This window comes from Myxocyprinus asiaticus, chromosome 28 (genome assembly GCF_019703515.2).
Source record: "Myxocyprinus asiaticus isolate MX2 ecotype Aquarium Trade chromosome 28, UBuf_Myxa_2, whole genome shotgun sequence".
Lineage (NCBI taxonomy): Eukaryota > Metazoa > Chordata > Actinopteri > Cypriniformes > Catostomidae > Myxocyprinus > Myxocyprinus asiaticus.
Window position 1 is genome coordinate 27259593 of NC_059371.1, and position 243793 is coordinate 27503385.

A 243793-nucleotide genomic window follows, 5' to 3' on the forward strand; every position below is an offset into this window, starting at 1 on the left:
TGAGAGAAAAGTGCTCTGTTAAAAATCGGTCCGATCCAAACTCAATAACCGACATGTGCGATTTGCAAGACCTTGTCCAGTCATCATGCTCAACGGCAGGCATGTCTCCAGACATGGCCCTTAATGTTGCTCGGCCCCTATGATTGAGTTTTCACCACTTTTTAGGTAGCACCTGACACTAGATCATTCATCTCATTTGTAAAGATTATTGGTTAGAACAGGGAGCACTTTCCGTGCATTAGCAACTTTAGCCTTACAAGAAACACTAGAAAATAATGGTTGATTAACAAAGAGTATTTACTGGTATTCGGCAAAGAAACATGTGCCCACCTTTTTAATTTGAGTTAATATTTTGCTTGCCAAACCCAATGTGCCTTGTACTGACATGCAGAGATACAGCTCTCCCCCTTAAAAGCGCAATTGTGCGCTGCTACCTTATACGACAACGAGGGTGATCTATACGTCAATAAGTAGACAAGACTAAAATCTGCGCAATGTGGTTATAATTGATTGAGATGTCTGGGTGGAACTTGCATAAAGCAGCCGTGTCATCTGCAAAGAAAAGCACTTTTCTTCTCCCTGAAGAACAGACGTAACACTCTTGAAAAATAAATGGACATGGACCTCATTTGTTATCCCACTTTGATCCCATTTTCTAGAGAAGTGTTTACAAGAATGCTGTGCCCCTTCCATTCAAGTAAAAGCTAGTCTCAATCACAAAAGGAGTCGTATTTCAAGCCGGGGAGCTGTGATTTTGACCCCCTTGTCTTTATAATCTTAAATGAAACATCCCTCCACATAGTTTTTAGCTGGCAGTGACTCAATTGCGAATTTTGTTTTCTTGTAAAATGTGATTTACTGTATGTGCACCGTGCCATGGTCTGACATCATTTTTTGTGTAGCGAATAAGGAAATTGATGGTTTGTGCAATTTACGAGATGTTTATAGAGTGGGCAATATAACAATGAAAAGAGGCTGAAAATGTGTTTGTGGATCATAAAAGGCACTTATTGTGTGATTCACCAACCATACGTTTTCTAATACTCAAAACCCTCATCCGTTCAAATACATGGATACAAATTTTCACTTACGATTCATGCTCTGAAAACTTCCTAGAATGTAGTCGGATTATGAAAACGAGTATATTCTAAATTCTAAAACATTCGTCAAGGGTTCGATTATGCAAACGTTGCAATCTGCTTGTCACAATAAAGGTTCCGGATGAGTGGGTTTTATAAGCCTTCAGCCTAAATAGAGATCCAGAAATTTCCACACCTCTTGCGTAATGCCTTTACACTAAAGGTCATGCTAATGCCATGGTGGTACAGGATGAAGTTGTCTCTGATGCGTTCTGAAACAAGGTGTGACTCAGGTTGTGTTTTTAGCAGATACTCAATCATGACTTAATGAGTCCACATTTAAAAATCTGATTTAAACTTGGAAATAAGCTAAATTTATTTAAAATAATGAAATGTTTTGACAAAATGAATTATAAATATGTAAGAATCTGAACTATTTCTTGGTTAGTAATCAAATAAGCATTTGTGAAATTGACCATGTTAACTCAGATTCCATTGCTTCCATTGAAGAAGATGCTCTTTGGAGCATTTTCAAATCATGCTTGAATAACATGGATCATCAGGTTTTGCACAAACTCAGTGCCACCTCGAGTGCTTGCTGTCATTAGAGCAAAAGGAGGACATAGCAAATACTGAGTCATTCTTAAATTGTTACTTTTTCACTTCAGCTTTTCACTCAATTCGTTATGCTGATAATTTTCAATCAGAAAAATGTAAAACAGAGGCATTTTCACAAGACATTTGAAACACACTGTATTATAAGACAAATGCAACCTGTCCGCTAGGTTATTTCAATTATCGTAATCATAATCTCATGCTGTTCCCTAAACTGGCAATGCCCCCCTTTTCATCTTCCTTATTCTGCCAACAAAGTCAAAGTTCCTCCCCATAAATTTAAGCTGAAATCAATATGATGCGTTTTTGAAAGGAAAACTAGGTCCCGACTCGCTCTGTCTTAATTTGTCACCACAGTATTATATACGGTTGCTTGGCCGGCCGACTATTACACATTCTTCTCAGTCTATTTTCAAAATGCAATACTTTTGGATTGAAACAAGTCTTTAGTATATGCAATGCATTACCCAAAACGGATTACCACAGACAGCACGCTCAATCACTTTTTATCTTTTGCCGCTTAAAGAAAAAGAACAGTAATCAAAACCTTTCAACCTATTAGAGGGATGACTTTTACAATTGAATCACAGGGACCACAGGTGCGATAACGAGGCAGCTCGGCTTTATCCTTGAGTGTGCGTTTCCCCCCTATCTCCAGATGTTATTTCATGTTTATCTGTTCTTTAAAAGCACCACTTCAGAGTCTGCACTTCAAATTCATGCTATAATGGTGTTTGAGCAAGAGACTTTTTTTAATTCTAAGGCAAGCAAGCTAAAGTGGCAGAGCAAGGTGCATCTCGAAGGGAAACACAATGGAATCGATGAGAATGGCGCTGCACTTCCAACTACACGTGTTCTGGGGATATTTAATTTTCTAGTGCATTAACACTCAGTCATTACAACACGCAGCTAGGTTATTTGATCATAATGCATTTTCTTCTTTAAGAATTGCTGAAATTTTTAGCCAGGTATTCTGCAGTTATTAGATACAGATGGGCACTTCAACATTAAGTATAGATTTTCAGTCCCTGCTCACTTAAGGCCAGGAGTTTGACTTAAAGAGGATAATGGCAAATTAAACTCCATACCCCATTTGTTCAGCAAACCTTGATGGGATAATTTTATAACTGCTGATTCACTCATTTCCTAGATTTATCTCTAAAGTGGTTTGGTGGTCTGGCCTCTATATACTTATTGGGAGAGGGAAGTTTTTTTTTTAAGAGTTCCTGTAGATGGCTGATGAAATACCATAGAGAGTTGGAAATGTACAATAATTCATCTGCCTTGCAAGAATTGTTCAGTCTTTCTCTCATTTACAATGAAGTTTTTTTTCTTTCTTAAAGCCGAGAAGGTAATTTACTGATGAGTCGCTATAGCTCATTTCACACTAATTTAAGTCTTTATTTTTTCCCTTCACAGATTGCCACGGCAGTGAGGTTTTTACAAAACCAGAAAGTTCGTCAGAGTCCATTAACAACCAGAAAAGCTTTCTTGAAGAAAAAAGGTGAGTTTTATCAGTATGCTCTTGAACCTGCTGTGCAATAAAATGTAACCATTTTAAAGCCTGAAAAGGATACTTCTCAGTTCTCAGACTTTAACCTTAAAGGAATATTCTGGACTAAATGTCAGTTAAGCTCTATTGATAGCATCTGTGGCCTGCTGTTGAATACCACATACAATAATTTTGAAGTGACAAAAAAAAATTGTTGACAGTTTGCACCTACAATGGAAGTCTATGGGGCAAGTATACAAGCAAACGGTTGCCCCATAGACTTCCACTGAAAGTGCATTTCTGTAACTTGCATTTTACACAGAATATTCCTTTAAAGTGCAATGATTTAGGATACTGTAGCTCAACTAATGAAATTAAGTTATACATTTCTTAAACAATTTAAACATCATTTGAATGGCTAGAATCAGCTTAATCAAGAAACTGGTTTTAAAATATTTTTCATTTTAAAGACACCTTAATTTTGGGGATGAAACAGCATGAAGTCCTGTGGACTTTGGTCCATGATTTTCACAGGATGAGGTAATTTGCTTTTAAGGGTTAAAGGTCGAGGCCATTGTTGCATACCCTGGAGGGTCAGGTAGGGGTCGATTAGACTGCAAAGCGCTTGATCCCAGCTGTGTGGATAAATGACCTATCAGTTGGGACGCTTCTTTGGGATCCAGAAAATTAATATTGACAAACCCTCCTGCACTTTCAATGGAATTGTCAATTATGCTACCTCCCAGCATTTTAAAGCTTTTACTTAATTTAGATGTTATCATAAATATTAAAGCGCTGGAATGCATCGGAACGTTTTATCGACCAGAGAAGTAACATGTTGTGAGCATACATATGCATTCACTCTAAATTCAGAGCAGTTTAGGTATCAATCGATATGTGTGTTTGATGCATAACCCTTAACTATCACTCCTATAGCACAAACCCCTTTCAGATCAGATCACCAGGCCAAGTCTGTGCTGTATAGAAATCAATTCTTACACTGTATTTTGATATTTTTCAAGATTTTTGTTTTCTCTTTGAAAATGACATTGTGATGTTTCATTGAATCACTTTGGGTGGTGGCAGTGATGGAAACGGAGAAGAGTCTCACTTTACGGCTTATTTGAGTGTTTTGCAAGCAGGTCTTAAAACTTTTAAATCAGTCACATAAAATGATGATATCTTCAGCGCTGAAATGCATATAATTTTTTAGAATAAAATATAGTCACAAAGGTCAGATTAGTCTTATCGTGATTACAGTTGAGTTTAGCAAGGTCAGCATTGTCCTTTATAACTCGATAACTCATCTGTCCCTGCAGTATTGATAATTGTAAATCTTAGCCTGGTGTTACAGCACAGCTCTGCTCATCTAACATAATCTTTTTTTCCCTTAAAATGGAATTTGTTCTGTAGGGACTCATTAAAGGAATAATTCACCCAAAAATGCAAATTGTCATGTTGTTCCAAATCTGTATGACTTTCTTCGGTAAAATACAAAGTGTGATTTTTTTTTTTTTTTTTTTTTTTTTTTTTTTTAATAAGAATCTCCCAGCCTCTCTCTTCCATATAATGAAAGTGATTCAGGCTGTTGCTATCAAGCCCCAGAAATGACAAAAAAGCACCATCAAAGTGGTAACGAATTTAAAATTGGGTGTGTTCTTCACACACAGCTATAATATAATATGAATCCATTTATGATACTTTTATGGTGCTTTTTTGATGTTTTTGAAAACGTCCATGAAAGAAATCAAATCATACAGGTTTAGAACTACATGAGAATAAGTAAATAAATAAAGAATTTAAATTTTTGGGTGAATTATTCCTTTATTGATGGAAGCAGGTGGATTTGGGCTTTCTTGATGCTAGTAGTGAGCAAAGAAAAGTGAACCTAATAGCTTCATGACTGGTATCAGTAACCAGAGACAAAATCTATAGTTGCCGGATGCTGTTGTTCACATCAGTGGCTTATTATGGCTTCTCAATATCTTTAGCATTTTCTTTGGTCAGTACTTCTTGTTAGGAGCAGTTTGGCTTCATTTGTCATTCACAGTTGGCTTATGTGGCTTAATATGTATGTTTATAATGAAATGTGGCGCTTTGAATGTTTACTTTTGAAATTGTATCAAGTTTCAGTTATTCTCAGGCTATGAGCGATCTGCATTATATTTGCATTTTATAACAAGCATATTTAAAGCAGTTCAAATGCTTTTCTCCAAGGGGTGTATTGGTGCATCAAATATTAATATGCTGCCGTGGCACTGTTTCATGATAGGTCAACCCCCCACTGCCTACTGAAGTCAGTAGTGTTCAGTGGATCCCAGTAATCCTCATCAATAAGATTTAATATCATTTTAAATGTATATATATATATATTTATTATTATTTATTGTTTATCTGACATACAGTGGGATCAAAAGTCTGAGACCACCAGTGAAATGTAATAAGTATTTAATAAAAAAAATATATATATTAAAAATAATGTTTTTCATTAAAAATGTATCAGGTTAAAATATAAGTGAAAAGTTAAATTAAAAAATGAATGACTAATTAATGTCAAAATTTGTCATTATTTGATATGTTCTGCTTTTCCTTTATTGACGGCAAGCACTAGAGCTGGCATGGACTTTACAAGTTTGTGCAGAACCTGATCCATGTTATTCCCGCTTGATTTAAAATTTTTCCAAAAAGCATCTTGTGCGCTTCAATGGAAGCAAAGAAATCTGACTTTTTGTAGAAAGGAGTTTACATTGTCAATGTCACAAATTTACTATTTTATATTCTGAAGAATTTTATATGTTTATTATTTGTTTTAAATCATATCATTTCTTTGTTTTAAAATTTTCAAGGTTTAGAGGAAGGGGAAAAAAGTCCCACATTTTCAATGTGCTCTCGACTTTTGGACCACGACCCCATATGAATTCTCTTATGAATTGTGTGCGCGTCTATATGTATGTATTTTTTTATATTTTATATTTTTATATGTATTTAGATTGACTTTGACCTCTCTGAATGACAGAGCCAGATTCTAATGGAGAACACAGTGAACCCTGGACTATCATGGCAATGTGCCCCTAGGGTGTGTTTGAGCATCAATAGATCTATAGCTGGAAGACTCTGCCTCGTGGTATTGCTATTCTAATTTGATGTTGTATTTTTTATGCGGACATTTGGAGATCTTTGAAAGAGGACACTATTTCCAGGTCACTAGCCTATTAATTACCGATCCCTGCAACCGAGAGGTTATTGATAGAACAGTAAGCACATAGCTGTTTACAGACACAGCAGACGAGTTATCATCAATGCTTCAACTTTCATTTTTTTCTTTTTCTCACTGGCTCATGTAATTTTGGAGGGTAGGACGCAGCTGCTTACACCCCGAGGACAACTTTGCTCTGATATTGCAGCTTGTCACATTGTTATGAAAATATGCTAAACATTGGAATAGACAATTATTCAATATTCTCTCAATGGATGTTCCTAATGGGACGATCAGACTATCAATCAAATGGCTTAATTAACCCAATATGATTTAGGAATGATTTGTGTGTACTTCTTACCATTAGTAATGTCTGTCATTAAAGTAAACACACAAGCCCGTTTGCAACCCATTTTACTTCTCTAATGTGTCCTCTCTGAGAGACATCAGCAGAAAGAAAAGCCATTTCAGAGGAAGAAGAAATGTTTACGCTTTGATAAAAGATTATTAAGATGAAATATTGATTTGCATAAAGCACACTAATGAATCGTTCACAATAACACCAGAAACATCTAAAAAAGACTCAGTTTGGATTTCATGTTGAACACTCTAAAGAACATTGTAAGAACTGATTTTGGATTGGAGTCACAATGACCCTCGTGTTTTAATTATGGATGGCAATCAGCAACCTTTTGTCTAAGAGTTAAAGGTTTTTCTTTTTGACTGGTCCCTCAAATGGTAAAGAGTGTCGGCTTTAAAGTGAGCTGTCTGTAAATTTGGATGCGCTGGAAAATCATCTTGTGTCAGCACCGAGCCATTTCTACTGAGCCTCACCTTCAACAATGTAATTATGTCACAATGTTGTATCACTCTGAAAGCAACTCGTGCAATTTGAAGGTTAGGAGGGAGACTAATCTAGAAGCAAAGTGCTGAGTAATCTTAAGCCAATTTCTTTTTTTATTAAATTTCTCCTGAAATTTACCATTTTCCCAGAGCCCTGCTGAGCTCACAGAAGCAATTTTAACACGCTGTTCCGTATGTTGTTCCTGCAGTGTTTTCTGCACCATTCCTGGAGTTTGCTTTAAACATTCATTTGATTGACGTTGTTCATTCTAAGCCATGCCTTAAACACTGTAGCCAAAATGATGGATCAGTAGTTACGAAGGTGACCTTTAAAGGTGGAATAAGTCATTTTAATCCAATACACTTTTTGTCAAATTCCACAAATATCTCTTCATGGTCCACTAGCTGTCCATTCTGTGTGTGCACTGAAAAAAAAAATCTGGTGTTTGTACACAGCCCTGGCTCTGTAAATGGGAAAATAAACAAAGTGGATCGCACCGATCCACAAAACACTTTTCCAGCTTGCGTGAATTTGGGGGCGGAACTTCTGAAGCAGCACTGAAGGGAGGGGTGTGTTTGTTTGGCTGTTGAGTTCAAATATCAACAGACTTTCTCAGGAGTGGCTTACTCCACCTTTAATTCTCAATGTTTATGGCTTATATAGATTAATAAGGGTTAAGCAAAGGTTGTTGTAATAATTAAATACAAATTTAAACCTGGAACAAATTCTACAGTATTAATTGTTGATGTTCTGGAACAAATTCTACAATATATTATTTGTTGATTTCTAAATATGGCATATTTTTGTCTTTAATCCACAGCATAGTTTTGTACACCGATGAATCAGTTACATATTCTAAGGAGCAGGGATTGTAAAATTCAGTTTGATTAGATGGGATTTTTAATGATAGCTCCATTTTACAAAAATAAACAAATTATCTAGCCAATGAGAAATGCTATAAAGCATTGGTTCTCAACTGGTGGGTCGTGTTCTGAAAGGTCATGAACAGCACAAAAAAAATTCTAAATGCAAATAATAAAATTCAGAGTTAGGACAGCAAAAAAATTAAAAAATTGTTTGTTAAGGGTCAAATTAGGCAGATGCCAACTGTCACGTGTGGTTTAAGGAAGGACCCAAATGCAGAGAGAAGGAAATGATAATTGTCTTTATTGAAACGCTGAGCAATGCAAAAATGGAATGAAGACTGTAGAACTGGCATGAGAGATGGGAAGGTTGACAGATGAGTGATGGCAGATAGCTTGAGACACCTGGGCTGAGAATGGCAGAGATGGGTAACAACGGCAGTGAGGTGAGTAAACCACAGACGTAACAACAGTTCAGTGATCAATAGTCCTGGAGATAATCCACAGAGCAATAAATCCAAAGGGGAAATCCTCACTGGAAAAACTGGGAAAGAACACAAAACAAGACTGACTAGATGGCAAGACTGCAACGAAATAACAATGAATCAATCAGGCAACTAGTCGTTACACACAAGGGAGAATATATACACGTGGTAAAGAGAAACAGGTGGGGGTGACTGCCTCATGAGCGGTGCGAATGAGCATCTCGTAGGAAATGCTAATTGTTCCGTCCACATGGCAAGGGAAAACACACGAGGGAAAACGAAAACACACTGAAAGAACCCGGTGGACCAACCAGAACCGTGACACCAACTTGAACTAGTTGCGTGACATGCTCTTATCATAGAAAATCATGAATAAATCTATGCAAGATAAAAGAAAGTATGACTACAGGATTGTGCCAATTACACCGTGTTAATAATTGAACATAGTGTTGGGCCTATGCAGTACATGGTCCTATTAAAGGGATAGTTCACCCAAAAATGTAAATTCTCTCATTATTTACTCACCCTCGTGATATCCCAGGAGTGTATGACTTTCTTTCTTCACCATGACACATTTGAAGAAAAATAGAAAAATATCTCAGCTAAGTTGATGGTGATTTGACTTTTGAAGCTCCAAAAATCACAAAGTCAGCATAAACCTCATCGATACGACTCCAGCGGTTAAATTAATGTCTCCTAAAGTGATACGATTGCTTTAGGTGCAAACAAAGATCAATATTTAAGTACGTTTTAACTCTAAATCATCGCTTCCGGCAAGCTTCACAAGAGGGTGAAGTTCACGCTGTCTCTTGTGTGACGTAGTACTGTTGCCATGATACGGACGTAATCTCACGTTCTCCTCTCGGTTGAGACATCCAGGATAAGCACACAAACGCACCACTGTGAGTAAAGAAACAGATAAATACAGATCTAAACCAAAACCAACGAAGCTTCTGTACAGCGTTCCTCCTAATCTCTTGTAAATAGCACTGCTGTTCCGGCTGTGACGCACGTGCCTCAATTCTCGCGTGTCACGTGCCAACGCAATAACGTCACATGTGCGTACCGCTTCTTACAAGAAGCATGATTTAGAGTTAAAAAAGTATTTGCATATTGATCTTTTTTGCACCAAAAGTGATTGTGTTGCTTTAGAAGACATTAATTTAACAGCTGGACTGGAAAAAATCTGTTTTTGGAGCTTCAAAAATCGAATCACCATCCACTTGCATTTTAAGGATCTATAGAGCTAAGATATTTTTCTAATTTTCTTCAAATGTGTTCTGGTGAAGAAAGAAAGTCATACACACCTGGGATATCATGAGGGTGAGTAAATAATGTGAGAATTTTCATTTTTAGGTGAACTATCCCTTTAATACATTTTAGTGTTCCATTTGCAGAAAAAAAAATAAAAAAATTGTACGATAAATAATTGTGAAACTGTGTTGGGTCGCCACTTGGTGTCCAACATAAAATCTTGAATCCTGAAGCAAAACCAGTTGAGAACCACTGCTAGAAGGTACTATTATAGGGTTCGATGATCTGTCTGGCATGATGTGTGAAACATTCTGGACATTGCAAAAATCCTAATTACCACCTATATCTTCCACTGTCCCAATCCTGATCAACCCCTATAACCCCCTGCAAATCACTCATCTCCCTCAAAATAAAAAAGACACCAAAATATATGTCCTTTCTAATTTGTAATACAGTTTAATGGCATATTTATGTAAATATTTCCTAGATTTGCTCTTTATTAATGGCGAGAAATGTCAAAGCCCACATAAAATAAAACAATACCATCTCTTGGCGGAGTGGGGGAGTTAAATTGGATTCCTCCAGCAAGCAGCCATAGTGGCGGGCAGCTGATGAAGGGGAAAATAGGAAGCACTTTGATTACATGTTGCAGCATCTTTACACAACAATCTCTCCTACACGTATTAGCATGCCGTTACACACTAATCCGCAGAGAAGGATACTTACGTTATTTCCTCCTCTCTCTCAGTCTCTCTCTCTTTTCAAGGGGAATGTGATTGGTTTCGGTAAGCATTCAGAGATATGTGCTAATGTTTTCTAAGCAGCTCATTTTACAGTGTAAATTGTGGATTGCAAATTTGCAGGCACACCCCACATCATTGCATCACTCTTTGATCTGACTTTCTAAATGTGGGTGTATATATTGTTAATATTTATGCTAACTTTAGAGGTAGTTTAAGGGAGCAGCATGTAATCGCTGGCCTTAAAGCTGTGGTGCATTATTTTAACCACAAATCCCCAAATTACTGTCATTTATTGAGACGGATCTATGAATAAGGATTTCTGAGCTTGTTTTTGAGATAGCGATGTCTTAAACTGTATTTTTGTGTTTTGATTTTCACAAATGTGTCTTATTTTGAATGTAGTTTTTCCCAACCTACAGCATTTTTTTTTTAACCAGACAGAATAGTACAGTTTAACAGATGCACTTATTCATACATTGTTCACTTTCTTTTGCCATTTCTGTGTATTAGAATTTAAGAATAAGATTATTTTTTCATATTGAAGCTTAGATTAGCTTTATAAAACTATGGAAAAAGCCTTCACACCAGTGTTTTGTGCTGAATTTCAGCTGAATTTACACGGCAAATAATTAATGAGTGCATTTATGCTTAATAAACTGACAATGTGTGTGGTCATGGAAAGACCTTAAACGGTTTTCCTTTATCGGGGTAAGGTCATAAACAGTTTAAGTATAAACCAAACTGCACACCTAGATTTTTTTAAGCCCATTATTCTGATTTTGTTTTGTATGTAAACTAGAGGTTGAATATTCACTGGCCTCACAATTCGATTCGATTACGACGATTTGATTATAAACAGATTCTCGATGCGTCTCGATGCATCACAATGCATCTTGTCATCCATTTTCTTTTATTTTTTTGTTCAGTTTCTTCAATTTCTTTTATATTCTCTATTTTTTCCCATTCAGCCTTTTATTTAACAGCTTGTTTTCAAAAATCAGAATGAGTCACATAACATAAACTGGCCTTTTACATTCAGTATGAGCTGTGAACAAAACATGGAATATCCACAAGATTAAATAAACAGATCTGTAGTTTAAAAGAGTATCAAAATTTTTCAGTTTCTTTCTTTAGAACCTTATAAAAAAATCTCTTAAAAGCACAAGAAAAAAAAAACATTGGTTCTTTATCAAAACACACTGAATAGGCTACTATTACATACTTCAACTGATTACATATAGCCTATATTTTCTGTTTAAAGCATTGTTAATCATTTAATAGTATTTAATTATTATTTCAAATTAATCCATGCCATGCCTATTCATTATAATTTTGAACCACAAAGCTGGAAGTTGTTGGTCCAGGATGTAAGATATATCTCTGTGAGAGTGCAGCTGTCAGCTTCTCCTCTCCTCACCTGCACAGGTGATGGTAGCAGTTTAAATGGTGCGGTTGGTGCTTCAGAAATTTATCAAGCATCTTATATGCACTTTTTCATCTGTTTTCTCTGTGAGTAGATCACACGACCCTGTTGCAAATGCTATGATGGATTTCAAACCCTTATCAGCATGTGTGCACACTGTCCTGACAAGCGAGTGACCAGCAATAAGCAAAAGCCAATGAAATGGAGAGCACGCAAGAGTAGAGAAGGGCATAGAAAAAAAAAGAATTAAATGAAAACATCACCCACATCTCACGAACCGCTGCCTCATAATTATTTTCTGCTGTGTTTTCCCCCGTTCTGTGCAAATCAGTGCAATAACAGGTGCAAGCTCGTCTTTCATGTTGTTTGTTGGCATGTTATCATGAATAAACTCTGCCGTTGTTATGTGCGTGAGTTTGTGAGAATTTTGAGATCGTAGTTTCATTTGGGCACAAATGGTCATGTGTTTGATACATCTAGTCTGCAAACAGTCGTGTTTGTGTGCTTGACTTTAGTGTATGCTCTTAACGCGTATCTTTGTTTCTGTGTCTGTGTCTGTGCGCGCCACTGTGCTCCATCGGTTTAAACTAAACTCAGAATCGATTCTGATTCTTTTGAGAATCGATTCAGAATCGTTTAAGAAAGAATCGTGATGCATCACTGAAACTATTTTTCCCCCCACCTCTAATGTAAACACCTTTACCGGCCTTCTTACTGGCTTATCCAATGGGTGCAAGTGTTGTTTTTATTCTTTTTACTTTAAAAGCAGAGAATAATCTGATTATTTCAGATCTCATGTAAACACAGTTTTTTGGCGTTGTCATTTTATATACAGTATATATATATTTATCCTGCGTTGTCTGATACATGAACGAATAGACTGCATGTATTTCTGTTGAGTTGTCCTTGCTGGATGCACACAATGATAAAGATACAGTGCAGCCAGTGTTGTCGGGTTTATAAAGGAATGACTCATATAAGCCATTTTTTTTAATAAATAAGCCAAAGAGACTTACAAATCAGTCTCGAAGTAATGAGTTATCGTTTTGACAACATCAATACACGGGAAGTCGCCACGTTGCTTCCGAATTTTCTAGTACTTTGGCATCAACCCCATCTTGCTGAGTTATTGACAAGCGGCATCTCCCATCAGACACTTTCAAATGTGTTTACCTTTTCCTGTGGCGCGACTGGAAGCGTGTTGCTTCAGCAGCATGAGAGACTGCGGTTCTCGTCCCACGTTGAAACAAAGAATAATACATGCATATAATATCGCATAATGACTAGCGACTGTGATTCAGAGGTTCAATTGTCCCTCTACGATGACATTTTTACTCCATTGACAGTTAGGTTTAGAGTTAGGGTTTGGGGGTTAAGAACATATGCATTCCTCTTCACTGTACTACATCCTTTACCGCTAAAGACAACTTGCTTTAAAACTCGCTTTTGGCGCCCCTCTCTGGGCATTTTACCTGGAAACTGCAGTTCACACATGCCCTTACACTGAAAAACACTTCCCGCTTGAGACTGAGTTTAGCTAAAAAAAAAAAAAAAGTCAACCTTCTGTTTTCACTGTGAAATCAGTCTATGTTTCTAATCCGTCTAACGACTCACTTGATTGCAAGTCATTACTAGTCATCTCCAACTCGTAAATCACAGAGAAATGTGACTGGTTGCTTACATGACAGCGTGTGGTTAAACATACACCTTCGCAACAGATTTTTGTTGTAATGGTATTTTAATTATATTAAAAAAATACAATACATTGATTACAAGTTTATCCTCTTTATACCAGTCCTATCAGAAACTTCACAGTATTTATTTAAAGGACTTCATACATAAACTTTGTACATATGTACGCTAGTATGATACTAGCTCCAAGCTGCTGAACTCAGTGTCTGTATCTCTGACCTCACAAGTGTTCTTTTGCAGTCATTTCATTATGCTCAAAGGGCCATGAGGGACACTATAGTGCACTGCAGGTATAATACTGCTCATGCTATGAAGGTAAGATATGGTTCATCATCCCAGATATTAATAGGAAAGTGTTTGCAAGTAAGGTGATGCTACTCACCTCTTGGACATGAATGGCAATGACCAAGGCCTGCATAGAAGACAAAGGGATTGATGTGGTTATAAATTACTCCACGGCGCCACCTAGGCCTGTCCCTTTCCACTTTGTCATGGGCAGAAGGCAATAAAGCAGGAAAATGAGAACAGAGTCCTCTTTTTTTTTTTTTTTAATACATAAATGAATACTCTATGAGAGCGGTCATTATTTAGGGCATGCAATCATGTGGGACATGTACTTGACATGTGAAATCTCACCACAAGTTGCTCTCAGGCTCTTTATAACCCAGTGACCTCCATTTGTTTATGACCCTTAGTAGTTTTTTTTTTTTTTTCAGTCTGATATTCTAATTTGACGTAGACCTGGGTGATGTAGCTAAACAGATTATGTATTGAGTTTTTTTCAGTGTTTTAACAATATTCAATATGTATCTTGATATTTATGCATTTGTTCTGAAATGGGGCTTAAAAATGGCTTTTTCAAATAAAGGAAACAAACAAAATTCTATTATATTATTTTCTATTCTGTTTTATTCAGTTCAGTTCTGTTCTGTTCTGTTCTATTCTTAAAATCTAGCTAAAAATAATTAAGACATGTTTTCCACTTTCCACATTTTTTTCTTAAAATGAATACAAGGATGAATTATATTTCAAAATTGTTTACTTAGTTACGGCAATATGTTAATACAAATAATGAACAGCATTTCCGAGTGATAATGCAAATGAATCATTGAATCAGAGTTATTAGTCAGTTCATTCAAACAGATAGTTTGAGCTGATTTACTGCAATCAATAAAAACTATTTTAACAGTATTTTGGCACCCAGTTTAAATCAGAGACCCTATTAAAACATCTCTGTCTTAATGCTCTCATACTCAAGAAAGGATCGCAAAACTAATCTAATGGCACATCCTTAGGAAGCTTAATGACCAAATAAAAAACACATTCAGTTATCCAAATATTCACGATGTTGCTTAATCGGCGGCAAAATCATTGAAAATATATTGTGAATTTTCCATTTATCAACCAGCTCTAAAGTAATATTCACCAACCAAAATATCATTCAGGCCCTGTTGCTCTACTAAAAAAAATAGTAGTTACCTTTAACAGCCAAAATATCGCAGTAAGCAATTTTCTAATTGTCCCTGTGAGTTTGTTCTTTACTATGAAGTTCACAAGTGCCGAAATTGGAGAACTGCACTTTATGACTCGATGAGTCGCCTCATCACTCTTTAAAAAAAGAGCAAAAGAAAAAAACATCTTGAAAATAAGAGCCCAGAAAATAGAGCCATAAATAATATGGAGAGCAATGGGTTTTCCTTTAAATAAATACCGATCAGGTTTATGTTGAAAGACAATAGAAAACGTAGCCCAGATATGCAGTTTACAGTATTTATAGCTGTAATATCGCTGTGCCACCACCGTAATTTCATGCCCCAGTGAGAATGGCAAGGTCACAGCAAATGCTTCGGCTGAGCATCTGCTAATATGGTGACTCATAAACAAGCTGTGCGTGTATCAGGTGCACCAAATAATACAGTATAATGAAATACAGAATAGCTTTCCATTATTGTTTTTTTTTTTATTTTATTTATTTATTTATTTATTTTACGGTGTTGTCATTAGATGTAATTTATGTGTTAAAAAAATTCATCTACCGGCAGGTCGATCTGAAATGGGGGTCTGAGGGGTCATTCCACAGGTTTTGGAAACCATAATACATTTTGCATTTCCTTTTTGTGTCCTTTTCCTTTTATATGTAAAATTCACTCTTGTTGTCCTTCTTTTAAATTGGATCTCAAAGGTCTTTCATTTGTCATCCCATTTTCTTTGTAATAAAGACATCAGAGGAAACAAAACAGCTGAGTGAGTCCAAAAACCCATAAGAAAAGCAAATGTTAATTAATTTACATGCATCTTATTTTAATGCATGGCAGCCCCCTTTGTAGTTGGGTGAGGGGGTGCTATTTAAACATTCAAATGATATTGCAAATATGTACATATTTGTTTATTACATCCATAGAAAACGACACATTCGTTCTAAGGTGAACCTAGTAAAACGTGAACTTCCAGGGAGCGTCTTTTCCACTAGGTGAGCGGGAGTAAATGATAGGGGGGGCGCTAAGTGGCATTCAATAGTCTGCCACCATGCAGTCTGGTGTGGTCAGATGAATAGGGAGTCCTGGGACACATTATAGCTTATTGGACAGTACAGACTGACTGCACCAGCTCAGCACATGGCCGTGGCTGCTTCCTGGCACTTTGAATGCCATGCAGGACAGGATGACCAATATTTGCCTTCAATTATTCAAGATTGTTCAGGGCCATTTCAGCCCCCATTTCAGAAACTTAACTTTGACCTTAACCTCGAGATTTCTGCAAGAGAGATAAAACTGAGGATATGGCCATTTTAATGTAAATGGTGGAGGTATACATTTTGTTAATATAATTTTTTGACAGTAAAGGGAAATATGGTTATATCTAACATCTAAGCCATAAATTCTGGATATTACACAGTTTTTTGTTGCTGTGTCCTCCTGCTACCTCAAGTGGAAAGTTGTGCTGTTTGCACAATTTAGAGATGCTGTTAAATAATTTCTATCAAATAACCTTCATAAAATTGACAATTCATAATCAATTCTGATTTACATATTTAAAGCTGTTGATAAAAAGCAGATAAACGTACATGTGTGACCGCACATTCTGTATTGAAGTACCAAGTTGCTACATTACTTGGCAAACGCATACAGCCTGCAGTTAGGCTAATGAGCTATATTACTTGGTGGGAGAATTGTTTATTCTAATTCTTCTAATTATTAAGTCTTTACTGAACATTGGTGTCTTTTAACATATTTCTGTTGCCATCATTTAATAAAAGCAAAAAAACACTTGAGGCTGTGTGTTACAGTGATTTTACCCTGTTTAAGGAGGTTAAGGCCTCTTGTGGCTTATTGCTTCATAAACTTCTGGTTAAGGTTGCAACAATATAAAAATGTTGGCCTAAAGCCAGCAATTTTTTATGTTACGGCCCATAATTGTCATTATTATACTGTAAATCTTGTATTGCCAGTAAAAAAAAAAGAAAAGAAACATTTAGAAAATCTTAGATGCTATTCTGCTCACTGCAATTGTACAGAGTGGTTATCTGAGTTACCGTTGACTTTCTGTCAGCTCGAACCAGTCTGGCCATTCTCCGTTGACATCTCACATCAGCAAGACATTTCCATCTGCAGAACTGCTGCTCACTGGACGTTTTTTTTGTTTTTGCCACCAAAACCATTCTGATGGTTGATGTGAACATTAACTGAAGCTCCTGACCCATATCTGAATAATTTTATGCATTGCACTACTGCCACACGATTGGCTGATTAGCTAATCGCATGAAAAACTAGGTGTATAGGTGTACCTTATAAAGTGGTCACTGCCTTGTCTTATGCTGGTACTCTATGTGCTGTTGTATTGTTTTGCTGTATTGTTAATGTGGTTCTATGAACTGTTCTATGATATCATACCCAACTGACAGCAGACAGGGCTGAACAGGCTCGGGCTCTGTTCTCTGCCAAGCTTCCAGCTCTCTCTGCTCTATTTAAGCACATGTGGCACTGGCATTTGCCACATTTATGATGTGTGTATTACAGCGCAAAAACGGCTTGCTGTCTGCTCTTTAAACAGCTCAATTTGGAGCAAAGCTCAGCCTTTTGGCTCCCTGGCAGGCAGCCGTGCTGTATGAAAGCATGTGGAATAGAGTAGAGAAATGCCCAAGGGGATATCTCTAGTAAACAGAGAGAGAGAGAGAGAGAGAGCGAGAGAGAGAGAAAGAGACTAAATACACAATGACAGACATGACACACTCCAGTACAGTGTGGACAAACAAAGGTCAGAGTGAGTGTGTGTGTTGTAAGATACAGTAGATTTATTCAATTGATACGTGTAACTTGCAGTTTAATAGAAACTTGGGCCTTTCTAAACCATTGGCTCTAAATAGGGATGTTAAAGCATTTGGATTTTATGTGCCAATTGTAGAGGAAGCCTATAATGTTTTCCTTTTTTTATGTCTTCAGTAAATGTCAGAGCACAAGTACATTTGACTAACAGGCTTTTTCCGCTTCTGTCTGGCTTGTTAGCTTGTGTAGGCCCACATCAAGTTGCTTAACAATAATGACAAGATATAGACCAATGACTGTGTGCAGTGTTAGAAATAAAGCTTCTTTTTTCCACAAAAGTAAATATTAATATTAGATTTTTTTTTTCCCCCCTCTCCTGTCATTTTCCATCTGGGACCTCTATGCAATTTAATCACCACTAAAATCATTAAAAAAGATCTGAAGATTAAATTATATTGGCATTTGCAAAATTATGTAATACATTTACATTACAATGAAGAAATTAAAATAATGCGTTTTATCTGTCTGGGGCTTCGCTGAGTTCTACCTGGGGAAATATAGCAGCAGGAAATGGACAGGCTCTGTTCTGGAGATCTGACTATAATGGAGAGGAGCTCAGAGCTTTGGACCTCCAGAGCTGCTCCTCTTGGCGATGTCTGCTGCCTATAGTACTATTAACCCAGTTTTCCTAGAGTTTTAGTGACTAAAGTTATTTGCAAGTTGCTTAGGACAGGCAAGTACACAATGTCAAAGCAGTCTGCTTTTATAGTGCCCTTCCACTTTTTTAGCAGCATTGGTTCTGGAAGTATTTTTACCGTTAAATTTCTCCTTAGGCATTTCAAAAAATCCTTCAATACAGAGTTCTAAGCCAAACCAATGAGCTCTGAGATTAATGACTATTTACAATTGTATATATATAAGGCAATAGAACAAGACTAGTCTTAAAATGTGTTTTATTTTTGGTAATATTTTTGGGGGATTTCAGTTCCACCATATGTTGCGAAAGTAAAGAAATTAAAAACAACGTCATGATATAAAACTATTCATGTATATGTGTTGAAATAAGTATATAAACAATAGATTTTAACTAATTTATTGCAAAATTAGAAGCTTGAGAATGTGGAAAAGCCGAATCGATTACGTCATTTGCTGTGCTACATGGGAGATCTTTTGGCACAGTTCACGTTTTCATGATTATGTTTTTGCACAATTATGCTGAATCATATACAGTTATTTTGACAGCATCAATTGACAACATCTGAGCTATGTGCTTTGTTTAGGTATGTGTTTTGTTGAAAGTTTTGTAAGTTATCATTAAAAATAATTTCTCTATGGAGAGAATTAATGTGATTTTTACTTCCGGAACACGACTGTTACACTATATGGTGTAACGAGAGCCAGCTGGTATGTGATAGCAGTGCAGTATGTGTAAATCTCTCTCCCTGGCCTCAAGAGTCGCACTAGCGACTGACGCTAGAGGCTGTAGCCTTTAGCCTCCTCGTTAGCACGCCCACCTCCCATGCTGGCTAACGCCGGTTTGAATTCCTCTCAGAGCGCGGTGAACAGGACTGGTTACAGTGGTGCCGTGACCCAGATGGGAGTGAAGTTTAGGGGGGTGAGTGTAACAGGAGCTAGCTGGTACGTGATAGCTGTGCAGTGTGTGTAAACCTCACTCCCCTAGCCTCAAGAGGCACAGTAGAGACTGACGCTAGAGGCTGTAGCCTTTAACCTCCTGGTTAGTGTGCCTGCCTGCCTCCCATGCCAGCTGACGTTGGTTCGAATCTCGCTTGGAGCGGGTCGAACAGGAGCAGTTACAATAGTACCAGAGTCACTAAAACCATAATCCTAATTTGTTTCTCGTAATTTCTGAAGTTTTCTGCGTGTGTTTGATGATATTCCCCATTCCCTCCATTCAGGTCTGACTGATGAGGAGGTGGAATTGGCCATCAAGCGTTCCGGCAGTACAGAGGATTCGCTGGATCTCAGTGTTCCAGGGCCCCCACACATCACCCATCCCGTTCCACTTGCCCCTGTCCCTTACAGTGAGTATCACCACAATCTCTTTTCTTTGGAAAGGTGGTCTACCCTGTAACCCTTCCACCCGTCCTCGCACTGTGTTTTCCTTGCTGATGTGCTCTTTAAACATGACTCACCTAGTCTAGTAGATTTTCTCTGACAAATGATGCTTGACTATATTAAATGAGTCCCCCATTGAAGACGTCTCCTCTGTGCTCCCGTAATCCTGTTTAAACCTTAGACTATATATCAATTCAGAGCAGGCCAAATGCACAGAAGTCATAGTTGGGAAAGGGGAATATTGTGCTGATATTTTATAAGCATCCGATTGACTGCATCAAAACACAACTATTATCTTAAACCAGTGGCAGGGTTCAAAATAAGGATGACAGAGACAAAGATTCTGGCCAGTTGACAGAACTGTCACTTGCCCCATTGGGCCACAGCTGTGCACATTTAGGCCAGTAAAACTATTGGTAGGACATAAAATCTGAACTACTGGCTCGACAATAATAAAAAAAAAAACGTCATATTGTTGATCCCTGATTGGTTTTATTTTTATTTTTTTCAAATGAACAGGAGCGACAGGCAACATCCCATTTGCGTTGGTGCGTAATTAATTCCACCACACCAGGTGACGGCACGGGCTTACGATATTATGTCCACTACGTTTAGACAATCTCCTGAGTGTGGCCTGCATGGTTGGCCCAGGAAGGGCCTTTCTCGAGCCTGTATCTTTATTACCTCTGCAGGTTATGTGCTCCAGGCTGGCCGCTGATAATGCTTAACCTGTATGACAATAATTCCAGATGTATTCCACCCTCATTTATTGCCACCCTGTCCTTGACTCCCAGCTATCTCATGTTTTGTAATGAAAGTGATGTTGATGGGATGGCCGTGTAGTTAGGCTTCGGCCCCACTAGAGTGGGGGTTTTATATCAAAATGGCTATGAGAGAATGGCATAATGAGGGGAGAGTGAGGAGATCTTTGCGGGGGTCAGGCTGGAAAGAGGGGGTCCCTCTCTCTGATGTCCTTGTTATGGGGACGATGCATAGAGACCCACATCCATCTCTGTCGGAGTAATGGATACCCTGATCTCTATTTTCAAGCGTCAGAAGGACAGTAGAGCCTTTTCTGAACCCAATAAATTTGCACAGAGATTGGAAAAAAGGGGCATGGAGGCCATGCTCACACCTTAAGTGACAAAATAAAAAGCAGAAGTGGAGGTTGAGGGGGTGCTGAGGTTGGAAGAGGAGCTCTTTTTGAACCTTGGTTAAAGTAGGGGATCAGTCAGGGACAGTTAAGCTTAAGGACTCTGAAATCATTGGTGTCCCACATGCATACACTCTGGCAAGGACACCAGAAAGTTGGAACTGTGAAATCCACTTCTGTTAATGTGGAGTTTACCATTGATACAAAAGTGACAATGTGTCAGAAGTTCTGAAAATGTAAGTTTTAGGAAGCTGTAGGTTTGCTTATATTTTTGATGTGCTTTTAGGCGTAGAATGTAACCTAAACTCATCCCAACTCAATCTTGTGGTTGACATCTAGATCTTTGTTTGTGTGTCGGATTCCTAACAAAATTATTTGGATAACTAAAATTATGGTATAAAATTATTACTACTCAGTCTATTCAGTTAGACATTTTTTTAAAGGTACCAAGTGCTGGATTTTTTTTGTTTTTGTTTCGCTGGCCGATATAACTTAAGACTTTATACCCTTAGATCTAAGAGTTTATACAGATTCCTACTGGCATGGATGCAGCATCTTGCAAAAGCAAATGTTTTTGGTTTCTGATGCCATTGCAGAAATACTCTATTCCAGCAAAAAAGCAACAAAAACACGAACACTCCATACACATACAGAGGATTCCCATACTATTCATAGTGAAAAAAGATTGAATACTACAAGTAGTTTGGCATGCAGATGCGATAGACTTTAACATTTCTAAAATGTTTATATGTAAGGGATAATGTACAGTCAGCCGGTTGATATCACAAAATAAATGCCACGAAGTGTCGTAATGCATCTTATTACAAAACTACTTACCAAATAAATAAATAAAATGAACATGAAACATTGATTTGTTGAAATTATTTTATCAGCTTACTTGTAGAGATCCCACAGCGAACCAAGAAGCAGGAAAGATGACTCGCAATACCTGGATAAGCAGTTGCTATTTAAAGATATCAGACTGCTAAATGCCACCATTGACCAATCAGAATCAAGTATTCCAGACCGATGCATAATAAGTGCATGCTATACTTATCTCTTGTGCCCTTATCGAAAGCATGCCAATGATTACAACTCTTCTGGTTCTTGTTCTTAAAGTTGTCCACCAGTGACCTATTCAAAGATGTCACCCTTGATTTTCCACAACTGAACGTGTCTGATAATATGGGGATTACCGAGTGAGTATTTGGCTGGTCATGTGATCTCAACATGTCAGAGACCATGTAGAATAAAACAGCTTTTTCTCGGCCACTGATATGTCTAGTCTTCATTTTATTAGTGTACATCATTTTAGAAATTTTTGTCAAAAGTAGTATTCAAAAAGTACTATTTAAAAGTACTATTCATTCAAGCCTTTTGTAAATAGATTACTTGGTGCACCTTTAACAAAACCGGTTAAAAAAAACTACTGTTGCTTTGCTAGCCTATTAGAGAGCCTGTCTATTTGTATTCAGTAGAGCAGATTCAAACAAATTACAGTAACACACCTGTTCTGCAGACCTTTCTATGTTACAAAATGGAGCATTTTGTATCTGACATGTTGACCTGTCTGAGCCAGGCTTGCTTTAATTACTTCTCTGTTTGGTGTGCCGTTAAACATTTGCATGATAATTTCTCCCTGCTTTCTGTTGGCTTTGCCAGATTGCTTCAGCGTGAATTGAAATGGCTGCTCCTGCCTTTGCAAACTAGCTAAAATGTAACTCAAAGTGGAAGGGTGTCATTTTTTCGATTTTAAAACACTTTCTTTTTGGTCAACCAATGGCAGAGGGGTAGTGTCTGGGAACACTTGTTTGAAAGCAATCGCTATTTTTGCAGTTCTATTCCGTACCGTAGAAATTAAACACTTCAGCTTTAACCTCAGAGAAAGAACTCTGAAAGAATGCTGACTTCCAAGTATTGGTTTACCCAAAAATGAAAATTATGTCATCATTCACTCACCTTCATGTAGTTCCAGACACATATGAATTTATATTTGTCTGTGCAACATAAAAGAAGAAATTTCGAATAATGGTCTCTCTTTATTATGAAATCAGAGGGATGTATAGACCACTTTTATGATACTTTATGGTGCGTTTGTGTCCTTTTAGGAGCTTGAAATCTTCAGTCCCCATTCATTGTTGTTGCAAGAAAGAAGAGTGACCAGTACATTATTCAAAATTTCTCCTTTATTGTTCCACAGAAGAAAGTCTTTTGGGTTTAAAACAGAATTAAGGTTAGTAATAATGACAGAATGTTTATTTTTGGCTAAACTATCCCTTGAAACATCCTAAACTTATAGCTGTTTGAAAGTCATCTCTTGGGGCTCGCTCTTCTACAGTAGATTGTTTTCATTTTCTGTGTTTTTGCACCGAATACGTTTTTTTTTTTTTTTTTTTTCTGCCGGGTCAATGTCTCTCTCTGAGAATAAGTGTGAGGGGTGAGGAGGGACTCTTTGATGTGGCCTTGTATTTCCTGATAGTACTCGCTGTGCTTATGTGACATTCACGCCCCATCTCACTGCTAGTGATCACTTGTGCAAGCTTTGAGCAGAAAGCGTGCAAGTAATCTTTTAACCGATTCTCATTTTCATTTCTTCAAGATCACATTTACCCTTAACAAAGTGATTTTCCCCTCAAATATTGTAAGTGGGAATTTCCGTTATGCTCAGTCATAGCTGATGAAATTGCTCATTTTCTGTTTTACAGTAATGTGATTCTTAATCTGAAGTTCAGATCTAGATTACGCACTTTAGAGTCCATTTTCCATGGTCACATGTAATAAGATAATTCATTTGTTTCTTTTTCTTTTCTTTTTCTCTCTCTCCCTTCTAAGAACAAGAACACTGATTTATTTGCCTATAGACTTTAGTCAAGGTAGTTGCCATATTTAATTTGACTTAACCGAAAATGAGGCTGTGAGAATAAAGAAATATTCCAGGTTCAATTAAAGTTAAGCACAATCTACAGAATTTGAGGCATAATGTTGATTACCACAAAAAATAATTTCGACTTAATCCTCTTTTTCTTAAAAAAAAAAAAAAGAAAAAAAAAAAAGAAAAAATAGAGGTTACAGTGAGGCTCTTACAATAGAAGTGAATCGGGCCAATCTTTGAAGGCTGTAAAGGCTCTTGTGTTGGTATAATTTATAAAAACACTTCTACTTTTAATTCTACTGTTAAAGTAGAATTTGTGTATTATTTGAGCTGTAAAGTTATTTATATTGTTCTTTTTACGGTCGTTTTAGGGTTTATGGCATTATGTCTTCATGGCAACGAAGTTGTGAAATTAGATATAACTTTAAACAAAAATGTTAGTAACTGAATTTATCACTCTAGAATTATGTTAACATGCACATTGTTTAGGTCTTGTGGCTATACTTTTGAAACTGATTATTTTAACATTTATGGATTGGCCCCATTCACTTTCGTTGTAAGTAACTCAGATTTCTTATTTTTTTAAAGAAAAGCATGGTCAAAATGAACGTTTGTGGTAATCAACATTATGCCACAGATGCTGTCGATTGAGCTTAACTTTTATTGAACCCGTAATATACCTTTAGGTGACAAGATCACATTTAATTTTCACAACCTATGCTTCCAGAAGTGTCTTCGGGAAATTTTTTGTAAAGACGGCTTTTCAGTGTTTTGTCGACTGAACAGTCGACACACAGGCACACAGCAATTACACATATTGGGTCTCATTCATGAAACAAGATCTGAAAACATTTCTGTGTAAATCATTCACAAACAATTCTTGCATAAATTGTGGCATTGAACAGATATCCGTGTAAATCATTCTTAAACGATTCTTACAAAAATTGTTGCATTTCTGTGAAAATCATTAATAAATAATTCTTACTAAAAATGTCACATTAAACAAATTTCTATGTAAATCATACATAAACCTTTCTTGCGTAAAGTGTTGTATTGAACCAATTTTTGTAGTAATCATTCATAAGCCATTCTTACTAAAATTTTGCATTCAACTTATTTCTCTGTAAATCATTCAGTAATCATTCTTTAAGATGTAAGAATTTTACTAATCAAACAAATTTGTGTAAATCATGAATAAACCATTCTTTCATAATTTTCGAATTAAACTATTTTCTTTGTAAATTGTTCATAAACCATTCTTACATACACTACCAGTCAAAAGTTTTGAAACACTTGCCTGAAATGTTTCCCATGATCTTAAAAATCTTTTGATATGAAGGCGTATGCTTACATTTTTGAAATTAGTTTTGTAGACAAAAATATAATTGTGCCAACATATTAATTTAATTACAAAACTAAAAATTAATAAAAAAATAAAAAAGTTTTTGAAATTGATGACTTGGACCAAATAATAAAGGAAAGCAGCCAATAAGTGCCCAACATAGATGGGAACCCCTTCAATACTGTTTAAAAAGCATCCCAGGGTGATACCTCAAGAAGTTGGTTGAGAAAATGTCAAGAGTACATGTCTGCAAATTCTAGGCAAAGGGTGACTACTTTGAAGATGCTAAAATATAACACAGTTTTGATTTATTTTGGATTCACAACATAATTCCCATATTTCCATTTATGTTATTCCTTAGTTTTGATGACTTTACTATTATTCTAAAATGTGAAAAAAAAAAATTATAATAAAGAATGAGTTTTTCAAAACTTTTGACCGGTAGTGTATATTGTCAAATTAAACAAATGTTTTCATAAATTGTTCATAAACCGTTTGTGCATACATAAATTGTCAAATTTAATTTCTTTGTAAATTGTTCATGAATCATTCTTGCATAAATTGTTGCATCAAACTAATTTCTGTGTAAAGCATGAATAAACCATGCTTTCATAAATCGTCGAATGCAACAAATTATGTTTTCATCATTCATAAACCATTCTTGCGTAAATTGTCACATCAAACGAATTTTTGTAACTCATTCAATGGTATTGAATTTTTTCTTTTTTGTAAATTAGTCACAAAAACATTTGTGCGTAAATTTTCATATTGAATGATTTGCACAAAAATTAGTTGTACTTTTCTAAGGGCCTCACAACCACGTTTTTGCTTGCATCAAAGTAAACATGGTGTCTACCTTGACTGAGAACCATGGCATCTCTTCAGGTTTGGCAAAAAAACAAAAAACAAAAATAAAAATAGTTTTTGTGTATGTGTCTCTGCAGATCCCCCAGGTTACAGATGGAGAGACTACGGTGCCCTGGCTGTTATCTTGATGGGAATGGCCTTTGGCTTCCATCATCTTTACCGGGTATGTGTCTGTGTGCTACCAGAATCCTCTATTCTCAAAATGTGTTTATAATACTGAGAACTCAAGCCTTTCCACTTATTCGTGTTTTTTCGTGACTGTGTTGCATTGAGATCAAGCATGGTAAGCCCAGAGCTGAATGGATCACTGTGGTTAGTCAATCTGTCAAACGTCATCAGTATAAGCTCACCTTAACCCCTAGATCTCTTCTCTCTTTTCCCTTTAGGAAAAACCCAGCATCGCTACTCACACTGCCCTCTAAATACACTTTAAATTACCACATGATTTTGTACATGGGCACAGATGGGTGTATGGGCTTGTGTGAAGGAGAGACGCCGTTTCTAGGTTACTGTAAACCCACAGTGCCCACAGGGGCATGTGGACTCCATTACTGTTTTATAAGAGAAGCAAAATGGAGCGCTGGCCCCTGAGAGAGCATTTGCAGTGATGGAAGATACGGAAGTCCCATGATGTCATGATTAGGGTGCTTTTTTTGTATGTACAGCGGAGTAAAACTATGCTTTTTTCTGCACTTGGCCTCTTCAGTCACTCACTCTGCTACTCTCAGAACACGGGTCTATAAAGCCAGTGTCCCCATTTACAGTAGCCTACATGACTGCTGTTATTAATGTGAGGCTCAACCCTGTGTCATTGTAACAAAGAATGTCACATTTTCAGTTGACAAGAGTTGGTGTGTGAAAATATAGTCCTACTCTTAAAAATCTGCTCTTTTAAGAATGTGCAATAGCACATCAACTCCCTCACTGTTTCGTTTTCTTTTTTAACTCATTCTCATCACTAATAACATCGCTTGTACTGTACTTAAAGGGATAGTTCACCCAAAAATTAAAATTCTCTCATCATTTACTCACCCTCATGCCATTCCAGATGTGTATGACTTCTTTTCATCTGCTGAACTCAAATTAAGGTTTGTAGAAGAATTTCTGTATGCCCATACAATGCAAGTGAATGGTTGCCAAAATTTTGAAGCTCCAAAAATCACAGAAGTCATCATTAAAGTAATACATAAAACTCTAGTGGTTAAATCCATGTCTTCAGAAGTGATGTGATAGGTGTGGTTGAGAAACAGATCAATATTTAAGTCCTTTTTTTACTAAAAATTCTCCTCCCTGCCCAGTCAATCTCCACTTTAACTTTCACTTTCACATTCTTCTCCTTGTTTTTTTGGTTATTCACATTCTTCATGCATATCGCCCCCTACTGGGCAAGGAGAAGAATTTCTAGCAAAAAAGGACTTAAATATTGATCTGTTTCTCTTCCACTCCTATCATATCACTTTTGAAGATATGGATTAAAACACTGGAGTCGTATGGGTTTCTTTTATACTGCATTTATGTACTTTTGGAGCTTCATTTTTTTTTTACCCTTTTACTTGCATTGTGGGGACTTAAAGAGCTTAAATATTTTTCTAAAAATCTTCGTTTGTGTTCTGCAGAAGAAAGTCATACACACATGGGATAGCATGAGGGTGAGTAAAAAATGAGAGAATTTCCATTTTTGGGTGAACTATCCCTTTAAGGATATGGATTTGCACAAACCCCTTTATTGAATTTCAGTGTGTAACTCACCCAGCACTGTTTGTGCTATGGACATGAGTGATGACTCAGATCATGCGACTTGTTGAGAGAAGTTGTACTGTTACTTTTCTAGGCAATCAAATCTATGATTTTAACCTGGCATATGATAAAACAGGCAGGGGGAAAAATCCCATAAAATTACCTTGAAAGAGTGAAAATAGCCATATTAAGGGGCCAAAATATCACAGAGATTTAAGGGTGGGCACTTTGACTTGAACCAGTAAGCATCTACCTGGCAACACATAGCAATGCCCTGACAACCACCCACAACACCTCTGCATTGTGTTAGCTACTTTTGCCCAGGCAAACACCACTCACTTTTCCTTCAGAACATCTAACTGTCCTGATCTTTTTACTTTTTCTTTCCTTGTAACACTCTCTCTCACTCAGTCTTCCTCTCTCTGAATACACACACACACACACACACAGTCTGTGGTTCTCCAGTCCTCCGTGTGCCTCTCTGCTGATTGCGGGCTCTGTGCCCATGGCTGTGGTTGCGGGGAGGTGCTGTTCCCCGGTGCGAGAGCTCTCACTGCTGTCATGTCAAAGAAATGGCTCAACGGTGCCACCATATGCCGCGTCCTCCTCCTCCCCTTTATTTATGCTATAGAGCACATTGTAAACACCGCTCACAGCAGCACTCTTATTAGCTACCCTGGTGTTGACACTCATTTCGAATTTTCAACTTAAAAGTGTTTATTACTTATGCCGGTGTCAACAACGCTTGCGCTGTTGTGAAAACCTGTTAAGACCAACTGTTTTCCAGACGGAGTGCCTGTGCATGCATGTTATGCTTTACAGCACCCAGCTATTCACCAAATGCCATGTTAATCTCCCTCTCTATGCACCATTTGTTTGTTTAGGGAACCAAATCAGCATGTGCATTTGGAAATGAAAAAAAGAGATGCCGTGAGAGTCGAGCGGAAACGCTAGCCACCTGACCTTTGGTGCTTATTCTCAGTGTTTGGAGATGTTATTCTAAAAGGCTTAAACTCTGACAAGCAATTGTCCTCAGAAGGTGGCATATTCAAATGGAGAAGCCGGCCTGTGGGCTAAAAGATTTAATGATGTTGAACCCAGAGTCATGCCCCGATGCTTAATTTTTGGCCTCGGTGTCAGCTATTGAGGCAAATTGCTCAGGATGAAGTGAGAAAACCACAAGACTTTTGAGAGGTTTTTAAAAAAGAAAAAGCTCCTCTTTCTTTTAGCATGAATGCAGGCCTATTATAATTCATAGAATGATGTTTCCACTGTTGCCAAACATAGTACTGAACCCTGCAACGAAGCACAAACATTAGAATTGTACAATTACTTTTAGTTTTTTCTCTGTTCACCAATACAGTAAATGTAGTAAACAACATTTAAAGACCCCATGACAAACGCAGTTTACTTTAGCCTACTTTGTTTATGTGATTACTGTTTTAACAGGAAGCTTTGGTGAGACATTGTAGGGCTGTTTTTTTAGTAGCCTATAGGCTTTAGTTTCTTCACAGCCATGAACTGTGATTTGCTAGTTGATAGTTGACTGTAGGTGATATTGCAAGGACATTCTCATTCTACAGAGCATTTGATTGGACAAAAATCTGTCTGGTGCAAAATGAGTCATCAATATTTTTGGTCAGTGTTCTGGCACAATAACACTGTAAATGTAAATGCGCATATCTGATAAAAGTGAATTTTTTCAACGTTTAGGGTACAGTAGCATATACTAGATGCCTCAAAGGAAAACTCATAGACTAAAAGCCATAAAACTCTATTTATTTCATGGGGTCTTTATCCAAGGCATTATAGGAACAAAAGAAGCCTTCAGTGAGGTTTTTGTTGAGTTTTGGTTGGCTAATAGATTAGCCCTTTGTTTGCCACCATGTAGCGGCAGAGCGTGTCTCAGTCCGTGGGCCTGTTTACACTGTTCCTGAGTGGAATTCTAATAGCTTGCCATGTTTTTAATTGCAGAAATACATCCTTCCCCTCATTATGGGCAGCAAAGAGGACAAGAAACATCTGCAGAGGATCGAGAGCAACATTGCGGATATGAATGGCACTCTGACACAGACAGGTGAAGATTAATATCTTCATCACTTTTTCCTCAACATTTTACTTCATTTATCTGTCACCAAAATCTGCTCACATTTTACAAATGACGGTCCTGTCATTTCGCTTTAATTTGAAATTGCTTGTTTACTGTCAGCTCAGCTTCAATTAATTACGTTTTGCTGAAAAGCTCTTAACCTCAGAATATTAATGAGGGGAAGAGAAATGACAGCGTGTTTTTTTTTTTTTTTTTGCCTTAACTGCATGGCAAGAAAGTTCATTTTAATTTTCGCCGTGGTGGTGTGGCTCCCCGGTTGAGCCCGGAGCGCTCTGGTGATTAAGTGTGCGGTGACAGGTGCGTTTCCCGCCTTGGACAGGTGAGGAATCTGAGCTAGGCTGTCAGAGAGGAATGCCTCTTCTCCTCCTCCTCTCTACTCCCCCTTCACATCCCCCACTCTTGCCCGCCACACAGCCGGTGTAATTAAACATCCCAGCAACCATGAAAGCGGGACACTTCCCGAAGAAACTTTGGCTCGTTAGTGCCACAATCGACTTGCAGCTGGGTGGCTCTTTATAGGAGAGTTTTTTGTTCTAAAGACAAGACAGGTGCAATGCAATTTATGATGTAAATGTGTCGTTTTCAGCAGTCTAAAAAAATGAATACGGTTTTTACTGAGAAAAAAAAAATGTTTGAAATCTTCAAAATAATTATACACTAAAACGTATTCAAATTATAAGGCAAATATATTATTACTTGCTGGTTACACCACATCACATTTGTAGAGCCTTTAAATCAACTTTTATGTTGAAAATGTTTAAAACACTTCAAAAAGTAATAAAAACCAACACAAACAGAAATCTTACATTTCGAAGAACTGGGCACAAGCATTTTAAACTAGATTTTTAAGAAATTTTCCTTTTCATCCTTATTTGTTATTGCCCCACATTTGTGTTTTCACAGCTGGCTGCTTTTCTCCAGTCTTTCAAAATTTCTTTTTTGATACACTTAAATGTAAGGAAAGTGTTAGTGAAAGGAAAATATTTTATTGCCTTATGGTTAAAACCATTTACATTTTTAGGGTTATTAAATATGTATTTGTTGAAAATCATTAAAAAGTTTTTTTTGTTTGTTTTTTTCTTTCAAAAATGAATTTAATGAACACAAATACAAAGATTTTATTTCAAAGACCTTGCTACATGTGTTTTTTTTCCATTTCATCATCTCTTACATCCTTCTTCACATCCTTACATTTAAGAGGTGTTCACAATCAACTGTTTTTCTCCAGTCTCTTAAAATGTCATAAAGATTAAATCCTCATTTCTAGGTACAATAGATGGCACATATCTTAAAATCTAATTTTATTTAGTTCTACTAAGATTTCTGGGTGAGTTTTTCCTCCCAGCCTAGTCAGATACCACAAACGTTTGAATTTGAAGAATTTAGTGAACTGCCCATTAGAGTTGGATATGTAACACAGTATGTAAAAGTGAAATAGTACATGCAAAGCAGGCACTGATTAATTACAATAGACATAAGATTTTGTTCCTGTTATCGTTGGTAAAATAGATAGACATTGACAGAGCAAACTGGCTGTTAAACTGTATTGATTTTGGCTTATAAAACCATGGGAATAATATTGATCTATGACACCTGTTCACATGTTATGCATTGTTTTTATTATCCAAGAGATTGAAGCAAGCAGATGTGGGGTAGATAATGATAAAGGCAAGTAGGACTTTTACAAAGATGATTTTAGTAGGCTGCGTATCTCCACGTAATCTTATCTTCCCAAGCTTTTGTTTTCTGGTTTGGGAGGCTTACCAAAAGGCCAATCAATTGTGAGCCATAGCGTGCCAGCTTCATGTGGCTTTCGTTATCTGATTACCAAATGAGCCTCTTCATTGCCATTTTGGTTCTTATATGCAAAAAAAAAACAACAACAACAAAAATAAAATCCCTCCTTTGTATTATGCTTCCTGTCTTGCTCTTATTTTATTTGGTTTTAGCAGGATTCCTGTTTTGTTCAGCATCGCATTCAGATGATAAAAGAGTATTTACATTGTTCTAGTCTCAAACTGCTTTTCATATTTCCTCTGTGAAACACTTGTTCCTGGCTATGTATTTTTTTCCCCTTTCTCTTACTCCCTCTTTCTGCAACTTGTTTTCTCCTGGAAGAGGAGAACCGTACCTATCCCCAGTCACTCAGTCAGTCACGCTCCTGATCTAATTTGCTGTGGCTGCAGTAGACAAGTTGCTATTGTAGTTAATGACTGTTTCAGTTAACTGTTTGGGAGAGGGTTGCAATTACAGAGTGAGTTTCCCTCTCTTCTCACAACGTGAGTAATAGCAACTGACTGCCGCTCTTGCCAATTGCCCACACTCCTTTGTTAAAGTTTGTGTATTTTTCTAGTGCCAAGCGCATTGGAGTGATGGATTCCTTTGAATGTTGCTCCATTGCTTCCGCAGCTTTTGAGTGTAGGCCTTGACTCACATTATGATCTTTCCACTCGCAATTAATGAACAGGTCTTGCAAACACTTCATCGTACACTCTCGCACGTGCAGACAGTAATGATATTGTGCTAGCTGTTTGGTCTCTTTGTCTGTGGAGAGCATATTGGTGACCAGCTGGCCAATAAAGCCACAGACTGGCCAGGACCTATGTAGTGTACATTATATTGAGGTATTTACTGAATAATTTACGCTGAACACACTGTCTACCTCCTCACAGCAGCTGTGAAGCCACTAGCAGGATCTCAAATTCACCCAATAGTTTTCTCCAAAGAGAGGGTTGTTGGAAACCCGAGCCTCACTAAATGGAAGCATTGTTTCTCGTGTTTTGAGTCTGGAGCGAATGTGTGCTGGGTTTAGAGCTTTGGTACAGTTGGTGCTCATTCTTAATGTCATATCCCAGGAATTGCTGTGGTTGACATAGACTGTGGTGGCATTCATGCTCGGTAGATGATTTTCTAGGCCTTTTAGCCATTTTTAAATGATAGTACAGAACTGATGAGAAATGACAAGGACAAGTGAGGGTAATGGGTTCAGGAAATGTTGCAAACTGGATTCAAATTCATGTCTCCCACCTGAGCACCATGGCTCAATGACCACTAAGCCTTTGAATTCTTTAGGCTGCTTCCTAAGAACACAACTCTGCATGAACCCAGACCTAGAAATAGAATCTACAATAAAAAGTGAATCTATATCTAGAAAATAAAATTAAGAGCTTTTTGTTTTATAACAATCCTTAAAGTAAAAGTTCAACTCAAAATGAAAAATCAGTCATCATTTACTCACCCTCGTGTCATTTCAATCCCTTATGATGAGATATTTTGCTGTACATGAGAGCTACCTTTTTCAAAATAATGAACTCAAAAATGACAAAAAATGTCAAACAACTCGTTCGTTTTATTCTCGTTCGCCAAGTCATCTACAGCCATATACGTTTTTTTTTTTTTTTTTTTGCTTTATTCACTGAGACCATGAAAAAAAAGTATGTGAACAATGTTTTCCTCCACCAAAAACGGAATGTTTCAAAAATGCTCTTTATTACATACTTTGGAAAACTATGACATGTGGATGCTGAAAGCAGAGTATTCAAACTAAAACAGATTAGTGTGAATGTGGCTTAGTCTTCCTCTCAGCCATAGTTCTCAAAGCTCATTCGTGTTCGCGTATATTAAAAAATGTTGCACCAAGATGCGTCACACCAGGCTTGACGTCATTTACGAAATCTCTTGTTTCTAATGCAGTCATTTCTAAGGACTGGTTTGTACCATCATTATTACCCACATTTCAGTAAGAAAGAGAGTTTATTATCTCTTCTTCCTTAAGCAGTAAATCTTTCATCCTTTTTGGCTGACTTTGCCATTGTTACAGGTCACCCAATAAGATAGACAAAGGTTGTTAGAGGAAGAAACAGAGAGTGAAAAGGCTGTTTCTATGAAAGGAGAGCCCTGAAACCACACGCTGGAGAGCCAGCAGTCGGCAGCTAATAATATCTGCTGATGTTAATCCAATTAGAGTTGATTTAACACTTTACAGAGCATGATTTATAGAGGCGTTTATTGGTTTTCTGTAACATAATCAGTTTGGAAACTTAATGCATTGTTTGGGAATGCATGTGTGACTGGAATCAGGGTGAGAGCAACTTGTGCTCTGGGTTATTTGAAATGATATCCCCATTAATAACACCAACTCTGGCCCTGCCACAGCTGTTTTTCTTGGGCTTTCTCTAATCCTCGGGACCAACACAAACTGACAATAATTCAATCTTTAGAGAGGATGGAAAATGAGCTGTATTTAGTAAGATTAGTGAGGACAGTAGTGTCTAGCCCTGCTGCCTCCCAAATGAGTGGCTTTTTTTCCATCTTGTTGATTGTTTGGAGACTTTGATAGAGCCAGCGTTTCAAAACCATACTAATGGAGGTTAAGAGACTGTGATTTGATATAAGAGCAGACATCAGTGATTAATCTTGTACAAATAGTGGTGTCTAATATTACTGATTGAGCTGAAGGCTAAATAAAAGAGAAAACGATTGTGTGTTGATCGACAGTAATGGTTGCAAACAAACAGACATGTGGATTTGCACTGGATCTCAATTAAAGCTGCAGTTTTCATGCTTTTGGGGCTTTGGTAATTGTTTAGGGTATAGTGTAATCTGCATGTGTGTGTTTTTGAATGCAGTCACCCAGTTGCAGATGACCCTGGCTTCGGTGCAAGAACTGCTGGTCCAGCAACAGAAGAAGATACAGGAGTTGTCACAAGAGCTGGCTAATTCACAGGTAATCACACACACACACATGTACAAGCTCCTTACATTGACATAAAGGGACATTTCAATGTCATTATTTACTCACCCTAATGTCATTCCAAATCCGTATTACTTATATATTTTGCATAATTTCCAGAGTGCTAGTTTGGTGGGGCTGGTGAGCCCCAAAAAAGACAAATACAAACCATAAAAGTTAGATCTTCAGAAGCTATGTAATTGCTAGGGACAGACCAAAATTTAAGTTGTAATTCACTGTTAATCAGTTGTAATCTTACCCTCTGCTGCAGCTCTCAAATGTTAAACATAATTGGTTATTGCATGTCTCGTCACTGACCTCAAACGTGTTGCGTCTTCACATGCCATATTTGAATTGAACGAGACCACGAATGAGATTAAAGAGCTGCGACAGAAGGCAAGACGTTTGGAGAAAACAACTTAAATGTTGGTCTGTCCTTTACACAAAGCAATTGTGTTCTGCAAAATATCTTCTTTTGTGTTCCTGTGAAAAAAGAAAGTCAAATGGGTTTTGAATTGCACAATGGTGAGTAAATGATAACAGGTTTTTAATATTCAGGGGTTACCTTCTGTCCAGTTGTAGTTGCAGTAAATTACCATATGGAGAGTTAAAGTAACATTTTGGCTCAATTCAACAGATCATACAAGCAAGAATTCCTCCAGTTTTTGTCATTCTTCTCATAACACACCAAGTGTAAAGAAAGAATGAGATACATTAGGAATTCTCTAGAACTGTGTTTGTGACAATGATAGCCGGCAAAACATTTATTTTTACATTTTCCTTTCAATGTTCTTTGTTGCACAAGGATCATAAGACATAAATATTTCACATGCATTACCTAAGCACCATCAAGCAACATAATCAACAGGAAAGAAATGCATGAATTGCCTTTTATTCTCTGAAATCTCGCCTTTGGTACACTAAGAGGGTGTAGCTAACATGTGAAAAGGAAACATCAAAAAAGAAAACAGTCTGCAGGAATTTAGTTGTCGAGAAATAGTTGCATTCCATTGTGTCATCTCAGAGATATCATGAATGATAGCCAACACTTGCTGTGTTGATCTGCTGAGTTTAAATAAAGCCCTCAGTGTGCATTTACGAAAGGACCTTAGCGGCACTCAGTTTCAGGGGCACAGCCTCTAAAAAACAAGGCCACTTTGATCTTAAAACAACACAGGGCATTTTTCAGTGACACTGAGACTGATGCTTCACCCTGATGTGAATATTAGTGTTGACAGAGCTCATATGAGATTCAGAAGAGAACAATGTGCATTGGCAGGACAAGGCATGTCATGGGAGCTCCATAAAGAACATGTACGACCATCTCCGGAATGCTTAAGCAAGCCATCCAGGGACAGGAAGTGAACTCACGTTGCCACCCCCTCCTGATCTCTCCTCTGCCTGTCATTGCCTTCTGCTATTTTCAGCTGGGATGAGACCTCATTTAACCCCACCCAATCAGCAACTAAAGGTGTAAATGTTTCTTTCTGAGAGACTGTTGAAACAGTGCATTTGATTTTAGACGCTTGTAAGAAGTTGAATCATCTGATAGCATTGTTTGCTCTCCTGGTCTCATAAAATCATTTATCAGTTATTATACCTACATTTTTGATGAAATATTTATACATGGTTCGTTGTACTTGTCGTGGCAGTTTCCTGGTGAAATGAACACTAGAGGCACTACAACAACCACAACTTTTATTCCCTAAAACAGAAGATGATCAGTTCATAAACACTTATTCTTCGCTCTGTTCTTCACACAGTGCTATCATATGACATCTAAAAACTTTTACAAAAATGCATAACTTGTAAGACGATACATTTTAACGTTTGCCTTACATCAGTGTTTCCCAACATTTTTTCAGTCATGGCAAAGGGGGAAATACCTTTCAATCTTGGCAAATACCTTTAACAAATACTTTAACAGGTAGGTAAAAGGATAGTTCACCCAAAAATGAAAATGTTCTCATGATTACTCGACCATATGTTGTTCCAAGCCTATAGGAATTTCTCGCTTCTGTGAAACACAAAAGGAGTTGTTAGGCTGAATTCACTATTCACTTTCATTCATCTTTTTTCCATACATTAAAAGTGAATGGTGACTGAGACTAGCAGTTTGCCTAACATCTCCTTTTGATTTCCATGGATGAAAGAAAGTCATATGGGTTTGTAAAAACATGAAGGTGAGTAAGTGATGACAGAATTTTCATTTTGGGGTCAACTACTCCTTTAAGTGTTCAGTGGTATGCTTTTTAATAAGTCAATGCTTTCCCATTTAAAGTTCACAAAATGCACTGAAAATTAACAGATGAAATCCTGAGAAAAAGAGGGGAACTTGCTACTAAAATTCTTATGTTTATTGAAAATAGGTAATTTTCTATATATCATCTTATTATCTATCTTTATTATAGGCTACATATCATTATGCATGTACTGTATATTATTAATAATATAGTATCTATATTATGTAAATCGTTACACAGGCCTACTTATTAAAATGATTCACAAGGTAGAGAAATACCTGTATTGGTCAGATGGAAATGGGAGTTGTATTATGTGTTTAACAGGATGATGAAGTAGTCTGTTTTAAGCATTTCCCTTTACCTTGCTGCTGTTCTGGTAGCATTTGACACATTTCTGCCTTTGTTGTCAAAGGAGCTGTAATATGAGCGAGCACCTTGATGTGACAAGGCAAGACTAGATCACTCCAATGTTGTGAGCTTGCAGTGTAGACAGCTCCATTTATTATAAACAGGAGCGATTGTTTTATCACGTCAGTGGCTTGCAGAGACACGGTATAGCAGTGCGCAGCTCACAGCTCACTGCAGGCTCGTCAAACGTCCAGTGAGCTGCGGAATGCTGTGCGTGCGCGCGAGAGAGACGGAGCATTATTATTTTTATTAGAATTATTATTATTATTACTTGTTACTATTGACAAATGTATGATATTCGTTTTTTTATGTATATATGCATTTTTGGATTTTAGAATCGTTTTTACACGGCACCCCTGATCTCGCCAGGCCACCCAGGGAAGGTTAACTGATAGAACATTGAACTTGCGATGCAAAGGACCAGGGTACGAGTCCAGAAGAACATGCAAGTCGACACGTGAGCTGAAAGTGTCATAGAAGGACAAGAAAATGATGTGGTTGCTTCAGCAATTGTGCATTTCATGTCACATTTTCTTTTAATATCATTACTGTATCTGTTAGGTAGGGAAAACCTGTTACGGTAGGGAAGTAGGTTTTGTAAAACTCAATTGAGCATTAACCTTAAAAACCTTATCTGTTTAGGAGAAATTTAACTTGCTTTTAGTGCCACACTGTGGACAATTCACCAAGAAAATGCTGCGTGTAATGAACCACATAATCTCATTTTTCAAAAATGATGCCACAGTCACGTAATCCAGGCTGGCCTCGTTTTAGTTTAGACAACCTCAAGTTGTCGCACCATGACGCAACACTAACAATTTCTAGTGTAGACATGGTCAACAACAAAATAAAAAGAAGAATGCACATGCATGCTTGGGAAAACAAATGAACAGATCAATAAGGATAGAAAGCAAAATGTATATGAGACAAGTTCTCATCTTTGATGTTTGTCTGTTATGGCAGCACTGATTTGTTGGTTATATCGAATGCTAATTTAATGCATAATGGTGTCATTATCTCAGAAGAATGCTCCTCATGATGATAAGGCCTTCAGATACTTGATAGATTATAAGCACATACTGTAATTTCAAAATGAATAGGCGTCTGAAGGAAGTTGCTGCTAGAAACACGTCGGCATACCTCAAAATGTGAAACTCTATGCATTTTGTATCTTACGATACTGCAGGGAAAAAAAGCACTTTGGAATAGCAACTGAGGGCATGTTTTATGTCCACAGCTTGTTACGCACTTGGGTGTTTCACTGAAGCATCTGGATCTTGTAGGAAAACATATGCAAACACATCTGGCCCTTCACAAGTTGAAGTGAAAATATGAATCTCCCACCCTTCTGAAGTTTGTCAGAAGTGCAGACTCACCACTGCGTTTCACCCCCCAGTATAGAGTACTTACATTTCCATACTGAAGTTCACCATACATAAACTGACTTGGCAAAAAAAGTATGACTGTATCTGAAAACTGAAGGCAGTATATGGGAGTAGGAAGGCCACAAGGCACGTACAAATCCAGTGTTCGTTTCACATCCTGTCTACTAAGATGCCTCCATCTGGTTGGTTTTTGAAAGCAGCATAAATATATTCTTTGCTGCCTATGATATCACACATTCATATGAATTTCACAATCCAAATTTTTTTTATTAATGTATTTTTTTTCAGTGTTTGACTCAATTTCTACAGAGAAAAATTGCATTTTAGTCACTAAATATTTGCTTTGTTATCTCTAAAACTCAATTAAATTTTTTTGTAGAGCATTAAACAAGATGTTCAGGGTTCCCACTGTAATGAAAAAATGGGGGTGCTCTGTGGGGGCCATGACATCTGTTGCAGGGCTCCCTGTTCTTCTATTCTAATCTTTTCTATTTGCAAAAGTAATGTTTGGGAGTCTAACATTTATATTTCGTATTGACACACTAAAGCTGAAGATATAAATAACCATCTTAAGACAAATGCTTTTGTGAAACATCTTATGTACCTAAGACCTTTGCACAGTACTGTAGCTCTCTTAAGTGGAATCTCTATAAAATGATTTTTATTTACATACTATTGGAAAAGTCATGGAAATTCATTGGTCAAATGTTGAGGGAACCCTGGATGTTAGTGTGCCTTGGAAACCTGTTTGAAATCACTTTTCTTAAGAGGCGTAGTACCTTCATAAACAAAATATTACCTGTGAAGTCATTGACTGACTGGGTAGCGAGGCAGCAAGGCCTTATGTTTAGAACGCAGCCAGTATATCTTAAGTGCACCTCACTCATTGAAAAGACACACCTCTTTTATACACCTTACAGATAAATACAGCCACATCGATCTATTGTTCAAAACACTTTGAGCCATCATCCGCAACAGCTGCCTAAAGTCAAGGAGATATGGAATTTTCTCTGTCAAATTGAAGATTTAATTAAAAAGCACAAGCTTCATTTGTCATGAGTGCCTTGCTGGAAAGCTGTAGTGTATACACTATAAAGTATTCTTCACATCAAAACACCCATTAAACAAATCATCAAGTCTACTTAGCGGTGATCTTAAATTTTGTTTTGAGAGATACGGGGCCGTTGTCTAGAGCCATATGGGAAATTCGGAAATTATTTTCAGGTCCGGAGTGCATATGAGATTAAGAACACGTGTTTGGCTGTGTGTCATTTTCAGTATGTGTTTTTCAGAGCTGCCTTTTTGGGGTTTTCCACTCTGAACAGAATGCGCCAAGCTTGTCAATTAAACCCTTTAATGTGGAAATGTGTATTTAACCCAAAACACATGGCAACTCCTGTTTCTTCATCTGCTAAGTAAACATGTCTTATACTTTCAAAACCACACAAGTGTAGTATGTGCTGTCCTGTGAGCGCATTGGGCCTGTTTCTATGTACCAGTTGCACTGTGAATGTTTGCACACAAAAACCTTTTCTTTTGTCATTTCTATGGATGGGCTCCATGCTTCCATATATTTCCTTGTTCTATTCCACAGTTATTTAAGCTGTTATTCAAATATCGACTGATAAAGTCTTTGTAAACTGATACAAGAATTCCGTTGTACCTGTAGTAGTAGTGAATATTTTTTAGTAGTGTGAATTTTAATGCTTTGTATATATCAAAATACTCAAGTACATTTCATTTGATAAAAATGACTGTACTTTGGTTGTCTGTTTGTATCCACAGTCAATATATTTTTAAAAGAGCATTTTTGTTATTAGAGCATAAGTATATTACAATTGCTTATGCTTGCTGTTGGGAATTTAAACAACCACTAACCCTGAGTATTTAACTACATTTATTTTATATTTGTGCTACCGACATAAATTGAATCTCTAATTTTCAATTTTCAGTTTTGTTGAGGACAAGTGGGCGATTACTTCCTTAGCATTCTGACAGTTTTTGCATGACGGACAATAAATTGTGTGAAAAAATCCCAATGACTTGTATTAAAGGAGGGACTTTATATTACCCTTTAACCTGAATATAGTTGCATAGAATTCTCACTTTTTTGGCAAAACTCCTTGTTCTCCTTTAATACTGTTAAATATTGTATCACAAGGTAAACATTAATTTTTTTACTTCAGCCTCCACATCTACTAGTTGACTTATTGAGTGTAATTATTGTGCTGTTTTAATCCAGCGATAGCTGTCTTTAATAGTGGCTGCTCACAGAATGTTAGGAGCTCTTTGATATATATTTTTTTCACCACAGAAAGGCCTGCCACTGAGAGAGTGAATAAACAGGCTCAAATAAATTGTACCAGTGTTTTCACCGGAAACGCTCCCTTGGGATTTATTTTCGAGCTGATTCCACCATAAATATACAAGCAATACACAGTGGAAATAGTATCTGAGAGATAGACGCAGTGAATTCATTTGCATTCTGACATTTCTTAACTTGCCTTGTTAAGATATTATCTGTTGTTAATGGTCTGCAGACATTTACTTTAATGTATTCCATGTTTGACTGCTGCTGTACATCTTGCTCTTCTACTCTGTGTGTGCGGATACCTCTCTTTGTATGGCATGCTCCACCTCCTTAAATAATTACCCAGACTATAGAGAACCTTTGTTCACACTTAAGAAGTTGATGAACCCTGATCACACTGTACTGACCCCATTGACTAGATGGCTGCTCACATAGTCAAAGACATGCAGAGAAAGGCCTTTAGCAATTAAACGGTCATCATTGAACACTGTGGGGGGAAACTGCTAAAAATGAATTCCACCTGTGGATAGCAGCAGCCTTTTTCTTTTTTTTTAAGGGGGCACCAGTGGCAATCCTGGCTCAGTTAGTGCCCTATTGACATGATAAGACACTTTTTAACAACTTAGTAGCTCTTTATGCATCTGTACTGTACATCTTGTTAGTTTCGCTGTACAGTTTTGATTTAGCATGCAAGTTGACCTAGGTTCAAATCCTAATCTACTATATAATTTTTTTAAATAATGTTTAACATAAATTGCTTTTAATGAATTGCTATTTTGAGTGCTAGGTTGTGGATGATGCAGTAGACTACTGTGATCTGGCATGGCAAAACCATGTTTTTTGCGATTAACACCGTGTCCTCACCAGATGCAATGCAACAAGATTCCAGCGACAAACAATTTGTCTGTCCACAGTGAACATGATAAAACTGCAGTGCAGCACAATCACAGCCAATAGAAACATTTTTGATGTTTACCGTATAGTTATGAGGAGCGAAATCTTGGATCAATGAGATTTAGGGTTGGGCAAGGATACCCAGGACCACGCCACAGAAATAGAAGTCAAGCGATTGACAAAAAATATGTTGTTTGGCGCTTGCCGCTCTTGCATCTGGTTTGGACAAAAACATGGTACCATTTATCACTTGTCGTTTTATTGCATCTTGTCTGGTTATGATGTAAGGAGCAATGAGCCTACTTTACATCTAATTTACATTAAATTGGGGGGTATAAATTAGTAAAGTTTATAGTGTGTTTTTGATTTTCCCAGAAATGTTGAATTATTTCCACTGTTTTGACTTGTTGATATGATGTAGGGCTACATCCTATGACGTTGGTTATCCAATCTGTTACACGCATATGTGAACTCTTCAAAAACCTGTTGAAATGCCGTTTATGCATTTTCACGGCCACGTAAGCCCCATTTTGTAAGAGAAACCTAGGTGTGGTAAACTGCTTTCTCTTAGTTGGTGTAAAAGTGGCGTAAGGAAACCAGCATTCACGTTTACAGTACATGGCGTTTCAGAAAGCCGCTTTCTGCAAATATCCTGGAATAAATTGTTTTCTTAAGTGCATGGAAATGGAGAGTGAATAAGATGCACCTTTTTAAGCCGAAATACCGCTGTACAAAAAAGGTGACATGATGCAGTAGTTCGAGTTCTCTCAACAACTGTCTCAATAACATTGCTTTGTTTTGAGAAAGCGGTAAAAGTGCACACACCTGAGCCTTATAATGTCTTACACCTGTTTCTAATTGCAGTAAGCATTGGGGAGAGCGATATAAAGGGACCACGCCAGAGACGAGGGAGAGATAGCTACGTGTCTGAAAGAGACTGTGTAGAATTTAAGCTAAAGATTGTTGCGCTGAAAAGCCCTTTAAGTTTGTTTATTAAAGCTATACCTTTGAGTTTGAAGAATCCAGTTCCCTGTGTCATTACATTCACCAAATGCAAAAAATTTTGTTGAGAGATCTACTAATTTCTTGTTCAGCCAACTATCAATTTGCAATACGAGAACTTTTATTTTGTCACCATTTCAATCTTAAATATGGTTTTAAATTACTTTTACATTAAGTTAACTGCAATATTTGCCTCTCTTGCAAGGCAAGGCAGTACAATTGTTTGACATGGACACCCAATAGACCTCAACCCTTAACACACACACCTCAATAACTGTGACAATAAACAAACCTCATTAAGTTAAAAGAGAAGCTCTTAAAATTACCACACAACAATCGACTAACAGTGGCAATGAAAAACAATGATAGCAGCTTAGATAAAGTCAGCAAACAGCAAAAAATAAGATTGCAATGCATGCTGGGAAATCGCAAATCAGTAACATTGTGCAATATGAAATAGTTTCTTCAGATAACTCTGCTAGGTTAGTTGGGACAACATTTGGGGGAAGGGAATATTGTTGGTCTAACGTGTTCTTATGTAGATGCGAAGTTATTCACATTTTGTAGTATTTGTGACTCAAAATCCTGCGTAAGCTGGATACAATTTAATTTAAATTAAATAAGTGGAGCAACTATTTAGTGAATTTATCCGTGTGTGTGTGTGTGTGTGTGTGTGTTCGATTCACAAAATGACTGTGTGAACGTCAAATACCAGTGGCTGGAATGTGTGTTGTAGCCTCTGTTAAAATATTATTTAGATTAAGCGAAAATAAGCGAGAGACACATTCCAGCCTTATTATGTGGGTGCCGTTGGGAGTGTGGGATTAAGATGGCCATAATGAGTTGAGGCCTGTAATAAGGGTGTCTTCACCAGGCCTAATGCGCTCAGCTCGGATCAGATGTTCCCTCTTCGAAAACGCCACGCTTATCGGAGGGCTTTAGGAGCAGAGAGAAAAAGAAACCCCAGCCTCGTCTTTCCATACTTCCCCACCCCTCACAGTAAATGAGTTTGATCCTTTTCAGATGTTATTCAATTAATTTACTTTAGATTTAATTACATGTGAAAGAGTCCAAGTTATCCCTCTCCTCTAAATAGGGGGTCTCTGCTTTCTAACTAGCCACCTCTGGTGACTCACATGTTCTTAATTACACTTTTCTTTTTCTTTTCCCCCCAGCCCCTTTCCACTTCCTTTTCCTGGTCTCTTTTTCCCCCTTCAGAGGGACAGAAGAACTGTGAGGACTGTTTGTTTGTAGATGGTTCAAAGAGTCAGGTACCGCTGTGACTCAGTGTAGCTGTACAGGAGCGTTATTTCGCCTCTGAACAGGGCTTGAGAGCCTGGATTAATCTGTGAAAGTGCTAGCTTCCCTCATTCAGTTGGGGAACTGAAATGGAGTCAGTTCTCTAACGTTATGATTGCCGTGAACACTCATGGCACTTTTGACAAACAGAGTACAAAAAAAGGTCCTGAAACTATATATTATATGAGCTGTTTTATACTAATCATACATTTGGCAAAATGTTTTTCATTATTGCAACCCTGTTTCCAAAATTTGGGTAAGTGCTTGCATTTTAAAGTCTCATTTGTATGATTTTGCTATTTTCTAGCAATAAACATTACAATTAAATATACAGAATTTATATTAAAAATAAACTTAAGTTTTGGCTAGATGGCTTCGGATCATATGTTGGTTTTTAGTAACTGATAAATTAATATTTTTTGATAAGTTATTCTTACATTCACTTGGATAAAAGTCTTGAAAGAGCTTGAAGAACACAGCCAACATTTACATTTTGTGTCAATATTGAGAAAATGAATAATAAAAGTTGATATTAATTTTTTTTTGTAAAAGGGGACAATCATTCAGTTACAGTGTTCTGCACAAAATGTACAAAAATTACATTTTTGATAAGTTAAAAACGTTAAGACGTCAAAGGTGGTACAACCCAAGGCATCTAAGAAGGTCATGGCCTTTTAGATGGGACAAGCCAAAAGGATTTGGATTTTTTCCTCTAAGCTTAAAAAAAATAAAAATAATAGGAGTGTAAAAAATGCCTCATACAGTACATGAAGGTACAGTGGACAGAGAGTGCTTTGTTGCGTGAAAATACAGTGAATATTTTCTAGTCAGTTTTCTGTGGTACTCTAAATGTAGAGTCCAGACATTTTTTGGTTAGAAGAGTATTTCTTTCTTTTTGAAAATTGATATCAGCCATGTGTCTGTTTGAAAAGAAAAAAAATGATGGATGGATTTTATTATAATTATAATTATTATTATTATTATTATTATTATTTTGCCTTTTATTTTCTTGAAGTCATTTACTATTCAAATGTTTGCTGGCCACTTCAATTGGCGATCACTCCCTTGAGCAATTCATCCCATGGCAAGCAGTTGGTGATAAGGATTCTTTTAATAAAAACCTCTCTGATTTGATGAATACTGCCTTTGTTGTGCCACAGGCCTCTTATCAAACACCTCTGTCCTGCTCAAATCAGCAGCCTGCAATATGTAAAAATATGTAAAAATGGTATGATTAATTCCCCTAGCCTTTTCTGAAAGATCCTGACCTTCTGAGTGAAGAGATAGTTGGGACTCGTCAGTGTAAATGTGGTTTGATATCAGGACTTTGAAGACTTTCATTATCTAAATGACAATTGTTTGATATTTTGGCAGTTTGAATGTGTTAAGTGTTTAATGAATTTAATAACCCGCCAAAATCATATGATAGAAAGATTGCTGAAGACATCAAAGTTTTGTACATGCTGTATGCTAATAACTTATCAGGCCTGACATCAAATAGCCTTTCCACATTCTTGAGCAGATCTTCACCTTTAAAGGCAGTAAGAGTGAATGATAAAAGTGATTTGAAATCATTTAGTTTTTAATTTTTGTCTTTTTAGGCCTCATCTGCCACCAACTGCATGCTGGAGTCTCAGAGCATCAGTGAACTCAAGGCTGAGATTGTGTCTTTGAAAGGGCTTCTTCTCAGCAGGTAACACTGATCCTGCATGTACTGTTTCTAACAGTGGAACTCTAACAAAATACTTTGGTCAGAGTAGGCGGAAAATTTAATTAAATGAAAATGAGTTTTATTGAATTAATTCAACAGTGTCAGTTGTTCTGCTATCAAAACATTGAAAATACATTCCACAAATTTCTAGTGTGAAAAAAAATAATTAGATGTGACCTAGCACCAAATTTTCAGGTGCAGAACTGTATGACTTATTTAAAAGACTTTACCTCTGTCTCGCACAGCCTCGCCTTTGCTTGCATTAAATTATATTGCCGTCTACGTTAGGGAAGCAAGAACAGTTTATTAATCAGAACAGATTCCATTTAAAAAAAAAATCTATAAACAAATTATTTTCATTATAATCTTTCTGTATTATTCTGTAATACCTTCTGAATTTAATGCTGCTGCAGACGGAAGTAGAAAAAAGTTTATCAATGTCCAAATGAGTGAAAATTCTTGTTTTTCACTCAGGGCAGCCAATATTTGTATGTCTCGGGACTGGTCAGCAGATAAATGTGTCTGAAACCGGGCATGTAGCTGAAACCAGCTCATTACTGGTTAATGAGGCCTGATGCATCCAACAGGTTTCCTCAATGCCCCAAGATGGAGTTCGAATCCAGGGTGTGCTGAGTGACTCCAGCCAGGTCTCCTAAGCAACCAAATTGGCCCGGTTGCTAGGGAGGGTAGAGTCACATGGGGTAACCTCCTCGTGGTCGCTGTAATGTGTGGTTCTCGCTCTCAGTGGGGCGCGTGGTGAGTTGTGCGTGGATGCCGCAGAGAATAGCGTGAAGCCTCCACACGCACTAAGTCTCCGCAGTAACACACTTAACAAGCCACGTGATAAGATGCTCATATTGACGGTCTCAGATGCAGAGGCATCTGAGATTGGCCACCCTGATTGAGGCGAGTCACTACGCCACCACGAGGACTTAGAGCGCATTGGGAATTGGGCATTCCAAACTGGGGAGAAAAGGGGAGAATTTTTTTTTTTTTTTAATTGATTATGCATGTAATACTCAAATTAAGATAAGCTGTAATCTCATACATCTGAAATTTACACAGATAAAAGCTTTCGGTTTGTCTGTTGTTTCTTTCTCAATAAACATTTTAAGTTCTAATTACCTTTTTCTTCCATTGTCTGAATGTTTTGACTTGTTGTCCCTCTCAAGATGAGGTAATCTTTGGTTAAAAAAAAAAGTTTTCCATCTGATCAGCTTATTATCACATATATTCAAATGAACAACTGTGACATTAAATGTTTGAAGTCTTTTTCAATGTAACTTGAATTTTGTTGTGAATACATGCTTTTGTTTTGGAAAAAAAAAAAAAAAAAATGCCATGTGTGGCATACATATGGAGATAATCTCTCTCTCTTGTACTTCCACAAACTAAATCCAAGCACACGCTACAGGATTGAAGCTTATCATCCTGCGCATATTTAAAGACTCACAGTTTCTTGTCTTCTGCAGTGTCGGTGGAGGCTTTACATAATTAATCTTAAACTAGGTGTGTTGTTTACAAGATTTTATGCTTCTCCCCAACTGTAGTTAAGATCATGAAGTTTGTTGTCCTAAAAATCAGTTTTTTCTTGACAACATGTCAACGAATCATTAGGGAGGAAGGGCTTGCGGTCATTCCGTCCATCCGTCTGTCCATCCATCCATCCATCCATGGCTTAAAGTGGGAGTACACCCAAAAATAAATATTTTGTCTTCATTTATTCATGTTGTTCCCAACTTGTATTACTTTCTGTCCTCCATGGAACAGAAAGATGTCGTCATGGACTGACAGCTCACCATTGACTTCGACTGCATCTTTTTTTTTCATACAACGAAAGTGAATGGTGACTGAGGCTAACATTCTGCCTGTTATACATCTCCTTTTGTGTTCCACAGAAGCAAGTCATTTAGGTTTGGAACAACATCAGAATGATTAAATGTTAACAGAATTAAAATTTTTGGGTGAACTATCCCTTTAAAGACCGGCAAATCCCTTTGTGTTTCCAAAGCACAAAATCTAGACACTCTCTTGCATATTTTAGTCAGAATGCAGCCTGAGGCTCAATGTGCACTCCATTGTGTGAGATTTCAGCAAACAGTTTAAAGAACTGCTTGTACTGTTCATTCACATCCTCTCTCTTCTCACGTTCCCAGGAGACAGTTCCCTGCTTCGCCCTCCGTCCCCAAAATCCCATCCTGGCAGATCCCTCTTAAAACAGGATCGCTGTCCAACTTGCCCTCCACCAACCACACCAACAGCAGTAGCGACATCTCGCCCGTCAGCAACGAGTCGGCCAACTCCTCCCCTGTTAAAGAGAGTAACAGCTCCATGGCCACCCCGTCCGGCTCGCTTTGCCTTAACGGAGATGTGGGGCTGGGGTCTATGCTCCCTCTGGACCTGAAAGACCAGGTCCGCATGGAAGTCCAGGGTGAGGAGGAGAAGAAAGATGATGATGAGGAGGAAGAAGAAGAGGAGGAGGATGATAACGTGATCCATGCAAATGAAGAAGAACAATTGAGCATCCAGACAGAGGACAGGAGAGGAGGAGACGGACAGATTAATGAACAAGTGGAGAAGCTGCGGCGTCCAGAAGGAGCGAGTAATGAGAGTGAGGTCGATTAGAGAGGAAATCCATGACCGGACCTATCCGTCCATTCATTTCTCATGTTTTTTTTTTTTTCCCCAATAGTTAATTTAAAGAGAGAGTGCATAAAAAATGTTTTTCTATTTTTTGTAATATATATACTGTATATATAAAATATATATATATATATATATATACACACATACATATATATGCACATACATATATATAAATCATTTCTTATAGCTCACCCTTTTTGCAGTAAAATGGCTACCACTGGCCTAATTTACACTTCAGGTGAGATGGATTATGTCCCATTCATTGCAGTTCTGTACCCTTTTGACTCGACTAACTTCACTGTTCAACATGCAAAATTTCCAACGTGCAACCTGGAGTGGCACAAACATTCTGCATGCCTGAACAAGCACAGAAGCACATTTTTGGAAAAGACAATGAGAGAATAATGAACATGATTTTCCTTTTGCAATCAATTGGAAACCAGAGAGTTCCCCTAAATGCTAGCTATTTCATCAGACAGAAACTGTAGTGTCCAAGGCTCTGTAAAAGCCAATATATTTGTACTTTAAAGCTTCAAGTCAAAGCAAACATGGTCAGTTACAGGTAAAGAGATAGTACACCAAAAAAAACAAAAAACAAAACATAATTTACTCAACCTCATGTCATTCAAAACCTGTTCTTTCCTTTGTGGAATACAAAAGGAGATGTTGTGAAATGAATGGTGACTGAAGCTAACATTTTGCCTGTTTTGACATCTGTTTTGTGTTCCACAGAAGAAAGTCATATAGGTTTGGAACAACAAGAGGGTGAGTAAATGACAACATTATTTAACTTGAAATTATACCTTTAAGGGACTATAGCAACTATTCAAAGGCTTCAAGGAATCACATTTGACCCTGTGTATCTATACTGTAGTACACACAGAGTGCTGGAGCAGTCAGTCCGTTTGCGTAACAACAAGGCCTTGTGATTTATTATTAAAGTCATAGCGGTTTGCTTCTCAGTGGTAGTGAGAATTTTTATGTCTCTGATTGAAAAACAGAGAGAAACCTGTTAAAAATGCAGGGCCAAGAGAAATGTGTTTGTTATAGTTGTATCTCTCCAGTCTCCAGCAGGGTAGCTGATTTGGTTTATGAAGTATGTTAATAATCAAATGATCGACAAATAACAGATGTATTAGTTCATGCAGCTTGAAATGTCAATGAGGCTAAAATCGGAAATCTAATACTGAAAGCCTGTTAGATTGTATTATATTACACGACAAACCCTCCAGTCCAAATTATATAGGCCTCCTGCAGTGAATAATCTTAACATGAAATGGTGCTGGGGTTTTGTAATTAAACTGTGTAAAACAATGGATGCTTCGGTGGAGGTGCTGACAGTTGTGCTTTTCTCTTTGGGGGCTTTTCTATCAGAAAGTCCTGAGAGGATTTTTAAAAAAGAAAACTCCCCGTGATGCAAATGGAGAGTAACGTATGAATATTGAACTAATGAAATTACTCACTCGCCAGCTGATGAGGAAAAAAGATCCTGGAGTGAGAACTAGAGCATCAGATCCATTGTGACATTTTCACTTTTAACAATTGATCTTCAGAGTAACTGGATTACGGTGCAGGCAGGTGAATTGTGGGGCTGTGGTGGTGTTCGCCATGCAAACGGCACAATGGAAGAGCTCAACATGTCTGGCTATGTGTGTTTGTCTCCTTACTTCCTAGACTAGAGGTGACTTTACACATACCCACACAAGGATAGTAGATATTCATATGATACAATGTAAAGAGAAACAATATGTATTTGTTTGATATGCAGTGACATGGGTTTGATTTTGGTGTTGATTTGAAAAAGCTCAAAATCCAAATGCGAATTGAACGTTAAAGGGTTAGTTCACCTTAAAATTCAGTCAAAGTCATCATTTTCTCATCCTCATGTCATTCCATACCTAAATGCTGTTATTTTTTCTGTCAAACAGAAATACATTGCTCTTTTCCATACAAAGATGGTTCATAGTGACCATGTCTGTATATGGCTCATGTCTTCTGAAGCCATACGATAGCTGATCATTAAGTCTGTGAGTCGAACTCAAGAACCGGACTCAAGAGCCAGATTTGTAAAACATTCAGACGTTAATTTACAAATCAGACAGATTCAGTTCTTAAGTTACACTCCCTGACTCAACGATTCAGTTGCGGTTCTCTTGTTAAAAGCTCACTGAAGTCAGTGAATAATGATGTAAATTTTGGTCTGTTTCTCTGACAAAGCAATCATGTGGCTTCAGAAGACTAGGAATATAGTTTTAAGGACACCTTTTATAGTGATTTTTGGGTGTCTTTTGTCATTTTTGGAGTATAACAACCAGTAACACTATGAACTGTCAGTGTATGGAAAAGATCTGCATAAAGATTCTTTAAAATACTTTTTTTTCATATGGTTTGAAATGACATGAGGGTGAGTACGTTGTCACATTTTTCATTTTTGGGTTAACTGTTCCAAATGGAATCAGTGAAGTAAATATGATCTTGAAAGTAAATCACATCTTATTGGAGTCACAGAAATGGCATGAATGAGTTACTGATAGTTACCGAACATTTGAGGAAGATAGAGCGTTGGCTTCAGAACGAGACAGCTTTAGTAAGAGTGTGAGTGCATGTATCAGATGTTGCTTAAAACCACATTCTGTAGTTCCCGCAACGCTGGTTGAATCTGGTATAGTGTGACAACAGAGGCCTTCAAACAACAACATCATAGCTTGCTAATTTTAGCTAATCATTGTAAAGCTGCTGTGATAGAGGTTAGGGCTACTGAATTAATCATGAGATAAGACACAGTTTCAGTGCCTATGTATCTGTTGAGATTACATTCTGCTTGTCTCCAACCGCATTTTTATGACAAAATCTTGTTATGAATCTACTTCCTGCAGCTGGGTTTCCACAACTCTGATTGGGGCTTTAAAGTATTAATTCTCATGTCATGGTGTGAGTGTGTGTGAGTGTGTGTCTGTTGGCTCAGTTTTACAAATATGTTTGTAAAAAGATTTGTATGAACTGAACAATGCTGCTGTATGTAGCTCTGTTGATATTCTTGTTGACACCTTGCTGGTTTTTGTCTCAGAGAAATCCTGGTGTAAAGAGATGATTGTAAATAATTGTAATAAATTTGATTTAACACAAATTTCCTTGTTTTCTCATTTAATTTTTTTATTTGATGAGGAACCGATGTAACGTGCTGAACGCAGAAGTCCACGCTGCATTTTTTCTAAAGTATCATGATTTCACCCTTGTACAAAATAGAACAAAGTGATAGTTCACCCAAAAATGAAAATTATCTCATGATTTACTCACCCTCCTGGCATCCCAAATGTGTATGACTTCTGCAGAACACAAATTAAGATTTTTAGAAGAATATTTCAGCTCTGTAGGTCCTCACAAAAAGGGAATGGGTGCCAAAATTTTGAATCTCCAAAATCCACATAAAGGCAGCATAAAAGTAATCCGTATGACTCCAGTGATTTAATCCATATCTTCAGAAGTGATATGATAGGTGTGGATGAGAAACAGATCAATTTTTAAGTAATTTTTTTAATCATAAATTCTCCTTTCTGCCCAGTAGGGGGCAATATGCACGAAGAATGTGAATCACCAAAAACACAAGAAGAAGAATGTGAAAGTGAAGTGGAAATTGACTGAGAAGGGAGGAGAATTTATAAGAAAAATACTTAAAAATCTGTTTCTCACCCATACCTATCATATCGTGTCTGAAGATATGGATATAACTACCAGAGCCGTCTGGAGTACTTTTATGTTGCCCGTGGATTTTGGAGCTTCAAAATTTTGGCACCCATTCACTTACATTGTATGGACCTACAAAGCTGAGAAATTCTTCTAAAAATCTTCATTTGTGTTCAGCAGATGAAAGAAAGGCATACACATCTGGGATGCAAGGAGGCTGAGTAAATCATGAGAGAATGTCCATTTTTATACAAGGCATTGAAGAATGCATTAATATATATTAATGCTTGACACCTTAATAGATAAACAATATCTAAAAAAAACAAAAAAACAATTAGTCGGACATGTGGCCTGATGGGAATCTGGCTTGAGGTCCAATCCCACCCACCTCTTTTACTCCCTGTCGTTCCTGTCACCTCTATACTGTCCTGTTCCAATAAAGGCAAAAAGCTTATAAAATGATTTTGAAAACACTTGAATGCAAATGATGCATGTCCAGCCTGATCTCATGAAAATTATGTGGTGGTGACATTTTTGCAAAATGACATTATGTGGTTCATTACACATATCACAGCATTTCCGAGATTAAATGGGTTTTTAAGTTTTAAATCAAGAAAACCAACCTCCCTACCCAAAACCTTAAACCTAACCGATTATTTCATAAAAACCAATGTGAGATGAAAATGAAATGTGTAAAATTTGCATAGGATTTAATAACAAACTTAATCTTACTCTGAATTTCACATTAAGTCAGCACTCTTCTTGGCATTTTCAATGGACTCTCTAAATGGATTTCAGTCGATTGACCTTGATCCTAAAACAGCACTATTTAAAATAAAAAATGTTAAAATGCCTCATTCCACTGTAGTAAGCAATACAAATATTCCAGTGCATTATCAAGTTTATGAATTTAATTTGTCTGTCAAGGTCTAAATGATCAATAACCTTGCACATATTAATGTGCTGTATAAACTTCTTGAAAGGTTCGATACCGCATCCCTTTGTAATCCATTAACCTCTCCCCGGAGTTCAGGCAAAGCTCAGATTTATAGGGGCTGCTGTAATAAATGCACTTGTACATCATTTAGTGTCTTATGGGACAAGCTGTGCATTCCTGTCTAGAAAGCCTCTTCCATCCCAATCTCCAACTCTTTTCATTGGAAAGGTGGGTGAGACCTACGAACAGTGTGATCTGGGCCTACACTTAAAGGAATAGTTCACCCATAAATGAAAATTCATTCATAATTCGTTCACCAATACATTGCTATTTCCAAATATATGTTTGTGGAACACAAACAGAGATGTTAGGCACAATGTTAGCCTCAGTCACCATTCACTTTCATTTCATGGAAAAAATATGCAGTGAATAGTGACCAAGGCTGTCATTTTGCCTTATAAGGGTTTGGAACAATGTGGGGGTGGGTAAATGATGACAGAAATTTCATTTTTTTGGGTGAACTTTCCCTTTAAACAGGAAAAATATGTTATAAAGCTAGAGCAGATACAACAGGCAGATCAGTGCTTCTACATCTGGCTGCACAGACGAGGGAAAAGTGCTTTATATAGATGCTGAAGGTGTCTCCCGGGGTTTTGCTGGCACTTGGGGGCTTCAACCTCATCAGTGGGGTTTGCTAAACAGTCAATAGGCTGCTGCTGTATTGATGTGTGCTGAACTCTATTGTTCTCCTGAACTGAGCACTCAGCAGGTTAGAGGACTGAGTGTCTCCTCAGATCAATGCGAGGGTTGTTAGCCCTTCCTGCCCCAGGAGGTTCACTGCACACTGGCTGCGCTCACAGCCCAGGGTGCTCTTTGAGAAATTACAACCTGGATTGTCTTTTGCTATCCATATATTTTTCTTATAACCACTTCAGATCTGTACTTTAAAGAACAGTTAATGGAGCAAAGCTTGAAAATCTGCTCTGTGCATTGGAAAAAGGGGTTCCCAAAATTGTCTTTGTCTGTGGAACCCCTATGGCCTAATTAACTTAAAGTAATTTTATAGGATTTTTTCAGTTTTGTAAACTTTCAAAAAATATGCATTGGGATTAAAAAGTCTCAGGCCACATTGAACAGCTGGGATTCAAAATCTAACTTAAACCTGGTACTGAGCAGCGACTAAAAACAAAATGTTTTTCATTTCGATTCATTCTGAGCAAAAACAATATTTTTTCGTTTTGGTTCGAAGTTCTGCAGCCTCCTTTCCAAATGACAACTGGTTAAGAACAGTTAATAATATTCTTTTTTAAATGACAGTACTCTGCACTAAGGGGTGGGTGAAAAACCAGTTGCAGGGTTGCCAGATCTAGTAAGAGGAACAAGCAATGTGGTCTGGAAAAACAAGCCCAAAATAAGCCACTTGCCAAAAATAAGTGAAAATGAGCAATTAAATTTTTTCCGGTGTGGGAAATTTATCGGCATAGAAATCATAACAAGCATGCAGTTAATTCAAGTGTAATTTTTGTTACAGATCTGCTTCTGAGTCAAAACCCGGCAGCATCAATTCTGTATTAATGCATCATATCTAACAATAATTCAGTGAAGACTTGGAAACAACTGAGAAATTTACTTTTTACCTCTAATAATGTTTTCCTTGTATCTGGATTAGCTGTGCATGTGTATGTAATTATACATAATTGTTAAAAGGTCTTCATTTCACAGAATGCGACAGTACATCCACAACAGGTAATTAGGCAAACAAATAAAAACAAATAAATAAATAAATAAAATGCAGCTGTTTTCTTCAGGATCAAAGCACATGTTTTTTCAGACAACACAAAGTGATGTAATTCCAAAAATATACAGTGATAAACCCTTTGGCCTTCGGTTTCATAAAAAAATTATTGGAACGAAATTAACCGGTTATAACCGGTTACCAGCATTTAAAAATATACATTGTTTTCACTCAGGAACAATTGAAAATGACTTTGTTCCCGCTTTCAGTTGCACTCCGCAAAAAAATTTGTTTTTGAAAAATGTAAAACAAATAAGCATTATGATGTAAAATTAAGATGCTGCACTATTTCTGTCAATAATCACATGTAAGCAAATCTGTGACATTGATCATGTTAAAGTTGTTGTTCTGTGTGTTTGTTTGGCTTCATATGAAGGACTATATCTGTCAACTCTGTAAAACATGAAACATGTTCAGAGGGGGTCATAACTAAAAACGGCGATGCAAGATCATAAAACATCAACCTTACCAATAAAGAAATCTAAAAAAGCTACACAGGTCTCAGGGGTAGCATCAAGACAGGAAGTGGCAACAGGATTGATTAATGTTTTTATCATATTAAGCAGAATTTGAGGATTATGAGGGTTTTTAGAGATTATATCTGTCATTTAATGCAAAGTATTTTGTAACACATTGTTTTCTTGTTTGTAAACCCTTATGGGTTCATCATGGAAATGCATGGGTTTGTGAGAAATTCAAATGGTAAATTAAATTGCACCAAAATTGCATAGAAAATGTAAAAAAAAAAAAAAAAAAAAAGTAGAAAGTTTAATACAATCATATATACCACTTTATCTTCATCGTGTCCTGCCGACAGTGGACTGATGCCCCGTTCTTTTGCTGACTTGCTGCAGAGCTACTCCAGTCCGACTGAAATAAAACGATTTTAACTTAAATATATACTAGGGAATCTTTTGCCATGAATTTTATGTGTTATTTAAATAACTTCCAACTTTTTTACAATTAAAACTAGCTAATGATGTATCAAATCTATTCATTTTGATAATCTTTTGTTTCCAACCATGTTTATGTAGCTGTGGCATAAATAACATTAAAATAATAATTAAATAATGAGAAAATGTTTACCAGTGCATTTCTGTTGAAAATAAAGCAGAATACATGTTTGCTGAAATCTACACAAGCTTACAGCTGATTGGTCCTTGCTTTCTTTGTGTCATTTTGAATGTTCACTTCGATGCGTCCAGTGTAGACAGCCTCAAGCCGTTGCGATAGGTTGGACCACGTCAATGGTGTAGACAGGGTCTAAACATCATTTTCAACACCACAGTGCTGTCATACACTGGAATTAGAATGCATTCCATATTATAGATACCAGTCAATGTAAGCCATACCTATCTTTATTTTTAACAATAGCACAACAGGTGCCCCATTAAAGCAGTATCTCTGGACACAATCCCTGCCACCGGGTCAGAAACCCTCTCCAAGTCCTCTAAGCTTTGCATGAGAAAGGTCAAGCCTAATTCTACAGGGATGAACTGGAGGGGTGACTTCCTCCTTCCGTCTTAGATAAGATGGGTAGGAGCGCACGCAGTGCTGCATGTGTAGGAGGGAACCTGTTTGATGTTGTGCTAATGTGGGTCTAGACCTCTGGAACACCACTGGGTCTCCTATATTTAAAAGAAATCTGCTGATGGACAATATTATACACCACAGGAAAATCATGTTTGTGCAGCTGCAAGTCGACAGCATGCTATGTTGCAGTTCACTCTGCTCTTAGCAAATTTCCCCCTCTGTGTTTTGCAAAGTGCCATTTATGTGCACGTCTGCATTGTTTTAGCATCCAAATTGCTAAAGGAATATGGAAATTGGGTAATGGTAATGGTTTTAATTCAACTACATCATTCACAATGCTTCATGGCATTGTAGTTCATTCGCACATGAAAAAGTCATAAATCTTGGTCTTTTTGTCCAATTTTCAAGTATCTTTTATGCTTCAAATCAAAACTTGTAATCTTGTGATTCACCTTGGAGCTGGTTGGTTTGGTTCGGTTCATGGCTTATAAATGTTTTTATGAAGAATTTTATGAAATAACTATGGAAAAACTTTAATGGGAAAAATACTTCCAGATACAAATGTCTGAAAAAGTGGACAGGCACTGTTGCTTTCTATTTATATAGAAAGTGTTTGCACTGAAAAAAATGCCAGAGACTTAATTTAGACTTATTTGCAGCGCAACGCCATTTTAGCACTTCCTGTTCGATTCTGCATGACTGTTTAGAGCAACATCACAAAAATGCATAAATCTTTGAGTTTTAGTTGAAAAAAACATATTTTAGCTGAACACGGATGTACTTTCTTGGCCTATAAGTAGTTAGAACCTTGACAGATCAGACCACACCTTTGGGAGCACAAGTTGAGTATTACAGCAAGGTGAAAATGGGCCAAGGTCAGATGAGACCAGCTGCATAAGACCTTAGTGGGCTAAACCCAAGTGCAACAAAGCCCATACAGCCATAAAGCACTTTGTCATCACTTATATGATTGTTCAATCGAGCAGGATTGCATTTCGCCCCTCTGTGTGGCTGCTGTCACTTAATGTTCCTCTGGCCCTGTTTCAACTCTAAATGGAACAAATTCAAAGCCGGCGTCCTCATGCGGCAAGTGCTGAGGCTGTGGTGGTCAAAACTGCAAGGTGTCTGCAGTATAGTCAGAGGAGGCATGGAAGAACTGAGGGTGGGGTGTGAAAAACAGAAAGAGTGAAAAAACAATAGCAGGCTGTAAAAGAGAAGAATAAATCTCCGGGGAGCTGAGAGGGGCTTGGAAGTGGTAATCCTGGAGACAGTATTTATGAATTGGCCAGTAATGAGCCATCAGCACCATGGCGGATATGAGCACTCCACTGGAGAAAAATGCCCTTGTCCTACACCGGCAGGGAGAGCGTCCCTTTTATGGGGGTAAAATGGATTATCTAGGGGTGCTTGTCAGCCTGTTGAGGACCCAGGACTGCAGGCGGTGGCGAGGCAACAGGTGCAGCCCTAGCCAAGGCTTGCAAATTAGACATCATATAGACATGTGCATGTGCAGCACCTGAGAGATGCAGTGGGTGCAGAAGAGAAAGTGAAAGCAAAGGTTAATCTGATACAAACTCTATGTTTGTTTTAGATAGGACTTGCTCTTTCTTCCTTTTCAGACCTTGTGTCTAAATTTGTGTGCTTCTCTGCAACACAGTATGCAAAAAACAGTGTAGGATGTCTGAATACTCCGTATTCATGAGGAGAACAGTACCTGAATGACCTGCATCTGCTGAGATTTTAAAGTGTGCAACCAGTGGACATTTTGCTATCCCATAAGGTCACATGAGCTGAGGAGCTGTCAGATTTGAAATGTAAAAAAATAAAAAAAATACAGAAAACTTTGAGCCAGCTGTTTTCACAGATCTATTCAAAGTTATTCAAAAATACATTAAGAAGTTTACACAAAACAATTGAATATGTCTTCAAATTCAGAGTTCATTGACATTTTAATATTTTTTTCTGGGGCTTAAAGTAAAAAATGACCATCTGGAGACAATAAAAAAAAGTCTCTTTAAAAGCTTGAAAAATCTGTAAAAATTCATGTAAAAACTATGTCCTAAAAACTGGATACAAGGTCATTTTTTTCTAGGGTTAAACTAGATTTTAAAAGATTTCTGACTATTGGACACATTTTATGCGCTCTTCCTGCGTAGTGGAAAAAGAAGGGTTATCAGAATGCGAAGCTGGCCAAAAAAAAAATTGTCAAAATGGCAGCTGTAACTACCAAAACTTCTGTGGAGATGATATCACCTTACAAATGTGAGTTGAATGCTTTACCATCACCCCACGTACCATGATTCCTCTATATATGTTAAAAGCCATTTTTAGGCACTTGTATCTTGGATCAGGTTAGCTAACATGCTAAAGCTAGCAGCAACACTTAACAAGAGGACATGCATTAAAATTTCCCTAAACAACACTAAGAAAAAACATATGTGTTCCGTTTGAAATAATACTGCCCTTTGAAAATTCATACACAATATGGCCAAGTAGGTAGTATATAGCGCATCATTCGAGACAACTCCAGTCTTCCTCTCTGGCTTACTTTACACATTCAAATGCACAGTTTCACCCTGGGAGGGCATGCTGTATGACACTGGCATGCTCAAAATGTCACTCCTATAACTCTGTGTCTAAACCAATAGAGCTGCTTTTAGCTTAGAGCTTAGAGTTTATGCCTTAATTAAGACAATGAATACCAGTGTTAACTTCCTCATCACAGTACCTTTGTAATTACAGCATCTCTGCTATATCCTGCAGCACAGCTCTTAATGACTGTGGAATAAGTAAGATGTCTGATGCCTGGAGAAATAACTCTTCTCTTGTACAGCTGGAGGGGTTCTCTGTCATTAACGTGTTTATTAAAGACTGTTTAGAAATGGGCTGCTTGTATAAAATGCTGTGTGCTTTAATACTGTGCTAAAATGTTGTTAGAAACCAGCCATTAAGTGATGAAATATGAGGTGGGAAATGGTATTTCATATTGTTTTCATAAACTGATCTCACAGTGAAATTGGAAACAGTAACTTGACTTTTCTTTAGCTAAAAGTCTGTGCTTACCAAAAATTTAAAGGCTGTCCACAGTAAGTGCTGTTGGGTGTATGGGCACGTGTGAGCTCCATTTTCAGGGTGAAATGTCCAAAGAGGGGCATCAAAAGGGAGTTGTAAAGCTAGCTGTTTTCAGCTGCACAGGATATAATGCACATATTTTATAAAGCGAAGAGCGCGAGATCTTGCTGACGAGTCGGCTGTCATCACTGCCTCATCGCCATTGAGAAAGAGATCCTTATGGATTTAAAAACCTGAGAACAGGAAAGGAGGACTGATTTTCACTTCAAGCAAATTGGTAAGTGCTTTTTGCATTGTTATAGCAACATCAGGAGTTTTCTAAGTGTAAATTAGGCTGCTAGAGCATTCGGTGACGGATCAAGTTTTGAAAAGTAACCGTGTACCCTGATGAAACAAAATTTATTGCAAGCAAACTTTAAATAGCAAATATTATTAGAGAGCTTTTTCTTGGTATTAGACCTCCTTGGTTCTTGCTTTCGTGCGTGGACGTGTTTTTAAAATGTCAATTGGTATTATTAGTTGACTGCCATGTAATGTATGATGGGCATACGCCATCTTATTCATTGTGAAACTGTGTTTTCTTAATGGCATGAATCGCACTGAAGGCCTAGACTTAAAATGCATGGGCTGTGACTGCAAACACGGCATTTTAAACTCTCTTATTTACCTTCACCCAGTTCGAGAGGATGCATTTGGAGATTCAGGAGTCATTCCTTATGGTCATATACAAACAAATGTAGCTGGTGCCTTTAGAGTCAGCGCATTACTGAAAAGATAAATGTCATCATATCCTGTGTGCTTCATCAAAAGGCCTGTTTTTCCTCTAATTCTCTTTGTTCCCTCTCAATCAAATCTGATTTAAGAGTCGCTTAAATGGACAAAATTGGTAGCTGGCTCTTATTTCTCCCTCTCTCTCTCTTTTTTCATTCAATATAGTTCAATTTAAAAATGGTCTGGTTTGTATGCTTGACAGATGAACATTGTGGTCTGCAGGTGCTTCTGATCACAGAGGCAGTGCACACTTCAGTTACAGCACTGATGTTAATGAAGGAAGGCAGTCTGTAATACCTGGAGAAAGCTATTAGTTAGCATTCCCATTCATCTCAATGGCAGTTGTCCAGCTGGCACATGCATCAGTTGAAGCCTGCGATTTAATCTGCCATCTCTGCTCATGGGTGCTTAATTCTGCAGTTTTTATTTTATTTTATTTTTTATTTTTTTGCCAGTCACCTGAGCTAATTAATCACTCACTAATCAGTGTAAAGTCACAGGAAAATTAAAGTTAGCAACTATCCTGAGCTGTGACGTCAAATGCAACAGACTAGGAAAAATCTTAGGACCCTCCAAAAAACTGGCCACTGATAAAACATGTACTATAATATAATGAAATATTTGTGAATTATGTGTTGCTTGAAAAAGCAATACATGTTTTGTTTTTGTTGCTTTTTGTTGCTTTATTTATTTTTTTATTTTTATTTTTTTATGGTCGTTATCCCCTGCAGGTAGATGTCAGAACTACAGCATTAAGGCTTGGCCACATTCACCTTTACATGGCAAAATTCTGTGGGCAAAATAGTCATTGCAATGGAAATCCACACAATCAGGAATTCTGCCTGATGGACTTCCGGTGGCAAAGACATTTCATGATGCAGATTTCGCATGGGTTTTAAGTTTTGCGAGCTTTAACAAGCTTTGAACAGCAAAAGTTACTTGGTTTGGCAGTTACCTCTGTGTGGACAGTGCTTCGTACAGCTACACAGAATATTCACAGTGGACAAAGAAATAATCCTAGCTTTGACTTTCTTTATAACTTCACTCCCAGAGTATAAAGTGCAACATAAAAAAGAGGCTTCTTGACAAGTAGTATTTGCTGGTTTCACATGTTCTTAACATCCACCCACGCCTTCTTTGCATGCTGAATTTTGTAGTGCAAAGGTAAATGCAAGGTATATGTGTTTCCCCTTTGATGGCCATGTATTCAGACAAATTTTTTTTCCCCCCAAGCAACATATAAATTGCAAGTACTTCTTTATATAGTAGACATTTTACCAGTGACAGATGGTTTTTGGAGGACTCTTAAAAACGTGAAATGTACTTCTTTTTACCCTATCTGCTGCCATTGACAAGTGATGAGTCACATGACAAAATGCTCTTGGAGCCAGCCGAGCAACTGTCATTGAAAATAATGGGAATACTGGCAGACAGCTTTCTCCAGGTATTACAGACCTCCTTGGACGATGCGGTGCTAACCAGCCAAACTGTGACCCCTTGATGATAATGTGAAATATCGGTATTTATCACTTGCATTTGCCTGATGTTGTGCAGTGTTGATTGCTTAGACGTGTAATTTCATAGGGCCATCCGTATACACCATTTCCTCTAAGTATTGAACATTTTCATCTTTCTTCAATACAAGCTAATTGGATTAAGTTTAAACAATATCCATTTTGCTGTGCATTGTGCCCAGGCGTGTATGGCTGCCAAGCAGTGCTGTTTTATAGCTCTGGTGCAGGCTGTCAGCCCTGTGTTCCTGACGTGATCACGCCGCTAAGGACCACATCAACCATCTCCGCTCATTCTTAGCACGCCTGCTGGATTTTCCCCTGCAAGAACACCAAGCTATTCTCTGTGGAATCGTGCTAAATTAACCAAATTTACAGCTTAGCACTTAAGGATCTCCTTAGTTGGTAAGTAAATGGCCCTTGCTGGTGTGTGTATGCGCATGTGTGTGAGAGAGTAATGCCTTGTTGCTCCCAGAACTCTCTTTCAGGAAGGAGTCATAAAGAGCTAAAACATCTCCCCAGTGCTGTAGAGATGGCTGCTCAGCCTTTAAGCAAACTGCTTGTAATGTATCAGCTCCCTGCCTGAGTGCCAAAGTCTTCTAAACCAATTTTATTTGATGATTTCGCCATGTTCGGCTGAAAGTGCCACAGATTTCTGCAGAACTAAATCGTCTGTCATTCACAATGTTGTACACATATCCTACTCAGTGTCATAGCCAGAAACAAAATTTTGGGTGTGCCTAGAGAAAACTGGGTGTGCCAGAACTGAAGCACAATTAAGTGAAATATAATAAAATATCCATTAACAACCATTTCATTGATTTCTTTTTGGCTATATTTTTTTAAGCTCTGTGTTATGTTTAAATGACTTAAAAATAAGTTAAATGGAGTAGGTAGACCTGTTAATATATCAAAATATGAGGCTTAATAATTCGTCATTAATAAAATATGTTTTGGAATGATTCATCATTATTTTCCAAAATATGCCAAATAAGAAAATTTAATGGTGGTACAATTTGCACAATACAGAAAAATTTACGTGTGCATGTAATCTGAGACAGCCTCTGTAACACATTGGGTATTATTATAGTGATTATAATTGATTATTACATTTCATAATTGATACATTGAAGTTTCAGCATACTGATGCATTTTACACGCCTACATACTATAATTAAGCATAAAAAAACCTGTCATTTCATTTATGTGTGCAAGCTTACGTTTTGGGTGGCAGTTGCACACCCTGGCACACCCGTGGCTACAGCACTAATCCTACTCCTTGCATTAAAGCTATAAGCCACTCAAGTCTGTGTGAAACGAGCCTTAAGTACACATAACACAGTAACAATTCTTAGTTCATTTTGAGTCAGACATGACAAAATGGATGACTTGTGGTTCAGTAAGTTTATTTATTCACGAAAAAGTAGGCCTAAAAAAAAAGTTGATGAGATTTATTTGTTCACTAGGAAGTGCTGGCTATATTGCAATTGATTCAAAAGAACTGACTCGTAAGAATAATTATTTCAGGAATCAGGCTACACTGGTTGTGCTGTACAGTATGTTTCACACTGTAGATTCAAAAGAACTAGCTTGTAAGAGTTATTCGTTCAAGAATCAGACTTCACTGGTCTTCAATGTTTCGCTCTGCTGATTTATTTGTTGTGTTATAGTGCCACTAAATGATGGCACAGGAAACACTGTCAGAGTATTTAAGCACTGTGTTGTGCCCACATCAGCTAAACAATACATGTTTGAGAACCGGTAACAGAACCAAAAGACATGAAAATCCTTTGGTTCCGTTTTTTTTTTTTTTTTTTTTTTTTTTTTTTTGCAGAAATTGGGTTGTTTGCATGACATTTAAAAAGGCAAATTATTGTTTTATTTCAACTAAAATCAAACTTTTAAAGTGCATGTAAACGTACTCTGTGAATTTGTAAGCATTTTTTTAACCAATTTATTAACCCTTTCAATGACAAAGAAGAGTGTACTACTATCACTCATTTCAACATGTTTAAATTAATTCTGCAGAATTCTGCATATTTCCAGGCAGAATCATCTAAGTAAACATGAGTAAACTGCTACGATTAATCTAGAGAAACACATGATGAAGAAGCTTGACAGCATTTTTGCATGGTGCAAATTACGGGGGGCCTCGGGTGTCTCAGACCACCCGAAAGGAACCGGAGACCCCGGAAAGAACCAGAGACCCCCCAGAAAGCTATTTTGCGAATAACCTGATTTGAGTATTAGCCGATGCAGATTTGAGCAGATCTGCTCCTGTTCACTGTAACTCCACCTCGGCACGCGCTTCCAGCCCTTGCAAACTTGCTGACAATAATCAAACACATCTCATCACATTTAACCGTATGGATTGCTTTTGTGCTTTTTTACATTTTGGTACCCATTCACTTACATTGTGAGGACCTACAGAGCTGAAAAAATCTTCTAAAAGTCTTTGTTTGTGTTCAGCAGAAGAAAGAAAGTCAAACACATCTGGGATGGCATGAGGGTTCCTTTAAGAAAGTTCTCCCCAATCTTATTACTAACCCACACAAAGATAGGACCTGTTTTCACTTGCTCAAAATTGTTGTAAAAAAAGAACTTTGGAAATCTGGCACAGTGAGTTTACATCAGAGTGTTTATGTGTCAGTGTGTGTTTCTCAAAATGAAATTCTTTGCTTGTTTATGCGCAGCTGCCTACCTTCAAGCAAAAAACTTGTGTGATTTTGACAGGTGTGCATTTTGTTAAAGTTAAGATAAGAGGATATTAAATCATCTAGAATCTAGATGGTTTAATGTTACACTGTTTTGCCAAAATCAGTAACGCAGTCTGTTGAATGGGCTGGTTGTCGCTGACTGCACAATTAGTCATATTTATGATGATCCAGAATATAATTGAGCATTTCTCCTCATTTCAGTAAACATGAATACTGAGAATAGCATTTGTACATAGCAGGCCTGTGACATTATTTCCAATGAGGTCTTGTTAAAGAAAATTGGCTGAATGTGTCTCTAATTCTCTTTTTCCTTTGGGGTCCCTGAACTTAATTTTTTCATACAAGCAACAGCTGCTACCAGTGGCATGGCAGCTTCCTGATGAATCCCTTTTTTAAACTCTGACCAAAGGTCTCTTAAAATAAAGTCATGCATGAATGGAAACAGCAAAATGAAGGTGAATGCCAAAGGTTAAAAAAGGTAATGGATGGTGATTGCACAGTTGCAAACTAAAATCAGAACAATTTTGCAAATTTGGATTTGTTTATTTTTGTAATTAGACAACTGTACAGGGTCTGATTTAATCTGAAATATAAATGACTTGTTATAATACACTTTTTGCTTATAGTAATAAATAAATATATTTGTATACAAATGTTTAAATATCACACACATACATTTAGCTTATATATATATATTTTAAGCAAAATCAATTGTTTATTCAGTTGAGTGCACAAGTTTGCATCCCCCTTTTGTCTCATAGGTTTACAAACACCTTTCAGTATTTATACTGAGAAATTCTGAAAATAAGAGATAAAAGATCATATTTTTATTTAGTACTTCCCTTCAGCAGCTACATAACACATATTTACATATATCCCACAAGACAGAATAATAACAATCTACACAAATCATCCTGTTTACATCCCCTTGGTTATTAGTGTGTTGCCTTCTTGAGCATCAATGAATGTATGAACCTTTTGTAATAGTTCAGTTACCCAAAGTGTCAAAAGCTGGATCTCAACATCTTATAGCCACTGTTGGAAAGAAGTTAAATGTGCAGAAGTTGCTGGGAAACCAAAGAATGTGCAGTACATGGAGGATTTTCCTTAAGAGCTGTAGAATGCTTCACAGCTCAGGAATAGAGAAGGGACTCATGCAGTGGTGTAGCCTAGGGCAGGCCAGGGTGGGCCTGGGCCCCCACTCAAATTAGACCTAGGCCCACCCAGAATATTAAAGATTATTCTTTGACTTCAAATATATATTTATAAAATAGTTTAAAAAATACATAAATTGCTGATATCTCAAAGTGTGAAAGAACTGTTTGAATACGCTGCTTTGGAACATTTGGTAAAAATAAATTTGGGCGAAAACTTGGCCCATCCATTTTTATTGAGGCCCACCCAAAAGTAATTTCCTGGCTACGCCCTTGGACTTATGCACAACTATCACGAAATATACAAACAGTCATTGATAACGGAGGAAGCAGCACACCATATTAAAAACCACATGGATGTAAACTTTTGAAAAGGATCATATGTGTAGATTCGGTTATTATTTTGTCTTATGGAATATGGCTAAATATTTGTTGTCATATAGCTTCATCAGGGCAGTGCTAAAAAAAAAAAAAAAAAATGCAATTTATAGGATACCTCTTAAAAAAAAAAGATAAACATCTGGCAGACACTGCGAGGGGGACGCAAACTTATGCACTCAACTGTATATAGGCCAATGCAATTTTAAATAAATATATACTGTATACACAGCTTTCTCTAAGAACTCAATACTTGGAAGTATTATGTTCATTGTTGTGCAATTTAATAGGCTGTGTAGATGATGTGTGACCACCTCTGCTGTGACATATGTACAGGACACCTGTTGCATGTTTCTGGGCCCCATTGTTTCTCCATGCACTGCTGCTGTCTCTCACGCAACCTGTTCCTGGAACATCAATGCTCTGCACATCAGAACAAGTCAGATCTGTTCCTGGTATGACTGCGTAAAATGTCATGCACAATAACATGTGAGCTTGAATTGTCAGGCAAATGAAACCAATTTGGGGTCCAAAAGTCTGAGACCACAAGTGAAAATGCATTAATTACAAACTGTTAGCAGCATAGCAATCTGTGTGAAAAATTTAATTGAGTATTAATATAATAGAGAATTTCATAGTGTTTGGTTCAGTATGTCCCCCTTTTGCTTTGATGACAGCATGCACTCGAGCTAGCTCTGAATCCACAAGTTTGTGTAAAAGCAAGGTAATCTTCACACGGTCATTGTTACAAATTAGGTTATTTGATTAGTAAGATTTTTCTTAATTTTACATCTTAAAGTTTTCTTGTTTAAAAATGTTCTTTATCTTAATTTATTTATCTCTATTGACAGTCAACATTTCAACGTGGTTTCAGACCTTTAGACCCCATCGTATAATTTAAATAATATAATTTATAATTCATACAACAAAAAAACAGTCATCCAGAAATTCCTGTTTTTCCTTGTAATGTAGACAATAAGGTGATCTGTCGTTCCAACAGCAGCCTGTGCTAGTTTGGAGGTTGTTTCCGTATGGTTTTTGTGTAATATAATTTCCATAGTTGATGTTTTTTTTTTTTTTCAAGATTATATACAGGATGCCAGCTGGAAGACAGATGGTGGTGGCTTTACACGATTTTATTTAAAGACACATCAGAAGGAAGAGGAGGGAGAGGGAAGGGAACAGCTGTACTGAACGGGACAGGACGGTATATTGGTCATAGTGAGGAACAGCTGGCTGAATGTAAGAAAAGACAACCACCAAAGACCCTTTCAGTATGTTTTTTTTTTTTTTTCCAAATATGGCTCAAAAGAAGCAACAGAAATTTCTCATATTTGCTGTTCAAGAACTTTATGATTTATTGCTGCACATGTGTGCACACATAGAAGTTTACTCAGTTCATAGAAACATAATAATTATAACATTAGAAAGCTGAGACTTTCTTTTTCACCCCCCATCCACATCCCTAACAGCAGTGGCGGATTTAGGCATGGGCGACATGAGCAGTTGCCCAGGGCGGCATCTAGTGGGGGGCGGCACAAGGCCGCCCTGGGCAACTGCCCATGTCGCCCATGCCTAATGAGAACGGGGTGTTCTCATTTACAATCACCACCACCCCATGACTTTTTACTTGCAGTCATTTTCCTGAAACAGAACACTCATTAAAAAGGTGATTTTTGTCCCCTACACTTTTTCAAGCTAAACCCATACCGAGTCCAAAGGGTGGATTTGTATATGGTATTCTTTGTGTTTTGTTACTTTGGGCTGATTGAGCAACTCATCAAAGATGAGTTTCATGAGCCGAAACAACCCTTATGTAATAGGCTGTCAGTCAGACAGTCTAATCAACGCGGCTCCGTTCATTTCTACAAAGTCGCTTTCAACAATGCTCATTTATTCATGTTTTTTATCGCCATTGATGTTGATCTAATTTAATAATCTAGAGACGAGGAACACACAAACGAGAGTTATTTATCGGCATATCGTTCTTGATTGGCAGCATTACGTGAAATGCACTGCAGAAAAACAGAGGACAATCCTTTTAAGCACAGATTGTAAGTGGAGTTTGTATCAACGCATAAGACTTCATTAAGTAATGCTTTTTACATTATGTTTGTGAGGTAATAGTTTGATCGTTTTTTTTTTTTTTTTTTTTGCCAATTTAAGCAGATTACTAGATCTGTGTTAAATATTTAAAGCTACTTTTAATATCAGCTCCTGTTTTTTTTTTTTTTTTTTTTACCTCAGAAACATCTTATGCATTTTACTGAAGTCAATAGATATGTAGACACGCTTTTTTATACATGAAAGCCTACGGAAGTTAATTATAATTATTATAAGACTATTATTATTGTTATACTTTTGATAAAAGTCATGCTTAGCAGCTCAAAAACAGCAGGGAAATGATAGATTTGCTTTGTTCTGATAATGTTTAAAACCCCTACTAAAGTCTCTTTGTAGGTCTGTAGACATACAAATTTTAAAGGATTATAATTTTCTTTTGATATTTGATTCAGTGACTAACTCGTTTCACACAAGACACTCATTTGTCACCACCTTCTGGCATCACCAGAAATGGTCACTGAATCATTAAATGGATCTGATCGAATTTTGGTGAACGTAGTCAAAACACTCGAAGCACTTGGATACATTAAAATCCCTCAATGCACAAGCAAAAAATTAAATTGTGCACATGCACAATTGTCATTATTGTAATTGATTAAATAATTTATTCAGGACCAGCTTGTGCTCAGTCTTTTATGTGTGAAACAGAAGCAAGTGCACCACAAGATGCCCTTTATTTTTGCAGCTAATTTTGCAATACTTGAATCTTTAAAATACTAAATATTAAAAGTAAATAATACATATATATTAATATAATACTTATATATGAATATATACTGTAATATTTTAATACTGCACTGTAGTGTTGGGTCTGTGCGAGCCACCAAATGACAGCTGTGTGTCCCCCCCACTTTTAAAATGACTGCTACGCCCCTGATGGTAATACTGAGGTGCATTGATGTACACCATGGAATTTACATAGTACTCCAATGTATAAGCAAAAAAACATGCAATGATACTTTTTGATACCTGTTTGGTTGAAAAAATGGCTTTACCTTGAGTTGTTCAAAAGCTGCACACGTAGGTGTTGAACTTAATAAAGACATTATTCATCGCTGTTCAAACGAAGGATGCACTTGCAGGTTTTGATTAAAAATATCGGCATCACCGTATGAACGGGGAGAGCCATAAACTGACACCTACATGTCGCAAAATCATCCGTGAAAACAGCCATTTTTATCGTAGTAAACGCCACACATTGTTCACTTTAATAGGATTGTTAAGTGTAAAACATGCTGAAGATTAGTGGACAGGTGGCCAGTTCAATACGTTAAGCACTGTTTCCACACAAAAGCAGTTCATTATTCTCGTCTCTTGTCTCCACGCCAGTGAACCACCTTACGAATGTCAATGGGACCACTGCATTATGCTTTCTTTTTTTTTTTTTTTGCTAACTTTGCTGGGTCACTTGGTAGAAGGGCTCTAGCTGTTACAAAGCAGGGTCCGGGGTTGTGAGGTGATGGGAGCTGCTCCATCATTACTGAGAGAGAGTTGTTGTGAGACATGCAGTTGAAGTGAGTGCGCTTAATAAAGTTTCAACAGTTAATTTTACCTCCTCATCTGCTCTGTGTATCATGTAAAACAAGTAAATATTCCACTTGATTGTATTCTGTTCTATTTATTGCATTTCTGTTTTTACGGAGTGAGAAATGCTCCAAACGATACAGTGCGTGAGCTGTCTGAACGATTCGGACAATTTTGCTAATCGTTTGTCTTAGTCTTTGAAGGAATCGACTCAAATGAGTAATTCATTCGTAACTCAGGCATCACTACTTCTGATTCTAAACAGGCAACAGAAATACGGGGACACACGACATGATTGCTGAAATATTGTCAGAGGAAACGTTTCTTCATACAATCTTCATACAAAGGATAATCTGCTGGCTGTACAATCCTATGCTGGGGGTGCTATGGGCTTTCTTGGGGAGGCCGAAGCACACGCTAGCCCCTCCCTAGTGCCGGTGTCCTCAAAATATATGCTACCCATCAGGATGTGCTATATGCACATAGTTTTAGGGTTAGGGTTTGGGGAAGAGTTGGGGCTTAGTATAGCCACACACCATATCACACTATCTGATAGTTATGCTGGTAGCACATCCTGATACACATTTCATGCTGTTGTAGTACATACCGACAGGTTCTCCCGTGCCTCCTGACATGTGCTACCCATGTTTTAACTTTACATATCACTGTTTTTACTGCTGGTGGCACTTCCTGAGCAGGTAGATTGTCAGAACACCATCTCTGTTTGGCACACTACCATGCTACACTTACTTTTTCTGCAGTATATAGTATGTATACTATGAATATTAGAATGCAATATTTCTCTTTGCACAGAGCACTAGGATAACCTACTACATTTTTTATAATGCACAGTATACAACAAAGCATATGCAAACAGCAGGGTATTGTATTTCTCAATGCAATGTGCTTGACCTTCCATTTCCATCTGATGAATAGATGATTCTGAATTAAGTAATATCAGCAGCTATTTTTAACATCTCTTTCTTGAGTCATTCTTTGATCGGACTGCCAAAAGTTACAATATTTTTATGTTAATTAAAATAAATAAAATGCGTCCACAATAATTACTGGACTCCACTCACTGAATTAAACATACAATTTAAAATTTCAGGTAACAACGTAGCATACTGTTTGAAACGATGCATCATTGCATAAAAAAATTGTTTCACATACTTTTTTTTTTTTTTTAAAGGAAATATATAGTATTTCACAGTAAGCTAGTGTTCTATTCTGAATACAACCAGTTTCCCTCAGTTAGAGCAGTGCTGCTGGTCCTCGACTGGGTGTCATACCACAGACCCAAGGCCTTTTTCCCTTTAACAGTGTTTGTCTCAGTGGGAGGGGGCTTATTAACTGGTTACATAATAAGGTTTTCTATAAACCACAACAGTGCTGCCTAAGACAATCTGAAGTGCATTCTGGAATAGCAACCCGTCATATAGCAGTTTGTTTCAACACAAACACAAGAGCTAAAACACTGTGTGGAACATTTGCTTTGTTATAATAATTAGAATTTCTTTATTTTGACTCTTTACAAATCCTGCTATTTTACACACATAAAATGTATTCAAGTGCACAGTATCTCCCAGGTAAAGAGCCGTTTCAGTGTTCTGTCAGGAGAGTCAGTGTGAGCCCTGCCTTGCACTTGAGACCAGAGAACAAAACAGCCTTTGAGAGAGGCATGCCATATGCAAAATACATGTCAACCAATTCAATTAAATAAAACAAACACAAAAACAAGAACAAACAAAACCGAGCTATGGATGGTATTAAATTACCCAGATTTCTGATCTGATGATCTGTACAATGTTATTGTGCATGATATCCCAAAAAAAAAAAATAATAAAAAAAAAAAAAATATGATTTCTAACATAAAAGGTAGAAATGCACACATTCAGTGCTACAATAATGTGACTTGTATAGATTTAATTACCACTAATTCGTCTACCACTATGGGAAAACCATGATTATAAAACCTCACACATACACTCACATACTGTATCTCTCTCTCTCTCTCTCTCTCTCTCTCACACACACACACACACACACACACAAGCAAGCAAACTACACTGGCGTTATTTCAGTTTTTAACTTTTTATTCTTTATTTCTCCTTTTTAGTTTCTTTTTAAAGGAAGCTTTTAACCAAAGAGCATTTTTGTTCATATTTAGTTTTTACAGAAGAAAATACTATACAACCTTTTTTTTTCCCTTCCTGAAACAATATTTTTTTGAAGATATTTATCTACACATTTAGTTGCCTATATTATGATAGTTCTTCCAATGTCACGTTTAGGAAATAATTAATTTCCTCGTCTCACTTTTCCTTGTTTGGAGTCCAAGCTAACTAAATTCATTCTTCTCTCTTGTTTTGAAATTTAGAGCAGAGCACTGCAATAATTTCCTTTGTATAGAATTAATTTAAATGACAGTAATCATTAGTGTTACTCGTTAGGCAGGCCAGGTTCTATCTTGCCGTTTCATATTGAAATCATCCAATCTTGGAAGCAAAGAAAATCTTTTTTTTCTTTTGTTGTTTTTTTCCTTAAATAAAACACAGGACAACAGTTCTTCGTCACACTGAAGACTATTTGTGCATCAAAGCAAGGTGAACTAAACAACATGATAAAGCAAATTCCCTGTTAAAAGATATATGCCATAATTTCATATGGTAAAAATGAACCTAAAAAGTGCAACAAAAAAAAAAAACACCCTAGAATTTTCTCATTACAAGGTCACATAAATATTAAATAACTTCTTATTATTGGAGAGAAACCACAGCTGTTTTAAAGAGAAAACAAAACCTTGAAACATTATTTTCGGTCTGTACAATTCATAAAATCACACATTTTCCATCACCAGCACTTGCATTCATTATGGTGTCTCTGTGATACCTGTCCTCCATTCAGCCATCTAGAAAAAGAGTCTCTTTCCATGTTTCCTCTTCCTTTAGAAATAGACATATGAGGCTTCTGAAAAAAAGAAGCATCAAAAAGCCAGTCTCCATCCTCTGACTTTGTTACAACTATTTTTTTCATGCTACTGAAACAGTGAAGGGAAAAATCAAAGAAAAATAACACATACAAATGTCTTTTTCCCTACATTCAGAGACACTTGTCTCCTGCTCTTTTTGATGGACACTTGAGTTTATCTATTTGTGGATGAAAAAAAAGCTGTAATCTTCCCCAATTAATTTTGGGCAGTAGCACCGTTACAATACAAACTCTCCAAAACACAGGGGGCGCTGATGCCCATCATTACAACAGACTCCTTTACAGTGAGACACCCCCACATCATCTGGTCATGCCTGTACAATTAGAAAAAAATGCAAAAACAAACAAACAAACGAACGAGAAAGCCATAGTAATGCAATCATGTAAAAGATAAAATGTCTTAAATAGAGGCTTGAGTATCTGCTCATCTATACAAAAGTGCGCTATGAATATGCAATGCCAAATGGGTCCTCTTTCAAATCAAGTGAGAGCTAGCATTTGGTAAGTTGAGTTCACTGAGATCAATGCTTTATGGCCTTAAGCTTTGCAGTCACTGGTCACTGTTTGTCCTGTAGAAGCAGGCGATTGTCCATGTGGAATGGAGCCTATGACATCACTGACCATGATGGCATGTTTAATTGAGAACTGCGATCATTGTAAATAAAATACAAAGAATCAACTGATAAACGGAGTAGCATATAAGTCAAAGAACTGATGCAGGCCCCTGCACTTCATTAATAATAATAATGACACAAGGTGTTTCAGAATCAATTATTTCAGCAACATTCTTTATAAAACATTCCTGCAATGTACTATTGTCTCTTTCAGTTGGTATGAGGGTCCTGCAATCCAGTGACTGCAATTAAAATGTACATTAATATCCACACACATCTACTTTATATAGATATTATCTAGAGATTGTTTTTCCTTATTTTTTTTCCACACACAAAGAGTAACAAATGAAATTGAATAAATTAAAATCAAACATGCACACACACACAAAAGACTGATGTGTAGGAAAAGGTTTACATAGTCACCCATGTGTAAAAGAGGGCCTCGTTTGTCTGTCTCTGTTCATTTTTTAATGCATAATTAAATTTATAATGTTGGTCATCTTGTAAACATCATAATAAATCATTTTGGGCGCCTTCACTTTTCTTGTGTAGTTGGTTGTTTTCTTGTCATCTGCAGCGTCTGTAAGGATGATAAATGAGGGACTCAAACTTGCATTTGTTCAGGGAATTCAGAGTTCTCCTACAGCATAGATTCAACCTCGGGCTCCTCTTTATCCAGTTGGGAAGTCTCAGCATGGTTCATGGAAGCATCAAAACTTTCACCATTGTCTTTGTCAACATCTGGCTCTGGCATGGAATCATCATATGAGTCTGTGTTCATGTCCTCCTCTGGTTCCTCCTCTTCTTCCTCATCATCATCATCGTCCTCCTCTGCTATCGGCTCTTCCTCGGCTGATAGGTCGTCTTCTGGATCGCCGGATGTGCCGGTAGTGTCATCCTGAGGGTTGCTCAGGCCCAATAAAACAGCAGGGCCAGACCTAGCAGCCAGGGACAGTGGCTCCCTGTGCATCATCTTGCTCAGGTCCACGGAGTCGCTGAGGCCCAAACCAGCAGCGTTCTTCAGGAAGAACAGGGAGCTGTTGGTGTCCGTTCCGAGGTTTAGAGAGCTATCGAGATTGATTGCAGATCCTGCATGTTCATACTCTCCAGCACCCCTAGCTGAAGGGAGATACATGGCCACATTGTTATGGGTCAGCCCTGGTGTGTTGGGCGAGGTTGGGGGCAGATTCGTGTGTGCAGGGGACACGTCTAGGCCTGCATGGTGGTGGTTCCCATCTCGGTTGGGGGAGACAGAAGGCAGCTCTCCCCTCTCCTGCTTCTCGTGCTTGCGCTTGTGGGAATCCATCTGGGACATCCCTACCACTGTGTGCTTGCACTCTGGGTAAGTGCAATGGAAATGTGAGCATTTGAGTTTATACTTGCAGTCGGCGACTTCACAGTCTGCGCTGGAGCTGAACTGACAGAAGCCGGCGGCACTGATCACGTCTTGCTTCCCATGGTGCTTGCGGTGCGCAGTCACCTTGGTGCTGTCTGTGCAGCGGAAGCCACAGCGCAGGCAGTGGAAATGGGTGCTGTTGCCAGAAAACTGGCAATCTGGGAAGTTGCAACACAACGAAGACTTGAAGCGCTTGAAATCATCCAGAACCAGGTTGTCCACGCGGTCGTGGTGCTGGGCGTGCTTATACATGTGGGTGCGGCCGCAGAACTTGTAGCCGCAGTTCTCCCGTGTGCAGTGGTAGTGGGTGACCTTCAGGGAGAACTGGCAGGCCGTATCCTTGCAGTCCTCATAGAGGTCGTAGCGGCGGAACCCTTCCAGCATCATGCCTTCATCCAGCATCTTGCGAGACGAGGCTGTCTTGCGGCGTTTGCCAAAGGGTGACATGTCCTCGATGATCCAGAAGCGTTTCTTGGTGCCAGTTGCAGTGGGGATAGAGATGGTGTTACCTAGAGGCAAAAAATGCCATTTACAGGTTAGGCACCAATTGATACGTTAAGCAACAAAGCAATTCTACAAAAAGCCAGTACCAAGCAGAAGTGGCCACAGAAGACTAAAGTATATAATGTGATTCCATGCCATAATCAGACAGAGACCAGTCCCATTTGTATAATATACTCTTGACATTTTAATGTGAGTGTCACATATAGGTATTGGGAGAGTTCAAAGGTACTTCTGTACATCCGGCTTTATGGAAGAGCAGGATACCCTCCCATAAGCTTGAGGTCAGAGCTAATGATTTGCTCTCTGTCCAAGCAAACAGGAATCACATGACTCTATTAAACTCTGACATGATTAAACCAGCTCTTTGCAGCAGGCAACTAATGGTCAGCATTTAAACAGAGGACTTAATGGAAGGTGTGCAATGCACTACATAGCACCAAAAAATAACACATGAACTTCTGTGGAATAATAACACTGGTTTATAACCAAAACTTCATGACATATGCATTGCATGTTTGGAGTGCTACATATTTGTAATCTAGCTAATGGTTTTGTAATTGAAATTATATCTGGTCAAGTTTTTTTGAGAGGTACCTGCTAAAAAAACACCTTAAACCAACCAAAGATGCTATTAGCTGGTTGAGCTGGTGCCCAGGTTGGTCAAGCTGGTCTTCAACTGGCCAAGCTGGTCTCCTAGCCTGAGCAACTGACACAAGCCCAAAACACCTTTAAAACCAGCAAACAGACCAACCTGAACCAACCTGACTGGGCTAGGAGAACAGTTAAGACCAGCATACAATTTTAGGCTGGTTTAAGATGTTTTTCAGTTGGATCTTAATCTATAAATCAAAACTACAGTTAGTCTAGAGCTGCATTGTTCAAGTGGAGATGGTATAGGTACCTGCAGCATCCTGAACTATAGGGACATCATTTTTAACCGAAGATGAAGTAGGAATGATGGGGCTGAAAGCTGGTGTGTTGGTTGGCATGACAACACTCCTAGTGGCTCCAAGAGAGGCGCTAAGCAGAGAGTATGACAGACAGGAAGGGGAGAGAAGGTATGGGAGTGGTGGCCGGAGAAGAGCCGAGGAGAGAGATGGAGGCTGACTCTGGAGCACGGACTGATGTGGAGGAGGAGGAGGTGGTGGAGGTGGTGGAGGAGGAAGAGGTGCAGATTGAGAAGGAGAAGGAGAGTCAGCAGAGGTAGTGGTGGCAGGAGGAGGGACCTGACAGCCTGGTCCTACAAAGACAGGGTGCCAAGGAAGGATGGTGGTAACAGACAGAAACAGGAAGGTATAGTACACAAGGGTGAGGATGTAAAAAGGGAAAAGAGATCAAGTAATGAAATAATGAAAGCCAAATGGTAACCAATGTCAGACAACAGTCAAAAGCAACAGTGATGAGAATGGAAGATAGCATTTGAAACCAAACAGTGAAACTATAAAAACAATTAAACAAGGAAAGCTCTGATTCAAAGAGCAAAAGCCCAGATTTAAATATGCTGTAAACAAAGTTATCCATTTTGCTGATTTCCGCCAATTAGAACATCCCCATCCCCTCAAATACGCCACAACCCTAATGTCAAAAGACATGTTAGCAATGTGATATCAGCAATCTGAATGTGTTCAATGATTGACAGCCGTTTTCCGATTGGCTAAAAAAGTGTGGGCACACCCATATTCTTTTTTGCTGTTTACAGAGCCTAGGGCTGCCAAAGAGACAGGTATTGTTTCTCAGGACACCCACTTCAGAGATATATGTCAGATAGTAGAGATATTTTATGGGTGGTATTTGAAAAAAAAAAGCACCTTTAAGCTCAGACAAAAAGGTCGATAACTTGTGGTGCCTCACTGTAAGCGACTGAGTTCAATGACAGTAGAGATGAAATGTCTGGGATGCCTCTGTTATAAAGTTAATGTGAGCCCTGTGTGTGTGTAGGACTATATAACAAACTTAGTGCTCTAAATTTGTATAAATATCATTACAGTGGGAAACATTTGGTAGCTCTGATGCTTCATGGAAAAATGTACTACTTTATGAGTCACTGTTACAAGGAATTCAATGAGAGAGATTCTTACATTACTATTTGTCAGGGTAGGACAAAAGGCCCACAGGATACCAACACAAGGAACCAACACCACCAGTGAAATGTCATTGACAAAAAAACAAAAAAAAGTAAAATGTTTAATAGTCATGAAAGTTGTGTGGTTAACTAACCTGCTGGCGAGCTGTCATTGCCCACTGGGGTGCTGGTGCAGCTACGGTCTTGGTAAGAGGATTCTGAGGAGAGGCCAAGTGGGCTTCCCCCGCCGGTGTAGTCCATGTAATCATCATTTTCCTCCATCATGCTGGAGAAGTTGTGGGTCAGACCAGGATGGCTGCCCATCACACCAGACGAAGCTAGACTGGCCATGTGCTGCATCTCTTCAGACCGGTGGGCATGAGAGACAACCTATTGAATGGCATACCACATCATTACACACAAACATTGGTAAATTTTGAGCAAGGGCTTTTTTTCAAAAGTGAAGGTTAACCATTATCAATTAAGGCATTAGTTGATTAACTACCAAAACAATGAGGGTAACTGACACATAAGGGGCCATTTACACTGAACATGTTTCTGCATCTGTCTGCAGTTTTAAATAGTTTTTCTATGAAAACATGTGCTGGATGGACATCTTTGACCACTCAGCTTCTCACGCAAGAGCAGTTTTAAGACAGATTAAAAAGAACGACAACTTTTAAAAATGCGTCTGAGTGGCTCCTAACGTCCTTGTATTTTTATTTGATGTTTTGTCAACATCAAGATTTTAGAATAAAATGTATTTGAATGTATGATGGACAAGTGTGTGTATATATATATATATATATATATATATATATATATATATATATATATATATATATATACACACACACACATTGGCAACCAAAAGTTTGGAATAATGTACAGATTTTGCTGTTTCGGAAGGAAATTGGTACTTCAATTCATCAAAGTGGCATTCAACTGATCACAAAGTATAGTCAGGACATTACTGATGTAAAAAACAGCACCATCACTAATTGAAAAAAGTCATTTTTGATCAAATCTAGACAGACCCCATTTCTAGCAGCCATCACTCCAACACCTTATCCTTGAGTAATCATGCTAAATTGTTAATTTGGTACTAGAAAATCATTTGCCATTATATCAAACACTGCTGAAAGCTATTTGGTTCATTAAATGAAGCTTAACATTGTCTTTGTGTTTGTTTTTGAGCTACCACAGTATGCAATAGACTGGCATGTCTTAAGGTCAATATTAGGTTAAAAAAAAAAGAAAAGAAAAAAAAGAAACAGCTTTCTCTAGAAGCTCGTCAGTCAATCATTGTTTTGAGGAATGAAGGCTACACTTGAAATTGCCAAAAAAAACTGAAGATTTCATTCAAAGGTGTACACTACAGTCTTCAAAGACAAAGAACAACTGGCTCTAACAAGGACAGAAAGAGATGTGGAGGCCAGATGTACAACTAAACAAGAGGATAAGAACATCAGAGTCTCTAGTTTCAGAAATAGTCGCCTCACATGTCCTCAGCTGATAGCTTCATTGAATTCTACCTGCTCAACACCAGTTTCATGTACAACAGTAAAGAGAAGACTCAGGGGTGCAGGCCTTATGGGAAGAATTGCAAAGAAAAAGCCACTTTTGAAACAGAAAAACAAAAAGAAAAGGTTAGAGTGGGCAAAGAAACACAGATATTGGACAACAGATAATTGGAAAAGAGTGTTATGGATCTTAACCCCATTGAGCTTTTGTGGGATCAGCTAGACTGTAAGGTGCGTGAGAAGTGCCCGACAAGACAGCCACATCTGTGGCAAGTGCTACAGGAAGCGTGGGGTGAAATGTCACCTGAGTATCTGGACAAACTGACAGCTAGAATGCCAATGATCTGCAAAGTTGTCATTGCTGCATATGGAGGATTTTTTTATGAGAACTCTTTGAAGTAGTTTAAGAAGTTCTGAATTTTTTTTCAAATTGTAATAGTAATATTTCACATTATTAATGTCCTGACTATACATTGTGATCAGTTGAATACCACTTTGGTGATTATAAGTACCAATTTCTTTCCATAAGAGCAAAATCTGTACATTATTCCAAACGTTTGGCCGCCAGTTTGTGAGTGTATATATATATATATATATATATATATATATATATATATATATATATATATATATATATATATATAATGTATGTATGTATGCATGTATGTATGTATGTATATATATATATATATATATATATATATATATATATATATATATATATATATATGTATATATACACACACCGATCAGCCACAACATTAAAACCACCTGCATGATATTGTGTAGATCCCCCTTGTGCTGCCAAAACAGTGCCAACCCGCATCTCAGAATAGCATTCTGAGATTATATTCTTCTCACCACAATTGTACAGAGCGGTTATCTGAGTTATCACAGAATTTGTCAGTTCAAACCAGTCTAGCCATTCTCTGTTGACCTCTCTCATCAACAAGGCATTTATGTCCACAGAACTGTCACTCACTGGATGTTTTTTGTTTTTGGCAAATTCTAGAGACTGTTGTGTGTGAAAATCCCAGGAGATCAGCAGTTACAGAATTACTCAAACCAGCCCGTCCGGCACCAACAATCATGCCACGGTCAAAATCACTGAGATCACATTTTTCCCTATTTGATGGTTGATGTGAACATTAACTGAAGCTCCTGACCCGTGTCTGCATGATTTTCTGCACTGCACTGATGCCAAAAGATTGGCTGATTAGATAATCGCATGGATGATTGCTGGTGCCAGACGGGCTGACCTGAGTATTTCTGTAACTGCTGATCTCCTTGGATTTTCATGCACAACAGTCTCTAGAATTTACTCAGAATGGTGCCAAAAACAAAAAACATCCAGTGAGCGGCAGTTCTGTGGATGGAAATGCCTTGTTGATGAGAGAGGCCAGAATGGCCAGACTGGTTCGAACTGACAAAGTCTACAGTAACTCTGATAATAGCTTTGTACAATTGTGGTGAGAAGAATATAATCTCAGAATGCTATTCTGAGATGCGGGTTGGCGCTGTTTTGGTGGCACGAGGAAGACCTACACAATATTAGGCAGGTGTTTTTTTTTTTTTTTTTGTGATTTTTCCCCCTTTTCTCCCAATTTGGAATGCCCAATTCCCAATGCGCTCTAAGTCCTCGTGGTCGCATAGTGATTTGCCTCAGTCCAGGTGGCGGAGGACGAATCCCAGTTGCCTCCGCGTCTGAGACAGTCAACCCGCGCATCTTATCACGTGGCTTGTTGAGCGCGTTGCCACGGAGACATAGCACATGTGGAGGCTTCACGCCATCCACCGCGGCATCCGCGCTCAATTTACAATGCACCCCACCGAGAACAAACCACATTATAGCGACCACGAGGAGGTTACCCCATGTGACTCTACCCTCCCTAGCAACTGGGCCAATTTGGTTGCTTAGGAGACCTGGCTGGAGTCACTCAGCACGCCCTGGGATTCGAACTAGCAAACTCCAGGGGTGGTAGCCAGCGTATTTTGCTAGGCAGGTGGTTTTAATGTTGTGGCTGATCGGTGTATGTGTGTATATATATATATATATATATATATATATATATATATATATATATATATATATATATATATATATATATATATATATACACACACACACACACACACACACTACCAGCCAAAAGTTTTGAAACATTTGACTGAAATGTTTCTCATGATCTTAAAAATCTTTTGATCTGAAGGCGTATACTTAAATTTTAGAAATTACTTTTGTAGACAAAAATATAATTTATATTATATAGGTGCCACCATATTAATTTATTTCATTATAAAACTAAAATGTAATAAAAAAAATAAAATAAAAAAACTTGGACCAATTGATGACTTGGACCAAATAATAAAGAAAAGCAGCCAATAGATGGGAACTCCTTCAATACTGTTTAAAAAGCATCCCAGGGTGATACCTCAAGAAGTTGGTTGAGAAAATGTCAAGAATACATGTCTGCAAATTCTAGGCAAAGGGTGACTACTTTGAAGATGCTAAAATATAACACAGTTTTGATTTATTTTGGATTTTGTTTAGTCACAACATAATTCCCATAGTTCCATTTATGTTATTCCATAGTTTTGATGACTTTACTATTATTCTAAAATGTGCAAAAAAATAAAATAAAATATATATATATATATATATATATATATATATATATATATATATATATATATATATATATATATATATATATATAAAATAAAGAATGAGTAAGTGTTTCAAAACTTTTGACCGGTAGTGTATATATTAAAGTACAAATATTTATGAGGTCATAAAAGCTGCATGCATAACAATTAAAAAAGAAGTAGCAAAATGCTTTAAAATAGTTTTAGCTGCAGTAGAGCATGTCAAACTACAGGACACTGCTTGGCATTTCATGTCAACTACCCATAAACAAATATTATGGCTACAAATTTTGCTACACCCCTAAATGAACCATTATATTACTATTCTCTAGAACATTTGGGTTCATAAAAGTGATTATGGCAGTTAAACAAATTTTTCTTGCCAACAAGTGTATACCTGTGAAGGGACTCGGTCAAAGTTTTTCCCCAGCATCCTCCTCATGTGTTTGCGGGCATGGGAGGTCATCTGGTGCTTGAGCAGGAAGGAGAACTGACAGCCCTCACGGATACAATGGAAGTGGCTGTTAACTTGGTTGTATTTGCACCCTGCAAGAAATGAGCGAACAAAATTAACTTGAGCAAAGACCATCTTCATCGCGCCTGGGTTTCAGGGACAACATACATCACAGATTCTCTACGAGGTAATGAGGACATTGTGCTTCCATCCTGTGCCTGCATAATGCGGAGCGACAGAGCAGATGAGTCCAGTGTCATACTGGGAAAGTCGACCCTTTTGAAGATTAGACCTGTGGTGCTCTTTTATTACTTTGACATCTTTTATTCAATTTGGAATTTACATAAATACATTCTGCATTTGGAGAAGCAATAATGCACAACCCTGCAAACAAAAGTAAACACACAATTATTTCAATATTAAATTCATTTTTCAAGACCTATCTGTTGCTGGTCTATTTCCTCCCCCCACCCCGTCTGTCCTCTCCATTTTTATTTTTTTCCACAAAGGGCCCTGCAGATTTTAATTGCTATATGTTTTCACATTTAAAGACTGCCTCTGCACACTAATCAAATATTGTAGGGTGCTCGTAATAATTTTATTGTGAATAATGCACGCTAAAATAATTGAAAGAGTTCCATTCAGGGCAGGTGCAGGCTTGTCCGTTACCATGGTACCCTTGGCAGAACGCAACTAGCCGCCTGTTGTCAGATTGCTTTGTACACAAGGGTGATATACTTTAAAAAAGCAAAGTTAAGTAAATATGCGCACATGCTGAAATATCAGGGCTCTTTGTGCCACCAGATCCTGGTAACCTCATCACTGGTGTTCTGTTTAATGTTGCTGCCATGGATACCACTTTCCCAGTCCAGCTGAACCATCAATTCTTTATGACTCTACAGCTTGCTTTTGTCATACTGTATGTGCCTGTTTTATACCTCTAAAAATGCAACAGGAGACATCAGAGACCATGAATACCTCAGACACTTGTGATACTTTCAACTCTTCAATAAATGTTCTTTTTCTTTGGTTTAAAGGGACAGTTCACCCAGAAATGAAAAATTCTGACATTGTTTACTCACCCTCATGTTTGTTTCAAATCCAAAGAGTGACCAGGAAAATCTTCAAAAGTGGAACATAAAGGAAATGTTCTGCAAAATGTTAGCCTCAGTCACCATTCACTTTCACTGCATCTTTTTTCATACAATGGAAGTAAATGGTGACTGAGGCTAAAATTCTGCCAAAAATCTCCTTTTGTGTTCTATGGAAGACATAAAGTCATACAGGTTTGAAACGACATGAGGGTGAGTAAATGATAACAGAATATACATTTTTTTGTGAACTATCCCTTTAAAGGGAGGGGAGTAGAGCAAAATAAAATACAAACTTTTAATCTGCCTGCTTGTGATGATGATCGAGGCTTGAAAAAGTGCAGCACAAACAGACTGAGCTCGACAGGCACAGTAATTAACAAACATATGTAATTGCTCATTCCTGACAGGTTAAATATACCCAAGAAAACAACCTCCGTTTGATTGCCTACTATAAATACTGAAGTATTAATGTATGACAAAAAGGCAGGCACCATTTTTCTCAGCCTGTTTTTTTTTTTTGTTTGTTTTTTTTTAAATCTAAACGAAATGTCCCCAGCTTTACAATTAGACAAGACCATCTTTAATTCTGCCAAAAGTGTTTGTTCTAAAAAAACGTAAATGACGGAAGTTGGCTGACTCTGAGCTATTGTCAGTGTAAACCATAGAATTGACAAAATATCATTGCACAGATACTAATGGGATAACAGCTTCAAGGAAACACTCAAAATTCAGTGAACGAGTGTGAAGTGCAGCCTTTTCACACCCTGCGAGTTCTGCTGTGAAAAGCGTGGCAGTTAGCGACTCGGCGAGGGGAAAGGTACTTTTCCTATAGCTGGCAGAGCCAGTGGAAAAAGTGTGTTCGTAGAAGGTAATGGAACTGATATGAAATTATGGTTACTTCATTTTGAGATTTCACACCATTTCTGACCCATCCCGCTGCATTACTAATAGTGAGCTGGCAGTGGGAGCTCGGATGAAGAGAGAGTGTTTGGAAACATGAGTGATGTGAATGGTAAGATTAGAACGATTTCATAATGTAGAATGCAATAAATTACAAACCACATTAGCAAACCACACCCAGTCAAGCCAATCATATTGCCAAAGGGTTAGCAAGGATTACCAAGTGCGCTCTGTGATTAAGACACTCCTTTTATATACATTGGCACCAAAAAAAGTATTTGGACACTTAAGTCAAGCTTAAAAATGTCTAAAAATCATTGCATTTGACAACAAAATATCAAACTAAGTGGCATCAGCAAACATCTTAAGCTAGACCTTTTTCTATTGGAAAAAAGTTTAACCAACTGGTCTCAGTGTGATGTTTTTGTGGATGTACGATGTCAGTTCCCCTCAAGTTTTCACAGGTGTCCAAGCAGAAAAAAACAAAGGTTTAGATTCCAAATACTACTTTTTCTTAATTGTGAACAATATAGAGTATTTATTGTTTTATACTTTGAAAACCTAGCAAAGTTATTTTTGTGTAATGTGTGTTTGTGCTTTATTACTTAAAAAAAAAAAAAAAAAAAAAAAATGGCACATTGTTTGATGTTTTGTTAAATAATGCAAAGACATTCATACATTTTCAAGTGTCCATATACGTTTTGGGGCCCCTGTCCATGAAAAAACTGATCTGGTTCTTACCGAGTCTGCCACATTCTTCTCTCTTGGTGAAGTATTTAAACCCGTTGGCTGCACGTCGTTCGGCTTTCTCATGTTTCTTGACGTGCCAGGGCAGTTTGGTGGTGATGTTGGTTACGAAGTAACAGCCAGGTCTCAGACAATGATAGTGGCCCCTCATCCGAAACTCACAGTGCTGTGGAGAACAAATGAAACACAAACTGTCAGACTGAGAACGGTTTTAACATCCTGTACAACATTCTACATTTCCATGATTCAGATTTCTAGTTAATTAACAACCCAATTATCAGACATTACGTTGATTTACAAGCATTACTAAACTGACCAGATTGTGAACCAAAATAGGGTCTGATAGGTTGTCAGAGCCTTCCTCCAATTACCAAAGGGAAGAAGTAGATTACGTTTGCTCATTAAATCCTTTTCCTTTCTCTTTTTTAGAGCTTGTGACATGACCAGCCTCAATGACGAAGTGAAATCTGGAGTTTAGATCCAAGATGTAGCCACTGACCCCAATAACAATAGTAATTAGTTCATTTGGAGATTCATCTATTTATAAAACAGCTCTTTTACCAATTCATTAGTCTGTGTGTGTATGTGTGTGTCTTCAGCAATATAACCTGTTTCTGCACCACCATCTGTTTCCAGAGAGGCAGATCCCTCAGGAGCACATAAACAGAACCCACTCTACTCTGGAGATAGGAGGGGGGCTTGAAGAAATGGGGATGGGATGCATAAATGAATTCATTTAAACAGGTTTTGCTCCAAATGCAAGGTGCAAGAAGGGGAGGGCTTTTTTTCTATTAATGATGGAATTTTTGATGAAAAGCAAAACTTGTTTATTTTATACAGCTTTCGCGGCTCCAAGGTGTTTTTCTTTTATTTTTTTGTGGCACAGAGACTTAAAAAGTAAAGCACAGTTTTTACAATAATATTTGTACCATGCCATTGTAAGTTTTAAATGTAGTGTTGAACTAGATTTTTACATTTTCCTCAGAAAATTTGAGTGGTGCTTGTCTGTGCAATAGTTGCTGCCACAATGCTAGGGTGTTGTGGGTGGTTGTCAGGGAATTGATATATGGTTACCAAGGTGCTCAGAGTGTTTTACGTGTGTTGCTATGTGGTTGCTAGGTTGTTATGGTCACCAGGGCTTTGCTAGGGTGTTCTGGATGGTTGCTAAGGTGTTACTAGGTGGTTCCTATGGTGTTCTAGGTGGTTGCCAGGGTGTTAATATATGATTGCTATTGTGTTCTGAGTGTTTTTAGTGTGCCGCTATGTGGTTGCCATGGTGTTTTGGGGGGGTGCTAGGGCATTGCTAGGTGGTTCCTAGGGAGTTCAGGGTGGTTGCTTACTGGCCCAAGTCAAAAGAGCCCACCCCCAAATCTCTATGATATTCTGGTTCATACATTTGGCTAAATCTCTGAGTTTTTTCACCCCTTTTTACAGTCAAAATTAATGAGTTCAACTAGATCATTGTACAGTGGAAATTCAACTTCTGATTGCTTAGAAAAGTAATAACACACCTCTCCTCAACAAGTGACATAATCTGCTAACTTGCCTTAGCAAGCACCACTCATAAAGGCAAAATAAGTACTATTTGATATGGCATTGATATGGCTTACCTGGTTAGGACAAAGACACTGTAGGGAATAGTAGGAGAACTGGTCTCGCACATTCACCAGGTTGCTGTTGGGGTTTATGTGGTCCAGGCAGTGCGATTCGGCCTTCCCGGAGGTTTTACACACATATTTGCAGTTTCCAAACAGACAGTGGAAATGGAACTTATTGGAGTATTTGCAGTCAGTGGCCAGACAAGGATCACTGTGGGGAAAAAAGTACAATGGAATGGAAATACTTGTAGCTCAACTTATGTAAATCATACCACCACAGTATTATGGATTTAAAAGAAAGACAATGTCCACTCACTTGTCTTGGAACTGTAGGAAGCCAGGCTTGACCTGCGGCTTAGCATTCTCCAGTGAGGTTGTGGCCAGAGGGGAAGTGGCTGGCATACTGGGCATGGAAGCGGGAAGTTGGGGGATCGATCCAGCCAGCTGTTTCCAGGCTTGCAATGAAGGGGACGAGCTGTATCCCCCTGAAACAGCAAGGCTGGGCACCTCCATGGGAGGCGTCTTGGCCATGGAAATGGGGGCAGCCATCTGATTAGGGGCACTATCATTGGATTCCTTGCTCTCGTTGAAAGGGGACTCTGATTTAACCTTCAGGTTGGCTCTGAAGTGGAAGCTAATGACACAGAGGTGCACCACCCATTAGATGTGCTATATTAGAGCTGCCAAACATAGCAGCAAATTAACATTGCTTGATCATAATCATGTAAATTGAGTGTGTGTGTGTGTTAGTGTGAACTCTAACATTGAAAAACTTTGATAAAATGAATCTCTATGATTGTACTGCTTTGTTTGCATTTTAATGTGTAGGATCACTGCAAAATTATTTTCTTAATTAGTATTGCCTTTTTTCCCAGAAAAATTATCTAACCTGCTTAAAAGAAGATTTACATTACACCTTACATTTTTTGCGGTCCACAGAAGAAAGCCATATGGTTCCCTTACGACTCAGTACACTTGAAATTGTGTGCTAACGCATATGGGGTGTGTCCTTCCACACAACCTAGTAGAAACCTCTCTACAATAACGCCAATATTCTAATATTGGCTATGGTGTTTGAGCCCTGCCTTTTTAGGTGCGAAGCTGTCCGCTATAAAAGCAGGTGCGCAAACACCATTCCTCAGAATTTTCTTCCTTCAAGACAGCAATTCATCTCTTGTCTAGAAGCCCTCTACTGCTTCGCCGTCGACTACGAGTCAGTGGGCAGAATCTTCACGGCAATGAGAAGACTCTCCACTCCCCTACAGTGTTCTGGCAAACATCAATCTGCCTCACTGCTGACGCTTCGCTGGTGAACGGGCCGCTTCAGCATCCTGATTCCCTGCAGCTCTTCGCCAGGTGTTATCTATCCATATCAATACCAAGTTTAAATCTTTCTCCCATAATCTCTTGACAGAAGTTAAAGCTCCGTCCCCCAGACTCTGAATTAACAGGGAGTAATACACTGATGCATCATGATCTTTTCCAAAAGCAGTAATCACCTCTCCCAGAGTATCTGCTGCTTTAGGGGGGTGTGTGCTACTCCCAAAAATAGTACCGAGAAGGTGATGAAGCTGTAAATACATATAGAACTGAGATCTGGGAATCTCAAAGTGTTGAACCAAATTTTCAAAAGATCTCTCCACTCTAATATAGGTCACCGAGTGTAGAAACCCCCTTCACAATCCACTCTGACCAGCAGAAAGGGGACCTTTCAATACATAATTTAGGGTTCAGCCATAGCAACATTTAAATAAATGTCTGAATTAAACACTCTGGACACTTTGTAAATACTGCGTGCAAATGCAAGATAAAGGGGTATGACTTAACTTCTCCAGTTAGTTTAATAGAAAGGCTTTATAATGGCAAAATATGGGCAAGAACTTCCTGTTCAATACAAATCCAGGGGCGGGGGGCTCTCTCAGGTGGAAGCGACCAATGAGCCAAATGTCTGAGACCGAATACATAATAATAAAACAAATTCTCGGGTAGGCCTAGCCCACCTTTGTCAATCAGCCTATGTAATTTATTAAAATGTAATCTGGGATGTTTACCATTCCAAATGAAGGAATTCACTATATTATCAAATTGCTTGAAATAAGAGAGGGGGATATCTACAGGGAGAGATTGTAACAAGAAGTTACATTTTGGAATACAATTTATTTTAATAACATTAACCTTCCAAATCATTGATAAATGTTATGAAGCCCACCTGCCCACATCGCTTGAAAACCTTTTTATTAAGGGGTCAAAATTAACTAACTAAATCAAACAAATTTGCTGGGAATAAAATGCCCAAATAATTAATGCCCTGTTTGGGCCACTGGAAGGTGCCCGGCTGGAAAGCCGTTACTGGGCAGTAAGCTGTCAGAGCCAAAGCTTCGGATTTAGACCAACTGACTCTGTATCCTGAGAACTTAGAAAAGGAATTAATAATTCTGTGGAGGCAAGGCATAGATCTAGTAGGGTCGGAGACAAATAATAAAATATCATCTGCATAAAGCAAAAGCTTATGGCACCATACCTCCCGCCACCACCCCTGGAAAATCATCTTCCCTTCTTATCATGGCTGCTAATGGTTCCAGGGCAAGACAGAACAATAATGGGGAAAGAGGGCAACCCTGCCATGTGCCCCTATCCAGAGTAAAATAATCTGAAATTAATCCATTCGTTTGTACCACCGCTACCGGGTGTCTATAAAGTAACATAATCTATCCAATAAAAGATTTCCCGAACCCATATATTTCCAAAATCTTAAAAAGATAATCCCATTCTACCATATCAAATGCCTTTTCGGCATCAGATGAGGAGTCTGATCATTCGCCACTGACCATATGATATTGATGAAACGCCTAATGTTATCGGAAGAGTTGCAGCCCCAAATAAACCCCACCTGATCTATATGTATAAGAGATGTCATAACTTTAATTAAATGGTTAGCTAGAATTTTTGACAATATTTTTACATCTAGCTGGATCAGGGAAATTGGACGGTAATTCTTACACTCGCTTGGATCTTTGTCCTTTTTAAGAATCAGGCTAATCCGGGCTTGTGTCATGGCGGAATCTTTCCATTCTTTAATGATTCCGTATAAACTTCTAACAAAAGTGGAGTCAAATCTGTAGCATAAAATCTAAAAAATTCAACGGCAAAGCATCTGGCCCCGGAGCCTTGCCTGTAGGAAAGGCCTAATAACCTCGCCAAGCTCCTCCAAGGTTATCTCAGAATCAAGAGAATTGTTTTGCTCAATTGTCAGTTTAGGGAGTTATAATGGTTCCACAATATTCCTACGTGGAACTATAAAGATTGAGATAAAATTCTTTAAAGGCATTATTAATATCAATGGCCAAGGTAAATATCGGTAGGGAATGGTAGAAAAAGACTCTCTCTGCTTTATTTATCTAGCCAAAAGCTTCCCTGCTTTGTCCCCCGACTCAAAGTATGACTGTCTTTCCCTGAATAACCAAAACTCCACCTTCCGTGACAAATTAGCATTATATCTGTATTTCAATCGGGTCAATTCTCTGAGGTCATCCGACGACATTCGGCGCTTCAGCTCTGCCTCGGCACTTTTAATATTCCCTTCCAACTCCACGAGTTCTCGTGCTTTGGATTTTTTGGTGAATGAGGCATACTGTATAATCTGGCCCCTAAGAACTGCCTTAAGTGCCTCCCAAGCCATGCCCAGAGAGGACACTGAGGACCAGTTGGTCTCCATATAAACATTAATTTCAGCCTTTAACATTTGTTGAAATTCAGGATTTTGCAAAAGGGATACATTAAAGTGCCAACTATATGATTTATTTTTCTCCGTATGTGGCAACACCTCTAAACTCACTAGGGCGTGATCCGAGACTAAGATGTTTCCAGTTGAGCAGTCCACAACAGATGAAATGAGGGACTTAGATATATATAAAAAAATCTATTCTAAAATAAATCATATGGACTGATGAAAAAAATGTATAGTCCCAGACGAAGATTTTTACACATCCTTTGAGTCCATCAAAAATTAAAGTCTCCTCCCAATATTATATCATGAAGGGTGCCAGTGGCTTGCAACATTCCTTCAAGATCTCTAAAAAAGCCCTGATCATCAGCGTTAGGTGCATAAATATTAGCCAAAATCAACCTTTGCACCTGAATTTCTGCTAAAACAATAATGACTCTTCCTAATTTATCTTTAATCTGTTTGAGACATTTGAATTGTAGATGCTTACTTATCAATGTAATGACTCCCCTGCTCTTACTTGAGCCAGCAATAAAGAAAACATGTCCACCCCATATCTTCCCAAATTTTCCAGCTTCCTGCGGGGAAAGATGCATTTCTTGAAGACACACAATATCATATTTCTTACGTTTAAGAAAACAAATAACCTTCCTTCTTTTTTATGGGGTGCCCCAACCCATTCACATTCCACATGGAGTGAGACAATCCACCATTTGACATTTTTACATATTAGAAAAAATAGATTATGTGTCAAAAACAAGATTATAAAGACCACATTCCAACATGAGTGCAACAATCAAACCCCGAACTTCCCCCCGAACCAAACAAACAGAAAAACGTGCGCATTAACCCCACGCATGACAGCGGCAACTGGCATCCATCCCTCTAAACTCAAGCAGTCCATGTACGCCTACAACAGCCCCCACGACAACTTTGCAGTCGGACTGCTCAAGTCCGGTGTTTCTATACAAATTTTGTGAGATAGAATTACATAACAGAAAAAATCTATAAAACAAACTCCAGCCAATAGGCAGAATAATACTGTCCCGAAGGCGTGTTCCTCCCCAAAACAAGCTCCAGCCTTTAGCGGAACCAACAAACACACACACACACACACACAAAATTTATAAAATAAATAAATAAATAAATACAAAAACGTTCAGTTTCCTCAGGCAGTCAAACGAATGTTCAGTGAGCCGGCTGTTTCATAAGTGCAGCAGATGACGTAATCCTTCCAATGTCCTGCAAAAAAATATTCTACAAGACAAACTCCATCCAATAGGAGGCAAAAGAACAAAGAACGGGCAGATATATCCACAGCTGACCCGCAGGAGTATTATTCCACAAAACAAACTCCAGCCGCTAGGCGGAACCAGCACAAAAAGAAACAAAGGCGGCACCCATTTTCCTTGGACAGTGTTAATGTTCATTGAGTCAGGTCCATTTGGCTGCAAAGTGAGCGCCACACAATGACTTACTCATTCCCTTGACTTTATAAAGGACAAAGCTTGTTGGGGACAAGTAAATACTTTGCGGCCATCATTGGCATCTATTCTCATCTGGCCAGAAACTTCAGTGTAAAAGAGTCCCTCCGTCAATGCAAAAGTTTCTTGAAGGAGTGTTATTCCACAAAACAAACTCCAGCCACTAGGCAGAACCATCACAAAAAGAAACAAAAAAGGTGCCCAGCTTCCTCAGACAGTCAAGAAAATGTTCAGTTAGTCAGGCTCACTTGGGAGCAACATGAGAATCACAACATGACTTCCTCTGTCCATTGATTTTATGAAAGACATCGCTTGTTGTGGGCATGTAAATACTTTGCACCCATCCTTAGTACCTATTCTTAGTTTGGCCAGAAATATCAGTGCAAAAGCGACCCTCCGTTGATGTAAGAGTTTCTTGCATTCCTTGAATCGATCACGTTTCTCTCGTTGAATTCGCAAAGTCTGGGAACAAGAAAATGCTGTGGTTCTTCCAAGAAAGCCTTCCTTTACTCCGTGCCTCGCGTAACACAAGATCTCTGAAATTTGGCCAGAATTGATCAGGCCTGTCTCCCTCAGCGGATCTCCAAACCAGGACTCTGTGAGCTCGTTCAATTTCCAGCTTATGGCCTGTTATGTTGAGCAGACTTGGGAAGAGACCATTCCTATGGTCTAGGAATTTCACCATATCTCAGCCTTCTTCTTTCTCAGGAATGGTCACTAGCAGGTTAGCAGCTAATTCCCTCTCTGATGACTCCAGATAATCGATCCGTTTCTCGACGTCTCCGATTCTTGTAACCAACTCAGAGAATTTCTTCTCCATGGCCGTAATCGAACGAAGTATTACAGCAAGATCCTCCAAGTCTGCTATGACCTTCATCAGCATCACCGACATGCTGGACAGTTGATGCTGAATTTCTCCCGCCACACCATCCAAACTGAGTCCCTGGTCTGCGGGGTATCAGCTAGAGCATGTACGTGTCTTTTAATGTCTCCAGAGCCTGAGGTGTTTGAATTCTTTGACATATTGTCTTAATAGAACAGTTATGAAATAGAGTATATTGAATTTCACCAGTTTATGACACAAAAAGTATTAAAAACTAGCAAAATACGCAGAGCTCGCCGTTCACACATCCAACCCTCGCATGGCACCACGCTACTCACACCGGTGTGTATGTTTTGAATGACCTCAGCGATTGGTTATTACTAGCCAATCAGAGGCACTACTGAGCGAACGCAGAGACTTCCTGCTTTGCCATATGGAAAATCTGGCACACTTTTCCCCAGCCAGTAAATCTCCTTTTTAGGAGTTCATGCATGCGCACCTTATGAACGAGTGCATACAGACCATTCTTCGGTGTCTGTTTCAGTTATAAAAAAAAACATTACCGCTGAAGTAATTTCATTTTCATGTGCATTGCGGTAACTCGCCACTGTCTGGCTGTGCTAGCACCATGGAGAGCACCAGCCTTCTACCAACAGGTTGTTATGCTGGGTCAAGTTTTAGAAAGAAAGTGCTGACCACAAATGTATCCAACTCAGGTTGAGGCGCGGTGTGTAATGGATGCCCGACTTTTGACACCTGGAAACAGGTGCGAAACGGCCATGACAAGTCAACCGCCTAGAGCTACTGGCTGTCTTTCTAGCTTTGAGAGCTTTTCATTCAGATATTGTAAATCACCACATTCTGATTCATTCGGACAACACAACAGTAGTGGCGTATATATGTCGCCATGACACGCTGTCACACATATGGCCGGCGAATCACAAGTATGCGCTTTCCCCGGTGCGCCTCCTCCATTCTGTCATCATCAAAGTTAGAGTGGACATGGAAACAGTTCTGTTAATTGCACGGAAATGGTCCAATCAGCCATGGTTTCCAGAAATGATAGAGATGATTTACAGCTCACCATGGGAAATACTGCTGAGGAGAGATCTCTCTCAGGTGCAAGGCACAATCTGGCATCCTCAGCCCAAGCTATGTGCCTAAGGTTCTAACCACGCCTTTCAGAGTGCAGGTGATTCACCTTCAAGCTTTCTTCCCTCCTCCATTTAATTCAGATGAAGACCAATCCTTTCATTTATTATGCCATGTGCGGGCACTACACGCATACATTGAGTGCACCTGCCAGTTCAGACTGTCTGATCAGCTCTTTGCGTGCTATGGAGGACACACGAAAGGAATGTCCATCTCCAAGCAAAGACTTTCTCACTGGAAATTGATGCAATTGCCCTGGCTTAAGAGTCGCAGTGTAAGATTTGCCCAGTTGGTGTTAAAGCACACTCAACTAGAGGCATGGCCTCCTAGGTCTTCTCAAAACACATTCGAAAGGTTTTACAACCTAGATGTAACGTCTCTATCTTCACAAGTCCTCTCTGTTTAGAGCGCTTGCTATTTCGTTTGCCAAACATATGCTTATGCCCCTCCCCTTAAGTACAGGCTCCCCATCATTTTACACAACCTCCTGCATTCAGGCCGTTGTAATTTACCATAAAGTCACAAGCACTTTCATTATAAATAAACTCCCTTCCCGACTGGGTACGTGACAGGGTTAATTCATACTATATGACAATAGTTCATATATTCATTCTGAGTGCTCCCCTCCTGGCTCAACATGAGGGTCACTCACTTGTGGCATACTCATATTGGTTGCCATCCTGCGGGACTGCAGCATCATGTTTTCTCTCTGGAAGGTTATGTCGTGTCGTACTGAGTCGTAAGGGAATGTCTTGGTTACATACGTAACCTCGGTTCCCTGAGAAAAAGGGAAGGAGACATTGCAAACGCTGGCCGCACTACAAGACTCAGAGTTCTTCTGAGGTGTGAGCAATGCCCTTCTTGTCCCTCAGTAAGAAAATTCTGAGGAATGGTGTACCTGCTGTTATAGCGGACAGCTTCGCACCTAAAAAGGCAGGGCTCAAACACCATAGCCAATATTAGAATATTGCCATTATTGTAGAGAGGTTTCAACTAGGTTGAGTGGAAGGACACTCCCCATAAGCGTTAGCATGCAATGTCTTGTTCCCTTTGTCTCAGGGAACCGAGGTTATGTGTGTAATTTACGAGGTGATATTTAATCAGGGGCGGGTTTACGATTTCTGAGGCCCCAAGCAACCGACCAAGCTGGGGCCCCATTTTGAAAATTTTTGCTTAAAAAATTACATAAAATTTATTTTACATCATAATTTTAAATTCATCCTATCAACCATTGTAGCCAAGTATATTCAAAATGTTTAATGAAATAAAAATCTAGTTAAAGATAATTAATGCATGTTTTCCCAGTTTTTCCACAATACAGTAATAAAAAAAGCAATATTTACCTACATAAATTTATACAAAACAATTTTTTTTTGTGCAAAACCTACTTCACCCAGTAACATTTTGGAATTCAGTTGTTATTTATTAATTTTATAACCCAACAATTATTTATTGTTGTCCAGTTTGCCATTATAATATGATACATTATTTTTATTACTTTGAGGATTTGTTGTATGCAATAGTAACATATTCCTGTCTTATTTACTTTACTTTCACCTGGAGCTTATATTCTGATGCTGAGGCTGTATTTTATGTAAGCATTGTAGGCAACATTCGTAACTAACAATAAACATACAAAGCACAGCGGCCCCTCAGCACACTAGAGCAGAAGGAAAAAACATTGCCGTTTATCAAGCGCTGAAATTTGCTTGTTGCAGAACAATCTGGCATAATTGTAACAGTCCCCTCTTTGCAACCTGAACTTGTTCAGAACATGAGGGTGAGTAAATGAAGACACAATTCTCAAGTACATTTTTCTTGTTTAAGGAAGATTTATAAGGATGTTATATATATATATATATATATATATATATATATATATATATATATATATATATATATATATATATATATTTCAACTTATTAAGAAATGGTTTTCGCTGTGAACTAGCGTGCTCCTTACTTTGCGTGTTTGATGGCTCCGTCCACTGTACTGAAAAGGGCCCCACAATCCTCCACCAGGCAATGAAAATGTATCTTGTGCAAGAAATCACACTGGGCTTCACAGAAATCATCAGTGTCATACCTGCACAACATGAGAAAGACAGAAACTCTTAAAAATGAGATAAATTGCTTGTAAATTCAGTTACTCTAATGTTCTTGTATTCTCGGTTTAGCTCATCTGACTTTGAGTAAGGTGATTCTTTAGGTGAACTACACCTGAGTTAAAAGCAGCAGTCACTGGCTGGGACATTTTGTCAAGGCTTTGTAACAAAATACATATCATCACATGCTCTGGATAAACCTTCTCTTTCCATATAACAACCTGGGAACAAACACTGCAAGATGGCACTGACAAGCAATCCGGGTACATCATAAAGACTGATGGTGACAAAAACCAGACACCAGCTTCAATAAAAAACAGAGGATGAGGAGCCAGAGAATGGCTGTGTTTTCTGTCATAGACTATCTATTTGGGCACACTGTGGTGATACATACTGTAGTTGGGTAGTTGACAAATAACATACATTTATATCATACACACACATATATATATATATATATATATATATATATATATATATATATATATATATATATATATATATATATATATATATATAGACATATACACATATAAACATTTAATCATTTTTGCAGTTCATTTCAATAGTCATGCAGTGTGACAAATTAATTTTTAAAAGTACAAATATCCTATGTAGTTTCTCAATTAATATGATGTCATAAAAACAGCATGTATAATAATTTTACAAGAATTTGAAATATGCTTTTTAAAACAGTTTCAGTTAAATATAGCATGCCCCACTGCAGGATAGTGTTTCTGCTTGAAATTCCATGTCATGCATACTACCCAGTTACAAACTGTCGGTAAAATGGGGCTCTAAATGATACCTTTTATTTTTTATTTTTTAAGAAAAGACCCACATCCCTTTAATGTTCCGCTTGTGTAAAAGGGAATTGAAACAAGCGAAAACCTAATTTCATGCTTCGAATAAAATGCGGTGTGGGCAGGACTTTGAATGTAAAGCTTGAAGACTCTATAGAAACAGAAGGTTCTTTCAGGCACCTGCGCAGATAGGCCCTCCATAGCTCAACTGGTTTCTCTGGGCCCGATCTCTTCATCACCCTGCTGAGATACTGAGCTGCCTCTGAGCCATCAGCTGCCTGAGCTCCCTCCAGCTCAGACTTCAGATTCAAAGCACTGAAGAAGCCAGGATTCACATGTGTCATCTACATACAAAGACATTAACACTCATGCTTAGGCAAGTTTCATGACATCTTATACAAACAGCCTTGTCGTACCTGAGCACAGATCATACATACAACAGTTTTTGTGTGCTTTATGCTATGTGCTTAAATTTAGATTCATTGATTCTGTGTGGAAAATTGAGGTGTACAGTATTATCATCTAGACAATTACCACAAATTAGATAAAGTCTTCATTGTAAACAAAATACACAATATACACCACGTGCATTACAATAAATCAACAACATTTGTAAAAACAAAAACAACAAAAAATCATTAAAGACATTATAAAGTTTTATGTTGAGGCTTAATATAAGTTTCAGTTATAAGTCTTGAATATGAACCGGAGAGAGAGAGAGAGCTGAGCTCAGCTGTCAGGAAAACTAGACTGAGTTTTCTATTTAAATCATCAAGGTAATGGTATATGCATACCATTTAATATTAGTCATAGAAGATGTATGATTAAAACAATGTCCATTTTAATCTCCACAAAAACACACAACATTTAAATATCTGTTTGGCACCATTTCGTCTTTTTAAAAAATGAGGGTGACAGTTGCTCTTTTTTTCTTGGTGCTGACTTTTTAATCAAATAATTTACAAAGTCCATAAATAAAGATAGAGCAGATGGAGACGAAAAAGAAGAAAGCGGGAGAAAAAAATGCACTGAGAGTTCAAAACAGCTCATCAAAAAACAAACATCTCTATATATCTGCCGTGGCAACCGGCTCCTGCTTCATTATATTAATTTGCGAGCGCCGGGCTGAAATTACACTGTATGAAAAATGGCTAGAAAATTTAAATGATACAAACTCATCCTATTAGCTGTGAAACATTAAAAAACAAACAGCCCCCTCTGCATCCTGCTAATTTGTCTTGGGATGAAAAGTGCTTGATGGATGAATCTTACCTTATTCATAAGCGAGGATAAAAGAGATGTTTTTCCGGGCGCCGGGTGTCCGTTTGATTCAGTGCTGGAAGATGCAATATGAACAGTGTTTAGGCTAGATTTGCATGAGAACAGTTAATATTATAATTTATCTCAGATTGTGAATATACAGTGAAGAAAAGGGGAAAAATGAAATGTAGTGTGCTGTTGCATTGAAAACCAGGGGGCTGGAAATTAGGGTTTATGCAAACACACTTTCATCTAAATGAATGTGCAAACATGTCATGCTTCATTCTTGACGTGCATTATGAAAAGATGGGGAAAGAAACATTAAGGGAGAATTTTTGCATTTGTATAATAGATTTCCTCAAAGGAGGGCTTTGCAACGTTTAAAAGAGGGAGTGTGTAAATTTTCCTCCTTGATCACTGAACCGTCCCACCTCGAGAAGGGAGTTTTAACAAGAGCCCTCACACTAATTAACACAATACAGCTTTATTTGAGAGATAGATAACAGTAGCTGAGCCGAAAAGGGGGCTGGGGCCAGTGCTTGATGGGATACCTGTGGTCTTTCTTGCTCAGGTCCAGGCTGTGCTCTTGGATGGAGTCTTGGGAGACCCCCGAGGTGCCGTCCACTGGCTCCTGCTTCACTTCAACTGAATTAAACTGGCCTGCTTGAGCTGGCTGCCCAATCCCTGAGGAGAGAGAGGGAGAAAACAAAGTTATTGTTGGTCAGCATTATTGCACTGTGATGAGATCCAATCTGACTTCTATTCGGGCCAAGGAGAAGACCAGGAGTGATAATTATTGCAGAATTATGTCAGCCCGTCAAGGCGTTTAAATGTTGATTGAGCAGCAGCGGGAATGAGGGAAAAAGACTCCTTTTTCTTCAGCCTTGTCACAACTCATTTGTGGGTCTGCCTCTTAGCTGGTCATTAAGAGGCATGCTAATGCTGAGGGAAAGTGGCAGATTCAGACTGCAACCCCCACCCCGCCCCCTCCATCACCACATGTACTTGTTGGCCTGACGACGGACGGCAGTCGATGCCACTGAGCATGCCCAAAAGGAACATCTGCTTGTCCGGCAGATTAGAGGTGACAGCCAATCAGATCAGTTCAAATAGCGTGACCTCTCGATCAGATTTTCAAAATAGGTATTCAGAAGATGGGGAGAGTGAAAACAGGAGAGGAGCAAGGTGGAATAGATAAAGAAGGGGGGTAGAAAAAACTGACGGGAATGCGACCTGGCTTTTCCTCCAATCCCCAAATGTTTGAAATATTAATTTTGCCCTCAGGCTATGCAGAGAAAGCCAGGCTTTCGGTATGCAGTAAGTGGTATTTTATTAAAAAACGGGTTACACTGGAGTACCAGACACAAGCTGAAAGAAGTGCTGAGTGCATCAACCGTGATTGTGTGTATGAGGGGACTGTTGTTAACAGGCCCCTCTGAGGAAAAGTGACAGCTATCGCCCGCCCTGCCCTTGGCGTTCAGTTTGGAGGGCGTTTAACCATGTGAAAACAGAGGAATACCCCCTACAACACACCACCCTGGGTGACAAACACATGCACCCACATACAAACATGGACTTTATTAGATAGTGTCACTCAAGTGCCATTCCTGATGACTTGACTGTGTGTTTGTTACAGTTACACAGTGGAGGAGGTAAAATAATGACTTATTGTGATGTGTTGGCTTTAGGCATATCATATCCCAATAAAGCCAGAAGGGTTAGTTCATACCAACCTCGCTTTGCCCTATTTTAAGTCATCTGCTGTGTGTAATTCTCATTTGACTAATTACCCCCTGTCTTTGCACCTAAAACGACTCAGTCCACCTCAATTCAGCCCATATCTGCAGTCAGTATGCGTAAAGTGTGTAGTGCACTGTAATGATGTTAACCTCACAGCCTGTCCTCAAAAGACTCCTCTCCACCCTGCTAAGCTGGTTTGCTGGTCTTAGCTGGTTTAAGATAGTCTAGCTGCCCAAAACAATGACAAGTGCCTAAAACCATTCTAAAACCACAGCTTTTTACAGGAAGGACATTGTCTCAGCTTTATCACTTTCTCATTTTCTTTTTTGTGGTGATAAACTGCCTGACATTAACAAGGGATGTTTAAATAACAACCATCTGAGGAGAGTCATTAAACCTTCAGCTTTGCAGTTTCTAGAACAAAAAATTGCCCATGATCTAAGAGAGCATGAAAAAAAAAAAAAAAACCTGCGTGTGCTCACAAAGCTGTGTTTGTCTGGAAATTATCCAAGAATAATGTTGTACTGTGCAATTACCTTGATGAAGTTACTGAACTTGTGAAAGATTATTTGTACTAGGTGTCTAATTAGAGAACCCCTCAGATTCCAGGATCTTCAGAAACACTCTGGGGGTAAGCCTGGATAAAACAGTGAACATTCAACCAGGAAATAAAACCACCTGAACAAATTAGCATGCAACTCTTCTCATACGGTAAGACAGAGACATGTTTGTGCAAAACTGCCCTCTTGACTAAAAGTACGAGTTTGAAAAAAAAAAAAGACAAAGCTGTATGAAAATAGCTGCAGTAAATTTCATTCTCTGCTTTCTAACGCTGAACTCTGACCACATCCTCTTCATATTTTACCCAAATGTCCTGTTCACACGTCTTTTCTGAGCGAACGTGTAAAATTAGCAATTCCACGGTATGATCTGCAAATAACTCTAGTGGGGGATTTTTTTCTCTATTTTACTTTTATTTCCTCTCAACTTTCACAAAAGTACCAAAATTAAACACAAGATGCTCATACGCGGAAGCATTCTAACATACGGTTCATTTAATTCTCCTTCGTCCTCTTGTAGGGCAGTCAGACTATCTATAACCAGCTAGCCAACCTCACCCCAACACGGTCCTCTCTCTCTCTTCCTAAGATAAGCCTCTCTTTGCCTTCTCTCTGGGAAGATCTGAGATGCCCCCAAGTCTGTGGAACCAATTTTCTCCTATAAATATAACAGCAGACTCCAATCTACATCCCAACACTCTGAGCTTACACCAGACTCCATTTATCCCTGTACAAACAAAAATGAACCAAAAATACCATGGTATAGCATGGTTTGTGGACATGGTACAATGGTAATGCCATGTTTTTTTTTTTTTGGACATGTAGCATGGTAATCCTTTTTTTTTTTTTTTTTACATGTACTATAGAACAATGGTTTTGGTTTTGGACATGGTACCATTCTCATATCCCACGTTAATGCCATGTTTAGTGTCATGGTATTCTTTCAAATACCTTGAAGTATCATGCAAATACAATGATACATGAATATGGAAATCATTTTATACCATGCCATTTATCCAAGTACCATAATATTACCATCTGAAACCATCACTGTACCTACACAGTACTTTTTTGTAAGGGAACTAATTTACTCACTGGCCTGAAACACTTTAAGAATAGAGACTACATTAGTGTTTTCATACAAACACTGAAAGCTGAGAACAAGTTATCATCCCACATACACACAAGCCCAAATACACACAATCACACATGCACACATGTACGCACACACACATCTGCCTCTCTGGAGCAATAAGTCATTTCTGCTTCAACAGTTTTTGATATTTCTTCCTCTATATCAAAGTGCATATAAAAAGCTGCTTTGTACCTCCAATTTCTCAACTTAATATTATTCAGGCTCCATTTGGTTGGAACGAGTGCACGCTCAGATAAGAGGCCGGTGATGAGGAAGCGTGTAGAACACAGGCCCCAGGATCCTCCTGAGAATGATATTAGAGGCAGCTGTACAGAGCCCACTCACTAGTTCAGCACTTATCTGCTAATGGATTGTGGGTATCATGACAATGATCACTGCAATAACAAGACTAGAGCAGCAAAACAGCCCTTTAATTTTTTGCCCTAATCCTGAAATCAGAGATTTGTGTACCGTCTGCAGATAGCATAAGCTGATGACCTGAAAGTGCCCTTTCACTGTTAGAGAGGAAAAGAGGGAAAGAGAGGGCGAGATTGATCTATAGAACTGAGTTGTTCTCATGTTCTCACCCTATTGAAAAGACAAACATTTCTGGGGTGCTGGTCTTCGAAGTTTTGGATGCTGGTGCCCCAACCAGGCCACAGGATTCCCACACCTTTTAAATAATGTATATCTATGAATTTTCCATGATTTTACCAGTTGTTTGGAGTACTGGAAAAGCGTTTTTAATTTATACAGACTTCACTCACAAAGAGTGCCAATGAAATGATTAAGAGTATAGCATAACTTCACAAATGTAGATTCACTATAGAAATTCCCATGACGTTTTAAGATTTACATTATTTCCATGATTTTGAGAAACCCAATTGTAAAATTCCCTGACATTTCCAGGTTTTCCATGTCCATGGGAACCATTAACTACCTTAACCAGCAAGACTTCCTTGGTCAGTCAGCTTCACGAGAAAGACTATGTTGGCTGACATTCACCAGCTAAGATTTGCTGTTTAACATCTTGGCTATGTGATCCAACAGGTAGACCAGCACTAAACCAGTACTAACCAGCATAAACCAACCTGAACTAGAGTAGCTCCTGGCTTAAGCTGGTCTTTTCAGCAGAGGAACCACAGTATGGAAAACTGATCCTTTGACAGTATCTTTCTATTCCTGTTTCCAGCTAAACATATTGGGAGATTTGAATACTGTACATTCATACACCTGAGAACTGGGTGGGTGGATCCTTATGCTGTTGTATGTTGTATTATAACTGCAGATAATGACATTATGAGAATATCTACATGATCATGAGTTGATACTATGCAGAGAAAAATGAGATAAACTAACCTGCATCCAGGTTACTTGAGGGCTTCAGGGCAGCGGCTGCCAGTCTGGCCATCATGGGCGATATCAAACCTTTGCTGGCCGAGATCTTCTCCATGATGGATGATGCAGCAAAGGAGGTTGGAGTGGAAGCTACAGTAGCAGCGGCTGGGTCCCCAGGTGGGGTTGAGGTCTGGGGAAGAGAGTCGCTGGGCATGGAGTGAGCCCTGGAGTTGCCGGCACAGATCAGGCCAGGGGCAGAGGGTGTGAGCGACATGGACATTCTGGGAATGAGAGGAAAGAAGGGGTTGGAAGCCCCTGCTAAGGTGCTGTTGGAAAGAGCCAGAGCCATGGGCACGTTGCTGGGGAGAGCCTGGGAGAGCAGGGTGGATATGCGGCTGGCCGGAGGAAGAGCGGCGGTTGGCTTGATGCTGTGACTGGAGGACATGGTGGTTGTTGGAGTGGGCAGCATGTGTGGTGCAGTGGAGGACTGCTGTGTGGTTGGAGAAGCACTTAAACTGGAGTTCTTGCTGCTAATCGCTGAGAAATCCATGAGGTCATCGTTGCTGGACTCATCCTGTTCCTCTTTGGGCAAAAGGAAGGAGGAAGTGAGGCCCAGCATGCCTGATGATCGGATGTGGCGGCGCTCGTGTTTGCGCTTGTGTGAGGTCATCTGGCTGGTGGAGGTAAAGGTGAAGCCACAGCCCTGACGGATGCAGTGAAAATGGTTGGTGGCCTTGCTGTAGACGCAGCCTTCGTACTTGCATTCCTCATATTTGTAAAACTTCTTGAAGCCATCCTTGGCGTAAGCGTCATCTTTAATGTGATAGCTCTTGTGCTTCTCGATGTCACACTTGTTCTTGAAGGTGAAGGTACAGCCTGGGCGCCTTAGTTTCACAGTGGTGGAAAATAGAAAGATTAAACTCAAAAATCCCTGTTTCGCACATTAATCATCAACCAGTTATTGGGTCTTAGTTGCCACCAAGTTTATTATTGTTTTGCTTTTCCTAAGTAGACATTATTTCAATATGATTTTTAAACTGATTTACAAATAAAATACCTTTGAAGAAAAGATTGGCAAAATCTGTAAGGGGCTGTTCAGACCGAGCACATTCTTGCATTCAAAAAAGTTAGACAGCACAAAGAATGAAATGGAATGTAGGTGTCTCGAATCAAATTTTTTAAAAGTTGAAGTTCTTTTAAATTGATGTTGATGCATGTTTACATAGAACAACATTTTAAAAAACAGCACAGACGGACGTATAATGCCGTGTGAAAGGAACTAAATAAAATATGCTTAAAAATAAAAGACAATTAAAAAAGAATACATTTTGTAATTATCGTCGATGTGTGAAGATCGATGATCTCGAAAATATTTTTGTTGTTGTTTATCCTAAACTTCGGTTAATAGTTTCCATTACTTTTGTTTAGTTTTAGGTTTTCATTTGATTTGCATAAATTGTTTCAGTTTATGAAAATGTTTTTAAATCAGCAGTTTTCATCTTAGTTTTAATGATAACCCTGCCTGCCACCATACCTGCAGTGGAAGTGGGTAGTCTTTTGCCCATAGAACTGACACCCAACTGTCCCACAATCTTCTGTGGCACGGAACCTCTGGAAGCCATCGTTGATCAGCTGTGCATTTTTCTTATGGAAGTTCTCATGAGTCATGACATCAGAGGTGCTTGTGTACACCTTGTTACAGCCCACCTGGCAAACAGGAAATGAAAAAAGCCCTATATGAGACAAAGCGTGCACAAAACTTGAAATAAACACCAAGTGTGAGTTTCAGTTTGTTGCACTGGAAGAAAATTGCTCAGTACGAAAACAGTGGCTTCGCACTCAAGTTCTCGTAGTCTGCAGGGATATGAAAACAACATCTCGGAGATGTGACACAAAAATAGCTCAGTTTGGCAATGAACTCAATGTGGGTAGCAAAAGAAACAGGTGACCTAAAAAAATTAACAGGAAACATTTTCTCAAGATCTGAGCATTGTTAAAAATGCACTCCTGAGACAACTCATAAAATATGAAAAGAAAACCTTTTACCCCCCAAAACAGGTGAGCGTTTAATGAAAACAGCTTCAAAGAGATGAAAGAGAGGATTATTTTTTGTGATATGCAATATGTGGCATGCAAAAGATAGCTTGGGGAGGTGGTGTGTGGTTACAACCTTCTTCCATTTAAGGCTTTAAGTCTATATAAGAGAGCCAGTGTCTCTGCTTTAGTCGAAAGAATGGTAGAGTCAGGGGGGTTGTTCGGGGAAACTGTCACTTTCTTTGGTTTGAAAGGTTCTGTTACTCAACAGCAGCACTCAGGAGCCCTCTAGGCAGCAGAAGAACACAAACTAATGTTTGAATTAAAACCAGCAATTGTATATCATCTCTGGCACTTTTCACCCGTTCAAACAGGGCAACTTGGCCATATTCAGTCAAACAATGAAAAAAATGCCACTCTGCTTTTTTCTCCGTAAATCAGGAGAACGGGTGCCAACATCTGCCTGTTCTCACTGCTGTTAAAACAAGAGCTGAAATGTCTTACAACAATGACACCGTTAGGGAAGTTTAAAAAAGAATATATCTCAAGCCCAGGCCACTGTTTCCAGGAGTGAAAAAAGCACTGGGCTAGGTGACACCTTGAAAATAAGCAGATGTAAAGAATTAAACAGATCTGGTGGGAAATGATCTTGGTACTAAAAGATGAAAAATGTTGAGTTTATATAAACAAGTAACAGAACAGAATTTTATCCATGCCAATTAAGGAGTGAGGGAGAGAGGGTGAGGGGAGAGGAGGGCCCCATCCTGTTCATCCTTTTAATTTTTGTTTTATTTACTTTATAACACCTTCTGTCTCACGAACAAAAAACTGCTCTTAAATGGTCATACGGTATAGGCCCAGAGGAAAAAGTAGGAGAACTTTAATATCCTTTTTAAGTCAACCGAAAGCCAGAAGATTGTCAGGAGTATCGGAATATGCACTGGTGTCCCACCACCTCTATTTTTCCCTTTGGAAAAAAAGGAATATTCTATCTTCCATGACCACCATGCATTGTGTGTCACTTAAGTGGAGGATACAAAAAGTTTAGGTTGCCTACTCACTAGAGAAAGGTCAGATGGTGCATTTAAAGGATATGAGTGTGTAAGATTTGCTTTGAGGGAAAGAGCCATGTCAGTTTAAAATCAAGCGGGAACACAGCGAATTGGATTTCTGAAAGCACAACTGAACCCCCCTCACTGAAGTTCTTATTAATCAATGAATGCCTACATCAGAGTTCGTTGCGGCAAAAGTTAATGTTTTTCTCAACTTTTGGTTGCACGATGGAGCGTCAGTTTCACGTTTTTCCTCTTTGTCCTTGCAAATCAATGGATTTTCCAAATTGATGTAAACTCTAGACTTGTGCAAGCGCCCTTACTCGGTGAAGGAGAAACTAACAGAACATGTTTTACTAATTTTATTACATCTATTTCCCCAAATTCTTGCAATTCTTTGCATGTCTATATAAGGGTGAATGTGCTTTTTTTTAAACTAGGGGTTTTTGCTGTGGTTTACCTGCATGCAGTGGTAATGGGTGCTCTTGCCGTTGAGATGGCAGCCATGGTAGTAGACACTGCAGTCATCCAATGGGCTAAAGCGCATGAATCCATGCTGCAGGGAGTTGTCCCTCTTCTTATGCATGTTATAATGCCTTATCACATCCTGCTTACTGGTGAATCTCTGTAAACAACATAGACACAGAGTCCGTAAGGTGGGGGAGGTGTGTTCTGTAGGAAACCAACAATGAGTCACTTTATTACTCTTGCAACAGCTGCAGAGCATCGCGGACAATTGCAGCCAGGTAAAAGAGTGGTGCATGTCACTAGTGATTGTTGCAACAGGAATCGGGCAAATTCTATTGTGCCCTTCTCATTAAGGAGGGCAGAATAAAAAACGAACAAAACACAAAACAAAACATTTTAATAAATAAATAATCTCAAGTTTCAAAATTAATCGCAATAATGCACTACCCAGAATCATTGTAAACAACAAATTTATTTAAGGCAAATTTAAGTGACTTTCGTATGTAAAATTCAGCCTTTTGGAGGGGCCCTTCGTGGCGGGATTCAGTTGTTCACTTTCTTAAGGAATGACCCTACAATCCTTCAAAGATGCAAAAATGCCATATACACCTAAAACCAGTCAATGCTTTGCACTTACTATGGCTCATAGATGACTCATATTGAAACTACCTGGGCTTGCCTCTCTGTGCACCAAGTGTAGAAAGCATAATGACTCACATACTCTGACTTGAATCTGTGGTACCTTTCTAAGCTCAGCTGATATTTGACTCTTAGCTACTAACAAAGGTTACAAAGCTAGCGCGTTTAGTACTTTTTACTTTGCCATTTCTAATTAAGATGGATCATTCGACATGCAGAGATCACAGTTGCGATATTCTAAGCTTCTGAAAAATCATGTTCCGTGCAGATGGTTTTCAAACGTGCACAGGGAAAAGACAACAAACAAATAAACAAGGCAACCAAAAAATGTTTCTCTTTAATTCCCCATCTGAGATATGATCCCATTTTTAATTAAAGTATTAAAGCACAGTTTTGTGTGGGGTTAGACAATAATAATGAGAGAATATTTATATGCTAAAAACCCCCTGTGACGAGGAGGAGGGCGTGGCCGGTCCGTGAGGGTGCACGGCCAGCGCTGAATCAGCTGATCAGCGTGAGAGCGAGATAAAAGGGGGCCGGAGACACCAGTTCGAGAGAGAGAGAGAGAGACGCACGTGGCCGCGCTGCATGTGTGTCTGTGTCCTTATGTTTTATGTTGTTTTAAGTTCATTTATATCATTAAAGTTTATGTTGACTGTTCAGCCAGTTCCTGCCTCCTCCTTGCCCATCCTCATACTGTTACAGTGGTGCTGAAACCCGGGAGGGAGGAAGGATACAGAGGCGGAGTCCTTGCTGCTGCCATCCACCAGGGGGGCAGCCACGGACATCTGCCTGGGGTCGGAGGGGTCGCTGCCAGCCGCCGAGAGCTAGAGGAACCGTTGCCATCTGCTGAGAAGGGGAGGCGCGGTTTTGTCCACCAGGGGTCGGAGGGCTCACTGCCGTCCACCGGGGAGGAGCAAGCTGTCATCCGCTAGAGGGCGGAGGAGCGGTTGAGGACCAGGCGACAGCGTGTCCAGGAAATGGCGGGCAAGTTTTCTCTCTATCTCCTCTCTCACTGTGTGCCTCTCGTTCTCCCTTTTCATCTCCCCATGCCTCCCCTCGTCTCTCCCCCAGGTTCCCAGTAGGCAGGGTGGACCACCGGCTGACAGAACGGCCGGAAGGGCAGCGTCTCCCCTCCATAGATGGAGGCCCTGGCCTGAATTGGGCAGGGGAGGAGTGTGACGAGGAGGAGGACGTGGCCGGGCCATGTGGGTGCACGGCCGGTGCTAAATCAGCTGATCAGTGGGAGAGCGAGATAAGGGGGAGCCGGAGATGCCAGTTCAAGACAAAGAGAGACGCATGCGACCGTGCTGTGTGTGTCTGTGTTCATGTTTGTTTTATGTTGTTTTAAGATGAGTTTTACCATTAAACATTATGTTTACTGTTCAGCCGGTTCCCGCCTCCTCCTTGCCCATCCTTTAACTGTTACACCCCCTCCACAAAATTAAAATCTCCGACACCATGGAGCATTCTCAAGAAAAAATTAAGCGAAGTGGGGTTAAAAAACTCACTCTTGAGAGATCATGACAACCAAATCTGTAGTAATTGGGCTTGAGCTAATATTACAGGAAATGAAACAAGAGTAGCTGAAATCAATGAGCCTCTTCTAACTTAAATCCATATTTTCTACATAAATGAGCAACAAGAGAAAAAAAATATAATCTAAAATAGAAAACCTCTATCTTACAAGCAATATCAATAAATCTATAAAAAATATATAAATCAAGCCTACTGTATATGATGCCTCACATTTTCTTTCCTGTTCCAGAGAAGTGTATTAATATAATATATGAGACCACGTCGAACAAACAGTAATGACAGGTATTTGGGATGTTGACACACAAATAAAAAGAGATACTGATCTTTAGATGCGACCATACTGAGCGGAACTGCAGAAAACAGCAGGAAATTGTATCAGTTGGTCTTCTGTACTTAGCGGAGTGGCTATACGCTTGTGTGGACATTTATTTTCAGATTCCCATTGCATTGCAGGGTGAACACAAGGCCATGAAAGGAGAGGCAGGACTGGTATGGAGTAGAGCAGTGGCAGGCAGGATTATATTCCACCACTGTGTCATGTAACATTTTAATGAGTTATCAATTCCAAAAAACAAGTTCATCTGCACCTAACCTTTCTGCTGGGCTAAAAGCTATACGCACACCCTCCTGCCTATCATTACCAAACATTCAGGAGCAGTGTTTAAATTGTGTTAGTGGCATTTTAGTTAGTGATTTCACTTGAAACTAACATGCTAACTACTACTGTTAAAGGGATAGTTAGGAGGGTTGTAAGGGGTCCTTTAACTCTTATCAGGAGCCCACATCAGCCCCCCCTCAGTTCAAAAACTGGTCAAGAGTCAATGAATCCTCAATGCAAGTCCAAAAACAGACATCTTCAAAGGGAATGTTTTTTAGTCCGCTCTTCTCTATCTTGCCACAACAGTTTGAGGAATTGTTCTTGAATATCAAGAGGCAGCCTGGTGGGCTGAATAAGTCTCTATTATATGCAACAGCTTCCCTGTCATCTTCCACAGGTTTCCTGTATGTTTATAATGAAAAATGTAATCAGATGATTAAAAATGAAGTGGGAGATTATGACTAGAGAGGGTCTGATAGAGGAAAGACTGAGCGGCTCTCGGTTACGACAGGATTTTTGATGTCTTCGACAAATGTGCTTGTCTTTGCCTGCTCTTTTCTACCATATGTGCGTGAGACATGGCTGTCTGTGTTCAAATCTGCTTAATGCTGATTTTGCTGTGCTGAACATGACAACTCTCGGGACATGGATCAGATTAATAATGTGAAAGGGGATTATGATTATTCCAAGAGAATTAGCAGATGTCCTTAAGAAAAAAAGAAGGCATCTTTTGAAATTATTTACTATTAACCAAGAAAAAAAGGAAAGGCAATTGTCTGTTTGAAATAGTCCTCAACTATATTAACCTGTTTAGCCAGTGCACAAAAGATAAAAGCCTTGTCCATGATGTTTTGTTTGGGTGTTTCCTTGAATGTACCTTGATACATTTCAATCATTTCCTCTAACAGTTATCTTCCTCTCCTGTCAGGATGTGATGGGAAAAGAGTGAAGGTAAGCACTGAAATGGTGTTGTGACACACTCAGTGTTATGTGGTTGTTCAGTTTTTAAGCAGTGAGGGATGAATGTTTAGGGGCGTTGAACCGTGGCTGTTAGACTGCAAAATTACCCGGCTGACATCATCCCATCTATCAACAAAGTGGAGGAACAGACGCTTACAAAAAGTAAAACCTGGGGTCTTCTATCTTTGCTTACAGTGAGTGCGTTTTTACCATTGGCGGGTGAATTGAGAAGATGTACAGACAATAAATATTTCATTCCAGCCATGATATACTATACCAGTTTTTTCCTTTGTGCAAACAACACATCATTGTCACTTACATTATCAAACTGTACATGAGATGAAAATCTGTCAAACTGCACATGTCAAAATTATTTTGATATCATATTGTAAACATCTCTCCTCATGATTTTTCTGGGTGGCTTAATGTAATAATATTCCACACAACTAGGCATCCTAGATCAACATCTGATGTTATATTTTTTCATTGAGGCAAAAGTTGTTAAGAGATAACAGATGTTTTTGTTATCAGACAGTTTAATTTGAACTATGCATGTCACTTGCATCAGCATGGGTCAGAATATCATTCTTAAAATTAATTAGTTTTTAAAATTCAGCAAGGCTCTATTTGTTAACATTAGTTATAATTAACTTACAATGAACAATAGTTTTAATAGCATTAATTAATCTTGGTTAATTTTAATTTCTACATTTACCATTGTTCATTGTAAGTTGCATCAACTACTGTTAACATATCCAACTTTTAATGTAAAATGTTTTTATTATTAATGCTGGAATTAACATTACCCCAGATTAATAAATACTGGAAAAGTGTTTCTCATTGTTAGTTCATGTTAAATAATGTACTTAACTTACAGTATGTTAACGAATTCAACCATTTTGTAAAGTATTAGCCTATTTTTTTTGGTTTTACATATTCGCATTTGGCAAGTGTTCATCTTGAGCCCTTTCTTGTACTCACCTGATAGTTACATTCAGGGTCCATGCAGTGATAATGCTCTCTGTACTGGTAAGCACAGTGCACATGGCCACAGTGCTGGCTCCCAGAAAACCTAGAATAACACAGAAAATATCATATTTGTGTAATTGTTGGTGTTTTGACAAAGCATTTTGAATCTTAACATTACTATCATATTTAAAAATGATTTCAGACATCATGAGTAAAAGTGATTATTTAAAAAAATTTGAATTTACTGAAATGGAGTAATATTTAGCAATTTCACAATCTAGAAAGGGCAATTGAACCTTTTCAAAAACATATCACTTTTGACAAATGTTTATGTATATTATTATTATATTTATCACATAGATAAATACGATTTCAGAAGTAGCTATTGATGAAAATAAATAAAAAAAATCTGCATTTATTGTATTCAAATGGAATAATTTTGCTATTTCTTTTTCGAAACCTCTAACAATGTGGGGGCTGATCTTGAAAAGGCAATTTAGCCTTTTATCTCCGCTTGATAGATGCCCTAACACTGACAGAGTCATCTTCACGGAGCTCAGAGTCATTACCAATAACTATAAACACACGGAGAAAACAGGTCTACGCTTCCTCGACCATACGATTGCAATTCACTCTCCAGCCACAGCAATCTCCACCAAATTAGTTCCATTGCTTCAAAGGCAGTGGGTAGACTCTTATTAAACTGTAACCCCCTGACATAATTCACTCATTTGCTCATGCTATAAGGCCTGCCAAATCAGTGCTCAGCTCTCCAGGTTAACAGCCTATGCTTTAATCAGGGAAAGGTTAGGCCTAATAGAAAGGTTTGAGTGTCTCCGCGTGGCTTCCTCCTCTTCTCTCTCATCGTCTGACTCGCCCGGTCTTCCGTAGATTGAAGGCGCTTTGAGGAGGCACATTTCCTGAGTGTTTACGGGTTGATTATAACCCTGATGATGATGACTGTTAAAAACCTCCAATTACAGCTCAAAACACACAAATAAACATTTGCACTGCCTCTGCCAAGAGCACCATCTGCTGAAGTAGAGAAAAAGCTAAGTAATAGAATTTATTCTCCCTTCTGCCTGGATTATCCCTAGACTGCTTTTACAAATCACTTTGCTGAGTTCATTAAGCTAATTGAACGGCGAATCCACTACCTGCCAAACGTGGGCGGTGTTCTGAAGGGGTGGGGAGGCGGCAGGTGCTTTAGGTGGTTTCATTTGCTTCTTAAAGGGATTGTTCACCCAAAAATGAAAGTTCTGTCATATTTTTCTCAGCAAGAAAACCTAGATAAAGACCCTTGTCAGGGTAGATGACATATTACATTTTTCATGATTAAAAATGAGGCTGTGTGTAATAGATATGGGATACAGTCAATTTCATAAGTTGTATAAACAATTAAACTGTACGTCTATCCCTCACAACCACATTTTCAATCACGAAAAACTAAATATGCATTCTTCTCTCAGACTAGAATCCAAGCTGCTCTTTTCCATCAAATGAAAGTGGATGGCGAACATGGACAGCCGTGGTCACCATGTACTTTCATTGTTTGGAAAAGAGCAGCATGGACATTCTTCTTGATAACCCCTTCTGTGTTCCACTCAAGAAGGAAAGTCGTATTGGTTTGGAATGATATGAGAGTGAGTCAATGATGACATAATTTTCATTTTTGAGTGAACTATTCCTTAAAAAAAAGACTACAGGCTACAGTAGAGTATACTACAGTACACGTGCACTGACAGAGATCCGCAAATTAAACCCACCCACCATTAGCAGCCCCTCTGCGACGCACTCAAACATTCCCTGGCCCTGTGAACACAGAAGCCCCCTAGGACTGCAGCCCACCCCGGCTGTATCACTTTGCCTCTGGACAATTCCCACTTGCTGAGTCAGGGGGCGAATGGGCCATGCTGCTATTCAACAGCGGATTAAATATTAATATCGCCACGATACAGAGATTTCCGCATATCTCCTGTTACAATAGAGACATGCTGATCAAAGTTCGGAGCACTGGTGGGTACATAAAAGCATTTAGGAGGGAAAACAGTGACTAAACACTACCAGGGAAGCGCTTTAAACATCAAACTTAGGCAGTGCGAGGAGATAAAGGACTTTTTTCCCCTTTTGTAGGGGGAAGGTGGGTGTAGACAAGTTTACAAAGCTGCTTTTTAGCACGACTGTTCTGTCATTAGCGTGGATGATCTACCCCCCACCCTTCAACAAGCCCCCAATACACCAGGCTGCATTTGCCCTTTTTATGAGTCCTCATTTTTCTTTTTTCCCCTCCTCTCTTTCCTTTCTTTTTTTCCCAACACGGAAATTGAAACTGTATCTGGGCTTATCTACTGCCTCCCCACACATCAACTGCCGAGATGTTTAGACAAATTTTATGCATTATGCAGTGCAAATATCAAAACAGTTCTTGGCAGTGCCAGCAGAAGCCTCATTAAAAATTCCTTAATTAAATCTTCTTGCAAAATGTAATCAGTCCAAGGAGGGTTTTTGTGTGTGCACAAGGAAGTGTGTGTGTCTGTTAGCACCAGGGCTTTGATTTGTGGCCTTCATGTTATGGCTTGGGAGAGTAATCATTAACGGCAAAGCCACTTTGCCTTTTGAAACAGTTTTTTCTCTCTTTAAGGCTAGAATAAATAAACAAATGATAATCACCTTTCTACTGGCGTGACAAAAGGAATACAGAAGCTGATATTGGAGTGCGCCACATCTATCTCCAAGCTTTGTCTGGATTCGTGAGTGCCTGTCATTTAGTTGATTCAGTATCTTTATTTGAAGTGTAGATATTTGAAATGAAAGTCTCAACTATCTATGAAGTCATGGGGGATGGCACAGTCATTGCTAGAAAGCACAAAGCCCAAAGACTACACTTTCATTTAAAGACCCTGTGAAATCGCTTCCCTGACGAGCATATTTTTCTTTCCTGTGTTGACGTACAGTATTTTCTTACTGAAATAGGAAGTTTGGATGGGGCATATTGAAGGGCCCCACCCCATTTATAAATAGCCAATAGGCTTTTGTTACGTCTCTGCCATAAATCATGATTTGCTGCTCAAGCCAAAGGTAAAATGGCATTAGGGGGCAGGGCATTCTCAGTTTAGAGAGCATTTGATTGGAAAAAAAAAATTGCAGTGCAAGATGAGTCATCAAAATTTTTGTTTAGTTTTCCCGGAAGCAAAACACTGTATATTTTAAATGCGTATATCTTCTAAAGTTAATTATGCCAACTCTTCAGAGTCCAATAGCAAATAGATGGCTTCAAAGCCATCAGATATGGATTAAAGCCCCCAAAATCCAAACATACACATGACACTCAAATGTTTTCTCAAAAATGTTGTGGTGTTTGCTGAAGATTTTACAGAATTCAGCATCAGTAAACAGACTATTTGTGTTGGCAGGGAATCTGACACAGGCGAATAAAAAAATACTTTCTATACTTTAATTTAATTAATATTGCTTAGTCCACAAACCTACCATGCTGACAAGTAATTTACTGTCCGCCCAGAAAATATATTTTTACAAATCTATGTCTTACTTTAAAAAAGTATAAAATATGTCATCAATTAAAGAATGTTGTCACTAAGTTTTGTAAGTGGGAGGATTTGCATACTGTACCTGGCGATATATTTCTGGTATACGTTGACATCCTCTGTGGCAGGTTTCTCTGGAGGAAGACCGTTCCTATCATAGAACAAAAAAGGAAAAGGATTAATGGTATGTATACATCAGTAATAAAAACAAACTGACAGTATTTACTTATGAGCCATTTCAAAGTTTGGGCTATCAATATAAATTTTCTGCAATGCACTAGCATTTGCTTTGGGAATGAATCAGGGAGGTACATACAGTGCACTTTGATGCATGGCATCCCAACAATGAAAACATAGAGTGGAAAAATGTTTTTGAAAGCATAAATTATTTGTGTGTGTTTTTGGAAAGTGCACAAATCCAAAGAGGGCGTGCCGAATGTCAGAAGGCTGAAAAATAGCTGTCTTCTATTTTTTTTGATTGGCCCTTGTATAAGGGATGACTACGGCTTTTAGGACATCTTGTTTCAGAAACAATACTCATTGATTTACCCGTTTGAGTCTGGCATGTGTGTTAGTAAGAAAGTCTGGATTTGACTCAGCCTTACACATTCACTGAATAATCATTTAAATGGAGGAATTCTTAATACAACACATTATAGTCTGCATGAAGCCTTTGTATGCAAGGTGGCAGCAGTTCTGTGGCATTAACACAGAAGTAAATGCGTGCAGTTCCACACAGGGGGTGACCAATGGTTAATCTGCCACTTAAGGGCTGGTTCTGGTGTGTGTGTGTGTGTGTATGTGTGGGTGCTTGTACATGGCGCACTGCTGGTTGGCCCTGCAGGAGAACAGCCTCAGGGTTCTTATTATGACCAGTCTTAACTATTGACAAAGTCAAGACAAATCAAAGGGAAAGTGCCCAAATTTGTAATCTAATTTTAAAGCACATTACTGAGGCCTTCACACCCCTTACCAGTCCTCTAGAGTTTAGTAATGCTTTCATAATAATTCAACCGAAAACTGTACCTCTACTAAATGTGCTATAATTTCACTGGATTTCTTCTTCTTCTAAAAAAAGGGAGATTCTCTTTAGAAAATGTAGTGTGTATTGAAAAAAATTTTTTATTGTCACTGTCCCTTTCTGCATATCGCTGCCCCCCTCGGCATATCATGGCGCCATTTTGTGGCCCATTCTGCATAACGCGGCAGCTCATTTCAGCTTAGTCCCGGTTCTCCCGATGGCCTCATCGGCCCCAAAGTGCGTCAGCCCACCGGGAAAATGCCCGGTATGCCAGATTACCAATCCACCCCTGAATGACAGTCACCATTCACTTTCATTGGTTGAAAAATAAATGTAATGAAAGTGAATGGAGACTGAGACTAACATACTGCCTAACAACTCTTTTTTTTAATTTCATGAAAGACAGCACATCATATGGGTTTGGAACAAACTGAGGGTAAACTAGGTATATGATGACAGAATTTTCATTTTTGGGCAAATTATTCCTTTAAACTGAGATAGGAGAAAGTCTTGTGAGATCAAAAGAATTACACACATCCCCTTTAAGTATCCCTGTCACAATCTAAACACAGTCTTGTGTGCTACATGAATGAGATGATTAATGAACTGTCTGCAGTTGGGCCTATATATCAATCCTGGAGAGAGCGACACTATGACTGCAATTATGAGCTGAAATATAAACTGTATATGTCAATCTCCCATAAGACATTCTGTAAACAGTTTATTTCAATTTAAAAAACTGTATGCATTGTCTTTCTTACTTGACTGAGGAGACAGTTCCAGTAGTGATGGAGTCAGTCTTGGAGAAGCTGGACTTCATGTAATCAGTGTTAAAACCCAGGTGGCCTGCCTGATCGACTGGCAACCCCGGAGGCCCAACAATCCCAGCGGGAGCAGCTGTGTTAATGACTGGTGTTCCTGGGGTTCCTGGTGTAGCCGGGAGAACGGCTGGCATCATCGGAGGGTCAGCCTTCACAGGCATAAGCTTCTGGATGTTTCGTATGTCATATTTTGAAGGCCGTCCAACCTTGCCAGTCTTAAAGGCGATGGCGCCACCCATGTCAGGGTTGCCCTCTCCTGGTTTGAAGAGGTGTAGGAACTTCACATTCTCCAGATCATACTTGGAGGGCCGCTTGTAGGAATTGCCATTCTGCTGTTTGAGGCTCTCGCCCATCTTCAGCTTCTGGATGAAGTAGTCATACTTGGAGGCCCGGGACGCCAGGTTCTGTATGTGTGACGGGTTGTTTGGGGGCGCGTTGAGCGAGCTTTGTTTGTGGTCTATTCCGGATGGAAAAATCTGACCTTCAGTCCCTGTGAGGGTTGGTTGGATGAGGGTGGCGCTCTTCTCCTGTGCCATTTTGGAGTTGAGCTCTTCTGGTTTGGTCTGGATAGGCCAGGGCAGGGTCTCCCCAGCTTTTAGCTTGCGGATGTACTCCTCGTACTTGGAGAAGCGAGCTCGACGGGTGGCCTCCTCACTGCTCAGGGAGGAGGGATCTGAGGTAGCTGCTTTCAGCTTTTCGAAGCTGATCTTCTTGGCCAACTCATCCCGAACCTGTTGGCCATCATAGCCAAACATGTGTAAGAACTCATTCATGGTGTTGGTGGCATAGTCACGCAAAGTGGAGGCCTCCCCTAAAGACAACCAAGACAAAAATAACAGTTAATTTACATAACAGCTCAGAATTTAATTGCCGACGAATCTGAGAATTAAAATGTGAACTATGTAAGTTCTGTGCCACTAGCGTCACCAAAAAGTTTTCAGAAAGGTTTTCTGAACACTCCTCGGTCTTCAAGATAGTTCTACCCCAAACTCACGCCATTGGTTCATGCACCAACAAACAAGAGAAATTTCTGATAGTGCTAGTGTTTACATTATTGAGGGGAATCCACCTATGGATTGCTTACTTAGTTTTCTCTGGATTTTAAGACGTGAATTAGAATTTGTAATATATTTTTTTATGTATTTTTACATTGAAAAAATTAACCATTTTCATTTTGCTGCCTTTTTCATTTTACTAACTGCATATAATAAAGAAAGCTATGTGTGTTAAGGAGATCTGACAGTCATAATGTTATTCTATTATAATGTTATATACTGCAATTCTATTAATTGTATTGAGTTGAAAGGGAAAAATATTTCAGAGGTTTCCTACTTATTAGCACTATAAAAGTTTGATTTGTCCTCAAAACAGACTGTCCTCCCCATGGAAAGGACAAAATGCAGTAGTTTTTAGTATAGTTTAATTGCAGAACAGTTTAATTGCATTATTGTAAGATTATTTCTAGACCATTAACTTTCCTCCAGGTCTGGAGAGAGGACATGCAGGGAGTTAAAGTAGATGGTTTTGGTTTGAAAGCTGCTGCTTAAACTTATTAAGAACAAATTACTGCTCTTTCAGAGTCTGTTTGAGTATATGTGTATACAAAAGAGTGACACAAACCCTTTTGGCACTTCTGCACTTAGTTCTTGGCTCCGATATAGTGTTTACCACAGCAGATGAATGTTAAAAATCTCATCTTCTCTCAGTTTTGCTGTCAGGAGAGCTACCCTGGTACAAGAACACAACTCCAGATGACAACATCACAGAGGTGTCAGATAAACTCCCTTTCCACCCTGCCAGCACACCAGCTCAACTCCAGACCTTTTCTCCATTTATTTGATGGCCTTTTCCATTGCCAGCCAAACGAGACGGTTAGTGGTAACATTAGCCACGGCCGTGGTAATTAATACTAAAATATTTCAGCTTTGGTCTCATATTTCTGTGTTATTGCTAAATCGGTCTCTCGCCCATGCTTTTCACATCTCCTTCTCAGCATGTAAAATAATCCCCAAATTTCCATTGCTGCATTTGGGCTAGTCCTTGTCGTGTCACATCAGTATGAAAGGCGATCCGGGAGATCAAAAGGGCATGAAAAATTTAAGAGAAATGTATCAGGTATTTGAGAGGAAATTCCCACCACTTTGCCATGCATCATTTTATCAGCTTTGACTGTGTTTGAGCACATTTTTTTCGCATCATGCTCAAAGGTTAGGGCTTCTGTTAGTCCTCACAGTTATCCACACAGACTCAGTTACTTCGCTGGGACATCTGGTTTAATTCAATGCTGCTTTGAATGCTATTCTGATCAAATTTTACACTGAATGAAAGTACTTTATTTTTTATATATATTTAAAAATAATTATTTTTAAAGTTAACGTAATCAAAACTGACCCTGTTTGTGACTGAGACTAAAATACTGCCTTCTGTGTGTGTGTGTGTGTGTGTGTGTGTGTGTGTTTCACAGAATAAGTCATACAGGTTTGGAACAACATGAGGGTGAGTAAATGATGACAGAAAATGCATTTTTGGGTGAACTATCACTTTAATACACGTTGCCTCTTAATACACATTGGTCCTATTGTGAACGATTAATCTGTTAATGTTACTACAACTACAAGTATGTTTATTCCTCATTGAAAATCCCATTTCATTCAGAAATATGCCACATTATGGAAGTAAATGGATTGTGTTTCTGCAGACTTTAATTTACCTGAATTTAATCATAGCAAAATAGGACAAAAACACTATAACAACTATAAAAAGACATGATATTAGTCCGGGATTTCTTAGTGGAGGATATTTGGTGCTAAATATCCCCACAAGTTCAGTTTGGCCAAGCAAGGCTTCAGTCATAAACGGGGTATTTACACTAGGTCACATCAATGTGTCTCCGCCAAATGGATATAAATCCGATCTTCAATTCCCATGCTATATGCAAATAAAACAAAATTACTTTCGTGATTATGCTAATGGTGAGCAGCGAATTTAAAAGATGTTATTAATTGATTCCAAGTGACTTTGCTCAGCATGCGCATATCTGCATGTGTGCACGCGCTGTTTTTGCCCTCAGGGCTTGTTGTAGGTAAGATGAATCATGCACATCAGTTGCGCTCATTTGGCTCTGCTCAAATATCAGTGTTTAGTTTATGTTTGTTCTGCAATCTGCGTCAAATAAATGAAGAAAAAAGTTTTGTCTCTCCTACAGCGTGCATCCGTTTCTTAATTTGTTATTATTTATTGGGTGACGCGAGCCCTATGCAAATACTCGGTTATTTATGTTATATTTCGAATTTCCTCTATGCTGACGTAGCGCTGTTTGAGCAGAGTAAAGTTTACAAATGTTGCTTGAACAGACGGATGCATTTACACTTGACCAAGTTTCATCTGGAATGCATCTCAAACCACCTCCAGAGGACTGACTGGATTTATATCCATCTCGTATCCATCATGGAGGTCATTTAGACTCAGTCTTTTCACAATCGGTTAGCTATCTGATCAACAAAAACGCAAAAAGTAACCAAGTGTAAACACCCCCAAATTTGGAATAAAGTGACTGTATTTTTGTAATGGTCAAGACTGCTCAGAACGGGTTTTGTCAGGTCAAGTGATTTTACACAGCTTTAAAGGCAGGACACAATCTTTAATCTCTGTCTATAAACACTTTTCAAGGGTATTCACCAAAGACACTTTCGCTTTGGGCAACTGGACTTCTTCCATGGTAACTTTTTTTTTCCTCCACAATTTGGCATGCACAATTCCAAATGCGCTCTAGGTCCTCGTGGTGGTGTAGTGACTCGCCTCAATCCGGGTGGCGGAGGACGAATCTCAGTTGCCTATAGTCTGAGACAGTCAATCCACGCATCTTATCACGTGGCTTGTTGAGCACGTTACCACGGAGACCTAGCACGTGTTGAGGCTTCACGCTACTCTCCGCGGCATCCACGCACAACTCACCACGTGCCCCACCAAGAGCGAGAACCACATTATAGCGACCATGAGGAGGTTAACCCAACGTGACTCTACCCATCTTAGCAACCGGGCCAACTGGTTGCTTAGGAAGCCTGACTGGAGTCACTCAGCACGCCCTGGATTCGAATTTGCGACTCCAGGTGTGGTAGTCAGCATCTTTACTTGCTGAGCTACCCAGGCCCTCCATGGTAACTTTTTTTAAATAGCTGGGAATGTGCTTTTATTTTCTGACAGAAATTCTGTCGTCTACTCAACTTTTCATTCCAAACCTCTATGATTTTCTATTTTCATGGAACACTATTGAGCAACATGTCGTCATGACTAGCAACATGACTAGATGATGATAACATTTTAATTTTTGGGTGAACTATCCCGAGAGTTTTGCTTTTTGGGTCTACCATCTCTTCAATATCAATATGTGGAGACAGCTGGCGGTATTAGATGGGACTCTGGTTCTACTACAGGCAGTGACAGTAATAGCAGTACTAACAGTAGTAACAGGTAGTAACAGTAGACAGTATGAGAAGTGTAGCATGCCAGTGGATGGCTCTGTGTGTGTTTAATAGACTATCAGTGTCAGGAGAATGATTGGACTTAAATTGCACACATTCTGCCAGGACCTGAGAGGAGATAACCTTTTAAAACAGCATGTAAATTAGTTTTCCCCCCTCATCCTTATCTCACAAGCTCCAAATGATGTCATGTGCATGTGGTTGGAAAGCCATGGCTTAAGGGGGAAAGGTGCGATTTGCCTGGCTGAACTCCCAACTCTCTCTCTTTCTCTCTCTCTTTCCTCTTAACTTGTGTCACTGGAGAGTACAAAAAGAAGTGCTCTTAACCTCGCCACTTCGTACTGGCAAATTCTGGCCAGTGACATAGTCTGTGTTTGAGGCAATTATGGTAAATTTTTCCCTCCATAGTGTGATAACCAATGGGCATTATATCTCTTCTCTGCCGACCAAACATGGTTGTCTTCATGTGCTCCAGTGAGGGGGTGATGATAAGGACATAAACATGAGGATCTATATATGGACTTATCAAGTAACACTTAAAGTAACACTGTTAAAGCTGTGCTCCTGAAATGGACATTTGTAATGCTGATTTGTCAATGAATGCATACAGATTTAGATTAAATTTAGATTAAGATTACAGTACAGTATCTTTTAACAAATGTGTGATGTAACTACTCAAAATGTTTTGCTTCAAATGTGTATTAGATCTCAACCAATTGAATAAAATATTTTAGCTATTTATTTAAAATGAAAACTTGCCCTATCAACTTTGTTTTATTTTTTAACACATATCTCAACCAATTTAAATATACTAATAAAATGTGATTCATTTATTATTTATTATAAATATATTTTTAAATACAAATATAATATTTAAACATTTATTTATCATTTCTTTCTTTATATTATAATATAATAATTATATTACTAATTTAAATATAGATTTATTTATTTGCTTGTTCCTTTTTTCTTTGTTTGCTTGCAATGATTCTGCAACCTTTAACCTAACATAATTGCAAACTCGTTGGTGGAAGCTTAATTTGTCAGATCCGAAGATCGTCTCTGTTGCTTTCATTTTGTTTTTCATAATTTCTCCAGATCTATTGCGCAGCCTGATTGAGAAGAATGGGATGTTTCAGATTGCTATGGGAGCAGCATTCTGTGATTTTATGCTGATAGGGTTTCTGCTCAGTCCCCCGATGTGAGGAGTTAAATGTTTTGAAGGTCGCACTTTCCCTCATTGATCTTGTGATGTTTGTTAATTACATTGTCACTGATGTTGTGAGAGATAATTAAGCCACTATGTTTATATGCATAATTATGTGCGTTCTGCATCAGCCTTTGAAAGACAGCAGCGCAAGGAAAGAAAAAATATTATAATTGTGAGTCGCACAGTAACATGGCAGTATAGATGCCCTAGTTACAATCAACAAAGTGAGAAAGGAGGGGAAATACACCTCAAGACAAGAGTGGTGAATAAAATCTGTTCACTACAGTCTTCAAACGCTCTTTCTTTGTTTTGAGATGCAAACAGAGCCATGGCCCAGTGGAAGCAAAGGTGTAGCTTGTTTCTTAACACAAACACATATTTACAGACAGCTTTTTTATGACCATGAAATAAACACAAAATGACTAATTAAAACCACAAAGCACTCATGTTTGCCGGAAAATGCTTGATTTTCTGAGAAGCTGTCGGCCCCACTTATGTGAGAGGCCACAAACATATGTGCTTCTACCGTAACAATGAGAAAAAAGTGTTTAGCAGAAGAAAAAAAAAAAACTCAAAGTTGAAAACATTTAGCAAAGAAAAGTAAAAAAGAAAAAGCCTAACCTGATTTCAACAGCCATCTGTGAAAAGAGAGCTGCTTTTACCCAAAGTGAAAAGTCTTATCTGTTATTGTTATCTAGCATAGCTTGTGTTCTGTTGTGTGATGTGAATCTCTATCAAGTTCTGCTCTTTTCTTGAGATAACTCAGAGGTGAAAGTTCAAGTGAGTTATTAAGGTGCGGACTGAGTCGGTTTTTCTGATTTTCGCTAGTTGTTTTCACTTTATGAAAAGTGCCAGTGCAAGTGCCGCATTATCTATACGATCATGTTGCAAATACAGAGGTAAATGCAGTGTTTGTTGTTCCCAAACAAATTTAAAGCGTGCTTACATTTACAATCCATTTCAGAAGGTAAACCACAGAGTGAAACCAAAAGCAGCACGTAACTGTTGCTTCACTGCATACATTCACTAGGTTTACGTTGAACTTGAGACTTTATTTCTCTAAATTTCCAGGATTGAGAGACTGTGAGTTAATCTCCTGAACTGACAGAGACCTACAGTCTTGGCAGATCAGGCTACTATGTAATTCAGTTGGGGTGGTAGCTACGTTTTGTGAGCTTATAGAAAATCAAAGTCAGAGTGTAATCCTGGGTGTAATATGAAGCTTAGCCGGCCTGCCAACAGTCTTGGCCCCTCAGCTGCTATGCACAAACAGTGAATTCAATATACTGTAAGCTTCTTCTAAATATATATATATATTTTATATCAGTTCCTGTTTTCCCATTTGTCTATTGGTTGCATTTATTTGTGGTGGGCAATAGTGTCATGCATTCATGATGTAACCATAGATTTGGAGATAACAACTGTGCAACCATGCTAAAAAGACTATTTTAGACCAACATAAAATTCCATATTTGTCCATGCTGGTTTATACTGCTTTGGTGCACATCAACAAATGCTGGTAAACTGGTATGGCCAATCTACAGAACCTGGTTGACCAAGGAAGCCATGCTGGTTAAGCATCAAATGATCAAATGATGGTGACAAGCCATTCAAGGACGGCTCACTATTGCCGCTGTCAAAGTATCTTTATGATTATGCTTTTTAAAACACACTGGTAAAGTAAGACTAAACCAACAAAACTGAGCTGGCAAGCCTTTTAAGAGTGATGCAATCTTGGTTATGCACACTTTGTTTTGGCTAAAGACAGAATACGAGTGAAAGAACGAGGTAATACCTGGAGAAGAGAAGGCGGGTTGGCGAGGGGGGGCTTCAGTGGTGGGTTGGTAGCTGTCGTCCTTGTGTGGGCTGCCCTCTGAGTTTCTGTCCTCGTGATAACTGCCCTCATTGGAGCCAGGCATAGTCTCAGCTTCTTCTGTGTTGTCTTCTTCATCACTGCAGCCTTTGGGCTGCACCATGTACACACCCTCAGGAGGGCCATCATCTCCATTGTTGGGTCTGAGTACCCTGTGCTCAACCCCATCTAAGGATTGCGGATCATCAGCATATTCGCCGTTCACCCACTTCTCAATGGCCTCGCGCCGTTTCTGGTCCTCCTCCAAACTCTGGCCCAGGGTCAGCTCCTCTGGGAAGTCGCTTTCAGGCCTGTCACCCTCATCGTAGTGCAGGCTGCCCCGCTCGCTGTTGTCCACTAGGTCTGAGTCGCCCTCTGCATTCTGGGAGCTGCCGTCATATACCACCTGCCGGCTAAGCTTGGCACAGATCGCATTCAGTTTTAGGCCACCTTTCCTTTTGGCGGCCATTGTGGATTTTCCTGTGGTCTTTTCAGTGCATAAACTCCTCTCAGCTGATACAAAAAGAGTAAGAGAAAAGAATAATTTAATTCAGTTAATAACGGTCATTTGTTTGAAAAAAAAAAAGAAGAAAAAAGACCTTTCACTATAAAAATGACAAACTTGTTTAACTAAAGACCAGAAACACACTCTATGTAAGTTTGCAAACACAGATGTGAATTGCCAATGCATTTCAAGCGCCTGGTCCAGCTGTACATACTTAATGTGCGTTATTGACCTACTGTGGCCTTTGACTGACTTTACAGGACAGTTTAAAGAATGGGCATCCTTTTGGCAATGCTGAGAATACAATGCAGATTTGCGTTGTATTATGAATTGCGCTCTGTTTGAAGCATCTACGTTCATGTACTTGCATACAGTATGTTTTGGGCGAAAGGCATTAAAACAGTGTTTATTAAAAACATTAAGTCGTAAGTGTATTTATTTAAGTTGCAGGTGTCAGTCACACCTATAAGAGAGGGTGAGAAATACAAAGAGAAATATAGAGAACGCTCAAAGCCCAGACTCTACATACAAACCTAGAAGAAAAAGCCACAACTAGATTGCAATCAGACCCCCAACAATATTTCAAGCAGCCACAACAGTGCGACTTAATCCTAAACATGACAGCGGAATAAGAAGAGCCTGACACTGAAGAGTCTCTTCAGCTAAAAAGACTCAGTCTTGCCAACGGAGCCCTGCTCAGCCTTAAATCTGACAGCACACTAAAGACTCCAAAAATACACTGCATCTTCAAGCAAAAGAGAAAGAGCCTGAGACAGAAAGTAATAAATAAGAGAATCAAGATATACAGTGAGAACATAGCTGCCATCCCCTTCCTGATGACTAACCTCACATCAGCTCCCCTGTCTCAACCTGCCTTCCTCTCTACAGTTTTCACTTAAATTCACTGTCAGCCACCTAAGCCTGCTCTTACAGTGAAGCACACCATACCAGCAGACTTGTACCAGAAACAACTTTTCCTATTTCAGCATGTATGTATGAGACATCTAAGAGACCCAAAAAGGCAGTTTGAGGGCCAGACACCACAGACACAAACTTCCTGTGTATCCCCTTTGAATATAACAGGCTGAGCATGTCTGAGGATGTTAAGGTGTAAAAATGTATTATGCTTTAAGCCAACAAGAATTCAGTTGTCTCAGATTTGATACACACATGTTTAAGTCAGAAATCTGCAGATTTTCAGGGCAAAATAGACTCACTCCATGTTGCCTGCTGCAAATGAGGGTACAGAATTTCCTGCAACATGCAATATGCAATTCATGACAACAGTCGTAGCTTTGAAAGGATAGTCATTTGCTATTTCACCCCAATGTGCTATCTTTAAGATCTATCCTTGCGTCAACACCCCTGCAGCTGTTCTGGGTCCTTCCATATCCAGAAATGACTTTTTAAGGGCAGAATTCTCTCCCTGCTAAGTCACCCTTTCACCACAAATCTTATTCAAAGAAGTTCATTTTTAATAGGTTTTCCAGGCTTAAAATCAAGTCAGCTCGTAACGTTAGATGTTTATCATGCAGTAAATAAAGAATGGGAAACCTGTGGGACATATCATGGTCTGTGGAACTCTTTAGCTGGTAGTTAGATGCTGCGTTAAGATGAGCTATTTCTAACCACCTCATGAAGCTGCCAATACAAAAGTGGTTGTCTATTCAGTATAAATAGTTGCTTTAACAAGAAAATCTCATGTTGCTTTTGATAATAGGAAAAGTTGTTAGTCTGAATCAAAATCAGAACAAAATCAGACAGCTCTGAGTGAATGTATTACTCTCTTTTTCTACATAATGAGCTTTTATGATTATATAGTGGGCACAAAAAATATTTGAACACTTAAACTGTTTTAATGACAAAATATAATACATAATTTATTGTATACAGTAAAGATATACAGTAAATACACTTTTTACACATAACATTTCTCAATTTTTAAAAAAAATAAAACAATTAATTTACAGTTCAAATTTCAGACAAAAATATTTGGACAATTTCTGGTTGTCAAACTTAGTGGAACATGTCCATAGTTAATGTAAATAACTATTCCTGGATAACCCTGTTAGGAAAACCTGTGTGAACTTGAGGGGAACTGACTTCATATATTCACTAAAATTGCCTTGGGACCAGTTTTTTAAAAGTAATAGTAAAAATGGTTAAGAAATGTCAGGAAAAGGTCTAGCATAATTTGTTTGCAGATTCCACTTGATTTGAAATTTTGTTATGTAATGAAATTGCATTTAATAATTTCAAGTGTGGCTGAAGTGTCCAAATAGCGCTGTATTTTCATTGTACAGTCTAGCGAAGCTCAAGATTAACCTGTTATATTCTAGATCTGCCGTGCACCCTGCGGCCCCATCACATGCTTTCTCAGTTACTGTATTTACACTCAACACTTCCTCTCTGAAACAATGAGCTGAGGAATAATGCAATGCACCACTCGAATCTAAACACCTAAGAAATGTACATTTTTACCTCAGACAATTACGAAGCCAGGTTGAAGGGGTCACCCGGTTGAGTACAGCAATTTTTAACCCCAAAAAGAAAGAAAGAAAAAAAAAATATCAGCTGCAAAAACTATAAGGAAGTGGAAACATAAATTCTGAACTTGTTTTTTTTTTTTTTTCAAAACACCTCTAAAGGAAGATTGAGGTCATTTGGGCGTAACAGTAAAGGTGATTTATTGTTTACCCTGATCAGTATTTCATATTTTAACTACTGATTTCCTTTGCATTGCAATCTCGCTTTTCCTTGTAGGAAATGACCCATTCCATTACCCTCAATTTATGTGCATTTTCCCTAACAATCAAACACCTCGCCTATTGCTTCCAATGATAATATTGTAATCCAGGGATCAGGTATAGAGTATATCCTAATTTTTATCAGTACCTTTGTCCATCAAACCGTCAGTGTTTTGGCAAAATCTACAAATGAATGCCTTATTTACACTTGTCTCTGCATATGATAGGAAAACATATTTTAACTTCACTACAATTACACACTTCACATTTAAGGCTGTTTGCTCTAAAGGCATCTTTGTCTAGAGCCCAGACCTGAGGTTTTAAATGAGAGTGGATGAGGGCACTAATGAAACAACATGCTTAAAAAGATCATGTTAGTAGCTGCTGCGTTAAATACATGCCCAGCAATAGATATGCCTCGGCACTGGCCGACAATGGGGATCACTATAGGAACACTGCTGTTTACTCCAAGTCGTTTGTGTTCATGATAGCGTGTAGTGTGATAAAATCAGAAAAGACACAGATAAAAGAACAGCCTCTCCTCTGGGAGCCCTCCCCACCACTCTGGGGTTCGGCACTCATGTTAAGAAAAATAGGTGTTACAAGCAGCAAATCTCAAACATTTGATGCACGCAGCAAAACATTATTATTCTGCTCAATTCGGGCCTTTGAAGATGCCTGTCCGCACTAAATAATAAAAGAAAAGAAAGGACTTTATTACTACTGTAATAAAACAATACTTGTTTTCACCCAAAAATGAAAATTCTGTTATTTTCTCCCCCTCATATTGTTCCAACCCTGTTTGACTCTCTTTCTTTTATGGAACACAAAAGGAGACGCAAAGCAGAATGTTCAATCTCAGTCACCTTTCACTTACTTTTTATGGAAAAAAATGTGTTCCATGGAAGAAAGTAAGTCAAATGGGTTTGAAACATCATGAGGGTCAGTAAACTATTACATTTTTGGGTGAATTAGTCCTTTAAAGGACCTGTTTATTGTAATGCTGACAATATTTTTACTGGAAGCAGTGCAGACCTTGAACTGCTGTAATGTTCTTACTGTATAAGGAGAAACCCTTTGCGAAAAAGCAAAGAAACTATTCTAAACAGATTCAACAATAAGAGTGTGAGACCTTCTCCTTTTTATCTGCTTGCACATCAAAGGCCTCACAAGCCCTGTTTCTTTTCAGAACTATGAGGTAGAGGACACTGAAAATGACAGAAAAGCTCCCTTGAACGCGGCCCACCAGGCCCCTCCGTGCCTTGTTTAATGCACAACTTCTGTTTATGTGCAGGAAAGATATCATGCCCAATCAAGTGGTATTTCAAATCCTAATAATGCCGTTGGAAGTGCATTATTTGTGTGAACGTGTGCTGACTGCAATCAGCTCACCAGAGTGAGGAAGTGGCTGTTAATGACTGCTTAGATTGGCATGTCCTGCTCTCTCTCTCTCTCTCTCTCTCTCTCTCTCTCTCTCTCTCTCTCTCTCTCTCACTCTCACTCTCTCAGACAGGAGGAATATGCACGGTCAAGCTAGGATCTGACATACTCTTTCACACCTGGCATCTATTGTAGCAATTGTTCAAGAAACAAACTTGTTCACTCTGAGACTTTGCAGATTATTTAATTGTTTAAATCCGAAACCTCAATTTATCTAACAATTGTGACCAGTGTGATGTGGGAAATTTATATCTGTATGCACAGTTTTGAATGGTTTTTCGACGTAAACACATGCTAAACAGACGTCTTTGACCATTAGGCCATATCTAGCTTTTTGTTTCAGTACCTCCTGCAGGGGCACCGTTTTAGACACTACGTCAAGTTAAAAATTATGTCAACTTTTAAAAGTACCAAAATGCATAAATGTAAATGTAAAAGTGTCTTGCAAGACCTGCGTTCTGTTCTATACATTACGCTGCATCAATTTTATTTAGCACAAAAACTAAATGGACTGAATGACCCCTAACAAATTACAAAACAGAATATGCATTAAAGGTGAAGTGTGTGTTTTGTGCGCCATAGCAGTTTTCAAATATTTGTCCCCCGAACACTTCCCTTGTCTTCCACTGGTGGGCAAACAGATAGTCCTGCCCCAACTCTCTTGAGCTAATGTTAGGCTTGTTGGGATGCTTCAACAAATAGACCAAACTTTTGAAGCAAAGCAATGGTGTTTAAACTTTTGGGGAAATCAACATTCTATCTACAATGCCTATCCACATTCAGCTGGGTTCAAATAAATTATTTTAACACTGAAACACACACACACACACACACACACACACCTTTCACGAAACAGGTGTTATGCACTATATGGCATTGGAATGTTTCTGATTATTTAAAGATTCTCCTGTCATCTTTATTCTGATATAATAATCCTTTTCTGTCTTTTGGCAGATTAACTGACCTAGCATGTGTTTGAGTGAACTCTTTATGTTCCAGGTGTTGGTCAAAAGCCCCATGTGTGTATTTCCTCACCTGCTAATGTTCGGACGCGCACACATGCTGAAATATTCCCCTATGTTTTTATTTTGCTAATTTACAGCTTTCGGGAGTTGGTTTCCCCACCGCCCTAAAGGAAGGGGAGCGGAAAGCCAGCAATGGCCCTGTTCTCCACACACTCTCATTCCCTAGCATTTGGCCTCTCTTTCACTTTTATTACACAAGAATAACAATACGCAGGTCTGCGACCCCCATCTACACAATTTGCCATATTTTTTCCAACAGTCGCTGCTGATGCTCCAAATTTCCATTTTCTGCATGCATATTTAATTGAGTTTTGTCCCAGTGGTGCGGAAATGATTTGTTTTTTGCTCTCTGTTCACTTGACTCCTCTTCGGAGTCGGTAACCCTGATTAAGATGTTCACGTTAATTTCCCAGCGCACACCTTTTTTTGTGCATTAATGGTTCTGATCTTCTAATTAAAACTTCTCAGCTTCGCTGCTGATCACCGCTCGTTGTGCTTCTGACCTGAAGTTTTAATTGCTGCGTCAGAGGCAATAATAATAATTTCTGGGTTCTGATTATTAAAAACATTGCCATTCCCAACTGCCGTTTAAAGCAGAAGAGATGTGGAGGATATAAAAAAACAAAGGGATGAGAAAGAGAATTAGTGGCTGGAAATATTTTTGGTCAGAACCTTGGTTATTTGAGGTTTTATACAGAAGTTTCTATGGGCACCGTGCATAGCTTTATATAGCGATATTACAGACACTTTTCATAGATTGTGATGTGTTTCCGCCTTTATTTGGCAAGGTAAATCTAGCAAACTTCTTTCTTCTGACTGCCATAATTCATTTCTCTCATTTGTTTTATTATTATTATTATTATTATTATTATTATTATTTTATTTATTTATTTATTTATTTTTGCATTTGGAGCAAATGGGAATGCAGATAAAATATTTGCAATGGGCTGCTATTTTCCTATATGCTAGAAGTGCTGTTTACCCTGCTATAGTTTACTGCCATGTTCCAAACCCAGAAATGTTAAAAGGGTTCATTTGAAAAATAAGTTAGTTTTAGCTAAATAAATAAAAGTCATGAACAATTTCAGGATTTATTTTTATAGATTTTCTCTTCGATAAGAGGCTTTCTCACTTGCACCCACATACTGAACATCAAGCCCCACCACTGCATTTGAAACAGGTTAGTTTGGTATCGCAGTATGACAGGAGGAACTGCGATTTACTGGGCAGGTTCACCAGGTTTGGTTTTTGCAGTGTAAATGAGGGCAAATATGACTACACAAATAAAAACCTTCTGTGAACTCATAGAGGTGGTAAGAAAGAATGCATTCCATGCAACTTATTTTAATAGTTTTGCTTTTGGTCATAGTATTGCAATTTGATACAGCATTTGCTTGAAGTCTAAAAGCAAGCTTGTTGCATTAAGAAGTTGTGTCGAAAATAAAACCTCAGCTGACGTTTGACAATAACACTGAAAGTATGATGGTGTTATATAAACTGCATATACTCTTATACACTCTATCATTCTGTCCTTTTTGTCTGATGGACTCTAATGGATTTTTCAGATTCCCATGCAGGGATACATTTTTTAGTGGAGGATGCACATCCGGACAAACCAATTATGCTCATGAGCTTTTTTCTGGGTTTGAGTTTTTGTTTTGGAGAGACAAATGTCTCAAAATATGAATGCAGAGGGCATGAACACACACTCGCTCACTCAAATCTGTTTTATTTTTAATTAGTTGGTTGCATATCTGCTTGCTTGCAGTGTGTGTTTTTCCCCATCAATATAGCACGTATTGCTTTTAGTCTGGAATGTGACCTTGCATATTGCATGCTGAATTTGGGCTGACCTTGAAGGACCTACAGTACTCTGACTGCTCTCTCTCTCTCTTTCGGAAGATTGGAACCTTCTGCCACATACAATATTCTGTTACGTCCCATTGCAGGTAACAAAAACAAACAAGCCGTGTAGAAAAAAAGGCACACACATACTTGCCGCCACGGACAATGTCCAGAAAATGCAGATGCATTTTATGATGGCGCACAAACGGAAAAGGGAAACATTTTGTTTAAGATACAGTTAGGCAGCAACCCTTCAGTTCTGATATTATAAGACAAAGCGTTTAAGATGTCCCCTGAGGACAAGAGGACTGGAACAGTTAAAAGGATAATTCACCCAAAAAAGACAATTATGCCATTATTTACTCATCCCCATTATAAACCCCAGCTGTATGCAGTTTTTTTTTCCTATTAAATGTAAAAGAAAACATTTTTGAAGAATTTTCATTATGCTCTTTTCCATACAATGAGTAAGAAATAACTGACCATTGGATTGTTGAAAAATAATGCACACCCCGAGGTGGTAATGCGGCCACGATGTGCAGCTGATTATTTTTTCAATAATTCAACGGGCCGGAGTGAATTATTCTACACCTTCAAATATCGTTCGGGTGTTTTATGTCAAGACAGTTTTCTGGTTTTCGTCCCTAAAATGCTCGTGAGTGGAATTACTTTCTTCCGCCACGGATTCAGCATATTTTTTTGATCCTGCCCAAGCCTCCATTGCTAGTTCGAAAATGTCACTTTAGAACTGACAACGGAGCCTTGTGCTGCTTACTGGAGCACTTACTGGATAACAAGGTAGTGCGTGTGTGTGGCGAAAGCAAGAGAAAGAAAGAAAACAGAGAGATCGCGTGTTGGATTAACTGTGTTTGCGGCTCTCGTCAGGAGAAACATTGCTTCAAAATTACCAAGATGTATGTTTTAGTGTACTTCTCAGTGTCACCATTCTTGTATATAGCATTCCCATGGTTACATAACTGTTTTATTAAGTCACAGGGGTCCATTATTTCGTTAAGTTAACGAAATAAGTTATTTTGGATTAAATAGAAACTGTTGTATTGATCAAGGTGCGACTCGACTCTCTCTCTTTCTATGTGTGTGTGTGTGTGTGTGCGCGCGCGCATATGTATGTGTGTCAGCATGTGTGAGTGTGGGTGGGACGAGAGAAAAAAGAGAGAGAAAGGGAGCGCAAGGGCGATTTTCATCTGAAATTGAAATAAATTTAGGATATTATAGATATTGTTTGTCATTCTTATCCAATGTACTTAGCCAATATCTTTGTTTAAGTTTGTTATCTTGCTGTGGTAATCTGTACGGCTCTTTGAAATAACTGAAATAATTGGTGAAGTGATATGGAACCGTTATGCGGTCAAGACCTGGAACTACTTCATAGCTGTGCATTTACTGGAAAATATTTGCACACCTTAGAACATCGTTCCTGTGGTATAACAGTTAATAGTGACTGCTAGCTCCAAAAATGACCAAAAAAAAGCACTTTAACAGTCTTTTGAATGCATACAATAGCTTTCTTTGAGGAACACTCAAAGGAATCACAGATGAGGAATCTTCTGGAGTCTTTCTTCTCTGACAATCATCCTGTGACGAGGAGGGCGTGGCCGGGCGTGCATCCTCTCGGCCCGGCCACGCCCTCCTCCTCGTCACACTTCCCCTCTGACAAAGTTTATTTCATTTGTGACGAGATTAAAAAATGGTACGTCTGAACTTCCATATTACAGGACTGTGTAAAGATTCTATTAGATTCCATGGAACACAACAGCATATGGGGTTGGCACGAAATGAGTGCGAGTAAACTGATGGAATTTTCATTTTTGGGTGCACCCCTTTAAAAGTCAAGGGAAAAGTAAGACAAAGCTCTGATATTAAACCTTCTGTTGAGGTGATGCAAATGGCTCAGCACATGCCATGATCAACAATCACACTTGTTAAAATTGTAGAGGAAGTCTGCCTCACAGCTGGCACCATGTTTAGGCCACTGCGGATACCTGGCCCGATTCCAACTCGAGAACCGTCAATTGTTGTAGCAGGCCTACTGTAAAAAAAAAAAAAAAAAAAAGATGTTTTTTTTTTTTTTTTTTTGCTTACACAGGTTTAAAAAGTAAAACCTGACAGTCTCATCATCTGTTTGATGAAAACGAAACATCATCTACCTTTTGATGGCAGTTCTGGCTCTTTATGAAAGGGTTAGACATTATAGTCCAATGTATAGCTTTTGTGCAAGGAGAGCCTGAGTTCAAATCGATACCTAACATATATTTATACCAGCACTCCAGGCTGCGACTAAAATGGTCGCAAATGTGACCAAAAATAATTGATTGCGACAATAATTTAAAATCTAGTCGCCATTGGCGACAGTGGGGTTGTGTGTGTTCATATGCGGTTTCGTCAGATATCATCTTGTGAGTTATTGTATATATTTTTAGAACACGCACAACCAATGTGTCTCGCGCCGCTTTTCACCCATTCTGTAGTGATGAGCTCGTTGCACCGCACGAAACAACAAACCCAGCACGAGAGTCGTGAACAAATTACTTTTTTTGAACTTTTTCAAGAATCAGCCGAAAAGAACTGAGGATGTGAACTCAGGAGCTCAGGATAGCAGTTTGAATCAGAGTCACTTTCTCAGCGAATCATCCGTTAGTGAGCTTACAACTGGGAGTGCAGACATTTCAAAATAAGAGTCCCATGTGTATTTCAGGCTTCTTTACAATTAAAAGTCAAGTATTGTGTACCACTTTTTTTTTCTTTTGGTAATTATTGATTGGTATTAGAGTAGCACAATGCACTCTTGTAGCCTCTGTTTCTGGGCCAACCGGTAACAGTAAGAAAGACTAAGGCAAAAATGTAAAAAATGTAAATCTTTTACCTGTTATATTTGTATAAATTATGAAAGGGGTGTGAACATTTATGAGACAAAAGGGAATGCAAACTTATCTTCTCAACTATATATACTGTTATTAAAGAGCCCATACTATGCTCATTTACAGGTTCATAATTTTATTTTGGAGGTCTACTAGAATAGGTTTACATGCTTAAATGTTCAAAAAACACATTATTTTTCTCATATTGTACATAACTGCAGCACCTCTTTTCACCCTCTGTTTGAAACGCTCTATTGTAGCTCCTGTCTCTTTAAAGCCATTTTAGAGCCATTGGCTCCTAAGTTATTTTTTTAGTCTGGAGCTCTGTATTTGAATGAACATGACTTCTGGTGGGAAGTTTGATTGAAGCATGCCCTGACACACAGGTTTAAATGACTGAGCTGGCATGATTTGAGGGCCAGGGCCCGGGCACCCATGTGCCAGCAGTAAAGGAAGAATTCAACAGGAATCAAGGCGATGCAGACAGTCTCCCAGTGCCACTGAAGGGCACTTGAGCTGAAATCTCCACAGATTAACTGCTTCAGATGTATTTTTGTCACGAGGAGCTGTGGTTAGTCGAGGGGCATTGGGGAGGCCAATTGACAAAGAAGGGGAGGGAAAAACGGGGTGGGCTACTCAGTTCTTCCAGCACAAGGGCACAACAAAGAGAGGTTGGTGGCCACTGGAGCCACCCAGACCGGAGTTTGTCACACAGAGTCATTATCTGTGGGGATATATTTAATTTATTGGTTCCGGAACTGTGCTGCTGAGTAAGCCAAGCCACCATTAGGGCCGTCCTCCTGGGGAAACAGCACACGGCACTCGATTAGTTACCAATTAAGAGTGCAGAAACCTCCACCTGCCGTCCATCAAGGGGAGCCCTCTCAGATAACCTCAGTGTGAAACCTAAAAAGCAACTTGTTTAGATGTTTAGAGATGCCCTCTTTCACCAGCATATTCATTTCTTTAAAGAGAAATGAGTTGTGGCACTTCTGTAACAAGAATCTTAAGACATCTTGACAGCATTTCAGACACTTTGCTGTTAAAAATAAATAAAATAATAAGCCGTGCAGCACAGTGCTGTTTGACTGGCTGTGTGTCTCAGGTAAAAGTGTGGCTTTTGCTAGAAAAATGCTTGCAAGTAGCACTTAATTGATTTCCAAGGTTACCCGTTTAAAAATGTTTTTTCAGACACTGGAGCTCAGACACATTCAATGTTTTTGAAGCAATTTCCTTGGATTCTGCTTACGTTTTATCGCACACCGGTGCACATCTCCTTCGAACGAGAAAAGGAGGTGACGTTAAGTCAAAAAACTACATTTCCAGAAAGGAAGCCTAGTTGACAGCTTCGATCCCCGGTCACCATTAAAACATTTGCTCTGCTTCACAGACTCTGTATTTTTTTCTACATTTTATGTACACAGGAACAATTTGCAGGTGCCCCCTTAACTTCTTCAGGTTCAGGTACCTGCCTAAAGATTCTTGGAGTCCTCCAATTGCCGTTCTACAACAATAATTTTTAAAAGCAAGCTGAAGTCATAATCTGGGCTTTATCTAAAGACGCAAAAGCCAGACTAAATTATGCCTGCTCTGACCCACCTCAGCACTTAGTCTCAAAGGCAGTTCTGATGCTGCTTTGGTTCTGTGTAAATGAAATGCAGCATCAGAGTAGCCTAAGGGGGCTTTCACACTCAGCACGTTTGCTTCGGTCCGATTCAGAGTGCGATTGTTCCTGGTGCCTCCCGCAGCGTTGGTCTGGTTTCACACTCACTTTATTCTATCGAACCCCGGTCCATTTGCGTTCATCTTACGTCATCACAAACACGCATTGTGAACACAATGCGACTCCTCATACTTTTTTTTTTGTTTTTTTGTTATTTTGGTGCCATTATGCACAGCAGAGTGAACGACAACTGCATATATGTGCGCTTCATGGTGTAACTCATCAGATGCCCAGGGGAAGGCGGCTTGCTGCTGCTCGCAAACGGCGTTTTTTGAAGAGACAGCTGATTGCAAGGAATTAATTTGCATCTTTGTTTACACTTCACGCTTACGCTCGTGTCCAAGATGAAGTTATCGCCACTGTCATCTATTATAACCTATATTTATAACCTATAATAGTATTTATATATAGTATTTATAAGGTGGATAGATAGATAGATAGATGTCGTCATCGGCTAAAACGCATGCGCAGATTACTTTACTTCCTGAACGAGTACGCACCCGAGTCGGAGTTGCTTTCACATTCATGCGAATCGTGCTACATTCCACTTGGGTTTGGTACTGCGGTGCCTTTTTTAAGTGAACCTTGCTCTGTTTCGAACTAAACTGCCAGTGTGAAAGCACCCTTAAACTTCGTTGTTGTTATGATAGAGCATATATTACATAATGTAGTTTCATATTTTAAAGTAACTTCATATTTTCATTCGTCATATTTCTTTATTCATGAAAGTATATTTAAAACATTAATCTCATAACATTATTTATGCATTTGTAACTGCTGGTACACTTGATGGAATTTATGAATCTCATGATCTTAAAAAAGTTTTAATGTAAAAGCTTATTCTTAAATGCTTAAAATTAGATTTGTGAGCAAATATAAATGGTGTATGATATTATAATAAATACCAATGTATGATATTTATTGCATGTTGATGCTTTCTTGCATGCCTTACCTTTATATACCTACAAATATAAAAGTGATTCGCAAAGATGCATTTACCACTTTTTGCAAAACCTGCAAACATTTCCGAACTATGTTAAAAGACACAAACCAGATAGTCTTTCAGAAAAAAAACAAAAAACTGTGTCTGCTCTTTTTTAAATCATCATGAGACAGTAGAAAGCAGCTCTACTAAAGGTGAGTTTGTGTATGCGTGTGTGTGTGTGTGTGCTATTTTGGTTGAAGTACACAAAAGGAAGTATTGCACACTGACTCAAACAAAGAATATGCTTTTGATAAAACCACATCAGCTTCTTGTATATTCTACACTAAAACAGCCTGGTTTCCTGATTTTTTTGATGTGATGTACCCTCATACGGAAGCTACACAAGTAAACAGCACAACAGCTCACTGCACAACAAAATGAGCGTGCACAAATGATCACAGACATTGATAACAGTCTCCAAACGAGCAGCGAGGGCAACATAATTAACATGCCATTGTTTTTCAAACACACTAAAAATGGCACAAATGCATTTCGAGCTTCAGCCACGCACAGGTCGCAATTTTGCATCTTACCTGCATTAGCATTCCACTTATTATTATTTTAAAGTGAAAATGTATACTCTGTTGAAGTGCAAATCTGATTAATTACCGTAACAGATTGCTGTTATCAATTATTAAAGCATATTTTATAAATATTCAGGTCTTTCATGCATCTAATAATGAAGGCTTTGGAGAAGGTTACTTCCTGTGCGCATCTTAACGTGTCAAAAATATCACACTTGTGTCAGTGTTTTTGCATTTGAACTCCAATAAAACCACAATCATGGCTGCCATTATCTGATTTTCACTCATCCACAATGGCAAACTATGGGGCCACATCATTGGCCCATGCACACACATGCAATATGAGATCATTTGAGGGGAGAATAATACATTAATGTGGTTCTACCTTCTGGACACATCTAGTCCCAGAGCAAGTGGAGCCATATGGTGCGATGCATATTCATATTCCTCAGTCTGCACCTCTGTAATGCTTAAACAGTTCTTCATAAACTTCAAATGGAGAAAGAAAAGATGAAAGAGAAAGATTTAAAGAAATACTGCAGTTCACCCAAAAAAAATATTCAACCTGATGTCATTTTAAAACCCATATGTCTTACTCTTTTGAGTGGAAAACAAATGGAGATATTTAGATATTTAGACATCAGGGTGAGTAAACAATGACACAGGGCCGTAACCACAATATACTTTGAGGGGGACAAGTCCCCCCCAATAATCAGATATGGCCAGATTGTCCCCCCCAATAATTGATATCCTTGTTGCTGTTCTGCTGCAGATCATTATGCACTGCTGTTTAATTGTAATTAAGTTGTTGCAGAAATAACATAATGGTTTTAAAAAAGTTTAATTTTGAATGCAGTCAGTAGTCTAACACCGCTCGTCAATGTCATATGAGCCAATCAAATCGATGAAGGTGGGACTCAAGTTTAAAAAGCTAAGCGGGAATCTCGTGGATTATTCCAGCGCCACGCATCAGCAAGCAGTTCAGGTTAAGAATGTTTGTGTCGTGAGATGTAAGTATCTAACTAAACATGTTTGCCCACTGTTTTATGATTGAAATTAATTTCCAAGGGTGCCAAGTATTCGCCATTTGGCAAAGTTCGCCGTTTTGAATTTAAAATGTCATGTACAGTCTTCTTTTAAAAGAGAACATTTTATTTTGAGTATGATTTGTCAGGTTTGTGCTCAAAAAAGAGCCACCAGTTAAAGGAGTAGTTCACCTAAAAATAAGACTTCTACTCACTCATTTACTCACCCTTATGTTGTTCAATACCAATATGCTAGGTTTTTTCTTGGAACATAAAAATAGATATTTTAAGCAACTCTATTCCATACAATAACAGTTTAAAGTGAGCAGGAGCTGTCAAGCTTCAAAAAGGACAAATACTATAAAGCACTATTAAATGTTCAGTATAAAGACATCATAACAGTAGTCCATATGAAAAGCGCACTATATTCCAAGCTTTCTGGGGCCTTACAACAGCTTTGTGTTGTATGGACTACTTATATTCTATTTTTATAATGATTTTTTTTTTCCTCTTTGGACCTTGACAGCAGTGGTCAATATGAACTGTTTTTATATGGAAGAGTGCAGTGTTAGGATCTTGAAGAAAATATTGTGTATAAAGATTGTACTGAAAACCACGAGGGACAACTTGAGGGCAGTATATCATTTTGTGTATTTTCTTTTTGATGGCCAGCTGACACAGTCATGTCATTTTACAGACACATCAATAATTAAAAGAAATTAAAATTATATGCATCTTTTCTTTGAGACAGCACAAAAAAGAAAGATAAGATGACTGAAACAGGCAAATTGCTAGCAATGCAGACCCAGTGTATGTCTTGTACTGTGTGAATACTTAAAAATACCTGTATCTTTTAAAACCAAACATTATACAATTATCGCATTTTAAGCCTTTACTATATTAAAGAACCAAAGAGGACCATTATATTTGTGACCTCAAAACCCGTGACCCCCCACCCCCAAAATGGTTTGGTCCCCCACAATGTTCAAGACATGGTTACGGCCTTGCAATGACATAATTTTCATTTTTAAGTCCATGTTGTGGTTTGTCTCTGAGATAAGGATGGGTACTAAAAACTGGTCACGGTGTAGTGTGTATGCGAGGTGTGTGTGAGCTGAGGTGTCTGGCTGTGGGTAAACTGTGTTGTCAGGTGGGCTTGCCACTCTCTCCCCAGCAGGGTAAATACCAGGCTAGGACGATGGGGAGATTAACACTGTCAGATCTGCAACAGTAACCCTTCATTATCAGAGCACCAGGGCCTACACACATGCTCACACACTGTCCTCCGCTGCCTGGGCACACAGTTAGTAATTACCAAACCTACCGATTCCTCTTTCTACCTCTCTCTTTTCCTCTCTGTATTCTCTCTATTACAATACCCAACATATTTATCTCACTACAACAATCTTTATGCCAATAATTTTGTCACAGAAATAGACATTTTATATGTCAGAACCATGGCTTAGTGGTTAGTGCATGTTGAACTGTGGTGTTCATGCTGGCAATGTGAGTTTGATTCCAGCTCATATAGGGACTTCCTGTATTTATACAGTACTGTGCATAAGTTTTAGGCACTTGTGAAAAATATTGCATAGTGAGGATGTCTTCAAAAATAATGCCATAAATAGTTTTCATTTATCACTTAATGTCATACAAAGTCCAGTAAACATAAAAAGGCTAAATCAATATTTGGTGTGACCACCTTTGCCTTCAAAACAGCACCAATTCTCCTAAGTACACCTGGACACGGTTTTTCTTGGTTGTTGGCAGATAGGATGTTCCAAGCTTCTTGGAGAATTCACCACAGTTCTTCTATATGTTTAGGCTGTCTCAATTGCTTCTGTCTCTTCATGTAATCCCAGACTGACTCGATGTTCAGTGGGGGGCTCTGTGGGGGCAATGCCATCTCTTGCAGAGCGCACTGTTTTTCTATTCTAATCTTTTCTATTTGCAAAAGTAATGTATGGGAGTCTAAAATTTATTTTTCCTATTGACACACTAAAGCTGAAGATATAAATAACCACCTTAAGACAAATGCTTTTGTGAAACATCTTAAGTGCCTAAAACTTTTGCACAGTACTGTATATATACATTTACAGATAGAGAGATAGATAAATAGACAGACAGACAGATAGATAGATAGATAGATAGATAGATAGATAGATAGATAGATAGATAGATAGCAGTAATTCATCACATTACAGAAGCAGAATGGGTTACGATTGGCATTTCATGTTGACTTTAAATGACGTGCCGCCCTTTTGCTGGGCAGCATGACATACTTGATGGCATGCCAGCCACTTTTACAGTGTGTGTGTGTGTGTGTGTGTGTGTGTGTGTGTGTTTAGTGTATTAAGTGCCGCTTTATCAAATTAGTTTGGTACCCAGCTGATGAGTAATAAAGGTACAGTGGAGCCCCCACTGACTCCCAGACATCAATCCTCTGAGTGAGAGCCAAACACAGGGCCTGGCACGACCTGAGGCGAACCGAGCTGCTCTCCCCACTGATCAGCTTATGGACTCTCTTCAACCAAACTAATATTAACACTGGGCATGTGGAGGCCTTCAGCTGTCTTGCCACTGTGTGGAATAATCCTTAACTACTACTGTAACTATAGTTGTATACTTTCATTAAAAAAAAAGTGAGAAGGATTATTTTACCCAATATTTATGTCTATTATAGTTTAAAGTATAGTGGAATTAGCTAAGCAAGCTAAGACATTAGCTAATGTCAAACACAATTTCTAGTCAAGCCTCTATGTGAGGAAAGCTATTTATGAGGTGTGCAATTGCATATGATGAGCTTTCAGAACTGCCTACTAATGAGGTTCAATGTAGGTTACGATGCTGCCTCAGAAGGCAGCTGACTTTATCGGCAGTAGGTAGCAAAGTAGGTTTTCCAACAGAAATAATGTGTATGGATGGATGCTGTAAGAGGTGGGTATGAAACGAGCCCCTCCACTGATGGCCTTTTATCAGACCATTTCTGTTGGCTTTTGTTTTCATCTTGTTTATCGGAGTCGATGGCTTGCCGTTACCCATTTTTTCAAACGGCATCCTCTTAAAGTGTTGGCTCTCAGGTGCCGATCAGACAGGAGACGAGAAAGGAGATGATAGCGAGATCAAACAGAGAACTGAAAGGACGGAGGGAACAAGAGAGAAGGAGAGAGAGGGAACTACCACCGACTAATCTTGCTCAGCACTGGGCTTTTCCAAAGATACAACAAAATACAAAGCACCAGAAGAAGATGGTATGGAGGGGAGGGTGAGACATCAGAGGGCTTCACGCCCAACGAGGAGTTGTGCATGTCAGTTGTGAGAAGCCGCTGGGACCAACGGTAGAGAACAGAAGGTAGCAGCAGGCGGATCACAGCCGAACAAGGGCCCTGAGAGAGATTCTGTCTCCTCCACCCCAGAACTGAGATCAGATCGCACTCCGCAATCACACATTTATCCCACCCAGCTCCATACACCAACCTCTCCAACACAAATCCCATTAATTTCACAAGCTTTCAGATCTTCTGCTTCTAAGCGCTCTACTGTCACTATGATGTTGAAACTTTTAGACCCTCTATAATATCACAGGGTCCAAGGCGTTTCTGTAGGTATAAAGTGAAGTTGTCAGCTATACAGTGGCCTAAAAAAGTATTTAGACACTTAAGTCACACTTTAAAATAAAGACTTTGAATTATATAACTAGATATCTATAAATCTATGGGTGTGTGTGTGTGTGTGTGTGTGTGTGTGTGTGTGTGTGTGTGTATATATATATATATATATATATATATATATATATATATATATATATATATATACACACACACACACTGGCGGCCAAAAGTTTGGAATAATGTACATATTTTGCTCTTATGGAAAGAAATTGGTACTTTTATTCACCAAAGTGGCATTCAACTGATCACAGTGTATAGTCAGGACATTAATAATGTGAAAAATTACAATTACAATTAGAAAAAAATGTTCAGAACTTCTTAAAATACTAAAAGAGTTTTCATCAAAAAATCCTCCATGTGCAGCAATGAAAGCTTTGCAGATCCTTGGCATTCTAGCTGTCAGTTTGTCCAGATACTCCTGTAGCACTTGCCATAGATGTAGCTGTCTTGTCGGGCACTTCTTACAGTCTAGCTGATCCCACAAAAGCTCAATGGGATTAAGATCCATAACACTCTTTTCCAATTATCTGTTGTCCAATGTCTGTGTTTCTTTGCCCACTCTAACCTTTTCTTTTGGTTTTTCTGTTTCAAAAGTGGCTTTTTCTTTGCAATTCTTCCCATAAGGCCTGCACCCCTGAGTCTTCTCTTTACTGTTGTACATGAAACTGGTGTTGAGCGGGTAGAATTCAATGAAACTGTCAGCTGAGGACATGTGAGGCGACTATTTCTGAAACTAGAGACTCTGATGTTCTTATCCTCTTGTTTAGTCTGTCTGCCATCTGGCCTTCCACATCTCTTTCTGTCCTTGTTAGAGCCAGTTGTCCTTTGTCTTTGAAGACTGTAGTATACACCTTTGTACGAAATCTTCAGTTTTTGTCAATTTCAAGCATTGTATAGCCTTCATTCCTCAAATCAATGATTTGAAGCCATTTCTTTTTTTGCAATTTTTGACCTAATATTGACCTTAAGACATACCAGTCTATTGCATACTGTGGCAACTCAAAAACAAACAAATGTTAAGCTTCAGTTAATGAACCAAATAGCTTTAAACTGTGTTTGATATAATGGCAAGTGATTTTCTAGTACCAAATTAGCAATTTAGCATGATTACTCAAGGATAAGGTGTTGGAGTGATGGCTGCAGGAAATAGGGCCTGTCTAGATTTGATCAAAAATTACTTTTCAAATAGTGATGTTGCTGTTTTTTACATCAGTAATGTCCTGACTATACTTTGTGATCAGTTGAATGCCACTTTGGTGAATTAAAGTACCAATTTCCTTCCGAAACAGAAAATCTGTACATTATTCCAAACTTTTGGCCGCCAGTGTGTATATATATATATACATACAGTACCGTTCCAAAATCTTAGGCACATAAGATGTTTCACAAAAGCATTTGTCTTAAGATGGTTATTTATATCTTCAGCTTTAGTGCGTCAATAGGAAATATAAATGTTAGACTCCCAAACATTACTTTTGCAAATAGAAAAGATTAGAATAGAAGAACAGGGAGCCCTGCAACAGATGTCATGGCCCCCACAAAGCCCCCCACTGAACATCGTGTCAGTCTGAGATTACATAAAGAGACAAAAGCAATTGAGAATATATAGACAGAAGAACTGTTGCAAATTCTCCAAGAAGCTTGGAACATCCTATCTGCAAACAACCAAGAACAATTGTGTCCAGGTGTACCTAGGAGAATTGGTGCTGTTTTAAAGGCAAAGGTGGTCACACCGAATATTGATTTAGCTTTTTTTTTTATGTTTACTGGACTTTGTATGATGTTAATTGATAAATGAAAACTATTTCTGTCATTATTTTTGATGGCATCCTCACTATGTAACATTTTTCACAAGAGCCTTAAACTTTTTCACAGTACTGTATATACTGATCATTTATCAATTAACGTCATACAAAGTGTATGACATTAATTGTATATCACAATTCCAGTGGGTCATAAATTTACATACGCTAAGTTAACTGTGCCTTTAAGCAGCTTGGAAAATTCCATAAAATGATGTCAAGCCTTTAGGCAATAAGCCAGTCAGCTTCTGAGTTGCACTGAATTGAAGGTGTACCTGTGGATGTATTTTAAGGCCTACTTTCAAACTCTGTGCCTCTTTGCTTGACATCATGGGAAAATCTAAAGAAATCAGCCAAGACCTCAGAAAAAAAAAATTGTGGACCTCCACAAGTCTGGTTCATTCTTGGTAGCAATTTCCAAATGCCTGAAGGTACCAAGTTCATCTGTACAAACAATAGTTTGCAAGTATAAACACCATGGGACCACGGAGCCATCATACCGCTCAGGAAGTAGACGCATTCCGTCTCTCAGAGATGAATGTAATTTGGTGCGAAAAGTGCAAATAAATCCCAGAACAACAGCAAAGGACTTTGTGAAGATGCTGAAGGAAACAGGTAAACAAATATCTATATCCACAGTAAAAACGAGTCCTATCTCGACAAAACCTGAAAGGCTGCTTAGCAAGGAAGAAGCCACTGCTCCAAAACTGCCATAAAAAAGTCAGACTACAGTTTGCAAGTGCAAAAAGATCTTACTTTTTGGAGAAATGTCCTCTGGTCTAATTAAACAAAAATTGAACTGTTTGGCCACAAAGACCATCATTATGTTTGGAGGAAAAAGGGTGAGTCTTGCTAGCCGAAGAACACAATCCCAACCGTGAAGCATGTGGGTGGCAGGATCATGTTGTGGAGGTGCTTTCCTGCAGGAGAGACTGATATATACATACACTGGCAGCCAAAAGTTTGGAATAATTTACAGATTTCAGAAGGAAATTGGTATTTTAATTCACCAAAGTGGCATTCAACTGATCACAAAGTATAGTCAGGACATTACTGATGTAAAAACAGCACCATCACTATTTGAAAAAAGCCATTTTTGATCAAATCTAGACAGACCCCATTTCCAGCAGCCATCATTCCTTATCCGTGAGTAATCATGCTAAATTGCTAATTTGGTACTAGAAAATCACTTGCCATTACATCAAACACAGTTGAAAGCTATTTGGTTCATTAAATGAAGATTAACATTGTGTTTGTGTTTGTTTTTAAGTTGCCACAGTATGCAATAGACTGGCATGTCTTAAGATCAATATTAGATCAAAAATGGCAAAAAAGAAACGGCTTTCTCTAGAAACTCATCGTCAATCATTGTTTTGAGGAATGAAGGTTATACAATGCTTGAAATTGCCAAAAAACTGAAGATTTCATACAAAGGTGTACACTACAGTCTTCAAAGACAAAGGACAACTGGCTTTAACAAGGACATTTTATGTCCAATGAGATGTGGAAGGCCAGATGTACAACTAAACAAGAGGATAAGTACATCAGAGTCTCTAGTTTGAGAAATAGACAACTCACATGTCCTCAGCTGACAGTTTCATTGAATTCTACCCATTCAACACCAGTTTCATGTACAACAGTAAAGAGAAGACTCAGGGGTGCAGGCCTTATGGGACAGCACAAACACCTTTCAAGGGAACTTATTTCATACATCACCTTGACACCAGTTGTTTAAAAGTCATTGCAAAAATGGCTGAAAAAAGTTATTTCTAAAAAATAAAAAAATAATTAAAAAAAATGCAAAAGCTACTTGGTTTGAAATGTTATTTAATGCAATGTAAGTCATTCATTTTTAAGTGTGACTTAAGTGTATAAAGGGGTTCAAATACTTTTTGGGCCACTGTATATCTTTAGGTCGATCTGTATGTATGTCTATCCTTGTAAATACAGTAAATGCCAAAAAGGGTCTTTTTCAGGTCCTTTAAAGGAACAGAGAATCTGGACATCAACAGGTGACACCAGCATTAGAGCAATGCTCAAATAACACACAATTCCATTCTCATTCAGACTGGCAGAACTCTAACTAAGCATGCTTGAGGAAAAAAACATCTTTGATGAGGGTTTCCCTACTTAAAGATGGTGAGAAAAGAGATCTGAATGAGGCAGCTATCAACTTGACGGATCTGATTGAACTGAAACAAAGATCTCTCTGCAATATGAGTTTAGTTAGGTGAGTTACGGTCAGTGTGCTGCTGGGAAAGATTGTATTTATAGGGGGATTGAGTGGGTTTAAATCCCTGCTAAGAAATAAAGTCATCCGCATGCAAACTAGGGAAACATTTCATTCAGCTTAAAACGTAGTTAAGAAAAGGAAAAGTATTCCTCCAAGGAAAAGTTTTGTCCACATGCTGAGATGGAGGAATATCACATTCAGGGGAGCATGCATCTTTAAATCTCATTGAATGCTACTGAATATTCTCTGAAAAGAGAAGATATGAATGAAGTAGCTGGTTCCTTTAAAATTACATGCGTTTCTTGGGAATACCTGCATAAAGCTATACTTGTTTTGGTGATTAGGCTCGTACCATGTCAAGCCTTGAAAAAGTGCTAAGAACTTCTAATTAAAGTCTATATAAACTATCAAAACCCACGCTATTCCAGTCCTTAGTATCTGATATATTTGAAGACAGCGCCTTGAAATATACCTCTCCTCTGGCTGAACGCTCGCACATCTCTCCCTACCCCCACCCAGTAATCACAATTATTACTTAAAAAGGCTCTATTTCTACATTAACTTAAAAGGCCTATATCTTTTTCTTTCCCTCTTAGTTGGTGCACCCTCACTTACTCTAAGTATCTCTATAAATCAACAGTTACTGTTAACATGTACTCAACAATTCAGTCATAAATCTCCCACCGTGAAAACAGAGGGGAAATATCTGCTCAGTAAAATCTCCTGTGCTGGTGTTTATGCACAGAAACACGCACATGCTACCGCACAAACAAACAAATAAATCCGCTGGGACATCAGAACCACTGCCAGATCACAACGGAAACGCAAGCCAAATTCAATTGTGACCTCACCTTTCACGGAGGGCTCAATTCCATCAGCTATAGAAACAAATCAACAAGAGGGTGAAAAAGAGACAAACTACCGTTTCAGTGTGCCTTAATTTTCAGGCCTGCACTGGGCCCAATTCAGCAAACTGCATGCTTGGCAAAGCACTGAGCTCCATGCAAATGTGTGTTTAGATTTAAAGACTCTGTATTTATTTAACAAAAAGGGGAAGATCTAATTGAATTCCAGAACAGAAGCTGTGTGGAAAATCTTCCAGTTGACAGAGATGCTTCAGAACATCTATATCTAAACAAGCGCGTGAGAGCTCACTCAATAATAGCAGTCACTCGCTTAGCTGGGCAAATAATGCCACTTGTCATGTAACTGAGAAATTCTGTGCAATCGCTAGCTGAGGTCTTGCACGTAATTAAGAACAATAATTTGAGTGAAAAAGTACACACTGACTAATCCACATTTAATATAGACAGAAATTACAGGAGAACATTTGAATTAGAATTTAAGAACATTAAATATGTCACACCTGTGGAGCAGGCACAATGGCTGGAAAACTAAAGAAAATGTGTTGTTGTTTTTAAGGATTTACTACTATGCAAACAGACTAAATAAATGTGTGAAATTTTATATATAATTTAAGATTTTGTTTTGTTTTTTGTTTAAATTCTTAAAACTATAAAACTAAAGAAAATCGCATAATTCTTGTTTTTAATGGGTTAATACTAAGCAAACAATATAAATAAAGAAAACAAATAATGTAAAAAATAGATAACGTTTTTGAGAAACTCTAAAAGCTGTAATATTAAATAAAAAATGCATAATTTTTTAAAAATAATGTAATACTACACAATCTAAATAAATTATTTAAGAACTTAAATGTATTAATTAAAAATTATTAATATTATTATTTATTGCAAAAGTCTAAAGCTGTAAGACTAAAGAAAAAATCATATTTTAAGGATGTTATACTGCACAATCTAAATAAATAAAGTAAATAAGTTGATAAATTAAACAATTTAATAAATTACAATTCTAAAACCAGTAAAACTAATGAAACAATTGCATAATTCTTGTTTTAAAGGATATAATACCGTACAAACAATCTAAATAAAGTAAATTAAATCATTTAAAGTAAACATAGGTTGTTTTTTTTTTAGCAAACACATGCAATATCACTTGCATGCCCAAAAATAAAACTCACTCCTTAACCTCATATTTCCACTCAGTCATAACATCAGTGAGGTTTTACTTTACCAAAACACACAGTGAAAGTAATGAGTGTCTTTGTCATTCTACACCCTCACACCCACCCCACTCCAAAACATGCTCAAGCCACCAGCATCTCTGACTCTCTGTGTGTGTGTGTGTGTGTGTGTGTGTGTGTGTGTGGCGCCTGGCGCAGGTCTTACCTGGCAGGAGATAGCCCTCCTCTCCCTGTCTCACTTCTCCCTGCTGCTTTGGAGGGATTCTCTCCACAAAGCAAGGCATTTTTCTCTGCTCTCCCTGTGCGCCTTTACAGCTGGGCTGCACTCGCCCTCTCTCACTCTACCCTTCTCCCTCTCTGTCTCCCTCGCTCTCCCTCTCTCTCGCAGCACAGATGTCAGGGCTGCGCGTGTTTACCCACTTTACCAGTAGGGGTCCTTCAACACCCTCTCCTCCCCACAGTCACTGTGGAAAAACAGGCCCAGGAGAGAGAGAATGAGAGACAGAAAGATAGAGGGCAAGAGAAAGAAAAAGGGCCACTTGTTTGAAGTCGATACCCTGCGATACAAGGCTGAGTGAGCAGAGGAAAGCTAGACTGGTCAGCCGCTCTCCTGGAAGTCACTGTGAGCTCGGGCCGTTAAGTGAGTAGTGGAGAGAGAGAGAGAGAGAGAGAGAGAGAGAGAGAGAGAAAGAGAAACTGCCTGCAGCTGACAGTAACAATGTGCCACTCCATTGAAACCAGGCGCCACAGTATCACCTTTAAATCTGAAGTGTGTACATTTATTTGGTGTTAAATACCTTAATATGTAGACAGAGACAACTATAAGTGAGACATTCATAGGTTGATGCCCCTGAAAATTTTAAACACTGTGGTGCTTTTGACATTGCTATGGTTGTTTGAGCATCCCTAACAGCCCGACATGGCAACATAGGCTCAACCAGTGGTGTACGTATGGGCCGCCCTGTCTGTCTGTCTGAACAATGCCATTTGGGAACAATCATTATTTTTGCAACTCCTTTTGGGAATTAAGCTTTAACTCTCCACCTCTATTCCACTTTGTCAGATTTATTAAAGAAAAACATAAATAAATTAAAAGAAAGAAATGAGAGAGTAATTGACACAAGTCTGCCAGATTTGTCAGCTTTGGGCTATTCTTCAGTGGGGAATTTCAAGTTTTGCTCCTACTTGTGGGGCCCTTTTCACGTTGGAGTATTAATGCTGGAGCCGTTGCCCACACGGACCCTCTGTCAAGTCTGATGACAGACCCCTCTCTCTCTCTCTCTCTCTCTCTCTCTCTCACACTATCTGAGATGAGTCCCTTAGACAGAAGAATTTGAGACGAAGCCTCAAATTAATATCAGGAGCCGGACAGCCTCAAACTGTACATTATGGCAAGGGTGAGCTAAAAAACAATCATTCTTTAAATACGAGGTGTGTCGATGGAACAGGGGAAATAATGTGGAATGAGAGCAGGGATCTGCTCCTGGACACAAATGAGAGGATGAGCTGTGTAGCTTTGTGTGTGTGTGTGTGGTCATGCATGTGTGTGTTAGGGATGCTCGTACCCTCCTCCATGCGAAAAAGAGTAGCATGTGTTGCCTCTCAATTTATTCATGCATTGATTGATCAAAGCCAAAAAAAGTATTGACCTGCTGAATATGGAAACATGTCCACTGTTATTAAATTTAGAAAAGGACTTTCCATAGGAAAGAATTGGAGAGCAAATAGAGACTTTTGACTAATTATCCTGCTGAGATATCTAAAAAAAAAAAATGTCTCAAACTGTGCTCAAATTTACAAAGATGCAAAGTCTGCATTCAAATTCCCATATGAACCCAAACATTTATCATTACATTCTCCCACAATCAAATTATCAATGCTATGCAATACACATTATTTTTATAGCTCTACACTCTTAAATTCATGTCAACAATTGGCTCATTTGTTTCTAATTTTATTTCTCCAAAGGAACTTTGAGGAAAAACATTTCAGAAAGTGTATAGACAGAAGTTTATACTGAGAACTCCTTTAAGGTATAAAAGAGTAATGTCTAAGCAACACAGTTTCCCTCTGGGTTAATACCGGTCCTGTGTGTTAATGGAAGCAAACTTTGGTTCTCTATTTAGCGTAATGCTCATAAGGATATTAGAGTATTAGCTGGAGGAGGCTTAATTTGTTTATATCTCTGAACAGGATAAGAGGGGCTGGTGTAGCCGGACATGTTAATAGTGTTAGCATGAAAGCAAATTGACAGTGTTTGAGAGAAATTAAACAAACAGTGAAATAAAAGCAATACCTCAAACAAACAGGTTTAATGAGTTTCTGGTACTTTTTTCACAGAGCTAAAATTATCTGTAATGTAAAGATGAAGACATAACTATACAGTAAGTAAGCCATTTGTAGATTAAATTCCCCCAAAAGCTATCAAAACATTACTCTGTTTGTTTGAACATTACAGCCAGCCCGAAAAATCAACATTGGTCAACCTGGTCTAAAAGAATCACGTTACTATACTTACATTTTGCAAAATGATTTTTACATGGTTTGTGGTACATTTTGCGGCACATTACTGGTGAAATGGACACTAGAGGCGCTACAATGACTTTTATTCACTTTCACAAATGACGAGTGAAAGGGCAGATTATCAGTTCAAAAACACATACTTTTCGCTCTGTTAATCACACAGTGCTATCTTATAACATCAAAACACTTACTACAGAGCATAGCTTGTAAAGCGATACGTTTTAATATTTATATTTCATAACCAACTACATTCACAAGCTTGTTCTGGTGTGATTAAATTGTGTGGTAACTTAACTGCCGAAACTGCCTCAAGTGCTGAAAGTGTCGAAGAAGCACAACAAAATTATGCTTTTGCTTCAGCAGTTTTTCACATTTGCCTTTTATGACACTATCAGTTAGGGTTAGGTTTAGGTTTAGGGTAGGGAGGTAGGCTTTGTTGATATAAATCTTGACAGAACATTAACCTACAAAATAAAGTTGCTTTTAGTGCCACACAGTGGACATTTAACTTTGGAAGTGACTAGATAAGTGTAAGGATCAACATAATATCATTTAGCAAAAATGTTGCCAAAGTCACGTAATTTTCATAAAATCAGTTTGACACTGGCTCAACCAATGGCATGAGGTTGGGGCAGGAATATCCCGACCAATGGAAGACATTGGGAAGTGTTCCTAAAACCTGTTAGAAAACTGTCAGTATTGATTTGCAGTTCCTTTTGGAGATACTTTTGGCACAGAAATGACACACTCCACCTTTAAAATGTCTATTATTTTAAAAAGTAACAGTTAAGTATTGCCTTCATGTGTTCATTAAAAATCACTTTTAAATACATTTACTTAACCGAAGACCTCAGATCATGACACTTGTCGTCTTTTACTTTCTAACAGTCACACTGGCTGTCATTGTGCTGGGACATACGCATTCTCTCTAAATTGCTTTTCTGACAACTGATCTGTAAATACAGCCAGATCTGCAAGTCTTTAGTTCTTCTCTCTCTCTTTCCAGCATCATCAACCCTGGGCCTACAGAAATACAAACACTCTGCCCCCATCCCAGTCCCAAGGCCCCCCCCCTCCTCATTCTAACAGCCCCCCTACCCTCCTCCCATCTCCATTCCCTCAGCAGCTATAAAAACACAAATATGCCATAACTCAGCTTGCCCTGCCACACTGCCTCCATCTTGCCCCATACCATGGGGGCCCCTCAGGAAGGTCACCAACAAATGGCTTTACGATTCACTGCCCCTGAAATAATTTTGTGTATTAAAACCTGAATCTGCACTTTCTGGCATGAAAGCTTTTCTAATTATTGCGGCGTCCTTGGGATAGACACAGATCCTTCACACGGGGGAAACAAGCAACGGACCTGCCGGTTCAGCTGCCACAAACAACCGTCCTCCTTTTTTCCATCTTTCTCTCTTTCTCGCTCCTGTTCCACCCCACCTCCCTTCCTGCCCTCCTCTCATCTGCTCCCCTCTCACCGCTATATAGCTAACCCCCCCCCCCAATCTGTTTTCAAAGCGTGTCTGTCCTTTATTAAATTGTTTTCTTTTCCACATTATCAGTTGCCATGGAGACCTCATCTCTCGGATTATTTGAATTTCATTATATCTATTGATTTGGGAGCATTTCATCTTTTTTATTGTTTTTGTGTCAATTTTCGAAACGAATAACCATCTAATTTGCGTCAGTGCTGATTACGTTCGTCCCTCAATAGAGGTCGGCAGCTGCGCCGGGGAAACAAATCAATGAAAAACATCATAAAACTCGAAAGTACAATCAACCAGGATATGAGTTACATTCCATAGTTGCTGAAAGTCATCAAAAAATATATACTTTTTTCAAAGCCTCTGCATGCGAGTGCGTGTTTGCGCGTATTGTATGCGAATCTCTACGCCAGACCTTATACGTGCAATATATATGCATCAGAACAAGAATATGACTTGATATCAGGGGATGCTTTAGTAAACTCTATCTCCTCTTCAATGCCCCCCAGACCAAAACAAAAAATGCTTACTTTGTGTTTAAATAATTTATGCAATTTTAGCATTTATATATAAATTTTTTAATAAGCCGCTTGGAGCAAAGTGGCCATTAACAAAATACACAGCTGTCCAATGGGCCAGGCACTCTGGATCAATTGCACTTTTTTATGACATGATAAAATGCTTTTAAAGCAATTTACACAAATATGGGGGGAAAAAAACCTACACCCGGGCTTCATTTATTCACAAGCCAAAGTATTAAAAAAAAAGTCGTGCAAAAGCCAGCACGGGAGGATGGTCCCAGGCCTAACTGAATCGGACTAGCTGTCCTTTCCGCAAGGACATAAAGTTTCATTACCGATGCGCGCAGTCAAAGGCAATTTAGAAAACACAATGTGCAAAAGAAAAACATCAGCATATTGGAGGTGTTTGCGTATTGAGGGGCTCCAGCGCTTTGTTTCACAATTTTATGTTGATTATTTATTTTCGTGCAGGACAGTTTGCCATTGACACCCCACCCTCCCACCCACCCCGAGGGAGAGAGAAAGGGAGGGATGGATGGATTGATGGAGCAGGTTTGGAGGGGGGCATATCCAAGGTGAGAGAGATTGTTGGGATATAATAAGAGGTCCTGACAGGAGTCCACACCACAGCGGTACACACATACACGTGGCAGACGGGCGGCACTGTTTGCATGTGTGTGTGTGTGTGTGTGTGTAAGAAGACGCAGGCAGGTGTGTGGCACTGGACCAACACAATCCGTCACCTACTCTACAAACAGTCCTGGGTGTAATCCTGACATTCTAGTCCATCAAATAACGCAGTTTTTGTCATAAACAGTTACATTACGTTTGTATGTACAAAGTGCATAACAGGTGTGCCGTTATTTTTAAGAGCTTTTAGGCGCCTTAATTTCTTCTGCCTTATGTCCAACAATGTTGTTCAAACATGTCATACCTTGAAATAGGATTTTTATGACTTTTACTTCATGTCTTTTAGCTTAAAGGCCAATATATGCTAGAGTTCTGCTAAAACTTGACAAAACGAACTCAGCAGACATATACATCAAAATGGTCTTTTTCCTTAAGGGAATTGGACCAGAAATATTGATGACTCATCCTGCATTACAAATTTTGTCCTCTCTAGAATGAGAATGCCCCTCCTCCTAATGTATCCTACCTCTGTCTAGCAATAGCAAGTAGCAAATCATGGTTCATGGCTGTGACGTAACTAAAGCCTATTGGCTATTTAAAAAAGGGACAAGCCCTCCGATTCATCCCACCCAAACATTCTGTTTTAACAGGAAATATGTCAAAACAGGAAAGAAGTGATTTCATGGGGTTTTGAAGATAACACATGTTGCTGTAGTCTTAAGAGGTGTCTTTGCAGTGTACTTCAGTAGGTTTAGTATATATATGTGCATCGTATGTAGAGACACATCTGCCATTAGGCACAGGAGTGCAAGCGCTGAGCAGCAAGCTAATCTAATTTCAAAGCTTCTCTTCTCCTCCTCATGTGCTGACAGTTCTGTCCGCCTGCACTCTTTATACATGCTCTGCTAAGGGCTCTATGTTTGCGACACGTGTCAATATTTGACAAAGCATAACTTATCGTACACAATATCCCATGCCCGGGCCTCTGAAATTGGGTAGCTAACAAATTAGCTTTTTATGTTTATTTGTGTGTGGAGGGGTGTGGAGAGGTGGGGTGGTCGGGTTGAAGGACATTGACAGTACATTTAAGTTTCTTTTACAGTGAATGCTTTCTTACCAAACAAACTTACTACTCTTACAAAAATGACTGCGTTGGTATCATGATAAAGTATGAGATTAAACTTTGATATATACTATAGTACTGTATTATTATTATTATTATATTTATGAGTAGTTGACATAATTAGCCAATGGACTTTTCTTTAAACATCAAATTTGTTTCTGATTTTAAGTTCATTTAAATTAGTCTTGTGTCAATGTGACAAATGAAAGTACAAATATTCCACGTAGTCTCTAAATTAATAAGAGGTCATAAAAGATGTGTGCATAATAATTGTTTGTAATAATAATTATATATACAATATAAATTGTTTAAAATTGTTTCAGATGGAGTATATGGAGTCACACTGCAGGACATGTCAGCTACCCATATAATATGGTATGCATGTGGTACTTATAAACATTCATCATAAATATAATGGTACATGTCCATGGTATTTCCAAAAAAACATGGTATAACCACTGTAACAAGTCCAAAATAACATGGTAGTACCATGGTACTTTTTTAGCTAAGCAGGAGAAAAGAAGGTACTTGTCATGACTCCCACTGTCTATTGGGCAAACGCATTTCTCTCGCTCCCTTCCGCCCGGACAGCAGCACAGGAGAGTGGATAAATACTATTTTTTGTATCACTATATGAATTCAGAGACAGTAATTACACCGTTCTCTTCAGCTCCCACACAACAGGGGTAGATCTGAGCTGTGGCGGCACAAAAGTGCAGTTCATTGTACTGTACAATTGTAGGTGTACAAGTCACTTGACAGCTCTATATCCTGACAAATGAACACCACAGCATGGAGGCTTCACTGATCCAGTGTTTAAATGTTACATTAATACGCTGTAAACACTGTGTTAAAACCACTTGACGTTAAGGAAATGACAGGTACCGATAGGAATTCTTTTTCCTATCGGTTGTGGGTTAAGCCTGGTAGTTTTGAAAGTGTTTTTAATTTTTGCCACCCCAGCGGCTCGTCTGTGCTCTCTTATCAATGTGGCAACAATAACACGCTTGTGTTTCAAACCAAACATTCCCACACTGAATAATAGGCAATGTCTGAGTCCAGCCAGCAGCAGGAATAAGTTTACACTGGGCTGATCATTCCTGCTAAAAAGCAATTTCTGCTCGACTTGATGCTAACAACAGCATATATCAATAGGTAAATACATCTAACCGCACACACGCTTAATTTTTATAAATATAAAAATATACTTATATAATTTAAATACAAAATATAATACTATAAACATAATATTATGCATATTAAATTGAAAAATATATAAATATTAAATATAATTGTTAGACAGACAGACAGTCAGACAGACAGACAGACAGACAATGTTTTTTATTTATTTACTTTGTTTGTAAAAATGGGTAAAAAGATCATTTAGTACGTATTTCGAAATATTACTGTCCCGGTTTTTTTGTTTGTTTTTCTTAAAAAATGCTTTATGTTTGTTTTTAACGAGGTCACCATGACCACAGTATTTGTTTGAATGTGCCCAGAGCCATCATGTCAATCAATGCATCTTCTAATTAAAATGATCTGTTGCCTGAATGTGACGCACTCACACAAATAAGCACACACACGAGGGTAACAGTAATGTACAGGGTTCCCACACATTTTGAACAATGAATTTCCATTACTTTTCCAATTGTTTTACTTGATTACAATTGTTAAAAATCATTTTATAGAGATTGTACTCACAAATAATTTCAAGCAATTTCAAGCCAGTCAAATATTTTAAAGTTGAGCATAACTGGAAAAAATGTATATTTACTATATTCATTTCTATGACACTTCCAGGTCAGGAAATAAAAAAAAACAAGAACAAGAACAAGAATGCACTACATTATAGTGAAAGAGGGAGAGAGATATAGAGAGAAAAAAAAAAAAAACAAGGCATTAGAGTCCAGTGAAATAGAGAGGGAGTTCTGTACAAAAGAGGTCTGGTCAAAGCTTGCCCAGACTAACAGAGCAATAAAGTATTGTGTCCATGCACAGAGGCTTTAAAAAGCACAATTAAGAAGGACCCAGGTTAATAATTAAAATGCATAATTATTGACCCTTATTTTCAATTCCTCACAAAGTACATTAGATAAGGAAAAGAGAGAGGACAGAAGGGGGGTGTCTAATGCACTCTCTCCTGCTTGAACTTCCTCTACATCCTAATGTGCCAGCATGCACTTAATGAGAGTCCGTCACAAATAACGGATCTCCGTGACCATCAACAAGCATTACGATCACCCCCGGCCTCTTATCTCTGACTGGCCACCCCCAAAACACTCTCAATGCCCACCTGGAGAGCCAGGCCAGACAGGAGAAATTTGAGGGTTAACTGTCCCTTAGGGGGCTATCAATGCACGGGGAAACCGTCATTGCTGGTGCCCCCCATTCTCGTTTGACAACCAGGCCGTAACAGATCAACAAGCAGTCAAGAGTGATACATTTCCTGCCAAGTAGTCAAATCACTGCTGTATAATGATTTTGTGTGTAGGAGGACACAAAAGGGACACTCTTAATTAAGAGGACATATTTGTTTTGGGGTTGTGAATTTAGGAGATTCTGATTGGTCCACTTGAAGTGCCATTGTTTAAATAGGTCAGTGGGCTGATACATTTTTATTTTGACATGCTAAATCTATGACCGCCAAAGGATGGAGGAGAAGGAGGGATCAGCCGAGGAGGTCAGAATGAAATAGAGGCCACTGAAATAACCAGAAGAGTTCTTCAAAATCCTGAATGCCAAGGACAGGTGGATTAAGGTATTAAAACAATCGCATTTCAGTCTTGAAATAGTCCAGCACACGACTCAGCATCAAGCCTATCTGTTCAAGATCAGGTGCAGGTGAAAACACAACACGCCTAAGATATGCTGTTATCATAGGTGAAAGCTAATGTGAGCACATCTAAAGTATGATTATGGCAAATGTGCCTGAAACAATCCCATTATGGGAAAAAATACATTTCTAAATGCACACAGATGGCGAACTGATTCACACTGTCATTTTCTGGTAGGCATACTAACATGCACAATTGAAAAAGGTATGGGAACACAACCGAATGTAACAACTAAGCATTTTATCACCTTTTTTCATGGTTTCCCTCTAATTAAAATCAGAAAAGGCTGGAAGGGAGACGAGAAGACAAGGGTTGTGCTAAAGTTCAGCCCCGATTCTATTTACAGTGCCGAATTAATAAGAACTGGAGGTGATAATGGTGCCAACGCGCTTCAACATTTTGGGTGATTGATTTTAATGTAATCAAATCCATTAAGTACAAGTTTATTCGTAAGTGCTACAATTGTGAAGCCATGGACATACATCACTATACAAACTAATGTGGTGTTGATTGCCAAGACTTGAGGTGTATGTGCTCACTTATGGCTGGTCTCCTTGTAAAAGGAAATGGTTGAGATGGAAGACAAAAGACTCTTTACTTTAATACTTTAAAAATTCCATTAGTGAACTCATGGCCACCATGGGACACTTTCTGAAAGAGGCACTTTCTTCAAAGGACCAAGAGTTATGTCTTACACATGGACAGCTCTGCAAACTTAAAAATTCCCATTCAAACCCTTTGATGGTAAAGCTTGTGATAACACTTACTAAAAGTATCTAAATATAAATCTTTCTTTATTTCGTATATTTTTAAGACGATGCCATTAACATTTATGCATTTGGCAGACACCAAAGCAACTTTCCCTGCAAGGTATAATGTACATTTTACCAGTTAATGTGTTTCCTGGGAAACAAACCTACAACATTACCATTGTTAGTGCAATGCAATACCAGTTGAGCTATAGGAACAGCATATATTTGCATATATGAGTTTTGGAGGTTGAATATGATTACCAAATTGATGAGACTGTTTGTTTCAATATTATTATTATTATTATTATTATTATTATTATTATTGCTTCAGAACTTATATAGTTATTTTAATCTTCTATATATCTTCTTTCTTTTTTGAAAATGTATACAATTTCACTATTCATAATATTTAGTGTAAGAATGAAATCAACAAGTTTAACATTATGCTTGAAATGTATAATTAAGGTGAGCTGTGATAAAGTTTAAGCCTCTTAGTGGAACATAAGCCATCTACAACAACAATATTGGAACCTGATAAAGAGTTCGACATTTTAAATGTATGGCTTACATGCATATGCTGTCATACTTGGAATGCACAAAAAAATGACACACAGAAAACAAGAAGCCAGAGAGAGATAGAGAGAAAGAGAGAGAGAGAGAGAGAGAGAGAGAGAGAGAGGGAGTGAGAGAAACCTGTGCCCTTCAGTCTCGCAGTTAAGGCACAACTAACCAAGTCTGACAGCTGCCAGCTCCTTGACAATTGGGGTCAGTTAGAGGAAAAGTAGCTCAAGTTTTCATGGCTTTGCAGGAGATGTTCAGGAGCAACTGCCCACCGCAGCATCAAAGGGGATTAGAGGCCACGGCCATCTGCTGCCAGGATAGGCCACGGGACTTTCATATCCTTCTTGGAGAGAAAGGCAATCCTTCTGCAGCAAAGTTTTAAGTCTCACCGTGAGGAAAGAAGGGTCCTGCACTGGTATAGATGGAGATGGTACAGGGGGACGTAGCCAATTAGGGCCCAAATCAGCCAGAGACAAAAGTCAATGTGCACTATTATTAGAAGGAGAGTGTTTTGGCATCTACTTACAGTATCTGGATATGTTCAAATAGACAAATGAATATACACATGAACACAAGCAGACACAAAAAAGTACCTCTTTGTGTCACCACAATGGTATTATGTGGTACTTTTACGTCCTCACCTCTCCGCATTCTTCAATTTTAGAGGTTCTATTGGTCATACTAAGTGTTAAAGATTTAAACAAACCACTAAAATTAAATTTGTCCCGCACTGTGCTACGGACACAAATTAAACCTCAAATCGTGTGGCTTGTTGAGGAGAGGTGTGCTATTACTTTTCTAAGCAATCATCGATAGGCATACAAAACAGGTGAAAAAAAAATCCTATAGACTTACATTGAAGGTTGGACCAGAGCCATATCTAGGGACTAGGGCAGGGGTCGGCAACCTTTTTGACAAAAAGTGCCATTTTTTATTTACCTGGCCATTTTTTTATTTTATTTTTTTTATTTATTTATTTATTCTTATTTTTCAGAAAATCAAACACAAACGGCATCTTTCCATGAAACTTCACCCCATGTCAAGAACTTCTTCTGGAAATAAGATAAGCAGAATTGGGGAAAAAACTATACTTTGGGGGGGAAAAAATGCAAGCACCAAAGAAAAGTTTCAAAATAAAAGCTTATTATGTTATTTTTTTTCCCTTTTTCACCCAATTTGGAATGTCCAATTCCCAGTGCGCTTTTTTTTAAGTCCTCGTGGTCGTGTAGTGATTCGCCTCAACCTGGGTGGCAGAGGATGAATCCCAGTTGCCTCCGTGTCCGAGACCATCAACCCGTGCAACTTATCACGTGGCTTGTTGAGCGCGTTGCCACGGAGGCATAGTGCGTGTGGAGGCTTCACGCCACCCACCGCGGCATCCGCGCTCAACTCACCACACGCCCCACCGAGAACTAACCACATTATAGCGACCACGAGGAGGTTACCCCATGTGACTCTACCCTCCCTAGCAACCGGGCCAATTTGTTTGCTTAGGAGACCTGGCTGGAGTCACTCAGCACGCCCTGGGATTCGAACTAGCGAACTCCAGGGGTGATAGCCAGCGTTTTTTTGTTTTTTTTTACCGCTGAGCAACCCAGGCCCCTTTTATGTTAGTTTTTAAGGTTAATTTCTCTCATTTAATAATTAGTTAATTTTTTCATAGCAGTTTGTCCGAAAGAACACAACACATTCTGATGTCTTACCCATGATTTACACATGGTTGGGAGTAGGTGTAAATTTTGATCATACTGACTAACATTTTGAAAATATAAAAAAGACAATTTACGTTATAACGGCTTTACGAACGATTTAAACAAAAATTCTTTCTTGACAAATTTCATGAATGACACCCTCTGACATTATTTTCTCTCTCTCTTACACATTTACTGACAACCTGTGCCAACCTTTTTCCTTTCAACAGCTAATTTGTTTTGGGTGCCATTCCTGGCCTCTCACATGACTGTTTCCTCAATAGTCTGCTACCTTTCAGCTTGGCAGCTCAGCACTTGACCCGCCGCCGTCGCTTATTTCCAGCGCTCTAATTGTCGTTTAATCACATATCAACCTGTCACTTAAAGAGCCCCTTTTTCAACTGCAGAATTTGCATATTGTGCAAAACTAATTTCTATCAAAAGCTCAGCTAGTTGTGAAAGTGTGGGTCCTCCTGGCCTCTCTCTCTCACCCATGCATGCACAAATCCATATATAAAGTGCCTGATATTCTCCGTTCTGAGTACAGGTTTGTTAACACGCTTGCACATATGGTGACAGCAGAGATAAGGACTTGAGAGCTTCTGACAGAAGGTGACGGTAAAAGCATGATGTCTTAATGAAGGAATTCGGTGTACAACTGCTGGGGTTAATATCCCTCTCCACTCAACAGTAATGGCATATGGAAGGTGCGCTCTATCCATTATAAGAGGCTCCAGGAAGATGTAGGCCACACATTTGCTCCTACCTCACCCCCATTTCTGCGACTCAAGCTGGGGTTGAGTGCTGAGATTTGATGATCCAGGCCAGTTTTACAGAGGGTCCTCGCAATGGCTGTCCTCCAGAGATGGACAAGTTTAATTACGGAGAGGAGGCAAGCTCTTTGTTCCACCTTTTATTATATTAATTGATAAAGGGCGACGGATGGGGACTCTTGGGGGAGGGTTTTCAGAGGGTTTTAATCCCGTTAGAGACACCGGTCCGTACCCCTGCCTCACTGGGTCCCCAACTGCAAACACTAGCTTTTCACCCCCAATAACCCCTCCACCCTTCCTAAGTGCTGTTACTCCACATGACGACCAATAATGAAGAGGTCTTTCTCGGGAACATAGTAGACAAAGTCTGCTGGTGCTTCTCTGTTTGAAAGAGCTGGTCTTACTTTATATTTTTTTACAAGAAATAATATAATTAGAGCATTAAATAGTAAACTACTGTAAAGGGATGTAACCATCATAGACATTGAGAGGGATCTGTCTGACCCAATATTCAGAATAGTGCTCGAGTTTTTCAATGGTTGTTTCATAACATTTTACATTTGGTCCCTCCAAAATTTTATATTCTTGGTAAACTGCTTTAGGTGAGTTATTTTTAAAAACTATTGTACATTATACAAAATAGCATGGAAGTATTAAAAAAAAAAAAAAATTATAAATTCCACACTTCAACATTTAATACCGTTTCGAAAAAGACTCACTGGCCATGATTTTAATTGCTAATTTGTTGTAATATGCTCCATCAATCTGAATAGGTGACCTTCAGAATATTTAGAGTTTATATGTTTTTTCAGGCAGTTACATGTCAGCCCAATAGGTGGTCTTAAATTGACTACTGAAGTACTGTACTGTCACTATTGTAAAATGCGTTCCTCGTACAAACACACACTAAGTCTTATCCCTGACGCTTTGGCTCATTGAAAGGTTCATCTCAACCTGGCCTAGCTCCTTGTAATTCTTTTCCCAACAAGGAGTCAAAACGTCTCAAAACTGTCAAAAGCATTTTCTACCAAACTGAGGAGAGAGACGAGGGGAGGGGGACAAAATAGATCTCGCACACAGGCATACGCACCAACACGGACACACTCACGCACACTCGCTCGCGAGGCTGTCAGGTAAATTAGATCTGAAAGCTGACAATTTCTGACCATATTTCCTTGATTATTTCGAACAAATGCACACCAGCCGCTCTGAGGAGATTAAAGTGACATAAAAGTCTCGGGTGGGAGGAGGGAGGGCAGAGAATCCAGGTCACCCCCATTTGTCCCCCTGCCTGACAGCAGCTATATCGCTATCCAATCCAATAAAAATCCCCCTCCTTTTGCTTTAATTAATTTTACAGCTAGCTTGCTTAATTACTTTCAATCAAAATCCTCTTGCCATCACAAAATTAGAAATGGTTCAACTCCATTAGTCTAAATTCTTCATTTACATACACAAAGACTGTCAGCTCTTGCTAAGCAAACGGCCTCTTGCCTGATGAGATTGTTTTTTTTGTTTTTTTCACTCTCTCTACACTCTGTCTCTCTCCTCTGCCCTGTCTCTTGCTAATCATAAACATGCTTTATGTTAAAGGAGAAGAGTATTATAATCACTGATTTAAGGGAGATTAGCACATTTTCACTATGTTTCAGGTAAGATATCTGATCTTATTCATGTGATAAAACATAAAGGCTTTACAAAGCCAGTGCAGAACAATGCATAAATCAGTCATTTTGCAAGTTTTCAGTTCTTGTTCCCTAACAGCATACATGTACAAAACAGAACATGTACAAAACATGCACAAAACTCCTTTGACAAACATTATAAACAGGAACTAAAAAACCTGCCTAATACTGAAACAAACAATCTTGTATCAAACAGTCACTTTCAGCAAGTCACACTGTAGTTTGTAATTCACAATTCAACCCACTAGATTTAAAAACTTAAAGAAATAGTTCACGCAAAAAGAAAATAATGGGATCATTAACTCGCCCTCATGTAGTTCCAAAGCCGTATGACTCACTTTCATTTTTTGGAAAAAATGGCAGTGTCTTTGAATTTTCATCTTTTGTGGTACACGGAAGAAAGTCATATGGGTTTGACACCACAAGAGAGTGAGTAAATCATGAAAGAATTTACATTTGGGAGTGAACTAATCTCTTTAGGTTTAATTACTGCATTAAATTTGAAGTAAAATCAAAGTGGTGCCAAAGTGACAAGTTCATTGCAAGTTTTCAACCACTTTGGATTTACTGTTGAAAAAAATATAATTGAAACTCTGAAAATGACAGTAGAAATGACAGTGACAAGTTAAATTAATGAATACAACATAATGATGAAAGCAGAAAATAACACTGAACAAACAAAAATTTACTGAAAAAAATAAATAAAATAAAACATCTATAGTAAGTGGTTTAATTAAACCAAAAATATTATGTCTGAGTGACACCAACATAACACATTTTAAGTGCTAGATCAGATAGAAATAGCTCCTTAAGGTAACAATTGCAGGTTCCCACTTTTTATAATGCAGATTATTTTAAGTGAATTGACGGGGCAGATTACACCCAAGTGGGCCTCCTCCTCCTGACATGGCTTCAGCATGATTTTCAGAGGCCACACAATCATTTCCACTCATTTCCATCACGCTCAATGCCAAAGGCCTGCACATCAACAGGAATTAGGGACATGCAGAAACAGTTAGTGGGCTGGCCATTGAATCTACCCCCAGACCTGCTCAAATAACTAGGCCCTGTAATAATGACAAAATCAAAGCAGGCCCTCACTGGTGCTTTGGACATCCCTGAGCATCACCACTCAACCCTGATTTCCACACACACACACACAAAGTGCTGGCTCTCACTCGTTGTTTCATTTGCCCTCACTTTCCTTAACCACATGCACGCAAAGCCGCAAACACTCACTAACTGGGATGAGTTTTGATCTGCTGTCTGCACGCTAAACATATTATCTTTCAGCTGCCTGCCTCTCACCGTCTCCTCACTGGTGATGATGCTGAGAGAGAGAGTGACTTTGAAAAAAAGACTTATTTGCAGGGTTTCATTTCAGGTTTGTTTAACCTTTAATAGGCGGTCCAAAAAGCTGCGACTATCTCCCATTTGGCTGATGACCCAACCAGTCTGCCCCTTCCTCCAAATTTCCTCCAAAGTCTTCAACTCTTTTCTGGCCTTTCCTTTTTTACTTTGTCCCTATAAAACTTCTAATGATCTAAATCTATCAGTCTTGGGTCAGACTAAAGTTGGGATTGCACTGAAGAATGCTTTGGGGTGGACTGGGTCTCTGCTATCTCGTTATTGGCTCAGCACTGTCTGGTGTTGAGCAGCAGTTCTGCATCCTTCAGAGAGGCAGCAGTGCTGCTCCACCAGTCCTGCTTACTTGGGCTTGGGTAATTCTGTCACATCGCTCCACGCAGCCCACACTGAACCTCTTTAAACAGCTCCACCACCCACACCTCCGCTGCCTCCACTTTCCTATGCTCCTCCCTCTAACGAGGGGTCGCTTGTACCAGCGCAACGGCAAGCATGAAGTGGGAGCAGAGCCCTGATCATGGGCCACCAGTCCACTTCAGCGGAGCTAAATAACCTGCCTGTCTGTCACTGGCTTTTCTCTCTGCTCAAGCGTGACTGCGCTACACAATAGAGTTAATTCAGGGGTTTTCTTTTTGAAAAGCAAACCGAATAAACACTTCTCTGCAAATTATAATGTCCATGGCAGAAACAGGGTTTTCAAACCTTTTGGCCAATGAATTTACATTACTTTTTAAAGATTCTATAAAAAAAAATCATTCTTTATAGACTCGAGAACAATTGCAAGTTAATTAAATATTTAGCTAAGCATATCTAGAAAAAACTCACTAAAGTTTCCATGACCTTTTTAAGATTTTATTCATTTCCATGACGTTTTCCCAGCCATAACTTTAAAATTCCCTAATTGCCAGGTTTTCCATGACTCTAGGAACCCTGCAGAAACTGCAAAAACGACTTTAACAATATGTATTGTGAGAGGCACAATGCAAATAAAATTGCACTGAATGTGAGGACGTCATTTATCATAAACGATTTGAATACTGCATAAAATTAAATGGATACCGCAGCTGAACAAACGTGTATTATATGGTTGTGAGATTGCGGAACTCAGCATGCTGAGAAATAATTGTTATTCCACAGAAAGATTATAAAATATGATTACATTCAAATCATGCTGTGACACTGCATGCTGCAAAATAACAACACAAAGGCACATTCATTACGTGCACAAAAAAACATAAAGACAGAAACGTAAACAGTGAATCGGAGAACTGTCCTCTCATTGTTCATCTGACTGCACATACATAGAAAAACAGTGTTTTCCCTTTATTCAATTATTTAATGAGAGACAGAATTTGCCCCAATTCCCTCATTCTACAATGTATGACATGCTATCCTACACAAAACAAACACGAACACTCACATATGCACAGGAAAAAAAAAAAAAAAGTTAACCCCAGGCTTTCCTTTTAAATTTCCTAGACGCTTATTGTTCAGGCATTTGGGAAAGTTTCGGATGATTTTAACCGTGATTTAATGTAGCTTTTTAAAGAGTGATGATGTCAGCACAACAGAGGACAAGCCACTAAATCCACCACATTCACCCAAAATGCCTCGATGAGATAATCATGTGTGACGTCTGCGAAAACACTTATTATATTCGGCCATCGCCTGGCTGAATCTGCTAAAACTCATCAGTGTTATTCCCTATTTCTCTCTGGGAACGAGGAGAGAGAGAGAGAAAAAAAAAGATGATCAAACTTTGAGGGAATTTTTTTTTTTTAAAGGGACAAGGCTCTTTTGAAGTTGCTCCATTGCAATGGTTCTCAAATGGTTCTGCTTAAGGACCTAGATTTAACATCAAGTGACGACTCAAAACAGTACCACATTTTTTTAATCAAACAAAAGTAAACAAAATGTTTTCAAAAAATATTGAAATTCATTAATTTGATGGTATCATGCTGTCTGCAGCCAATAATTCACAACAACAAACAGATTGTGGTTGATACAAACCATGTTTATCCTTGATGCAAGTGTATTTAATGTTTGTGTCATACTTTCTTTTTTTTTCTTTTTGAAATGACAGTAGTTTTGTTCTTGGTTTTCGAGGATAAGGGCCAGGCAACCTGTCAATAGTGGTTTCTGACTAATCTTATTAGCTTCTACCAAGTAACATATTATTTTCTGACTACTGTAGTCATATAATACTGTAGAGTTTAATCGAGAAGCGTTCTAAATTGAGAAATATGAGAAGCGTTTTTTCCTAACTTTAAAAAGTTGATATGCCTATTTATTTTGGTATCTTGACTATGCACAATTATACATTTAGTTGCATTTTATTAATTTAATTTAGCATTGTTTTTCCCTTTCTCTATGCAACCCTATTAGAACCACCAGTTGAGGATCATTGCCGCAGACTTTGATTGGACACACAGACTTTGACGTCACCAAATGAAAGATATGGGAAGCATTTTATCCTTCCTTTTAAAAGTTGATAAACCTATTTATTTTGCTGTCCTAACTATACACAAGTATGGTGAAATGCATTTGGCCATGTAGAGAATGTTGTTCTATTGTTCACTATGAGCATTTGTCTGATATTCTGTGAACAATCAGGTTTGACGTATTTGCCTTTCATAAACTGGTTGTTTTTGCTAATGCTTAAGACATACAAACAGGAGAAACAACTACAGACTTAGAGCAATCAGACACACCTCTATTAACAGAACAGAAACTATTTTTATAGGCCAGGAATGGTGAAATCTTAGGCACTTGTCTCTGTTCTTGTCCACATAGGCTTTACCAAAGTCCCATAAAAGGCTTGGAGCTGACAACTCAGCACTTGAGATAAGAAAAGGATCAACCTGAGCCTTTCTCATAGCTTAATTTATTTTAAATCCCAGATCTATTTACACACTACCAGCAAATATCCACCTAAACCACGAGAAACTCATTGCCATTTCAGAGTGGCACCTTTGCTAGTGCACTGCAGAGCTATTCAGGTATTTATACTGTATGTATACGTCGATAATCGCAGTACATTCAGAGGCTATGGGCTGAGTTGTGAGTCTGCTGGGTCGAGCGCAGTGGCTCCCTGTAGTGTAAGTTAATAATGAGGAGCTCGCCAGCACTACGTGATGTGGAGGTGAGGTCCTAATCCTCCAACTCGGCCCCCACTGGGGTCTGGCCTCCACCCGGTACCTGTTTATCATCGCCGAGGAGTTGCTTGGCTGAGGGAGGGGCAGAGAGGATGCTTCAGACAGGATATCTTCTCAGATGCGCCAGCACTTTAACCCAGCCTGTTATTAAAACTCTAATCTGTTAAACATGTCAATGTTAGCACTTTTGGCGAGATTAATAAAGCAAGACATAAAGCACAACTCCAGAGTGCTGTGCATGCCTTTTTGTTGCCTTGGATTTTTTTTTTTTTTTCTTCTTTTTTTTTCATTCTGTCGAAACATTCTGGTTCAATAAACAGTTTGAATTACCTACTTGCTCGTTATTTCGGCAAATGCCTCATGTAAATCAGCTTCTGTGCCCTACAAAGACAAAATGCAGTAAGTATGCCAACACTAAAAAATTAGAAAAAAGTGTCAAAATAAAAAATAAAAGAATAAGGATTTTTCACACTTCAATTTTGAAACTGAAAGAAAAGCAAAGCAAAAGTTTTTTTTTTCCAGAAAACGATAAATATCAAATGCTAGCTAAGATCTAAAGACATATATCTTCACAGAACTAACTCAAAAAGGGTTTCTAGCATGCTTATATCTAATTGGCTTTATAGAATAAGAAACAGTGGATGTGCTCGAAGAGAAAATAGGGTGATGCACAGTAACGGTGCTGAGGCAGAGGGGGAGACTTAAAGGATGTGATTTATCTGAGCTTGATTGCGTGTTAATCGAGGTTACGTGTATTAAGTGGAATCTAATTGGAACAGACACTGGCAGCCTGACAGATCGACATGATGCAGATGGATTGAGAGAGAGAGAGAGAGAGAGATAGAGAGAAAGCAGTGAAGCAAATACAGTATGAAGCTTGGTGTTTTTCCAAAAACAAATAGGTCTAGTTCAATTTAAATTTAACCTACTGAAATTATACTTAAGGCTCTTTTGAAAGTTTCCGAGACAAAAACTTCTAATGGTGCAATCATTTAAAGAGATAGTTGACCAATAAATAAAAATTCTGCCATGATTTACTCACATTTTCTCATCATGAATATTGACCATGACTTTTGAACAAAATTTTCAAGGTAAGAATTTCAAGGAATTATAACCTAAATTTCTTGTTCCTCACACAAAGCTATAACATGGGTTCAGAAGACTTGGAATATAGTGCATATGTCATACAGACCACTTTTATAATGCTTTTGTGGTGCATTTTTGCCCTTTTTGGTGCTTGATAGTTCTGGTCACCATCCACTTTCATTGTTTGGAAGAGAGAAGCCTGAACATTCTTCAAAACATCTACTTCTGTGTTCCAAAGAAGAAAGAACGTTAAGCAGGTTTGAAACAACATGAGAGTGAGTAAATGTTGATAGAATTTTAGTTTTTGGGGTAAACTATCCCTTTAAGTGTTTGTATAATTAAACAAATACCATTGCAATACGTTTTAAAAGAAACTTATCATCAAGGCCTCTGACCCTTCTAGAAGACACTACTAGACTCCCACCACACTGTTTTGGCATGCACACTCCATGGCCCCAGTTGCCACAAACAATCCTTTATGCTTTATTGGAAACATGGGGAAAAAATATCCTCTCCTTCAAAAAAGGTTTTGAGGGGCGCAGCTGCTCGAGTACATCTCACCTCTGGGAGCCAAATGCCCATGTATGCTCAGCTCACCAGCTTTTTCTATCCCAGAAGACAACTGGTTTGAAGGCCCTTGCTCTAAATCCAAGACATTCACCCTATGACTGAGTGCCCTTTGCAACATTAGATAGAAAAAGGCACAAGCCACACCTGTTGTGCCAAACAACTGCTCTCTGAAAGACTATACAAACACGTAACAAATTATACCAACAGAAAAAGAGGGGGGTGAAAAAGATCTGTAGCCACATGCGAAGTGCTGAACAGGAGGAGATGGCTTTAAATGACAATTTTGTCATTTACACACCCTCATGTTGTTTCAAACCTGTATGACTTTTCTGTTAAGCTGAACGTTAGTCTCAGTCACCATTCGCATTTATTGTATGGAAAAAAGTAAATGGTGAGTGAGGCAATCATTCTGCCTAACATCTCCTTTTGTGTTCCATGGTAGAAAGAAAGGTCATATGGGTTTGGAATGACACGATGGTGAGTAAATGATGACAGAATCCCTTTAAAGCAATAGTTTAGCCAAAAATGAAAATGTCCTGATAATTAACTCACCCTCAGGCCATCCAAGATGTATATGACCTTCTTTCTTCATCGAACAGGATTTAAGATGTTTAGGAAAGTATTCCAGGTTTTTAGCTTCATCCAATGCAAGTGAATGGACACCAATTTTTGATGGTCCAAAAAGCAAATTTAGTCAGCATCAAAGTAATACACACGACTCCAGCCGACCAAGTAATGTCTTCTGAAGTGAATCAATACATTAGTGTGAAAAACGAATCGCTAATTAAAACTTTATTAACTTAAAAAAATTGCTTCCTGTAAACACTGAGTGCCTCACGTCGCTGTTGTGTGACGTCATCATGTTGGCATGTTCACGCGAGAATTCAGAAGTTCCGCTCCGTTTACCACAGAGGAACGTACTTCACGTGAGGGTTAGGCCAATTAAAACAGCTACAGAGAGCTGGCGGAAGCGCCGATTTAAAGTTAAAAATGTTTTAATTAGCGATTTGTTTTTCACACAAACGAACGAAACAAGAATTATTTAATCGACTGGAGTCATGTGGATTACTTAGATGCTGACTAAATATGCTTTTTGGACCGTCAAAATTGGTGTCCATTCACTTGCACTGGATGAAGCTAAAAATCTTAAATCCTGTTCTGATGAAGAAAGAAACTCAGATACATCTTGGATGGCCTGAGGGCAAGTAAATTATCAGCAAATTTTCATTTTTGGATGAACTATTCCTTTAAGTTGCTTTGCACTCTAAAACAAGAGTGGGGACACAGGCCTGTTAAAAGACACTGATTCCATCGAAGCTCTGACTCAAAAATGCTCTTTGTAGTCATCTTTTATCACAACTGTGTTCAATAACAGGCCTGCGTTAATAACAGCAGCACACACCCGTCTTGGATGACTGTGTCCATTCGTGTCCCTTCATTTTGCACTCATTCTTGCATGATAATTACACAACTGAAGATGTGAACTATATTATTTTGTGCCATAATCTCAGATTATTTCTGTTCATTCAACCACAAATCGAAAAAAGCACAACAAGCACTAAATTACTTGGTTGCATAGTATGATTATGTAGGTGAGTGTATGCTTGTGAATATGGGTGTACAGTATGTGGGTGTATGTAGGCGGATATACATCGAAAAAAGATCCAGTGAATATAACATGCTGATTCCGAAGAGATTTTCGAGTGGGCTTTCCCCCTCAAGTCATTTAAACTTCAGTTTCTCCTCAAAAGACTGTGACGAAATGTTCCAAAAAGTCCAGTAATTTCAAACAGCAGAGAAATACAAACAGAAAACCATGTAGCAGACAGACTGACAGTATTGTTTAGTCAAGACTAGAGAGAATAGAGCTTCACTCGTCAACACAAAATGCTCAAATCGCTCTCGACACAGTCCCGTCATTGTGCCGAGACAAGGGACTGAGCTAGTCCTCTCCTCCTCTGATTTGATGCATGTTGACTGTTACACTAATGGCATTAACAAGGACAAAATTACTATTTTGAAACACTGACTTTTCATCTTCCTAATCTGTCTGGCCATGTCCCTGCCCCCAGCTCTCCATTACGGGACCTGTGGACTGGGGTAGTGCTCCCACTGCCGGGGACCGCTGGCCTGGTATGCCACACAAATTGATTGCAACATTTTGAGAGGCCAAGAAGACTATGATCATTGAAATTTGACCCTCAGCTATTTTTAAGTGTTTGATTGAGATCATCCAGTTCAGCCCAGATTGGCCAGATAAGATTTCTCCTACTCTGAATATTCTTCATAAGCATGGCAGGGGCCAATATCGGGCAGCACAACTGTGCACTTAGTACGCAAAATGCAGAAGCTATGCATCTAGGTATTGCAAAACAAACAAATAAATACAATTTCGCAATCTAATTTAAAACCTGGAAATAGGTCAAAAGTTTTAGCATTTTGAAAAATGTAAAAGAAAGAAACAATATGCTGTAAAATGAACGAGAAATGTCTAATTTTCGGCACAGTTTCTAGGTCACTAATGAAATAAGCAAATTTGTGACTTTGTAATCTCTTTTTTACAAAAGGTCCTTGATTCCATTGCAGCACACAAGATCATTCTCATATCATGCTGGATAACATGGATCATCAGGTTTCATACAAACTTGTGGAATCCATGCCAGCTCGAGTGCATGCTGTCATTGAAGCAAATGGGAGACATACCAAATACTAAGAAATTCTGAAATGTATGTACGATTTACACTAATTTGTAACGAGAAAAATTATTCTCAGCCTGAAATGTGCACTGTATGTGGTGTACATGTTGAGGCAGTAAAGGCTTTATTTGGACTCTTTCGGTCGGTTCCTGTGCTTCTAGAATGTTCTGTGCTTTTTCAGTGTCTCCAACAAAGATCAGCAATGTACTGTAATTAACATTTCAACAGTGTACTATCACTTTCTCTCTGTTTTGTAATCAGCAAAGGTTTTCTAAGGTGAAAATGCTAACAAATCCCAATAATTAGAGACTGAAGGACACTTTTTATGATGTGCATGTTTCTCAACCAGGAACTAGGCAAAGAGAGAGAGAGAGAGAGAGAGAGAATATAGAGAGAAAACAACTCACATGTTTTGGCAAGTTATTTTCTTCTAAATTTTCTCTCTGTCAGTGTATACAGAGAAAACAGAAGATGCATTAAAAGTACCATAACTTGCATAACCCAGCTGGGCTAAAATCAATTGGAATGGATAGTTAAGCTGGCTCTAAAAATCAATGAGCAATTCATGTCCTTGATCACACTGTGTCATTTCTCTCAGTGTTAGAGCGCAAAGCCTAACAGAGCATAACCACCCCTCCCCCTGTGCATTACATGTATTGTATATACATACAGTACATACAGTTTGGTCCAAAAGTCTGAGGCGAATAGTTATAAATGTTTCGAATGTAATATACAGTGACTGCTTACCAGAAGTGCATCAAGTTTCTACCAGACACAAACTCTCATTGACACGTAAAGAGAAAGTGGCCAAAATTCATATTGTTATATTAACTTTCTACAAATAAAAGTGCCATGAGTCCCATCAGATTTTAAGCCAAATGGATGCTCATTTTTTGATGCATCTGCAAATGATTATTGAAGGTAAAAATGGTTTTCCTCTCACAATCTGACTTTGAATGTGCTAAATTATTTTTGAACCCTAATAAAAATCAATCTATAGTTTTAAAATGCTCAGTCAAAACAATGAAAATAAATCAAACAATGAGGATATTTTTTAATGTCTCTCCTCTCTGTTAGTGGTTTTATAACATTTGCATGAATTATTAATTAACTCCGGGTTTAGTGAAATAAGAGATAATGTGAGACATGTGATCCAATAGATGGGCTAAATGTCATCTGTCACAGAGAAACGCGTTAAAATAGAGGCTCACTTTCCAGCGGCAGGCTCGGCTTTCACCCAGGGGAGGGGAGATTTCTTTTACTTCTGCAAAATATGTCTTTCAAATATCATAAAGTCAATTACTGCACACTCTAAAGGACTGATTTTAGCCCTATTGGTTGGAGTTCAAGTATCTTTTTAGTTTAAGGTAGATTTCAGTTCAGGATACAAGTATTTATTACTTTACATGGCTAGTTTTTATCTGATCTAACCCTTAAAAATAAATTGTTGGTGTAATCAAATCAGTCAGGTTGATTTAATTATATTAAATAATATTTTTCACTTAAATAAAACCAGTTAATTTAGATGTTACCACATGAAGCACATTTTTTAGTTTCACATCTGTTGGTTTCCTCACAAAACATTTGTTTTCCATTGTTCACAATGGTTGAGATTACGTGCCAATCCGAAACCCTACATTTCTTAGCTAACATCCCTCCTTCTCTCCCCCTACCTGAATCCCACCTTGAGACATTTTATCACGAAAGAAGCATTTTCTTTTCCCATTCTAAGTCTACAGCTTCATGAGACAGGTTTAATACAGATTTGAGTGTAAAGGGAGGTGAAGGGTCTCTTTCCAGCACAGTAAATGGAAGCAGCTACCAGCCATCTGTCTATTAGTGTCAGAACCTGTGTAAGAGGTAAAACAGACTCACTATTAAGGGAGCTTTTCTCTGCCTCATTCATACAGTGGCCAGTGAAAATGAGCTGCTCTTTGATTCATTTCACAAGCATGATCGGCTGTGTGTGGGGAAAATGCTTTATGTTTTATATAATGTAAATGGCTAGAGGGGAGGTAAAGAGGTTTGTGTGTGTACTGTACAGACTTAGCTATAATTTGGGGTCAAAACTGTCCTGAAAAGTGAGCTAAATTTGACAAAACCCTAAATTCAGGGACATTCAAGGAGCATTCAAGTAAATACTGTTTTTCAAAATTCTGAAAATGTGAAAAGATTGCTTTTAAGGGCTGGGTTAGGGTGTGGGTTAGTCTGTAGTAATTATACTTAGCTTTATATACAGCCAATAGAAGTCAATGGTATGTCCTCATTATGTCTACACATGTGAGTGTGAGTGTAAATTTATTAAAAAAACTGTGTACAAAGTCAAACTGTAACTAGTGTACAGTATGCCATTTATGTCTTTCTTTCTTTCTTTCTTTCAACCACAAACATCAGGGCAAAACAAGAATGCCAAAGTGAAAACCCTCCAGCATTATTGACGACATAATAATTCTCATTTTAAAAAGCAACTTCACTTGTGTGTGTGTGTGTGTGTGTGTGTGTGTGTGTGTGTTTTGCATGACAGCCTAATTACAATATTTCACTTTTCCTTTTGATTCACTCTATTTGTGCACAGCAATGATAGGACCAGCGTAAACTGACTGCCAGTTAAAACAGCAATGAGACACGTCATGGAAAACTTTATGATCTCATGTTCCTGTTAATCAAGGTTCGAAAAAAGCTTGAAAAAGTTCTTCAATGCGTATTTACCTAAACCAGCTCACTTTATGTAGCATTATTTTATGGGTTTGTTGTTCTGACATCAGGTATTATAACTTTGCATACTTTCCCAAGGTCGGCTGTTGGCGTGACACATATTATTTACTTATGGGGCTTTTCAGGTCAGTTCTATTACATTTACATCAAATAATTTTTGATAAGGGATGTAAAAGATCTATAAAACACAACCATAAATGGGAGAGGTGTAGTTGAGGAAAAAAGTACAAAAGATCAACACTTCTTTTTTATTTTTTATTTTTTTTTATCTTTGACACGTTGATATTTTTTGCGTTGAAACTTGCCGGCAATGTGCTGCTAAACTAGGCCAGCAAAGTGGGCACCAGCTCTTGTTTCTACCCAAAGTACCCGTCTCTTATCTCTACAGCTCTATAATCACTTAACAAAGACTCAGGCATTTGCACAAATTAAAACATCAATAATGCACGAGAGCTTTTCTGTATTTGCCACACATCCCAATGCTGGGGCACCAGACTCTCTCGAAATGTGCCATGCTCTTGCCCCGAGAGACCTCAAATCCAGTACCAAACCCAGTACCAGCCCCTCCACTACCCAAGAAGGGCCAAAACATTTGACATTTGTGAGGGGGGGTTCTTATAGGGGGGTTCTTATTTTTTTAAGAATGAGGGGAAAGTGGCGCCAACACCCTTGAGTGGTGTACTTCCATAAACAACATCACCACGGCATGGCCACCGTTTGTCATTAGTGGTCTTGCTGAAAACACAGACACAGCTTTAATTCAGGCCTGGGATTCTGCCCTATCTTTACAAATCTAAATCTGCACAAGCAAGTCTCTTATTTACAGGGATGAGAGCAACCAAACGATCATATTAAGATGAAATATTGCTTGTTAAATATGCATAAAAGGGGTCAAAATGAGTCCACTATAGGAGAGGAAGGGTGGAGGAGAAAGTATTACAACTTAAAGGGTCTGAGGATGGAGCCAGGCGGTGCAGCATATGAGGATAGATGTGGACGCTCCATTAGGACATGAATTGCATGCCCTCCTTATGCACCACCCACATTCCTCTCAGTATGTATAGTCTATACCTTAAATATGAGATAACCATTCACATACTGCAGGATTTGTAATGTGTGGGCTTGAGCCAAATGTACATGTTTGTGAACATTAAACACATTGGCAAAATTCCTTGTACGGGCACAAAGATGACACATAGAGCTTTAAGACAGACCAACTTATAAAGACTCACACCCACAGGCATTTCAGCTGTGGTATTGAAATTAAGTTGCTTTATTTTCCAACTATTATGTGAATCCTTTTCATCTTTTTTTTCTAAACAGTGATAATTTCATGCTCCAGGCCAGTTTATCATTATTCCTCAGTTTTTCCCATGCAAACAATCCCCTTGTTAGCAAACTGTTAAGACAGGCGCTTGGTACACAAATTGCGCTCGACCAAGCGAATTTGTTTTTCAAGGATGACCTGTTTAATCATCTCATTTTCTTTTGCGGACGTTTATTCATCTGGTTTCCATGGTTACGGAGAACATTAAGGGGTTACAGTAATAAGGCTGGAGAGTCAAACAGGTAATAAAAAAATTAACGCCATTTTCCAGCAGCCAAGGACCGTCTCTGAAATGAATCAGGGGAGAGGGGAGCGCACACACAGGTGAAAAGGGGCCTCCAATATTTCCAAACAATTAAGGGCCTGGTGGGTTATTTCACTCTGTAGAGAAGCTCAGACGGGCGCCCAATGGACACGACACTTTCAGAACAATTAGTGCTTGGCAGGAGAATTGTTTTAAAGTCATAATGTTCCCTTATTTATCGTGATACTCTGATTACTTATCAAGACCATCAAAATTCTTTGAATTACGATTATTAAATCTTTCTAAGATAAGATTACTGTTTAGTTGCAGAAATGCGTAGTTATGGAGACATGTTGTATAACTGTAGATAACTAATGTTTTGTTTTTGTTTTTTTTTGTTTCTTGCGGATTGTTTCATCGCAAAGACTCTAAGTGAAATAACGTTTTGGAAATTACTTTTACCATTTCTAAAGTCATTAAAGTGATATTTCACACAAAAACAATTCTATTATCATTTACTCACCCTCAAGTTGTTCCAAATGTGTATGACTTTCTTTCTCATGTATAACACAAAAGAAGAATGTTCACTTTCATTGTATGAAAAAAAAAAAAAAGCAATTGTTCAAATTTGTGTGTTCCACAGAAGAAAGGCATATGGGTTTGGAACAACATGAGAGTGAGTAAATGATGGCACAAAATTTTCATTTTTGGGTGACCTATCCCTTTAATGTCTCTCTCTCTCCCCCTCGACATTGACAAATGTCGCCCCTTTGTACCCACCAATGAGTTCAACTATAAGCCAAATATAGAAAATTCCGGCACAATAGGGAGGACAGGTGTTAGAACCCCTCTCTAAGTGACTGGGCTCAGTAAGTGAGACTCACAAAAGCCAAATATGGTATTCAAGGATAGCAGAGTACAGGCCAAATAAACAAGCCATTAGCATTCTCTCTATCTCTCCCCTACCTGCCTTATGCTTTCAGACAATTCACACATACCAGGGATCTACACCACAGATTGCATAATATAAGGGATAAAAGCAAAAAAAAGTTGCAAAAAACCTCTGGGCAGATATGAACAGGTATTTTCATTCTATTTCTGCTGGTTGTGCAAGCCACAACATGGCATTTGTCATGGTCTGCGCAATGCTGGAAAATATCTAAATCATGCTGGAACAGTATTTAATGAAGGCTGCCTTCAACAACCCAACATGCCCTTTCATTCATTACTCAGTGTGTATGAATAGATGGACATAAAATTGCACAAATAATAGCACACAAGCCTGGTGTCAGGTGGCTTGTTTGCCACATAGCTTGCACAGACTTATTTCGTAAGTTCAATAAACAAATAAAATAATAAAATAAAATAAATAATAAAATAATACAATAAAATAAAACTGTGCAATTGTCCTAAAGAACAATTTTTAACTGATCTGACATTTCAAAATTACTTTTGTTGGTGTAACCTAATGTAGTCACTAGTCAGGCTAACATTTCTGACTTGTATTAAACCAGTTCATTTAAAATGTTCCATATTAAGCACATTTTTAGGTTACCCAAAAAAACTTGTATTGTGTAAAGAGAGAGCAAACACTTGCCATTTGTGTTTTAGAGCCTTTTTTAGAATTCAAGTTGAAGCAATTTAAGTACATCACAGCCACATCTGTAATCAAGACAATTCCAAAGTGGAGCCTGCAGACAGTCAGTTTTCATACAGACTAAATGTATGGACAATTGGACACCCCAGTCTGTAGAAACACTTTAGACTTCTCCACTTTGGTCTTTACAAAAAAAACTGGGGACGGTGCAGAACAGTCTTAAACCTCAAAACTCCTTTCGTGAGTTCAGAAATCTCCAAAAGAGGACACAGAGAAGAGTTTGGAAAAAAAGCACTAAGCTCTAGCCATGAGACCGCCAACTGCTCTGTTAACAGCCTCTTAACAGGTGTGGGTCTAAGAACCATGTAATCCTATCAAGTTACAGAGTTAAAAAAAAAAAAAATTAAAAAAATCAGTCAAACAGCAAACTCCTGAGCCCGCTTTTGCTCTCTCTTGTTCTCTCTCTCTGCTTGGTTTAGTGTGTTGGCAGTGACAGAACTGAACAGCTGGGCCTTAGATTTATCATGTACAGACTGCAATTATTGCGGCTGCTGCCTGCTACTGACCCAAGTGAATAGAATGTCACAAGCAAAAGCACATACAATGGACTCACGGTAGGGGAGGTTTCAAACGCAAGCACCCCTGTTTGCAGTCAATTACCAGAGAGGACAGGATATCAGCACTGTGGCTCTCTAATGCAAACAATCTCTGAGGGGGAAAAGGCATCAGAGAAGACAGTGCAACACGTTCATTTCTGTGCTTATCATGGGGAAAAAATGTGAGGATTGTCTTAAAGGAAAAGATCCAGCAGGAATATAACTGCATGCTTTTCATGACTGATTAGATGAGGGGGATTCGCTAATTCCACATGATAAACTTCAGGAGATTAATGTTATATGCACACGGAAACTGACTGACAATATCAGGCCTGTTATGTTACAGACCGATAATCAGTTTTACAGATTTTTTTTTTTTTTTATTTGATTTTTTTACCGATATTCACACTTGCCTACATATTCGGGTCCTTAATATCAGGTCTACCGATAAATGGCAAAATCTTGTTCCAGCTTTCCATTTGTAAGCATTAAAATGTTTCATAATTTACTTTGTTCGTCAACAAAAAATACATCTTTATTGTTATAATTATTATTTAAACCTTCATTATACATGATTTTATCATTGTAGTCTAATGATTATTTATTTATCATCGTGTCAAAAATCTGAAATAAAACAGTAATTAAAAATCGGTGCTGCATATTGTTTATTGGACATTTTAACACATGAAAATTATTAGCTTTTCCAAATTTTTATATATATATATATATATATATACACACACCTGTATATTGGTTTATTTCAACTACAGATAATGCATGCAAGACCACCAAAAATGGCTCTAATCTTATCACACCCCACGCGACCTCTGTGTTTGGGTCAAAGATAAAGCGCTAAAGACTTCCAGAAAAGACACAAAGTATCCATCTGCTCAAACAATCAGTTGTTTAGCTATAACCGGCAAACAGCAAGCCACCCGCAAGGACAGATAAGTTCAACGCACTACATTCCCCATTCCTGCCAGACTACAGTAATTCATCAGAGTGAAGTACTCCGAGCTTGAATCCAGTGGTGTGCACTCAGCCGTCAAGAGCGGGTCACGGTGTAGCCCTTCTAACAACCCTGCCTGAAACCTGCCTACAGGGTTGTTCACACCTTAAAGACCCCTGCCACATTTAAAAGGATTAGTCGCCACATTTTGTACCGGCTTAATCTTCCTTTCAGACGGCATAATAAGGGAGCGCCGATAAGCGGAGCATGCAAATTTCATTCTAGGCCATCGAAGCTCCAGCTTTCAGACAAACAGACTTAAGTATTCCACACTGTGCTAATTGCTTCTTCATATTCTTCTTTTGCCCTCTTATTTGCCATATCAGCTGCCACAGATTATTTGTCTCCCCCACTTTGCATGAAATTAGAATTTCATGTGGAAGATCATAAACGTGAATTGGAGTCATTTTGTGCATAGAGGAGCACCATCTTTCGATAACTTTGTAATCATTTGTGCCGAAACATGGAAATCTTACGTTGTGTTTCGGCACTGAGGGGAAGAAATGGATTATTTGTTAATTGTGTGTGTCATATTTGTTGCAAAGGGTGAGGCAGATAGCTAGAGATTGCATGTATGCTTTGCGAGAGGCTTTTTTTGCGAGATGCAAAACTTGAACCACAAGCCCTGCGAGGCACCAATACTTTTTGTTTTACTGAAAATGACACCATCTCCAGAATTGACCTGAACTGTACTTTCATAACTACATTTGCTTACAGCCAGAAAAATTACATTCTGGGAAATTATGCCATTCCTCAAATCATTTGATCATATCAGCTCATTCACAAAGACACAATACTGTGACACATATATTTATATTCATTTTGAAAATGTTCACTTACATTTACCATAAACAAAGTTATATTTATAATAAATTATTTATTAGAAGTCTGCTAAATGAATACATGTAAATTATTATTATTAATGCAATTATAATAACTGCATATTTCAAGCATATAAAACTATGGATGTTTGTGATCAATGCATTATTCCACAGCATTTCCTAGCACAGTATCAATTAGACCATTACTGTGTATTAATGACAGAGACGTTTTGAAGTTTTAATTAGGGTCTGGTGTCTGCATGAATGCGAAGGAGAGAGGAGAGAGGAGAGAGGGGAGTGGAGGAGAAAGGAGAGGAGAGGAGAGAGGGGAAGGGAGGAGAGAGGAGAGGAGAGAAGAGAGGGGAGGGGAGGAGAGAGAGAGGAGAGGAGAGAGGAGAGAAGAGAGGGGAGGAGAGAGGAGAGGAGAGGAGAGGAGAGGAGAGGAGAGAGGAGAGGAGAGGAGATGAGAGAGGAGAGGGGAGGGGAGGAGAGAGGAGAGGAGAGGAGAGAGGAGAGGGAGGGGAGGGGAGAAGAGAGGAGAGGAGAGGAGAGAGGGGAGGGGTGGAGAGAGGAGAGGAGAGGAGAGGAGAGAGGGAGGGGAGGGGTGGAGAGAGGAGAGGAGAGAGGAGAGGGGAGGGGAGGGGAGAAGCGAGGAGAGGAGAGGAGAGAGGAGAGGGGAGGGGAGGGGTGGAGAGAGGAGAGAGGAGAGGAGAGAGGAGAGGGGAGGGGAGGGGTGGAGAGAGGAGAGGAGAGGAGAGGGGAGGGGTGGAGAGAGGAGAGGAGAGGAGAGGAGAGGGGTGGAGAGAGGAGAGGAGAGGAGAGGAGAGGAAAGGAGAAGAGAGGAGAGGAGAGGAGAGGAGAGAGGGGAGGGGAGGGGTGGAGAGAGGAGAGGAGAGGAGAGGGGAGGGGTGGAGAGAGGAGAGGAGAGGAGGAGAGAGGAGGAGAGGAGAGAGAAGAGGAGCCTGGAGTTTGATCCATTCCTCTATAAGCTTGTGTTCATTTGTGTGTGTGTGTGTGTGTGTGTGTGTGTGCGCGTGTTGGCTGAGAGCTCGGGGAGTATCGGGGTATTAGGATGACAAAGTTCATTTAGATGGTGGGGAGCCAGTGCAACTAATTCAATCTTTCTCTGTATGTGATAGACATGTCAATATAAAAATATAAAAAAATAGTTTTTGTCAAGTAAGCTAAAAAAATCTGTTTGGTGTGGTAACATTGAAACTAACTGGTTTTAATCAACCTGACTGCATTAGGTTATGCCAAAAAGTGTCCTTTTTGAAGGTTTAGATCGGGTAGAACTAAATCCATAAGGAAATAATTGCACGTTACCACTTTTTCAGTGTACTATTCTCACATATATCAGTATGCCATATTTTAATAAAAAATAATTATTACATTAAAACCAATAAAAATAAATAAATAAATAAATAAACCTTGTCTTAAATTACATATTCTGTTCAAAATGCACTTCAGATGTCCTGCTAAAAGGAGAGCTCTTGCCTCTCTCAGCGATCAGATGTACCGGGGGTCCCTCAGAAAAAATAAGCATAAAAGAGGTTAAATGTGATGCCTAGCATCCTTTCCCCCTGTAATGTCCCCCCATCCAAACGTTCTTCAAAACTCTGTTAATCTGCGACACACAACACTCCCATTAGCATAGCCCGGCCCCCTCATAAAAATTCCAGCTAGTTTAATTAAAAAATGTAAATTTACTGTCATCCGAAGAGCTGCAGAATTAGGACAGCAACAGCATTTTTTATTGCTTAAGACATCAAATTGATTCGGTTGTTGCTAAATTGTGATAAAGGTTATTGAGGGCTGCAGACCTTCGCTTTTTTGTTCCTCCTCATTTGATCCTATTTTTGCAGATGAGTGGTAAAGGTGCTGAGAGTGGACAGAGGTTAAAAACTGCTCTCACTTCCACCAGAGAAAAGCTACTGGAGTAATAAAATAACTCCAGTCATCTGAACAGAGGGCACACAGCAAAGTGGCACATTTTAAAATCTTGGGTGTGTTTTTGCATAATTAGAATTAAAACAAAGTATTTGAGACTTTTGCATCAAAATCTTTCTGATAAAAATGACAGAATTAATCTGAGCCCACTTTTTTAAGTTCATCATTTTAAAGAGCTAAAATTACATGTATTCTCACTTAATTTCATTTAATATTTCGCCGTTTGTCTTTTAGCAAAAACTGATCACTGATTACATGTAATGAAGCAGACTAACAATGGTGAAAAAAAGTTCTTGACTGAGGACAATGCATGAAGACATCACCTCAAAAACTTTGCCAAAAAACAGTGGTTGAATTATTGCTTAATATTAAAACTACTGAAAATCCTACTTTTGACACTTGATGAATTCAACGACATACAGTATGTGTGTGTTTATTTTCCAAACTAAAAAAACTAATAGATCATGGATATTAGCTATTCAGACCTAAAAAAAAAAAAAAAAAAGAAAAAAGGGACATTTTAAAAACGTAATAACTTGGATAAAATGTCAGTTTTTAAATGAATCTTGCAGTAAATATACAGTATGTCACACTTCATACAGTAATCAAATAAGCAGCAAAGTGACGTTTGAAATTTTACATAAACAGCATCAAGTAAAAACCACCGAAACCAACACAAACCAATAACTGTGTGAATAAACACTACAATTCTGGTGTAAACTAAAACCACTGATAAATTAAAATTTATAGGAACTTTTCAGAACAAACTGAGACAGAAACCCCAAATCACACAATAAAAACTGGCGATACTTGAACAATAGATCTGTGATGATAATGTTATGTTTATGGAACATATTTTAATAGTTCTAATTTTACACAGGACAGGACAGAGTGACTGATATCAATTGCATGTGCTTCAAAATATCCGTTAACGGAGGAATGGCGGATAGGGAGATAGGGATGTAATTTGTTCTGTGCCCTTACATGTGTCAAAACAATGTTACTACAGCATTTTGTTTACTCAGTCCCCTTGGCAACAAACCCCTAGGCCACACCAGTCACTTGACTGATATTTTTACATGCTTATGTACATTTGCCACTATAAAGATATATCAATATGGGGAAAAAAAATCCCCAGCCCTTTCTCTTTTTCTCTCAGACAAACACGACTACTTCAATAAAAGAAGATACAGTATAGGTGCTTCAAACATTGCTGGATGCCTGTAGGTAAGAGTGATATCCCAAGGCTAAATAATAGAGCAAATAAACTTAGGTACTTCTAGGTATAAAATGAAAGTAGTCTACTTAAATGGTTCCTCTCCTGAGAGGCATGAGTACAGTGAGAAAAGAAAACAGGACTCAAGGAGCGAGTGATCGTATTAAATGCTGCCATCTTCACAGGGCATGTCACTCAGCTATAAATAAAGGTACAGTAAACTCAAAACAACGACACACAACTGTTAACACAGGACCAACTTCCCTATACAACCACTTACACATTGATAAACAAACACACATATATTTTATATTAATACACTCACTTATGGGCACGCACACACATACTGCTTTAGAGAGGAGGGTCACTTACCATATTCAGGGTAGTCAGAGTTAAATCCTCTCAAGCATGTAACTTTCATAATATTACTCAACTCTGTTTGAAAATCATCAGAAGTATGCTGGTCTACGAGAAAGGAGAACTAAAAGAACTTAACAATAAAAATTGCTTTTTTTTTTCTCTCAATCGTACTAAACACCTTGACATGTAATCTGTCAATAGTTTGTAACAGAGATAACGCCGGCTGCCACGAGTGAGCTTGATTGGCAGCTTGGATTGGCCCCTCCCTCCTGTGGTTTGACGGGGTAGGTGAAAGAATACAGAGCCGGCCCCTTCCTTGCCCGCTCCTCCTGACTCTCTCTCTCTCTCTCTAGTTCTGCTCTTGTACACACGCACACACCAAGCAGTTGGCAATGGCTGAATAGGCAATAGGATATTACAGCAGAACTGGAACCTGAGCACACTTTTTTCCTCCCCTTAGTGGGCCGGCCTTCCCATGTCTGGGTTCTTCTAGCTTTTCAACTCTCTAGGGGAGGAGCCTTCCATGATTCCATGAAAATGATGAGGGAGGGAGGACCAAAGGCACAGAAAATGCATCAAGCTCACTAGATTTATCAGTCTTACATAAAAGAAAAAAAAAAAAAAAAAATATATATATATATATATATATATATATATATATATATATATATATATATATATATTTTTTTTTTTTTTTTTTTGCATGTGATTTTTAGATAACAGCACAGCTGTTTTAAACTGAACAAAGTGTCCTGTTTTTGTTTATTGCAGGGAATCTGATGCCGTGGGAAAGACCCTTGCTGCCTTACTGTATATTTGACTAACGCAGGTAATTTTATGAGTGTTATTTAGCGAAAACAGGAAGTTGTGGGATATTGTAAAAATGAATACCAGTGACTTCACGTGTAAAATGGGAGTGGTCATATAAAAGAAAGAGGACAAAATTGTAGTTATATATATATATATATATATATATATATATATATATATATATATATATATATATATATATATATATATTACATATTTTGACATGCATACACAACACGCAACATGTCTATGTGTGCATATTGTGTAAAAACTGTAGAATTTGTAAAGTATACTCTTAATTTTTTTACATTTTGTATAATTATTTTAATGTCTAAGGTGTATATTGTATCAAATTTCATTTTCAAATACCTAAAAATCCCCTTATTTCCTCATTAAAGTTTCCTAATTTGAAGAGTCATATTTATGCAAAGAGACAGACAGAGAGAGACATCAATATTGAAGAGCTCACATGGTGAAGAAACCTTATCCTCAGAACAGTTGGTTGTATATTACAAGGAAGGGGAAAAAACCTTATGTGTCCCCATCCCCCGATCCCTTTCTCCCTCCCTTTTCCCCTCCTTCTCTTCGTCATTCATCTTTTGCCTGCTCACTATGTGCTCGTCCTTCTGATAAGGTATCAGTTTTCATTATAATTTCAGGTAAAAAGATAAACAGCAGCCGTTACCAGGTGACAATGAATACTTTATTAGACAAAGCCCTTATTTGCCTGGCAGTTTCCTCCACTGCGGCATGCAAAAAGTGCAGCCAGACATTTTCAGCATATTTCCAAAATAAACAAGGTCAACTTTTTCAGAAATATTGCCATTTTCAACTCGAGCTGCAAATGACATTAAAGTCAACACTGCACAGGAAGTGCTACGTTTTGGCCAAAACAAAACTAGCTAAATTTCTAAAAAGCTGAGAAATAAGGCCAGTAAAAAAAGGGAAATGCATATTCTGGGTAATGTCTCATAACGCTGAGAAATGAGTCAATCCAAAGTTCCTGTTTGCTAACTGCTGCATCTCATTTATGAGTAAAAAACAGGTTTTTTTGTTGATTTAGTGATTATGCGGATGAGTCATTATGCAACAATGGCAAAATGTTCCCTCCTTAAACTCAATAATCCAGATGGGACAAGCCGGTTGAACTCAGTCATCAAATATCTTTATGACATTCCAGAGAAAAACCTTAACATGCAAAATATTAGCAAACATGCCACACCTATCATCCTTTGCCAACTTTACAAAAGTTTGGCAACAAAACAAGATAACGCCACCTTTATGTTAGAACATTTGTAAATAGTTAAAGCAACATTAAAATACCACACAACTCCTGTTCAAGTCTGACAAAGGGCTTCTCAAACTCGCTCTTGCGCTAAAAAGGCTAGATAAGCGCAATGAATATAACAATGCGTAAAGTCTTGTAACTCGACAAGGCTTCTGCGCAAGATTCGGCGCAACGATCAAAAGCATCAGTCTAGCGAATGTATCCACAGGGCAGTGCCAGGATCATTCTGATTGCCACTGGACTGTTTTCTGGTTGTGAACTCCATAAAAGCAATGTAAAAACTACCAAAATGAGCAATTTACATTTTAAATGTAAGGTGGAGTAAAGATAAGTTCATGCTCAACTTGCAGTTATTGGCTGTCATTACAACTTGAAGTTCGACGTAAATCAACGTAAAGGGGGCCTGGGTAGCTCAATGGTAAAGATGATGGTTACCACCCCTGGAGTTCGCTAGTTCGCTAGTTCGAATCCCAGGGCATGCTGAGTGACTCCAGCCAGGTCTCCTAAGCAACCAAATTGGCCCGGTTGCTAGGGAGGGTAGTCATATAGGGTAACCTCCTCGTGATCGCTATAATGTGGTTAGTTTTCGGTCGGGCGCTATGTCTCCGTGGCACACGCCGTGGCACATGCGCTATGTCTCTGTGGCAACGCGTTCAACAAGATGAGATGCGGGTTGACAATTTCAGACGCGGAGACAACTGGGATTCATCCTCCGCTACCCGGAATTGAGGCGAATCACTACGCAACCACAAGGACTTAAAAGCACATTGGGAATTGGGCATTCCAAATTGGGAGAAAAAGGGGAAAAAGCCAAAAAAAAATTATATCAACGTAACTAACCTCAAGCCACAGCTTCTACCCTCTCAGGCACGGCACTGTCAAAAGATGGTCATCGTAAAGTATTGGCATTATGGAGCCACGTGTTCCTGTTTTTTTTATTTGTCAATTTTTGCGAATTTAATATGCTAACATTTTCGTTATCCGATAAAAACAAGGCGATGCGAGTGAAAACACTGGAGACCAGAAAATGAAATCTGTTATGTATTGTGGAACACTTCCGTGTTTTTAAAAAAAGTTGGATACACAGAAAAGCAGCGCAGACAGATGGAAAAATGTGTTCGGTGTGAACATCCACTAACGCCCTAACGAGATGTACAGTCAAGCCAATAAGTGAGTTTTGATAAAGCTAAACAAGTGCAACGTATTGTACGGTAGGGTACGGTGTGCTGCTGCAGATCATTTTTCTTTTCGCTGCCATTTCTGTTTCTCGGAGAGGAGCTGAATGGCGTTTGATGTGGCCCATTATGACGGTATGCTCAGGGCATGGGGGCGGGCAGGGAGGGGGGGCTGTGACATGGCAGGGCTGCATCCGTCATAGAGATGCAGGGGCCAGACGTTTAGCGCCCCCTGACCGCGCACTCCAGGAGGGGCTGGTCTGATGGCTGCCCGCTCCAAGCGCCTCGATCTGCCGGGACAAAAGCCAGCGCCCAGTTGAAAGATGTGAATTGAGGGGCTTTTGTGCCGAGGGCCCGGGGCCATGTGGAGTGAGAAAACTGACCTTTGCCGGGAGTTAGATTGTGTTTGAACCCTCTCGCTGTCTCAGTCAGTGGGACAGTGCAGACTGAGTGGACAACTGTGAGGTATCGCTGAAAAGCAGAGAGAGGAGGAGGGCATGAAAAAGAAAATCAAATAAAAAAGACAGAAGAGGGAGCATCATCAACTCTCCGGACTGAAAAATAAGCTTTCCCACAGAGATTGTTTCACCATTTAAAATGGTGCTGAGCAGCTTTTTTTTCCTCAAATCTCAATTGTGAAACTGACAAGAAATTGAATATGACAAACTGGAGTGTGGTGCGGCGCCTTGAAAAGAAGGCCTGAGAAAGCATTTGCCCTTGTATTGTTCTAGTGAGTCTGTGATGTTGGATATTATTCCCCCTCATGTCTATTTGGATAGCATTATATATTTATTTTTTTGCAGGGGTGAACGGACTGCATACAAAATGTAAGTGTATCTCCAAAAGGAGCGGTCATAAGTTACTTATCATAAACTAATTGGCCCATGCTACAGTGACTGGTGGCAGTGATCTTCATAATGAACATATCTTTATTAAATTAGGCTATCATCGTTTTGCACACAAATGACACAGTGTGTGTACATATTCATGAAAATTCATGTTCCTATAATCACATTGCAAAACAGGTGCTCATTTCACTTCACTTAACATTACTTAAAAGTAAAAAAAAAAAATTCTTAACACTGCTTTCATCCCCTGCGTCGCGTCATTATATTTTAGTATCTCTCCCGGATGCAGACAGTCATAATGTAATCTTCCTAATTTTGGTCTCTTGCAATCTGGTTTTAAAAGGGAACGGGAGAGAAAGGGGCACATTTCTGAAGGCCCTGGCCATAATCATTTTAGACAGATAGCTTCTCCCATCGCAGATGAGCAAATATTTGTAAACCAGCTATCTAATGGAAAATTATAGTGAAATTAGAGCGAAATTCACGACAGAGAAATCTGATTACCTCTAATTTTATTATGCCATCTTAGCCCACACAGCATATTTTTGTAGCGTTTTTTCCATAAATACCTATGCCAGGGGTCACGGTAATCAAATAAAATTGAAATTCATCTCCCCATTAAATTCAATTAGATGCAATTTCAAAAGCCTATCAAAGATTTTAATTACTAAATTATAAAAGTCTCTAATGCCAAATTGGGGAAGAAAAACATACATCCCTGCATTGGGGAGTGAAATGTAAATAAATAAATAATGTGAACTTGAAATAAAACCAGGAGAGGAAATTGTTGATCCACAAAGATACGCAACAGAAAATAAAATTAACCAAGCGGAGGCCTTATTCAATGGCTCTGGGTTGGGGAGTGACGTGTAGCAAACGATGGGCTCCTGGACCAGAGGAAATGAACTTAGCTGAGGTACGCTCTGCTTCTAAACGTCTGCCCTCCAAGTTATTACGCCATAATTGACTAATTGACACCTTAATTTCATTTATGGGCTCCTGCACTGAAAAGTCAACCTCTGGGTATGGAGGTGGTCCAGGAAGAGAGTACAGAGCCAGCATCCTGTGTGCAGGTGGATACCAGCCCTACCAGCCCTATCCTACACGCCATGATCACAGATATGATAATTAAATGGTAAAGGGAAACATAAGTTACGTTCCGATTCAAAGGGTCCCTATGGAGTGTTCACTGCTCCCTACACAGTAAACAGGGGATAACTGTTAAAGTTTACTTAACTTGACAAAATGTGTTCATTTGAATGTCCTGCAATGTCATCAAACACAAACAACACTTGAGACAGGCAGATTAGGGGTTTCTGGTATCATATACATGTGTAAACAAATATAGGCCTAAATATAATAAAAGAAATATCATATTTTCATATATAAAAATGTATATAATACATTCATGTGACATGACAAAAATATAGATATATTAAAAATATATAAAATATTTCAATAAATATAATTTGTCATACTCGAAACCCCTATATTTAGTGATAAATTGATGTTAAATATGAATAAGTGAAATTATTTATTCACCCTCATGTTGTTCCAAACCTGTATGACATTCTTCCTTCCGTGGAACACAAAAGGAGATGTTAGGCAGAATGACAGCCTCAGTCACCATTCACTTTCATTGTATGGGAAAAAAAATGCAATAAAAGTGAAGACTAACTGAGACTAACAGGCTGCCGCTTCATGTCTCCTTTTACAATCATTTTAACTTTTTAAATTTAAGTCCTTTTAACTTACACGGAAGTAAGATAGTCATACAGGTTTGGAACAACATGAGAATGAATAAATGATAGCATAATTTCCATTTTTAGGTACGTTTTAGGATAAATACCCTATGAAGGCAACTTCTCAGACACTATCAGAAATTTGGAACACACTTTTATTGACTGAGTAAATGCTTAAAAAAACAATTTTCTCATACTCTGAAAATCTCAATACCTACTAACGATGACAGCTGTGGGGGTTCAATCAAGCATGCACAACCAATATCCTTGTAACTTGCCTCATTGGGCATCAATTTGTTTCCCTGCGGTAATTCTTTTTGCGAGAATGTGATAAAGACTGTTTTTCTAGGTGATGTGAAATGCAGCGTTTAAATGATGTTTACCCAATGAAAACTCTGTATATCGTAACACATATTTATAAACAATGAATCTGAGTTGATTGTTGGCTGAATGGGTTTTCCGTCATAGCATATTAAACCATAGCGTAAGACTCCAACCAGACTGCAAAGGGCTAACTCTTTTAAAGTGACATCAAATGCTGCTGGTACCTTTCTACAAAAGTGCTCACAATGGGACAGTAGAGGGGTCTCAGGTCACCTACTAGGCCCGTTTCCCAGCCACCCCCTACTCCACACCAATGGGCGGCTAAAACAACAGCACAGCAGCCTGGGAGGACTACAAAGCTGAGTTTGAAAGGACACCTGCTGCCTTTATTCACTTAATGCTCTTTAACTGCTCCCTGTGTTTGTTTAAAAGCCATATCCTAAAAAGACAACCTTCAGGCACTGGATTGGGCGATGATGAATTAGATAAATATTGGCATTAATTGTTGCTAGACAAACATTGCTGTCTGAAGAGAGTGGGTGTGGGGGAGCGCGGCTTCTGGAAGAATCTGCCTTGATGCAGAGCTGGGATCCAATAGAAGAGGCTCGGTAAATATTACTAAACTGAAACTTTAATCTGCTTTTTTCCACACTCAAGCTGCCTGGGTATTACACATAATCTTTTTTGTGTGTCATATGGTGTGAGATATGGATGGAGCTAATTTTTAGAGACAAATCTGATATTTGTCAACTGGTTGAAAAAAAACTGGGGATTTTCCGCTAATCCGCCCACGGATGTGAAGGCGCGTTAACAGCAAAATGCAGATGGTGTGGAACTCGCTCAGTACCCAGTCCAGACCTCAGCGAGTGTGTACAGAGCAACCTGAGATAGCCCGGGCGCAACTAACCGCAACCTGTAAAGGTTGGTGCCCAGAGAGTAGTCCAAAGTTAGCAAGCTATCAAAGCATTCTGCGCCATACTTTTCACTCTTTTTATGCCCTGTTCTTCCCCTTTGTTTGCCTGGCTACATCCTCTGCACTGATTAAAAATTCAACACTAACCTAACTTTTTTCTTTTTCTAATATGGAGACAAATAAAAAATTATCATTTAAAATGTAGCATAAATCTTTAAGGATGCCACTGGTTAATTTTCTTGCTTACTTTTCCAAATCAGGCTCTTTCCTTTCCTCCCCGAACTTCAGAGAACTTTAGAGAACTCCCCTTTCATTTGAATAATGTAGCCCACTACCATTTTCAGATTTCATAATCAGAGGTATCAGTTTATTTTCTTTAAAAGAAAGCCTCTCATGGCAGTTTTAATGCATGTTATCTATCCTACTATTCCCAAAGGCACTGAGCAACTTCTCTGTCAGGTCATCTCTCAATGTTTAAGTGGTAAATAGTACAACGCTATCTCTAATAAACTCTCAGAACGTATCTGTCGTTACTGACTCCTTAGAAAGTTATTTTAGGGAATACAATGATTACAAACTGATTTGTACTTTCCAGTTTCATTCTACTCATAATCTATTTTATCTCTATAATGTGACATACATCCTGGTGACGTCAGCAGAAGAGGAAAGTTGTATCAGACGCAGAGCAAGTTGTTATAATTAAAAGAAAGATTGAAGACATTTTTCTCATCTGTTCGGAACAACATGCACCGATGAATCAATAATAATGCATAACAAGTTTAGAATGAGACCAGGAACATGTATTAGCTAGTAAATAGGGTCAATTTTGATATCATGTTGACTTTATCAAAACTGAAGAGCTAACAACATAATTTTTAACAGTGGCTATATATTTAGACCAGCGCTACTCTCTACCTCCCCCATGTAAATATTTTTATGTCGACCAACAACAAGCAATCCAAGCCTTTCACTCTGACCTCAAACATGAATCTATAACCAGACTCCAACAAGGGGTCATGTTAAAGCTTAAGTGCATCATTTATCGATGTTACAATACTTCCTCCTATACCAGCATAATATATAGAGACAACTAAAAGTATGCAATTTGTAGGTTGACGGTAGCGCAATTACACTGTTGTTCATTTTTCTTTGAGCATTCCAATATCACCAAATTGGTTAAACAATGGCGTGTGTTTGGGGCGGGAATATATGTTTGTCCAACCAGTGTCAGACAGGGGAGGTATTTGGCAAAACTTTTTGAACCTCTCCGAATCTTTTATATTATTTAGTAAAATATTTTATTTTATTTAGCCAATTTAATTTGGTGAGTTTAGAAATTACAGACTTCAGTTTTAACAATTTCTAACAAGTCTCAGAAAGCATTTGGAGTTCTAAAGAACATTCTAAAGTGGACAGACACAAATGTTATCCTAAACTTATTCACCTTCTTCTGCAAACTCTGTCAGCATGTTAGTGGTTTTCAGATTTATTTCATTTTCTGGCATAGGCAAGCTAATAGAATTACTTATTTTCTTCTTTAAAGAGACAAGATTAATCTAAATGTGTCACACACAAAAATGAAAGAGTGATAGAGTTGATTTATGTTACACAAATGCTTGTTGAAACTAGCAGGCACAGCTGACATCTATTGATCAGCCCTACTGTGAGCTAAAGAGCAGAATAAAAGTTGAAATTATTGGCATAGTGAAATTCAGCATTTTTTTAACCTTCAGAGATGCTTTGCATTCATCTGTAAAATAAATAAATATATAAATGCCGTCAAGAGAGAGGGAGAGAAAAAAAAATCACTAAAGCTCTTGTGGTGTAATTTGCTGAACAGCAAGGGCAGCAGAAAATTTACAGGAAGACGACAGTGTGAAGGGGACTCGGTCATGAAAACCAAGTCTTCAGTGCTGGCAGCTCCACTCTGGACTTTAGCCACTGGCTTGGTGCTGATAGACCAGGCTGAAAGAACTACACACAACCAACATGCAGAACTAGATGCCTAAACCCCCCATGAAATCAAAATTTTTGTTTCATGGATTTTAGTCCACATCTGATAGCTTTGAAGCCAGCTATATTTTAGTGCAATGGTTTGCAAGAGAGTTTGCTTCAGGACCCAGATTTTACATTGGACATCACGACAAAAATACCAAACCTGTAACCTGCATTGAACGCAGTCTAGGTTGTATTTTCTTTTACATTGTTTAGTTTTGCTCATGTTCTTTTAGGATGAGGGCATTCCACGCAATCTGTCCATGTTATCATCTGCTTAATTTGCCTAGCTTCTACCAAGTAATATAATTTGCGCTAAAATACTGTAGAGCAGTGGTTTCCAACCCTGTTCCTGGAGGCCCAACAACACGGCACATTTTGTATATCTCTCTTATCTGACACACCTAATTCAGGCCGTGGAGTCTCTGCTAACGAGCTAATGAGTTGAATCAGGTGTATTTGATTAGGGAGATATGTAGTGTTGGGGCCCTCCAAAATGTATGGGAAGTGTTTTCTCCTCCCTTTTAAAAGTTGATAAGCTGATTTATTGTTCTTTATATGCATATTATATAGTTAGTATCCTTGTATCATTTGCACTCAGCATTACAACAGTCCTGCGACCCATTTTTCGGAACTGAACCACCAGTTAAAAACCACTGTACTTATGTACTCCTAAAAGTTGACAAAATTATCTTTTTCAGATATATGCATCTAAAATTTACAGTCTTTCTCTTTAGGGAATACAGACCAAAAATACTGATGATTCATCATGCACTACACAGATTTTTTTGTCCAATCAAAAGCTCTATAAATGAGAATGTCCCTTCTCCAATTCCAGCTGCAACCGGATTGCAAGTAGCAAATCATGATTCATGGCCATGACGTAACTGAAGTCTATTGGCTATTTTTTAAAATAGGGATGAGCCCTTAGATCTGTCCCGCTAAAACTTAAAATATTTCAACACAGGACAGAAAAATAAGCTCATTAAACCATTGTATGGGGGTTTTATCATGACAAACAGTGATGGCAGCACCGAGCAAATCCAATCAAATTGTGATGGAGGTCAAGGGTGGAACTAAAGCTGTCATGGATGGTCCAAAATTGGCCTGACTTGTGACAGTGGTGCCTCTTTCAACACCAGACTTCTCAGGAGGATAGACAAGGATAACACTTAAAACCCTGTGGCTTTATTTCACCCACAGATTTTCCATAAAATGCCAGGCTAGGCAATCAGGCCATGTGACCGCCATGTAGGTCAGTCAAACAGGGGTAGAACGGTGGGGGGTAGGAGGGGAATTTTCGATGGAACTGTCGAAAATAGCATGCGGTAACCAGATTAGATCAATAAGGATTGTTTCTATATCAGTCTCTGAATATGGCCCAGAGAGAGGATGATAGAGAAAAAGAGAGTGAGGGGGAGTAGGAAAAAAAAAGACAGGAAGATAGATGAAGAGACCGTTTTGTTTAAACAAAGTTATAAGGTCATAAAATGTTTGGGTGGAGCTAATCAAACAACTGCCTGCAAGTGTAATATGCCTGAATTTACAAAGTGTGAGAAATGTGTGAATAGGTTTATTCGCCTGCTGCTGTCTCAAAAATAACCCAAGAGAGTTTGAGAGACAATTTAAGATTTTAAGACTGAAATAGCTGACAGCTGATTTGGGCAAAGGCAGGGAATATGACACTCTTTGTAAGTTGTTCAAATAAATGTTGAAAATGCCAGCTCTGACCTCAAACACCTAATCTGAAGATGATCCCAGCTGACAAATTTCCTTGCCAGTCTTTGCTTGATTACACTGGTTAGTGCTGGTTTGGTGCTGGTCTAGCTGGCATGCCAGAATAGTCATGCTTCTCACAGAAAATAAAAACGTAACATCTTTACTGCAAAAAAAAAAAAAAAAAACAAATTCTTAATCTGTATTTTTTTGTTTTGTTTTCCAATAAAAATATCAAAACATCCTTAATACACAATAAACTTGATAATAAGTCCTCTTTTCAGAGAATATTACTAAAAGGAATATTCCGGGTTCAGTACAAGTTAAGCCAAACCGACAGCATTTGTGACATCATATTGATTACCAAAAAAATTTATTTTGACCTGTCCCTACTTTTCTCAAAAAATTATTATTTATTAAATAAAGAAAAAGGCAAAAATGTGGGTTACAGTTAGGCACTTAGGAAGTGAATGGGGGGATTCTGTGTAAAGTTATATCCAATTTTACAACTTTGTTGCCATGACTATGTAATGTCAACAAACCCTAAAACGACTGTAAAAATTACAATTTAAACAACTTTACAGCTCAAATAATACATGAGTTTTAACAGAAGAATTAATATAAGTGCTTTTATAAAATTATAAGCTTCATATTTCTGCCTTTAAACCTTCATATTTCTTGCCTAAAAATGGTCCCCATTCACTTCCAATGTAAGTGCCTCACTGTAACACAGAGTTTTTCTTTTTGTTTTCCAGAGAAAAGGAGGGATGAGTCAAAATTAGTTTTTCAACATTATGCCACAAATTCTGTCCATTGAGCTAAACTTATATTGAGCCTGGAATACTCCTTTAAGTTTATCTTTCTTCTCCCATTGGCAGATGTTTTTTCTTGTTTTAAGCGAAAGGCCAGAAATATATTTTTACGTAAGTATGCAAACGCAGATGTGAGTGCTTGGCCACCGCATTGCCAACGTGCTGTCCGTGCTTAACATGTGTTCTCGCATTACCGTGGCAGTAAGAAACCTCAGTATTCAAGTGGGCGACAGGGTCACTGTCAAAAGTCTGTGCCATTAAACTTGATTTGTTATTATTCGCTATAAATATATTGCTTCGCCAATACAGTTGTTCACTTGAAAAAGAAAACTTACTGTGAAAGTGAACAGTTCACACTAATGTCCACTATAGTGCCCACTTGAGAATGCAACATGTACTTGCATTGTGTGATGAACTGCGGTCTGGCACATTTTGCAACACTGCAACACAAGACATCAAGCTTACGTAGTTAGAAGTGTCTATATCATGTACTTGCGAAGAGAATGTTTCAGCCTTAACCCTATCAAGTACATTTATCTTTAACATTTTGGGGTTAAGAAAAATAAACTTGTTTTCCCTTTGAATATAATTTTTTTTTCCTATCCCATCGACAAATCGTATTTTTTTATTTTTTTTTAACCATAAACCTCTCTAATTTGGCTAGATTTTTCTGAAAACAAGACTTTATATCTTATGTCATTTTGCTTGTCAAGCAAATGCATCTTGTTTTAAGGGTATTAAGATACTTTTTACTGGAAAACAAGACAAAAATACTGAGAAAGAAAATTATTTTTTGCAATGTTGGGACCAGCATCCAAAACACAACTTAAACTAGCTTTTAGTCAGGGATTGAGATGGTTTAGGATCATAAAACACCAGAACCTCCCTGCTGCTAGAGTAGTTTTGACAGTGTAGTTAAAATATATGAAAACCGATGCAGTGCAGACCGTTTTGTGCAATTTATCAAAAGATAATTGATATTAATGTAGAAGGAGCCTGTCAGCCAGAAAAGACTGGAATAATGAATAGGTTCCTCTAATGTACTTACTCCCAGACCTCCAAAACTTTTCAATGTTTCATTTTTCCCTGGCTTGTTCCCCTTTATAAAACCACCACAATTGTGAGAGTTTGTGTGTGCTCTGACGGACCAACCCACAGAGAACACAATGAATAGTATGAGCAGCATGCTTCGCTATGATTACAAAAAAAGGAAACAAATCTACTGAATGAAGGATTGACACCCAGACTGGATTTTCACTGTCAGAGCATAAAAATAACTCTTGATCGGCTGGGTGACCTTGATATATGGAACTGCAATATATTCTGAATCAGAATTAGCTTTATTGCAAAGTATGCTTACACATACATGGAATTTGTCTTGCTGACAGAAGCTTCCAGTGCACAAACAATACAGCAACAAGAAAAAAAAATAAAAATAGAATACAAATAAAAAGTGAATAGAAAATATATATAGTATATATAGAAATAAGACAATATATTTACACTGGCAGACAAAAGTTTGGAATAATGTACAAATGTTGCTGTTTCGGAAGGAAATTGGTACTTTAATTCACCAAAGTGGCATTCAACTGATCACAAAGTATAGTCAGGACATTACTGATGTAAAAAACAGCAACATCAATATTTGAAAAAAGTCATTTTTGATCAAATCTAGACAGACCCCATTTCCAGCAGCCATCACTCCAACACCTTATCCTTGAGTAATCATGCTAAATTGCTAATTTGGTACTAGAAAATCACTTGCCATTATATCAAACACTGCTGAAAGCTATTTGGTTCATTAAATGAAGCTTAACATTGTCTTTGTGTTTGTTTTTGAGTTTCCACAGTATGCAATAGACTGGCATGTCTTAAAGTCAATATCAGGTCAAAAATGGCAAAAAAGAAACGGCTTTCTCAAGAAACTCATCAGTCAATCATTGTTTTGAGGAATGAAGGCTATACAATGCTTGAAACTGCCAAAAAACTGAAGATTTCATACAAAGGTGTACATTACAGTCTTCAAAGACAAAGGACAACTGGCTCTAACAAGGACAGAAAGAGATGTGGAAGGCCAGATATACAACTAAACAAGAGGATAAGTACATCAGAGTCTCAAGTTTGAGAAATAGACGCCTCACATGTCCTCAGCTGACAGCTTCATTGAATTCTACCCGCTCAACACCAGTTTCATGTACAACAGTAAAGAGAAGACTCAGGGGTGCAGGCCTTATGGGAAGAATTGCAAAGAAAAAGCCACTTTTGAAACAGAAAAACAAAAAGAAATGGTTAGAGTGGGCAAAGAAACACAGACATTGGACAACAGATAATTGGAAAAGAGTGTTATGGATCTTAACCCCATTGAGCTTTTGTGGGATCAGCTAGACTGTAAGGTGCGTGAGAAGTGCCCAACAAGACAGCCACATCTATGGCAAGTGCTACAGGAAGCGTGGGGTGAAATGTCACCTGAATATCTGGACAAACTAGAATGCCAATGATCTGCAAAGCTGTCATTGCTGTAAGTGGAGGATTTTTTGATGAGAACTCTTTGAAGTAGTTTAAGCAGTCTGAATTTTTTTTTCAAATTGTAATAGTAATTTTTCACATTATTTTATTATTATTATTTTTTATTTTCTCCACTTTTCTCCCCAATTTGGAATGCCCAATTCCCAATGCGCTCTAAATCCTCGTGGTGGCGTAGTGACTCGCCTCAATCCGGGTGGAGGAGGACGAATCTCAGTTACCTCCGCATCTGAGACCGGCAATCCGTGCATTTTATCACGTGGCTTGTTGAGCACATTACCGCAGAGACGTAGCATGTGTATAGGCTTCATGCTGTTCTCCACGGCATCCACGCACAACTCACCACACGCCCCACCGAGAGCGAACCACATTATAGCAACCACAAGGAGGTTAATCCATGTGACTCTACCCTCCCAAGCAACCGGGCCAATTTGGTTGCTTAGGAGACCTGGCTGGAGTCACTCAGCACGCCCTGGATTCAAACTCGTGACTCCAGGGGTGGTAGTCAGCATCTTTACTCGCTGAGCTACCCAGGCCCCCCAATTTTTAATTGTTAATGTCCTGACTATACATTGTGATCAGTTGAATGCCACTTTGGTGAATAAAAGTACCAATTTCTTTGCATAAGAGCAAAATCTGTACATTATTCCAAACTTTTGGCCACCTGTATATATATATATATATATATATATATATATATATGTACAATATACAAATACAAATATGTTATATACAGATGCAAGGGAATGTATGGCAGAATAGGTATGGTATGTTGGATAAATATAAATAGATTAAGCTGTGTATTGCACATAATTATTGCTCAGTGGGGCAGTTTTAACTGTTCATGATATGGATAGCCTGAGGGAAAAAACTGTTACTGTGCCTGATATTGAACATTTGTGTGAAACTCTACTGTATTGTGGCAGGTGTATCACATGATCACATATGAAATCGGTGAATGGACAGGACATTCATTAAATGGACATCAGTGATGGTGGACCCGGGAGTGAGATGAGTCACACTGTAGTGTTTTCATCTTATTAATTGACCTTGACTAATTGTTCACCCAAAACCGGCATTTTGTTTTGCGGTTTGTGTACAGTAGCATGTAACTAATATGAAATGGCCCCTGCGACCTATCACTGCCAGAATTGAGATATTGGCACCACTGTTCATCACTGGAGCATTTTTTCTATAAATACAAGTATTGGATATCTTTGAATGTCAAACATGAAGCCATCAATTCAAGCCACTGTATCCCTGTTTACAATAATTATTGATCATAAGTCTGCTCTGCCTGCACATAAGGGTCTCTTTCAATTGATTTTTTTTTTTATCTCTTTAAAAAAAAAAAAAAAAAAAAAAATAGATTTGGTATGAATTAAAGGCTGTTTTGCTTCAATTCATCTAAGCAACCAGACAATAATTTCACGTTACCATGAGAACGTGATAACACAGACTCCTTGTTGCTAAACAATCAATTAATTTTATGCTTTGTACTGCTGTTTACTCTCCCATTAAAACCTGAAAAGTCAGTTTAGCTTTTTCCAGCGCTCTAGTTTTCAGGGTTTTGTTGAATAAATCCTGAAATACAAAAGAGAGTGAGAGAGAAGCCAGGTGGCTGCGAGCGGAGCAGCTTCATACACAAACGTGGCCTTTTGTTAGGATGCTGAAATTCAACAAGCCATGCCCCATCACTAATAGAAGCTGTGTTTTTGTTGAAAGGATGTTTTTTTATGTTATCATTCTTACAATGCGGGGGCATGACAAAGCATAGACTTTTATCCATTTTAATCAAAAGCATCAGCCTGGCATTATGCAGTACTAATACTGTACCTTTCCCTAGCATTTGTGTCCCTATTTGACATGAATTGATGAGTGTGATGTGAGGTAGAGCTTTGTTCAGAGATGTTTAAGGTCATTCATATAAGGTCATCATATTGAGGGAGTATTGAATATACAGTACAAGTATTGGTGAGGAATGATGAAAAGAATCAAACATTCAGTCAAATTAAAGGAACCGTTCATCCCAAAATAAAAATTCTGTCATCAATCATACACATCGAGAAGTTTAACGGAATGTTCACTCTGCTCTTTTCCATGCAATGAAAGTGAATGGTGATCTGGGAAATGTCATTTTATTCAAAAATGACAAAAGAACAGTGAGTAACGTGAATGAGATTTGAGAGCTGTGTCAGAAGGGAAGATTTTCAGTGAATATTGACTTGAATTAGTGTCTGCTCCTCACACAAAGCAATCGTATGGCATCTGAAGACTTGGAATATAGTGTACAAGTCATATGGATTACTTTTATTATACATTTATGGGGCTTTTTTGCTATTTCTGGAGCTTGAAAACCTCTGTCACCATTCACTTTCATTTTATGGAAAATGGCAGCGTGAACATCCTGCCTATCATATTTTGAGTTCAACAACAAAACAACAAAAAAACAGAGAAAATCATACTGGTTTGAAAGCATGTAAGAGTGAGTAAATGTTGACAAAATTTACATTTTCGAGTGAACTACCCCTTTTATATATCCCCTTTGGCTGTGACACTGATATGATGATGTACACGTGCATGTCTGGGAACCTTGTGGAGGAGAGCTACCAGAAAATGAACTTACACATCCCTCTAAACACTGACAGGCCAACGTAAAAGACGGTAAGGGGATTAAAGCCATGCGGCCCGGCAATTGCAAAGTAAACCAAGGGCTAATCTTGTCTTTAAAGCCAGTTTCTCCTGACCTCTAGGACTTCAAACTAGCTCTAAGAGAAAAACACTGCAGGGGTCTTTTCAGGTGAGCGGGTGGCCAGACCGTACGCCCACACCAACACAAACACAAATTATCATATCAATAGACATTCACTGCCTCTTTTTCAACACAGGAAGCTCCTATTATAATAACGCACCAATGATTACCCACCAAAAGCATACAGTGCATTCTATGGATTAGGCGTTTCTATGTATTAGGTCACGCATTGCACACATGGAATAGTATGTTTTCTTACATTGTTTTGACTTTAAAACTTATATGGAAGAATTTCTATTCAAAACAAGCCTGCTGTGACGGTACTTTAGACTGAAAGTTAGAGCCAAAACATTTAATCAGATTAAAGCTTTTATTACTTAAACAGGTAATATTGGATGTACTGCACAAACAGCTTGTGAATGCGAGGAGGTAGAACATTTAATCAACGGTGAAAAGAAGAAAAAATGTAATTTCGCAATTTCACAAAATAATTATTTCACAATGTAAAAATTGTTATATAATAAAATATGATAAAATAAATTATTATTTTTTTATTTTATTTAAATAGAATTTCTTTCTATTTCTTTCTATCTAAGAGCAGAGCGAACATTCCGTTAAACTTCTCGATGTGTGTGATTGATGACAGAATTACACACAAGAATGGAAACATTCTTCACAGGTTTTGTGATATTCAACCTTATAACCACTGAAAAATAGTACTAATTAAACACAACTGTGAACTTTCTAAGTTGCTACATTACTTGCCCATAAGATGCCTATAATTAGGCTAAACAACTATTTTACTTGGTGGAAGAATTGTTTATTCTGATTATTATCCAGACATTCTTAATATATATTATCAATATATGTTTTATTGAACAATTTATTTATTAATAACTATTTATTGAACATTGTTTTTGGGTAAAATTGCTCAGCCGCTTGCAACTGCTTTATTTTAAGATATGTATATCTGGATATAAACATTTATATAAAAACACATATTGATATACAGTATATTACTTGAAGAATGAAAAGCCAAAAAAGAGCCATCATGATGTAATTATCTCGTGCAAAATTTTTACTATAAAAAAAATATATATATATTTCCTCATACATACTGATATATATAATTATAATCAAGGTAAAAGTGATTGTAAGGAAAAATGCTTTAGTTGAGCTGATCAGGCTTGTGTTTTAAAGACTGTGCAGTTCAAAGTGTCAACTGTAGGGCAAATGAAAAGACATAACCCCCTTCACGAGAGTGTCAATTTTCTTAAAGCCTGCCAGTCCAGGGTAGCCTTTTGACTGAAAATAATACGCCATTCCATCTTTCAAAGATGTACTCTTCCTAAAGCATCGTTGATTGCCCTGTGTCCATTACTAGGAGAGATTATGATAATATTCCACATTGTGCTCTGTGTGATGCAGGGGAAATTCAATACTCAAAAGGTTAATGCAATCAATTAGGATGACAAAGGGGTAAAGTAAAACCCTCCTGCTCACTGAGAAAGGAGCAGGAACGCAAAAGGAGAGAAAGGTATTGAAAGCTTCAATGGATCTGCCAGGAGAGAAGAGCCACTCAAAATATGTGAGAAAGAGGTAAAAAGAGTGCTGTCTATTCTATATATGCTCTTCAAAGCACTAGTGGTCCTTGTGTCGCACAAATGCATACAGACACAAGAAAGATAAAAAGAGCAGCCCTCTTTTGTTCCGAAAACTATATTATTCCCCTTACCACCACAATAATGACAAGAGAACTATACAATGATTTTCTGTCTTTGTAGTGACCCTTTTTACACCTGCTATTAACATTAATTTTGAGCAATCTGATCACAAGTGGACAGTGATAAATACAAATGTAAACGCAGTACAAAATGATTTGGGATCCGATCACTCAAACCACTTTCAGAGGCAGTCATAAATAAATGCGACAACTTTGCTCTTGTAGTGTAAACCAAAATGCATCCTCATGCATCCTGGACAACAGTGACAGACCGCCAACTAACCTGTCAATCAATCATTGCATTAAAACAATGGTTTTAAACTTATTGCCATAATGTGCTGCTTTAAAAGAAAAGAACCGTCTGATCACAACATTTTAAAACAATTTAACCTTTCTGCACATGCAAAGTTTATCTAATATAAGGGCTTGACTAAAATAATAAACATTCCTTTCGAAACTTTAAAAATATAGGGAAAAAATATTTAGGTATTTTTAAAGGGTCTTTTTTTTTTTTTTTTTTTTTTTTGCCACTTTTTTGGACTATTTTGTGCTTTATCAACAAGCAATAACAAAACTGACGTATTGAAGGAATTTTCCGGGTTCAATACAAGGTAAAGGGATAGTTCACCCAAAAATGAAAATTCTCTCGATTTTAAACCCTCTAAAAATGTACCCCATTCACTTCCCTTGTAACTGTAACCTCAATTTGTAATATACATTTTTGTGATAATCTACACTATGCCACAAATGCCTTTTGTGATGTCATGAAATCATTGACCCTGCCCTCAACAAAATCTAATCACAGAAGCTTTTGATATGCATGTTATAACCAGGTGCAAATTATTATCTGTTTTACCAGACTACTTGTGATTGGATTACCCTAGATGGGTGTAAATACCAAGTGTAAACAGGGCCACAATAGTAATAGTGTCCAAAATTGAATCTACCCCCTAAATTTCTATGCCACATTCCGCATCTTTCTCTAGCACGCTGTTTTTTTCCAGGCATGTTTTCAGTCCAATATTTCAATTTCATCTGCACTGAGCAGTCACGGCTTTAATATTAACAATAATAAAACTGTGGTGAAATTAACAATTAAAAAAGACAATCCCTTCTCTTCAACAGAGAGACAATGGCCTTTATTATTTAGATAGATGCTACACCGCTACACAACACAAAGGATTTCCATCATTGCAGATAAGTGGATAAAGTTAGATAGCAGTATTGAGCTGTACAACTATTGTGATAATCCATATTACCTTTTCAGTCCTCAGAACAGTCTATCAGGCAGAGACGGCAATAATTACATCTTAGCAACCGTCTGTTCTGATAAAAAAGGCATGAATAGGCACTGTAATGTTGCTCCATTGAGATATGCTGCAATACCTAATTTCCCACCCAGTGTAGAGAGAAATTACATAAAGCGAGAAAGGCAGTAATCTACCATGTCCGGCAAGACACAAAAATTTAAACCACACCTGTCTCACCAGGCCCATATGCAATAGATTAATTTCTGCACAAAGATGCTTGCGGTCACCATATCCTTTTGTGCTCGTTCTGGTTTTCAATGCATGGTTGACATAAGGATTTGCAAAGCAGTAAATTCCTAGGAATTTTCAGACAATACATTGGTTCCAATGTAACTTGCTCTAATTATAACAGTTCCCAGGTTCAAGAGTGTTTGCTAATTTAGATGTACACATGAATGGCCTGCTGTCATTGCTGAGCACTCTAAGTAATGAGATTTTGTTTCATGAAAGCCTATGATTGTTTAAGCATGAATACAAAACATGTACATGATGCTTTCATAAGGAACCATAATGCTGCTTTTAGAAATCTTTGGGATTCCGTACCATTGTCAGAATAATTTAGCATGACGAAAAAAAAATAGAGTCCAAAACTGATTTTTTTTGCCACACCTGCCAATATCTCTTTATCATTTACTCACCCCCATGTTGTTCCAAATCCATGTGACTTCCTTCCTTGGAGCACACAAAGAGGTGTTAGGCATTATGTTAGTTTCTTTAAGTTCACTTTCATTGCATCTTTTTTCCTTACAATTAAAGCGAATAGTGACTGAGGCTGTCATTCTACCAAACATTTCCTTTTGTGTTCCACGGCAAGAAAAGAAGATCATACAGATTTGGAACAATGTGAATGTGAGTTCATTATAACAGAATTTAAATTTTTTGTAAAACTACCCATTTAAGCCATGCATTTTGTTGATGTTTTACTTACTTGCCAAAGACAATTTATATTCATATTTGGCAGATAAAAAGTGTTAATTGTAGAACTACGAACAGCTAAACAGCATGAGAGGTAACCAAGGCCTTCCGTTGACATACTAAGAAATTTCACTTTTTACAAGCGCAACTGCTGTAATTTGACCTACATCACATTTCCCTGTTGCACCATTTTGTGGGCCAGTGGACGTACCACTGAGACAAAAGGCCAAGGGCTTTGAAGTTTTGAGGCTTGTGAAAGGCAAGGGATGGCAGTCTCAAAAGATGTGGCGGCCTGGAGGCCCTGCTTCAAAAGAAAAACAATTACTTTGAGCACAAGAGGAACGCGATGCTCCTGTCTTGGCTTCCTGCAGCCTGAGTGGCGGCCGGGTGTTGGGGGGTTCCAGGGGGTGATTTGAGGAGGTGGCGGTTTGATGGATGGGCTAGTGGGAAAGTCTATTCACATGGAGATGTTACATCATAAATATTTACACAGGGCTGCCGTTTCCATGTAGCCTCTTCTTGTTTTGACACACTGGAAAATATTCAAAGGGCCAAAAAAATCGAGGGAAAAAGAGAAAACGTTCATAGGGTAGGGCACACAAAAGAAGTGATGGCTTTTTTGTCACAGTTTGAGGTGATATATGAAGTTAAAAAATACAGCCTGAGCTGGTCTTAGCTGGTTTAGTCTGTCTATCAGCCTGATCTTAGCTTTTTTATGTTGGTCCACCACCTTTGCCAAGCTGGTCTAGCTGTTTTAAGCTGGTTTCCTAGCTTTGACAAACGGGTCTTAGCTGTTTTAAGCTGGTCTCTTAGCTTTGCCAAGCTGGTCTTGCTGTTTTAAGCTGGTCTCCTACCCTTGCCATGCTGGCTTTAGGTGTTTTAAGATGGTTTCCTAGCCTTTCCACACTGGTCTTAGCTGTTTAAAGCTCGTTTCCTAGCTTTGCCAAGCTGGTCTTAGCTGTTTTAAGGTGGTCTACTAGCCTTATCAAGCTGGTCTTACCTATTTTAAGCTGGTCTACTAGCCTTGCCAAGCTGGTCTAAGCTGTTTTAAACTGGTCTATTAACTTTGTCAATATGGTCTAGCTGTTTTAAACTGGTCTCCTAGACTGGCCATGCTGGTCTTAGCTGTTTTAAGCTGGTTCCTCCACCTGGCCATGCTGGTCTTAACAGTTTTAAGCTGGTTTTGCTGCCTTGCCAAGCTGGTCTAGCTGTTTTAAGCTGGTCACTTAGCCTTGCCATGCTGGACTTAGCTGTTTTAAGCTGGTTTTCTAGCCTTGTCAAGGTGGTCTTAGCTATTTTAAGCTGGTCTTTTAGCCTTGAAAATCTGGTCTTAGCTGTTTTAAGCTGGTCTCTTAGCCTTGACAAGCTGGTCTTAGCTGTTTTAAGCTGGTCTCTTAGCCTTGACAAGCTGGTCTTAGCTGTTTTAAGCTGGTCTCTTAGCTTTGCCAAGCTGGTCTTAGCTGTTTTAAGCTGGTCCCCTAGACTGGTCAAGCTAGTTTTAGTTGTATTAAGCTGATCTCCCAGTCTGACCTGCTAACGACTGCCCTAAACCCCTCTAAAACCAAAACTGGGAGACAAAGTACACCAGCTTTGGCTGTTTTAAACTCTTTTTTTTTTTTTTTTTTTTTTCAGCAGGGAGTAAACTGACAATCTAACGGTTGATTTACAGCTCAGCATATACTTAGACAAGCTCTCTTTGCAATATAAAAGAGTGTTTAATATATCAATGTCTGTAATTACTTAAATAACAGAGAGTAGTCTGCACAATCTGTCTTTGCTCTACATTTGACCCTAGCGATCTCTGAATACGGCCCAGTTCGGCAGTCTAAATAGAGGGAGCTGCCCGCTTTTTGTTGTCTTAAAAACAGCTCATCCAATTCTTCACAGCAAGTGCAATTAAAAGCCTTCCAACTCCCCGCAGAAGGCCTGAACCAACAAAAACAAATTTGGCAGTTTAATTTTCTTCCCACTGTTCGAGAGGGAATCCATTCTGGGAGGCTTTTGCACTGCACCCGCCTGGTCTCTGGGAGCTTTGCGGGAAGGGAAAAGGCATGCAGGCCCCATGTCGTAGCCAGTTGGGCTGATTAGCCGAATTAAATATATCAAAACCCAATTAAGCTAACTATACTCTAGCCATTCATGTTGCAGGAGAGAAAGAGAATTGGGTCATGATGATGGGGCTGCCTGGCTTGGCACGCTGTCCTCTTTCTGAATGCAAAGAGGAACCCCTAAAGCATCTGGCTTATTAGGCCAGAAAGTATAAAAACATCATTTTAAAGAGATAGTTCACCCCAAAATGAAAATGTCTTTATTTTCTCACAATCATTTCATTCCAAATGTGTATGGCTTTTTTTGCTTCAGTGGAACTCAAAAGGTGAATTTTTGAAGAACATCCTGGCCACTCTTTTCTTTATAATGAGTGAATGAGGACTAAGGCTGTCAAGCTCCAAAATTACAAATAAAGCATCAGTAAAGTATCATAACAGTAGTCACTTGTGTGCAATATTCCAAGTCTTCTGAAGAATACATTAGTTTTATGGGAGGAACGTGAAGAACTAGGCACACACAAGAGTTCATTGCAAAGTAGCAATGCCCGATTCATTAATGAATTGTTCTTATGAATAGGTTCTTTCCAATGAATTAGTTGATCCAGTTTACCCGGCTCTCGAGTTAACTCAATCACTCAATGATCCAGCTGCAATGGTTAACAGCACTAGAAGTACATTTTATCAGTGAATCATAAAGTAGCAAAAAAGACTAAAGAATATAGTGCACGAGACGTCTTGACCAATTTTATGATATGTTTATGGTACTTTTTTCAATTTTGGAGCTTGACAGCCCTAGTCCTCATTCACTTTCGATATATATGGAAAAAAGTGAACAGAATATTCTCCAAAAATTCACCTTTTATGTTCTATAAAGAAAAAAATCAAGTCATACAGGCATGAGGGAGAGTAAATGATTATCATTTTTTTGGTGAACAATTCCATTAAACAAAAACTGTTATCTCCAGGAGGAAAATGAGATTTAAAAAGCCTCTAAAGAACAAGGATGTTTGTATCGGGGAACATCTCATCCGCATATCGACTGACACAAAGAGCATGATCTGAGCTGTTCACTCTCCATTCCATGCCCAGCCATGCATGACTGCCGGTGGGTGCCGGCACATTGTTTAGATGTAGTTTGCCCATGATTGATGCTGCAAGTGTGTATTTGACCCTGTGCTGAAAGACACTGGCAGGACAAAGGAGTGTTGCTTTCTGTGAGCCGTGTATCATGGTCAGGCCAGCACCCCCTGGTCATGAAGATGACCTCAAGACTGATGTGAGACAACACACAACATCACTCCTTCCTGCTAAGATTGTTCCTGACTCAGAAGCCAGAGGCAAAGCCACTGTCTTAGACATGGAAAATAGTGTCATTCATTTCAGAGAATGATATTTACACTTTTAACTTTGTCCTCAAAGTTCCATGAGTTGTATTAATGATGTGTGGCATCTTATCCTTAGTAGGATGGTAGCTGTCAAGTGCTGAATGTGATGATAATGGAAAACCGCTTGCTAAGCTGCATGCACATTTAACAAACAAAGCAAACTCACAGTCAAATGGAAAGTGTGTGGAGATAATGTGGGTATTACCTTGTAAGGAATAGCTCACCAAAATATGAAAATTCTGTTATCATTTACTCACCTTTGTGTGCTGCAAACACATGTGACTTACTTTCTTATGGACAACATAAAAGGAGAATGTATGAAGAATATCCTGGCTGTTCCTTTTCATACAATAAAAGTAAATGGGGACTGGGGCTAACAAGCTCCAACATGACAAAAAAGTACCTTAAAAGTGTTCCAAATGACTCATGTTCTATATTCCAAGCCTTCAGACAGCATATAATAGATTTTTAAATTGAAGTTGTTAGTCATTGAAAAATCATTATCTCCACCGAAACTCTTAAACAACAAGAGCAGTATGGACAACACAAGAAGTGCATTAACATCATTTTATGCCATTTACAGCATTTATCGTTGGTTGCCATGTGTCTTGTGACCAAACATCATTGATATCAAACTCCACATTGCACACAGAATGGCGCCATATTTTATTTAAAGGAAAATATTTTTAGAAGGATTACTTGAATGACACTTTTATAGTGCTTTTTTGTCATTTTTGGAGCTCAACAGCCCAGTCCCCTTTCACTTTCATTATATGGAAAATAAATTCTCCTTTTGTGCAACATGGAAGAAACAGGGGTTTGGAATGACATGAGAGTGAGTAAATAATGCCAGATTTTTATTTTTATTTTGGGGTGAACTATCTTAACCACAATAAAAAGTTGAGAAATACATTTTAACAGACATTGGGATTCATTAGTTAGCATTTGTGCTTACCCTACCTCGCTCTCTCTCTCTCTCTGACAGAACAAGTCGCTCCACTCACAGGCTTATTTCATCTGCAAGATATAAAGGGGAAAAAATGAGTCAGACTCAGAGTAAATCAAATCCAAACATCTATTTATCAGACATTACATAAAACACTCCATTAACACACGCATATGTACACAGACCATATATTGGCTGAATTGTCTAAATGCATAGATATGCTGTCCCTTTTAGCATTCTGTGTGCAGATACTCAGTGCTGACTGAACAAAAGTGTTCAAGGCTGTCAAACGGCCCCGCCGTGACCCATTGCGTACACACAGAATGCTACTGTATGGTGTCGCAGTTGGTGGGGACTGACAGGTGACAGAAGCCCACCCCAACCCCCACTAAATCCCCATGCATTGCTCTAGTGAGCCTGGGAGAGCAGGTGTGCCAACAGTTAACCAGGTTTTTTGCAAATATTTTAACGCGGCTTGCCGATGATAATTTACTTAGAATCAGTAATCCTAAAATCTGATTGAGGGAGGATTTTATTAGCCAGTATGACCTTGGCCGGCATGCATTAACCAAGGCCAGCACAACACTCATATTACAGTGGGCAGTAAAGCCAAGCCAACTGTGACCACTTTCTTCTGATTCTCTGTAAGCAAACATCCATGATGAGATGTCTGCTGATATATGTGGTTTAAACAGCAGAGCCTAACTGAGCGTGTATGAGAAAGAGAGAGACCAAGAGATAAGCATTGTTTAACACTATGAGATGAGCACATAGCAGAGTTATTCTTAGTTATGCCTGTGGTTCAATAACTTAAAACACAGAAATCTAACCTAATCTAACCATTTCATATAGCTTGTTTCACATTATGGTTTGTTTAAAGACCATGAAATCACAATTGGAATTTAGTCCATGTCTGTCAGGTTTGAGATCATCTATATGCTAGTAGTGTAGTAGTGCAGTGGTATGTGTAGTCCTAATCATTGACAAAATTAACTTTTAGCAGATATCAAATAAAGTCTTTCTCTTCTGGGAAAATCAACCAAAATGTTGATGACCCATCTTGCACTACACAAATTTGTGTCCAGTTAAAACTCCTACCATCTACTAATTATTGTAAATAGCAAATCATGTTGAAAACAAAAGGCTATTGCCTATTAAAACAAGGGACAACCCTTTTGATACAGCAAAACAACAATACAAAACCTTTAAAGGGCCTAATTTTGCTATCTTACATTTTTCATTCAAATTGTTATCAGTTTACTACAATGAGATGGTGGTTGACAATTTTAAGTTAGGGTCTACTGGACAGGCTCATCTTTTAAGATGTCCTTAAGCTTAGCCATCTGTCTGTGCATGTGAACAGTTCAGCTATATCCTGTAAAGAAAAAGTTGACACATACACATAGGGCAACAAACACACAACTAAGAGACTGTGGCAACTCGCAAAGTTTCCTAACCTTGAGAGCACAGGCAACCGAAGAAGTAATAATAATTCTAACCTGATCTTCCTACTTATTTTATATCTCCCCTCAGCAACCTAACTTCTACTCGGCAACAGTGCAGTTATTAATTCATGAGGCACTAATTAGTTCTTTGTTTAATTTTGTGTTAAACAGACTGACCAGAATGATAACGACTTGCGCTGTAGCGCTCCGGTCCCACGTTGCCTCTGTTTGCTACAACAAGGGAGCATCGTGCGACTAGCATGATGAACCCAATTCCCTTCTAAGTTGCACTTCATTAAGTCAAAATGTGACAAGGAGCTTAGAGGAGGAACTGGCAGATCAGATCATACATAACAATGCAGGCCCTGTAAGTTTGGGATGAGGGGGAGCCGTGCAGTCCAGCATCCATGTTGGTAATTTTCTATTTTTAACCCTTAGGGGCTGCCTTTCATTTTACTTTAATTGTTTTTGTTGGGAGCTGCAGTGTCCTCTCTTTAAATTGCCGCTCCTATCAACTCCCCTGATCAAACCCCTGCGCAACATCTCAGCCATAGAGTAAACAACAGGATTGTCCTTTTGCGTGAAGTGAGCCGGGCGGAATGTGCTGGCAAAAATGTGACTTTAATAACACATTTGGCACAGCACACGTGCCGGCTCACATCATACACATGCCGATGACAGGGTGTACGTTAAAAAAGACAAAAAATATATATTTGTGCCTTTCTATCTTGACAAACCTGCTCAGAAGGAACTACAACAAAAGCTGATCTGAAATGGAGAGGAATGCAAGCGTTTTCCAACCTCCTCATTTTTCACATTCTACACAAATGCGACAAGGAACGCAAACATAAAAGAAAAGCTAATAAAATGCATGTTTGAAATGTATGGTGATACATTGATAGCGTTTGCCAAGTTTTTTTTTTTTTTTCTCACATGAGAAAGTGTGGTATTCTTCATTCCTTCAAATATTAGACACACCTATACCCCATACAAGTCTAGGCGCATAGTGTGATAAAAAAACATATGTATTAAAAAGCAAGCACTGAGCATTATATACTGTGTGTGTATATATATATATTGGACTTTGAGAAAATTTGATGAGAAATGTTCATATGAAACTTTGATATCTTTGCAAATCTGAGCACAGTTTGAGACATGGATGAGATCTCTTCTGAAACTCTAGAGTTTATTCGTTTTTTCCTCAGGAAGAAAATCTGAGGAGGAGGAGCAAAAGTCCCCATTTGCTCTTAATTTCATCTCACTGCGGTAGGAGAAACAATTGAGAATTGAGAGATCTCGTTAGTGATTTTCCACAAGACAATTCTGCTTCTTATACTGGGTGATTTGCACCAGCCAAATTCTAAAATTAAAGCAAGCCATATCAAAAACACTTTTCTCACATTAGGTAGTGCATGAAGACTAGACGAGATATTCACCCTCTCAAGGGTCTCCCCATTGGTTAAAGATATGATTTAAAAAAATAGACATGTAATAACACTGTATAATAGGCAAGATTGGCATTTTCAAAACCATTTTCATGTGGATGGAAATGACATTGCTCTGACTATTCTGTATTCACTGGTGCAGATAAATAAACAAGGCATGAAGACAGAGAGAGAGAGAGAGAGCGAGTGAGGGAGAGAGAGAGAGCGAAAACATGAAGAAAGAACGGAGACTACAATGGCAAGCAGGTCAGTAATTAGAAAGTCTGTTTGCACAGTAATAATTTTTAATATATTCATCAGGAAACAGGGCATGCCTCGCATGATAAAACGCCATCAAGGAAGATATCCCAGCACCCCCTTAACCTTTCCTGAAGACTGACAGCAGATTGCCAAGGATCTCAAAGACAAACTCGCTAATTATTGACACATGCGACTGGGCTTCGGTTGGTGGGGAAATTATGCGGCGGACAGTTGATATGAAAACATGACATTTAGATGCTACCTTTTGCTTTCTGTCACAGTTAACTGCAATCGGTTAGTCTTATTAGCTTAGTAACTCAATCAACAGCACAAAATGGGATGGTTAGTTCACCCAAAAATGAAAATTCTGTCATCTTTTACTCACCCGTTCCATGTTGTTCCAAGAATTTTGAAGCTGCTCTATTGAATACAATGCAAGTGAATGGTAACTGAGGCTGTCAGCTCCTAGCATTCTGCTTAAAGTCATAAGTCACAAGTCATATGGGTATAGAACAACATTGGGGTGGGCAAATGATGACAGAATTTGAATTTTTGGGAGAACTATCCCTTTAAACCAATGTTTTACAAAAGTCACGAGCACGGCTGTTCTTTCAGCACTAAAAACACAAGAATGGACATGTTTATGATATAACACGTTGAAAGATAGCAGTAACCTTGTTTGTTATTGCGGTTGGTGATGATGCTATGGAAATTATTGCAAATTGTTTAAAGTAGTCCTGACATGCAAAACACCTTGACCTTATTAAGTCATTTATCAGAAAAGCATCAAAAGGGTCATCCTACAAAACATCTACCATTTGTGTCATAAACAATTCCTTTAACAACGTTAAAAAAAGACTTTAACAATGTATAACTGAATACAACTTTAATCATACTTTGATCATACTTCTATGAATAAGTATAGAAATTTCTAGAAAGCCAGTAAATTTATTTAATTCTTCTATATATATATATATATATATATATATATATATATATATATACACCAATCAGCCACAACATTAAAACCACCTGCCTACTATTGTGTAGGTCCCCCTCGTGCCGCCAAAACAGTGCTATACTTCTCACCACAATTGTAAAGAGCAGTTATCAGAGTTACTGTAGACTTTGTCAGTTTGAACCAGTCTGGCCATTCTCTGTTGATCTCTCTCATCAACAAGGCATTTCCATCCACAGAACTGCCGCTCACTGAATGTTTTTTGTTTTTGGCACCATTCGGAGTAAATTCAAGAGACTGTTGTGTGTGACAATCACAGGACATCAGCAGTTACAGAAATACTCAAACCAGCCTGTCAGGTTTTAATGTTGTGGCTGATATATATATATATATATATATATATATATATATATATATATATATATATATATATATATATATATATTTATTTAACTTTTTTCTCCATCAAGAAGATACTTTTTATGACCTGTCCTCCCTGGTCAACTTCAAAACAAAATATATGGAAAAGTTTAAAAACACATTTTGTTTTTTGTTTTGCTTTGTTTTGTTTTGTTTTGTTGTATTAAAGGGGTTGTCCCTTGTTTAAAAAATAAAATTTTAAAATGTCAACCCTGTTACCACGATTTGTGAACAGTAAACAAAACGTACATTTTATTTCTAAGAAGCACCTTATAGTTTCACAACCTTAAGCACTAGATGTGTAATGTCAAATTAAACATTAAAACGGTCAACCTGTCTACATTTCTGTTGTCAAAATTATGTCCCAACATATCTTAAAATTCTGGCTGTCAATTTAACACTTTAATTTAGAGTGATTAATTATCTCTCTAAAAATAATGCGTCAAAAAACAACACAATTAATTATGTTCCCTGACCCGTATGTAAATTCTGTAAAAAAAAAAAGTATATATTTTCATACCATCCGAGCAATTCAAGCTTGAAATGCATGCAACATCGTGTTTTTACAACCCCGTCAGAAGGGGGCAGTCAGTGAGCCTCAACAACCCTCACAAGCAACAGAAAATAAGTTGCTCACACAGGATGTATTCTTAACAGCTGGATGAAGCATAACAGACTGCAGGAATTTTGAGACATGATTTTCGAAGTTTCAACTATTAACTTGACACAGCATGAACACCAGTGAGACACTCCAATATAATCCGTCTTAGGCAATTTGAAATAGCTCTGACAGAATGCAAGAACGCGTCCTTTGAAAACAGAACAGATTGACAAAATCAACTGCAAAATTTAATGCTGTGGACTGTTGCTTTTTCAATGATATGGGAATAAAACAAACAATTGTACATTGACTTGTAAAAAGCCACTTTTGGTATTTTTAAATCAATGCTAGGGCTGAAACGATTAGTCGACATTATCGACAATGTCGACAATATAAAATTGTCGACAAAAATGTTAGATGTCGAATGCCTTTTGATCTCATTTAACGTAACATGAGATCACATTAAACTCTAATGATGACATGTGAGAGCAGCACTGCAGTTCGTGCCTGACTGAGGAGAAGAAGAATTACATAGCTCACAGTCCAGATGCACTCGAAACTTTCACAGCTTCAGGTGATGTAGATCGCAAAGTATGAGGGAATTATAATGCAAAAATACAAAATTAAGTAAATACAGAAGCACTCTCGTTGTGGATTAAGCGGAGCCGGAGCTCTTTAAAGGAAACACCCCGGCGGTACATCTTTAATGCAGTTATATTTAATGCGTTATAGTTTTATTAAAGTTCAAATAATACGGAAGCAGATCACGTAAATAACTACAAACTCCAAAACTGCCATTTCTTTGTGCGGTCAGCGCCTCTTCTATGAGTGGGGCGAATGTTTCAATGGAGAGATTGAAACTGCACCCGTCTGAGTCACACACTGTCGTAGGGACACTCATCCCTCAGGCGCACACTTGCTGCAGCTAGATTATAACATGATGGCTCGCGACTTATTGTATCATAATATATGTTACTGTGCATTTCTTATCGTGAAGTAAATTGGCAATACGCAGCTTTATAAAAAAGAGAGAGTTGTTGTTTTTTTTTTAGTTAAAAATGGATTGAAGTGAACAAAAAAGGTGAGAGAGGGTAGTCTTCACCCCATTACACACTGCAATAAAATATGTTTTTGATTTGTTTTTGTTTTGGCTTGTTTTCCAATATAAATATCTAAAACTCCTTTAAAACAACGTACATTTTCTTGAGCAGCTCTAGAATTTTTTTTTTATATGAGAATGTTGAATATAATATTAAAAATACAAATATTTTAAAATATCTTAAAATCCTTTAAAAAAAGATGCATTCACCTGAGAAGCAGCCTATAAGATATTCAAACTTACTTTTAGAGAATAGATCTTGAATATAAGTATATGTTGTATTTACTGCACTCGCAGAAGTATAACCAAGTGAAAGAAATACACTTATATACAAAACACTTATATTTAAGATACATTTCTTATATGTTGCTTCTGAAGTAAATGTATCTTGTTTTAAGGATTTTTAGACAATTTTAAATGAAAAACAGGACAAAAACAATAGGATTTTTTGCAGTGAATTTCTTTACTAAATTAAACTTAATAAAAAGTATTTTTTTCCCCTTTAATTCAGTGAATGTCATTTAAAGGTATTTATAAAAGATGATTTTGTCCTCTTTATTGTTAGTAAGCACTTTTAATACAACCTTTTAATTTGGGGCACAATCGGTTAAGAGCTAATGATTAATCATTGCAATAATCGCCAAATAGTCGAATAATTATGCTAATAATCGTTAGATTAATCAAAATAATCATAAGTTGCAGCCCTAATCAATGCTTTACTCATCTGCCACAATAATAAATTATAATATTAACTCTATTATATTTATATTTATTTGAACTATTGTGTATCATTTATATTAAATTATCTTTCTTTGGAGGCCTTTCTCAGCAAATATTTATATATCGATAGATGATATCAGTATTGATAGATCAGTTTGATTCATTAATCGGCAAGTGATGTAAATAATCAGAACATTTTTTTTTATCGATTGACAGCCCTAATTCAAATGCATTTTATTTTAGCTTGAGATGACGCAGTGCAATATATTAACACTTAAACATTGTTTTCTGAAAAAGGTATTTTATCAGTAACTTTATCAAACTGGAAACGGCGAATCACAGATGAAAACCTTTTTTCCAATAAGATCACATTGTGCAAAAATAATTTGCTCAAATCAAATCAGGCATGGTATATACCTCTGAACAAACAGACAAGGAGAGCAAGTTTTGTTAATGCGGTTATCACACCTTGAACAAAACATCCATTACAATTTTTTTTTTTTTTTTTTTTCAAAGAACTTGATTTTTTCCAAACCGCCAGAGCCTGTGAACATGACAAAACTGTTACATGACAGCTTCCTATCTGAAACTGAAGTTAGCTGCTCCCAGGGAATCCACAGAGGACCCATAGGTTTAATAATTAAAAACAGGAACATACACATTCAAACTAGCATACAAAACAGCTTGAGATAACAATCCTCTGTCCTCTTAGTTGGGATTTATGGCTGATCCATTGTTTCTATTTCCTGGCTGTGTTTGTAACTTATAAAATTAGAAACTCTGTAACCCTTGCTCGTCTACACAGCCATGGCCCAAATAAACGCTAATCGCTAATTACATGATTCAGACGACATACAGTACTTTGGGAGCCATTAAAGCATCTAGCCTTTCCTCCCTGGCTCAGACCTTTTCATACTTTACGTACTCCCCTCTGAGCCCCCATTCAACCACTGTGGCACAATGAAAAATCGAACATTTACTTAATAGCACTGCTTATGCAGAACTGACAGAGGCGAGAAGTCTCCCCTTTTTGCTGTCAGTTTTCAGCGCTATTCTCTGCTGCCTGCTGGAGAGGAGGACACGGGGCTGGGCGGGGGGAATGGGGTGGGGGGGCAGCTACCTCTGCTCTCCACCCTGCCCTCCTGCCCTAATTATTGTTGTCCATCTCTTTGAAATTTGGCGCTCACGTGGGAGCAATGAATGGTGAGCAATGTGCAACAAGTGCCGGCACCATGGAAACCACTATTCTGCCCCTAAAATATTCCTTTCTGGCCCTTTTGAGGAGCTGTCAGTATGCAAAGTGAGCATCACACGACCCCGGGCCCGGCCGTGACAAAGCCTATTTTCTGCCTCGTACTTGATTGATTAAAGAACTTTTTAGCAAAACCATGTAACAAGACAAAAAAAGTGACACATGGAAGAATGGGCCAGGGGTGAGCTTCTATCACACTGTTTCCCCAGTTATATGAAAAAAGAGAAAAAGAAAAAAAGGGGGGAGGCAAGGTCAGCGAGAGCATGAAGACGATCAGGAGAAAAGCAAAGACATTTGGGAAGTGAGCTCATCTTGTGACATCTAACGGTACAAAGCAAACACTGAAACGAAAACAACACCTTTGAAATCAAAATGAAATTAAATTTGACCCAAATTACTTTTTTAATGTAAGTTTTAGGTCTCTGCATGATTCATTAGTGCACATTATTTCAAATAAAAAAAAAAGATTGCATTTAAAATCTTTAATAATTTACTCCACCTCTGAAATAACATTCATTTTCAGCTGACGTCACACATCACAGCCTGATCTCATTAATATACGTAGCTATTTGTACGTTAATATTTGTAACATTTCAACGTACATGTTTGTACGTTTGGATAGACACTAAAACGTACAATATGGATGTTTGAAAGCATCTAAAACCTACATTTACGTATTTAGAGCTTTAGAAATGTAAAATATTTGACTAATTCATTGCAAATATACTTGAATACACAAATCGATTATAAATATATTTGTACATTTTTACTGTTTTATAGATATTTTAGATCCCTTAACCCTACCCCAACCTCTAAACATAACCACATTTCAACAATATAAAAACATGTAACAAGTAGATTAATGTACAGTAGCAATACAGTTTTGTTACAATATATTAATTCATATTTTTTACGGCTGCTAATCCCACACATACTCCTAAACCTAACCATAACCATTTATTAAGCATATAAAACACATAACAGGCAGATACATTTAAACACAAAAATGTATTCAGAAAAATGTCAAAATCCAGTACAAAAGTAGTCCAAAGGGCGATGCACTGAAAGAAATTTGTCACAGTGTGCATGGTTAGGTAACCCTCTTGACTTTAATCACCTGGTTCCATTCTGGTACGTTCCGCCCACTTTTCACAATCCAATCAATTCCCAATGAATAAAATCCTGCCCTACATTTTTCTCATGGAATACCCTGTTTCACTGGGAAATACATCAGATTACTGAAGCAAAATAGGTTGCGAATGGCATTTCATGTTGACTTTAATGGAAATATGTTTCTTAATCTCACAGAGAGCCATTTGTAATATTTACGCTTTCATACATCACTCCGTTACTGAATTTTTCCATTTCCACTGAGATCCCTGGCACATTTCATTAGCCATGTTACCATAACTATGCACTTTAACTCTGATTCATGATGTCTGCCTCACCGCTATCAATGCCAGCATGTAATATCTACTAATTCCCAGGGTTGGTTATAAATGCTCTTTGCATTAAGTTTCTTCCGCACATCTGTATAACCTGCTCGGGTGATTCAGCCATAGCGAGAGATCAATATGCTACACAGAGCACATTTCATGTGTCTTGTTGGCCTAAGTGACAGGCCATTTAATATGAAGTGAGGCGGATCCAGCAGGCCAGGTCTGCACCCAAGATGGGGAGCATAATTTTTTCATCTCCAGAAACAAGTCAATACATTTCTTCAGTAAATCATTTCAATCTCCATGCAAAAACATTAACAGAGGAACAAAAATTAAAATGTTTACTTTAAAAACAACAACAACGTAGGGGCCATACAAACAAAACAAAACAAAATTACTCAGAACACTCAATGGAGCAAAACGCAGGTGTCTTGAGACACATTTTTAAATGTTGCACTGATTTTAAACTTGACACTGCGTTTTGAAATGTGGTACTCATTCGCGAGATGCTTAAAGTCAAATGCATCATGACGGTCTGAAATGTCCGTCTAGCGCATGTTTCATTGGAAAGAAAATTCAAAGCAGTGCAGAAAGACACAAGTATGTGTAATGTGTGAACGGCCCCTTAGACAGTAAATGGCTTTTATTAGCTGATGTTTAAATAGCTGCATGGTATGAACCTGGTGTATGTATGTAATGTTTCATCCCATCTCCCTTTATTCTTATTAAAAGAGAGATATTTACAAGGCATGTGGGAGGGGATATGCTTTGGCATCATGAGTCTTGGCAGCAGAAAATTAGTATTCCAGATCTGGCCAATCTGGGCTTAAAAAAGAGCCTTAGCAAATCCCCACGGTAGAGGTGTCAGCTGCAAAATGACAAAAATCTGCTCCTTGACAGGGAGTCATTTATATTTTAGCTCCGTTCCATTATCTTAACGAATCCATCATCAGCCAATGCAATATTAACAGCAGAAAATCAACTCATTAGATCCAGGGGGATTTAATCAAGATTGCAATCATGTATGCGCTTCCTGGAGAGTTAGATTTTTTTTTTTCTTTTTGGTCCTTTCCACATAATTGGTGCATCTCAGATCTTAATAAATTATTCTCTGTCTCAGACTGATGCCATTTTTTTCTCCCCCTCTCACGCCAGGCTCACTCCGTTTCTGAATATAATATTTACAATAAACATTATTATGTCATGGGCACACTGTTTAAATGGCCTTTAGCTGTGAGAGGTTATTGGCTTTTCCATTTCTTTCTCGTTTTCTTCTTAATTACCTGATGATATTGCTAACTGTCTCCGAAGGAAAGACGCAAACCATTTTGGTGTAGCTGTGCTCTTTTGCCTTTGAAACTTGTCTTCTTAAGACAGCCGAGGCCCATGCATTTTAAGTCTAGGCCTTCAGTGCGATTCATGCCATTAAGAAAACACAGTTTCACAATGAATAAGACACCGAATGCCCATCATACATTACCTGGCAGTCAACTAATAATACCAATTGACATTTTAAAAACACATCCACGCAGGAAACCCAGAACCAAGGAGGTCTAATACCAAGAAAAAGCTCTCTAATAATATTTGCGATTTAAATTTTGCTTGCAATAAATTTTGTTTCGTCAGGGTACAGGGTTACTTTTCAAAACTTGATCCGACACTAAATGCTCAAGCAGCCTAATTTACACTTAGAAAACTCCTGATGTTGCTATAACAATGCAAAAAGCACTTATCAATTTGCTTGAAGTGAAAATCAGTCCTCCTTTCCTGTTCTCAGGTTTTTAAATCCATAAGGATCTCTTTCTCAATGGCGATGAGGCAGTGATGACAGCCGACTCGTCAGCAAGATCTCGCGCTCTTCCCTTTCAAATTACGTACATCACTTAAAGCGTGATTGCGTCACTCAAGGCCAGCTAGAAGGCCTGGACTAGGAAAATCCTACAGACCACACCCACAAGAACAAATAAATCAATCTGATTGGCTGACGAATCTGACAATCTGTCTTTAGATGCCTATTCACTTACAATGTTGGGGGATTCTGTGGAAATTCTGAAGGCCTGATGGGGTGGAGCTCAGACTCAAGCGCTGCTTCGGCTAAGGAGCATGGCTTTGGGCATGCGATTTGTGAAACAGTTGTCACACTTTGCTTGTAAGCATCGAGGAATAAATTCTGATCGGATACATTTTTTTTGTTTTTTGCTATTGGTTTGTAGATTAATTAGGAGTGAAAATACATAGGCAAAAATTTCAATGAGAATGAAAGGATGAAAAAATATTTATTTATTAGGCATGTTACACCTGCAGAGAAGGCTTATGAGTTGCTGTTATGAGTGTTGCCACATAAATGAATAACTTCTGAGGGCCGAGGACGTGAACAGCTCCTAGTAGAATCTCAGAGAAAATAAACTTACAGTAAATCCGTTAGTTACAGTAATTCTGACACAAGGTGAATGCAGCGTAATATTCATCTGGTCATGTGATCTCAACATGGTGCCTGCCATAAGGGGGGACTACCCTTTTGTGGAAAAAAAGCCATTTCTAGGTCACTGATATGACTGACAATGTCTCATCTGAGTGTATATCATTTTCATTTTCATTTTTTTTATTTGTTTCCTTTTTTTGAATGAAAAAATACTTTTACCTATAATTCCTCCATTATATGGTACATGTCCTCATACAAGAATACTGTATGTGTTTCAGCTCAACTTAATTTACCATAATAAATAATCAAAACAAACAGTATAGTTCAAACCCAAGACAAACAAGAGACCTCTAACTTGCCCAGGCCTGGCCTGTTGCCACAGCTACACACAGCCAACAGACAAAAATATGCAAGCGTTCACGTAAGAGAACAGTAAGAGGAAGGAAACGCATGCACCTGTAGATCACTCAACAAGCATATCATACAAAGTTCATCCAAAAGACTTCAACAAAACCTGCTATTAAGCATGGTAAATACTCAAAAAAATATGATAATGACATCAGATGATTCATAATATTTTATTCAGCCAGATCTTTTAAGTATATTCTTATACAAGTGATCTGTCACAAAGTCTCTCTCTCTACAGCACCTCTCTCCACCTCCCACCAGTAGCGCTTCCTATATTCTGCCTGGATTAACACACAACATGACCTACAAGACCCAAAAGTATAAAAACTAGGGAAGAGCCTTTTAATCTGCCAATGGAACAAAGCCTTTTTGTACAAGCCTTACCCTGACTTTGTCACTACCAGTTAAACTCACTGTCTATTCTGCAATATAAAGCCTGGGCCACCTTACTCTTTCTCCATGCCCCCTCTCAGTTCGTGTGGCCGCCCTCTGCCTGTAGATCACAGCACAGAAAGCCCAGCTAATCCCCGTGTCACTCTGCCATGGTCAGCCCTAAATCCTGCTCCTCGGTAAACCAATCTCAGTGTTTTTTATCTAGATTTATTAGATTATAAGCCCTTTTCTGGCTCTGCCTGAGTCAGTGCGACACATACTAATCCTAATCGGAATAGACAAGTATTAGCCCAGTTCAAGGGGAGCTAAACTGTGACGGTGTGCATCTTGCTGTGAGAAAACAGCCAATAACACTTGAAATGTTTGCAACCTTTTTTTTTTTTCTTTTTTTTTTTTTTTAAACAAAGCATTTCAGGGCACACGTTGTCCACATTGGGCAATATGATTGACAGAGTAGATTTCTGATTAGTTTAATTTTCAGATTGACTAATAAAGGGTGGGCCACTACTTGATTAATTTACTTGAGTCAGGGGCTGTCACAGAGACAGGTGTACTATCTTAAGACACCTATTACTGCAAAATATGTAAGGTAATAGTAGCATTTTATGTGTAGTAGCATCTTACAGCACCTTTAAGCCTTTAAGAGTGAATATAATCGTATCATGCCATACATTGTGATAAATAATCTTAGGCTTTTTTCAGAGGCTGCAATTAATGTGTGCTGGCAGTGAGTTACACCTGCTGGAATGAGTCCATGTGACATATGAGGACAGGCCTGACTACTGTCGAACCAAAGGTGTCTCTCTACATGAATACTCAGCCAAAAGTGTGGGCTCCAGCAGGAACATCAGAAAATACTACTGAAATCCACTAAAATATCCACACTTGTGTAAATTTATGCTACTGTTTGGCACTACTGAAGTCAATCATAGATTCATCTTTGCAAGTATGAAATATTAGAGAGTATTAAAATGGTTTTGTACCAGTAGGCTTATATACCTCTGTAAAAAAGGTATGTAAAACCTCTGAAAGGGACTTTTAAAAGGTGGTCCTGGGCTGAAAAGATAGTCTCTGGAGACTGAGGCCACTATCTTATTGCTTATTGAATATTGTGCAGTATACACTATATACTACCTACTAGAGGTCAACTGATAGTGTATTATGCTGATAAGATAACTAAGTCGGTATAAAAAAGGCTGATAACTCATGAATCGGATGATATGTTTTAAAAATCGATTTCTATAATAATAAAAAAAAAAAAAACAAATCTTTGTCTTTCCTTACTATGAAAATAACAGACATTTGAGGCTACAAGCGTCCAAAATGAATTAAATCCCAAAAACCCAATAATAATCAGAAATATTAAGATTTCGTTCAAAATGTGGGACTTTTAACTATAAACAAGCCCAAAATACACTGGGGACTCTTATTTTGAAATAAAAGAGACATGGCTCTGTTAAAATGCTCAGTAAGTATTAACCAAATAATGGTAAATGATTAAGAGTTTGGTATATATATTTCACCAGATGAGGTTTATTGATGAGAAGGGAAAAAAAAGTGACAACTGTCGGCATAGATTTTTACCAATAACTGATAGTTCAGAAAAGCAACTATCAGCACAGATCAGTCGGTAAAACTGATATATTTGTCTACCTCTACTTCCTACTATGTTAAACATATATAATAAGAAAAACAGTAGACATTATGCAATGCTAAAAATTTCAAACAGAAGTAGCATGCAACATTGTTGTTACATGACATCAAAATGTTATGTGAGTGGCATACATTTACTATCTTGAAAACTGATATTTTGTAATTCAGTTTTATACATGTACAAATTTAAACTTTTTGCAGTCCAATCAAATTATGAGTCAAAATTTAGATGCTTTTGGTTTATTTGTCACACTGGAATTATGTACTGCACATTTTGGTAAATGTATCCGGTGGTCCAGTGCATACAGAAAATGTGCATACTGTGCACAGTATTCATACTGTATACCGATCAGCCACAACGTTAAAAGCACCTGCCTAATATTGTGTGGGTCCCCCTCATGCCGCCAGAACAGCACCAACCATCAACTCAGAATAACATTCTGAGATGCTATTCTTCTCACTACAATTATACAGAGCGGTTATCTGAGTTACTGTAGACTTTGTCAGTTCGAACCAGTCTGGCCATTCTCTGTTGACCTCTCTCATCAACAAGGCATTTCCGTCCACAGAACTGCCGCTCACTGAATGTTTCTAGTTTTTGGCACCATTCGGAGTAAATTCTAGAGACTGTTGTGTGTGAAAATCCCAGAAGATCAGCAGTTACAGAAATACTCAAACCAACCCGTCTGGCACCAACAATCATCCATGCAATTATCTAATCAGCCAACCGTGTGGCAGCAGTGCAGTGCATAAAATCATGCAGATATGGGTCAGGAGCTTCAGTTAATGTTCACATCAACCATCAGAATGGGGAAAAATGTGATCTCCGTTATTTGGACTGTGGCATGATTGTTGGTGCCAGACGGGCTGGTTTGAGTAATTCTGTAACAGCTGATCTTCTGGGATTTTCACACACAACAGTCTCTAGAATTTACTCCAAATGGTGCCAAAAACAAAAAAGAAACATGATGAGAGAGAATGGCCAGACTGGTTTGAACTGACAAAGTCTATGGTAACTCAGATAACTGCTCTGTACAATTGTGGTGAGAAGAATAGCATCTCAGAATGTTATTCTTCTGTTGGCGCAGTTTTAGCGGAATGAGAGGGACCTACACAATATTAGGCAGGTGGTTTTAATGTTGTTGCTGATCGGTGTGTACTGCAGAAATAGTCAGAGTCCTATGTTAGTATACTATTATGAACATTTCCGGTTCCTAATGCATCTGTCCTGGTGTGTGTATTTGAGAGTGCAAGAGAGAGGGTGAGAGAGAGAGTGAAAGAAAGGACACAAATGCATTGTGCATGTCAGTGCATGGTATTACATTTGTGTGTCCATGTCTGTTTATACACAAGGACCACAGATTCAGAGACAGCAGCCTGAGCGCATGTAGCCTCTGGCTGACAGGAAGAGGTGAGGGAGATCTGACAGCAGTGTCTGCTCCCTGTACATATTTGCCTGGCCCTGCAAGCGAGAGGCTGCCCATGGATCCTCCCCTCCGGGCAGGCATGTGAGCCTACATATCACTTCCCATTCCCTCCTCACTGTTTAAACCAGTTTAGAAGAGAGACATATCTACGCTGTTCCGAAACCTAGTGAGATACCTATTAAAGGAATAGTTCACCCAAAAATGAAAATTCTCTCATTATTCACTTACCCTGATGCCATCCAAGATGTGTATGACTGTCTTTCTTCAGCAGAACACAAATGAAGATTTTTAGAAGACAGAGCTCTGTCAGGTCCATATAATGCAAGTAAATGGGTGCCAGCACTTTGACGGTCTAAAAGTCACATTTAGGCAGCATAAAAGTAATACATGCGATTCCAGTCTATCAATGAATGACTTCTGAAGCAAATCAATAGGTTTATGTAAGAAACATGTCGATAATTAAAACATTTTCAATTTTAAATTGGCAATTTCGTCTAGGGCTCTGATGCTGTTTGAAATGGCCGAACTCTCGCATGACGTTCGTTCTTCTGTTAAATAAGCGCTGCTTCCGAATTCTCACGTGAACTCGCTGACGCACTTATGTTACGCGATAGCTACGTGATGCGTCAACTGCTGGCAGGAATCGCTTTTTAAAAGTTAATAACTTTTTAATTATCAATTTATGTTTTACACAAATGTATCGATTTGCTTCAGAAGATATTCATTGATCGACTGGAGTTGCAAGGATTACTTTTATGCTGCCTAAATGTGACTTTTGGACCGTCAAAGTGCTGGCACCCGTTTCCTTGCATTATAAAGACCTGACAGAGCTCTATCTTCTCCTAAAAATCTTAATTTGTGTTTTTGCTGAAGAAAGACAGTCATACACATTTGAGATGGCATCAGGGTAAGTGAATAATGAGAGAATTGAAATTTTTGGGTGAACTATTCCTCTAAATACCTCATGAAATTGCTTGATGAGTGTAGTTTTCGTTCCAGTGCTGAAACAGGAAATTTGGGCAAGACAAATCGACGGGATTGTCCCTTTTATTAAATATACAATAGGCTTGAGTTACGTCACAGACATGAACCTTGATTTACTTCTTGCTATTGCTAGTCAGAGACTGTCAATTATAAATGTGTATATCTGCTAAAAGTTCATTTTTTAAACCTTTAGAAGTATACTAGCATATAAATGGCCTTGAAGCTAACAGACATGGACTAAAAGTAAAAAAACTCAGAGTGATCTAAACTGTGAATTCAGTGTCAGTAGTTGAAAGCTCTTCAGCTGAAATCGGTCTGTCCTTAATGAAATTCAAACCACTGCCCCCAGTGAACAATGCTGGATGTGTTGTTACACATATGGGCACGTGTGAGCTCCATTTTCAGAGTGAAATATCCACAGAAAAACAGTCAACAGGGATGAATATTTTATAAACAATACACCCCAACCCCAAACCTAACCATCAGTGGAATCAAATGTAATCTTAGAGGGAAAATGCAACCATTGTTTATGTGAAAGCAATTACTTCCTGCATTCCACGGGAACAATCTCGTGTCTTCGAGGCTGCTCGCACAGCAGGAAAACCTATTTTAATTCATGCAAAAATGTCTGAGATGGCGCTTGTAACTTGTGAATATGTATTTAATACATTTAATGAATTTTAACATTAATACATTCAATAATCGCCATAAAATAAAATATAACAGGAAATAAAAACAGAAAAGATCAATTGCCATTAAAAATATTTTTTATATAACACTTCACACTTTTCAGCTCTCCTGCTGTGCTTAAGTACTTCCCTGAAGACCAATTTTGTATTACAAACTCTCCTTTGGCTGACGTTTTGTGTTTGTCACATAACATATTGTGAAATATAGTATGTGAACATACAAAAGAAATTAATAAAATAATTAATAAAACTAAAATATATATATGTTGGGGTTAAAGTTTAAAGTTTTCACAATTCAATTTGGTGGAATTTTGCTATGACATTAAAATGTGTAAATCTTATTTTCTGAGTGTTGGGACGCAAAGCTTGTTTCTCCCCTCACATGACCTGACCTGTGTTCTTGTTTATTGTATTTTCTGACTTTTTTGCCATTGACACAGAAGTGCCAGTTTTACAGGTCAAATACAGAGGTTGCAATACACATATTTGATGGACTGAGTTGTAAAATTATAATCATGGTCTATTTTTATCCATCATATTAGTTAACATTTCCCTGATACATTTTATATTTGATATTTAACTCAATGTTTCCAGTTAAAAGTGACAATGCGTGGCAAGCGCGAGTCTGATGATACAGGTGTTCTATTTAATAATTTGCATAGTTGGGGAACGTACTTTTAAAAGTGCACTTACATTATTGATGTTTCAGACTAAGAGTGGCAGAGAACGTCTGGCGATCTCTTTCCGCACACACATACAGCACACATGCAGAGAGCGAGCGGGCAGGCGAGCAAGAGAGACCGTGTAAAAAAGTACTTTTAAAGAGTGCGTGCTCTGCCGCTCTCAGCCAGAATAATCACATAAGGGCATGCTAACACATGTAAACTGATGCGCAGTATCAAATGTATGATAGTCCTAACTGTAGAGAGAACATCAACATGAAGAGAAAGCTTTTTTCATGTCTAAAACAAAAGAAGACGTACAAGTCACCCTATGATAAGATCACACAATACTGAAAATATCAATAAAAACAGTTCAGTGTAATTACATTTTTATTAATTTGTGTTTATTTATAGTGTGTCTCATATTTGTATGCTTATTTGAGTATCGCACCAGTAGCTTAGCAACATGCTAATGTCACTTTTAAGGTTCCATGAGGCTTAGGATGCTGCCTTAGAAGGAAGTTGCCTATGTAGTCAGTAGGCACCGAGGCAGCTCACTAGGTTTTGGAACAAAGCTATCATTTATCCTTTTCCGGCTGCAAGTTCATAACCTGGTATATCAAGAAGATCCCGGAACCACCTCTCCATGCTTATCATATGTTTGTTATAATTACTCGTGATAGACAAACATTCAGGCGCTCCACTCAGCACTCACTGAATGTGCCTGTTATAGACTATTTATTTCCAAATCAGGACCTCGTCTGCTTTGTGAGAAAATCCATGTCCGTCCCGGCTGCTCTTTTCCAGCTCTGTCTCTTTTATGTAAGTGGGAGATATTTCAGCCAGCTATCGGTTTACCTTATACGTGCTGGTATATGCAGGAAAGGTGCCCATGTAGGGTCACTGACTCTTCTCTAAACGTTCCTCAGAATCAACACTGCCTGTCTAGAGCCATTTGTCTCCTGTACCCTCTCTTTCTCTCTCTCTGCATGGAAAATATGGCATGCTCTTCAAACTGGAATGTAGTGCTGAGTTGCATGTCTGAGGGGGCTTGATAAAATGCCCACAAGTAACACAAGCCTTGGTGGCACTTTGAGAATCAGCAGGGGTTGACGTTGGTGAGTGATTTGGCTGAGCTTATGCATTTTTACAGCACGCAGTCATATCTACTGACAACAAAAATCAATCCTGTAGTGGAAAGCCATCAGTTTAGTTGACTGTGGAAAGGTTAAGCACCAAAACATAAACAAAAAGCCTTTAAACACTTATTGAAAAAGCAGTGCTGAGCCCAGTCTCACTTAGCCAGATTTGAGGGATAAAGTCTGGTCCTCATGCAGCTTATTCTGCCAAAAAAAAAAAAAAAAAAAAAGAAAAAAATGCCCATTTACACAGGAAGACACTATTCCACAATAAAAACCAGGCATGGAAAACATGAATTCAAATAGCGGTGCAGCAAACTCTGCAAGTGTTGTATGCAGGCAACACTGAAAAAGAGCAGAATATCTATGAAGACTTTAGAATTTCTGCTAGAACTTAAATAATAAGTAAAAAGTGATAAGTAGCAACTTATTCACAGATATTAATTCAGAAAACAAAGTGGAAAATTCTGTGGGCACGCCATCTGAGGCTAAGTCAACTTTAAGTCTGGATAAATTCTCTATTGAAGTGTTCTTCATATACATATGGATGGAAACCAACACAATCTGCTAGAATGAAACATTGAGTTGAAAGCAGGAGTCTTATTGGACTTCTGAGGAAAGCAGGAGTCTTATCATCTCCAGTGAGCAGGTGGGGAAGCAAACAGCTGTTTAAATGTGAGGGAGGCAGGAGGAGGTTAAAAGGAGTCAATGGAGGCTAAAGAGACACCAGGTCTAGCGATGACAAAAAGAGAGGCCAGGGAAACCACATCAAACAGGCCATGGAGAACAGCCAAGATGAACACACAAACTGTTGCAGAGTGAGAATGCAAATAATGGTATATGCTGTTTACTATTTGTAGTATTTGAATTTTAAAGTGTAGTATCATCCCAAACATTTAATGGTTATTTTACTACATGGAAGCATTCGCTGTTTAACAGCTGACAGAAGTGACGTTTCAAACGCACGTGATGTGTTGCCAATAGATTTAGCACATTAGCCAACATCAGTTCAACACTTGTATCTAAAACAACATAGATATTCACGCAGCTTGGGGTGAAAGTAAAGCATTCAACTCACATTTGTAAGGTGCTGTATTCACTGATGTTTTGCCAGATGCTATATTCTTTATTATTTACAATTGTTTTGTCAGACCAGCAGCACAGCAAAGTAACTCCGCCCCTTCCGCTATCTACGGCAAGCTGTGTGCATAAAGTGTCCAACATTCCACACTCCGTTTTGACGACTGAAAAAGTGCATCATCCGGGTACTTAAAATACACTTGTTTTGCTGCATTTTCAGTGTAAACGTACTGCTCGCACTACTTACTCTACAAAATGGCATAGAATGGTGCAGAAGTATGCAGTTTGGGACGCACCTATTCTTTTTTTTTTTTTTCATCTTTTCCAGTGAACATATTTTAACCTCCTGTAAATAAGATACGTTTATTTTAGGAACAAAATACAAAGACTTGTTCTCACAGAATATATGGTTTATTTTTCGTATGCCCTTGGTAAATAGTTTTTTTTTTTTTTTCTTGTTTTAACAGAAATGTTCCATATGCAATACATTTGGCCATGTTTTTAGAATTTTTTAAGCAATACTCTGGGTTCAGAATAAGTTAAGCTCAATCGACAATACAGTATGTGTAGCATAACATTCATTACCACAGAAAATAATTTTGACTTGTTTATTTAAAAAAATAAAGAACAAAATTTGTGGTTAAAGTAACGCACTTAAAATAGAAGTGAATGGAGCCAGTACATAAACGTTAAAATACACACAAAAGTATAGCAACAAGGCGTAAACATTATATGTGTTAACATGATTTTACTGTGATAAAATTACTTATTAACCTTATCTGTGCAAAGTTATATCCAATATTTTGTTGTCATGACGAAATAATGATGGTAAACCTGTAAGTACTAAAATCTACACTAAAATCAGATAGTACAGAAATTTTATCACAATAAAATCATGTTAACATGTAACATGTTTATGTCTTGTGGCTATACTGTTGAAACAGTGTGTATTTTAATGTTTATGGATTGGCCACATTCACTTTTTTGGAAGTGCGTTATTTTAACCATGATTTTTCTTCTTTTGTATTTTCTGTGGTAATCAACATCATGCTACACACATTGTCGATTGAGCTTAACTTGTACTGAACCCCGAATATTTCTTTAAGAATGCTTAAAAAATGGTCAAATGGGTAAAAAATTAGAAGATAACTCAAAATAAACTTAATTCAAGATATATTCTCTGAAAACAACTTAGACAATTTTGCCCCTCAAATAAATGTATCTTATTTTAAGAATGAATATATATATATATATATATATATATATATATATATATATATATATATATACTGGCAGCCAAACGTTTGGAATAATGTACAGATTTTGATGTTTCGGAAGGAAATTGGTACATTTTTGATCAAATCTAGACAGGCCCCATTTCCAGCAGCCATCACTACAACACCTTATCCTTGAGTAATCATGCTAAATTGCTAATTTGGTACTAGAAAATCACTTGCCATTATATCAAACACAGCTGAAAGCTATTTGGTTCATTAAATGAAGCTTAACATTGTGTTTGGGTTTGTTTTTGAGTTGCCACAGTATGCAATAGACTGGCATGTCTTAAGGTCAATATTAGGTCAAAAATGGAGAAAAAAAAGAAACAGTTTTCTCTAGAAACTCATCAGTCAATCATTGTTTTGAGGAATGAAGGCTATATAATGCTTGAATTTGCCAAAACACTGAAGATTTCATACAAAGGTGTGGCTATGGCAGCTGCCTGTAGCTTTCTCTCTCCCGAACTGCCGCATCTCATTGCATTTATCCCTCTCCTTGGCTGATTAGCCCGATTGGGGGCCGGGCGTGCATAGACACCCTCCTCCTTGTCACAAACACAGACTCACAGACACAAGAGATAATTGGAAAAGAGTGTTATGGATCTTAACCCCATTGAGCTTTTGTGGGATCAGCTAGACTGTAAGGTGTGTGAGAAGTGCCCAACAAGACAGCCACATCTATGGCAAGTGCTACAGGAAGCGTGGGGTGAAATTTCACCTGAGTATCTGGATGTGGCAAGGTGGAGACACCCGGCCCCTAATTAGGCTGATGAAGCCTGAGAGGGATAAAGACAACCGGAGATGGCAGTACGACAGAGAGAGAGTTACGGGCAGCTGCCCGACACCTGTGTGGGTGTCTTTTGGTTCAGTTTATAATTAAACTATTATTTATATTACCAAGCCAGTTCTCGCCTCCTCCTTTCCATTGAGAGTGTTACACTGGTGCCGAAACCTGGAAAGGAGGAAGGATGCGCCATAGTAGAGTCCTCGCCACTACCATCCACCCCAACGGAGCAGCCACGGCCATCCGCTGGGGAATGGAGGAGCCCGGCCGCTGACCGTGAGGGGAGGAGGGGCTCCTAACTGACCGCCTGGAGCGGGAGGAGACCCATACCAGCTGCTGAAACGCAGTGGGGTCTGAGACTTTTTTTTTTTTTTTTTTTTTTTTTTTTTTTGTCTTCGGGAAAACAACACAAAAATACTGATAAAGAAATTATGCAGTGTATCCAAATCACAGCATATGCTCATCTTTTCAGCAGGTGAGTTTGATGGTGAAAGAAGGGATAAGGGAGGAAAATTTACAGTTGGAGGAGGAAACAGGGAGGTGGTAGGCAGTAGTTAAGGTAAACACAAACGACTGATGCTTCACAGGCCCAATCAATCTGGCACACCAATCAATCGTGCAGCAGCCATACACTTCGGCCTATCAGAGGCCAGCCACTCACTCAGACGAGCACCTGACTAATACCCACTACAATGTCACTTCTATATTTGTATCCCACTAATCTGCTCTCCGGGCTCCAATCTTTTCCACTTTCTTGCAAATGTATCACTAGACTGAAAGGCCAGTGCCAGATCCTAAGTGCCTAACCCCTTTAAATTAAACTGTGGCATTTCAGATAAAGCCCCTAAATTCCTTATCTCAGCGCTCTGAAGAGTCTGTAAAGACATAGTGTCACTTTTCCTAAAACAGAGGCTGTGACACACACAACACCCCTTCTGGCCTCCCTTTCCTCCATTTAGAGGACAAAATCTTGACAAAAATAGAACAAAATTCAAGTAAGGCACATTACAATACAGACAGCTATCGTTCCACAAGTGCAACCATGATAGCTCTTGATGGCCACTGTCTGTGTGCCAGCAAAATACTGAACACCCAAGCAAACACAGTGTACAAATGATTTTTCAGACTTTTTTGACCACTGCTTCCTGTTCATAACTCAAGAGACATAATGAAGTTCTCAATTGTGTCTTGTTTAAGTATCAACTTTGTTTAAAATGTTTCTCTTAAACTTTCTTTCAAGAAACAATTGCTAAATATATAGTAAGATTATATTTGAAGAGAAATTTTGGAGTTTATATTGAAATCTCTGACTTTTGATTGCAGACTTTGGTATCTTGGCAAATCCGAATACAGTGTTAGTCCATTGAGGCGTGAGATTACTCAAGTCTTTTTTTAAGTCTAAATTTGCTCTCCATTTGATTTCAGTGCTGTTTAGGAGAAACTATTGAGATATTCAAGGGATCTCATTTGTGATTTTTCTTTCCAGTGGGTTCAAAACACCTATAAAAGCTGAAGTTGCAAATAAAAAATTTTCAAAAACTGAATTGGATAAAACAGCTTCTGTTTTCAGTCGGCCTCATGTCAAGTCTTTGTTAGCACACTGTGTAACAGTTACACCAGCTTGTCAATATAGAGATTCATTACCTAATATGGGACCTGAAGCATTCTGAGTTCTTTTGAGTATGTGTGATAATGTGTCCTCTACACTCTCTCTTCCTATTCCTCTCTCTTTTTTATCCCAAGTAGTTAGATAGTTCACCCAAAAATGAAAATCCTCTCATCATTTACTCACCCTCATGCCATCCCAGATGTGTATGACTTTCTTTCTTCTGCAGAACACAAACGAAGAAGAATATCTCAGCTCTATAGGTCCTCACAATACAATTGAATGGTGGCCAGAACTTCTCATAATCCATAAGACTCCAATGGTTAAATCCATATCTTCAGAGGTGATATGATAGGTGTGGGTGAGAAACAGATCAATATTTAAATATAATAAATTCATATTTATTTAAAAAATATTTTAGCGATATTGGATTACTTGGAGGGTTACTTTTACGCTGAGTTAAGTAATTTTTGGAGATTCAAAGTTCTGGTCACAATTCACTTGCATTGTATGGATCTACAAAGCTAAAATATTCTTCTAAAAATCTTCATTTGTGTTCCGCAGAAGAAAGAAAGTCATACACATCTGGGATGGCATGAGGGTGAGTAAATTATGAGAGAATTTCCATATTTGGGTAAACTATCCCTTTAAATCTATCACTTCTAAACATTCAAAATCAATTTTCAATCTGCAACTCATAAGATCACTCTGCTTAAAAATAACAGCTTAAATGAGCCTAAGGTGATTTTCTGGTCTTTGTATTAGCTTGTCTAGCTGGCCTCCCAGATTGCATGTGTCCAAAACCTTCTAAAACCAGCAAACCAGACCAGCCTGGTTTAAGCCTGAGTAAAGCTGGGACATGTTCAAGGTTCAATATGAAGTAGCAAATATTGTAAAACAGCACAACTAAATATACACATTTGCAATATACAGTTTGCCGGTATTCTGCATAAAGGCCAAGTCTAACTATCTAACTAAGTTATTTCTTCCAATGTCAAGAGGTTTACTCTGGTTTTATTTATCAAGGGTGGATTTTTAATGTCCTTTCTTTAGTTTCTAATCTCATTTTGATATTATGTGACTTCCTTCACCCACCCAGCCTATTGTTTTCCCCCCATTTTCGTGAATGAGGTCAAAACCGACTGTTCCTTTTCAGAAGGTCAAAAAACATAATAGGAGAAAAGCACTCTGGACCAAAGGTACTCGCATGCAGTACTACCCAGAGAAACAAATTAACCCTTTAAATGTGTCAAAGCACTTAACACAATCCACCAACTGCATGGCCACGCTGTGTTTAGCTTCAGCCTCTGGTGTTTATTTATCAGCACTGTTATCTAAGCTAGAGGACTGCCTGATTATTTAGACAAGTCACTGGAGTGTTTTCAGAGCCAGATGAGTGAGATCTCTTGTGCACAGCTCTAAGTATGCAGTTTGCTTAATTCCTGACCTTTCACCTCTCAGGGGTAATAATACCACTATATCTTCTCTCACACACAGACATACATCCGCAAAGCATACACAACTATCCAGGTGACTTATAATGAGGATAACTTATTAGTATATACACAGACACACATATGTGGCACTGGCTATGGAGGATTTTGTTTCTAAACCTTCCAAACTGTATCTAACATCGAAAAATTCTCTGAAAACAATGATTTAGTTAATTCTTTATTCAGCAAAAACTTGACTGCTTTGACTGAATGATTTCATCCTTATGCTAGAGCGACATCTTTGTTTCCGTCCATTTAACCTGTAACAATAATTTCTTATTTCTATTACATTTTATGAGTTTTCAGAACACAACTACATGTTCTTGATCAGGATATATGAACAACACTATAATATTTATAAGATTTGACAAGCTGAAGTGTAATTTCTGTGAAAACAGCATCCCCAAAAGAATTGCAAAAATGATGAATAATGTCACCACCACCCACTATTGGTGGAACAAATAGATAGTCCCACCCCAAAATCACAGAATTTGGGCTGGTCTGTATGTTCAAACAAACAGAGAAATGTTTTGATAGCACAACAGAGTCTTAATGTTTACACTTTTCAAGGGAATCAACCTATGAATGGCTTTCTTAAATTTGTTTCTGCATATTAAAAAGAACATAAATCACCGTGAAGGTAGCAAAGAAACTTAGGTTTTAAAGTTGAAGTGTTTTGAAGGTGGGGAAAGAGTAAAAACACATAGCTGACCTCTCCATCAGTTCTCTGTAATTCCTCCAAAGATTAATTTCATTCTTTTCCAATCAGAATGAAAAGTCCCTGACCCTCACTGAAAAATATATTTTTCCTTTCCATTTATTACTTGAGATTTTGAAAAGGAAGCAGATCATTTATAAATGTAGCCCTTTGTCCTGGTTGCGATTTCCTGCTTTTCCCATTTTTTCCAGTTTTGAACAAAACAGCAAGTCCCCTCAGATTTTCCCACTTCTTTTAAAATTTTACACCCAACTTCCACAAGTAAGCCAAACAGTGCTGCACACAGCAACTGCTAAATGAGCTCTCCGAGCAGAAAAGGCAGACTGAAAATAGAGTAAAAATAGAATAAAATCTCTGTTATCCAGCTGTCCCCTTTAAATCACTCACAGCCACTGCACGACAAGCTGTCACAGAGCACACCAGACTGTTTCAGAAGAGAAAAAAGAGACCTCACCATAGGATTTCTCAACCCGAACAACTGAGATATCTACAAGCAAAATGTCTTTAAACTCTTTTTCAGTATGTACGTCTCAGTCCCCCCCCAACCAGAGTTATGAGTTGTGCCATGCATTCCATAGTCAGTGCAAGGCCACTGACTATACAGAGAGATTGTACTAGAATTCAAGCTGTTATGAGTGGGGCATACTCATGTACAGGAAAGGCACACGTGTATACACTACAGCCGTGTAGTTCACACTGACTGAATGAGAGACAGAGACAGACGGTGCACTTGGCAACGTAAAGAACACTGATCCTAACAGTTCTCAAGTTTTCTACTTTATGTAAAGTTAGACGCGTTTGAAGGTTTCAAATATAGCCTCTGCCAAAGCGATTACTTTTAACATTGGCAAGCCCCTGCGCCGCTTCTATGTAGCATTCTTTAACACTTCCCTTTCTAACAGCCATATGCTCTAACGCAAAGTGCAGCCCCAGCTGCAGCAGAGAGGAGAGTATAAATTATCACTATAAATTAACGTGCTGCCAGTGAGTAGTCAGTTTTGCAACCAGCGGCCAAAATTAGTGGCATTTTGTTGTTTTGGAAATTGTTTAAGTGAGGCCTGATTGTTGGCTAGGCGCTCCCTGTTGCAGAGTGTAACAGACTCACAAAACCTGTCAAGAAAATATTAAATTTCACCTCCAAATCAACAGAAACAGTAAGAAATGTAATTGTATTTAACTTGTTAACTAGCACCCCCCTTTTGAAAAAAATCCAAGAAATGTCACATACCATATATATGGCATATCCAAGAATATGTCATATATATGGTTGCAGTTCACGAAGACTTGGTGTATTTTGAGAGAAAAATCACAAAGTTATAGGGAAAAATAGTTTGAAAAGCTTAATGTATTAAAAAATAAAGCCTATTTTTTGAGACCATTAAGATTATTTGCACTGTGACATGACTTTCATGTCAATTAAGCACTTCCTCCCCAATTCATATTACCAAAATGCCACACACACAAAAAAAATCGAATTTACATTACTGTAAAACATCTAATGAAATATTATTTACATTGCAAAATATTCATACATCATAGTAGAAATTGTTGTAATGCCTTTCAATTATGCTGATTTAAATTAAATTAATAGTATTTCAGTATTTTTGCAGTAATATAGTGAAATAATTATTGTATTAAAGTCACTGTCATCTACTGAGAATCACAACTGAGAACTATAATAATTTCAACAAAAAGTAATAATAATAATAATTTTTAAAAAATCATGATAATAATAATAATAAATCCTAAGGAGGATATACAGTAGTTCTTGTGAAATGGTGTCTATGTGCATGATCATTTTTCATGGCTTTAAAAAATTGGTAAAAAATATGGCATGTACTTAACATTTTTTTTATCTATGTAAACTAGTTCATTTCTAAGAAAGTGCATCACCATATGCATAAATTAAGTCAGATAAACATAAGGCCTGTTGCACTTGAAGCACTGCATGGTAACTGCTCTAGCAACAACATAAACGAACCCAACACAAGAGCAAAAAATGTCAGTTTCACTTCAAGGAAGTTCTCTTAATAAGGTAAAAAAGGATGAAGATACATCCCAGGCGCACAGTGTAACCCACAATGTGAATGAAATACATTTTCACTGTTCACAGACATTCCTGTTCCAGAATCTTCAACACATTTTATTCTCTTTAACCTTTTTACTGGGTCAAATGTTGTTCCAGTCAATGTTCTAGTCATTCAGTAAACCAACCAGCACACAGCCACAGGGAGAGGAGTGGTAAGACTTACTCTGCTATAAATCCACAGACAGGCAGGCAGTAGTGTGGGCAGGCAGGCAGGCTGGGGCTGCTTTCTGAAAGGCCCACAATCAAGCACCAGATAAACTGTATTTTGTGCAAGCTGCATTGTCTCTGTCCCTCTGTTCTGCTAATCTAATGTGTTCAACATGGTCTTGGTCACCTTGACTTTGGTTGCCATAGCGCTCCATACAAACATATCCCCACCCAGAAAACACCAAATAAGGCCAAGGGAAAAATCTCATAATCAAAGAGGTGAAAAGACAGAGTGGAAAACGCTGCTAAACTGGGGATCCTGGGGTTAGTTGTCACACAGGGAAGTTGTCACAAAGGCTATATCTCAGTAACAATAAGATTTGGAGTCAAAAGTCAATTTGTGCAAATGTGTGTTTGGTTTCGAACACCTACTTCAAAACCCTCTAGAATATATCATCATATATTTGTTATTGCTCTTGGGTAACTGGCATACATTCAGGCAAGGATCAACTATGTTATGAAGGCAGATTTTTACCGTAAGGATTAAATGTGTTCTTAGGACAAAAGTATTTTTCATAAAAGTCAGGTCAGGTATGTTGGCAAGTTTGTTACTGTTGTAAATGTCATAAATGTATAAAAAAAAAAAAAAAAAAAATGTTAATTACAATATTTGTTTAAAAAAAAAATCTATTTTAGTATATTAGCTTTTTTTTTTTTTTTTTTTTTTGCTCAATATTGCGGATGTAGAAAAAGAAGTCCCACCTTACAGGTAAAAGAGCCAGTCACCTTTTAGATACAGACATCGCCTGCCAGTCAACTCGAAAATGCGCATGCGCTCTAGCTGGTCCAGCCTGAAAATGTTTTTTTTTTTTAGTGTGATCTGAGCTAAAGAAGAACAATTTATGATACCATTGTTGTCAGATTTAACTGCTGATTTGAAATATGTTCTTTGATCGCAATGATGACTCACCGTTATGGAGTTTTCAGTCTTTCCCCATTTAAGTGGATAGGAGCTATACTTTTGCCACTTGTATCCATACAAAATAATAATTTTAAACCATGACTTGCACTGCACATAAATATATAATATTGGCATTATATTCATGATGTTTAGCCAGAGGGGAACTGGCTCCCACAGTGAGCCTGGTTTCTCCTAAGGTTATTTTTCTCCATTAACCAACATCTTATGAAGTTTTTTGTTCCATGCCACAGTTGCCTTCGGCTTGCTCACTGGGTTTCTAAATACAATTATTATTTAATTACTTATTTTTATACACATTTCATAATTGTATTTAACCAAACTACACAATGATGTATTCTAAGACTTTATAGATATTACGGTTTCATTTTCTGTTAATGCATGATCTTCTGTAAAGCTGCTTTGAAACGATGTGTGTTGTGAAAGGCGCTATACAAATAAAAATGACCTGACTTGACATGACAAAATTGTCTGGGAGCATTTCAAAGATGGCTGCTGAGTGGACTGACTTGCCTTAAAAGAGACTTTGGGGACACGTTTCCCTATCAACCCTCGATGTTCACATGAAACCTATGCCACTGGCTTAGTGGCAAGTTCCATTGTGAGAATTTTCCCCCATATAGAGTGACAATATGTTCCGCCATCGGGTCAACATGTGTTCAATTAAATACACCTGGGCAAGAATGGTTAAAATGTTAAATCGTTTTTAATAGCCAAGATTTAAATATATGTGATTATGCGGAAATTTAGACCTACTCTGAGAAATATTCACCAGAGTAAAAAGTGTGACAACAAGCCCCGGTCTCCCTTTATCAGAATAAATCACACTGTACTTGTAATGAATTAAAATGCAGCGTATTACAGCTGGAAATGTAGCGCGATGATGAAGACTAATTATTCGGGGACAATAAACACATTAAACCTCCATCTTTGTGGGTAAATGTTTATGCATTTATAATTATCATTCATATTTAATAAACAAAAGATAAATTTGAGTCATTTAAGACTAAGGCCCTTTAAGTGTGATTGGGGCCAACGATGTTTGTTCTCAATATGACCTTTAAACACTTTGCTGAAACACAGAGGAATGAGACGACGAGAAAGCAGCCATCCTGTCTGGCAGCCGACCCTAGCAGATGCGACTACTGAGGAGTTCAAAGAATTCTGCATGGGGGCAAGGCTATTTACATAATCCTTCAGATATATTCCCCTGCAACCTAATCAAATTATTCACAAGTCTAGCCCCTAACCATGTAGACCCCGCAATGCACAGCCCTTACATTACAGCCCTCTCTCTTCCTTAATCATATCGAACCAAAAGAAGTGTCGATTTTCCCTTTAGAATGGAAGGCAGCCACAGAAAACAAAGCATCGCTATGTCAGAAACACAACACATTCTTTTCCCTCCAGGTCCATTTCGCTTGCCATCTCAAATTAGTCCTCTATTATATTTGCTTTTCATCTGACACATTTAGAGGGAGAATATTGGCTCGCCGAGCGCTAGGGTTAAACAAACTACGCAGCCGATACAAAGAAACAGATAATTTGCCATTCCATTGTGGAGCAGATCATCACAAGTTAATAATTTGAAATAATGTCATTATTTTCCCACAACCACACACTAAATTTGCGCATTATCTTGTCTACTCGACCAAACGACATACACTGAGATACCCTAAAATGCCCTGTGCGTGATTGGCTTGATACTTTTTCATTCACTTATCCTGACGCCAAGCGATTGACAAAACCTTATTCAAACAATAGTATCAAAAAGGCATATTTAAACACTGATTTCTAAGCTTGCAATATGAAACTTGTCTGAGCAAATGCTTATGTGTGTTATCTACAACTCCTAATTCTGTGCAATGCAGTATGTTGCAATTACAGCTTTGTCTCAATAACAATAGGCCCCAATGCTACGCATCACCACGGTTACGTCTGGCACCGAAGGGGTTAAGTTGTCAGCCTTCATCAACAAAGTTTACATCATATGTGCGGTCAATTTTCAATGACTTCTTTTCCCATGTTGAAATAAACTATTTTATGTCTCCAAATATGCAGATCATTTTGCTTAATGAAAGATGCTTGACGTCTCCAATCCAATTAATATGCAAATGCAAGCGAGGATTTATTTGTGACATTCTGTATGGGTGAGAGAAAACAAAAAGACCTCTTAACAGTAACACTAATTGCTATGACTGATTGTCACATATCATCATTCACTCTGAATCTCCTAAATACCACATTTCAGATAAAATTCATGCTTGTACTTTGTGAGTATTTATTTACAAAGGGATCATATAGATCAGAGCATCCGGCACTGAGCACAGACCGCTCTCTACATGGCAAGGGCTTTGGGATAAACAGCCCTCTCCCCATCTCTTTCAGTAATTCTGTCTTTCTCTTTGTCTAAATGGAACACCTTGCTCTGAAAAAGGAAAAGATTATGTTTTACGAGGAAAAACATTAAAAAAACTAAAATCAGTGTTTTATATTGTCTACACAATATATTTGGTTGCAACGGCAATGAGGGTACATGACACAAAGTTTCAAGCAGTTTCAAAAGTGTGCGATTTGACATGCTATGGACTTTAATTCTTCTATAATTGTTATACTGTACATACACATATTAACTGACCGACTAGTATTTGAATATTTTAGAAATGCATTTGTCACACTGCGGGGCCATTTAAAATGAACTAGTGAAGGCCAAAAAGTGATTTAAGGAATAATCTGGGTTCAATACAAGTTAAGCTCAATCAACAGCATTTGTAGCATAATGTTGATTACTACAAAAATGTATTTCAACTTGTCCCTCCTTTTCTTTAAAAAATTTAATTAAATTAAAAATCTGGTTTTCAGTGAGACACTTACAATGAAAGTGAATGGGGCCAATCCGTAAACATTGAAAAATTGACTGTTTCAAAACAGTGACTTAAAAAAGATGTAAACAATATGCGTGTTACTTTAACATGAAAACATTTAAAAAAAATAATTGACTAACATTTCTGTGTACAATTATATAAAATGTTACAAATCCAGTGCATGACAATGTAACGTTGAAAACTCTAAAACCCTGAAACAACTGTAAAAATGACTTTTTAAATAAAGTAAAAATTATAAGCTTTACATTTATGCATTTAAAATCCCTCCAAAAATGTCCCCCATTGACTTCTATTGTAAGTGCCTCACTGTAACCTCTATTTTATTGTTGAAATTATTTTTTGTGGCAATCAACATAAGCCACAAATGCTGTTGATTGAGCTTAACTTGTTTTGAACCCAGAATATTCCTTTAAAACAATGTCGGCCACTTACAGGACCTGCAATATACACTTTTCCTTATACTGGTATACAAAAGTCAAATGCAGTAACTACATATTTTGTCAAAATTAAGTTTTGTAATAAATGGTGTCTTTTCGTCTATTTTCTGTCCTGTCACAGATGGGTTTGGTTCAACTATGATCAGATTAAAAAAAAAAAAAAATACAATTGAAGAGACTACAAAATCCAAACTAAAACCTAGTAACTTTGAAGCCATTTTCTCAGTTTCATTGTTGAGGTAGTTAATGCCTTTTGCCTGTGTATGACAGCATATGCACATAGTATGTAAATTTTAATCTAAAAATGTGATGTTGAGTAAAAGAAAAACTTTATGGACATGCAATGCATTAACTACCAATGTGCGCTTCTAAGCACTTCAAAATTACTCTACTTTTCTTTTTAAACTTCCTGTATCTTAGAACCCCTCACGCCATCTGAATGGTCAATAAATGTACTCATGCAGTTTGGTCTTTATTACTTTATTACTGTATTTATTACTCAAAAAATCACTAATGCAGCTTCACTATTAAAAACATTTAATGGACAGTGCAATATAATGTGTTGTTTGCATCATCCTATGGCTTTAATGTCTGAGGCAATATACAATATGCAGTGTTCATCTCATGCAGTGTGACTGACTTAAGATATAAGATGTGGCTTTATAAAACAGCTGAATAAAACAGCCACTCCACATTTAAAGAATTAGGCACAGTTATGCCACTGTGAAATTATTCCACTGTGACCAAAAATGAAAATGCAAATTTAACTCAGTATAACAAAGTTAAAACTGAAGTGTGTCATTTTTTAATGTTATAAAAACTACTTTTTTATCCATAAGTAAGCCATTTGTAGGTTGACTTCTCCCATAAAAAAAAAGAGTAAGAACTGTGTCTCTGTGGCATTATCAAAAGATTGCTCTGTTTGTTTGGGCATCCTGACCGCCTTGACACAGCAACATTGGTTCAACCTATTGCATGAATGTGGGGTGGGACTACCTCTTAGTCTGAACAATGGCAGCAGAGGAACTGTTCAGGGAAGATGTATGAAAACAATCATTATATTTCCATTCTGTTTTGTTGTACTGGTGCAGAAATTACACACGCTGCAGTCATGGAAAGGGTTAAAATGGCACTGTTACCAATCATATGTGTCCATTCCAAACAAACACCCTGAAGGATTCTACACTGAGAGGAAAAAGTAACAAATTAGTCCAGAATGATCAATCTGCAGCCATTTTATCCTTGTTTTTGAAGCTAACCTCAGTCTATAAAACTAACTAGAATGTAATTGGAAAATTGTTAATAATGGTCTTGAAAAAGACACTTTATCAATGGAGATGCAGTGGCAAAGCTGTCATGCTTAGGATGTCACACTGCCACTGACAAATGACTTGACTTAAGATTGAGTATATAATACAGAAACTAATTGGATAACATTTCTGATAACTGAAGGAAACATTTCCATGAATTTAGTATGACTCAACTATTCTTACTAAATACAGCAATAATAAGCCAAAAACATGATCAAATTTAGTGTCACAGTCCTGTCACTCTGTCAGTCTGGGTTTTTGTCTGACAGGACCGTGGCATCATCGTCTCATGTCTGTCTTGTGTTTCGTTGTCTGACTTTTTGTGAGCGCACGGTTTCGGTTGTATTCCCTGCCGTGCGCTCGTCGGTCTGTCTTGTTTCGTGTCTGGAGTATGGTGTCTGATTCAGTTTCGGTCCGTGTAGGGATCTGGATACTCATGCTCCATGTCTGTCTGTTATTGACGTAAGTGCATCATGCTTATGTCATCTTGGTAGCGTGTTGCGCACCTGGGTCGCGCACTGTCTTCATGTTGTGCTGAGGTTCGGTAACTTCGGTCTGAGATTTCGGGTTTGTGTGTGTCCGAACTCTCGCACAGGTTTCCTGTCTTGTTTTTGTCGCCTGGTGTGTGCATCGCTTGGCGTGTGCCTCACGATGTACGCTCGGGTTTTGTTTAATGTGAGAATGTGTGGCATCACTTTGTTTGCCATTGCTATGCATTCTCTCGTCTTGTTTGCCGGTTGGCATGGGCGTATATTGCCTGTTGTCTTGACGATGTGTGCTTATGCCATTCGGATGTTTTGTTGTCTTGTGAGAGCACGTGGTTTTGTTTTGTTTCTGTATTGCCGCGTGTC

At 38.3% G+C, this 243793-nt stretch overlaps 2 protein-coding genes across 4 annotated transcripts in view; one reads left to right on the forward strand and one right to left on the reverse strand.

The window, feature by feature from the left end:
- LOC127419172 (peroxisomal membrane protein PEX14-like) overlaps window positions 1–51857 on the forward strand; it is an 83656-nt gene extending 31799 nt beyond the window's left edge. Inside the window, exons 3-9 of one of the 2 annotated variants that reach the window (XM_051660354.1) lie at window positions 3114–3198; window positions 19865–19990; window positions 26336–26421; window positions 29970–30072; window positions 34734–34831; window positions 45981–46072; window positions 48247–51857. In XM_051660354.1, the coding sequence (XP_051516314.1) occupies window positions 3114–3198; window positions 19865–19990; window positions 26336–26421; window positions 29970–30072; window positions 34734–34831; window positions 45981–46072; window positions 48247–48715 (1059 nt within the window). In that variant the 3' untranslated portion in view covers window positions 48716–51857. The remainder of the gene's footprint in view (window positions 1–3113; window positions 3199–19864; window positions 19991–26335; window positions 26422–29969; window positions 30073–34733; window positions 34832–45980; window positions 46073–48246) is intronic. The other variant, XM_051660355.1, reaches the window with a different exon arrangement.
- A 19884-nt stretch (window positions 51858–71741) lies between these two features.
- Window positions 71742–235560, reverse strand: LOC127419155 (zinc finger protein castor homolog 1-like). 2 transcript variants are annotated; one of them, XM_051660326.1, is made up of 21 exons: window positions 235550–235560; window positions 208756–208812; window positions 137837–137940; window positions 123722–124291; window positions 116176–117046; window positions 114479–114544; window positions 110861–110951; window positions 106136–106300; window positions 104124–104296; window positions 102611–103473; window positions 98368–98500; window positions 97829–97892; window positions 96737–96900; window positions 95612–95734; window positions 86782–87099; window positions 86478–86676; window positions 84862–85033; window positions 82070–82218; window positions 77659–77893; window positions 76343–76681; window positions 71742–75446 (listed from the first exon to the last, which is right to left on the reverse strand). In XM_051660326.1, exons 3-21 carry the CDS (start codon window positions 137847–137849, stop codon window positions 74182–74184), a joined length of 5973 nt encoding a protein of 1990 aa, XP_051516286.1. In that variant the 5' UTR covers window positions 137850–137940; window positions 208756–208812; window positions 235550–235560; the 3' UTR covers window positions 71742–74181. The 2 variants fall into 2 exon arrangements, with proteins under 2 accessions (XP_051516286.1, XP_051516285.1); XM_051660325.1 differs by lacking the exons at window positions 137837–137940; window positions 208756–208812; window positions 235550–235560 and adding an exon at window positions 148432–148566.
- Between the last annotated feature and the right edge of the window lie 8233 nt (window positions 235561–243793).

What these genes read in the sequence shown, in the direction of transcription:
- LOC127419155 (XM_051660325.1), bottom strand. Translation starts at nt 148,510, where the DNA reads ATGCCTTGCTTTGTGGAGAGAATCCCTCCAAAGCAGCAGGGAGAAGTG. An exon ending in GGAGGGCTATCTCCTGCCAG is followed by an intron (nt 124,292 to 148,431) that starts GTAAGACCTGCG and finishes TTTTTGTATCAG; the next exon opens with CTGAGAGGAGTTTATGCACT. An exon ending in CCCATTACCACTGCATGCAG is followed by an intron (nt 104,297 to 106,135) that starts GTAAACCACAGC and finishes CCTGTTTGCCAG; the next exon opens with GTGGGCTGTAACAAGGTGTA.